The sequence below is a fragment of the Symphalangus syndactylus genome, chromosome 18 (genome assembly GCF_028878055.3).
Source record: "Symphalangus syndactylus isolate Jambi chromosome 18, NHGRI_mSymSyn1-v2.1_pri, whole genome shotgun sequence".
NCBI lineage: Eukaryota > Metazoa > Chordata > Mammalia > Primates > Hylobatidae > Symphalangus > Symphalangus syndactylus.
The window spans coordinates 20,074,220-20,352,661 of record NC_072440.2 but is presented as its reverse complement, the minus strand read 5'-3'; the positions used below and the strand labels follow the sequence as shown (position 1 = coordinate 20,352,661).

Sequence of the window (278,442 nt, the reverse complement as noted above, 5' to 3'; positions counted from 1 at the left end):
CTTGTAATCCCAGCACTTTGGGAGGCCGAGGTGGGCGGATCACAAGGTCAGGAGATCGAGACCACGGTGAAACCCCATCTCTACTAAAAATACAAAAAATTAGCCAGGCGTGGTGGCGGGCGCCTGTAGTCCCAGCTACTCGGAGAGGCTGAGGCAGGAGAATGGCGTGAACCCGGGAGGCGGAGCTTGCAGTGAGCCGAGACTGTGCCACTGCACTCCAGCCTGGGCGACAGAGCAAGACTCCGTCTCAAAAAAAAAAAAAAAGAAGTGCCTACACCAAGGGGCCCTCTGGGAGCTGAGATCATCCTGGGGTTTTGTCGCCTGGTCTGATTTGTGCACTGGGATCTGCTCATGCCAGGCCAGGCCCCACTCCTCCCTGGGACTAGGCAGACCCCCTCCCTCATGCATCTGTGTCCACTGAGGCTTCCCTCACCTAGAATGGCCCATCCTTCAGGACCCAGCTCACTCGCATCTTCTCTCCAGGGACTCACCCCCCAAGGCTGTCCTCTGGTCTGGTGAGCTCAGGGCTCTTGGAACTTGGTCTGCAGTGACTCTGGGGTTCCTGGTTAGGACTTACGTTCTCTAGGTCCCAGCACCCTGCACGGGGCAGTGTTCGTGACACTGGGCCCAGCTATTCTGAGAGAAGGACTCCAACCTTCATCAGGCATGGCCTGAGATGTGGGTGGCCCTGGGCATGGGGCATGGATGCATTGCGACTTTCATGGGCCTCTTGTACAAAAAAAATTTAAAATTATACTTTATGACTATTGGTAGAAAGATAAATATATTAATACATTAAAATTTCTCTTTGAGTAAAAGTTCATTTTCTTCTGTTTTAAAGGTGAAATATTTCCACAGCCCCCTGAAAGGATGGTGGGCCCAAGGATTCATGCCTGCTGCACCCCATCAGGAGGGTGGCCGTGACTCGGAGGGACCAGCGGGGCCTAAATCAGCCTCTTCAGTGCGGTGGCCTGCAGCTAACGTCCCCATCCCAGCCTTCCTGAACTTTCAACCACCCTGGGGCCTCAGACCCAGGAATAAGATCGGAGAACCGGGGGAGGGGCTGAAGTGGGAGAATCTCTTGAGCCTGGGAGGCGGAGCTGCAGTGAGCCGAGATTATGCCACTGCACTCCAGCCTGGGTGACAGAGTGAGACCCTGTCTCCAAAAATCCAAGAAACTTTCAAGAACAGGTGGAAAGAAATCCAGAGATGATGGAGAGGGATGTCCCCTCATACTCTGCTCCTTTCATCCAAGCCTTTGCCATGGCTGTGTCGGCTTCCTGGTGTGCCCTCCCTTCTAGCCAGCAACAAAGCCTGCCGGCCACCAGGCACCATGTGTGCAGCCAAGTAGGGGCTGAGGCTGGCAGGGTGGAGAGAGGGGAGGCAGTCAGAAAGTCTCTGTTAAGACTCCGGCCCTGCAGGGGCTCAGTCTCTGGGGAAGATAAAACTACACCTGGAAGTCTGGCCAAAATGGCCAGAATGGGCCCTGAGACCCAGGCCAAGGGGAGACCCCTTCTGTCTGATGAGTTCCGGAACCTTCCCAGAGCAGGTGGGCTCTGCACCAGGCCCTGGAATGCTCCTGAGGGGTCTGGGCTTCCTGGGACTGACTGCCAGGCTTCTCCTGTGCTGGCAGCTTTGCTAAAGATGACGGACTAAACACATTCGTCCACTTTCCCTCCGTCCTCAAACTCCCTTAAAACAAAGGGAAGGGATTTCTCCCTCCCTCTACTCCCCTCATCCATCCCTCCCTCCCTTCCTCCTTCGTTCCCTCCCTTCCTCCTTCCCCCTTCCCTCCCTCCCTTCCTCCTTCCCCCTTCCCTCCCTCCCTTCCTCCTTCCCCCTTCCCTCCCTCCCTTCCTCCCTCCTCCCTCCTCCCTCCTCCCTCCTCCCTTCCTCCCTTCCCCCTTCCCTCCCTTCCTTCCTCCTTCCCTCCATCCCTTCCTCCTTTCCTCCCTCCTTCCTTCACTTTTCCCTCCCTCCCTTCCTCCTTCCTTCCCTCCCTCCCTACCCACTCCCTCCTTCCCTCCCTTCTCCCTCCCTCCTTTCCTTCTTTCCTCCTTCTTTCCCTCCCTCCTTCCCTCCCTCTCCCCTCCTCCCTCCCTCCCTTTCTTCCTTCCTTCTAGGTATAAACCCACAAGGTTGTAGCAATCAGGATAGAGACAACATCCACACAGGTTTTGAAGCTGAAAAGTCGACGTAGAATGGCAACTGACTTAAGGGACACAGAAGTTACATCCCAGGTGTGTGAAGGCAGCTGAGCACCAGTGTGGTTTACCCTGAAGAACCACCGAAAGCTCAGCTTGAGCCAGCAGTCCCAGGTGGGGGCAAAATGAGGCGCAGTCAGGTCCCCGGACTCCCATCCAGAATGGCCAGGCAGTCCCCTCCTCCACTCACCAGAGTCCACCCAGAGATAGTGGCACTGCCACGGCACTGGAAGCAGAGCTGCCGGGTGCTTCTGGGCACCGGGACCCCATGTGCCCTACCCAGCTCCCAGCACACAGCCCAGTCTTCACCCTCCAGCAGGACACTGAGGCTCCTCGCTGGAGAATCTGACCCACAACAAAGTCTTGAAAATATTGACATGGGGGGTCCCTAACAAGTACCCCCCACCTCCCTTCAATGAAATCAAGAGTCTGTGTATCTAGAACTAACTTTCTTTTTTTTGTTTTTGTTTTTGAGATGGGGTCTCGCTCTGTCACCCAGGCTGGAGCGTAGTGATTCAATCTCGGCTCACTGCAACCTCCACCTCCCAGATTCAAGTGATTCTCCTGCCTCAGCCTCCCAAGTAGCTGGGATTACAGCCACCACCACACCCAGCTAATTTTTGTATTTTTACTAGAGACCAGGTTTCACCATGTTGGCCAGACTGGTCTTGAACTCCTGACCTCAACTGATCCACCAGCCTTGGCCTCCCAACCCACCTCAGCCTCCCAAAGTGCTGGGATTACAGGCGTGAGCCACTGTGCCCAGCTGTATCTAGAACTTTTGATTAGCAAAGCGAATGTTAAAAGGTAGAAGGAACCAGCCATTACCATATGAACCAGCAATTCCACTCCCAGGAAACAAAAACATACAGAAACAATATGGAAGTGTTCACGGAAGCATTACTCATCATAGCCGAATGTCACAAGCAACCTAGATATCCATACGAAGATGAGAAGCAAACTGTGCTGCCTCCACACCACGGAATAGTATTCAGCCATGAAAAGGAATGACACTGACAGGCCACCACATGGAAGAGCCTCAAAATCACTGTGCTAATGAGAGAAGCCGGTCACAAGAGGGCACATGTATGATTCCTCCTAGAGATGCCGGTGATAGGCAAATCCATAGAGACAGAAAGCAGGGCTGGGGGGAAGGGGGAAACTGCAGAGACTGGTAACAGAGCCAGCGTGTTTTTCTGGGGTGAGGTGTTAGTGAATGCATTGAGTGCCACTGACTTGCAGTTTTCTTTTTTTTTTTTTTTTTTTTTTTGAGACGGAGTCTTGCTCTGTCACCCAGGCTGGAGTGCAGTGGCACAATCTCGGCTCACTGCAAACTCCGCCTCCCGGGTTCATGCCATTCTCCTGCCTCAGCCTCTCCGAGTAGCTGGGACTACAGGCGCCCGCCACCACGCCCGGCTAATTTTTTGTATTTTTAGTAGAGACGGGGTTTCACCGTGGTCTCGATCTCCTGACCTCGTGATCCGCCCGCCTCGGCCTCCCAAAGTGCTGGGATTACAAGCGTGAGCCACCGCGCCCAGCCTGACTTGCAGTTTTCAAGTGGTTAATTGTATGCTATGTGAATTTCACCCCAGTGAAATTGAGGAACCAGCCCAAGACTTCCTCTGCTTGGAAGGAAGAACTCTAGGTGGCTCCTCTGGACTCAGAAAGCACCTGAATTGGTCCTCTAGGATGAAGAGTCTAGAGAGAGAGTGAGCCTCACTGTGCCATTGTATTATTTCATTTCATTCCACCTTATTTTATTTTTAAGACAGGGTCTCACTCTGTCACCTAGGCTGGAGTGCAGTGGCATGATCACAACTCACTGCAGCTTCCACCTTCTGGACTAAAACAATCCTCCCACCGCAGCCTCCCAAATAGCTGGGACCACAGGCATGTGCCACCACACCCGGCTGATTTTTTGTATTTTTTAGTACAGTCAGGGTTTTGCCATGTTCTGCCTCTGCCTCCCAAAGTGCTGGGATTACAGGCATGAGCCACTGCTCCTAGCCCATATGCCATTTTATTTATTTATTTATTTAGAGATGGAATTTCGCTCTTGTTGCCCAGGCTGGAGTGCTCAGTGCAACCTCTGCCTCCTAGGTTCAAGCAATTCTCCTGCCTCAGCCTCCCTAGTAGCTGGGATTACAGGTGCCCGCCACCACGCCCAGCTAATTTTCTGTATTTTTAGTAGAGACGGGGTTTCACTATAGTGGCCAGGTTGGTCTCCAACTCCTGACCTCAGGTAATCCACCCACCTCAGCCTCCCAAAGTGCTGGGATTACAGGCATGAGCCCCTGCTCCTGGCCCATATGCCATTTTAGATGTTCTAATAATCACATTTGAAAAAGTAAAAAGGGGCAGGTGGATCGCTTGAGTCCAGGAGTTTGAGACCAGCCTGAGCAACATGGTGAAACCTCGTCTCTACTGAAAAATACACAAAAATTAGCCAGAGATGGTGGCACGCATCTGTGGTCCCAGCTACTCAGGAGGCTGAGGTGGGAGGATCATCTGAGCCTGGGAAGTTGAGCCTGCAGTGGGCCATGATCACGCCACTGCACTCCAGGCTGAGCGACGGGGGCAAAACCTTGTCTCAAAATCCAGGTGTATTTTACCCATACAGAATAATTCTGTGCAGGCCAGCACGATCTGGGCTTCATGGCCATGGCTTGAGGTCATGCCAATGGATGGTCCAGTTCTAGACTGTTTCAGACTGGAGGCTCTGTATACTCTGAAGAGGATGAGAGTTTTAAATTATAGTGCATTTTAAGTCTATGAACTAAAAACAAATAGGCAGCTGGGTGTGGTGGCTCACACCTGTAATCCCAGCACTTTGGGAGGCTGAGGTTGGTGGATCACCTAACGTCGGGAATTTGAGACCAGCCTGGCCAACAGGGTGAAACCCCATCTCTACTTAAAATACAAAAAATTACTCAAAAAAAAAAAAAATTAGCCGGGTGTGATGGCGGGTGTCTGTAATCCCAGCTACCTGGGAGGCTGAGGCTGAGACTGAGGAGAATTCGCTTGAACCCGGGTGGCGGAGGTTGCAGTGAGCCGAGGTCATGCCATTGTACTCCAGCCTGCGCAACAAGAGCAAGATTCCATCTCAAAAAACAAACAAACAAAAACCCCCAAATAGGCTATAATCCTCTTTAGGATCATCTGAATAACCACCTTAAAAATTAGTCTTGAGCAACCATAAAAAAGAATAAGATCACGTCATTTGCAGGGACATGGATGCAGCTGGAAGCCGTTCTCCTTAGCAAACTAACACAGGAATAGAAAACCAAATACTGCATGTTCTCATAAATGGAAGCTAAATGATGAGGACACATGAACACATAGAGGGGAACAACACACTGGGAGCTTTCAGAAGGTAGAGGGTGGGAGGAAGGAGAGGATCAGGAAAAATAACTAATGGGTACTAGGCTGAGTGATGAACTAATCTTCACAACAAACCCACATGACACACACTGACCTGTGTAACAAACCTGCACATGTACCCATCAACTTAAAAGTTTAAGCTGGGCTCAGTGCCTCACAACTATAATCCCAGCACTTTGGGAGGCTGAGGTGGGTAGATTGCTTGAATCCAGGAGTTTGAGACCAGCTTGGCCCAGATGGCAAAACCCCATCTTAGGCCGGGCGCGTGGCTCACGCCTGTAATCCCAGCACTTTGGGAGGCCGAAGTGGGCAGATCACGAGGTCAGGAGTTCGAGACCAGCCTAGCTAACATAGTGAAACCCCGTTTCTACTAAAAATACAAAACTTAGCCGGGCGTGGTGGTGGGCACCTGTAGGCCCAGCTACTCGAGAGGCTGAGACAGGAGAATTGCCTAAACCTAGGAGGTGGAGGTTGCAGTGAGCCGAAATCGCGCCACTGCATTCCAGCCTGGGCAACAGAGCGAGACTCCATCTCAAAAAAAAAAAAAAGTGGGGGCAGGGCGGGGCTGGGCACAGTGGCTCACACCTGTAATCCCAGCACCTTGGGAGGCCAAGGTGGGCAGATCACCTGAGGTCAGGAGTTCGAAACCAGCCTGGCCAACATGGTGAAACCCCATCTCTACTAAAAAAAAAAAAAATACAAAAATACAAAAACTAGCCGGGTGTGGGTGTGCGCCTGAAATCCTGGCTACTTGGGAGGCTGAGGCAGAAGAATCGCTTGAACCTCACAGGTGGAGGTTTCAGTGAGCTGAAATTGTGCCACTGCACTCCAGCCTGGGTGACAGAGCGAGACTCTGTCTAAAAAAAGCCCCAAAAAACCGTCTGTACCCAAAACACACAAAAAATAGCCATGTGTGGTGGCACGTGCCTATGGTCCTAGCTACTCTGGAGGCTGAGGTGAGAGGATCACTTGAGCCCAGGAGGTGGAGATTTCAGTGAGCCAAGATCATGCCACTGCACTCCAGCCTGCCGGACAGAGCAAGACCCTGTCTCAAAAAAAAAAAAGATTAAACATTAGTTCTGAATTAAACATAGAATTACCATATGACCCAGTAATTCCACTTCTGGGTATACACCCAGAAGAACTGAAAGCAAAGTCTCAGATGCTTGTGTGGCAATGTTCATAGCAACACTATATACATCAGCCAAAAGGTGGAGGCAACTCACCAATGGATGAGATGTCCATGGATAAACAAAATACATTCTATCCATACAATGAAATATTATTCAGCCTTAAAAAAAAAAAAGAAATTCTGACACATGCTACAATGTAGATGAATCTTAAGCACATTATGCTAAGTGAAATGAGGCAGTCACAAAAGGACAAACACTATATGGTCTCACTCAGACAAGGCACTTAGGGTAGTCAAATTCAGAGACAGAAAGTAGAATAGGATTGCCAGGTGCCGGGGGACAGGGGAATGGGGAGTTAATATTTAATGGGTGCAGAGTGTCAGTTTTGCAAGATGAAAATCGTGCTGGGCTGGGCTGGCTTGGTGGCTCACGCCTGTAATCCCAGTGCTTTGGGAAGCCAAGGTGAGAGGAGTTCCAGACCAGTCTGGCCAACATGGCAAAACCCTGTCTCTCCTAAAAATACAAAAATTAGTGGGGCATGGTGGCTTACACCTGTAATCTGAGCTACTCAAGTGGCTGAGGCACAAGAATCGCTTGAACCCGGGAGGCAGAGGTTGCAGTGAGCCGAGATCATGTCATTGCACTCCACCCTGGGCGATAGAGCGAGACTCTGTCTCAAAAAAAAAGCATTCTGGAGATGGACGGTGGTGATGGTACCACACAATGTGAATGTACCTGATGCCACTGCACTGTGTGCTAAAAAGTGGTTAAAGTGGTAAATTTTGTGTTATGTAGATTTTACCACATTTTTCTTTTTTAGTTTGGCTACCCAGTGACTGTGGATTTGTGCTGACCAGGGCACTGAGACTTCATAGTCACTGGAGCTGATGAGAAAAGATGCAGGGAGACTTTGGCCAGGTGCTGTCCAGGCACTGCCTCAGCCAGGCCTCCCAGGCTGGGTAGGCGTGAACAGAGGAGACTGCAGGGAGGAGCAAGGCCTTGCTTGGCCTCCACACTGGTCAAAGCCACCCGGCCCCAGAGAATCAGCCCCTCACTGGGCACCTCGACTGCTGACTGCCCTGTCTGTGGTGAGAGCCAGCAAGGTTTCTTCCTGTTGTTAATTTGATTTTTTATTGGCTCTATGTTTTTTTATATTCATTTTGCAAATTTGCTTTGGTTTGGTTTTGTTTTTTGAAACAGAGTCTTACTCTGTTGCCCTGGCTGGAGTGCAGTGACATGATTAAGGCTCACTGTAATCTTTGTCTCCTAGGTTCAAGCGATTCTCATGCCCCAGCCTCCTGAGTACCTGGGATTACAGGCGCCCGCCACCAAGGCAGGCTAATTTTTGTAATTTTTAGTAGAGACAAGGTTTCGCCATGTTAGCCAGGCTGATCTGGAACTCCTGGCCTCAAGTGATCCTCCCGCCTTGGCCTCCTAAAGTGCTGGGATCACAGGCATGAGCCACCATTCCCAGCATTGCTTTGTTTTTAATGTTGGAGGCAAACATAAGTACAAGAGCTTTACACCTAGCTCAGTGTCTGCGCATATTTAAGAAACACTGTGATAAAAATGACTGACGACAACCCCAGAATCAATGAGAACTTTTTTCTTTCAAAGAGCGTTGGGATTTGAGTCATGCTATGGTTTGGCTTCTGAATCTGTCTCCCTTGAAGCAGGGTCATCTCTGTGTCCCCATGGGGACACAGGGCCAGTCTTGAAATCATTTCGTGAGTGAGTAATGAAGTGAGTGAATGAATGAAGAGCTAGCGGAAGGAGAAATCACTGGGGGGCAGGGTGCAGAAGCAGCAGGAGAATCAGGGAAGTCTTCCAGGAAGAGGCCCATGCATCCTGGGCCCAGAAGTGGGAGCAAGAGTTTGAGGAATAGGAGATGGGTTGGGGATGGGCGTATCTCAGGGTGAGGCACGAGTCCCGGCCTGAAGGGTGCTGAGGGCCTCTGCCCAGTGATGTCACACCTGGAACCCAGCCTCTGAGCCCAGCTGTCGGGGTGGGCAGTCTAGGGGCAGTCTTCCCCATCAGACCTCTGGGAGTCAGCCCCACAACTCCCTCCCCATGCCACATCCCAGACAACGCCTGGTCCTGTAGGTCTCATCTCCTCTTTCCAGCCTCCCATCTCCACCCCAGCCACTGTTACCTCGCCTGTTTCCCAGCGCCTCTGCCAGCTCTCCCCACTGCCAGTCTGGCCCCATCTGATCCATCTCAGACCAGCGACATCCACTCATTCCTCCAGAGAATATGCATCGAGCACTTAGTATGCGCTCAGCTCTGATTAGGAACCAAAGAAGGGCCCTGCCCAGTGGAGAGACAGACAACAAACAAGGAAACCTAAGCGCGTCCTCTGACAGCCAGCAGCAGCGCGCACCAGGGGGAAAACAGGAGGAATCTGGGAAGGGATCCATGGGGCGCCTTTTCTGTGCCTTCAGGGCCACGGCTCCAGACCCTCTAGCCTTGTCATGCCTGCTGTGAGCTGGTCCTAGCCTGGCCAGCCCGGACCAGGCCGCCAGCTCCACATGGCCATCACCTGCGTGGCATCACACTGTGATCTTGGATGAGTCACTTTCCAGTTCTGGGCATCAGCTTGTCCACCTGTAGGATGGGCTTGATGGCAAGAACACTGCAGGAATCGCCAGGGCCCTGAATCCTCCTAGGAGCTGGAGGGCTGGCCCGGTGAGGAAGGAGTGACTTTCATCCTGACCTGATTTAGAAAGTCTCTCTCCTGCCGGCTGCAGTCAGTGGGGGCTATGTCATACCCCTCATGAGATGGTGGAAGCCTCAAAAGTGATGTGGTTCGTGCTCAGACATGGCCACGGTAAGTGTCCCCACAGCAGCAGCCCTTGTTAGAATCCCGCTGCTCCGTGCCCTGGAGACTTTGTCCAGCCAGGGAGGGTCTGCCTGGATTCAGCCATCTCCAAGCCTCTAATAGTAGTGAAAACGGCTCGTGTTTCTCCGACACAGCCCCTGGGCCAGCCCGAGTGCCACTCACAAGGCTCGCTCACCCTGCACCGTCACTCCAGACCATGCTGGTGCTTTTACTGTCCCTCTTTGGGGGGAACCAAATCAGGAAAGACGATGTAACTCACCCAGACCTCCAGTGGCAGCAGGCCTTGCGCCTGGTCCGCCTGTCATGTCACTGTCTCTGTGGTGCTGGCTGGGACGGCCCCCCTGGCCTCCCTCCCAGGCCCGGTGCCTGGCAGGGGTGGCTGGAACAGCCAGGGGTGGCTGGAACAGCCGGAGGCGGCAGCCCCTCTCTTCCCTGTGTGGTCCAGGGCCGCTCTCCCCTCGGATTTCCCTCCATAGCCGCTGACCTCCAAGCTGGAGGAAAAGGACGTTGCAAGGCCACTTGAGGCCTAGCCTGGACATTTCCTTGTCCCTTCCACCTCATCCTAGTGGCCAAAGCAAGTCACAGGCCTGCCCAGGTTGCAGGGAGAGGAAAATGGTGGACATGCTGCCAGGGCCGGGGAGGGAGGGGACCCTGCAGCCATCTTGGCAGACACCTCCCACCCAAGGACCCCAAGCCTCAGAGCCGCCTTTAACTGCTGGCAGCCTCGGTGGGACAGGGCAGCAGAGTGTATGGTGATCCCCATACATGCGGAAGAGGCCCAGGAGGCTCGAGGCCCAGCTGGGGGCGACTAGAGGAGGAGAAGCTGGCTCTGGACAGGCCCCAGGGGAACCAAAGGCCTTTTCCTCCAGAGGCTCTGGTTCTGTCCCCGCCCCTGAGGGTGTTTTCCCAGGAATGGGCCGGGCCTGCTCCTCCTGCAGGTGATAACACTTGGCCCTGCCTGGGGTTTCCGAAAGGCAGAGGGCGCCACACAGCAGCTGCTCCCCGACCCCAACCCCTGCTCCCCGACTCCCCACCACACAGCAGCTGCTCCCCGAGGTCCCCTGGCCTCACAGATTCTGGAGTGCAGCAAATGTCCCCAGACAGTGATGTTCACTGAGGGTAGCAGGGGGGAAACCAGGGTGGATCCTTCCCCTCCTCCAACCCCTAGAGGCCTCGTGAACCTTTCAGTGACCTCCCAGCACAGGTGCTGCCACTCATTAGCTGCCTGATCTTGGGAAAGTTAACTTCACTGCTTCGTGCCTCATTTTCCTTATCTGAAAAATGGGGAGAAAGGAAGGGCAGACATGATTGCTCTGTGCCAGGCCCTGTTCTAAGCACTTTGCATCTAGCAACTCATCCAAGCCTCCCAACAGCCCTGTGAGGCAGGGTCTGTTATTACACTCCTCACTTTACAGATGAGGAAATGAAGGCACAGAGAGGGCAAACAAGTTGCCTGAGGTCACACAGTGAGTCAGTGAATCTCGGAGTTGGGCCCAGGTAGCCCAGGTCTGTCTTGTTAGCTGCTGTGCCCAACATCACGGGCTGGCGTGACAATGCAGGATGATGCCAGCCAGTGGTCAGTGATACGGGTTTGTTTCTGTGGTTATCATCCCCGTCCTTTTTCCGGAGCCCGAACTGCACCTGCTCTGCTAGTGCCTGTGCTCCGCCTCCTATTCCTTCCCTTTTCTATACCATAGTGTGGCTGAGGTTGTTTTAAACCCGAATTTGTTTGAGCTCCTGAGCTTTCTAGTTGCAGTTCATTGCACTTCGCAGAGCAGCTGGCAGGAAGTGTGTGTGGTGGCCAGAGCTCTCGCCGCAGATGCAGACCGCGTTAACAGAGCGCAGGGCAGCCAAGGCAGGTGAGAGACCCTCTGTGTGCATCTATGTAAGTCAGGACATGTTGGGGGAGGGCAAATGGAGAGTAACTGGGATGGAAAGGTCTGGAAACCATGTCATAGGAGGAGGCACTAAAGAACCTGGGAGGAGGACGGGCGCAGTGGCTCACACCTGTAATCCCAGCACTTTGGGAGGCCGAGGCTGGCAGATCACAAGGTCAGGAATTCAAGACCAGCCTGACCAATATGATGAAACCCTGTCTCTACTAAAAATACAAAAAAAAATTAGCTGGGCATGGAGGCACACGCCTGTAGTCCCAGCTACTTGGGAGGCTGAGGCAGGAGAATCGCTTGAACCAGAGAGGCGGAGCTTGCAGTGAGCCAAGATCGAGTCACTGCACTCCGGCCTGGGTGACAGAGTGAGACTCCGTCTCAAAAAAAAAACAAAAAAAACCACAAACAAACAAACCTGGGAGGAGAAGTGGTGGAGGGACCCTTGCCAAATGTCTGGAGGACCGCCATGCCAATGAAGAAGCTGGCTTGCTTTGCCCAGTTCCAGGCAGCGGGTTCTAGGGTATCTAACAGCCAAAGCGGTCACATAATAAAGAGAGTGAGAGAGTGAGCGCCACATCACAGGATGTGTGTAAGCAGTGGCATGAGACTGGGGCCACAGGAGATGACCTTGAAGCCCCTCTCCTCGCCCAGCTCACAGGTGTGAGGCCCAGTGGAACCATATTTGGCCAGTTCCCCAGCCTCAGAGCATGCTTGAGCTAAAGGTCAGTGGCTAAGCCTCCTACCGCCAGCTCAGGCCCCCAGGTGGAGACCCTGTGGCCGATCCCAGATGTCCTGAGTGAATTTCTCTCTTCTTCCAGTTCTACTCACTGGCCCAGGTCCAGCAGCTGGACAGCCTGGACCCCTGAACAGGGCTTCCAGCAGCACCCTGCTTTATTTAAGTTTCAGGCCATCAAAAGGACCAGAGTAACTGCTGGCACCTAGCTGGCTACCTGGGGCCTGTGGTTTTCGGGTTCCGACAATCACAAATAGACTGGATGTTCCCAAGGTCGCCTCCCAGGCCCAGCCCCTGCCCACCTTCCTGTGGCTGTGTGGCTGCCGAGTGATGACTCGGCCCAGTGGCCGTGAGGACAGAGGCTGAAACTCCCTGACAGGCCTGGGGACCTGAAGTTGCTGTAGGATGGACAGGCCAAGAGTCAGTGTGGCTGGGCCCATGCCCCCACCTCCGAGTTTCAAGGCCCCTTCACCAAGGCAGGTGCTGGGTGTGGAGGGAAGGAGGAGGGTGTGTGGAGTCAGGAGAGGGGCTCTGCGTGGCCTGACACCACCCATCTGGGCCTCGTGGTTCCCAGCCCTGCCCTCCCTTTGGTGACCCTGTGGAATGTTGTCCTGTGAGTTTGTGGGGAGTGCCCGGCAGTGCTTGTGGGTTCGGGGCCGCACCCTGTGTATGCATGTGGGGCGTGTCTGTGTGAGAGTGCATGCATGTATGTGACACTAGGGTGGGGAGCCTTCCAGTGGGTGCACATGCAGGCAGATGGGGACTTGCTCCGTGTGCACGGAGGGCCTGGGTCTCCATGTGCCAGGCCTGTGCACACAGGTGTGGACATGTCTGCTTCCCTCAAGGGCCCCAAGCAAGGAGAAGCCAGCTGGTGACACTGGTGTGGCTCAGCACGTTCCCCTGAAGTCTCCAGCCTCCAAACCTCACTCTGCTAGGCCACCCTCCTAGGCCGGCCACAGGCTACAGTGGGTTCACCTGCTCAGCTTCACGAGGTCACTCAGTCTGACTCTCAGCATCTGTTGCATTCGTGCAGCTTAGAGGCGTCCTTGGCTTGACAGCCACCCCCAACAGTTTCTGGCTATGCCTAGCCCCTCCCTTAAGTGCACCAGGCCTCCCTTCTGCACCATCCCCGCTGCCCCTGTGTTCCCCCACCTCAGTCTGGATGCCGTTCTGTCTTTTTTGTTTTTTTTTTTTTTTGAGACAAAGTCTCACTCTGTTGAGCACACTGGAGTGTAATGGCGCCATCTGGGCTCACTGCTACCTCCGCCTCCCGGGTTCAAGCGATTCGCCTGCCTCAGCCTCCCAAGTAGCTGGGACTACAGGCGCCCGCCACCATGCCCACCTAATTTTTGTACTTTTAGTAGAGATGGGGTTCCTCTCTCTCTGTGGGGTTAGCCACTGTGGGAGACAGGACCCTCTGGGCAGGGAGCAGGGAGGGGCATGGCTCCTGGTGGCTGGAGCACTGGCTCTGGAGTCCCAGACCTGGATCTGAGTCCTGGCTCTGGCACTCAGCCACTGAGTGGGATTCATTTCTTCTTGCTGTGTCTCAGTTTCCTCACCTGGGGGCTGCCTGGGGAAGGCAGAGGGGCCTGCCGTCACAGTGGAGGCTAGAGATAGAGCAGCTACCCAAGTTTTCTTGGACCCCCCTGACTCCCCCAAGTAATGGATCCCTGTCTAATCCATTGCTCCTACTCGGCAAGTGTAGAAAGTAAGGCTTGTAGAGAGGAAGGGACTTGTTCAAGGCCACGCAGGCCTAGAGGGCTTGACCAGCTAAGCGTGAGGTTTATCGTACAAAAAGCAGTGCACATCCTGGGCCACACCCATCCACATCCCGAAGCACCCCTGGCCCTCATGGGACACTTCAGTGCTAATGTTCCTTTGCCTGGAAGGCTGTCACTTCTCTCCCTGGGCTCTCACCAGCCCTCATGCCCCACCGCCTATGGTAGACACAGATGGGGCAACCCCCAAAATGCACACACACAGGCCAGGGAGGGGTTGTCTGCAGTTTCCGTCCCTACAACAGTACCGACTGGGCACCTACCATGTGCTAGGCTGAGCCAGATGCCGAGGAGACAGCAGCAGGAGACAGTGAGGAGACGGGCAAAATACACAAGAAATTTAATTAATGAGTCAATTACCTAGTATGCTGGAAAGGGAAACGTGCTATGGAAGAAAGAAGAGCAAGCAAAGGGACGGGGGACTGCCCTGAGTTGTGGTGGTCCCAAAGACCCAGATCAGAGCCCAGGCTGGAATGAGGAGGAGCTGTGGGTACCTGGGGCTGGAGCGTTCAGGCAGAGGGGACCGCCAGCACCAATGAAGCTAGTGTGCCAGTGGACGAGAGTAGAGGGGAGGAGGCCAGGGAGGTACCTGGCCGACAGGTCTCTGGCCTCCCTCTGAGTGGAGGCGGCAGCCACCATAGAATCTGCGCAGAGCAGGGAGGTGAGCTGACTTTGCCCACCAGTGGGGAGGCGGCTGCAAGAACGCAGGCCAGGCAAGGGCAGTGGAAGGGGGAGGTGGAAGAGGTGCTCCTAGTGCCCACAGCCGTCTCTCCTGTGGGACAGGCCAGGATTCCCCACCCAGGGCCTGCTCCCTTTGAGAATCTGATAACAGCCATGGATGCTCCCCCCAAAACACTCATGTGCACGTGCACTCATACACACACACAGATGGGCAGGGGCACACACCCATGTACACACGCATGCACACACTTCTGCACATGTATACATGCACCCGTGTTCACACACATGCACACACTTCCACAGGTGTACATGCACCTGTGTTCACGTGCATGCACAAACACGTGCTCACAGTCACACCATGCTACTGGGAATTTTAGGAGATTACCGGATCCCTTGACTCCCCCAAGTAATGGATCCCTACCTCATCTATTACCCCTACTTGGCAAGTGTAGAAAGTAAGGCTTGTAGAGAGGAAGGGACTTGTTCAAGGCCACACAAGCCTAGAGGGCTTGACCAGCAAGACTTGGCCCAGACACCCTACCTGGACCAGCAGGGGCCCCTCCGTTAGGGCCCTCTGTCCCCAGCACCAGCTAGGGGCCAGGGGAAACTTCTCTCATCCTAGTTGCCCAAGAGCTCACAGCAAGGCCGGGTGAGGAGCCCAGGACAGCAGACAGGAAGTGCTCAGGTCCCAAGAAAGGGAGTGAGAGGAGACTCTGGAGAGGTGGCATTTGAGCTGAGCTCTTTGGGCTGGGCTGGGAAGGGCACTCCAGGCAGAGCCCAGTAGCAGCAAAGGCCTTGAGGTGAGAATTCTCCAAATGGAGGCAAGCAGGGCTCCTGGAAACCAGAAGCCCTTCAGGGACCTTCAAGGGGAGGAGACACCTGGGCTGGGTCTTTAAGGATGAGTAGGAGTTTTTCCAGAAAGGCTTTTTGGGCAGAACACAGATATACCAGGTACAGAGATTTTTAAAAGCCAGAGAACTGGCCAGGCACGGTGGCTCACACCTGTAATCCCAGCACTTTGGGAGGCCGAGGCAGGCGGATCATAAGGTCAGGAGATCGAGACCATCCTGGCTAACCCGTTGAAACACCATCTCTACTAAAAATACAAAAAAATTAGCCGGGCGTGGTAGCGGGCGCCTGTAGTCCCAGCTACTCGGGAGGCTGAGGCAGGAGAATGGCGTGAACTCGGGAGGCGGAGCTTGCAGTGAGCCGAGATCGCGTCACTGCACTCCAGTCTGGGCAACAGAGCGAGACTCCGTCTCAAGAAAAAAAAAAAAAAGAGAAAAAAGAGATCAAGACCATCCTGGCCAACTTGGTGAAACCCTGTCTCTACTAAAAATACAAAAAATTTGCTGGGCATTGTGGTGCACACCTGTCGCCCCACCTACTCAGGAGGCTGAGTCAGGAGAATCTCTTGAACCTGGGAGGCAGAGGTTGCAGTGAGCCAAGATCGTGCCATTGCACCCCAGCCTGGTGACAGAGTGAGACTCCATCTCAAAAAAAAAAAAAAAGGCAGAGAAATTGCAAGCATTTCAGAGGGCTGTCAGTGGATGGGACAAGCTCAGCTGAATGAATAAAAGACTGAATGGAGTGCATGTGGGGGAGGGTAGAAAGGGGACAGATCTGACTTCACCTGGCAAGTGATGGGGAAGGAAGTCGTTAAGAGAAGAACAATGAGATTCACAAATTTGGAAAGGAGAGCTTCATTTCTCATAAAGGGTTGCAGCCTGCAGGGCAGCCATTCTGACAGGCTGGGAAGCATAGCTTCCAGCCAGAAGCCAGGAACACAAGCTTCAAGGGAGGGGCAAAGGGAACAGGAATTTATACAGAGCAGGGTGGCTGAATATACATATTTAATAAGCTATAGGGGGATTCATGAATATTCATGTAAGGAGAAACAGGGACCTGTGCAATTAAGCTTCATGCCCCTTCATGAGTCACATGTGCAAAAAAATGGTGGCGTTAGTGTGATCGCAGGGTGTTTTTCAGCCCTCTGATGTCAAAAGGTGAAGCACAGGACCCTACTGTGTGCCAGGCCTCTGTGAATGTGGGAGGGGAAAAGAGTGACAGGGGCTATGTGGGAGGAAGGAATTGGGGGCTATGTCCCCTTCTGGCCAGCTCTCTCTGAGGGAGGCTCCTGGCGCCACAGGGCCTGAGCTGGGAGGGTGGAGGGTAGAGGGTGGAGGGTGGGGCCTGGTGTGCCTGGCGTGCCTGGCTGTGTGCAACTGAGCAAGTCACTTATCTCTGACAAACACCTTCACTGGGCATCCACTGTAGACTGTCTGGACCCTCTCCGTGGTCAATGGTTTCTTATCAGGAAGGGATGATGGTCAGTTATTGTGTCAAAGCTGCAAAAGAGGGATAGCATCGGACAGCTGGTTGGTATCAGCGGTGAAGTGTTTCAAAAGGGCTGGTTTCTGGCTAGCCCTAACCGTCAGCAGGCTTTCTTCCCTAAGGAAGGGGTTCAGGAGGGGCTGTATCGAGGAGTGTCTGACCTCCCATTCTGTTGTAGCCAAGAACTCAGCTTTCACGGTTTCTCTAGGGTCCCCTTGGCCAAGAGGGGGTGCTGTTGGGGGGCTTGGGATTTCATTTTAATTTCTCAAAGGACCCTTTATCAAATACCTTTGGTGCTGCCCAGCACCACCTTGTCACACATCCCACCTCCCTCACCCTCCCCACATGCTGTCAGGTGGCCACCTTTATGCCCACTCTACAGACCAATGGGCCTAGACTTTGAGTGTGGAGCCCTGGCGCAGCCCGGAGGGCCCGGACTGGAGCCAGCTCACTCTGCCCACTGCACCGCCATGCTCCCTGACCACCTGGAGCTTTGGCAGGGCTGGGGCTTGATGGCTTGGTTCTCTCTTTCTTTCTTTTCTTTCTTTTTCTTTTTATTTTTTGATAGGGTCTCACTCTGTTGCTCAGGCTGGAGTGCAGTGGCGCAATCCCAGCTCACTGCAACCTCCACCTTCCAAGTTCAAGGTATTCTCACGCCTCAGCCTTCCCAGTAGCTGGGACTACAGGCATGCGCCACCACGCCCGGCTAATTTTTGTATTTTTAGTAGAGATGGGGTTTCACCATGTTGGCCAGGCTGGTCTCAAACTCCTGGCCTCAAGTGATCCACGTACCTTGGCCTCTCAAAGTGCTGGGATTACAGACATGAGCCATTGCGCCTGGCCTATGGCTTGGTTTTCATGGCATGGGTGAGGAGCCTCCCCACCTGGAGACCCAGGGCCAGGAGTGAGATGCCCCAGGGAGGTGGAATGTGGCTCCCACAGGCCAGCCAGCAGCTGCTGAAAGGGTAACAGACCTAGCAATTGTTCCCAGAGCCAAAAAGGCCTGGGTGAAAGGCGACAGCAGGGCTGTAAGGAGACACCGCCTGAGATTGGCTAATCTTGTATCTGGGCTTTTCCCACCTCCAGCTCCCACAGCCGCCTTGTCAGGCAGCTCAGCCCCTAGAGAAGCAGTGGGGCAAGAGGGCCACCAACCACCCTCCCCCATATCACCATGCAGCTTGGAGCCCCAGCCTCTCCCATGTCATCGTGGGGCGTGGAGGACGGCTGGGAGAGGATGGAGAGACCCAGATTCCACTGATGTCAATGCGATGTCAGGGCAGTGATTCATCCCATTCTGCAGATGAAGAAACTGAGGCTTAGGGATTGAAATGACTGGAACACTTGGCGAGCTGGCATAGAACCCAGGTCTTAAGCACCCTGGGATTCAGCTTCTCCACCTGCTGAGCACTTCCATGACTACTGTGTGCCAGGCCTCTGTGAATGTGGGAGGGGAAAAGAGTGACAGGGGCCACGTGGGAGGAAGGAATTGGGGGATGTTTCCCCTTCTGGCCAGCTCTCTTGGAGGGAGGCTTCTGGCGCCACAGGGCCTGAGCTGGGAGGGTGGAGGGTGGGGCCTGCTGTGCCCAGCTGTGGCTGTGCGTGTGACCGAGCAAGTTACTTATCTCTGACGGGCTGGCCGTGGGGAAGATGTACTTGCCACACAGAGCCCAACACACTGAGTACCGCATTGAGGACATGGAGGCGGACTTTGGTATGAACCCAACAAGGCTGACTCCACTTAGCCCTCCCAAGAAGCTTGGGAATCTGGAAAGGTCAGGAGAACAAAGACCCAAGTTGGGGGAAGATGGAGAGCGAGCAAGTCCCCTGACCCTGGCCAGCTCTGGGCAGGGCAGCTTCCCTGGGGAGTGGGGCGTGTCTTTACTTCTCACTGGGCCTCAAGGGCAAGGGCTGGGGCTTGGGCAGGTCCTCCTCCCCTTTGCCAGGAGCAATGGAAATGGAGGAATGTGATTCTTTTGTGCCTGCCTTCGTGCTTGAGGGCCAGTGTCAAGGTTTTCTTGATGCTCAGAACAAGTTCAATGGAGAATCCAGACTTGAAACAGCACTTCGTGCATGGGCTGAGGGATGCCCAGAGTTGCTACCGAAGGCTCAGGGAGGGAGAGAAGGTTCTGGGAAGGAAAGTGTCTGTGAGGTGGTCCCTTCCATAGGGGAATGAGTCCCAGGCAGGGAGAGCTGTGGCATGGGGAATTGGGGGAGCGGGACACATTTAAGCAGAAATAGAGGGTTCTTTGGGGGCCGGAGAAGAAGGGGCAGAGAGGGTTGAACAGCCAGGCTGGGGAGAGGAGGAGGACAACACTTTTGCAGGGCAGAATAGACTGGATTTTGGGGGAGTGACAACTACCTTAAGCACATGTCATGGAGATGATTTTTTTTTTTTTTTTTTTTTTGAGATGGAGTCTTGCTCTGTTGCCCAGGCTGGAGTGCAGTGGCATGATCTCGGCTCACTGCAACCTCCGCCTCCTGGGTTCAAGCAATTCTCCTGCCTCAGCCTCCTGAGTAGCTGGGATTACAGGCGTGTGCCACCACACCCAGCTAATTTTTGTATTTTTAGTAGAGATGGGGTTTCATCATGTTATCAGGCTGGTCTCGAACTCCTGACTTTGTGATCCACCTGCCTCAGCCTCCCAAAGTGCTGGGATTACAGGCATGAGCCGCCGTGCCCGGCCCATGGAGATGTTATAATGGAATGTGCTTAGAGTGATAGGAACTAGGAATGGATCTTACACTTTCAAATGGTTGGGGAAACATCAAAAAATTTTTCCGGACACGTGAAAATGACACGAAATTCAAATTTTTGTGTCCATAAAGTTTTATTGGAACACAGCCAGGCTCATTCTTTTACGTATTGTCTATGGTTGATTTTATGCTACGATGGCAGAGTTGAGTAGTTGGGACAGAGACCATATGGCTGGCAAAGCCTAAAATATTTACAATCAGTCTTTTACAGCAAATGGTTTGCCCACCCTTGCTTAGAGAGAGCCTCCAGGAAGAAGAGAGCAGTGAGGGTGACGTTGAAGAAGGGGGCAAGACTAGGTCACCAGGGGCTCCCTGTGCCCCGCCCAGGCACTGAACTTAAGCTGAGGGCAAGTGGGAGCCATTGAAGGTGCAGGCAGGAGAGTGACCTGCTCAGGTGAATGTTGGAGTAGGATCACTCTGCCTCCTCAGCAAGGATGGATGAAGCTGGGCACGGAGGCACCTGGAGCAGGAAGACCAGCCCTAGGCAGCCCGGATGGCTCAGCAAAGGCCTCTGGGACCACTCTGGAGCACATTCACTGGGATATAGCATAGGTAGCGCAACCCTGCACCTTCGACGATGGCGGCGCAGAGATGTCTGCTGCGTACCCACAATGCCTTGTGCCTCGCACCGCGGGCGGAAGTGGCTGTTCTGTAGGCCACAGAGCGGAACCACTTGAAAGGCGGGAAACACGTGGGGGACGCCTCCGAGCCCTGAGAGGAATGGCCCAGAGCAAGGCCACGAGAAGCCAGGGCACGACACAGTGCGCCCTCGGAGAACCGCTGGTGGGCAAGTGGCAGGAGAGTAGGCTCAAGAGGGTGGGCAGGACCGGCCAGGCCTGGGGTGGCCAGGTGAGGGGGGCGGGGGAGGGGAGGCACCCCCAGTTACCCCGCGACTGCGCAGGTGGCTTCGGGCATGTGAGGGATGGAAGGGGTCGGAAGGACACAGGCCGGTGTACGGCGGTCACCCACGCCCCAAGCAGACACACAGACTGTGTAGACACCGTAACAGGCCCGGCATCGTGCACACATCACAAGCCCAGGCCTCTGCACATGGTCACAGATGCCTGCGCGAAATCCCGGCCCAGGTTCACGCGGGCACAGTCGGATCCACGCACACACCGCAACACGGGTCTGCACGTCCATGCACACACAGGCACAGACGGGCACACGGAGTAACACCGACCCGGGCACGCTGCGGAACGCACCCGTCCACGCATACACAGAACGGGACTCCCTGCCCCGCACGCACACCAGGCCCGCACGCCAAACTACCCGCGTCCCCCGCACACGCCCCCGCGCAGGCCGCCCTGGGCTGTGGGCCGGCGCACGCACGGTCACAGGAGGGGCGCGCGCACACTCGCACTCACACACACTCGCTCGCACACGCACACACTCGACCCAGCACGCGCGGGCGGCGCCGGGCGGCGGCGGCCGGAGTCTGCGGTGCGAGGCGCCCCCGGCCCGGCGCGGCGGCGGAGCCCGGCTGGCGGGGAAGGGGAGGGGGTTGCGGTGGGGGCGGGGTGGGGGCCGGAGCCGCTTGAGCCGGCGGGAGCGGGCACCCCTGCGCGCCGCGCTCGGCCTCGCCTCCGCGCCCCCCCGCGCGCCCGCCGCGGTCCCTCCCCCGCGCCCGTCCGCTCGCCGGGCCCCCGCCGCCGCCCCGGGGTGCAGCCGAGCGGCCGCGCCGGGCCCCCGGGACGGGGTGGAAGTGGGAGTGGGGGGAGGGGATCGGGGCCGGGCCGGGGCCGCGCCGCCTGCGATGCCGGGCGCCCGCCGCAGCCGCAGCCGCTGCCGCCGGAGCCGGGGATGGGGCGAGAGGCTGCGGCGGACGCCAGCATCTCCCCGCCGGGGACCCCGGGGGCCGCGGAGCCGCCGCCGCCGCTGCTGCCGCCGCTGCTGAGACCCAGCGGGCGATGGGTGAGTTGACCCCGGCGTCCTGAGGGGCGCCGCGGCCCCTCTATCCCCGCGCTGCCCGCCCTCCCGCGCCGCGCTCGGCGCCCCCCGCCCGGCTCCGCGGCCCCCTCCCCAAGCGTGACCTTAGGGGGCGGGCGCGGGCGCACTGGGGCTGGGGGCCCGGGGGCCACGGTGGGGGGCGGGATGCCGGGGAAGCCACTCGGCGCGGGCCCCCTCCCCCCACCCGCCGCTCCTCAGAGCTCGCCGGTCCCCGGAGGGCAGAGCCTCGGCGCCCGACCCCTTCCCACGGCCGGGCGGGGGACGTCCCCGAGGCGCGGGGCTCGAGCCCTGCTTTGTGCGCGGCGCCCCCACAACCTCCGGCGCGGCGCGGGGCTGGGGTGGGAGGCCTCCGCGCCCGCTTTCCCCACCCCCGACCCCAGACTGCGGCGGCGGCGGCCGAGGCCCAGGCGCAGTCGGGGGCTGGGAGGGTGCGGGGGCTGCGGCCGTAGCTACCCCTGGGGACCAGGCGGAGGCAAATGTAGAGAGGGCCCCCGGCCTTTTACCGGGGTGGGGGCCCCCGGCTCCTTGCACTGCTCTGCCCAGGGCGGGGGAGGGAACCTGGCTGAGGGAGGGCTCTATAAATATCTGCAAATAGTGAGTTCTGGAACCGGGGGTGGGGAGGGGAGTGCGCCTGGGTGTGTGTATGGTGGGGTGCCTGAGCTGGGGTGCAGCAGGAAGGGATGCCGCGTGGCCAGACCTAGTGGTCTAAGGTCAGATGACCCCCAGCCCCGGGAGACGCGCCTGAAGGCCCCTGATGGGGTGTGGGCAGACACACTACCCCAGTGGGATTCCTCCCTTGTCTCCCACTTCATTCCTGGAACACACCAGTCCAGATTCGCCTTGATGGGGGAGTTGTGAGCACTGGCGTGTCACTTGGAGGGGGAGCAGTTATGAAAGATCCAGACATGGAGCCCAGCAGAAGGATGGAGGGGAGAGCCCCCACCCCCAGGAGCTGCAGCTCTGAGGGGGTTTTAAGTCTAAGGAGTGCTAAGGGGAGCCGCTCTGGGTCCTAGGAAAGTTTGAAAGAGGGGTCCCAGCCCAAGAGGAAGAGAGAGCTTACTGGAAGAGATGATGACAGGAAACTGCCAGAATCTCTGGGCAGAGAAACGTGGGAAGGGCGTTGTGGGCCCAGGGGATGGCATGAGCAAAGGCTCAGAGGTGTGAGTGCCTGGCGTGCGTTGAGAGGTGGCAGTGGGGACAGTCAGGCACTGTGGGTGCCCCCTGGAAGAAGTGAGATGAAGACAGGGGAGAGGCTGGCAGGGAGGCCAGGTGGAGGTGAGGTGGGAGGGCACAGCAGGGAGCTGGCACTTGGTCCTGAGGACGGCAGGGAGCCAAGACCTGCCTGGGAGGATGCCACTGGCTCAGACCCATTCTAAGGGTCTGCCTGGTGCCCTTGGTGTGGTCAGGGCTACTTGAGGCATATTGGTGATTCCTTCTTCTTTTCTTTTTTTTCTTTTTTTTTTTTTTTTTTTTTTGAGGTGGAGCCTCACTCTGTTGCCCAGGCTGGAGTGCAGTGGTGCCATCTTGGCTCACTGCCACCTCCACCTCCTGGGTTCAAGCGATTCTCCCACCTCAGCCTCCTGAGTAGCTGGGACTACAGGCGCCCAACACCACACCCGGCTAATTTTTGTATTTTTAATAGAGATGGGGTTTCACCAGGTTGGCTAGGCTGGTCTCGAACTCCTGACCTCAAGTGGTCTACCCACCTTGGCCTCCTAAAGTGCTGGGATTACAGGCGTGAGCCACCTCGCCCAACCCTGATGATTTTTCTGTAGTAACTGGACCACCTCAGGAAGTCAGCTTTCTGAGCCTCGGTTTCCACATCTGTGAAATGGGGAGGTTTTGTTTTTGTTCTGAGACAGGATCTCACTCTGTCATCCAAGCTGGAATGCAGTGGTGTGATCATAGCTCACAGCAGCCTCGACCTCCTGGGCTCAAGGGATCCTTCTGCCTTAACCTCCTGGGTAGCTAGGACTACAGGCGTGAGCCAACACACCCTGCTAATTTTTTAAAAAGTTTTTAATAGAGATGAGGTTTTGCTATGTTGGCCAGGCTGGTCTTGAACTCCTGGGCTCAAGTGATCCTCCTGCCTCTATCTCCCAAAGTGCTCGGATTCCAGGTGTGATCAAATGGGGGAGAATTTAATTGTGGAATGAGTTGCAGAGAGGATTGAATGAGAGGATGCATACAGGGTGCCTGGCACCTGAGCAGCACTCAAGAGATCGCTGGCTGTGGTATTATTACCTGGAAAATGAGGATGCCGATGCCAGCTGGTGGGCCAGGCCAGCTTCACTGGGCAGTGGCCATGAGAATCACGACAGGGCTGGGCTGGACGTGAACGGCAGAGAGCTGAGGGTGGGGGAACTGCGTGGTCCTCATGCAATTCTGGGAAGAGACTACATAAGCAGTGAGGAGTGGCCAGAGGCAGGGTGGTCTGCAAAGACAGCCCGTCTTGGCCTCGTGGGCACCCACCCGCCCAGCCAAGGCATTCAGGGTATCCTGCTGTGCTCCCCAAGAGCCAGAGCCTCTTTGCTCCCCAGAGTGCAGTGATGCAGCCCCTCATCTTAGCCACCTCCAAGCCTTCCATGTGGGGACCAGGTCTTGGACCACGATGTCCTCAGGTAGGGGTAATAATTTACTGTGCTGGACAGAGAGGACATAGGCCTTGCCCTGAGGAGATTAGAATCTGTTGGGGAGTGGATACCCCTGGGCACTGATGGTCTGCCTATCCCTGTGCTGGCTGCTTGGGGGCAAGGAAAGAGTCACTAAAAATAGGGATTCCAGATCTAGTGGCCCCGTTCAAATCCCAGCCCTGCCTCTCTCACTGTGTGATCGTGGGCTGGTGACTTTGCATCTCTGTGCCTCAGTTTTCTTGTGTCTAAAATGGCGCTGAGGCCAGGCTCGGTGGCCCATGCCTGTAATCCCAACACTTTGGGAGGCTGAGGTGGGTGGATCACCTGAGGTCAGGAGTTCAAGACCAGCCTGGCCAACATGGTGAAACCCTGTCTGTACTAAAAATACAAAAATTAGCTGGGCATGGTGGCGGGCACCTATAATCCCAGCTACTTGGGAGGCTGAGGCAAGAGAATCCCTTGAACCTGGAGGCAGAGGCTACCGTGAGTTGAGATTGCGCCACTGCACTCCAGCCTGGGCGACAGAATGAGACTCCCATCTCAAAATAAATAAATAAATAAATAAAATGGGGGTGAGGTGCACTGTTACTATTTGAATAGCTTGGCATAGTTTCCAGTGGCCATTTACTGCTTCCTTCCAGAATGAGTCTCCCGATTCACCCCTGCCTCCTCGGAGACTACACCACCTGCTCCCCGAGATGTGCTGTTTACGTGTCTCTGATGTCTTCCTTTTCTGACTGAGTGCGCCTGCCCAGGGGCCTGCCTTTCCAGACCCATTGCTCCAACCGGGGGCAATAGTAGGCTGGCAACTGGCTCTCTGGGAAACAAACCCCTGATGAGTTGGCCGATCGCCATGGTGTAAATCCTCCCCATATGGCTGATTTTAAGCCACCCATGGCCTAACAAGAGTGTCATAATGGGAGCTGGTACATGCCAGCTTTAGTCCCCAGGCATTCAGTGGGTGCTTAATAGATGATGGTTGAATGAGGAGGAAAGGATGCAGAGAGTGTTGGTCAGCTAGATTTGGGAGCTGCGGGCGATACTGTAGGTGAGAAGGGCTTTCAGGGGGAGGCATGGGAGGGCTGGAGGTGAGGGGCCACCCTGCACCAGCCCTGGGGTGAGGCTTGAGGGAACGGAGAGCTCCTGGTGTCCTCCCCTTCCTGAGACCCTCTTCACCCCTGACCCTGACGCACACTTGCTCTAGCCCCTCCTTCCAGAGGCTCCTCTCCACCTTGGCCTGGCCTTGGGGTTCTGCACAGAATGGGCCCCAAGCTTAAGCCAATGAGAGCTCGGAGATGTGGCCCAAGCCGGTCCCAAACCTCATGTTCCATTCCCTTGCTGTACTGTTCCCTCGACTTGAATTCCTCTTCCATTCACTGTTGCCTGTAACTCTGTTGTCCATCAAAAGCTTCCTCATGGCCCCCTTCCTCTGTGACACCAGCCCCACAACCCAAGTCAGACAGACCCTTCTCCCCTTCTGCTCTTCCCCCGACACTACAGCCCCTCCCATATACACGTTCCTGCCCATAAAAATATCAATAGCCAGCATGTGTTGTGTTCCTATGGCAGCCAGTGACAGAGGTTCGAGGATAATCCCCTCTACAGATGGGGAAATCGAGGTGCAGTCTCTTGTTCACACTGACCCACTCTTTTTATTTTTTTTTTTTTGACAAGAGTCTCACTCTGTCACCAGGCTGGAGTGCAGTGGCACGATTTCGGCTCACTGCAACCTCCGACTCCCTGGTTCAAGCGATTCTCCTCCCTCAGCCTCCTGAGCAGCTGGGAGTGTAGGCACGTGCCACCATGCCCAGCTAATTTTTGTATTTTTAGTAGAGATGGAGTTTTACCATGTGGGCCAGATGGTCTCCATCTCCTGACCTTGTGATCCACCTGCCTCGGCCTCCCAAAGTGCTGGGATTACAGGCCTGAGCCACCACGCCCAGCCTGCACTGACCCACTCTTTACATCTTAGCTGCAGCATCTCTGGCTCAGGGAAGCCCACATGCTACCCGGTGTTCTTGCTGTCAGCTCCCAGAGCACCACACCCGTGTCTTTGGCATGTTTGTTACGTGTTCCTGATAGACTTTCAGCGACACAGGTACTGAGGAGGCCCTCAGTTAAATGTGCAGATGGATGGATGAATGGATGGATGAATGAATGATTCTCAGTCCAGGTGTCCTGCTTATTACTCCTTCTCCATCCCTGATGGAAGGGACTGACCCTCCAGAGGGCAGCCTCACACTACAGAGGGAGGGTACAGGGACCTGCTTGGGAGGGGCTATTGTTCCCACCGCCAGGAAGGCGACAGTGAGGCTTCGGGAAGGGGCGGAGCTGCCAATGGGCTGGAAGCAGGCCAGGAACCCCCTCTCAGCATGGAGTTGACAAGGGGACCCACGGCCTTGCCCATAAGTCAGGAAGTTAACCGACTCGTCACGTATTTCTCCTTGGGCTGCCTGAAGTGGAATTCCCCCTTTTGGCTCACTTATTTTCATCTTTTCTATAAAAATAAAATTGAAACAATGGAAATCATTCACACACCTAATTACCTTATTGTTTATGAACTTATTTGGCTCGAAACTTTGGTTCTTACCGAAGTGGGAATCCCTTGAGAGGGGTGGGTGAGGGCCAGGCCAGGGAGACAGACCTGTGCACGTGCCAGGACCTCAGAGCCTGCCCTCCGGCTGTCCTCTCTGGGCAGGCCAGGAACTTCCCAGAAGGAACAGCCCAGAGACAGGGTTCTAAGTGAGGGAGACCGGCCCCAGTGGGTTCTGGGACTCTAGCTGGCAGGCCTGGTGGTGGATGGCTCCCACGGTTGTCTTCCCCACCTTGGCCTCCAGGTCATCATCATTTGCCGCTCTTTATCAAGCACTTACTATGTGCTGGGCCCAGGGCCAATCAACCACTTTCTATGCATTCTCCCAGAGATGTCTCATAACTTGCTGAGAGGCAGGCACTATTATCATCCGTTTGGCACTTTGAGGGTACCCAGAGTTGGGGGCCCACAGCTGGGAAGTGGCAGGGCTGGGATTGTGTCCAGCCTATAGGACCCTCAGAGAGCAGGCTCCCTCGGTCACCCAGACCTGCTCCTTCTCTCCCGTGGGCTCCCAGCAGGGCCTGCTCCCTGAGGCTTGGAGCCCTGAGACAGCCATCACTTAGCCTCTTGGCCTCCAGGCTTCCCCTTCAAGGCCCTCCTTCTGCCACTGTCCTGGGCCCTGTCTCTGGAAGGCCTGCTCAATGTCACCTGGGCGGCCTGCATAAAGTACCTGTTTGCCAGACCCTAGCCAGCCCTGCTGAGTCAGCATCTCACAATGGGAGGGCTGGAAGCCCACAGTTTAAAAAATACTGACTTGGACTCCCAAAGTAATCCTAGTACTTTGGGAGGCTGAGGCAGGAGGATTCATTGAGTCCAGGAGTCTGAGACCAAACTCGGCAACATAGTGGGACCCTGTCTCTACAAAAAATTAAAAAAAAAATTAGGCAGGTGTGGTGGCAAATGCCTATAGCCTCATCTACTTGGAAGGTTGAGGGGGAAGATCACTTGAGCCCAGGAGGTCAAGGCTGCAGTGAGCTGAGATCGCACCACCACTCTCCAGCCTGAGTGATAGAGCAAGACCCTATCTCAAAAATTAAAAAAAATAAAAAATGCTGCCCTGACGATACAGAGGCCTGTGCACTCCAAGAGCCAGTTCCCAGCTCCCTGGCATCTGTAGTGGCTACTAGATTTCCCAATCACCAACCCTTGTAACCCAGATCCTGTGACCCAGCCCCCGCCTGTGTTCGTAGCCTCTGCCCCACCAGCTCTTCATAGACCACGCTCATCCCTGCCCCACTGCCCCCGCCATGCTTTCACTTGCTGCCTCTGCCTCTTCCTGGAAGCAAGTCCCAGGCAGGGCATGATGCCCAGAGCTTGCCTAATGCACTGGGCAAATCTCTCGTGGTGAGTCCTCATCTTGCTACCTGGGGCCTGGCACGTGGTTGTGGCAAATTGTGGTGGGTGAGTGATGGTGGCTGCCGCAGGAGAGGGGCACAGGGAGAGCTGCAGGTGACCAGGGATGGGTTGGGCCCCTGGGCTGGCACCGGGCATGCACTAGGGCCTGGCTCTGTGCCTGGCACGTAGAAGGCATTTGATAAATATTTCTTGTCTTTTTTTTTTTTTTTTTGAGACAGTCTCACTGTGTCGCCCAGGCTAGAGTGCAATGGCACAATCTCAGCTCACTGCAACCTCTGCCTCCTGGGTTCAAGTGATTCTCCTGCCTCAGCCCTCCCGAGTAGCTGGGATTACAGGCGCCTACCACCACACCCGGCTAATTTTTGTATTTTTAGTAGAGACGGGGTTTCATCATGTTGGCCAGGCTGGTCTCGAACTCCTGACCTCAAGTGATCCACCTGCCTCCGCCTCCCAAAGTGCTGAGATTACAGGTGTGAGCCTCTGAGCCCGGCCTGATACATATTTCTTTTTTTTTTTTTTCTTTTTGAGACAGAGTCTTGCTCTGTTGCCCAGGCTGGAATGCAGTGGCATGATCTTGGCTCACTGTAAGCTCCGCCTCCCAGGTTCACACCATTCTCCTGCCTCAGCCTCCCAAATAGCTGGGACTACAGGCGCCCACCAACACACCCGGCTAATTTTTTTTTTCGTATTTTTAGTAGAGACGGGGTTTCACCATGTTAGCCAGGATGGTCTCGATCTCCTGACCTCGTGATCCACCTGCCTCGGCCTCCCAAAGTGCTGGGATTACAGGCATGAGCCACCATGCCCGGCCTCTATCAGGCTTTATCTTTCTCCACTCCAGGACCAGAGCTCAGCCCTGAGCCCGGAGCACTTTGCTCTCCCCAGCTCCTGCTCATCTACGCCGGCATCTGACCTGGTTCCTGCTGAGAAATGCTCTGAACTGGGGGCAGGGGAAGAGGGAGGGGTGCAGTCCCACAGGGGTCTGGTGTCTCCTCCTTCACACCACACAGGAGATCCTCAGCTCTCTGAGGCACTCTGGGCAAGTTTCCCAGGGCCCCAGACGTTAAGGTTCCCTCTGCGAAAATGGGTGGGTTCAGCTGGCCACGTGGCCTCTCTGGGCTGATACCCTGGGGTCAGCTACACCCCTCGGAAGGTTTTCCCTTGGGATATGGGCACAAGTGAAAAATAGAGCCATACCCTCCAACTCACTGTGGGCATTCAGTGAAACCATGTATGTAAGATGCTTTGTTAATTGTAGAACGCTGTACAAACTCATCAGGTCCCTCACCCATCAGGCAGGCTTTACTGCAGACACTAGACACGAGCAAACCACTTCCCCTGCTTAGCACTCAATTTCCATATAGTGAAATGAGATTTATTTTGGCACTGTGGCCCATGGTTCCTGAGATATGAAAATGAAATCATGCAAAAAAATTTCAGCACTTTGGGAGGCCGAGGGAGGGGGTGGATCACCAGAGGTCAGGTATTCAAGGCCAGCCTAGTTAACGTGGTGAAACCCCGTCTCTACTAAAAATACAAAAATTAGCCGGGCATGGTGGCGGGTGCCTGTAATCTCAGCTACTCGGGAGGCTAAGGCAGGAGAATCGCTTGAACCTGGGCAGCAGAGGTTGCAGTGTGCCGAGATTGTGTCACTGCACTCCAACCTGGGCGACAGAGTGAGACTCCGTCTTAAAAAAAAAAAAAAAAAGGCCTGATAGAGCAAAATGCGCACTGCCCGAAGGTGACAGGAAACCCATGTTGATGTTGGTTCCAGCAAAAGGTGCATGGGGAAGAGAAAGGCCTGCGAGGAAGGCCCGGTCAAAAGCCAGCCAGGCCCAGGGGTGGCAGGATGGTGGGGACACTGCTCTGCTTCTTTCTCTGTGCTTTCCTGATGTTCTAGAAGAGATGAGAAACCTTTAAAGCAGACAAATGCAGTTGTATTCTAACAGCGGAAGAAAAGCAGCCCCGGAGACAGCCGGCTCCTGCGTGGTCTGATTCTGTGGCCACTGCTTGCGGGCAGTGACCGGCTGTGGGTCTCACCATGGGGCTTGCCTAGCACCAGGCACTTCCACCAGAGCAAGTGAATCTGCGGCAGGAGGCCTGTGTTGCTCTAATTCCTGGAAATTGGGTCATGGGAGCCCAGGCCTGGTGCTCCTGGAATGCAGTGCTCTGAGAATTTTGTCCAAACACCTCTGACCTCCTTCCTCCGCAGCTGGTCCAGCCTCTTTCTTCCCTCGCGTCCTCCATGCTCCAGCCTCTTGGGCAATTGTCATACTCTGTATGTGAGCCTCACCTTCCTACTTCCCAGCCTTTGCTGATACTGGTCCCCTGCCCTCCTGAAGAGCCTGCCCCCTCCAGCCCAGCTGCTGCCAGAGCCCCTCCTCCTTAGGAAGCCCCTCCTGCCCCTCCCGCAAGGCAGGAGCCAGGGCTGCTTGTTTCACCTCCATGCTGAAGCCCAGTGGGCGTGGTCATCCCTGTTGGCTGATGTCGTTACTGATCCCGGCCTCAAAGTGATTTTCCCACTATCCTCCTACACATGGGTCAAGTTCTGCCTTGTGGTAGCGTTATTTGTCATCGCATCTGAGCCGATCCTGGGTGGGGTGAGTTTCTGTTTCTCTCCTGGCATCTGACTCTGTACCCAGTACACTTTGTGCCCGGTACAGAGCACTCATCCGTCCATCCGTTCTTTCAGCAATTACTCCCTAAGTGCCTATTTTGCGCCGGTGACTGAGCTAGGTGGCAGGGGCGCAGCTCTGCTGACATCAGGGTGGACAGCTTGCAGTTTGCTTGCATGTGTTTTGTGCACGCTACATGTGCATGCACATAGCATGAACATCTCCATCACATACAAACTAGCGTCTCTTAGGCTGTGAAGTCCTCTAGGCACCTTGTGCATTCCTGGTTAATTCATTCAGCAAGTGTTGGCAGAGTGCCCACCAAGCAGTTGCCAGGCCCTGACCTGAAGTCTTTGCCCTTGGGAAGCACCTGTCTTGTGGAGCCATTGCAGTGAGAGCTGGTGCAGAGGGTGAAGGGCAGGGGGTTGGGGCAGCATCCTGGAGAGATGGGAATGGGGTGGGGAAGGGAATTTCTGTCTGGCTGGGGAGTGCTTTGGGATCCCCTCTGCAGCCCTGGGGGCATCCCAGGCCTAGGAAAGCTGGGCTGGGCCTTCTCGCTTTGGGAGTGCAGGCAGCCCCGTCTCTTTGGTTCTGCTGCTCTCAAGAGCCCCAAAGGGTGCTGAGGCTAAGAAGGTAGGAGGGGGCAGGAGCCCTGCTGCTGGGCACCGCGAAGAGAATACGAAGTACAGTGTCCCAAAGAGGAGACACGTGGACGCGACACGGGACCTGTGATGGAGAGCTAGCTTCCTTCTCTTCTCCTCTCCTCTCCTCTCCTCTCCTCTCCTCTCCTCTCCTCTCCTCTCCTCTCCTCTCCTCTTCTCCCCTTTCCTCCCCTCCCCTCCCCTCCCCTCCCCTATTCTTTCAGACGGAGTCTGGATCTGTCGCCCAGGCCAAGATTGCAATGGCAATCTCGGCTCAGTCTCAAAAAAAAAAAAAGAGGTAGAACCTCCAGATGCAGACAGAGAACCTGGAATCTGGAACTTAGAGGAGGAAACCTGGAGCAGCAAACCTAGAATGTGGGTCTTCCAGAACATGGAGCTCGGAGGCTGCCACCCTCACCTTGATGAGCAGCAGTGGGCACATTGGTGGCTCTGCTGAGCTGGGCTGGGATGAAGACCCCCTCATAGCCTCCTGGGTTCCTGACCCTGGGCACATCCCCTCTCCAAGCAGAGGTGGACGGAGAGTAATTGGGAGAGGAAAAGAGACAGGGTGCCTTGTTCAGCCGAGGGCAGGCTCCCTGGGTGCCCAGAGCCCCAGCCAGCTGTGTGCTTGCTCTATCAGGACCACCCCCAGCAGGAAGCTAACTGATGCTCAGGTTCCCAGATCCCGGGGCAACGCTGCCACCCTCCTGCCCAGGAGCTGCAGGCTGCAGGCAGATGCGGCCTTGTCACCTCCCCAGGTCCCCACGGTGGCAGAGCCACGTTCAAGCCCATTCCCTCACTCAGCAGCGCACCTGCAGCACCAGGCATGAGGCAGTGAACACAGAGCCGTGAGCTGGTGGGGAGGATCCTAACTGCTGAGCTGCTCTTCCTTTCCCACAGTCTTCCCGTAACTCCTCCTGGCCGTGAAGGCTCCAGTCATTTCTTGTATCTCCCCTCTGCCACCGCTATCCCATTGGAAGGGGCCCTTAGGATTCACGTAGCTAAGCTGCCTCATTGGGGTGTGACAAGCCCAAGTTGGCAAAGCAGGCAGGACTAGGACCGTGGGCCACTTGTGTGAGCCCCAGACAGGCCTGAGAGCCCTGCAGCATTGACTGGAAGGTGTGGGTGTGTGGATTTGGGGTGGTCATTTATTCATTCAACAAACTGAGGGTGAGCACCTTTTTTTGTGTGGGGCTCAGTGCTTGAGGCTGGGGACCCAGGAGCGTCAGACAGCACAGCCCTTGTGTGGGACAAGGGGTTCTGGGGAGTAGGCCGGGGTCAGGGAGGCCTAGAGAAGTGCAGCTCAGCCGAATCCTCCAGGAACAGGCACGGAGATTGAAGGGTGAGATTACACAGAAACTTCTGTGCCTCCTTGAGGGACTTGGACTTTCTCCTGAGGGCAGCGGTTCCAAGCTGGGAGGGGCAGCATCAGATGTGGCTTTCGCTTGGCCCATGGGGGCCGGGTTGGAGGCTCGTTGAGGAAGCTGCTGCCATTCCGGTGAGCGGTAGGCTCAGGGTTGGGAGATTGGGGGAGATTGGGGAAGTTCGGGCAGTGGGACTGACTGCCTTGGTGGTGGGTGGGGAGGGGCCCAGAAGAGGGAAGGCGGGTGGAGAGGGGCCCGGATTTGGGAAGTGCGGGCAGTGGGACGGACAAGCCTTGGTAATGGGTGGGGAGGGGCCCAGAAGGGGGAGTGTTGGGAATGTCATGGGAGCGTCAGTTCCTTGGTGCCAGGCTTGAGTCACGGGTTACTAGCTCAGGTTGTTGGGATGGCGATTTGAGTTTCACCTCGTTTGCCACAGAGGGTCTGAGGCCAGAAAATCAGGCCTGGTGTGACCCAAAGCCCATGCCCACTGCCCTCCTTGCTGCCCAGCCCAGATCATTCCCGCCAGGTCTGCACCTCTCTGTCCCTCACTCCATCTGGCACCGGGCCTCCTGAGCATGCAAGCGTGCCCACCACCTGCTGCCCTGTACACAGGGTGGGTGCCAGGGGAACAGCATCCACTCCCACTGCCTAGGACTCCTGAACCAGACCTCCTCCTGCCACCTGGTGCGTGAGAGCCTCTGCCAGCCAACAACCCCTCCACTGCCACCCGGGGTACAACGCCTGGGACAAAGTCCCCAATGCTAGAGAAGGCCCCAGAGGGTGGGGAAGGGGGGGCGCGCCCTCCCTTCCATTTTCCCGTACCCCCGCTCTGCTCAGCCCACCAGGCTGGAGATGGAGCTGAGGCTCTGTACTGAAGTGGCCCTTTGTACGTTGTCACCGGAGGATGGCAAGCCTGGGCGGGAGGGGCTGGCACTGCCGGGGCTGCAGGGCAGGGCGGCGCTGAACTCAGCAGAGCAGAGGCTTTCTCTGGGGCCACTGGGCAGGGGAGGCGCTCCTGTCAGGTGTGGGAACTCGCAGGCTGGGCCTGCACCCCCAAACCAGAGGATATTTGTCCCTCCAAGTCTGTTGCTACTTCTCATCTGGGCTCCTGCGTCTTTGGACTGTTCCGTGTCATCCAGCCGCTGTCCCTGCAGTGCCTGCTCCAGGGCAGACTTTGTCCTGGGGGGTGGGGAACAGTGGTAACTGAGGCCTGTGGTGACCCTGCTTTCCTGTGGCCTTGCCAGTGGGGTGAGGGCTGGCGAGGGCGGGGCAGACGTAAACAGCAAAGCGGGATTGCCTCTGCAGGGATGAGCGCTGGAGGGGACGGCCTGGAGAGAGGGCTTGCGGGCAGGGGCAGCACTTCTGTCAGCTGCTCAGGGGACCCTGTCTGACGCATGGCATCAGAGCATGCAGGGACCTGAGGAAGGGCGTTCCAGGCGGAGGGATGGTGCGAGGACCCTGGAATGGGGCCATGCCTGAAGAGTGTAGGAGACAGGAAGGTGGGGAGTGTGGCTGGAGCCTGGGGGACAAGGGAAGCAAGGTCAGCAGAGACGCAGGCATCAGATGGCCAGGGTCCATGGCACGCAGAGGAGTTGGGGTTTTAATTCTGAGTGTGACGGGGCCATGGGAGGGCTTGAGCAGGGAGATGTGGCCTGATGGGGAATTTTCGGTGACTCTGGCTGCTGCAGAGGCAGGAGGGAAGCTAGTGAGGACCTTGGGGTGGCCGAGGAGGCAGAGAGAGGTCCATCCTGGGAGCATTTGGGGAAACGGGGCCTGCAGGCCTTGCTGCCCCTCTGCCGGGCATGTGGTGAGGCTGCACCCAGCTCAGAGGACTGGCCTGTGTCAAGACTCTGGATGTTATCCGTTCTAATCCCCTCGGGGTTGGGATGGCCTCACATTGCTGATAAAGGCACCGAGGCCTAGGGTATTCAGTGACCTGCCCAAGATCACGGAGGAGGGTTTGGAAGGGGCAGGATTTGAATCCAGCCCCTTTTTAGTCTAGACTCCAGAGAGCTATGGCCCCAAAGCAGCCCCCACCCCACGCTGACTCCTGAGAGATTGGGGGTGGGCACCCAGGACAGCCCAGGGTCCAGGAGAGCCCTCTCACAGAGGCAGAAGCACTCAGCCCAGCCCCCTCCTGCCCGGCTTTTCCTGGGCCTCCTTTGTTATCTGACGATGGCCACCCCCACTCAGACCAAAGGCGCTGGCTGCCCCTCTGCCTGGGAGGCACCACATCTCTGGGAGCCCTGGGGGTGGGGGCAGGGGCATTCTGACCTTGGAAGCCAGGGCAGGGCGGAGCTGGCTCCTTCCCTTCTCTTGTCCAGATGGGCTGGGGCAGTTTATTCGAGCCTGTAAGGCTGAGTGGGCTGGCAGGTGGGTAGGGAGCTGAAAGCCCGAAGTACGGGGGTCTCGAGGATTTATCCCACTGGGTCCCGTAAGCATGGAAACTCTTAAGCCTTTGCGGAGGGGCTGGTAACACAGGCCTATTGATGAATTAGAAGAAGCTGTGTTCCTTCCTTCCTCTAACCCGAAGCTTTGTTAATAATTAATCATCTGCCCAATTAATAATTATAGGCTTGAGCAGCCCCTTCTCACTGCCCTCACCCAATTCCAACCTCCTCTCCATCCCTCCTTCCTTCGCCCTCCCAGCCCCCACTCCTACCCCCGCCCTTCTGGCCATCAGTCCCTGCTGGCCTTCCTCTGCAGAGATGGCAAGGCCCCTGTGCCCTTGGGAGTCCCCCTGTCCCCGACACCACACAGGGCATCGGTTCTATTCTTCCCATGAAGGCCTTTCGGCAGCCCTTCAGGGCAGGTGCCACACAATCTGACAGACAGAGACATGAGGCACAGGGGCAGAGGGGCAGAGGGACACGGTACTCATTCACTCATTCTTTCACTGGATGCTATTGCGCTGTTCTCTGCGGTCAGCCACCACCCCGAGCAAGACAAGCAAACAGGAAATTCCTCTCCAGGCTTAGGGGATAGCGTGGGGGAACTACTGAGCAGGCTGGGCTGAGGGCAGCCCCCCAGGGAAGGCAAGGGCTAGGAAGAGGGAGGAGTCCCTAGAGGGCGAGGTATTGGAGGGTGGGGCTTTTTGTACAAAGCTCCCCAGCAGCAGGAATGCTCAAAGCTCTGGGCTCAGCCTCCGTCCAGGGTAGGGTGTGATTCCTGTCTTCACCCTCAAGAGGGGTGTTCTCCACACTGGGGAATGAATGCCTTGCTAAGGGTGGACCCTTGGGCTTGGAGCCAGCAGTACAGTAGCTGTCTGGCCGTCTCCTCTGGGCAGAATCCAGCCTCTGCCCCGACTCCCAGAGACACCCAACTCTCTCCAAAAGGCTGTGGACTCCTGGGCCCCCTTGCAGGAGAGGCAGTGTGGGTTCAGGCTCCCTGGCCCCCGCCCTGTCCTTGCCCAGTACTTTGTCAGAGACTTGGGGTCCCGCCGTGCCAAGAGTGTATTTCTGAGCTGTTCCATGCATACGGTGTTCCTTGGTTCCCTATCCTCATCCCACTGAGAATGTCCAGCAGCCCCCCTGGGAGTCGGTCGCAGTTCTCGGGAACCCTCCCACACAGAGAGGGAGCAAGGCGAGGCTCACAAGAGATGGACCTGCTTTTTACTGAGCGCTTGGCCCTGACAGGCTCTCCACCTGTAAAACCACAGTGCCCCTACCTCCTCAAGCACCTGGCACCTAGGAGTGGCTCTGGGAGGGTGGGGCTGCCTCTCACTGCTGCCTGGTTACCTGTTTTACAAAGGAGGAGACTGAGGCTGGAGAGGTGAGTTGACCTAGCTGGAAAGAGGTGGAGCCAGGAAACCAGCCCAGATGGAGGGCGGGTCCAGCATTTGGTGGGACAAGGTCAGTTCCTCCTGCAGTCATCTAACTGACACCTGGGCTCAGCCTCTAGGGAGGAAACTGCTGCCATAGAGCCATGAAAGCCAGGCAGAGGGGACTAGACACTGTGCCTCAAGGCAGGTATGGGCCGGTGAGGGGAAGGAGGCGGCAATGGCTGGAAGGGGCCCAGGCAGGGGTCAGGCTGCTGCAATGCGGGCTGGAGTCTTGGGGAGTGTGGGCCACAGGGGAGGGTTGGATGCGTGTCACTCACAAGGAGGGCCAGGGCTTGTCAGTTTGACTCACTGATCTTAGGTTTTCTCCTCTGTGAAATAGCAGTGGGAGGCGGATGTCCACATGTGGTTAGAGAACAGCTAAGATACTGACACAGCCCCATCAGAGGCAGCTCTGGGGGAGGCCTCAGATACGCTGTCCTCTCATTCCTCCTCTTAGTCCTGTGTGTGCTGTTATCACAGAATACCTGAGACTGGGTAGTTTGTAAACAGCAGAACTTTCTCATGGATCTGGAGGCCGGGAAGTCCAGGGACGAGGAGCTAGCATATGGCGAGGGCCTTCATGCTGCGTCATCCCATGGCAGAAGGGCAGAAGTATCCACACATGGAGAGGGGCAGGGCTGACCCCATGCAGTTATCAGGAACACAATAACTAACCCACTTTGAGCCCATGCTGTTATCAGGAACGATAACTAACCCACTCCTACAATAACAGCACAAATCCCTCCATGAGGGTGGAGCCTTCACGGCCTTGAAGTCCACACCTCTCAACACTGCTGCACTGGAGATTAAATTTCTTAAAGTCCACACCTCTCAACACCGCTGCACTGGAGATTAAATTTCCTATACTTGAACATTGGGGGACACATTTTTCAGACTATAGCACCCCCTACATGATTACAGGCTGGCAAGGGGAAGCTGTGGACACAGGGGCTTGGGGATCCCTGGGCCTGTGGCCAGGCCAGGCTAGCTGGAGGCCAGGATCAGGCAGACAGCAGCAAACAAACTCCCCAAGGAGGTGGTGCAGGTGGCATGGGACCCCTCCCTTGCTTGTCTCCAATTTCCGGGTGATCGGGGCTAGGGGAAAATAATGGGGGTGGGGGGATGGAAGTTAAGGGGAGGGTGGTGGATGGACGAGGAGGGCAGCCTGGATGGAGGTGGGCCGGCACGGTGTAGGCAGGGGGCAGATGGATGTGGAGTGCTATCTCCAGGGTAGATGAGGGCAGGGGTCTGCAGTGTGGGTCAGGAGCCAGGGCCTCCGGAGCCTCCTGGATTCTGGGCCTCACCTTGGAGGTTTCCTGACTTTTTGGACCTTGAGCCTCCTTTAAGCTGCAGGAGACCCAGACACGGCGCACTGTCCAGGGTGATCCGTTCCTGTTGGAGTTGGGTAGTGGTGGGAAGGGCTGCCCTGGGTCCCCTTGGCCTTTCAGGGAACTCTGGGCTCTGGGAAGCATAATTTAAGCCTGGCCTTGCCGTGTGCCACCGGGGTGCTCACATGGTTTCAGGCCGGTGAGAGGGGCTTAGGAGGTTGGCAGGATGGGCAGATGCAGCTTTCCTGGGCAGTGGATCCAATCATCTACCAGAGCTGGAGAGCCCAGTGACCTGCAAATGGCAGGCCCATGGGGTCCTGATGGCAGTGGGGGTGAGAGGCGCCCTTGCTTTGGGCAAGGCTGAAAGCAGCAGCCTGGACTTTGCCCCTGAAACTCTGAGAAGCCCCAAGGCTGCAGGTGGGTGTGGACTCTGCTGCTGTCACTTGCCAGCTGCGAATTTGAGGCCCTGTGTGCCTGTGGGGGTGGAATGAAGTGAGGCCAGTAGTGCTACAGTCTTCACATCACCCCCAACCCTCTCACAGCCCCAAGCACCTTCCCTGCACACTGGCCCAGCCCCCACGGGCTCCCACTGCCTCCTGGCTCTGCACACAGCAGGTCCGTGGTCCTGTGTGGCCCTGCAGAGGGGGCTCTCTTCTGAGGGTGACCCTCTCCCTGAGAGATAAAGAGCCCTGTGCCTGAAATGCCACCAGCAGTACTCATTCCTCTGGCTAATCCCAAACATTCACTGAATGTTTGCTCTGGGCGCTTCGGGCAGGAGCCACTGCCCACTTCTGGCCTGGCCTGTTCCCCCAGGCCAAGTTTACGTCTCTCCATTCCAGGCTTTGTGTGTAAGAGGCAGTCAGAGCCCTCCGGCCCTCCTGAAATGTGCACATGCACCGCTAGCCCTGGGTGGGACATCCGCCCTCTGCTCCCTGGTAAGGTCCCTCTCTGCCTGGACTCGGGGGGCTGAAGATCCAAGATGGAAAAGCCCCAGCCCAGCGCCCCTGCCTTCCTGGAGTCAGGCCTGGGTTCTGCTTGTGGTGTGGCCTCCACCAATCACCCCCTCCTCAGGGCCTCCATCTCCCTGCCGGTGGAGTGGAGTGGGGGATGAATTCACAGCAGGGCTTGCCAGGCTTTTTTTTTTTAATACTATAGAAGCTTTCCTTCAAACAAAATCTTGCGAGGAACTCAGGGTCTGAAATTGAAAAGCTGGGAGCATCTTTTTGATTGTGTTTTTTGGGGGCGAGTCCCTGGGCTTTGTCTTCTCTCCCCCTTCACTCCACCTCTCTCTCAGGTCCCGGGACACCTGGAGGGGAGTTCCAGGGACATGGCTGGGAAACAGCTGTCCTCAGTGCCCATGGGACCAGTCCATGGGATGTGTCTGTACATCTGTATATCAGGCCCTGAGGCCCGCCTTTAGCCCACCTCCCCTCCCGAGGTCTCCTTCTGCCAGTCACCTGCCTAATGCCCCTGCACCCTTGTGTCAGGCAGCCCCCCAGAGCTGCATCCCTCTCTCCTGTAGTTAACCAATGCTCTGTGAGCCCCTCTCAGCCAAGACCTTGACATCAGCTCACCACTGCCCCGCCCCTGGCCCTCCCCTTCATCACGGGCCATCTCTCAGGCTTGGCGCCCTGGGATGCTCCCTTGCTCCAGCTCCGTGACTGTCCCCATGAGGGTCCTCCCTCAGTGCAGCCCCGTCTCTCCAGCGGTGCTGGCGCAGTGGACGCGGTTGACTCCTTGCCTCCTACCCTCCCCGTTCAGTCTAAACTGCACAGTCTAATGTAGGAGCCACTAGAGCATGCAGCTATTAAAATTCAAATTAAATTAAGCTGGGTATGGTGGTGTGAGACTAGTCCCAACTACTCACGAGGCTGAGATGGGAGGATTGCTTGAGTCCAGGAATTCACATCCAGCCTGGGTAACACAGGTCTTGTCTCTAAAAAACAAAAACAAAAACATTATGGAATGAGCCTCTGGGGATGAGGAGGTGATGTCCTGAATGGACCAGTGACCAGTGCAGGAGGGGCGGGGTCCTAACAGGGATAGATCCCAGCTTTGGGAACCAACTTTCCCAGGCACTTGCCGGCCACTCCGTGGGAAAGTCCTCAGGCAGCCTGCAGGGAGCTGATGGGGATGGGTTTGGAGGGGAGAGAGTGGTGCACAGTGACAGGAGGTGGGGGAGGGGTGGGGTTGCCATGGAAAGGGCTCCTGGGATGGGTCTTGGGCTGAGCCTTTGGCAAGGCCTCCACCCTGCAGCTGAGCCAGCAGAGAGTGGGGCTGACTCTGTGAGGCCCAGACTCTCGTGGGTATTCTGGTGGCCTGGGCACCCTGTCTTCCCTGAACCCTGCCTGCGTAATCTAAGAACTGCTCCCCTTGTAGCTCTGTCTCTCCTCTCTTGGTCTAGTTTCTTCATCCATGGGGGGGGGGCACAGCAGAAGCTGTCTCACCTGCTCCATGCTGAACGGGATTTGCAAGGATTTGACTCTGGCCATCCAGGGAAGATGGAGTCTTTGACCAGGCCTGGCCCCTGAAGCAGACTTCTTCCCTCTGAGCCTGCTAGGGAAGCAGAATTCCCCGGTGCTGGGTGTCCTGGTCTACCAGGCCCTCCCTCGCCCAGGCCACTTGTGTTGAGCCTGGAGCAGAACCCCCAGATCCGTAGTCTGCCTGTCAGCTTGGGGAGTCTCAGTTTCCATCTGTTCCATTCCCACCAGCTGTGTGTGGCTGAGCACGTCACTTAACCTCTTGAGGCCTCCATGTTGTCATCTGCAAAATGGAGTCACACATAGCTGCGTCCCCGATGACCACCAGTAGCTGGGATGATACGTCGACTGCAGAGTGACCACTTTGTGTAGGCTTCCCTGTGGATGGGTGTCAGTCAAAGGAGTGAGTCAGATGATGAGAGGGGAGGACAGCAGAGCAGCAGTTGTTTCTCCAGTCTCGCCGGGACTCCAGGATCGGCCATGTTCTGTGCCACCGCCTCTACCTGTCTCCCCATATGGGATCCTGAAACCTCAAGCTGCATTTAGTCTCAGAGTCCAGGGGAGGTGCTCACTGTCTTCTGACCCCTGAGATGCCGACTCCCTCTGCCATACCCCAGGGAAGGAACCAGTAGCGGAAGCTCCAGGGAAACTGATGAAGGTCAACAGAAGGAAGAACTTCTAGCAGCCCAAAGGGATTGGAATGGGCGGCCCATGGGAGTGGACATGCAGAGGCACTGGCCTGGGGTGAAGGCTTGGATCAAATTCTTACTCAAAGGCCCTCTGGACCCAGGAGAGGAGTCTGCAGGCCTTGGCTGGGCCGGATTCCCCAGATTCTGGCCTTAGGTCCTGAATGCCTGGTGAGTTACTGAGAAAGGCCCTGCAGGCTGGGGCTGCCAGTCAGGGTTAAGCAGCCCCCCAATTGGCCCACCCCCCTTTGTACCTTAACAAAGGTGTCTTTGTTACCTTTCTTAAAGGTAATAAAGCCAGTCAGGAGCAAGGCCTGGCATATTCAGGGGGTCATCTGCATTTGGTCGTCCAGCAGGAAACCCAAATGGAAGGAAAGAAAAAAAAAAACCATGCATTTATAGAACCTCTGCCAATGGCCAGGCTCCATGCAGAATGCTTTGACACCATGGCTCAGCCAGGTCTCCCACAGGACTGTAAAACAGAGGGTGACATCTTCCTTTTAGATCGGAGAAGACCGAGGACCAGAGAGGCTAAGTAACTTGCCAGAGGGCACACAGCAAGTAAGTCATGGCACTGGGATTCAAACCAAATCCTCCAGACTTCCAGTAACAGTGGAGCCGGTGTGTCCTGGGCATCTGTTGTGTGTTTAGGCATGGTCCCTAGCTTTTTGCAGGGATTAACTCACTCAACTCTCACAACAACCCTGTGAGATAGAAACGGTTATACCTCCGTATCATGGAGGGGGAAACTGAGGCACGGGGAGGCAGAGTGACTTGCCAAGGCCACAGCAGTGTTCAGATCTGGCCATTGCGGCCACTGGCCTACCTTGTGCCCCAGGAGCTGCTGTACATGGCAGGGATTGCCACAAAGATGTGCCTCCTGCCTTCCTTTTGGAGGTGGCAGAGCCCTCAGGTCACATGGGGCAGGACCAGGCCGAGTGGAAGGTGAGCACAGGGAGACGGGCTTCAGCACGAAGCCCTTTCATGCAGATGAACTAACTCCTGGAGAGGTAGTGCGGGTCCACCCCGAGGTGTACCAGGGCTGAGGGCAGTGGATGGGCTACTTCCTGCCCAGAAGTGGAGACTGAGGTGGTTTCTGGCATCCTCCAAAATGCCCCTCATGGACATTCCAGGGATGCCCTGAGTGCCCACTGGGTGTTGGGCCTGCCTACTGCTGGACACGTGATAGCTGGCCCCTTCTCCCAGTTGGAGGAGTTGAGTGCCTGTGGCTGTCCCCCAGCTGAAGACACCAGACATCAGGTGTTGAGGGGAAGGCGGAGAAGGGGCCAGAGGGTGGTGGACAGGGGAAGTGGCTGTTAAGACATGAGCTGTCTGAACCACGGAGGAGGGTGGCAGGGGCCAGGGTGAGGCCAGACAAGGGCACCCTGGGGACTGAGCTAGGACTCTGGCCAGCGCAGGCAAGCTCAGGACCACGGAGAGCTCCACAGGAGCCACCCTTCACCAAGTGACAGCTGTCAGTGTGAGTCTGCGCCTGGGAGGCTGCTACCTGCCTGGCCAGCTCCCACGATCACAGCCAGTGGCCTCCAGGGAGCACCTCCCTTCTCCCTGGCCAGAAGCCCCTGGCTGGGCTCCACCTGAGTCCTGACTATGAGGTCATGGCTGGGTCACAGAGCTTGGGCTCATCAGCTTCCCTCCCTCACAGCCCGTCAGGCTTCCAAGCAGAGCTAGAGAAAAATGGCACAAGAAGTGGGAAGAGGGAGGGAAGGAAGGAAATCTGTCCAGCTCAGACCCTCCGGGCCATGGCCACTGCCTGAGGCCTGCCTGCTGCCATCCTAGGTCGGCCTCGGCCTCCCTCTTCCAGGATTACCTGGCTGCCAGGAAGCACCTGGCCCATGCTCTACCACCTATCCCAACAGACCCAGGCCCGGCCAGAGGTGGTGGCCCACGCTTGCAATCCCAACACTGGGGGGCCGAGGTATCACTTGAGCCCAGGAGGTCGAGACCAGCTTGGCAATGTAGGGAGACCTCCTCTCTACAAAAAAATGTTTAAAAAATCAGCCGAGTAGTGGCACACACCTGTAGTCCCAGCTACTTAGGAGGCTGAGGTGGGAGGATCACTTGAACCCAGCAGTTTGTGGCTGCAGTGAGCCTTGACCACCCCACTGTACTCCAGCTTGCCTGGGTGACAAAGTAAGACAAAACCCTGTCTAAAAAAATTTAAAAAGGCACAGGCCCCTGAAGCTGGGCGCAACTCACAGGGTGTCTGGCAGTGGGGTGGGGGTGGAGCCTCAAGCCCCCCTTTTCTTGGAGTCTCAGGAGGCGTGGCTTCCCAGCCCCTGGCCCCTCCCCACAGCAGGTTTAGGTTTTGCTCCCTGTTGCCCTGAGATAGGACAGCACCCACCTAGGCTGAGGCCCTGCCAGGGACTCACCTCCAAGCTTCTGCTTCTGGTGTGTCCCCACCTAAAGGCTCACTCTTTCTCTTCTCTGCCAGGCTGGGGAAAAGTAATAGAGAGAAGAGCTAGCACTTATCATTGAGTGCTTACTGTGTGCTAGGCATCTCATCGATGAGAAAACAGAGGTACAGAAAAGTGGTTAAGCTGCATAAGGCCACACAGATAGGAGTGGCAGAGCTGGGATTTTAACTGGGGAGTCCGAGCACATGGAAGTGATGGTGAGGGCATTGTGGAGGCCCAGGGCAGTGCGGGGTGGTCTCATTGAGCACCTGCTGTGTACATTCCCTGCTCCAGGGAGCTTATATGCCAGCTGGGAAGACAGACATCTAGGGGAAAATGAGCCTAGTGTTGACTGGGGCTGGGGCTGTGGATAGATCTCTGATTCTCACTTGAAATAAGCAGGGCAGAGATAATGATACCCATTTTATACATGGAAGAGTTGAGGCTGAGAGAGGTCAGGTGACCTGCTCTGTTCATAGTGACTATAGGAACGTCGATGATGATGAGGAGCTGGGGGAGGTTGGGAGAGTTCGGGATGGGCTCTGGCTTGGGGCAGAGGCAGGTGCTTTGGTTCCAGGGAGGCTATCTTGGCACAGAGCAGGCATCTGAGAAATACTAGGTGAATTTTAACGAACTGAGTAAGGGCCAGAGTATGGCATCTGCGCTAACAGAGATTAGCCTTGGTGGTGGGAAGGAGCTGGAGAGGGGTTTTGTCCTCAGAGAGCTGCCTGCCTGGGTCACAGAGGGTGCCCAGCCCAGGGGAGGCCCCAAGCCCTCGCTCAGCTAACCTTATTCTCCAGGTAGGTCCTAACCACAGTGACCCTCCTGGCTTCCTGAGCTGCTGGAGGACCTCAAGCCACATATATCCAGGGAAGTGGGTGGGAGTGGGACAGTGGGCTGGTGAGCTGGGTGATGTCCCCCACAGTGCTTTGAGGCCACAGGGGGACCACAGACATAAAGCATATCCCACCCCGCCCATCCCTCAGGTGAAGCTTCTAGACAGTATGCTGCAGAAAGGACCTGAGGTTTGGATCTAGAGACAAAGGTTAGCCCAGGACCTGCTGCTAGCCAATGTTTGACCTTGGCCATGTCCTTCACGCCCGGTCTCACTGTTGGTGTCTGCAGGAGGAGAAGTAGTGGTTAGGGCTGGGCCCTGCAGAGACAGATGCTGGCTGCAAGCCCCAGGTCTGCCGGATAGGGCCAGCCTCCTCCACCCCAGTCAAGGGCTGGTCCATTCTTCCAGTTCCTGGGGCCACCCACTGTGCTGCTTGCTCACATCTAGCTCTTCAGCAAATCCAGCAGAATCTGAGCACACTCTACACCCTACACCCTGGTGGAAGCCAACCTGACTCACCTGGGTAGTTCAGTGTGGCCTCCTGGCTTCCCCTGCCCTGTCCTTGAAACACCCATTTATTCTCAGCAGAGCAGCCAAAGTGAGCCATTCACACCAAGGTCAGGCCATGGCCTCCCTTCTCTGAATCCTCCAGTGAAAGCCACATTTCTAACCATGGCTCCAGGCCCTGTGATCTGGGTTTGTTCCCTGCCCCCCATGTCCCTCACTTGCTCCATCCCACCCGCCTTGCTGTTCTTCACTGGCACACATACACTCCTGCCAGGGCACTGGTTGTGCCTTCCGCCTGGAACATTCTTCCCTGGCGCCCTCTCCCGCGTGGAGTCTCTGCTCACGTCGCCTCCTCGGTGAGCCTGCCCTGCCCACTCCATTTCATCACCGGACATATGACGCACTCGCTCCTGCCCATTACCCGCTTTGTCTTTCTCCGGAGCACGGCCTCTTTGGGCACGCAGTTTTCCCAGCTGACTCGTGTGTTTGCAGTTTACGCAGGCTCCCTACCCTGCTGGGTGTGGAGCAGGCTCCCTGAGGGCAGGGATTTTGGTCCGTCCTGTCTCCCCATGTTCCCAGTACCCACCGAGGTGCCTGGCAAACGGGGCTCTGGCAAAATCGTTGCTGAGTGAATGAGTGACATGGGTTGGGTGAGCACCCTGTGGCATGTTGTATGGATCAAATGCCCCAGGGGCTGCACCATCCACTGGGTTGTCTTCACTGGTCACAGGTGGACTCCTCAGGGGCCCTGTCACTACCTGGGTTGAACGTGGCAGCTGGAAGGGGCTCAGGACAGCTTTACCACTGGATACAACCCCATGATTGACCCTATAGGATCCAGTATGATCCTTCTATTGTGCAATGCGACATCATCTCCCTGGCCTTGGTTTCCTTATACAAGGGTACCTGCTTCGTGTTGGGAGGATTCAGTACAGTCACGTGTGTAATAAGCTTAGGACAGTGTCTGGCATGTCATCCTCAGTGATAGTTTTACTGTTACACCTGATGGTTTGTCAATGCTTTGTTATTTTTGCTTTTGAGATAAGAGTCTCACTCCCCTGCCCAGGCTGGAGTGCAGAATTGTGATCTCAGCTCACTGCAGCCTTGACCTGCAGGGCTCAAGCAGTCTTCCCACCTCAGCTTCCCAAGTAGCTAGAACTACAGGCATGTAGTAGTTCTACATGCCTGGCACTGCTAGAAAGTAGGCACTGCTAACTTTTTTTTTTTTTTGTAGAGACGGGGTTTAGCTATGTTGCCCAAGTTGGTCTTGAACTCCCGGACTGAAGCAATCTGCCCACCTTGGCCTCCCAAAGTGCAGAGATTCCAGAGGCATGAGCCACTGTGCCCAGCTTTGATGAAGCTTTGTAATGGAAGCTGAAATGCCACCAACTGGGGCCCAGTTTGGTTCCATGGCTTTAGCCCACAGCTGGGCCACCTGCACTACAGAGGGATCTGGTGGTCTCAGCTGTCATGAGGGAGAGAGGCACTGGCTTGAGAACCAGAACTTATGTTCAAGTCCTGACTCAGCCGCCTCCTTAATGATGTCCTTTGGGGAAAGTCTTGCCATCTTTCTGAGTCTCGTTTTCTCCATCTGTTAAAACAGGGCAGTTTAAATAACCTACCAGAGTGCCTGAGAGATTTAAATGAGACCCTGAGTGCCAGTGCTTATTTATTCCATTTTATTTATATGCTGTCTCAATAAAAAAAAATGAAAAGACAAAAAGGAATTGAGCTGAAAAGGATTGAAACTATACGGGCAGCTACAAGTGAAGGGGTCCAAGAAAATGCTGTCTGTGAGGTGCTGTTGACATGCTCTGGGCTGACCACTGTGTGCTTCTGAGCCTCCTAGCAGCCTGAATGATGAGGGAAACATGCTCAGATCCTTGATTCTCAGCAGCAACCCAGACTGAGGCCTTATTAAGGGGCCCTGCCCTGAAGGCTCCAGTGACTGAGAGGGGAGCTCCCAAGCACTGGTGAGTCCGTGCTCAGAAGGGCATAGCTGGCTGTGAGTAACCAGATCCGGAAAGCCAGCCAAGGGGCAGCTGGGTCAATCTGACCTCAGCAGGTCCACGGAGGCCCTTTACGTCAAGCAGGCTGTTTCCTTGCCTCTCTGAGTTCCTCTTACCTCGTTTGCTAAAGCCTTTGTTCATGCTGCCAGGGGATTTAGAGTCTGAATGGCAGCCCCAGGCCATGCCTGCCACATAGCTTACACCAGTTGGGTAATTTAGAGTGTCCCCCACAGAGGCAGGTCCCAAGTACAGAAAAATAGCCCACTAAGGCCAGGCACAGTGGCCCACACCTGTAATCCCAGCACTCTGGGAGGCCAAGGCGGGTGGATCACCTGAGGTCAGGAGTTCGAGATGAGCCTGACCAACATGGTGAAACCCCACCTCTACTAAAGATACAAAATTAGCCGGTGTGGTGGTGTATGTCTGTAATCCCAGCTACTCAGGAGGCTAAGGCGGGAGAATTGCTTGAGGCAGAGGTTGTGATGAGCCGAGACTGCACCATTGCGCTCCAGCCTGGGCAACAAGAGCAAAACTCCATCTCAAAAAAAAAAAAAAAAAAAGAAAGAAAAATAGCCCACCAGAAGGATCCAGGCTGCCTTTCCAAGTCCTGAAACCCCAGGAGTAAGTTGCTCTGGAAGCTTCCGCCATGCTAACCACGGCTGCAGTATTGCCTTGTGCCTGGTCCTGGCCGCAGCAGGAACTCCTAGCCCCTTTTGCTCACCCTGCTGGTCCAGCCCAACTGGTCTCACTTTGCCAGACAAGGGCTGGAATCCAAAATGGAGAATGAAGTGCAGAAGACCCACTTCAAAATGTTATCAAGGAGCAGCCCCTCCTTCCAAACGCCGGTGGCGAAAAGCCCCAGCTCTGCCCTGGGACATTTAGCAGAGGTCAGGCCCCTACCTCAGATTGTTCTACCTGCCTGCAGTCAGCTGCGCCCACTCCGTGTGGGCAGCTCCAGGGGGGCAGGCGTTTACTGGAGGAGGGATATCTGAGCTCGAATGGGGCAAGCGCTGCCCTGATTGTTGGGATCAGCAGCTCGACTGCTTCTTACCAGCCTGCTCAGGACTCCTCGCAAGCTGAGGCCATGAGGGGCACCTGGTGCAGGAGCCCAGCTGCCCGCTTCACACTCCAGCTCTGTTGTGACTTTGAGCAGGTCCCTGAAGGCCCCTAGGTCCTGGTTTCCTCCCCTATAAAATGAAAGAGTTGGAGGAGATAGTCCTTAAGATTTCTAGATCAATTGTGTTGTGATTCTGTGCCTTATGACCATGTGACTGGGAGAAAATTAAATTGGGGGCATCCAGCCTTGAGCATTGAAAGGAACAAGAGCTTATTGAGCACATGCTGCATGCCAGGAACTCTGTTCCCATTTCACAGATGGAGAAACTAAGGTTCAGAATGATTAGGAGCCTTGTTTTTTTGTTTGTTTGTTTGTTTGTTTGAGACGGAGTCTCACTCTGTTGCTCAGGCTGGAGTACAGTGGTGCGATCTCGGCTCACTGCAACCCCACCTCCCTGGTTCAAGCGATTCTCCTGCCTCAGCCTCCCGAGTAGCTGGGATTACAGGTGCCCACCACCATGCCCAGCTAATTTTTGTATTTTTAGTAGTGACAGGGTTTCACCATGTTGGCCAGGCTGGTCTCAAACTCCTGACCTCAGGTGATCCGCCTGCCTCAGCTTCCCAAAGTGCTGGGATTACAGGCGTGAGCCACCGCGCCTAACCCAAGTTCCTATCTTTCCACCCTACCTTGCTGTCCTTAGAGTTAAAAACTAGGGAGGCTGGCCATGGTGGTTCATGCCTGTAATCCCAGCACTTTCAGAAGCTGAGGTGGGCAAATCACTTGAGGTCAGGAGTTCAAGACCAGCCTGGCCAACGTAGTGAAACCACATCTGCACTAAAAATACAAAAATTATCAGGGCATGGTGGCACACACCTGCAATTCCAGCTACTTGGGAGGCTGAGGCAAGAGAATTGCGTGAACCCGGTAGATGGAAGTTGCAGTGAGCCAGGATCTCACCACTGCACTTCAGCCTGGGTGACAGAGTGAGACTATGTCTCAAAAAAAAAGTGAGGGGGAGAGCATGACCCAGAGAAAGAATCAAAAATAAAGAGAAGCCACAGATGGGAACATTTTAAGAATATCTAGGTAGGACAGTGCCAGATGCCAAAGGCAAGGTTTCTGTCTCAGCCTTTTCTGTGACTCAGTGGGTTCCCCCCGGACAGGTCACTGGTCTCACTTGGCCCCACCCAGCATCTTCACTGGTCAAATGGATGTAAACTCCTGGCCCGCCTGCCCACCTGGCTAGACTCAAGGGTGAAATGAGCTGGATGGCTACGGTCGGAGGTGCTCTGTGGCTGCACGGCTCATTCATAAAACCAGGGATACAAATCCAGTGTGGGGTTTGGCTGATGGTAACATTCCGATGTCCGTTTCCTAGTTGCGACAAATGTACCATGGTGGTATAAACTGGGAGCAATAGGGTGAAGTGCGTGAGGAAGCCTCTGTGCTATCTTTGCACGTTTTCTGATAATCTACAAATATTCTAAAATTAAAAGTTTATTTAGGCCAGGCATGGTGGCTCACGCCTTATCTCAGCACTTTGGGAGGCCGAGGTGGGCGGATCACCTGAGGTCAGGAGTTCGAGACCTGTCTAGCCAACATGGCGAAACTCAATCTCTACTAAAAATACAAAAATTAGCTGGGTGTGGTGGCGTGTGCCTGTAACCCTAGCTACTTGGGAGGCTGAGGTGAGAGAATTGCTTGAACCTGGGAGGCAGAGGCTGCAGTGAGCAGAGATCGCACCACTGCACTTCATCCTAGGCGACAGAGCGAGACTCTGTCTTAAAAACAAACAAACAAAAACAAAAAAAAAGCTTATTTAAATTGGAGAATGAGAATATACAAGCATCTCCATTCCACAGCCATAAACTAATTGATAAATTAAACTGTATAAATGAATAGCAAATGGTTACATCATGAGTCATGAATACAGAGTGATTTATTCACAATAGCCATGTAATATGTGGGATTTAAAAGGAACTGGTACATTTATTTCTACTGATACCCAAATCTTTTAAATCTATCATTGATTGAGGAAAACAACTTGGTTAGACTTAGTGTCCAATATGGTAGTATTTATGAAAAATATTAAACCAAGAATAGAAAAATTGCTTATAAAGCCAGAGATAGACCTCAATTTTTTTTTTTTTTTTTTTTAGATGGAGTCTTGCTCTTGTCGCCCAGGCTCTGGAGTGCAATGGCGCGATCTTGGCTCACTGCAACTTCCGCCTCCTGGGTTCAAGTAATTCTCCTGCCTCAGCCGGTGTAGCTGGGATTACAGGCATGCGCCACTACGCCCAGCTAACTTTTGTATTTTTAGTAGAGGCGGGGTTTCACCATGTTGGCCAGGCTGGTCTCGAACTCCTGACCTTGTGATCTGCCCACCTCGGCCTCCCAAAGTGCTGGGATTATAGGCGTGAGCCACTGCACTGGCCGACCTCAAATTTTTATGCCTGGAGATTAGTAAAGGGCATGGGATAATGAAAGGGAACTTTTATTTTATTTTGTTTTTGAGATGGGATCTCAGTCTGTCGTCCAGGCTGGGGTGCAGTGGTGCAATCATGGCTCACTGCAGCCTCAACCTCGAGGTCTCAAGTGATCCTCCCACCTCAGCCTCCTGAGTAGCTGGGACCACAGGCACATGGCACCACACCTGGCTAATTTTTAAATTTTCTGTAGAGATGGGGTCTCACTATGTTGTCCAAGCTGGTCTCAAACTCCTGGGCTCAAGCGATCCTCCTGCCTCGGCCTCTGAAGGTGTTGGGATTAGAGGCGTGAGCCACCACGCCTGGCCTAATTTTATTCATTAAATATGTTAGAATTAAGTGTTTTCCCTTGAGACCTGTGAGTTTTTTCAGTGAAAAAATATTCAAAAGGTTTGTCAGTATGTCCATAAAAAAGAAGATAGGAGGGGAGGGACAGGACCCACGAGGGCAGCCTACAGCCTGCTCTCCCCATTCTGTCCTTGGGCGGGGCGTGCACTGCGGGTTGAGCTTTTCCCAGGGCGCATTTTGCTCCTGGAGCCAAGCCTAGCAGTGCAGCTGTACAGTCATGGTGGGGTGGGCCAGGCGGAGGAGCAGGCTGCAGAGGGGGCAGAGTGGTGGCCTGGGGATCTCAGGGAAGAGCCATGGGAGCACGGCGGTGTCCTCAGTGCTGGAGCTTTCAGGGGCCTTGGTACCGCGAGTTGACTCTTGGGGGCAGGAGATCACTCCATGCAGGGGCAGCAGGTGCTGGCCACCACATTGTCCAGCAAGGTGGCAGCAGAGGCCTCCTAGGTCCCCTTCCTAGGAAAGGAGCCTGGGCTGCCCTAATGAGTCTGCTGTCTTCTCTCTCTCCCGCAGGATGAAGATGAGACGCTACAAGCTCTTTCTCATGTTCTGTATGGCCGGCCTGTGCCTCATCTCCTTCCTGCATTTCTTCAAGACCCTGTCCTATGTCACCTTCCCCCGAGAACTGGCCTCCCTCAGCCCTAACCTGGTGTCCAGCTTCTTCTGGAACAATGCCCCGGTCACGCCCCAGGCCAGCCCCGAGCCAGGAGGCCCCGATCTGCTGCGTACCCCGCTCGACTCCCACTCGCCCCTGCTGCAGCCGCTGCCGCCCAGCAAGGCGGCCGACGAGCTCCACCGGGTGGACTTGGTGCTGCCCGAGGACACAACCGAGTATTTCGTGCGCACCAAGGCCGGCGGCGTCTGCTTCAAACCCGGCACCAAGGTGCTGGAGAGGCCGCCCCCGGGACGGCCGGAGGAGAAGCCTGAGGGGGCCAACGGCTCCTCGGCCCGGCGGCCACCCCGGTACCTGCTGAGCGCCCGGGAGCGCACGGGGGGCCGGGGCGCGCGGCGCAAGTGGGTGGAGTGCGTGTGCCTGCCCGGCTGGCACGGACCCAGCTGCGGCGTGCCCACCGTGGTGCAGTACTCCAACCTGCCCACCAAGGAGCGGCTGGTGCCCAGGGAGGTGCCGCGCCGCATCATCAACGCCATCAACGTCAACCACGAGTTCGACCTGCTGGACGTGCGCTTCCACGAGCTGGGCGACGTGGTGGACGCCTTTGTGGTGTGCGAGTCCAACTTCACGGCTTACGGGGAGCCGCGGCCGCTCAAGTTCCGGGAGATGCTGACCAATGGCACCTTCGAGTACATCCGCCACAAGGTACTCTACGTCTTCCTGGACCACTTCCCGCCCGGCGGCCGACAGGACGGCTGGATCGCCGACGACTACCTGCGCACCTTCCTCACCCAGGACGGCGTCTCACGGCTGCGCAACCTGCGGCCCGACGACGTCTTCATAATTGACGATGCGGACGAGATCCCGGCCCGCGACGGCGTCCTCTTCCTCAAGCTCTACGATGGCTGGACCGAGCCCTTCGCCTTCCACATGCGCAAGTCGCTCTACGGCTTCTTCTGGAAGCAGCCGGGCACCCTGGAGGTGGTGTCGGGCTGCACGGTGGACATGCTGCAGGCAGTGTACGGGCTGGACGGCATCCGCCTGCGCCGCCGCCAGTACTACACCATGCCCAACTTCAGGCAGTACGAGAACCGCACCGGCCACATCCTGGTGCAGTGGTCGCTGGGCAGCCCCCTGCACTTCGCCGGCTGGCACTGCTCCTGGTGCTTCACGCCCGAGGGCATCTACTTCAAGCTCGTGTCTGCCCAGAATGGCGACTTCCCACGCTGGGGTGACTACGAGGACAAGCGGGACCTGAACTACATCCGCGGCCTGATCCGCACCGGGGGCTGGTTCGACGGCACGCAGCAGGAGTACCCGCCCGCAGACCCCAGCGAGCACATGTATGCGCCCAAGTACCTGCTGAAGAACTACGACCGGTTCCGCTACCTGCTGGACAACCCCTACCAGGAGCCCAGGAGCACGGCGGCGGGCGGGCGGCGCCACAGGGGTCCCGAGGGAAGGCCGCCCACCCGGGGCAAACTGGACGAGACGGAAGTCTAGGGCTGCATGATCTGATAGGGCTCGTGGCAGGGCCGGGGTGGCGGTGGCCCCTAGCGCTATCTCCCTGCCTCCTGCCCGCTCCGTGGTTCTTGAGGGGACCAGGAGTGGGTGGGGAGTGGGGGTGGGGGTAGGGTTTCCCCACTGAAGCCCTTGTGAATCAAGGGTCAGGCCTTTGAGCTCAGAAAACATCCCTCCTGTTGGGAGAGGGCGCAGGCCGTGACGTCTGGGTGGCCCTTATGACTGCCAAGACAGCTGTGGCCAGCAGGTGCCACTGGACTGTGCGTGGTGGTTCCTGGGTAGTGGGGGAGGGCAGGCAGGATTGGGGAAGAGAGCCTGCAGGATCTCACCAGGCAGCCTCTGGGGGGTGGCCAGGCCGGGAAAAAGCCCACCATTTGGCATCCCTGGGCCTTGGGCTCGGTGTGGGAGACCGGCCTGCCAGGAGGACCCAGGGCTCTGTAAGTAGATGCATTTGGGTCCAGGAGGAAGCGTGGACACCTGGGAGGAAAGAGATGAAAAAGCCACATCCTACCAAGAGGAGGTGCTGAGGGATGCTTTGCAGTGTAGTCAGAAGTGCTGGGCCAGAGGGAGACAGAACTCCACCCCCTGCCGCAAAGGACAAGACCTGGCTGCCCTGGGATGCTGGTGCCTGAGTCTGTCTCTGTGCACCCCTCAGGCTGTCGTGAGCCAACACAGGGGCCTGGAGAACCCTAAGGAGCTTTCCTTTTGGTTCCAAACCTGGCGCTGACGTTCCTTCTCCCGTTCACATTGCTGTCTTGTGGACTGTGCACTCAGTCCTTGCAAGGCCAAGAGTCCAGTTGTAGGTGTGGCCTTGAGGGGGAAGTGGGGAGGAGAAGACTGACATGAGGCCTCTGCACGGATCCGTCTCCCCCTCCCCATCACCCCTTCCTTCTGACACCCAGTCCCAGCTGTCCACTGTCCCAGGTGCAGTCACTGTTGTGCCCCTCCTTGGGGCAGGCTGGCTGGGGGCCAGGAAGGGGCCATGAGGCTGTCTTGGGCCCAAGAAGGGACAGTAAGGCCAGTTGTATGCTTCCTATTCCTCATAGCTTGCCTTGGTGGGGATGTCTTTGTTGGAGTTGAGTCTGAGCTGCTGTGATTAGGAGACCCTGAAATACAGTGGTTTAAGCAAGAGGGAAGCTTGTTTCTAATTAGTCTAGATTGAGATGGCCCAGAGCTGGTAGGGCAGCTCTGCGTTTCTTCATACGCACCTTCCAATTCTGGGTACACAGCGGCTGCTCCAGCACCCACCCTCCTGTGTGCATCCAAACCTGGAGGAAGCAGAAGTAGGCAAGAGGGGCACACCCACTTTTTGCTAAAGGCATGAGCCAGAATTGGCAGGCTCAGCTCTGCTGGCCTCTCATTGGCTGGGGCTCAGTCACATGGCCACAAGCAGCCGCAAGGGAACCTGGGAAGTGTAGTCTTCAGCGGGGCCGCCATGTGTCTGGCCTCACCTTGGGAGTTCTCTTATTGATGGAGGAGAAGAGAATGGATATGGGGGACCAGTAGCATCTCTGGAAGAGGGGGAGGGAGCATCAATAATTCATTCGTCGGATCCAGCTCTCATTGAGTTTCCGGAACAGCTTGCTCCTGTTTCCCTCACTGTGCAGCCCAGGGCTGGGGGCAGTGAGGAGCCTGCAGCTCTGTGGGAAGGGGAAACACCCCGTCCCCTCGGCTCCCAGACGCTACCCAATGATGCCGGTTTGCAGAGTTGGCCTGTGGAATGGCTCATGTTTGTGCGTGTGTGTGTGTGTATATTTATGGGCATGGGTGCATGCTTGGTGTGTATTTGTACATGTCTGTATTGCTGTGTCCCTGTAAATACATGCTTGTGTGTGGATGGGGGAGGCCAGGCCCAGGCCTGGCCTCTTCCTCGGGCCTGTGGCCACACCTCCTGCAGCTCCCCAAAATGACTGAGGCAGAAAGCCCTTGGGGAGCCTAGAAAGCAAAGCTAAAGGGGATGCAGGTCTGTCTGTCTGTCTGTCTTTCAGTCTGAGGAATGAGAATCCTCCTGACCTGAGGGCTGTGCAGCTGAGAGCCCACTACCTCCCCAGCCCCTCTCGGCCCCAGCCGCATCATCCCACCCGTCCCCTCCCCCCACCTCCAGTGGGGCTTTCTCCGGATGTCTTATGGTTGGGGGTTTCCTGATGGGCCAGGAGAGGAGGGCATCTCCTTGCCACAGCTCTGTCTGGGTTAAGTGCCCAGTGAGGGCATGGTGTGGGGAGCTGGCCTCAGAGCAGCCACTGGTGGGCAAGCGTGAAGTGGGCTGAGGGGCTCTGAGCCACTTTGCTCCCATCCAGGGGACTGCCCCCCATGGAACTCCTCCTTTGAAGTCACAGCAGCCTTCCTTTCTGTTTCCTCTTGGGGTCGAGAGGTGGCTCAAAATCTCGGGGTCCCTGTGGCTCTGGGTCAATCCAGGCCAGGCTGCACCCCACAGACAGGGAGTCTCAGGGCTCCTGATCATGCCCAGGCCCTGGCCTGGGGCCTCCCTCCTTGGCAGCTTTCTCACCCCCACGCCCCTGACACCCTCAGTTGCTGTGGGATGCCCTCCAGGGCACCGGCTCAGGGCTAAGGGAAGGAAGATAGGAGCAGCTCAGAGCTGCCAGGCTCTGCCTTCCTCACAGACCTAGTGGGGCAGGGCCTGTTCACAGCAGCAGCAGTGAAGGTCTGGCCATCAGTGGAGAGGAAAGCTGTCAGAGGGGTGGGGGCCGGGGCGCGGGATTGAAGAGTTTCACATATCACAGCATACACTGGGAATTTGGTGGGGGCAGACGAACCCAGGGCCACTCCCTCAATATGAAGGGAAACCAAGCTGAATGTGACCACAGGCACACTGCTGCCATGTCCCATGTCCACATTTCTTCGTGGGAATAACTGGCTCTGAGACCCCTAGACCCAAGGAGGCCTGTCCATGCCAAGCATCCAGGAAGCATGGCTGGTCTTGTCCACCCATGGGTCACGTTGGTTCCCAGGGGCAGCACGGGAGAGCTTTGGGGGCAACAGGGAAAGTCTGGGTGGGGAGACAGGACTTGTCCAAGCAGAAGGCAGGACCCTGGGAAATGTATAATGTAAGGACATCAATAATAGTATTATTTTTTTTGTAAGGGAAAATCAATATGTACATTCTGAAATCATTTTCTCTGTAAATGGTTGGATTTCATTTCACCCTTAAAGGGATGCTTAAAGGAGAAGATAGTATTAATAATAAAAACAGCTACAAAGTCTGAATTGTGTTCGTGTGTGGCCGGTTTGTGGGTGCTCTGGGGCAGGGAGGGGTGGGAGCAGGTGGCTCTGGTCTTGCTAAAGACACCCTTGCTTCTGGATCCATGGGGTGCAAGACCTTCCCAAGGACTGGATGGCCAGTGGGGAGAGGGGGCTGCAGGGAGCACCTTCACTTAGGGACGACATGTCTCCCAGCCACAGGTGGAAGCAGCTGGGAAGTGGAAGATGCTGGGCCAAGGTCTGGTGGAAGGAAGCAGAAGTGAGCCAGGCTCCTAGGACCAGAGGCGCCCACCCTCCTGCAGGTGGGCAGGGACCCTTTTGGGGATCTGGATGAAGGCTTTGGTGCCTTTGTAGAGAGGGAGTGGTTCTCCTACAATTCTGCTCCGGGGCATCAAAATAAGTGCTCCTGCCTCAGTAATTTTTCCTGTCAGGTTCTAAAGGCCTCATCCAAGGTCACAGCCATGTAGATTCTGGACCTGGACTCTCAGCACCGGGTTCTCTGGACTCCCAGGAGCAGGTATCTCCCTCCCATGTAGCCAACCTTGAACTTGTGCTTGGACAGCGCCTGGAGCCTTGGGATGTGGGGGCTTCCAAGGAGCTTCCTCTGGGCCGGGTGGGCACTGGAGTTGTCCTGGGGGTCCCCTGTGTGTGTCCTAAAGACAGTCTCAGCTGGTGGGAACAGACACTTTTTTTTTCTTTTTTGAGACAGAGTCTCACTCTGTTGCCCAGGCTGGAGTGCAGTGGCGTGATCTCGGCCCCTGCAACCTCCACCTCCTGGGTTCAAGCGATTCTCCTGTCTCAGCCTCCTGAGTAGCTGGGATTATAGGCACGTGCCACCAGGCCCAGCTAATTTCTGTATGTTTAGTAGAGACGAGGTTTCACCATGTTGGTCAGGCTGGTCTCGAACTCCTGACCTCGTGATCCGCCCATCTCAGCCTCCCAGAGTGCCAGGATTACAGGCGTGAGCCACCGCGCCCAGCTGAACAGACACTTTTTGAGCTCTGCCATGGTCCCCTGTGGGGTGGCTGTGCAACCTCCATGTTAGATGGAGAGACGGAGGCCCAGAGATGGAAGGAGGCATGACCGCAGTCCTGGTGGCCAAAGCAAGGGCTCATGTTTTCTGACCACTCGCAGTGTCACGCATGCGTCAGTCTGACACCTGGGGGCTGGGACTGCTTGGACTTCTGGCCACACTCACAAAGCCCAGAAAGGTACCTGCTTCAGGTACTTGGAGTGGGGCTGGGGTGAGGGTTGAATTCCACAGGCTTGAGAAGTGGAGAAGATGTAGACACCCTACCTAGCCAGAAGAGGGCAATAGTGACCCACATGCCGTTTAAGATCAAGTTAACCCTTAAATCATGTCCTACGGTGAATCATCATCATCATCATCAGTATTTACAGACATTATTGATTAAGTGCCTATTTTGTGCCAAACTCTGAGCTAAAAGACGTCCCTCCCCATTATACCCATTTTCCACGTCTGTAAAAGGACCCCACAGCACCTGTGAGGTCTGCTGCTAAAAATTAACCACCTGGATCTAATCCCAAGGCAACAGCACACAAACCGGAACTGAGAGAATCTGCAACAAACTAGCTTCTCTCATATGCATGCATTTCTTGCAATTCTGTTTATTTGAAGTGTTTGCAGAAAAGCCCAACCCTGCATCAGTTTCACCAACCACTTTTCAAATTCCTATCCTGGAATTTGGATGGCCAAGAGCTTCTAGAGGCAAAACATCAACAGTGACTCAAATGTTTGTCATGGTGGCCTCCATATGTAGCCTGGTTTTCCCAGTCATCCCAGCTGACCAACGTGTGTGAGCCCAGCTGAGACGAGAAAAACTGCCTAGTCAAGTCCAGCCTAAACACTGATCCAGTCTCATGAGCTCAATTGCTGCTAAGTTTCTTGGTTTCTTACACAGCTTAATTGTGGCCATAGATAACTGGTACAGTTTGCTTTCATTTAATGACAACCTAAACTAGTGAGGCAAACTAGAAAAACCAACCCAAACCAGTGAGGCAGGCAAGGAATCACTGGCTTACTAATGGTAAAGTTCAGGGGTAATGTCGGCTTCAGGTACAGTCACATTGTCATCCAGCTCTCTTGTGGCTGAGCACAGCTCCACTTCCCAACTTGCATTGTCCCAAGTCTCAGACAAGTTTACCCCTCATGCCTGCAAGACGGCTGCAGCAGCTCCAGGCTTCACCACCTCAGCTTTACGCTCAGCACAAAAGAAAGAGAGCTCCTCTCTCTCAAAGTCCTGGGTGTGGATCTCACTGACTTGATTTAGGCCACGTGAACATCCCTGAATGCATCAGTGAGACTGGAGGGGCTTGGGATGGAATCTGCCACTTCACGTAGATCAATCAGAGCCCTGTGTCTACTGGCTGAAGAAAACGGAAGGTGGTTCTCCAAAAGAAATCTGGGGCCCAGATAGTACCTCTGGCACAGCCTCAGCTGCCTCCAACAGGCCTTTCACCAGCCACGAGCCCTTGGTCACCTCCCTCTCCTGGGTCCTCATCTGTAACACAGGACTGTCATAGGACAGACCTCCAGGGGTGATTGTGAGGACGCTCAGAGCTTGGAGCAGAGCCTGGAGCATGGTGAGAGCTCCATGAGCATGAGCACTCAGCATCGTGGCCCCATCTGCACCTTCCATCTCCTTGCATGTGACGTGTGGGTCATGCCTCCTTTCCTGGGTCTGCTTCCCTTAGCCTCTGTGACTCATCTGTCTCGTGGCTCTCCTCTTCCTCCTCCCTCTATGACATTTCTTCCTGGTTGTCTTCCTGGTTCCTTTTCCCCCATGCACCCCTTCAATAAGGGGGCTCCCCAGGGCTTGGCCCTGGATCCACTCTCTACCTGCAGTTCTCAATGCTTACCAAGGTGGAGCTGGCTCCATCTCTCCAGGGAGTCCTCTTTCCTAGGACCCAGACCATGAAGCCCGCTGCCTGCTGGACGAAGCCCCCAGGTGTCAATGTCACCTCAAATACCATGTGGCCTAAATGGAACTCGGCTTCCTATAAAAATCTGAGCCTATAAATTCCTTTGTTTGTTTGTTTGTTTGAGATGGAGTGTCACTCTGTCACCCAGGCTGGAGTGCAGTGGCATGACCTTGGCTCACTGCAACCTCCGCCTCCTGGGTTCAAGTGATTCTCCTGCCTCAGCCTCCCAAGTAGTTGGGATTATAGGTGCCCGCTACCAAGCCCGGCTAATTTTTGTGTTTTTAGTAGACATGAGGTTTTACCATGTTGGCCAGGCTGGTCTTGAACTCCTGACCTCAGGTGATCCACCCACCGTGGCCTCCCAAAGTGCTGGGATTACAGGTGTGAGCCACCCTGCCCAGCCAAATTCCTTTTTAAAAAAGACACCACCAGAGGGCAGCAGGTATTCTCTGGCCCAAACTTCCTCCTCTGCAAGGCCTTGCCTACAGGGTAGGTTGCCCCCCAGTTATTGGCCCAACCTGGCCCAGACTTGGCACTGCTATTAACTGTCACACGGGAGCCCCTATGGTGTACTTAGAACCTCCCACCTGTCCTGCCAGGCTGCCTTCTGAAGACCCAGCATGCCTCACAGCAGGCCCTGGTTAGAGCACTGGGCCTTCTAGAAGGCCACACGGGACAAGGCCAGGCCCTCATCCACATGAGTGTCCACAAAGTATTCAAAGGTAACAACCTAAACCGGGCTTGGTGGATCACGCCTGTAATCCCAGCACTTTGGGAGGTCAAGGTGGGCGGATCACCTGAGGCCAGGAGTTCCAGACCAGCCTGGCCAACATGGTGATTGCTTGAACCCGGGAGGCGGAGGTTGTAGTGAGCTGAGATCACGCCATTGTACTCCAGCCTGGGTGACAGAGTGATACTCCGTCTCAAAAAAAAAAAAAAAAAATTAAAATCATGGAACATTATAAAGATGAAAGAAAACTAAGCCTAGGAAATAAAATGAAGTGGGCAGTGCTAGGGGAACACTTTAGTGAGTATTCAAGGCACTCGGAGGAAAGGGGTGTGTCCTCTTCTCTCCCTTTGCAGATCCAGAAATGGAGTTCCAAAACAGCACAGGACGCAGCCGAACTTTGAGGATGGTCACTAACGGAGGGCGCCTCTGGAACATCTGTCTTCCCTCCTTGGCAGGGGTGGGGGTGCCTTCCTCACCTCTGTGTCCCTGCCACACTGCCTGGGGCCCAACGGTATGCACTAAATTCTCGCTGCATTGTGCTGATGTGATGTGCATGTTATAAGCCACCTTTCTTTGGGCGACCTGTCCCCCAGGCCCCTAACTTGCATTATCAGTAATAGTAGTACACACTGCCCCACTGGCTTGTCCCCAGTCGTCCGCAAGAACCCCTGCACTCTGGCAGACCCAGGGCAGCCACTCTCATTAGCTAGGTTTCACTTGTCCCCATCTGCCTCGCTGGGGAGAGAGGGCTTTACGCTTGTGTGTCAATGGAGGCTTTGCCAGTGGTGTTGTCAGCTCCCGTAGAAATGAGTGCACACGGCCCAGGGTCCAGGCGTGGTTCTGGGTTTCACCTCACTGATCTGATAAGAAGAAGCCTCAGGCTGGGCGCGGTGGCTCACGCCTGTCATCCCAGCTCCTACAGGAACTGCTCTGCTATGATCAAGGTGGGTTCCTCAAAGGTGGTCTTTGCGATGAGATGGCAACGGAAGTTCTAGATTCATGAGAGACAAGTTCTAGATACAAGCATGCAGTCCAACAACTTGTGCCAGATCTCCAACCTCTGGCATCCCACGTTTCTGCTCCTGTGGCTGCCAGAGGTGCATAAGCTGGTGGTTTACTTGGACCTCTGCCACATCTTCTTTTCTTTTTTTTTTTTTTTGAGACAGAGTCTCGCTCTGTTGCCCAGGCTGGAGTGCAATGGCACGATCTCGGCTCACTGCAACCTCTGCCTCCTGGGTTCAAGCAATTCTCCTGCCTCAGCCTCCTGAGTAGCTGAGATTACAGGTGCGCCCCACCACGCCAGGCTAATTTTTGTATTTTTTAGTAGAGATGGGGTTTCTCCATGTTGGTCATGCTGGTCTTGAACTCCTGACTTCGTGATCCGCCCACCTCGGCCTCCCAAAGTGCTGGGATTACAGGCGTGAGCCACCGTGCCCGGCCTCTTTTTTTCTTTTCTTTTTTGAGACAGAGTTTTGCTCTTGTTGCCAAGACTCGAGTGCAATGGCGCGATCTCGGCTCACCGCAACCTCACCTCCTGGGTTCAAATGATACTCCTGCTTCAGCCTTCCATGTAGCTGGGATTACAGGCACATGCCACCACGCCTGGCTAATTTTGTATTTTTAGTAGAGATGGGGTTTCACCATGTTGGCGAGGCTGGTCTCGAACTCCTGACCTCAGGTGATCCACCCGCCTCAGCCTTCCAAAGTGCTAGGATTACAGGTGTGAACCACCGTGCCTGGCCCACTGTCTCTTTTTTTACTTCCCACTCACTCTTCAGGCCCTGGGTTTCTGACCCCACTTTTTGCTGAACCAGCCAGTCACAGGCCAGCTCCTCCCTGGGGAAGGACAAGGTGGCACTCACTGTGGCATTGGCTCTATGACCACACCCTCCTTCCCTCCCGGCCTCTGAGACACCCCATGTTCTTTTTATTCTTTTCCTTTATATATATATATTTTTTTTTTTGAAAAATTATTTTGTAGAGACAGGGTCATGCTATGTTACCCAGGCTGGTCTTGAACTCCTGATCTCAAGGGATCCTCCCACTTCTGCCTCCTCCCAAAGTGTTGGGGTTACAGGCATAAGCCACCGTGCTGAACTTCTGATGGTTCCCCCGAAGTGCTCTTCATTGTCCTCTGGATTCCTTAGATTTCGGCATCCTCAAGGTTCCCCTCCTTTTCCTCTTTTTTTTTTTCTGAGAAGGAGTTTTGCTCTGTCACTCAGGCTGGAGTGCAGTGGCACAATCTGGGCTCACTGCAACCTCTGCCTCCCAGGTTCAAGTGATTCTCCTGTCTCAGCTTCCCGAGTAGCTGGGGTTACAGGCACGCGCCACCACGCCCAGCTAATTTTTGTATTTTTAGTAGAGACGGGGTTTTACCATGTTGGCCAGGCTGGTCTCGAACTCCTGACGTCAAGTGATCCAGCCGCCTCAGACTCTCAAGGTGCTGGGATTACAGATGTGAGCCACCGCACCTGGCCCCTCGTCCTCTTTCTCCATCCTGGTCCTGAGTGACTTCACCTGTTCCATGGACAGTTCAGAGTTCCAGGCCTCAGTACAGTTCCTAGTCTTGCCACTTAGGGCTCTTAAGATCTGATTTCATTGGATGTAACTGAGGCAATAACAATTCTTATCTTTGCAGATCTGTGCTGAGGATTAGGGAAATCGGTGCGTGTAAGTGCCAGCACACAGGAAGAGCTTAATAAGTGTTAACTCTTCCCGTCGGCTGGTGAGAGCCTCAAGTGGATACTGCAGTGGCTTGGCACTGATCTGCGGATCTCAGCCCGCCTGTCTAGTTCCCACAAAGCAGCCAGGTTATGTTTCCCAGATGCAAGTCTGATCATAGCATGCATTTTCCATTGCTAGAAGGATCAGGGCTGGATTCCTGCCAGGCCCTGTGTGGTCAACCCCCGCCTTCTTCACCAGTTTCATCTTGGGCCTCTCTCTCCTGAATCCCCTGGGCTCCGGTCCTTTGAGCTTCTGCACTTGGCCATACCATGCCTTCTGCCTGGACCTCTGCTGCCCTGCATCCTCACCTGGGGACTCCCTAAGACCTCAAAGAGACTTGAATTCTCATTGCAAACAAGTCACTTGATCTGCTTATCCCTCCCTCTATCTTGGTTAGCATAAGTCAATTTCAAGGTCTGATTCCTCGGGAACTTTAGCTGATCTTCATTTACAGGTGTGGAAATTGAGGCCCAGAGGTGTTGAGAACCTTGCTGAAGTCTCCCGTCAGGTGGTCGAGTTCAAATCCACGGCTGACTCTAGACCAGTGGTGCAGGTGGAATGGCCTTAAGCACAACTTGCTGGCTACCATTTCCTCCCTGGACAGCCTCAGGCCAGGCAGGTGTGTCTGAGGCCAAGCTGCTCTCCTGTCCGGCCTCGTGTCTCATCCTTCATCTTCCCACCCTGTGCTCCAGTCCGTTGGGTCCCAGCCCCAGCTTCTGCGCCGATCACAGGCTCTGTTGGGTTCCCATGGCACCTGCCAAGGCTTCTCCCCTGGCAATGTCTGTGTTTGTCTATCTCCCCCTTTGACCCTGACCTTCATGAGGACAGGAGCTGAGCATTTTATTTTTACATTCCTGCCTCTAGTCCTGGCTTCTACTAGCTGCTCAGTAAATGCTGAGCGACTGACTGCTTGGCTAACACATTGGAAACAACAATGTTGGTTCTTATGGGACATTTGGCAAAAAAGTTTTGTTGGTTTTTGTTCCGGCATCCCACCTCAGCCCCCTGGGCCCAGACCTTCGACCACCAACGCTCTCCAGGACCAGGGGGGCCACAGCCTGTGACTCCCCTGAGGTCCTGCCCTGCGACTGGCATCCTGGGTTTCCAAAGTCAGCTGTGTCAAACCTGGGGAACATAGTGAGACCCTGTATCTACGAAAAATGAAAAATTAGCCGGGCATGGTGGCATGCACCTGTGGTCTCAGCTACTTGGGAGGCTGAGGTGGGAGGATCGTTTGAGCTCGAGAGTTTAAGGCTACGGGGAGCTAAGATCGCACCACTGCACTCCATCCTGGGTGACACAGCAAGACCTTGTCTCAAGACAAAACAAAACAAAAACAAAAACAAAAAATAGTCTGCTGTGGGCCAATATTCCCACGTGCCCATCCATGTCTGAGAAAGAATGACATTTTATTTATTTTTTGAGACAGGGTTTTGCTCTTGTTGCCAGGCTGGAGGGCAGTGGCACGATCTTGGCTCACCACAACCTCCACCTCCCAGGTTCAAGGGATTCTCCTGCCTCCTGAGCCTCTCTGCCTCCCGAGTAGCTGGGATTACAGGCGTGCACCACCACGCCCAGCTGATTTTTGTATTTTTAGTAGAGACAGGATTTCATCATGTTAGCCAGGCTAGTCTTGAACTCCTGACCTCAGGTGATCCTTCTGCCTTGGTCTCCCAAAGTACTGGGATTACAGGCATATGCCACCATGCCCAGCTAATTTTTGTATTTTTAGTACAGACGGGGTTTCTCCATGTTGGTCAGGCTGGTCTCGAACTCCCAATCTCAGGTGATCCGCCCGCCTCAGCCTCCCAAAGTGCTGGGATTACAGGCGTGAGCCACCGCACCCAGCCTCCAATGACATTTTATAATTAGCCACTCCTCACCTCAGGCATCAGGCCTCACATGCCCTCTCTGATTAATCTTCAACAGCCTGATGAGCTAGTCCTTTCTCACCATCTCCAATACCCAGGTGGAGGGACTAAGGCTCACGAAGCCTAACGCACTTACCCTGCACTCACCACCAACCCACAGGCCCCTTTCAAATGAGACAGGCTTGATCACCCTGACCCAGGTGAAACGGTCCATCTCTCCTGTCTTTCCACAAAATGTTCATTCATTCAACAATTAAATCCATTCACTACTATATATGAGTCACTGTTCTGGGTAAATGAGTGCTCCCCTCTCTGCCTCCAGCCATGATCACCATTAAGAGGCCAATGCCATCATCTGGATGTGAGATCGGGGAGGTTACGGTTAAACCCGTAATATCTGGCCGGGCGCAGTGGCTCACACCTGTAATCCCAGCACTTTCAGAGGCCAAGGCGGGCGGATTGCGAGGTCAAGGGACCGAGACTACCCTGATCAACATGGTGAAAGCCCATCTCTACTAAAAATACAAAGATTAGCCGGGCATGGTGGTGCGTGCCTGTAGTCCTAGCTACTCGGGAGGCTGAGGCAGGAAAATCACTTGAACCTGGGAGGCAGAGGTTGCAGCGAGCCGAGATCGCGCCACTGCACTCCAGCCTGGTGACAGAGCGAGACTCTGTCTCAAAACAAACAAACAAACAAACAAACAAACAAACAAACACCCTGCAATATCAATCCAAAAGATCCTGGAATGCCTCTTGCCCTGTGAAACCTGGCAGAGCCCTGGGGTTTGGGTCAGCGCCCCCTGCCATGGGTCTCTGGCCTACAAAGGCACCATGGGTATGTACATGTAGGTGCTAGATGCCACCTCACTGCCCATGCTCCATTGCTATGGAAGCATTGGGGGCAGGGAGAGGCCTTGTAAGTCTAAGTAAAGATAAGACCCTGAAGAGCAAGTGGATCTAGGGGTGGCTGATCTGAAGGGGAGACCCCTCCAAACGACCTCCCTCTGTCCCTCCCTCCGAAAAATAACATTCCATAGAACAAGAAAGTCAGGAGAGATATGAAGAGGTCACCTGGTATGCCAGATGGAAATGTCACCAATTATATTTATTTGGGTCACAAAATTCTTTAAAAAGCAAATTAGGGCAGTCTGAAAGAGTGGAAAGAACACACATTTCAGAGTAAGACAGACTTGGCTTCCACTGAAAGCTTCTTTCCTTCTTAGCTCAGTGTCTTAGAAACGTTACTATGCCTCTCTCCATCTTGGTTTTCTTTTCTTTTCTTTTTCTTTTTTTTGAGACCGAGTCTCGTTCTGTCACCCAGGCTGGAGTACAGTAGCGCGATCTTGGCTCACTGCAACCTCTGCCTCCCGGGCTCAAGTAACTCTCCTGCCTCAGCTTCCCGAGTAACTGAGATTACAGGTGCAACGCCACCACTCCCGGCTAATTTTTGTATTTTTAGTAGAGATGGGGTTTCACCATGTTGGTCAGGCTGGTCTTGAACTGACCTCAAGTAGATCCGCCCACCTTAGCCTCCCAAAGTGCTGGGATTACAGGCGTTGGCCACCGTGCCCAGCCCTGCGACAGACTCTTGATTGGTCTCCCTGCCTCAGCCCTGGTTCCATTCCGTTATTCTCAAGCCAGACAGATCCTGTTGAAAGGGAAGTCAGATTCCAGCACTTCTTGGCTCTGAACCCTGCTGTGGTTCCTTTGCACCCACCATCTCCCTCCCAGTTCTGATAAGGGCCTCCCCTCTGGCCTCTTTCCTAGCTCCTACTCACCCAGCTTCGAAAGCACTGGCCTTCTCCCTGCGGCTCCTAGACCATGTTGAGCTTAAGGGCTTACCTGGGGGGAGGCCTGAAATGCTCTTCCCTGCAATGTTCTTCTCCTGGTTCTTGTCCTTTTATCAGATAGCCTGACTATTCTGTAATTGCCCACCCCTCTCCTGGTAGATATTACCTTTTAATCCTCACCACAGCCCCAAGGCTGGGTGAGGTTAGGAAACTTGGCAGAGGGCAGCTGTCCCTAAGTAGTGGAACTGGAACTAGGAGCCAGCGGTGGCCCCGGTGGCCCCGGACTCCAAAGCCCCAGGCCCTGGGCTTGGCAGAGCCAGGCACGGAGGGAGGCACTTGGGGGAGGGGGCTTCCATAGAGACACGGCCTCTGTCCTCAAATCTAGTGAGAGACAGAGAAGCAAATGGATAAATTACAGTGCCTGGCAAATGGTAGGCGCCAATAAATACGTTTTGTTGTCGAACAGATTATGAGCCTTAAGATGTGCAGACATTTCCGTGGGGCCCAAAGAAGGCACGTGAGTGTGTTAGAGGGAGGCGAGAAAGGGGCTGGGAGAGATTTTCCAGTGAAGGGGGACATTTGAGGTAGACTTTGAAGAAAGGGTAGGAGTTTGCCAAAAGCCATGGGGCCTGGGGAGTAGGAAGAGCATGGAGGGATGAAAAGAAGGCGATCTGAGAAAATGGGTTTGGAGGAGCTCTGAATATTAGTGTTAGAATTCCCTCAGGTACCCCAGGGCCCCAGCCAGAAATCAGCATACAGTACAGGAGGCTGGCCAGGCACCCCGGACAGGCTAAGGGGCTGCCAGCAGGTGAGGGGCCAACCCGGTGCGGCAGCCTCGTTGGACAGCGAGGCTACCTCCTGCCCTCTGACCTTCTGCCAGCATCGGGACCACCCCGGTACCCACAGCTGGACCCGGACACCAGAGTCCTCTAGGGGAGGGACGCGAGTGGCCTCTGCAGGCCCGTCCCTTGGTGAGGTCACACACGGAGGCGGGGCTCAGGATTGGGGGGCGGAATCATGCGCAGGGGGCGGGGCCCGAGAGAGAGCTTGGAGAAGACCGGAAGTCCTTCCGCCTCCGCTCGCCCTCGTGCTCCCTTCAGCCCCTTCGCAGCTCCGTGCGCAAGGTCGTGTCCCGGAAGTGAAGGGGCCATGTTGATGGGTGACCCGGAGACAGGTACCCGGCCAGAGGCGAGTCCTGCGGAGTGGTAGCGCGCGCGGCCTGCGGGTGAGTGAGGGAAGGAATGAGGGCCGGCAGCGGCTGGGCGACCGGGAGGTTGCAGCGCTTCCTTTCAGGCTGCTGCCGGCGCCTCGCATGCGGCCCGGACCCAGGATACCAGCCTCAGCCGGGGGTCTCGCCCCGTCCCGCACTGGACTTTCCCCTGGGAGACCCCTCGGCGGCCCCACCCCGCCCCAACCTTGGAGACTTCCAGTGCCCCGAAGCAGGCCTGCCTTGGCCTCTGGGCCTCCGCACCCCGGCCAGGCCCCCACGGTTGGGGAAGTGCAGACTGGCTGGGGCTCAGCCGCCCAGTCGCCCAGCGACCTTGTAGTTACAGCCCTCTCCGTGACAGCCGCCTTTTACCGCATCAAACACTTCTGTTGATTTTCTGCATCGGGAGGCCCTTAGGGCCGAGGGATTTCTTAAACAGTTGAGGAAAAATTGGCAGGGATGGTGGCTTGCTCAAGCTTGCCCAGGAAGTTAGCAAGGCCGGAGGCTAAGGGCTAGCGGACTTTGGGCCCAAAGTCCAATCTTTTTTTTCCAGCCAAATACTTCCCCCACTCGGTGTCGTTTCTTTATTTCTGAAACGGAGGTGATCATTTCTTCCACATAGGGACGTTGTGAATTTCTCTCCGTTACGCGTAGTTTTGAGCCCCTTGTATGTGTCAAGCGCTGTGCTGGGAAAGTTCGTGGAGCACTCAGAAGTGCTGTACACATGGTCCGGCTCCAGTAAAGGGTAACTCATTCCAGAGGCAGGCAGAGTTGGGGTCAGGAGTGCAGCCCTCCCCTTGACAGTTGTGGGCCCGCGGGCAAGTTACTTCCCTCTGGGAGATTGTTTCCTCCACTTAAAATGGGGTAATGTTGACCCTAGGGTAGCTGACAGAATGAGTTGTTATGTGAGACATGCTTCGAACATTGCACATTGTATATAGTGCAATATAATGCAATAAGCATTTACTGTTACTAAGAACCCTGACCACCTTCTAGATTCTTAATTTAAATGTGATAATGGGCAACAAACCACTTTACAGATAATGCTTGTGTAAGGGTTTATTGGTAAGGAGGGCAGTGGCAGTTTATACTTAAATGTAATTATTTATTGAGCATTTACAAACCCGGCTAGGTGGTACTAATAATAGCTGCTGTTGATAGAGTGCTTAGTGTGTGCCAAGTGCTGTTCTCAATATGTTCACATACATTAAACTCATTTAGTGCTTATGCCAACCATATGGGCAAAATAGGATTTTTTTTTTGAGACGGAGTCTCGCTGTCGCCCAGGCTGGAGTGCAAAATATGATTTTTATCCTCACTTCACAGATGAGGAACTGAGACAGGCACAGAGAGGTTAGGAGACTTGCCCACGGTAATGCAGCTGGTAAGTGCTGGTGCCAGGATTCAAGTATGGCTGAGTGCTTGTCTTCAGCCCTCCTAGATCACCCCCTGTGGTGAAGTTCTATTACCGTTCTTTACATGCACAGTTCTCAAAATAATCCTATGTGGTAGGTACTATTGCCATAATATCCTAATCTCCATTTTATAAGTGAGGAAGTTGGTGCTCAGCGGGGGTTCAGTCCTTTGCCCAAAGTCATATGGCAAGTAAGTGGCAGGGCCAGGATTTGAGCCCTGGTGAACCACAACCTGTATGTTTCCAGAATGGGCATCCAGAGGATGGGGTCTCTAGTCCTAGTCTTGCCATTAAGTCATAGGGTGACCTAGGAGGTCTCTGGAACTTGGATTAAAAACCCCTCACATAGTCTCTACAGGTCCTTTTGTTATTCTGATACTAGGCTTGTATTTCTTTCCTTCTGTTTACAGTGTGACACCCAGACCCTGCCAGTCCCCCATGGCCCCGTGGAGCCGAGAGGCAGTGCTGAGTCTCTATCGGGCTCTGTTGCGCCAGGGCCGACAGCTTCGCTACACTGATCGAGACTTCTACTTTGCCTCCATCCGCCGTGAATTCCGAAAAAATCAGAAGCTAGAGGACCCTGAGGCCCGGGAGAGGCAGCTGGAGAAGGGCCTGGTCTTTCTCAACGGCAAACTGGGGAGGATCATTTAGGATCTTCCAAGGGAAAGAGGACAAAGGTGCCTCCTGTAGACACTCCTGCTCTCTCCCATCCCCACCTTACAGATGCATTAAGAAGCCTCAGGTACGTAGGCCCTCGTTCCTTTGGGTTTCATTATTTTTTGTTGCAAGGGACTGAGAAAAGGATCAAAGTTGTCCTTTTAGTCATTAGAAATCAGTGGAGAGCCAGGTGTGCTGGTGTGCACCTATAGTCCCAGCTCTGCAGGAGGCTGAGGCAGGAGGATGGCTTGAGGCCAGGAGGTTGAGGCTGCAGTGAGCTAAGATTGCACCACTGCACTCCAGGCTGGGTGACAGAATGAGACCCTGTCTCTGGGGGAAAAAAAAAAAAGGGACATTTGAAGTCTGCCTCAAATGAGAAATAGAGGCTTACCAGCAGTGGGGCAGGAATAAGCAAATGCCTGGAAGTGGGAACTGCAATTTTTTTTTTTTTTTTTTTTTTTTAAGAGACAGGGTTGGCCGGGTGCGGTGGCTCACGCCTGTAATCCCAGCACTTTAGGAGGCCGAGGCAGGAGGATCACGAGGTCAGGAGTTCGAGACCAGCCTGGCCAGCGTGGTGAAACCCTGTCTCTACCAAAAATACAAAAAATTAGCTGGGCATGGTGGTGCGTGCCTGAAGTCCCAGCTACTCAGGAGGCTGAGGCAGGAGAATTGCCTGAACCCGGCAGGCGGAGGTTGCAGTGAGCTTGAGATCGCGCCACTGCACTCCAGCCTGGGTGAAAGAGTGACACTCCATCTTCAAAAAAAAAAAGAGACGGGGTCTTGCTCTCGCCCAAGCTGGAGTACAGTGGCATGATCATAGCTCTCTGGAACCTTGAATGCCTGGCCTCAAGCGGTCCTCCCTTCTCAGCCTCCTGAGTAGCAGGGATGCCAGGCATATACCAATGTGCCCAGCTAATTATTTATTTATTTATTTTTTGTAGAGATGGTCTTGCTATGTTGCCCAGGCTGCTCTCAAACTCTTAGCCTCAAGCGATCCTCCCACCCTTGCCTCCAAAGCATTGGGATTATAGGTGCAAACAGCTCTGCCTGTCCAGAAACTGCACTTTGTAGTCTGGAAACTTAAGTCTGATGTGGCCAGCATGGTACCCCTGTAAGGCAAATAGCCAGAGTTGAGGCTGGGCCCGGTCTGGAAGGACGTTGACTCCAAGTTGAGATTGTAATGTATATCTTATTATGCGGGGACCATCACAGCTCTGTAAACAGAGGAATGACGTAGCCACGTTTGTATCGTAGAGGGAGCATGCCAGTGGCAGTGTGAAGAATAAATTGAGAGATACTAGAGGCAGTGGTTGTAGCCAGATGAGATTGAGGGACCGAGGGGTGGAGGTGGCCACATATAAACACAGTGTGTACAGCAGTGGGACTTGGTGATCAGTTGGCTGAGGCAGGAGGAGGAGAGAGAAAGATGAAGAGTAACTGGGTGTAAGGCCTGCCAGCTGGGTGGAGGGTGCTGCTTTTAACTGGGGGAGGGAAAGTAGGAGGAGGAGCCTTACGTAATGGCTTTTGGTTCTTCTCAGCCACTTAGGATTGGCACACCTGCCTTTGGCAGTACAGGGCTGGGGTGGGGTGGTGCCCATGGGAGCCTGTCTGCACAGGGAGGATTGGCTAGAGGATCTGGGAGGGAATTAGGGCGTTCCTTGAAATCTTTGTGTTCCTAATATATTTTGGCTGTGAGGGGCTACACGCTGCTATCGCTACCCCCTCAAAAAAACCAAGAAACAAAACACCGTAGGGTTAATACTTAATTCCCACAACAGATACTCACTATGCATCAAAACACTGCACACCCTGGGGATGCAGCAGTGAATGAGCCCAAATGTCCCCCCAGAAGCATATGGTCTGGGGGGTTAATGGAGTGGAGATGGGAACAAGGTGTGGAGCAAGTACCTAGGACCCCTGTAGATTAGTTCTCCCCACCAGCGTGAACTTGGGGTTCAAATCTTGGCCACATAATTTACTGACACAGTGACCTTGGGTCAGTTACAGAAACTGCTCAGTTTCTTCATCCTGTAAATTTGGGATAATATTACTGATCTGATGGGATTGTTGTTGTGAGGATTGAGGGAATTAATAATAAGTGTAAAATTCCCAGCACATAATACACACTCAATATATGCTACCTAGTCTCGTATGTACTCAAGCAAGATAGGTTTATAAAAAGGCTTATGGCTTTTTCAATTAAAATAAGTTGGAACTTTCACTATTCTGTGCTGTCATCCTAGGAAGCCGCAAGGCCTCCATTATTCATCATCCTTCCTATATTAGGGTAATGAGCATTTCTGTTCCCATTTTTGTATCTAGGGAGACAGGTTAAATAACTTGCCTGAAATGTTGGCAGAGCTGAATTTCTCCATCCCTAGTTCTGCCCACCAGGTCTGTGTTCCTTCTTTGTTTTTTATTTTAACTATCTTAACCATTTTAAAGTGTACGGTTCAGTAGTAGTAAGTATATTCACATTGTTGTGTAACAGAGCCCCAGAACTTGTTTCATCTGGCACATCTGAAACTGTACCCATTCAACAATGGGGGTTCCTTCACGACAGTCCCAATTGGAGGTGGAGTTCTTACCTGCTAGTAGGCTGTAAGCTTATGTAGCAGAACTTGAGTGGAGAATGTGTCGTGGAGAAGCAGTTTAAACTGAAACAAGTTGAATTAACTTTTCAAGTAAGGTCCGTGTCTGTCTGTTGAGCTTGTGGATGCCATCTTCTGTTCCAGGTCACCAGGTCTGTGATGTCAGTCGGTCCTTGGACGGTGGGCAGGGGGTGCCTATTGCACTACGGTAGGAAAAGCCTTTTTTTTTTTTTGAGATGGAGTCTTGCTCTGTCGCCCAGGCTGGAGTGCAGTGGGTGCAATCTTGGCTCACTGCAACCTCTGCCTCCCAGGTTCAAGTGATTCTCCTGCCTCAGCCTCCCGAGTAGCTGGGACTACAGGCGCATGCCACCACACCCAGCTAATTTTTTGTGTTTTTAGTAGAGACGGGGTTTCACCGTGTTAGCCAGGATGGTCTCGATCTCCTGACCTCATGATCCGCCCACCTTGGCCTCCCAAAGTGTTGGGATTACAGGCGTGAGCCACCGCGCCCAGCTGAAAAGGCTTTAACAAGATTTTGATCTCAGCTGGTGGCTCACGCCTGTAAACCCAGCACTTTGAGAGGCCGAGGTGGGCGGATCACCTGAGGTCAGGAGTTCAAGACCAGCCTGGCCAACATGGTGAAACCCCGTCTCTACTAAAAATACAAAAAATTAGCAGGGCGTGGTGGCGCATGCCTGTAATCCCAGCTGCTAGGGAGGCTGAAGCAGGAGAATTACTTGAACCCGGGAGGTGGAGGTTGCAGTGAGCCGGGATTGCCCCACTATACTCCAGCCTGGGTGACAAAGTGATACTCAGTCTCAAAAAAAAAAAAAAAGTTTTGATCTCAAGCCCAAGATGGCATCACTGCGAATTTTCAAGGCCATTTTAGAGCAGTCTCAAAAGGTACATTGTCACTCAGAGGACAGTCTGGGTTGCTGACTGACTTCTGGAAGCTGACCTTTGTCCTGTGGATGGAAATCTTAAAAGACTAGATGATAAATGATTTGTGGAGCACTTTTACAGTTTATAGACCATCCACTGCAATACAGTTGATACCGTTCACATACAGGATTGCAGTGAATGGTTTTTCCTCACTACAACCCTGTGATTTGGTCCCGTCAGGGACCATTATCCCCTTTTCATAGCTGAGGTGTTAAGTAACTCATTTGAGGTCACCCAGCTAATAAGTCAGGGCTCAAGGCAAGTTCTGTATCTCAGGATTTCCGACTCTAAAACCCACGCTCTGTTCTGTCATCTGTAGCACCACCTTGCTCTCACCAGTCATCAGAAGGGCACCAAGGACTAAAATGGTCCAGGGAGGCTGCTTCTGCCCGGAATGAGGAGGTCCCCTTCTGGCCCTGCTGCATCACACTCAAGGATGGGCACATGTGTCCAGTGGCTCTCCCTACTGTAAATATTTCAGTAAAGAGTTAAAACAAGAGACATTGTTATGTGTGGGGAGATGTATAATGTTCTGCCTTTTTCCTGATTGGGTTATTCTGCCTCCGCTAAATTTGATATGTTCCATCTCTGTCTCAGTGGCCACTGGAGGGAGGGTGTCTGGTGCTCTTCCCTGATCCATCTGTAAATACAAACGTTAACTCTTCTCCCTGGCTTTGCTCTGTGCATTTGAGGTAGGAATGTACTCGGTTTGGCCAAATAGTCTCTCATGTCCCTAAACCTGAAGCCCCTATTGACTGTAAATGGTAGAGAAAAGGAAAGTACCCCCAAGGTGTGAACTCTAGTTGGGAAAAAATATTTTTGAGCTTGACAGTGACTCTTAGTTAACTCAATTACTGGAATAATAGAGTCAGAAATATTTCTTTGTTTTTCAGGGAGGTAGAGGCAGGAGCATAAGATGCGGAAGCTAGCAATACCCACTTGTAGCACGGTATTAGAAGGAATGTTATTTTACATGGAAGATCATCCTCAGTGATCCTTTATTTTTTCTTTCTTGAGATGGAGTCTTGCTCTGTCGCCCAGGCTGGAGTGCAATGGTGGTTCTCCTGCCTTGGCCTCCCGAGTAGCTGGGATTACAGGTGCACGCCACCATGCCTGGCTAATTTTTTGTATTTTTAGTAGAGATGGGATTTCATTATGTTGGCCAGGCTGGTCTTGAACTTCCGACCTCGTGATCCACCTGCCTTGGCCTCCCAAAGTGCTGGGATTACAGGTGTGAGCCACCGCGCCCGGCCGATCCTGTCTCTTGATGTCCTCCCATTCTGGGACACTAAATGGTATCTGACTTTGTTTTCCCTTATGTCATTCCTGGTGTGAAGGACAAGGGATATTACAGAGGAGAGTGGCAGCATGCTGAGTGGTATTCCGATCTGAACCACACTGTCATCCTTTACCCTGCTCAGGCCCAGGGTTCTAACTCCACGGGAATGGGCTTATCTGGGGACCGCTGCTGCTGCAGTCAGGAAGACTCCACTGTAGCCTGAGCACTGCACTGGAGGCCAGCATCTTTGCTGTAGTGCCCAAGTACTTCTTTCAGGTGAACACATTTTTAGTTCCTCTTCCAAGTGTAATCGAGCAGATGGATGTTTTGTTTTCCAGTTATCTGTCGAGTCTGCAGTATCCTTTGTGTTTTTTATCTCCCGGTATACCAGTCTTACTTAAGCTTTTATAGTCCCCGCTGCGCACTTCTCTCAAGAAACAAAGCATTTGTCGAGTAGGAGGGTCCATGGAGGGACCTTTCTCATATATGGATGTGTAGTTCTAGTTCCGTGTGCAGGGTGTTTGGTACATGTTGTTTTGTGTTTTGTTTGCAGAAAGTAGATAGAATAAGGGCCGATTTGATTTGGGTAAGGGTGAGCATGGTACAGTAGAAAAAGCATCATATAAGGAGTGGGGAGTCCTGAGTTCTGGACATGACTGTGTCATTTTGTTTTCGTTTTTGAGACAGAGTTTTGCTCTTGTTGCCCAGGCTAGAGTGCAATCGTGTGATCTCGGCTCACTGCAACCTCCGCCTTCCGGGTTCAAGGGATTCTCCTGCCTCAGCCTCCTGAGAAGCTGGGATTACAGGCATGCGCCATCACATCTAGCTAATTTTGTATTTTTAGTAGTGACGGGGTTTCTCCATGTTGGCCAGGCTTGTCTTGAACTCCCGATCTCAGGTGATCCACCCGCCTCGGCCTCCCAAAGTGCTGGGATTACAGGCGTGAGCCACCGTGCCTGGCCCATTTTGTTTTTTATTTTTATTTGTAAGAGATGGGGTCTCACTCTGTCACCGAGGCTAGAGTGCAGTGGTGCGATCATAGCTCACTGTAGCTCAAACTCCTGGGCTCAAGCAATCCTCCTGCCTCAGCCTCCTAAGTAGATAGGACTACAGCCATGTGCCACCACGCTCAATTAATTTATTTTTATCTTTTACTTTTGGAGATGGGGGTCTTGCCATGTTGCTCAGGTTGGTCTTGAACTTCTGGCCGCAAGCGATCTTCCCACCTCAGCCTCCCGGGTAGCTAGGATTATAGGCATGAGCCACTGTGCCTGGCGATTGTACCATTTCTTTTCTCTGAGACCTGACGCATCACCTCCCTATGTTGAGGACCTCCCTATGTTGAGGACCTCCATGTCAGGTGATGTGATGGCATTAGATGAGCTCCAAGGTCCCATTCAGATCTAACCTTCCACAAAGTAGTGGCCAAAGGATGAAGAAATGACCTGCATTATAACCCTTGTGACGGGGTAGAGACCTGCTTTATAACCCCTGTGAAGGGGTAGAGACCTGCATTGTAACCCCTGTGAAGGGGTAGAGACCTGCTTTATAACCCCTGTGAAGGGGTAGAGAGACCTGCATTTTAACATTGTAAAGGGGTAGAGAGAGGGTTGTTTTGCATGGTGGGGTACTTCATTGTAATACAAAAAAGGATTGACACTGAGCTTAATGCTTTCTTAATCGCACTAGCTTGGGGAAAGTTTTCCTATAATACCGAAGATCAGCCCCTCTTCCTTGCATCCTGATCTATCATGGGACATTGTAGCTCCCTCTGGACCCTAAAGCATGCAGTGCTGGAGGCAAGAGGATTTGGGTTGCTGGAACTCACAGAGTACCCTGTACTTGTTGGGGTTTGGCTTGTTGGGGGAGGGAGGTTCTTGGGGTCCCAGTACTTATGGCCGTGTTCTGTCTTCATTCTCAGATGAGCAATGGCAGGCGCTGGTGAGCGCAAAGGCAAGAAGGATGACAATGGCATTGGCACGGCCATTGACTTTGTGCTCTCCAATGCCCGGCTGGTGCTGGGGGTGGGTGGAGCGGCCATGCTGGGCATCGCCACGCTGGCAGTTAAGCGGGTAAGTGCATGCAGCCAGGGCCAGGGGTGGGATGTAGTGGTATGGTCATAAAATGTAATGTTTTATAGAAAGAAAATGTCGAAGTGTTCTAGTAATAGGAGAAAATGATCGCAATGATGTTAAGTGAAAAAAACAGCTTCAAAAGTATGTATGGAGTGATCCTCATTACATGCATCTAGAAAGAAACATACCAGATATTACAAACAGTTTTCTCTGGGTCATGACATGGATTATCTATGTCTTATATCATTTAGTCTTCCCTGAGATTTTCTGCATGGAGCAAAGTATTCTATAATCTAAAATAAAAACAAAATTACTAAAAGAACTTACCAGGACAGAGCTTCTGGGGAGGAAGTAAATTGGAAGGAAATAGGGAAAGAGGGCAGGTTTATGTCCTGTGTCCTCTCTGCTATTTCAGATGTACGATCGGGCGATCAGTGCCCCTACCAGCCCCACCCGCCTGAGCCATTCAGGGAAAAGGAGCTGGGAAGAACCAAACTGGATGGGCTCCCCCCGACTGCTGAACAGGGACATGAAGACGGGGCTGAGCCGGTCTTTGCAGACCCTTCCCACAGACTCCTCTACCTTCGACACAGGTGAGAAGGGCTGCTGCCCCTCCTGGGACCTCTCTGGACTTTCAGTACCACTCCTGCACTCAGCAGATGTTTCCTGAGCACATCTGTGCCAGGCACTGTGCCAGCACTTGCCCTCCATGCCAGGCCCTTCTTTCTGGGGCTGAGGCAGCTGTGGACTGAGCAGGCATGGGCAGAGCTCACGTGCCTCTCTCTCTTGCCTTGGCAGATACATTCTGCCTGCCCCGGCCCAAGCCAGTGGCCAGGAAGGGCCAGGTAGACTTGAAGAAGTCACGACTCCGCATGTCCCTGCAGGAGAAACTTCTTACTTACTACCGGAACCGGGCAGCCATCCCTGCTGGAGAGCAGGCTCGGGCCAAGCAAGCTGCTGTGGACATATGTGCCGAGCTCCGGAGCTTCCTGCGGGCCAAGTTGCCTGACATGCCGCTTCGGGACATGTACTTGAGTGGCAGCCTCTATGATGACCTGCAGGTAACAAGGTGGTTCTCATGGTGGGTGGGGTTTGGGTGCTGAGCACAGTAGTGTTGTTGGCACAGATCAGTGTCCCAGGCTTGCCAGAAAGACTGAGGTCTTACAGCTTCCAAATCCTGTGTACCTCAGCAGCATTTGGAGATCCATACTTGTTATTTTATTTTATTTTTTTTTTGAGACAGAGTCTCGCTCTGTTGCCCAGGCTAGAGTGCGGTGGTGCGATCTTGACTCACTGCGAGCTCTGCCTCCCGGGTTCAAGCGATTCTCCTGCCTTAGCCTTCCAAGTAGCTGGGATTACAGGTGTGTGCCACCACTCTCGGCTACTTTTTTTGTATTTTTAGTAGAGACGGGGTTTTGCCATGCTGGTCAGGCTGGTCTCGAACTCCTGACCTCAGGTGATCCACCTGCCTCGGCCTCCCAAAATGCTGGGATTACAGGCGTGAGCCTGGCCTGTTACTCTTTATTCTTGTGTCTTTAATCCTTTCTCATGTTGTAGTCCTATTTACAACTTTTAGGAAGCTATAAGAGGCCGCCTCCTTCCTATATTCTTGTGCCCATCTCTCCTTTCTAGTTTTCTCACTCTGTGTAGATTGATACGGTGACATGAAAGAATTTTTTTTTTTTTTTTTTGAGATGGAGTCTTGTTCTGTTGCCCAGGCTGGAGTGCAGTGGCGCGATCTTGGCTCACTGCAAGCTCCGCCTCCTTGGCAGAGGTTGCTTGGGTTCAAGCAATTCTCCTGTCTCAGCCTCCCGAGTAGCTGGGATTACAGGCACACGCCACAATGCCTGGCTCATTTTTTTGTATTTTTAGTAGGGATGGGGTTTCACCATGTTGGCCAGGCTGGCCTTGAACTCCTGACCTCAAGTGAGCCAGCTGCCTTGGCTTCCCACAGTGCTGGGATTACAGGCGTGGGCCACTGCGCCCGGCCTAGAGTTCCCATTCTTGCTGGGAGGGAGTGTAAGATGGTGGGAACTGTCTTAGAAGAAGCATGTCTTTTGAACAGAGTAAACCCTCAAAACCCTTTAAATTCTGCCCTGACAGGTGGTGACAGCTGACCACATCCAACTCATTGTGCCCCTTGTGCTGGAGCAGAACCTGTGGTCATGTATTCCTGGTGAAGACACCATCATGAATGTCCCTGGCTTCTTCCTGGTGCGTCGTGAGAATCCAGAGTACTTTCCTCGTGGGAGCAGTTACTGGGACCGCTGTGTAGTAGGGGGCTACCTCTCTCCAAAGACAGTCGCAGATACATTTGAGAAGGTAGTGGCTGGCTCCATCAATTGGCCAGCCATAGGGTCCCTCTTGGACTATGTGATCCGCCCGGCCCCACCCCCAGAAGCCCTCACACTGGAGGTGCAGTATGAGCGTGGCAAACATCTCTTCATTGACTTCCTGCCATCAGTGACCCTCGGTGACACAGTCTTGGTGGCCAAACCACACCGGCTAGCCCAGTATGATAACCTGTGGCGGCTGAGCCTGCGTCCCGCGGAGACAGCACGCCTGCGGGCTCTGGACCAGGCTGACTCGGGCTGCCGATCTCTGTGCCTCAAGATCCTCAAGGCCATATGCAAGTCCACTCCGGCTCTGGGCCACCTCACTGCCAGCCAGCTAACCAATGTCATCCTCCACTTGGCCCAGGAGGAGGCTGACTGGTCTCCGGATATGCTGGCCGACCGTTTCCTGCAGGCCCTGAGGGGACTTATCAGCTACTTAGAGGCTGGAGTCCTGCCCAGTGCCCTAAACCCCAAGGTGAACTTATTTGCAGAGCTCACCCCTGAAGAAATAGACGAATTAGGATACACTCTCTATTGCTCATTGTCTGAGCCAGAGGTGCTGCTGCAGACGTAGGGCAGGTGAAGGCCAAAGCAGGTGTTGGTGGTCAGGCCCTGGATTCTCCGTTGGATATACTTGGCTACGTAGTTGGTGCCTCACAGGGTTCCTGGTGCCTCCTGTCTTGCTGATCATCACCCTGGTCACTTCATGCTGATTAGAATGACATCTCTTCCATCTCCTATTTTGTTACCCAACTCTTCCTATTTTTGTTACCAATCACTGTGCTCCCTGCTCCCCCCTGGCTCCAGGCTAATTTTTCTGGAATGAATTGAGAAGGTGGTGTGCTGGCCTGAGCTGATGGATCACTTGGTGTTTTGCGTTTCGGCCCATGTTTGCTGCCTCTATCTGGTCTGCCTTGCCCGTTTGCCTGTTCCTATTCAGTGTCTTTTCTATCTTTTCCTCTCTTGTTCATGCCTTCTGTTTTGCTCTTGTCCCTGGAGCGTATCTGCCTAATTAAGATGTTGCCTTTTAGTTGAATGCCACTGAAGAGCTGTGATAGCATGTTTCAAAGCCGAACTCTACAGAGCCCAGTGCTGAGACAGTATTTAGGGTTTCTGGGAGTGAGGCTGGTAGAAGAGCTGGCCTTTGACCACGGTTCCTGGAGTAGAAGTCCATCCTCCCCCCAACCTCCTGACCCATTCATAAATGCTGAGAATGTCTCTCATGGGAACACTGTTAATGACCCACACAGGATAAGCTGAATGCAAAGTTATTTGCAGATTGAATTTCTTGGTGGCTATTAGCAGAAGTGCAGAGTAGGGAACCAGAGCTGGTTAAGGGCCTAGTGAAGGGTTTGTGTGCCCAGTGTCTGCTTGTCATCTGTGGCTGCAGGGGTCAGACAGACAAGGATGGGGGCTGCCGGGGCACCACCTCATCATGAATGCTGGTTTTCACACCTTTTCCTTATTTTATTGCCAATCAGGACAAGGCCTTGAAGGGACACAGCCTTAGCCATCAGTTGAGGATGAGGGAGGTAGACAGTCGACTGAATGTCAGCTGGAAAATCCAGTCACTAGTTGGGGTTTGGTGGCCATGTTTTCTCCCCAGACAGGCCCTGCTTTTCTCGGATGTGGCCTTAGAGCAAGAACAGACCCAACAGCCAGCCCTTCATCCTCCAGTGTCTGCCATAGGAACATGAGAGGGGTATTTGCTGAGCGCTCCGGGCACGGCCAGAGGGCAAGTGAGCATGCACAGACCTCTTTCCCCCTGTCCTGTTTCTCACCCAGCACCTGGGGAGATCGGTGCTACCAAGGAAGAGAGCACACAGATAAGACAGAGGGGAGGAGGTGGGCATTTCCTATGTTCCTCCTTGTTTCCCGCTGCTGAGATTGCAGTATTTATTGCAATGTGAATGTATCCTGAAGGTGGGGAGGAATGTTTAAGCTGCCATGTCTGTGTGTCGTCTTGGTTTGTGTTTTTCCCTGTTTGTAGCAAGACTGATGATAATTCTGTTTCTCATCGGCCCATTCAGTATTTTGTTTTCCTCCCGTCAAGTTGTCTTATTTTTTCGATGACTACCTCTCCATCAGTGAGGTTCTGGTGAAGCTCTCTGCAGCTGTCTCATTCCTTCCCAACCATAGTAACGGGAAATGACTCTTTAGCATTGATACCTCAGCATCAATTTAGGGTAGAGATTCCTGCCCCTCTTTTGTCACAGATTAGGAAATTGAGAACTAGGGTTAACCTTGACTATATTTAGAAGTCTTTTTGCCTCTTTTCCCCTTAACAAGGATTTCTTATGGTAGTTTCAGTTTCATTTGCATAAAGGTACTGAGAGGGAACAAAAAACATAAAGCTGAGAATCTTGAGAGAGCTTATCTACCCTGTCTGTTGGTCAGACTCAAATGAGAGTTTAAAAAAAAAAAATCTGTATGCCTGAGTACCATCCTGGATGAATCTAGAAGGTATGGGGTAGAGCCTGACAGGGTTCAAGTGTACCCATTGGGTATCTATTAGAGGGAAGGGAGAGGAGAGGATTGATAGAGTGTTGCAAAAGTATAGATTATTCATTGAGATAAAGGATTTGGTTTCCCTGCCATGAGTATTAAAAAAATTTAAGTTTTCCCAGGCTTGCGTCTCTGACCAAATTTCACATAAAACATTGGAAGGAGGCTGGGTGCGGTGGCTCATACTTGTAATCCCAGCACTGGGAGGCTAAGGCGGGTGGATCACTTGAGGTCAGGAGTTCGAGACCAGCCTGGCCAACATGGCGAAACCCCGTCTCTACCAAAAAGACAAAAATAAGCGGGGCATGGTGGCAGGCGCCTATAATCCCAGCTACTCGGGAGGCTGAGGCAGGAGAATCACTTAAACCCGGGAAGTGGAGGTTACAGTGAGCTGAGATCATGCCGTTGCACTCCAGCCTGGGTGACAGAGTGAGACCCTGTTTCAAAAAAATAAAAATTGGAAGGAGAGCTTAAAAAGGATAAGATTTTAAAGAGTCCCAAGTTATTTGAGTGTAATTGTCATTTAAGGAAGGCAAATGAGTTTATCATCCTTCTTAAAGAGCATCTCTTTTAACTGTTTGACAAAACCATAACTTTGTCATTTTACAAGCAAGAACCTCTTAAGAAGTCCTCGGAACTAGCAGCAGTGTGAACTCTCAGCCCTGGTCCTGGTGGGATTGCTGGCCATGACTGGGCAAGCCATTCTTTTTGCTGCCATCTTCCTCATCATAAAGTATGGAACATAGGCAGTTGCTATTGAGATTCTTGGATAGAAGAGGACAACATTCTGCACCTGCCCCCTTTTTTAAATGTTTGGGGAAAGATGAGTAACTTTCCCGGCTACTCTGCCTTCCTGTTCAGTAACTCTTAACTTTTGCCTGAAGTAATAGCATCTTCTACTTCTCCATCTAGAGATTTTTGTGTGTGTGCCATCAAGGTTAGCAAACTTTATACTTAGCCTGACACTTAAAAAATGCACTCATTATCTTAAACCTAATAAATTCGAGAGTTTATTTTGGTTCTCCTCTGTTGACCTTCCTAAAAAATGAGTTCAAGATGACAGTATTTTTCTTTACATGCTTGGTTGTGACTTTTAAAGTTTTATTTAAATAAATGTTGAAGCTCAAGTTTAAAGAAGTGTTGCAGAGGCCCACGGTCTCCTGGGTCTCGGCCACCTGTCCGTATTCCACATTCGCTGACTCTGCTCCCTGCACTCCACTCAAGTTGAGAGTTCAAATAGTCTTGAAGGGGAATCAGCTTCAGGATGGAAGGACCCAGGAGAGGCCCCGAGGGGGCGTTCTGTAAATACAGACTACTGCGAGTGTGCAGAGCTCTCTGCCATGATACTTCCTTGGGACTGACTTGGCTGAGAACGTGTTCTGTCAGAGGATTTGTTAGAACTCTGCCCTTTTGTCTGCAACTCAAGGCCAAGGAGAATGATAGGAGACTTAGGATAGAACTGACCCCTGCACCAGGCTGGGAGGCTGCAGCCCTTTTAGATGCCACATTCCGTAAGTGGCCAGAATACCAGAGAGGTGGGTTCCATGGTCAACTGCACACTAGGTGTTTACCTTACATATGGATCACCTTGTAGTCTTTAAATTCTTGGTCCCTGAGGCCAAGTCCACAACTTGCCTTCTAGTCACTTGCCTGCCCGTCAGTGGTGGTGGCTGTGTTAGCTGGTAGATTTGGAATCAGTCACCAGTCTTTCTGTACTGTCTTGGTTAGGTCTATGTAAGTAGGGGCAGCTTAGCCCTGAGACCCAGAGACCTGCTATCCTTTTTCTCCTTGAGGGAGGAAATAAAACTGCAGAACACAGTGTCCTTCTATAGCATGGGAAGAAGAAAATAAACATCTCCTTTCCAACAGCTGTGACTTGTGTGTGTCGTATGGAACATTTTCCTGTGGGAGTGGTACTGGGTCTCCATTTTCAGCTAGGGGAACCTTTGAAGTGTTTGAGCTAGGTCTCTATAAAAGAATGGATGGGACAGGCTGCCAAGGGAGTCATTCTTTTACGACCTTTTCAGTGTCAAAACTGGGGCAGTGTTGCTTTAATACTCAACCATTTGCACAGTCATCTGTCAGGAGGTACTGTCTATAGCAAAAGGAGAACACGTCCTGTGGGTCCCTAGTTCTGCCTTTGGAAGACATGGCTAATGGCTCAGGGATTCTTACTGACTGCATGGAAAGGCTAGAAAACTCCTGTATTTTTTTTTTTTAAGACAGGGTCTTGCTCTGTTGCCCAGGCTGAGTTGCAGTGTTGTGATCACAGCTCACTGCAGCTTGGAATTCCTGGGCTCAAGCAATCCTCCCACCTCGGCTTGAGTAGGTGGGACTACAGGCTGGAGCCACTGCTCCTGGCGCCAACTTCTGTATATCTCAACACTCATGATTCCCCAAGGAGAAAGAAAAAACATACTTTTATTCCAGCATCCAGTATGCCTTGTGTATACCAGTTTTAAAGTTGGTTTCATCTCATTAAATAATAGTGAAGAGTCCTCTGAGGCAGCAGGAGGATGTGATGGAGAGTGGCAGAAGTCAGGGTCAGGAGACCTGAGTTCTACGAACGGTAGCAGCAACAGCAACCATTATTGGGCGCTTACATGTACCAGGCACTGTGCTAAGTGCTTTACATGTATGATCTCACTTCATGAGAGAAGGATATTCATCAGTAGTCTCATTTTACAAATGAGGAAACCGAGGTTCAGAGAGGATAAGTCACTTAGCCAAAATGTCCCAGCCAGGATTCTTTTGGATGCGCTCCCCAAAATCTGTCTTCTAACTCCTACCCCATACTCCCTCTACTGGGAACCCTGTGACTGAGCAAGAAGCTTCATCCCATTGGGCCTCGGTTTACCATTGGAAAGGATTTGTGGGCGAGGTTGAATGAGCGCAGCAGATGGCCGTGGTTATTTAGAGCAGTGCTTCCCTGGTTGTTTGATATCACAGCGCTCATACTTGTGTGGCCCAGTGAAAAGGAGGCGGAAACTCAAAGTTTCCACCTTCACAGGGCCTGACTGGAGGGGGCTGGAGGATGATGCGGTTTCTTGTATTCTTAAAACAGACTACCCCTTCCCGACGCACAACCCCCAGCAAGTGGCCGTGGGTTCCCAAGCGCCTCTCCTCCCAGGGCCGTGGGCGTGACTGCTGAAAAGCGGGTTAGGCCGGGGAGTTCAGAATCAGGAGTGAATCGGAACTACCCCAGGGAGACGGCAGCGAAGAAAATCCTGTTCTTAGGGGAACGCAATCTTCGGACACCAGAAGTTCCTCTATGATGCTATTCTGTGGCAGCCTTGCACTTGAGCCGGATGAAAACTGTAAAAACCCAGGTTGGGCGACAGGACGGCGCGTCTTCCCGGCTCCTTTCCAGAGTTTAGGAGGAGCCATGCAGACTCAGCCGGCCTTTGGGAGTAGGTGGACAGGCCCGGCGCGCCCTCTCGAGACCCCTTCAACCTCCCGGGGGCAGCAGCGTCGTGTCGGCTATGAATGGGGCCTCTGGAAAACTCAGGCTTGGAACAGGTAATCCCCCGGTTTCCGCAGGCCACAAATCACCACCCGCAACCGAAGGACGCGCAGGCTGGGAGCGGCGGCGGGGCCACCAGTGCGGACCTCCACTGAGGGCGGCGGGATCCGACCGCAGGGTCTGGTCCCTGAGGCCACTAAAGGGTGCGCTGGCCTAAGGCCGCCTGGGGGCAGGAGCCGGCGTGGTCGTGGCGGGCCGGCAGGCGGGGCTGGCTGAGGCCTAGCAGAGACCTAGCAAAGACCCGAGACCCCAACCCTTCCCACGCGGACCCCGGGATCCCTCTCCCAGCAGCCGCCCACCTAGGGCCCTGAGCCAATTAGAGTTCGAGGTATATATGATTCACCGTGCCTGGGCCAATCAGCTTGACGCGCGCTCTTCGCCAGCACCTCGCGCGATAACCTGGCGTTCTCCGCCTTCACAATAAAAACTCTTCGCCGGAAGACGACCTTTCCCCGCCCACTGCGCCGACACCGGAAGCGGGGCGTGTCTGGGAGATCACTCCGCGCTCCTGCGGCGAAGGAAAGAACGGACTCTTATCATAGAAGCCTAGTAAAGTAGTACAACTCTCTCCTTTCGTGAGGCCATAAGAACAAACTCCTTTTCTCGTCACAGCTACGCCCTGGGCGTAAACGATTGGGGCGTCAAAGGGAGGGAAGGGAGCGGGCGGGAGGAGACGGTCACGTGGCCGCGGCGGAAGGATGCGTCTGTGCTGCGTCCCCATAGAGACGAAGTCTATAAAGGGCTGGCGGGCGGCTGCTGCGGCCATTTCTACTTCGCTCGCCCACGGATGTAGTTTTTTCCGCACGTGCGCGCCTTCCCTCCTCCCCGCCCTCAGGGTCCACGGCCACCATGGCGTATTAGGGGCAGCAGTGCCTGCGGCAGCATTGGCCTTTGCAGCGGCGGCAGCAGCACCAGGCTCTGCAGCGGCACCCCCCAGCGGCTTAAGCCATGGCGTGAGTACCGGGGCGGGTCGTCCGGCTGTGCTCTTTGGGCCGGCGCGGGTTTTGGATTGGTGGGGTGCGGCCTGGGGCCGGGGCGGTGCCGCCAAGGGGGAAGCGATTTTACGAGCGCCCGGGACGCGTGGTCTTTGCTTGGGTGTCCCCGAGACGCTCGCGTGACCGGATCGGGAAAGCGCAGTCGGGTGCCAGGACTGCTTCCCCGGGGGTCCTGCAGCCCTCGGACCCCGAGCCCCACAAGGGTCCCGGGGGTCTCGGCTGTTGGCCCGCGAAACGTGGCAGGAACCAAGATGGCGGCAGGGCGGCGGCGCGGGCGTGAGTCAAGGGCGGGCGGTGGGCGGGGCGCGGCCGCCCTGGCCGTATTTGGACGTGGGGACGGAGCGCCTTCCTCTTGGCCGGTGGAAGAATCGCCTGGTCTCTGTGAGCGTCCATTTTGTGGAACCTGAGCCGCAAGCAGGGAGGGGCGAATACAACTGCCCTGTTCCGATTCTCTAGATGGCCGATCTAGAGAAGTCCCGCCTCATAAGTGGAAGGATGAAATTCTCAGACCAGCTAACCTCTAATGGGAGTTGGCTTCTGATTCTCATTCAGGCTTTTCACGGCATTCAGCAGCAGCGTTGCTGTAACCGACAAAGACACCTTCGAATTAAACACATTCCTCGATTCCAGCAAAGCACCGCAACATGACCGAAATGAGCTTCCTGAGCAGCGAGGTGTTGGTGGGGGACTTGATGTCCCCCTTCGACCAGTCGGGTTTGGGGGCTGAGGAAAGCCTAGGTCTCTTAGATGACTACCTGGAGGTGGCCAAGCACTTCAGACCTCATGGGTTCTCCAGCGACAAGGCTAAGGCGGGCTCCTCCGAATGGCTGGCTGTGGATGGGTTGGTCAGTCCCTCCAACAACAGCAAGGGTGAGTGGGCCACCACCACATCGTCCGGGTGGGATCTAGGGTTAGGGGCCTGCTACCTTTGTATCTGACTCACTTGGCCCCATCACTCAAATCTTTTGCAGAGGATGCCTTCTCCGGGACAGATTGGATGTTGGAGAAAATGGATTTGAAGGAGTTCGACTTTGATGCCCTGTTGGGTATAGATGACCTGGAAACCATGCCAGATGACCTTTTGACCACTTTGGATGACACTTGTGATCTCTTTGCCCCCCTAGTCCAGGAGACTAATAAGGAGCCCCCCCAGACGGTGAACCCAATTGGCCATCTCCCAGAAAGTTTAATAAAACCCGACCAGGTTGCCCCCTTCACCCTCTTGCAACCTCTTCCCCTTTCCCCGGGAGTCCTGTCCTCCACTCCAGATCATTCCTTTAGTTTAGAGCTGGGCAGTGAAGTGGATATCACTGAAGGAGATAGGAAGCCAGACTCCACTGCTTACGTTGTCATGATCCCTCAGTGCATAAAAGAGGAAGACACCCCTTCAGATAATGATAGTGGAATATGTATGAGCCCAGAGTCGTATCTGGGGTCTCCTCAGCATAGCCCCTCTACCAGGGGCTCTCCAAATAGGAGTCTCCCATCTCCAGGTGTTCTCTGTGGGTCTGCCCGCCCCAAACCTTACGATCCTCCTGGAGAGAAGATGGTAGCAGCAAAAGTAAAGGGTGAGAAATTGGATAAGAAGCTGAAAAAAATGGAGCAAAACAAGACAGCAGCCACTAGGTACCGCCAGAAGAAGAGGGCGGAGCAGGAGGCTCTCACTGGCGAGTGCAAAGAGCTAGAAAAGAAGAACGAGGCTCTAAAAGAGAGGGCGGATTCCCTGGCTAAGGAGATCCAGTACCTGAAAGATTTGATAGAAGATGTCCGCAAGGCACGGGGGAAGAAAAGGGTCCCCTAGTTGAGGGTAGTCAGGAGCGTCAATGTGCTTGTACATAGAGTGTCTGCTGTAGCTGTGTGTTCCAATAAATTATTTTGTAGGGAAAAGTACTTGTGTGTGTGAATTCCTTTTCTGGCAAGGTAACCGAGTGAAGCGCCACCCACCCACCCCAGGCTGGTCTTACCATTTCCTGTGAGATCTGGGGGAGGAGGGCAGTCCAAGGCTGAAGATTGGCTCCCAGAGTGGGATTTGCTCAGCCCTGCTAGGTGTAGGCCACGATTAGAGCAAGCTGGGTCCTTTGCCCAGAGCTGAGTGCTGGTTGTGTAGGGAGGAGGCTGGAGATCTCCGGGAGGTTCAGAGGGAGGGACAGCCTGGGCCTCCACTTGTTTATTCAAGAGGGCTTCATGCCAACAGCTATCGCGTAAAACCCTGGATAAGGTTGCACAGTCTTTGAGATAGCACACAAGATTAGGTTTCACTTGTTACCTGAACAGTTCTGCAGAAGCCTCATCCTGAAGAAAGAAAGGGCTCCTTTTGGGAATTGATGCTGAAGCAGGACAGGAGCTGAGGGTTGGCTTCCGTTTCTCCTTAAGGGGTTGGAAGGATGACAGCCTGCGCAGGTTCTGGCTAGAGCTGGGCACAAAGGCAGGCGACAGTTCCCGTGAAGGCTGTTGTGCCTGCTGCTGTCTAAACTAGGAGGCCTGACGGCCTCGGGACATGTTAGGATGGATCAGTGCTTAGAAGCCACGCCTCCTCACTGCAGCTTCGGACTTCTGGCGGGGCGACTTCGGCTTTCCAGGCAGGCAATGTCTTGTTTGAGGATGAATGCTTGAATGTAAGGATCAGCCCAGCCTGGGTATGTCTGCCCTTCCTCTTGTGTCCTTTGGGATTAGCCGTTTTCTGTCCGTGGAAGGTGGTGTAGACTGGGTGTGCCCGGGGAATGGCTGGGAGGAGAGTGAGGGTGAGTGCAGAGCAGGCACTGCTGTAACTGAGCACACCACATGTGTTCTTTCACCCAGTCCCCGCAGCACACCCATGAGGGAGATGCCACACCCAGGAGGATTTTTTTTTTTTTTTTTTGAGATGGAGTCTCGCTCTATCGCCCAGGCTGGAGTGCAGTGGCGCGATCGCGGCTCACTGCAAGCTCCGTTTCCCGGGTTCACGCCATTCTCCTGCCTCAGCCTCCCCAGTAGTTGGGACCACAGGCGCCCACCACCACGCCTGGCTAATTTTTTTTTGTATTTTTAGTAGAGAGGGGGTTTCACCATGTTAGCCAGGATGGTCTCGATCTCCTGACCTCGTGATCCACCCGCCTTGGCCTCCCAAAGTGCTGGGATTACAGGCGTGAGCCACCGCGCCCAGCCTTTTCTTTTTTTTTTTTTTTTTTTTTTTTGAGGCAGGGTCTCTCCGTTGCCCAGGCTAGAGTGCAATGGTGCATTTTTGGCTCACCACAACCTCCACCTCCCGGATTCAAACGATTCTTCTGCCTCCGCCTCCTGAGTAGCTGGGATTACAGACACCCGCCACCATGCCCAGCTCACCCAGGAGGATTTTGAGCAGAGAGGTAGAGCTGGGATTTGAACCCAAGACTCGGGCTCCAGTCTGGGCTCTTCATTTTGCCTCTTGAGCTGGAAACAAATGGCCCGTAACGACCTGCATGGTGGGGCCCACATGACCTTTCCGGTGCCCAGCATAGACTGTCACCTGAGAGCCAACTGTTGATGGAATGCATGCAACAGGTTGTGGAGAAGTTGCCTGAGGCACCACTGGGAGTGGGCATCACACATGGGTCTTGGACCTGGTGCTCTTTGAGGTCTTTCCTGTTGAGATTCTAGAATTCTCCAAAGGCCATGGGCCTCCATCCACATTCAGGTACTAAATAGGTGTTAGGGTGTGGCCAGGAGCATCAGAGTCATCCAGTGCCAGTGGGGGTCGGCCCTCATTTGGCAGATGAGAAACTGAGGCACCAAGAAGGGCAGTGCAGGCCAGTGGTGTGGAGCCAGGATGCTGGGGCTGTGCCCTTCCCAGGCCCCTGCAGCTAAGGCCTCCCACACCCAGAAGGCACCAGCTCAGGTCACAGTGGATTTGCCCTTCTCCCTGACCTCACCTCTTCCCCTCACTGTGCTCCCGGCCTTTCTCCATCTGTCTGCCAAGCTTGGTCCTGCCTCAGAGCCTTGCACTTGCTGTTTTTTTGTAACTTTTTTCTCCATTGAGTTTATCTGTATACAGATTCACTTTCCGTTCTCTATTCCCTAACTACAACATAAGCTCACTCTGTGGCAGCAGGTATTTTGCTGTCTTGTTCATTCTCGTATTTCCAGGACTATAGCAGTGCCTGGGAAATAGCAAAAATGATTGCAGCGAAAATGTCCAAAGAGCTCTGAGGCTCTAGGCGCCTTCCAGTGATGAGCTCAGAGACCTCCTGTAAGGCTGTGAGGAGGGTCTCATGACTGTAACCCTCTCACTGATGCAGGTGAGACCCAGACTTAGGCACCCCCTTGGGAAGTCTGGCCTGGGGGTAGACACTGGCCCACGGGCAGGTGGTATAGGCAGTGATAGCGGCCTGGACAGACCAGCTGGATTTGGCTGGGCAGGTATCTGTTCCGGAGAGCCCAGCACAATAAGGGGTACAGGAAGAGGGGGCAGAGATGAAGTTGATGTCTGGCCACCACCCTGCATGTGGCAACTTGTGGCCCCTGCCAGGCCTTGGCCAGCCCAGCCTAGGCTGACCAGGTCAGAGGTGGAGCTGGGCTTTACCCAGTGACCAAGGGCCCGGGGCTGGGGGATAGGAAGGGACCTCACAGGCAGGAGCAGACAGCACTCAGCATTTTCTCCTGCTTTGTGTCTGGGACAAGGCTGTAGGTTGTGGAGAGCAGAGAACGACCTTCATCTTTTCTACAACTAGTCCTGAGTGGGTGCCCGCTCTGCACTACACTGTCTGGGTGCTGGCTACAGCAGTGAGCCAAGTAGATAAACATCCCTGCCCTCATGGAGCTTTGCTTCTGGTAAAGGAGACAGATGGACCCTAAAAAGAAGAAAGATGTGACACAACAGCTTGGTCGGGCTTGGACATGCTGGGCATGCTCCTTAAGACGGTGCTCAGGGAGTTGCAGGGGTCAGCCTGGCAGGGGTGACTGCACTGGGACTGGCAAAGAGAGGCAGCCAGGATGTGAGTGTGAAGAGAGGGAACCCCCCCCGCCCCGCTGCCAAACAAGAGAAAGGATAGAGGGCCTATTTCCTGAGATAGGGAAAACCAGGGGAAGAGCATGATTTTATTTCAAAGAGGCCAGGTAGAAATAAAAAGTCCCTGGCTTTGGGAGGCCGAGGTGGGTGGATCACAAGGTCAGGAGTTCAAGACCAGCCTGGCCAATATGGTGAAATCCCATCTCTACTAAAAAATTAGCTGGGTGTGGTGGCACGTGCCTGTAATCCCAGCTACTCAGGAGGCTGAGGCAGGAAAATCACTTGAACCCGGGAGGCAGAGGTTGCAGTGAGCCAAGATCACCCCACTGCACTCCAGCCTGGGTGACAGAATAAGACTCTATCTCAAAAAAAAAAAAAAGGAAATAAGCCCCTGCAGTGACACCCAAGTGGTGCCAACCACCCTTGCCCAGGTGCCCCATGAAGTGGGGTGGGGGCTTTCAGCCTAGTTCGGGGACGGAAGGTGGACGCTTAGACCAAGTAGAAAGTGGCAGCTTCAGAAGACAGAGCAGGGCCTCCCAGCTGGGCTTTGAAGGTTGGGGAGAGTTGTGGACAGAGAATGAGAAGAACACCCCATGAAAGTCAGCCGGGCAGGCCGGGCACGGTGGCTCAGGCCTGTAATCCCAGCACTTTGGGAGGCCAAGGTGGGTGGATCACAAGGTCAGGAGATCGAGACCATCCTGGCTAACATGGTGAAACCCCGTCTCTACTAAAAATACGAAAAAAATTAGCCGGGCGTGGTGGTGGGCGCCTGTGGTCCCAGCTACTCAGGAGGCTGAGGCAGGAGAATGGTGTGAACCCGGGAGGCGGAGCTTGCAGTGAGCCAAGATCGCGCCACTGCACTCCAGCCTGCGGGACAGAGCAAAACTCCGTCTCAAAAAAAAAGCCGGGCAGGAAAGAACGGGGCACACACCAAGTGCCACAGTCCCACTGCCTGTGGCGGAGGCCTTTACCCAGGCTAAGTTCTGAGCCTGCAGCTGGGCCCCAGCAGAGTCCCATGTTGCAGTCCTGGCCCACTCCTGCCTGGCCCCCTTGGCCAATTCCTCTAGTAGCAAAGAGGGCCAGAGAGTGTGGGGGCTTGAGCAGCCCATCCCACTGTGGAAGACACAGGAAGCCATGGCTGGGCCCCTCCTCTGGGTCACGGGGTGGGTTCCTCAAACCCTGCTTCCCCAAACCACCTGTGATGCAAATGCTTCCCGTGCTTTCACACCCATCCACGATGTCTAGACAAGGGGAGGCCTCCTGCTTTGTCTTGTCAGCCCTGGGTTGAAGTGACAACCCAGTGTCCTCTTTTTTTGAGACAGTCTTGCTGTCACCCAGGCTGAGGTGCAGTAACACCATCTTGGCTCACTGCAGCCTCTGCCTCTCGGGTTCCAGTGATCCTCCCACCCCAGCCCTCTTCCCCGCAAGCAGCTGGGACCATGAGTGCACACCACCATGCCTGGCTAATTATTGTATTTTTTTTAATAGAGATGGGGCTTTGCCATGTTGGCCAGGCTGGTCTTGAACTCCTGACCTCAGGTGATCCACCTGCCTCAGCCTCCCACAGTGCTGGGATTACAATATGTCTGAGCCACCATGTCCGGCCTCAGTGTCCTCTTATTTGGGCCCTGTTGGTCACCATGTCCTGGCCATCATAGCACCTCCTCGGCTCCCCATGGGGACAAACCCTCTCCTCCAGTGCTACCCCAGTCGCCCCAGCTCCCTGCTGCCTTCCAGACACCTGCACCAGAACTGCTCAGGGTGACAGTTAAAAGGCAGACTCCTCAGTCCTGTCCTTGACCCACTGGACCAGAGTGCCAGCGGTAAACACAAGTGACTGTCACCCAGAGGGGGCATGGACAGGCACCCAACAGTGCTACTTGGCGTAAGATTCCCAGTAAGATTTATTGGGAAGCTCACAAGTGGGGAAGCAGCAGGACCCCAGCTCCCATCCTCCTCGGAGCACAGTGCCTGTCATTCTGCACTCAACCCAAGGAGGGAGCAGGAAGAACACCTGGGCGATTATGTAACAGTGGGCGTGTCCTTGTTAGAAAGGGGCCCTGGGCCTATGGTCAGCCTGTTCTTCCAGGTGCTAGAGGCTGAGTTGGCTTCTTGTTAAGCTGCTTAAAAGATTAAGGGCACGAGTCTCCATGGATATCCAAGTTTCTCTGCCCAGTGGGGTCATTACAGCCCAGCAGGCAGGAAGAGGCCCTGGTCTCTTAAGGTCTGGGGTCACAGCACACTCCCTCCCCCTCCCCCTGCTGATGGAGGTCACCTGGAGACAGGATCTGACTCCAGCTCCGTCCCCGGGAAGATGTGTGGCTCCCTCATGTCCTCATTTAGGATGGAACACCGGTTACAGACCAGGAACCGACCACCCAGGGCAGTGGGGGAGCAAATGCTCTTACAAATAACAGGCCCGAAGGCAGTGTCATCAGGGAACCCAGGGAGCCAGATGTCACTCCCATCAGACCCAGCCTCAGGGCACTGCCATGCTCTCCACCAGCAGCAATGGGAGTCACCACACCAAAGGAGCCCTTAGGCTATGGTGGAGAGGGAAGAGTTTAGGAGACAAAAGGAGCTGCCTGAAGGCTTCCCATGTCCCTTCCCCTGAAGCCCCCTGATGAGACTCCTGGGCTCTCACTTCTCATCTCTCCTCCGCTGGCCCCGCCTCCGGTCTTCACTCACACAGTCATTCAGTGCCTGCCTGTCCCTCACCTGATCCCACCCCATGCCTGCTGGAAGGGTCCCGCCTGCCTCCCCTCGCCTCCATCCTTCAGCTCAGGCACACACCTGAGTGTGAAACCATCTCTTCAGGTTACCTCCTGAGTCCTCTCTACTGTCCCCTCCCCACTACGACAGGCATTTGACCCCACCTGCTGGCTGCTCACCAGAGCACGAGCGGGAAAGGGAACGCACCGGGTGAAACGCTCCGCTCATGGCGGACTCCACGCTCCCCGGGCGCGGGCTGAAGCAGCACCACTCCCACTGCCGGACCCAGCCACCTGCACTGGAACTGCTCCCAGCAGCTATTTTTGCCTCAAGAGTCACCTTTTCAGCTGTGGTGGCCATCCCCAGAGGAATGGCAGCAGAGGTGGGTGTTCTGATGGCTGCCTGCTGGGGGCTGGACTGGAGGACTTGTGACCCGCAGATGAGAAGCACGCTGGGAGATGGGGAAGGCAGGGTGGCGCTTTGGTGCCACAGGAGATGGGAGACACCCTGTGGGGCAGATCAGCAGCACATACAGCTCTTGGGTTCACATTTATTATAACTTGGAAGCCCACCCTTCTTCCTACTCCTGGAGGTGTGGTCCCTGAGGGCTCAGGAATTAGCCTTGCTCCACAGCAAACAGCCCAGAGGCCCCACTGGGCAAAAGCAAACAAAACAGATACGTTCCCTTCCGGCAGGTGCAGATGCTCGGCCCAAGCCTGCGGAAGCCAGCTCCGGTCTGTGTGTAAATCCTCCCCAGGACTTCCGGCCCACCAGCTCCATTCCAGCCTCCACTTGGCTCCAGCTCCGCGGCTTCCTCTAACCAGGCTGGTCCTGCATCGCCATCTGCTGGCCGCGCGGCATGGCCGGTTCCTGGAGCCAACAGAGGAGTCGGAGGCTGCAGGGCTTGAAGGCCTCTTCACCGTGCCCTCCAGGGAGCCTAGCTGCCGAAGTATTCCTGCTGGAACTTCTGGAAGTCTTCCTCGGTGAACACGGTGCTCTCGGCCTTCTTCTTCTTGGTCTTAGCCACAGGCCGGTCACAGGCCTTGCGGCCCCGGTTCTGGCGCAAAATCTGGGGAGGGTGCGGGACCCAGGGCCCATCATTCCAAGAGCAGAGGAGGCCCGCAAAGGTCACGGGGCAGTTCGGTGCAGGGCAGGGCTGGCCCAGCCTCCCACCCTATGCTCAGGGCTGAGACCACCATGGGTCCTAGGGAACAGCCTCGGCTCTCACCTCCCAGGTCCCTTCCCATAGTCCCCTCGACCAACCTGCTGGCTCACAGACTCAGCCACGGTGCCTCTCGTCCTGGTCAGAAACTTCAGGTTTACTCTGAGGTGGTCTCGACACTCTCGCTTCCGGTACTCGTCTGTGGGTGGCAGGCAGGGAGCACCATTTCAGATTCACTCCCCCTGGAAGCATTCTCAGTCCCTGGCCCATGGCCCTGCCAAAGACCTCATCGTTCCCTTCCCAGGTTATTACAGTGGCTGGGCTCTTCTCCATCAAATGCATTCTCCACACAGGTCCTGATGAAAGCCCCAGGCTCTCGGCCCCCCACATTTTCCAACAATTATGTCCTGAATACTACTCATCAAGGGAGCTACTCTGGAGCTTTCGCTTCAGTGAGAGATGAAGGACAAAGGACCCAATATTTTAGAATCGCAAACGTTTCACGGAGAAAAACAAAAGAGGAAACAAAAAAGGGGAATTCCAGGGGTGGAGGGTGCCATTTTAAATAGGAGGGAATGAGAAGGTCTCACTGAAATGACTCAGAGACAGCTGTGGATATCCAGGGGAAGAGCATTTGTCTAGGTAGAGGGAACACCCAGTGCAAAGGCCCTGAAGCAGAAATGTGTCAAATATGTTTGAAAAACACAAAACAGCTGGAGTGGCTGGGTGCAGTGGCTCACACCTGTAATCTCAGCACTTTGGGAGGCCGAGGCAGGCAGGTCACCTGAAGTCAGGAGTTCGAGATCAGCGTGGCCAACATGGTGAAACCCCGTCTGTATTAAAAATAACAAAAATTAGCTGGGTGTGGTGGTGGGCATCTGTAATCCCAGCTATTCGGGAGGCTGAGGCAGGAGCATTGTTTGAACTCAGGAGGCTAGAGGTTGGAGTGAGATGAGACCGCACCACTGTACTCCAGCCTGGGTGACAAAGCAAGACTCCATCTCAAAAAAAAAAAAAAAAAAAAAACAAACAAAAACAAAAACAGCTGGAGTGGGGGGAATGGGTAGCAGGAAGAGACCAAGTTTGGCTGGGGGTGGGGGTAGGTCATATAGCCCTCGTCAGGCACCCTAAGACCACTACCTTTTACTGACTACAATGGGAACCACCCAGAGGAGAAACAAGGAATGATTTCTCATTTTACAGGATCACTTTGGTTGCTGTTGAGAACAAGGTTACTGGGGGAGGGGGCGTGTGGAAGGCAGGAGACCGGCTAAGCTTCTGCAATAATTCAGGCAAGAGACAATGCAGCTTGGAGCAAGGTGGCAGCCGCAGAGGTGTTCTTTCCATTGGCTGCGAGGCTTGCCATTCCTCTCACTCAGCATCTATGTGCCAAAACCCGTGCTGGACACCAAGGCGGCGGACAAGCCCAAGGAGGTGTGTGCCTTTAGGAGCTTCCATCCAACAGGGGAGGTGAGTGAGCACCCAGGACACGACAGTGAGACAAGGGCTGGGACAGATGGGAATGACCGCTGGCACTCCACACTCCTGCTTCATGGCAAGTATCGCTGGGGCTCAAACCTGTCTCACTTTCCTGCCTCCAAACTTTTGCTCAAGGTGTATTTCCTTCTTGGAATTCATAATTCTTTTAACAAATACCTTAACATCTTTTATGCATCAGACTCTAGGGATTCAGACACAGTAGGAGCTTGCCACGTCCTGACACATGTCAAAATATCACCATCTTGCCTACACCAGCCCCTCCGAAAGTCTTTATGTCTATTAAGTGACACCACATCCCCCAAGAAACTAGGCTCCACCTTCACAGCCAATTCACCACTAAAACCCCTCTAAAGGCTGAAATTCTCTGCTGCCCCCTCTTTAACATATTTTCCACCTGCACAATTCTCTTGTTATCTCTGCTGCTATGGCCACTGCCCAGGCCACAGCATGTCCCATTTGAATAGAGTAGGTAATAGCAGCACTCTGGAGACACAATGCCTGGGCAGCCACAATGCCTGTACCACCTGGGCAGGTGCCTTTTTCTGAATCTGTAAAACGGGGGTGATGGCAGTATCGACCTCAAGGGGCTGCTGTAAGGATCAAATGAGCTTACATTTGTACAGCACTTAGAATCAGCACCTGGCACAGAGTGTTAGTGAATGTTTAAATGCTCCATCTTTGATCCTCATTCACTAGGTCACCTTTACCAGCCTTTATTTTTTCAAATGCTCAAAGGCACAAACCGCCTTTCTGACTCAGGACCTTTGCACATACTATTCTTCCTAGAATATTCTCCTACTTTTCACCTAGCTCACTCTTATACCTCCTTCAGCTCTCGGCTGAAATGTCGCTTCCTCAGAGAAGGCTGACTTGGCCTAAGTCCCCATCAGAGTACCGTAGTCTTTTAATTCACAGGCTTCAATGCACTTAGCAGTGATACACTGGGTTTGATATTCTTTGATGCTTCTCTCCCCACTAGGGCCGTAGTCCACGAGGGCCAGGACGGTGGCGTGTTCTGTCACCTTCGTATGTCCAGGACCCCGCTCCGCGCCTGGCACACAGTAGGTCTAGCAATACCGGGCGAACGCTTCAAGCGCTGCCTCAAGCGCCACCTCCTCTGGGGCGCAGGTCCCAGCACCGGAGGCAGCACTTTCATCCCCTTCCCGAACTTACCCAGTGCCGACTTGGGCACCTTTCCCTTGGCCGAGTTCCGCAGTTTCTGGGCCTGAATTGCCTTCGTCTTCCGGGGCCGTTTCACCGGAGCCCCTCTCGGCTTGGCCTGACCTGGAGGGTCCCGGGGGGCTGTAGGGGAAGACAGAGGAAGAGAGCCAGGTCAGAGGGCGCGCAGCGTTCCCATGCCATTGGGGCTAAGCCCGGCCTGGATTGTTTTCCATCCAGGGCTCCCGCCCGCAGCCACTGCCATCCTCCTACCCGCGCCGGACGTCCCCTGGCCATCCCTCCTCACCCTCGGACGCAGCCAGCAGCTCCAGGCCCCGCCGCAGCAGGGCGGCAGACATGGCTGCGCTTGGCTCCGCCCACGAGCCTCACACTACTTCCGACCTGGCCGTCCTTGTAGTCTCGGCGGAAACCCGAGCCAGAACAGAGGGTTCCGGAGGGGACGGGCGGAAGTGCCCATCTTTCTTAGGACGCATGCGTTAGGGGTTTACACTTGAGCGGAAGAAGGGGCGGAAACTGGAGGCGGGTCCAAGGCTCAGAAAGACACATTTGTTATTCAATCCCAATCCACCTGGCTCCTGGCGCTCAGGCCCCTCCTTCCCCGGAAGCCGTCCGCAACCTGCTCCGCCGGGTTGGCCAATCCTCTCGGGTCTCGTGGCTCTGCGGCGGGCTAGGATGGGGATCGCGCGGAGTGTTTCTCATATACTTCAACCAGCGCTAGGTACCCGGCAGGTTGAGTGCGGCATGAGAATCCAGTTGTCTTCCCTTAAGCCAGACATTAAAGACATATTTTTGTTTTGAAAAATACAATTATTTCTCATAAAATATGTTGTTTATGTTACCAAGCAATGGGTTTATTGTTATTTTAAGTGAATTAATGTATATGTAAAATTTTTGTTTTAGTTTCTAGTATGGCAAATATCAATTGCCTACATACAAAAGTTCTTTGGGATCCTGAATTTTTTAAAATTTATTTTATTTAATTAAATTAATTTTTTTTGAGACGGAATCTCGCTCTGTCGCCCAGGCTGGAGTGCAGCGATCTCGGCTCACTGCAACTTCCCCCTCCCGGGTTCAAGCGATTATTTTGCCTTAGCCTCCCGAGTAACTGAGATTACAGACGCCCGCCACCACGGCCGGCTAATTTTCTTTTTAAAAAATTTTTAGTAGAGACGGGGTTTTACCGTATTGGCCAGGCTAGTCTTGAACTCCGGACCACAAGTGATCCGCCCACCTCGGCCTCCCAAAGTGCTGGGATTACAGGCGTGAGGGGATTCTGAAGTTTTAAATGTAAGAAGCTTCTTAGACCAAAACATTTGAGCCCCTCTGGCCTAGAAGTGACACTGCTTACCTGGGGAAGGAGCCCTGGGCTTGTTCGCTGCTCCACCTGCAGCTGGCAGCCCACCACCTGGCATGCAGAAGACACGGAATAAGTGAACGGTGAATCAGCAGGGACCACTGGGTTCACTCAGCCGGGTTCTGAGGGCCTTCTGTGTACTTGACACCACAGAGTGTGGGTCCTGGAGTTGGTCCTCCGGGATAGACCACACTGTTTAAGCTCCATCGGCTAGATAGTAATAATAACAACCAACACAAACTCAAGGATTTGTGCTGTTCTACGTGCTTTACATTTGTTAACTCGTTTATCCCTCCTACCCTTCCAGGTAGGAATTGTCTTTTGCATTTTACAGACGAGGAAACGAGCACAGAGATGCGAAGGTCACACGGGTGGAGTCAGAGGTAGGAATTTAGACTGGCAGCCTGGCCGCAGGATTTGTGGGGGCGCTCCTGCCCCAGCCACCGGGGAGAGCAGTGCTGTGGTGCTGGGTGGGGCCTGTCAAGCCATGGGGTCAGGTAGGCCCCTGGAGGGTGAGGAGGAGCTAACCATGTATGGGCAGCGGGGATTGTTCCAGGCGGAGACCGCTGTAGCGAGGACCTATCACCTGTGACACACGAGTGGCCCCTCAGGATGCCATGCTGGGCTGGAGGGTCGCAAAGGCCTCAGACTCCATGATTTTGTCCTAAGGGGAGTGTGGGGCCTGGAGCCCAGTGACTGTTCAGACATATGCCTCCTTCCTGCTTCTAACATAGCCGGCTTATGTGTATTGCATATTGTCTATTTCCCCACCCATACCCCACTGTAAGCTCCTCAAGGCAGGGATCTTTGTTTTGTTCATTGTTATATCCCTAGCGCCTGGAACAGTGCTTGACATACGGTAAGAGTTCCAGAAACGCACGAAATGAGTGGATGAGAGCTGAGTTTGGGACGCCAGTGAGCCGCTGGGTTGAGAGGCCCAGGAGGTCGTGGGATGTGCAGCGAGTCAGCCTCTCAGGAGGGCAAAGGACTAAGCTCTGTCCTCCTCCCGATCTGGGCTGATCAGCCCACGGGTGGAGGAGTTCTCTGTGTGCCAACATGCCGGGTGGACCCCTGCAGCGTCCGCAGCCCAGCCGGGCACGGGTGGGACGGCAGGCTAGGTGCTGCCCCAGCCTTCCGCGGAGGTATCGGCATATCCGCGGGGCCGGGCGCATTTCTGCCAGTAGGTGGCGCCGCAGGACAGCGTTCTCACGCGGCGAGACTCCAAGGCCTCAGCTGCGGCCAGCCAGGCTAGGTGGAGGTGGAGGTGGGGGTGGGGGTGGAGGTGGGGGTGGGGGTGGAGGTGGGGGTGGAGGTGGGGGTGGAGGTGGGGGTGGAGGTGGAGGTGGGGGTGGAGGTGGAGGTGGGGGTGGGGGTGGAGGTGGGGGTGGGGGTGGGGGTGGGGGTCCGGATGTCCTTCTGCCTCGGCTGGCTCCTTGCAGCCAGCACCGTGGGGCCCCGGCTTCCTGCTGTCCCTCACCCCCTCCCACTCGCAGCCTGGCCTGGAGGAGTGGCTGGGGAAGCTAAGGCAGAGCCACCAGGCTGGGCTGCCCAGGGCGGGAGGCGAGGTCCCTTCCTGAAAAGTGTGCAAATGACAGCTGGGAGCTGTGTGACCCCAGCAATCCCTTAACAAAGAGTGCCTCAGTTTCCTCATTGGTTGGATGGGGCTCGGCAGGGATCAATACCGTGCCATGTGGGCCGGGCCTGGGTGGGTCTGCGCCCAGGGACTGCGTGTAGAGTGTGCTACAGCGCTGCCATGCTACCTGCTCCCTCTGGGCAAGACGGGATGGGCAGGGACAGCCACTGTTGGGCCCAAGCAGGTCACGCCACAGCCCGCATTTGGGCACCTGCGACCTGCCAGTCTTGACGCTGGCCCTGATGGGTCAAGCTGGGGTTGGGGGAGGGGGGTTGGGCAGCTGCTTCCTGTCTCCCTGTGGGAGGGTGGGTCATGAGGTCTCCCAGGCTAGTTCCCCACCTGGCATGACCCTGGGTGAGCGGCTTCAGTGCTCTGAGCCTGTTTCCACACTGAGTCCCTGCCTGCCCCTGATACCCCCTACTGGGGCCTTTGGCCACACAGAGGAACCATCACCACAAGGGGCCCTTCGGCCCCCATGCCCTATGTCTCCTCCCAGCCTCCCTGGAACAGCTTAACTTCCCTGGGCCTGGGAGGCTGAGAGGCAGTTGGCTTTCTGCAGGGCTGTGCAACCCTTCAAGAGCAGAGTCAGGACTCAAGCCCAGGTCTCCAGGTCCTAAGCAAGAGTATGTGTGTGGCCCCCAGGGACCAGTGGCCCCCTGGAGAGAGAACCGTAGGGTCTCTGGGAGGTGAGCGGTTCTGGAGAGGGTGTCCTGGTGGTCTGGGGCTGGCACAGATGCCACAGTTTCCACAAGGCCTCGGCTCACACAGCTGTGTGTCCACAGGCAAGCTGCCCTCCCTCCTTTGGAGCGTATTGTCCAGTCCTCCATACAGGGCCGAGGCGGGAGGTGCCCGGAGCTCCTGGCTCCTGTGGTATGAAGGGAGCGCTTGCTTCAGAGCCAGGCTGTACATCCTGGCTTTTCCACTCACTAGCTGTGTGACTTTGGGCAAGTCCCACAACCTCTCTGTGCCTCGGTTTCTTCGTTTATGAGTTGACCAGGATAATAATCCCTACCTCATAGGGCTGCTGTGAGGATTGAGTGTCGAGCGTTTGGAATTCCGTTGGATGCAGAATAAGCACTCTAGTTTGTAAATCAGTGATTGCTCTGTGGACAGCAGTGTGCCCGTGGGACCTGGGCCCCAGTCTGTGGGTGTGACCTGCACTTGTATGTGGCCGCTGGATTTCCACGCTCTTGTGCTCACACACGGGTAGGTTGGAGGCCACAGGGAGTAACACCTGACAGCCTGGAGTCGCTGATCCCCGTTCAGACACTGCCTTTGCTGCTTAGCAGTTGTGTGACCTGGGAGCCTACCTTACCTTTCTGAGCTTCGAGGGGGCGCTTGGGGTCTGTTGGAGGTGCAGTGAGGCGGCATGAAATGTGCTCAGCACCAAGCCTGGCATTTATTCATCTGTGCAGTCAATAAATACCTGCTGATACTACTGACGGAGCAGCCAATAGGAGAAAAACCAAGGAGCATTTGCTGAGCATGAACCAGGAGCCGCTCCACATGCAGGAGGCGGGCATTTGGGATGAATGAAGGGCTCAGTTGGGCTTGGCGATGTCCACATGCTCGTGTTACACTCTCAGCAAGTGTGAGTCTCTGTCATCCAGGGTCTGCAGGGTTCAGGGTGGCACCCACCAGTCCCAGGGACAGCAGCCCCCTCAGGGCGTCCAGGCAGAGGCAAAGTGGCTTCTTTCCAATTATGTGAATGGTGAAATAGTGGCATGCCTGATTTTAATGGTGTAATAAAGACACAGAAGAAGCTACTGGAAATTCTCCATGGAGATCTGGGGTCAGACAGTAACCCCCGGGTGGGGGGTCAAATGTAGGGTCTTTTTAATGTCTCCACCCTGACCAGCCAAAGATGCAGCTCTGCCATTAAGCTACTGTGTGATCTTTTTTTGTTTGGAGAGCAAGTCTCGCTCTGTCCCCCAGGCTGCAGTGCAGTGGTGCGATCTTGGCTCACTACAACCTCCATCTCCTGGGTTCAAGCGATTCTTCTGCCTCAGCCTCTTGAGTAGCTAGGATTACAGGTGCCCACCAGCGTACCTGGCTAATTTTTGTATTTTCAGTAGAGACAGGGTTTCACCATGTTGGCCAAGCTGGTCTCAAACTCCTGACCTCAGGTGATCTGCCTCCTTGGCCTCCCAAAGTGTTGGGATTACAGGCGTGAGCCACTGCGCCCAGCCTGCTGTGTGATCTTGGGTACATTCATCCCAGTCCCTGGAGAAAGATGGGGCGGAGCCCCCAGTCCTGCCAGGTCCCCAGGGCCACTGAGATGTTAAGAGGTTATAGGGAGAGGAAGGGGTGAGCTTGGAAGACTCAGGGGAGAACTTGGGGGCCCCTTAGCAAGCAAGCACCCCTCCCTCAAGCCAACTTGTACCCGAAGACCTTACCAGTAGGTTGGGGTCAGATGGGAGGTCCTTAGGCAGAGCGGATGGCACCTGGCTCTGGGAACTTGACCTCGTTGTAAGATCTAGAATAAGTCCCTCCTCTATTCTGGGCTCTGCTATCCCCATCTGGGCAATAGGGACAGACATAGCAGTTTGTGGCAGAGAAAATATTCCTATAGGACTTTGGGAGGGGAGAGCGTGGGGAGTGGGTGGTTCTGGGGCCTCAAGATCTCTGTGGTGGAGGTTCTGGCTCCCAAGGGGATAGAATGGGGTTGGGGAGAGTTCTGTCCCTTCTAATCTCTGTCCTTTAATTCTAATTACGTCTCCATTAAAATGCAAATTTCCAACCAATACCCTCGGAAGGGAGGCCCTGCTGTCATGACAACTGGCGTCTGTGGGGTGGTGGGGAGAGGAGCAAGTCTCCATCTTCTGATCCTTCCAGACCAAGCTGGGGTCTGCCCAGAAGCCCCTTTTCTCCCCAGCTCAGAACTCTGAGCATCTCATCCACAGCTTGAGGGGCTCCTACCCTGAGATCGTGTCTTCAGAGGAAGGGAGCTGGGTAACTGCACAAATCATTTCCCCTTCTTGGCCTCAGTATCCCTATCTCTGAATTGGAGGTAACAAGGCCTCTCTTGCAGGGCTGTCCTGGGGATTCAGTGAATTAATGTATGAGCCATCAGGGAAGGGAGTCTGCCTTCCAATGAGGTTCCAGGGAACTCCTGAAGCCAAGGCCTGGACTGCTCCCTGTGTGGGGTCAAGGCTGTCTCCTGCCTTCAAGTCCTACCCTCTGCTCCATCTGTGGACGAGGAGCCAAAAAGATGGTGTAGGAGGTACCTTTAAGGCCTATGTAGGCTCATTTCTTCAGGCTGAAGCTTCTATCCTGCTAATCATGTAACCATTTAACTTGATGCCGTTCTTTCCTTGCAAGGTGGATATGGATACCTAGAAAATGGGGAGAGGGGTCTTTCTTCTCTTCGCTGCAACCTCTGCCTCCCGGGTTCAAGTGATTCTTTTGCCTCAGCCTCCAGAGTAGCTGGGACTACAGGTGCGTGCCACCACGCCTGGCTAATTTTTGTATTTTTAGTAGAGATGGAGTTTCACCATATTGGCCAGGCTGGTCTTGAACTCCTGACCTCATGATCTGCCTGCCTCGGCCTCCCAAAGTGCTGGGATTACAAACATGAGTCACCGTGTCTGACCCACACATGGCTCATTTTTGTATTTTTTGTAGAGATAGGGTTTCAGTGTGTCATCCAGGCTGGTCTTGAACTCTTGGCCTCAAGTGATCCACTGCCTTGGCCTCCCAAAGTGCTGGGATTACAGCTGTGAGCCACTGCACCCAGCCCAATTTTGCATTCTTAACACTGAGCTAGTGAGAAGGCATCCCATCAAGAACAAGGGTGAGCCCCTGCCTCTAAAAATATTTTTAAAAACCCCAACTATTGTTGTATTAAAGCTCTGAGATTTTAGAATTTTGATAGCATAGCCTAACATGTACTGACTAATACATCTTCCAGTTCCCCTTGTGACAGTCCCTCTGGGAAGCCAGGCTGAGGCTCTGGCATGGTCTGTGTCACAGGAGGGGTGCAGAGGTACAATGAGGAGCAACAGGCTTTGCCATAGTTTCAAAGTCGCATGCTCGCTCAGTCTTCCAAACCATTCCCCCTGTGGGCTCAGCCTTCGAGAACGCAAAGGACTAAGAAGCCTGCGCCTCAGCCACTCCACTTCCCTGGCCAGGAGCTGAGCCTTCTTCCAGGCCCTGGGGTTTCCTCAGCCACAGAGGAGAACACCTGGGGATCATGAGGTCACTGGGAGGTGGACTTAGAGAAGAATGAGTGTTGGGGCTTGGGCTCCCTACCATGTGCTAGGTGCCACCCTAGGACTGTCAGCCCCTTTGGGCCCCCTTGGCCAGCAGAGAGAAGGTGCAAAAGTGTGCTCCTGTTCACCCTGCATGGTAGAACTGAGCGTGCAGGGAACAGGGCCTGAGGAGGTCAGGGGGACTTCCCTGGACCCCAGAGCTCTTGGGTGGGTGTGTCCTGAGGGCTGCATCTGTGTGAGGTGCCCTGGACCAGGAGGCAGGATGTGGCCAGAAGGGAACTGTAGGAGCTCAGAGGAGAAAAGAGAAAAGAGTTGAACACTGGACCAACAAACTCCACGAAGACCCCCAACAGGGGGCCAGTTCAGTCCATTCCAGCCCATGGGATCCAACCCAGGAGACGCCCCCTGAGTCTCCACTTTCTGTCCCTCAGGGCTGGGCTTTGGAGACACAGAGAAGAGTGGTGCTGTCCCTGCAGAGACCCCCTGCCTTGACGTGATGAGGGCTGGTGGTGCCAGAGTTGGAGAGGAGGGGAGGCAGGGAAGGAAACCAGCTGGGGGCCTGAACACCAGGCAAAGCATTGTTACCCTGAGGGCAGGACTGGCTATGTAATATGTGGAGCCCACAGCAAAATAAAAAGGCAGGGCTTGGCCGGGAGAGTGGCTCATGCCTGTAATCCCAGCCCTTTGGGAGGCCGAGGCAGGCAGATCACTTGAGGTGAGGAGTTTGAGACCAGCCTGGCCAACATGGTGAAACCCTGTCTCTACTAAAATATACAAAAGTTAGCCAGGTGTGGTGGCAGGCACCTGTGATTCCAGCTACTCGGGAGGCTGAGGCAGGAGAATTGCTTGAACCTGGGAGGTAGAGCGTGCAGTGAACTGAGATCACGCCATTGCACTCCAGCCTGGGTGACAGAGTGAGACTCCATCTAAAAAAAAAAAAAAAAAAGAAAAAGAAAGGCAGGGCCCCTTGTTCGAAAATTGTTAAACATTTCAAAGTGGCCACAGCAGAGCATTAGCCAAGCATGAGGCCCTTCTGAGGATGGGGCCTTGTGTGACAGTGTGTGTGGCTCTCTCTGCAAAGGAACCCTGCTCACAGGCACACAGAGCTTTGGAAGAGTTTTGGCTTCGGCATTTTCTTTTTCTTTCTTTCTTTTTTTTTTTTTTTTTTGAGACAGAGTCTCACTAGTAGCTGGGACTACAGGTGCACACCACCACGCCTGGCTAATCTTCTGATTTTTTTTTCTTTGAGACGGAGTCTTGCTCTTTTGCCCAGACTGGAGTGAAGTGGCGTGATCTCAGCTCACTGCAACCTCTGTGCCCCGGGCTCAAGCGATTCTCCTGCCTCAGCCTTCCGAGTAGCTGGAATTACAGGTGCCTGTCTCCACGCCTGGCTAATTTTTGTATATTTTTTTTTAGTAGAGACAGGTTTCGCCATGTTGGCCAGGCTGGTCTGCAACTCCTGACCTCGGGTGGTCCACCCGCCTAGGCCTCCCAGAGTGCTGGGATTATAGGCGTGAGACACTGTGCCTGGCCTTGATTTTTTGTAGAGACGAGATCTCACTGTGTTGCTCAGACTGGTCTCGAACTCCTGCCTTCAAGCGATCCTCCTGCCTTGGCCTCCCAAAATGTTGGGATTATTCAAGTGAGCTGCTGCGCTCGGCAGCTTCCGCATTGTCTAAGACACCCCACCCCCCACCTCCAGTTAGCATGGTGGCTTCTAGCATGGCCTCTGGAGGCAGATGGCCTGGTTCAGATTCTGTCTGTGACCAGAAGCCAGAGACTTACCCTGCCTCTGCCTCAGTTTCTTCATCTATGAAAGGAAAAGAATAATAACACCCACCTCAAAATGTGGCCAGGAGGGTGGGGTGAGAAACCTCCAGCCAGGCAGGGCAGTAATTACTCCACAGGTGGCAGCCATTGACATAGCCCTTGACACCTCCCAGCCCCCACCCAAACTCACAGCTTACTTCTTCATCTTGCTTCTGGTCTGTCTGCCCCCACAGAATGTAAGCACCTGGGGCTTCGGTCAGTCTTGTTCCTCTGCTGTGGCCGGAGCCCCCAGTCGTGCCTGGTAGATGCATGACACCTACTATGTGCCAGACACCATTGTTGAATGAATGAATAAGTGTCAAACCATTTGTTTAGGTTAAAAAAAAATCTGTTGAGTGCTACTATGTGCCAGGGGCTGTTTGGAGTGTGGAGGAGGTGGGGTGTCATTCTGTTGCCCAGACTGGAATGCAGTGGTGCAAACACAACTCACTGCATCCTCGATTTCCTGGGCTCAAATGATCCTCTCACCTCAGCATCCCTAGTAGCTGGGGCCGCAGATGCACGCCACCATGCCCGGCTAATTAAAACTTTTTTTTTTTTTTTTTTGTAGAGACAGGGTCTCATCATGTTCTCTAGGCTGGTCTCAAACTCCGGGCTTCAAGCAATCCTCCCATCTTGGCCTCCTAAACTGCTGAGACTGCAGGCGTGAGCCACCCAATACCTCACTTTGAGAGGCCGAGGTGGGAGGGTTGCTTGAACCTAGGAGTTCGAGGTTGTAGTGAGCCATGATCACACCACTGCACTCCAGCCTGGGCAACACAGCAAGACTCTATCTTAAAAAAAAAAAAAAACCCTGCCAGGCTCACATAGGCGGTGGCTGACACCTGTAATCTCAGCACTTTGGGAAGCTGAGGCGGGCAGATCATGAGGTCAGGAGTTCAAGACCAGCCTGGCCAACATGGTGAAACCCAGTCTCTATTAAAAACAAAAATTAGCCAGGCATGGTGGCATGCGTCTGTAATCCCAGATACTCAGGGGGCTGAGGCACGAGAATCGCTTGAACCCAGGAGGCAGAGGCTGCAGTGAGCCGAGATTGCGCCATTGCACTCCAGCCTGGGTGATAGGGTGAGACTCCATCTAAAAACAAAAAACAAAAAACATAAAAAAAACAAAAAACAAAACCCCAAAACAAAAGTTAAGTCAGATAAAGTGCCTGCCAAGAGAAGACCTCAAGAAATGCTCATCACGATTATGACCACATGGCCACCTGCAACCAATTCCCCGGCTGCGTGCGTGAGCACTGTGTGCTTTCCAGTACCACGTGGGGGCGTTCTCCTCTGTCCCTTACTTTCTCTACCCCCTGCATCCCCAACCCAAAGCTCAAGTCTGAGTGGGGATTTCTTGCAGGGAAGCAGTGGTATACACAGTTCTGCAGGAAAATGAGAGCTTCTAGTCTCTCCTTCTCCCTTCTGTGAATCAGGAGAGGAAATCCTCCCTCTCTCTTGGGAACTACTGAGTGTTTCCTCAGACTCCAGCTGAGTCTCCAGTCCCTAGTTCCTCGGAGACCCAGATGAATTAAAGTTGCAATTAAATTAGGAATCGTTCATTATTTGATGGCTGGGATCCTCTGGCAGGTGGAGTGGTGGAGGAGGGGAGGTGGGGCCATCTTCCTGTTGGGCTCAAAGATTCTCTCCTGAGAGGTGTGTTTGGCCCAGGCCAGCCCAGGGGCCTAAGAGAGAGAGCCAGCCCCCACTCCTCCTCCTGCTTAGAAAGATCCTTCCCACAGTCTCAGATGCCACTGTCTTCCTGGACAATCTTGTAAGAGGCCTTTTCTCTCTCAGCCTTAGTTTTCTCATCTGCAAAATGGTACCAAGCGTGGGGGGGATGATTCTATTCAATTGTCTTTAAGGTCGATTTAGGCAGTAAGTTTCTTTTTCTTTTCTTTCCTTTTTTTTTTTTTTTTGAGATGGAGTTTCGCTCTTGTTGCCCAGGCTAGAGTGCAATGGTGCAATCTCGGCTCACTGCAACCTCCGCCTCCCAGGTTTAAGCAATTCTCCTGCCTCAGCCTCCTGAGTAGCTGGCATTACAGGAATGAGCCACCACCCCAGCTAATTTTGTATGTTGAGTAGAGATGGGGTTGGTCAGACTGGTCTTGAACTCCCGACCTCAGGTGATCTGCCTGCCTCAGCCTCCCAAAGTGCTGGGATCACAGGCATGAGCCACCGCACTCGGCCTCCTTTTCTTTTCTTTTCTTTTTTCTTTTCAAGACAGAGTCTCGCTCTATTGTCCAGGCTGGGATGCAATGATGTGATCTCAGCTCACTGCAACCTCTGCTTCCTGGGTTCAAGCGATTCTCCTGCCTCAGCCACCCAAGTAGCTGAGACTACAGGTGCACACCACCATGCCCAGCTATTTTTTTTTTTTTTTTTTTTTGAGATGGAGTCTCACTCACCCAGGCTGGAGTGCCGTGGCGCTATCTCAGCTCACTGCAACCTCCGCATCCCAGATTCAAGCAATTCTCCCGCCTCAGCCTCCTGAGTAGCTGGGATTACAGGTGTGCACCACCACGCCTGGCTAATTTTTGTATTGTTAGTAGAGACGGGGTTTCACCATGTTGGTCAGGCCGATCTCAAACTCCTGACCTCGTGATCCACCCGCCTCTGCCTCCCAAAGTTTTGGGATCACAGGCATGAGCCACCGCGTCCAGCCTGCCCAGCTAATTTTTATATTTTTAGTACAGATGAGGTTTTGCCATGTTGGCCAGGCTGGTCTTGAACTCCTGACCTCAGATGCTCTCCCTGCCATAGCCTCTCAAAGTGTTGAGATTACAGGCGTGAGCTATCGTGCCCACGTCCTCCCAGGCTCAAGTGATCCTCCCACCTCAGCCTCCTGAGTAGCTGGGACCACAGGCATGTGCCACTATGCTCAGCTATAGGCAATAAGTTTCTATCTACAAACTTGGACATCTCTTCTTCTGTAATACCTATGATACTGTTTTTGCTTGAGGAACCAATTTGTACCCCCACCTAACCCTAGGATATTCAGCCAAGTATTTTTCTCATATAGAAGGACAGGTAACTAAGTGAATCGGTATGGCAAGCTCTGTGCTAGCTGCTGGGGGCGCTGCAATGAGTTATGGTATTTCCTGCCTTCCAGAAGCTCCCTGTCCAGTGGGGGAGACTGGGGAGCTGGGCCTTGGACGAGAAAGAGGGAGAAAGGAGGGGACTCCAGGTTGGGGGGAGCAGCATGTGCAGAGGCCTGGAGGCATGAGTCAGTGAAGGATAGGGAAAGTGTAACTGACCTCTGAGGAGCAGGTGTGTGCCGGCGAACGAGGCCCCTTGGTCTGACCAGGGGAAGGGAAGGTTAGCGCTCCTCTCCCTCCCCAGAGGAAAACAAAATTTTAGAGACTGTCAGAAATGTGATGGAGCTGTCAGGAGAACATGAAACAGCCACGTACCCTGGGAAACGGAAGTCACAGCTCTGTTTGTTCTGTGACAGTGTGAAAACTCACAACCTTTTCATCGAGATGGGTAACAAAAACATGAGAAAACTAGAAGTGCTTTGGTTCAGCTCAGCTGAGGACATTACTCCAAGCCTGCCCAGGCTCTCCCCTCTGGCCCGGATCCGTTTCTGTGTCAACACTCTGGGCGAGTGTTGTGTGCCTTGCACAGCCGGGCACACGGGCCTCTTCCTCTGCAGTGGTTCCCCGACTTGCCGGCCATCTTCGCTGATGGTGTTTTCCTTGCTCACTGTGGTTATTTGAAAGCGATATCAAAGCAAACACCGCTCTCTCTCCCTGAAAATCCCTGGCAGGAGCTGCCTTTCTCACTGTCCCTGTCCTTCGTCTCCTCCTGTCCCTTCCTTCCTGCCGCAGCCTCTTCCCTCAATCCTACTGAACTCCTTCCTGGGACAGGTTAGGGCCGGAATCGCCACCTTCCAGGGCACGGAGAGGCTAAGCGGAATTCAGCACCACGGACAGCAGCGCGGTGCGTAGTTGGCGAGCGGTTGGCTCAGGAAGTTTATTCTGTAGGTTTTGTAGGTTTATGACCCGCTGTTGGGTAGCAAAAGGCCCTGAACGCCGACTCAGGAGGTCGGGGTGCAGGGAGCTGGATCGGGGGTGCTGATGATGTCGGAGGAGCTCCTTGTGGGTCTGGAGATAATTTTCCTATAAAATTCCCTCTCTTCTTTGTTTCCAAGACCCTTGACCACACTTGCACCTTCCCCTACCACCTCCCCCTCCACAGTTAGCAATAACATACATGTGTCTGTGTGTACTCGACAGGGAATGCGAACGTATTTGCGTGAATCTGTACCTTGGTGTAAGAGTGTATTTAATACAAGTAGTATCTGGGTGTACGTGTGAGGGTGTTTGTGGGATTTGTGGGTCTGTGTGAACGTGTCAGTCTCTGTGTCTGTGTGTGTGTGCACATGTGGGGCTGCGAGTGTCTCCGTGGATTTCTTCTCCTTTAGGGGAGGGCAGCTCTGTGCCTGGGAAGTGAATGCTCTGGGTTAAGAATCGAAGACCACCCTCCCCACCAGTTTTCTCTGGAGGGTCAAGATGCAGGGGGATCCCTAGACTCAGGGATCCAGAGATTATTTGCCAATGGTATTCACTCCCTCCTTTGTTTCCAAGACCCTTGACCACCCCTCCACCTGCCCCAACAGGTTCGAGTGCATGCATGTGCACACATACATACACACACACACACACACACTTCCACTTCTTCCGTGGTCTGCAAGCCTTGGCTCTTGTTTTTTCTCCCTTCACACCCCACTCTCCCCTCTCCAGCCCCTTGTCATGGGTCCTCAGCCCCACTACCCCAGGCTTTCATTCCCTTCTCCTGGGGGAGTGTCTGGCCTGGCAGCCACAGGAGACTGGCGTGGTTCATCTTATACTTACCTGCTGTGTGACCTTAGGCGAGCATCGCCCCCTTCCACTTGATTTCCTGGCTTCAGAAAGGGGCTCTTTGGACCATGTTATTTGTAAGCTCAGAGCCCAACCCCATGGTCAGCTCCTGGCACTGACTCCCTGGTGGGGAGAACTGTGGGCTAGGTTAGGATGTGTGCCAATGGCTGCAGGAGAGCACAGGCAGCACCCTGTGGGCATGGAGAGGGAGAGGAGGCAGGGGCTCTGAGTGTGTGTGGAGGGGAGGGGAGGCGAGGGTGGGAGGAAGAACACAGGAGCTGCTGGACCAGAACAGAAGAACCCCTTGCCTGTATATTTAGCTCATCGAGGAATATAAACAGAAACCTGGAGCTGGCTCAATGCTCCCCCCGAAGTGTGAGTCATCACTGCTGCTGCAGCTAAAGTTAGGCTCCAATCACAGGCTCCCTTCTCCTCTCACTCCTCTTCATCCTTCTCGGTCCCCTTATTGCCTCCTTATCTCTTTATCTCTTTCTCCTCATCTCTCCCCTCTCCTCTCCTGTCTTTCTCCCCCAATTTTTCACCTCTTTGATGCTCTAAACTCATCCCCTCCCCATCAGTCAATTCCCTCCTCTTCCCTCTCCTTTGATTTTTTCCTATCTTCCTCCTCTCTTTTCCCTCTGTCTCTAGTACCGACAATGTCTTTCCCCCTTCTTGAGTGCATTTGGGAAAGGATCTATTTGTGCTTGTGTTTGTGTGAGTGTGAACTTAATAATAATAACATGATGTGTCTGTGTGTACTTGAGAGGGAGTGTGAACGTATTTGTGTGATTTTGTATCTTGGTGTGAGAGTGTATTTAACAAAAGTGGTATCTGTTTGGGTGTACACGTGAGGGTGTTTGTGGGTCTGTGTGAATGTGTCAGTGTGTGTATCTGTGTGTGCACACGTGGGAGTGTGAGATTGTGTGTCAGTGTCTCCATGGGTTTATTCTCCTTTGGGGGGAGGGCAGCTGCATGCCTGGGAAGTGAATGCTCTGAGTTAAACATCACAGACCACCCCCCAAGTTTGCTCTGGGGGGTCAGGGTGCAAGGGGACCCCCAGACCTCTGCAGGCTGAGATTGAGGTGGTCGCAGGCTCTGGGCTTATCTGGACCTAGCTGGGCAAGGGGAGTGGGCTGGGCATGGGCTTGGCTTTCAGGCCCTGCCCTGTAACTTTCTGCTGTGTGACCTTGGGCCAGTTTCTTGGTTTCTCTGGTTCCTGCTCTGCATGTGCCAGAGGTGTGTGATGAACCTGCTCCCCTCTGCAGGCTGGGGCCTGTTGGAGGCAGTCAGGGAATTCACAGGCATTGGGGAGTAGTGAGGACACGCTAGTCACCGGATATCCTGAGGACTCTTGTTCAAGTCTATGCCTCATAGGGGTTGGCTCATCTGCTTCCCAGATGTCTATTTATAATTTATGCCGACTTTCAAATAGAATTGGAGGCTGGGCCCCCCACTGGAAGGGCCCCCCTATCTGAATCCGTGGATGGCCACGCCCATGTTCAGGGCACATCTTCAAAGGCACTCCTTGCAGGGAGCTCCCCCTCGGAGAGTGTGCATCTGCCTCCTCCATCCCTCCCTAACATCCCCCACTGTGGCCTGCGTCTGCCCTCCACTAGGGGATTCCTGGAAAGGTTTTATGAAAGGGAGAGAGTGTGTGAGAGTGTGTGAGAGATGAGAGATGGACGGGAGGAGCTGAGAGAGGCGCCTGGTGGCTGGCAGGACAGCTGGAGCCCCAGGCTCTGCTCAGCCAGCCTGGAGAAATATCTGGGTCCTCAGCTGGGTAGGTGGGTGCAGGTGTCAGGGCCCTTTGTTTCAGGAACCAAGGAACCTGCACAGCCTTTTTGCTCCAGAATGACACCTTTCTCCCAGTCTATTCCATATAGCAATGAGGGCAAGCTTTTTAGTTTTTTTTTTCTTTTTTTAGAGATGAGGTCTCACTCTGTTGATAGCCTTTTCTACCCCCATAAGACCACAGCCGAACTGAGGGCAGGGCTGCTGAATATTCTCCAAAACCCACATCTGGCGAAGGCATAGAACTGCCTCAGCTGGCGAACTGGACTGAATAATCCTTTCCAGGAGGTTCTGGTTTTAACAATGATCAAAACCTTGCAAGAAAGCACTGTAGCACTGACGGTGGAATTCAAGTGCCCTGGGAGGCTAAGGCTGCCTCTTCTGCCTCTGGGCAAATCTTACCTGCTCCCTCAAATGCCCATCCTAAGCCATCAAGGCTTGAAAGACCACAGGGCAGGGCCCAGGCTTACAGTAATGACCTGGTCAACTACAGCGCCTCCAGCCTGAGACCCACTCCCACCGCACAGGCCTCATTGTCTGTCCTTGATGGTGACATTGAGGGTGTTTGCCTGGAAGCCTGACTGCCCGGGTGCCGGGACTTTGTCCAGCTGAGGATAAAAAGGATAGTTGCCTGCTCTATTATTCTATCTCCAAGCAGCAGGAGCGGCAGAAAGGAAGAGTGTGAGGGCACACATGCGTGAGAGATGTACATACACACACAGCGGGGAGACGGGAGAGCAAGAGACAGACAGGAAGTTAGGGAGATAGAGAGACAGAGGGGCATGGAGAGAACCAGAGAAAGGGTAAGACAGAGAAACAGCCAAGGAGGAAGGGAGCCAGGCAAGGGAAACAGGAAGCGGGAGAGAGATGCCCAAAGAGACAGAGACAGAGGCGGACAGAAGCCAGCAGGGGCAGAGGGTCCCCACCCCCTGCACCCCAAGGCGATTTCTCCTGTTTTCGTCGTCTACTCTCCTCTCTGGCTCCGTCGCTCCTAAGCTGGGCTTTCCGGTCCCTCCTCCACCTCTTCCCCCAGTGTCATTTTCTTTTCTTTCTTTTCTTTTCTTTTTTTTTTTTTTGTGATAGAGTCTTGCTCTGTCACCCAGGCTAGAGTGCAATGGCACGATCTCAGCTCACTGCAACCTAGGTTGCCGCCTCCCGGGTTCAAGAGATTCTCCTGCCTCAGCCTCCTGAGTAGCTGGGATTACAGGCACCTGCCACCCTGCCTGACTAATTTTTGTATTTTTAGTAGAGACAGGGTTTCACCAAGCTGGCCAGGCTGGTCTTGAACTCCTGACCTCAGGTGATCCACCTGCCTCAGCCTCCCAAAGTGCTGGGATTACGGGGGTGAGCCACTGCGCCCAGACCCCCATGTCCTTTTTAACCTGATGCTCTCCGGGCCTTTGCTCCTGCTGTCCCTTGGCCTGAGATGCCCTTCCTCCAATACTTGGCCAGGAAAACTCAGATCTGCCCACTGCCTGTTGTCCCTTCCAGGCCTTCACTGTCTCTCTTTTTGTGAACCCTTCTTTGGCCCTCCTGGTCTGACCCCAGAAAATATCGTTTCCTCCTGGGGGCTCCCAGCTCCTTTCTTCCAAGCTTAAATCCAGGTTGTCTAGATGTGGCTTCTCCCCACAGGGCTGGGGTTCATCTGTTTCTGTATACCTGACACATGGCACTTAGTAGGTGGTCAATAAACATCACTGAGTGATGGCCTGGCGTGTAACTGTTGTCACACCAGCTCTCTTGAACTCAATTTCTTTTCTTTTTTCCTTTTTTGACATGGAGTCTCGCTCTATTGCCCAGGCTGGAGTACAGTGGTGCGATCTTGGCTCACTGCAAACTCCGCCTCCCGGGTTCAAGCAATTCTCCTGCCTCAGCCTCCCCAGTAGCTAGGATTACAGGTGCACGCTGCCACGCCTGGCTAATTTCTGTATTGTTAGTAGAGACTGGATTCTCTGAGCCCCATCCAGGAAGCTCCTCAGGCATCAGCTACCTGTTTTGGTTGAGAGTCAGGGACCTCCCACCTGGCAGGAACTTGAGGTTCCTGGGGTCTTTCCCCAGCTATGCTCTGCCACCACTCCAGGCTTTTGTCCTGGGCAGATAGACCATTCTCTCTCTCTCTCTCTCTCACACACACACACACACACACACACACACACACACACGTGCACACACACGCACTCTGGCATAGAATCCTGTTTATGCTGCTCATTGGCTATGTGACTCTGGGCAATTTACTTAATTTCTCCGGATTCTGGTTCTCCCGAGTGTAAGTGAAGCTGCATGATCCCTGTCACCTAGGACTGCTGGGGGTTAATGGATGAAGTGGACACCTGCAGCCGGGCCCAGGGGCTCCCTGCTCCTTCGCTAGATAAGCCAGCTCCACCCCCACACTTCCTGCCCAGATTCCCAGGGATGCAGCAATCTTGGGGGGCTGCCAGTGTTCTCCTGGACCCCTCTGGCTTTGACCTTTTGTTTCTGCTGGCTTAGTGCAGTTGGGGATGGACTGGGTGACATGCCCAGGGCTGTTCTTGTTCATGTCAGCACTGAGGGGGAGCTCGGCTCCATTCTTGATATCCACACACTGAGTACCCCTGTGGGTCCAGCAGATGTTCCTGGGGACTTGGCAGGGGAGGGACACTGACACTGCAGCCATGCAAACCACTTCAAATCGAAGTCCCCCCACTACTGGGGGATCCCCCCAGGTGCGTCCCCGTCTGCGTGTCCCTGGTCTCCTCCATCTTGCAATCTCTTCTCTCCTTTCCCTTCCCTCTCCACTCTTTTCTCTCTGGACCTTCTGGTTCTTCTCTCTTTATGTTGCAGAACAATCCAGCCACTACCTTCCAGACTGGGCTCTGGGTCCATCTTGGCCTCTTCAAACCCATCAAAGTGCCCACAGGTGCTGGGGTTCAGCCTGCCGCATCACATATGGGAAGCCCAGCGTCTGGCTCATCCTCCCAAGGGTCTCATTCCAAATCTCCTCCCTGTTTCACCCACAGTCAGCACTTCCAGAATTTTCCATCCCGTAATGTCCTCCAGCCATGGCACAGGCCTGGTACGCAGAGGTGATTAACAGATGCTTTTGGACTGTTGAAGCTTGCATTCTGCCATTGCTTTTCTCCTATCATGGTGGACTGCTCCCAGGCCAGGGACATTTGGGGCCCAGTGCTCCTGTCTCAGCCTGGTTCTTAGGTGTTCAGGCCTCATCACTGCTTGCAGCATGACTGGGATTCTGGGGCCTGAGCAGGGCTGGTGAGAGAGGCCCCTCTCCATGTCCCAGAGGAATGTGCTCCACTGTGGGGTGGCCCATGGAGGGAGGGTAAGTCAGGCCAGTTCCCTTCCTCCTTTAGTAGGTGGAGCCACTCTGTCAGTTTGGGATCCTGGAAACCTGGAATCTTAGAGCTTTTGAGTCTTAGAACGTAGGATCCTAGTTAAGAGCACAGACCCCCTGAACTGGAATCCCAGCTCTGCCATTTATTAGCTGTGTGACCTTGAGCAAGTTACCTAACCTCTCTGTGCCAATGTTTTCTCACCTGTAAAATGGTAGCAATGATTTTACAAGACTTTTTTTTTCTTTTTCTTTTTTTTTTTTTTTTTTTTGAGATGGAGTCTCGCTCTGTCATCCAGAGTGCTGGAGTGCAGTGGCACAATCTCGGCTCACTGCAACCTCTGCCTCCTGGGTTCAAGTGATTCTCCTGCCTCAGCCTCCTGAGTAGCTGGGACTACAGGTGCATGCCACAATGCCTGGCTAGTTTTTGTATTTTTTGGTAGAGATGGGGTTTCGCCATGTTGGCCAGGCTGGTCTTGAACTCCTGACCTCAAGTGATCCACCCACCTGGGCCTTCCAAAGTGCTGGGGTTACAGGTGTGAGCCACCACACCTGGCCTGATTTTACAAGATTATGGTAAGAATTAAGGGGGTTAATTTTTGTCAAGTGCTTAGACCAGGGCCTGGCACAGATAAAGGATCTGCGAGCATTTGAGAAACAAATCAGTGTGAATTCTGAGCATACTGGAATCTTTGTCCCTGTGCTATTAAGATCTTTAGGCCTGGAGGGGACCTCATTTCATGTCATAGGGCAGGAATTCTGCCCCAGTTTCCTTCAGCCCCTCTTGTTTATTTGTCCCCATGGACAGATGATCCCTTTCTGTCCAGCCACTACAATTGCAAGAAAGTTCTAGGGGGTGGAGGTGAGCCTGGGCCCAGCAGCTGCTGCAGCAGCGAGGAAGAGCCTGGCTGGGCTTTGTCCCTGGAAGAGCTCAGGGGATTCCTGGTCTAGGGAGCTGGTAGGGAGCCTGGTTCATTTGTCAGGTGGGTGCATTAGGGGGCTCCAGGCTGGGGTCTACCTCGTCCACCCTCTGGTAGTGGCCTGACAGCCCTACTCCCAGGGCATGGTAGGACCAACAAATATGTGTGGCTGATGCAGCCTTCTGCAATTACCAGGCACAACATAAATAGCAGTAATGAATGGATGAAGCTCCTGCAGTCAGCAAGGGCCCTCAGGAGGGACCTCCCCAGTCTTGCTTCTTGCTGAGACATGGAGTGGTACTCTCAGCCCCAGTAGGCTTCAGGGTCATCCCTCATATCCACATAACCCACTCCCTATCCTGGGTGGATAATGGGGTGGGCAGAATAGTGACAGAATGGACAACTAAGTTTTTTTTTTTTTTTTTTTTTTTTTTGAGATGGAGCCTCACTCTGTCACCCAGGCTGGAGTGCAGTGGCATGATCTCAGCTCACTGCAACCTCCGCCTCCTGGGTTCAAGCGATTTTCCTGCCTCAGCCTCCCGAGTAGCTGGCACTACAGGCGTTTGCCACCATGCCAGTCTAATTTTTGTATTTTTAGTAGAGACAGGGCTTCACCATGTTCGCCAGGCTGGTCTTGAACTCCTGACCTCAGATGATCCACCCACCTCAGCCTCCCAAAGTGCTGGGATTACAAGTGTGAGCCACCATGCCTGGTCTAGGGTTTTAGTCGAAACATAAAGCATGGGCCAGGCATGGTGGCTCACATCTGTAATCCTAACACTTTGGGAGGCTGAGGTGGGCAGATCGCTCGAGCCCAGGAGTTCGAGACCAGCCTGAGCAACATGATGAAACCCCGTCTCTACAAAAAGTACAAAAAATTAGCTAGGTGTGGTGATGTGTGCCTGTGTTCCCAGCTACTCGGGAGGTTGAGGTGGGAGGATCACTGGAGCCTGGGAAGTCGAGGCTGCAATGAGCCGAGATTGAGCCACTACACTCCAGCCTGGGCAACAGAGTGAGATCTTGTCTCAAAAAAAAAAAAAAAAAAAAAAAAAAAATAGAAACAAAGAAAAAAGAAACATAAGGTTAGATATAAAACAGGACTTTCTGCTAGTATAGATGCTTGAAGGAGGCTGAGGTGGGAGTGTTAGTCCTGTCAAGACAAGGAAGGGACCCGGATCACGACGGGTAGCAGTTTTCTGCTCAAACCTATAAAAGAGCTTTGAATAATCAGAAATACCCAGAGAGCAGAGGAGCTGCCCCAGGAGGTGGTGAGATCCATGTCACCTCAGGTGTACAAGCAGGAACAGGTTGGCCACTTCGGAAGACCCAGACCTGAGAATTCACTGTCTGGTGGCTTCTCAGGGCCCTGTCCAGTCTTCTGAACTTTACTTTATGAAAATTTCCCTGGAGGAGCATGGGAAGGAGTCAGCGATGGTTGGTATTTTTTCCCCAGCTTGCCACCTGATTTCTTTCACCCTCCAGGCCTGCGGCTTTCTAACTGTGCATTCAGCTGCTCGGGGCATGGAGTGCCTGCCATGCTACCTTGTTCCTGCCTCCATGCATTCTCCCTCCTTGATGCCATTTCTCTACCCACCTTCTCTCTTCTTATCTCAATCCTGTACAAACTTTCAAGGCTCAGTTCAAGTCTCTTGCCTTTGATGAGGCTTCGCTGAAGACTCCTGATCTGAAGCCCACTCTGATCTGATATAAATCCGTCCCACCTGCAGGGCTGTCTGGCTTGCTGAATTCACACCTGTAAGACACCTCTCAGCCCGTGTGTGCTTAGACGACCTTGCCTTGTAGTCTGGAGACAAAGGCTTGTCTTGTCTCCTTAGACAGATTAAAAGCTAGAAAGGGATGAATATTTATTGGACACCTATTATGTGTCAGACACTGTGCTAAGCCCTTTAAAGATGGTTTGCATCCTGCAAAGTGTGAACCCTTATCCCCATTTCACAGATGAGGCACCTGAGACTCAGAGATGTTAAGGGGCTTTGCTTCCCATCCTCAGTCAGGAAGCAGCAGAGCTGGGATCAAACCTGAGTGTACCTTTCTCTAAAGCTGTGACTATCTGCCAGGATCTGGTGGGGCCACCAGTGGCCCAGGGCAGCCCTCAGCATCCCCCTGGTGCCCCTCACCACACATTCTCCAAAGAGGTGGAGAGGGTTGCGCTGGGCAGCCCAGTGTGACAACATCTGGGCAGGGGTTGGGAGCACTGGACTCGTACCGGGGGCTGCTGCTTCCCAGCGGAGTAACCTTGGCCAGGCAGCTCATCTCTGGCCTCAGTTTCTTCGTGGGTAAAATGGGGGCAAAAGGGTGGAACTCCAGGTGGTTTCTTAAAGAGGTGCCTAGCACGCAGCAGGTGCTCACTAAATGCTTCCTGAGTTGTGAGGCAGTGAGTAGACCATTTGGCCTGCATTGGGGAGAGTCTTGATGCTTTTAATTTGTTTGGCTGGATGCAAATGAACAAATAAAAGGCGGTTATAACCTTGAATACTCCCTCTCCCCAATCTACAGCCCTTGGGTGAGAGAGGAAGAGAGACAGGCCCGAGGAGCGTGGGATTGGGGGAATCCCATGTGTGACAGGGTCTTGGTAAGTGGTGAGACTGAAGCCTTTGCAGCTGGATAGAGGCATCTGTTCCACCTGGGGGCCCTCTGGGAAGCCTTCCTGGAGGAGGTGGCCTTTCAGCCAAGCCTAGAGCGTGGGAAGAAGCAGGGGTGTGAATGAGAAGTGCGGAGGCAGCCTGGGAGGTGGAGCGACCTTTAGAGCTGGGTTCTAGCTCAGCTCTACCGTTTAAGAGCTGGGGTCTTAGGTGGGTGACCCCTCACCGGGGCAGTGGGGTGAACACCCCCGACCTGGATCTCAGTGAGAGGCCAGGGTGGAATGTGGCAGAGCAGGCACCTGGGACACGGGGGTGGTCAGTAATGCCCCCCCACCTCTTTTTACTCATGACGCAGCCCCCATGCTGAGGGGTCAGGACCCTCCCCCAGGCACGAACTTGGATTTTAAGGAGCTGGCCGCGGGCTGGGGGCTTCCTACCCCCTGGGGAGGGGTGGGAGCTCACCAGCCGCCGCCGTCAGTCTGTCTGTCGCCTCCACGCCTCCCCCCTCCAGCGTCCCGCGCCTGCAGCTTTCCCCGAAGACATTTGGTGTCAGTATAAGGACGGCTTTTCCTCGCACGCGGCGCGGCTCGGTCTCGCCGCCGCCGCACGTACCCGCACCGCCAGGCGCTCGGGCTCCTCCGCAGCCCCCGCCGCGCGCAGACCCCGCGCTTCGAGCCCGGAGCCGGAGGCGCGAGCAGAGCCGAGGCGGGCGAGAGACCGGCCTCAGACCCGCGCTCCCCGCCGCGCTGGTGTCTCCCCGGCACTTGCCCCGCTGCTCTGTCCCTGCAGCACCCGCGCCCCCGCCCCGGCCCGGAGCGCCGCGCTCCCGCCCGCCGCCAGCCCAGAGCCTCGCAGTCCCTCCCGCCCGCCGCCGCCTCCTCCCGCCATGGCCCGGGCCCCCGGGCCCGCCGCCCCCCGCCCGCCGCCCCCCGCGCCCCGGGGGCTCAGCTGATCCTGAATTGGCGGGGGGTCGGCTGGCGGGGCTGGGGGTCCCTCTCGATCGCCGGCTTCGGGTGGGGACGCGTTGTCCCCGCGTCTCTAACCTGGACGACCCCCCGCGGCCGGGCCACGTCCATGCCAAGGTAGGTGGGGGCTGGGTGGGTGGGGGGAAGGAAGGGAGGGCTCCGCTTCGATGCCAGTTTCTTGGCGCGTTGGCTTCTCTCTTCACTGGGGCGTTTATTTATTTATTTCTGGGGACCGATCCTCCCCACCCGCGCGTACCCGTCAGGTGAGCCCCCCATTCCGCGCCTTCGGGGCCATGCCTTGGGAGGAAGGACGGGAAACTTTGACCGGTCTCCTCTCCAAGGCCACGAAAGTTCTCTCGGTGCCAATACTGAAGCCAGCTGAGCCAGCGCTGCAGAAATTTATTCAACAAGTCAGGCTGCCGGCCGGGGCCCGGGCTGTCCGCGGGTCCGGCCGCCCCTCCGCGGCTGCGGCTCTGCGGGCAGCTGGGCCAGAGCTGGTGCCCGTGTCCGGCGGGCTGAGCTGGGAGCGCTGGCCTGGGAGCGCGGCGGCGGGGGGCACTGGATGGGGGAATCCCGGGCAGGGTTTAACTTTCCTGGAGGCGGGGGTGGCGGAGACCCCCTCTTTGGCTGGCACCCCAGCGGGGCGGAGGCCTCGCTGCATGAAGCCAGGCCAGGGTCCGAGCCGGGGCTGTAGGGGTGTAAGGGACCCTCGGCCGGCTGGAGGTGTTATGTAATGAGTGCTCATGATGATTGGGTGCTAATTGCCTACTGGGTGGTGTTGTGGGGGAGCTGTGGGGGACTAGGGGGCTTGGCAGTGGTGGGGAGGCCTCTTTTGGGGGAAGTCATGGTGCCTGGGGGAGGGGGCTGTGGTGGGGCCCAGGCTGAGGCCTCAGTCAGTCCCTCTGCTAGTGTCTTTCTTCCCTGTCAGGGCCCTGGGGGCTCCTGATCTGAGGATGAGATTGGGGTCTGAGAAGACCTCTGAGCTATATTCTCATCCTGAGGGTCTGTATCCTGGGTCCAGGTGTGTGTGTGTGTTTGTGTGTGTGTGTGTGTGAGAGAGAGAGAGAATGAGTGAGTGCTGGAGTGGGCCTGCGTGTCTGGCGTGTGTGGTGTGCCGGGGTCTGATCACCATGCAAGGAGAGTCCTCGTTGGAGCACTCAGATTGGCCCAGGCAGTGGCCAGTTCGTCCTCTGTCTCTCACTGCCTGGAGGATTCACCCCGCAGACGCTGGCACCACCTAGGGGCTAGGATGCTGTGTGAACAGGGGCGTGGGTCTGTGGCCCAGTCCAGGGGAAGGGTTTGGCCCAGGGTGTGGGCCTACCTCCCTGCACCCCGTCCTCAGACCCTGCTGGCACCTGGTCACCTCTTGGATCTGTGGCTCCTCTTAGCCCTAAGGACTCGCTTCCGGAACTCTTGTCCACCCTTCAGGACAAACTTTCTGTTCAGGCTTCAGGATCCAGGGCTGGGCTGGGGACTGGGCTGGGAGTCTAGAGACCTCCCTGTTCCCTTCCCGCCTCCACTGTCAACACAGAGACAGAGGGAGGGGACAGCAGTGGGTGACAGGTCAGGACAGGACAGGGTGACACTGAGCAGGGACCAGGTCTGGGGCTGCAGCAGGGGGAGGAAGAGGAAAATGAAGGAGTGTGCCTGGAGGCTGTTGAGTTGGCCTGGCACCAAACCCATGAATCTGCCCACAACCCCAGAGGGCCTGGTCACCACACCGTGCCCTCCACGCTCTCTTCCTAGCTGCGCAGAGCTGCTGTGCCTGCCCCAGGGCTCACAATGGGAGGCTTGGGGAAGGGGCTGCTGGCCTGGCTGGAGGCCCCTTCCCCTTCCTTTGACCAAAGTTCTCTGCCTGCTTGTTCCGCATTCCTTCCTCCTCATCCTGCATGCCCCTCCCCTCCCCTCGCCCCCATTCCAAGCCCTCCTGAGAAAGCTGGGGCTGAGAGGGCATCTTCCAGGCCCACCAGGGGGCGCCAGGCTGTCCTCTGGTCCCTGCGGCCTCCCCTTGACCTTGAGTGGTCAGGTAGGGGTGGGGGGTGCCGTGAGAACCCCACCCTCTCTCACCCTCTCTCTGCTCCAGACATCTTCCTGAGCCCACAGCCAAGCTGGGAGCAATTTGGGGGACTGCAGCCTCTCTGTGGTTCTGGACCCAGTTCCCCGCCCTGAGCCCACGGGGGTCACCACCTCTGACTCCCCTCCCCCAGTCTCCTTCATCATGCTCCCTCCGTGGCCCTCTCTGCCACTTTCACCCCACACCCCAAGTGTGGCTGCCCTGGGCCTCAGCCCCAAGGAAGGGGCTCTTAGGCCAGTCTGTTTCTGGGCACCACTCTGTCCCTCCCCCATGCTGGCGGGGCTCCCGCCACCCTGCAGTTCCTAGCACTTTCCAAGGTAACCAAACAGGCTCCTGTGTGGCTCCTTGATCCATGGCTGTCTCCACTTCGGCAGCTGACTTCTCTTGATTCCTCAGCCCCGCTGCTTGTGGTGTCAAATGCTGTCTGGAAAGAAGGGATGCTGGGCTGGGCATGGGGTCTAGAGAGACCCCTCTGGGCTGCAGGGAGAGCAGGGTGCTCTCCCCTCCATCCCTTCACCTCTGTAGCCAGCTCTTCCCCTGCTCCTGCTCCTCTTCCTTGCCTGTCCTCCTGTCCCCACTTCTCCTTTCCAACCCCTTCCCTACCTCCTGTTCTTTGCCGCAGAATGTTTTCTTCCCATATGTTCCTAGGACATGCCCCAGCCTTAATGCCCTCAGTCTACTCTTGTGCCCCTGGAGTCCCAGGTCTGGCCTGGGGGCTCAAAGAGCCCAGGGAGCCGTGTGTGCCCTACATACTGTGGGTGCGTGGTCTGTGGATCTCAGAGCCCAGGGAGCTGTGTGTGCCCTGTACACTGTGGGTGCGTGGTCTGTGGATCTGTGGGAGTGTGAGTGTGCAGGTCTGTGGGTCTGTGGGTCCAGGGATCTATGGAGCTGTGGGTGTATGTGTCTGTGAATCTGTGGATGGTGGATCCATGGGTCCATGGATCTGTGGATCCTGATATCCAGGAAGATGTGGATTGAGTCTGTCCCCCACCGTGGCTGCCAGTCTACAGAGGGAAGAAAACAAATTGGATTTTCTGATTTCCTTTTCTCTCTTTCTCTCTAATATTTATTCTTCACGTACTGTGTTCTAAGGCCTGTTCTGGTCACTGGGGGACACAGCAGTGAACGGGAAGGGAACAGACAAAACCTGCCCTTTTGGAGCTGCTGTGCCTGTGAGAGGATCTGGCCTCCCCTGCCAGGTGCTTTGTGGGGACATGGCCACGAGTCCTGGTTTCCACTCGTGCTCTCGGATTGGAGAACCCAGACTGTATTGATAGATGAGGGGTGCAGATCACAGAGGATTTAGCATGGCATGTTTGGACACCGTTGCGAAAGAGCTGGGTGCTTTTGGGGCTCCTTGAGCAGGAGAGGACGAGAAGGACGTGGTATCTTGAGGGTGGAGGTTCTGTGGAGGCCGTGGGCTCTTCAGGGCCAGGTTCAGTGCAGACCCGGCCCTGCCTCCCAGAACTTTCCCCTTCATCTCCGAGGTCTGCCTCTGCCCACTGCCCCCTTCTCCTGGACTCTGGCCAGAGCGGTCTGGCTAACGGTGCATGTAGAGGAGCATTAGGGTCTTGCTGCCTGCCCTACCCTGTTGAGCAGCGGGGGCTGCATCCGGCCCTCTGTTGTTCTAGGGTCTTAGGCCCCTTTTGGGAGGGGCCTAAGCTCTGTCCCAGCTAGGGTAGAGAAGAGCGAGTCCATAACCATGGCAAGAGGATCAGGTCACCTAGCATCACAGGAGCACCCGCTTCTTATAAAACTGGGATAATACTTTCCACCTGAAAGGATTTTTGTGCGGCTCAGACGTGTTTCTGCAGCACCTAGCATGGCGCCTCGTACAAGGAAGCTGTCTTTTCTTTCATGAAGTTGCTTTCCAAATGTTTTTCCCTATTTGCTATCTGGTTTTCACAGCAGAAAAGGCATCGTCTTCTGCATTTTATACAAAAGGAAATGAAGCTTGGGGAGACCATGCGATGTGGGGAGGGCAGAGCTGGTCCTTGAGTCCTGGGACTCCTGATCCAGTGCTCTTCCTGCTGGCCACCCCTCCCTCCCATCAGGGACCATGTTCACCCTGATTTGCTAGCTGAAGTAAGACCCAAGGCCCTAATTACTGCAGAGTGAGTAAAAACTGATCAGCAGAAGCGCCTGCTGGGAGATGTTCAAACACACTGGTGGAGGTTCCGACACAGCCTTGCTTGCCGCACTTGTCATAAGGCCGAGAGCTGGCTGAAAACAAACAAATGGCAATGCCTGGTGACAGACACGTGGGCAGGTGCAGGGGGTGGGGGGGGGCGGGTAGGCTGCTACCTCTTGTCCACAGTCTGGCCCGGACAACCCTTTAACTGGTGACCTGGAGCTGGACTGCCCAGATCCAAACCCCAGCTCTTTTACTAAGTAGCTTTTGACCTTGGGAAGATCCTTTAACCTTCCAGTGCCTCAGTTTCCTCACCTATAAAGTGGACAGAGCAAAAGCACTTCTCAAAAGCTTACTCTGTGCCTGGCATATAGTGAGTATTCACAGATAATGTCAGCTTTGATTCTCGTTGGCCATCACGGGAAGAGTTGCTGACTGAACCCACTCAATAGGCTACAGAACTGGGAGGGCTAGCTGTTCATTTTTGTGACAGGTCTGAGGTGAATGACTATAAGATGTGGGCAGGCTCAGCTGACCAGACCAGAGCAAGTTTTGTGACAGGTCATGCAATCGAGGAGGGGGGGCCGCACTTCAGCCTTTCGTCTTTAGGCTGAGGAGCTCTGGCTTGGCTCAGCTTCTCTGAAGAAGATCTGAGGGGATCAGGGGACCACATGCCCCACAGGTGTTGCAGTAGGACTGGGGTGCCAGCTGGGCCCTGATGCTCCCAGTTTGCATCAAGAAAGGCCAGAATCAGGCAGGTAACCTGTCTGTTGTGCTCCGGGTGGCTTGGGGGCAAATCCAGTCCTGCCCATGCAGAGGAAAGGGCACAGACTTGAGTGAGCGTGACTGCGGAGGGGGTCCCAGGGAGGCATACGATGTGGAAATTGTCACCCAAGGAATGGTTGAGGGAGCTGGTGACAAGAGGCCTGGGGCAGATGAGGCTCAGGGGTGGGCGGGCTGTCGTCATGCGTCTGCAGGGCTGTCATGCGGAAGAGGGAGCAGATAGAGGGTTCCAGGGGCTCTGGGACGCTGGCTGGAAGATTCTGGAAGGCAGGCTTCCTGCAGTCTCACAAAGGCTTTTCTGCAGATCATCAGATGCAGGCTCTGCATTGGTTTGTATGTGTGAGTGGCTGTTGTGTCTATGTGTGTGTGATTGTGTGTATGTGTCTGTGTATTCTGTGTGTGCATATGTGTCAGTGTGAGTGTATGTGATCTGTGTGATTGTGTGCATATCTATGTGTCTGGGTAAGTGTGTGATTGTATGTGAGTGTGTCTATGTGAGTTATGTGTGTGCCTGTAAATGGGTGTTTTGTGTGTTTATGTGTGAGTGTGTGTAATTGCGTGTATGTATGTCTGTGAGTATATGTCTTTGTGATTGTATGTTGTGTGTGTGATTGTGTGTGCCTGTATATCTTTGTGTGCATGCATGTCTGTGTGTCAGTGTGAGTGTATGTTATGTGAGTGTATCTGTGTGATTGTGTGCATATGTATGTGTCTGTGATTGTGTATGTATGTGTCTGTGAGTGTGTGTGAGTGTGTATATGTCTGCATGTGTGATTGTGTGTATGGGAGTGTGTGCGTCTGCGTGAGTGGGTGCTGGTGTATCTATGTACCGTGTGTGGTTGTGTGTGTGAGTGTGTGTTATGTGTGTACGTCTGTGTGTGATTGTGTGTCTGTGTGTGTTTCTGTGTGAATGGGTACTCGTGTATCTATGTGCCATGTGTGGTTATGTGTCTGTGTGAATGTGTGTTGTGTGTGAATGTCTGTGTGTGTGTGTGTCTGTGTGTGTCTGTTATGTGTGTATGTCTGTGTGTGTAATTGTGTGTCTGTGTATGCCTGTGTGTGTGATTGTGTGTCTGTGTGAGTGCATGCTGGTGTACCCATGTGCCATGTGTGATTGTGTGTCTGCATGTGTGTTGATGTGTGTAACTGTGTAATTGTGTTTCTGTGTATGTCTGTGTGTGTAATTGTGTGTCTGTGAGTGTGTGTGTCTGTGCGAGTGCATGCTGGTGTACCCATGTGTCATGTGTGTGATTGTGTGTGTGTGTCTGTGTTATGTGCGTATGTCTGCATGTGTGTGATTGTGTTTCTGTGTGTGTTATGTATGTGTGTGTAATCGTGTGTCTGTGTATGTGATTATGTGTCTGTGTGTCTGTATGAGTGCATGCGGGTGTACCCATGTGCCATGTGTGCGATTGTGTGTCTGTGTGTGTCTACATGTGTGTGCATATGTCTGTGTGTGTGAGGTTGTGTCTGCAAGTGTGTGTTATGTGTGTATGTCTGTGTGTGATTGTGTGTGAGTGTGGTATGGAGCATGTGATTGTAGGTGTGTGAGTGTGACTATGTGATTTTTGTGCTTGTGAGTGTGTATGGTGTTGGATTAGGTCACCTTCCGGGTCTCATTCTTTTCAGAGATTCCCTGTTTGAAGACCTGGAAGCAATGAGAGTTTAAAACCAGACAGTGTTTCTGGGACCCCTGGGGTTCAGGAGTCTGGAACTGCATGGCTGAGGATACTAACAAGGATGGGCAACTGTCGAGGGTCTCGCTGTGCACCTGCCTAGTGCTCAGTGGTGCTACCCTAGCTTGTCTGCACAGCAGCCCTGCCATGGTGCAGTCGTCTCCTCGTTTTATAGACAGGGTAGCTGTGCGCACCTGCCAGGCTGAGTTGTGTGCCAAGGTGGATTGGTGTCTGGACCCGAATACAGGTCTCAGCTTCCACTGCCTGTGCTTTGAAACCCACACTATAGATTCAGGGTGATTGTAGTTAATATTTTGGGCCTCCGAAGTTCTGGGTGATTCTAACATAGTCTGAAATTCCTGGATTCTAGTATTTCCTGAACGAATTTGTTGCTTGTTCTTCTAGTAGTGTGTGGTTGTTGACAAAAGGATAAACAAGTTGCCTCCCTGTATGAAAACACACGTGCACACACATACATACACATGCACACACATACAAGGCGACCAGGGCAGGCCTCAGGTCTTCCTCCACCAGGGCTCTGAGCTCTGAAGACACAGGACATCCTGACACTGCACTCCCAGGGCTCTAGAGTGCTGGCTGGAAGATTCTGGGAGGCAGGTTTCCCCACTGCCTTGGGAAGACTTGGGCATCTTGCTTGGGCATCTTGGCTGGACCAGCAGCTGTATTGCCACTGTCTGATGACTCAGCTTGGGGAGGCCTGGTTCCAGGGCACCATTCCCATCCCAGGTTGGTGCCTGGAATGGTTCAGTGCTTGGGCTCGGGAATAAGCAGACCAGAACTGGGACACTAACTGCCCAGTACCAGCTGGCTGACTATGGTCATGGCTGTACTTCCCTGTTCCCCTGTCTCCCTCTCCATGAAGTAAGAATGAGAATGGTCTGTATGCCATGGAGTTGTGGTAAAAATGGACACAGTTGATGCATAGAGAGCCTGTTGGCCATTGCTTGATGGGGTCATGGTGGTGATCGTGGTGATAATGGTGATGGTGGTGGTGATGATGGAAGTGATGGTGTTAGTGATGGTGATGTTGGTGATGATGATGGTGTTGGTGATGGTGATGATGGTGTTGGTGATGATGGTGTTGGTGATGGTGATGGTGGTGTTGATGATGGTGATGATGACGGTGTTGGTGACGGTGATGATGGTGGTGATGATGTTGGTGTTGGTGATGATGGTGATGATGACGGTGTTGGTGATGATGGTGGTGATGATGGTGGTGATGGTGATGATGATGGTGTTGGTGGTGGTGATGATGGTGTTGATGGTCATCGTGGTGGTAAGGGTAACGGTGGTGATAGTGATGATGATGATGATGGTCATGGTGGTGGTGATGATGGTTTTGGTTATGGTGATGGTGGCAGTGGTGGTAATGGTGGAGGTGGTGATGGTGATGGTGGTGGTGGTGATGATGATCATGTTGGTGGTGAGGACAATGATGGTGATATTGATGGTGGTGATGATGGTGGTGGTGATGATGATGCTAGTGTTGGTGTTGGTGATGGTGGTGGTGATGGTGGAGGTGGTGATGGTGGTAGTGATGATGATGGTGGTGGTGATGGCAGAGATGGTGATAATGATAATGGTGGTGGTGATGGTGGAGGTGGTGATGATGATGGTGTTGGTGATGGTGGTGGTGATGGTGGAGGTGGTGATGGTGATGGTGGTAGTGATGATGATGGTGGTGGTGATGGCAGAGATGGTGATAATGATAATGGTGTTGGTGGTGGTGATGGTGGAGGTGGTGATGGTGATGGTGGTGGTGGTGATGATGGTGGTGGTGATGGCAGAGATGGTGATAATGATAATGGTGGTGGTGATGGTGGTGGTGGTGATGATGATGGTGCTGGTGTTGGTGATGGTGGTGGTGGTGGTGGTGATGGTGATGGCAGAGAATGGGCTGGGGTAGCAGCCCCTGGGGATGACACAGCTGGACCAGTGCATGCTCAGCCATCCACCAGAGTGCCTCCCCATTTACATCATGTTGCTTCTATTTTTTTTTTGAGATGGAGTCTTGCTCTGTCACCCAGGCTGGAGTGCACTGGTGCGATTGTGGCTCACTGCAACCTCTGCCTCCTGGGTTCAAGCGATTCTTCTGTCTCAGCCTCCCGAGTAGCTGTGACTACAGGTGTGCGCCATCACGCCTGGCTTATTTTTGTGTTCTTAGTAGAGATGGGGTTTCACCATGTTGGCCAGGCTGGTCTCCAACTCCTGACCTTAGATGATCTACTCGCCTCGGCCTCCCAAAGTGCTGGGATTACAGGCGTGAGATACCACACCTGGCAGCCCATCATGTTGCTTCTTAACAAGAGCCTGCTGAAGCAGGCTGGAGGAGGGCTGAGCTTTATAGAGAAAAACTGAGGCTCTAAGAAGCTGATGGAGTCAGGAATGGGGGTCTGTGTTCCAGACACAGCAGGCTTCTGCTCCTATCCCTGCTCTTGGAGGCCAGCCCAATTGCCACACTGCTGCTTGGTGGGCTACTCAGGGGAAGGAGCATCAGGGTTAGGCCCTGGGAGCACCTAGAAGAAGGGGACACAGGGACATGGAGGCAGCTCAGACTCTGGCACCTAATGGACCTGAGTTTGAATCCACCAATGCTGTCACCTAAAGCAAGTCCTTTAGTCTCTGTGACTGCGGACAGATTGGAGCCCAGGGAGGCCCAGCTGCCAGTCCCCTCAGGGCTTCCAGCCATGGGCACACAGGCACCTGGGATAGGAGATGGGCCACAGACACAGGAAAGAGAGATTTCTGGACTGGGCTTGGGGGCTTTGGGAATGGGGAGTGGGTCAGAGTAGTGGCCTGGGAAGCTGCTAAGGAACAGGTCAGAGGGAGATGGTCTGGGTGGTCACTGGGAACAGGTCAGAGGGAGATGGTCTGGGTGGTCACTGGGAGCAGGTCAGAGGGAGATGGTCTGGGTGGTCACTGGGAGCAGGTCAGAGGGTGGAGGCTGAGTGGTCACTGGGAGCAGGTCAGAGGGAGATGGTCTGGGTGGTCACTGGGAACAGGTCAGAGGGAGATGGTCTGGGTGGTCACTGGGAACAGGTCAGAGGGTGGAGGCTGAGTGGTCAGTGGGAGCAAGTCTGAGGGTGGAGGCTGGGTGGTCACTGGGAACGGGTCAGAGGGAGATGGTCTGGGTGGTCACTGGGAGCAGGTCAGAGGGTGGAGGCTGGGTGGTCACTGGGAGCAGGTCTGAGGGTGGAGGCTGGCTGGTCACTGGGAGCAGGTCTGAGGGTGGAGGCTGGCTGGTCACTGGAACAGGTCAGAGGGTGGAAGCTGGGTGGTCACTGGAAGCAGGTCAGAGGGTGGAGGCTGGGTGGCCGCTAGGAGCAGGTCAGAGGGTAGAGGCTGGGTGGACACTGGGGAGAGAGTTGGGGGTGGTGGCCTTAGGGGTGTGGTTTCTGGGAGTCCACAGTGAGGGGAGAGGTGTGAGCACAAGGGCAGCACAGTGTGGCGGCATTAAACAGGCCAAGAGAAGCAACATAAAGTCAGTGCAAGCGACGTAGCCCAGAGGCAGGAAGGGGGTAGTTTTGTGCAGTTCCGGAGGCCGGGGGAGCTCTTTCCACCTGTGTGGTTTCAGGAAGGACTTCGGTAATTCTGGGGAGAGGGTTGCAGGTGTGCCACTGTGGTTGATGCAAGACCAGGTGCTTTACCTGGAGAATAAATCTCAATCCACTGCCTTCACCCTGTCTTCACCAGCAGCCAAGGGCAGGCCAGCCCAGCTCCTCCGGGCCCTTCCTGCTCCACCCCTGCCCCTTCATCCACTCTCCCTTCAGGCCCTAGAGAGATGGCTTAGAAACAGACCAGAGAACACCACTCCCCTGCCTAAAACCCACCTGTGGCTTCTGTTGAACTTGGGATAAAACCCACACTCCTCTGTGTTCTCCCCCAGGGCCCTGCCAAACTCTTTGGTTCCATCTGCCTCCCTGCCCGAGGCTCGGCCTCGCTTACCTTCCTTAAATGCACCGAGCGGGCCCCATTCCCCTGGCCTTCACACGTGCTATTCCTCCTGTGCTCTTCCAGCAGATCAGTCAGGACTGTGGCCTCCCAGTTCTTGGTTTTCACTTAAACATCTCTTCCTTTAGAGAGGGCAAGATGATTGTCTCCACTCCCACCTTTCCCTCATGTTTATTTACTTCCCAGCACTTTTTATTCACTTAGTCAACAAATATTGATTGAGCACCTAGTATGCTCCAGGCACCATTCCAGGCACTGGGGATACAGCAGTGAGGGGATACACCTCCCTTACAGGCTTCTCTTAGGCTGGAGAGACAGACACCAAATCATGGAGATACAAAGACATAAATTATGCACCGTGTTTGATGGTGATAAGAGTTGTGGAAAAGCAGAAAGAAAGAAATTAATTGATCGGTGTGTCTCTTTCCTCTGCGGAAGTGTGGGCTGAATGGGGGCTGGTGCTGAGTCTGGCTCGTGCCCCAGCATAGCCCGAAGCCCACACAGTGCCCACACATAGTAGGTGCTCACTGGACAAATGAATGAATCAGTAGGGCCTGGGAGAACAGGGCCTTGGGGGAAGGGAAGGTGCCCCAGTGAGAGGGAAGAGCGGGAACAGGGCCTAGGACCTGAGGAGGTCCAATCTGGCCAGAGCAAATGGCCAGGGGAGGGAGTGGTGGGCTCCGAGGCTGGCACGGTGGTGGGCAGAGCTGGAGCCACCCTCGGGAGGGTGTGTTTCAGCCCAGGAGGTTGACACGTGGCAGGCCAAGGTGCCTGGGAGCTTATGTAAGGCCCGTGGCTGCTTTTCTGGAATCAAGAGCAAAGCCCTGAGCTCAGGAGAAAACTCTGTCTCCCTGACCAGCCAGGGGAAGTGGCAGGAGGTGCCAACTCCCGCCTGTTGCCCCCAGGAGCCAGAGAAATGTCCAAATGCATCAGCTCCAGGTGGCTTGGTCGACAGCCCAGCAGCAGCTGGGCGGGCACCAGGGATGTGGACCCCATCTCTCAATCCCACGGCCCAGACTGGCCCTGTAGGGGTTCTAGGGTCCCAGGGACTCCAGTGGACAAAGTTTTAGGGACTAGTACCCTTTGGGGTGAGGTGGTGAGGCGCAGGCCCTGGGAGTGGCTGTCTGTCCCATCTTGCCATTGACTGGTTGTGGAGGCTCTCAGCCAGTGAGGGCACCATCAGTTGTCATGAAGCCTGCCTGGGGGTCTGGCGCTGGGATTCTGGCCTCTGAACACCACCTAGTGCTTCACTTGGCTGGGTGCATAGCCTTGACAACCCGCTTTGTTCTCTTGGCCTCAGTTTCTTCACCTGCCAAATGGGCATAATAGTCCTCCTGAGGTGGTTGTGAGCATCAGACAAGGCCAGGGTGTAGAAGTGCCCTGAGTTGGAGTCGGAGCCAGCGAGATGATTTGCATCACCTAGAACAAAATGAAAATGTGGGACCTCTTGATAAGAAATTAAGAATTTCATGTTGGTGACAGCAGAATTCTAAAGCAAGTTCAGCGCCCTTCTGAGCACAGGGCCCTGTGCAGCTGCCTGAGCCACAGACCCAGGAAGCGGGCTCTGACTGGAATTCTTTTCTTTTTTTTTTTCTTTTTTTTTTTGGTGACAGAGTCTTGCTCTGTTGCCCAGGCTGGACTGCAGTGGTGTGATCTCGGCTCACTGCAACCTCCACCTCCCGGGTTCAAGTGATTCTCATGCCTCAGCCTCCCGAGTAGCTGGGATTACAGCGTGCGCCACCACGCCCAGCTAATTTTTGTATTTTTAGTACAGATGAGGTCTCACTATGTTGGCCAGGTTGGTCTCAAACTCCTGACCTCAGTGATCCACCCACTTTGGACTCCCAAAGTGCTGGGATTACAGGTGTGAGTCACGCGCCTGGCCTTTGACTGGAATTCTATTTCTGCTGTTACTCCGCTACATGTCTGTCCTGTCCCTTCTCTGGGCCTGGGTTTCTTCATCTGTAAGGCAAGGAGGGTGGACTCTAAGATTCCTGGGTTCTCAGCCTTGTAAGGCAGTGGCTGGGGGGGTCCCTGGGTCAAGGGCTCAGCTGCAGGTCTCAGCTCAGGGGTCACTTCCTCAGGGAAGCCAACTGTGATTCCCTCCTGGCTTGCCAGGGTTCCCCCAGTTTCTGATTCTGCAGCACCACGACTTTGCCTTTGTAACCTGCATTGTCCTGGCAATAATGTCTGTCTTTACAATCACCTCTTTTTTCTTGCAAGTTTTCTTTACATTTGATAGTGCAATAAATACATAGCTCTAGTCTTGTAAAAAAGTTAACATCCCTTCCTTCCTTCCTCCCTCCCTCCCTCCCTCCCTTCCTTCCTTCCTTCGTTCCTTCCCTCCTTCTCTCCCTCCCTTCCGTCTTTCTTTTTTGATTGTCTATAATTACTTAAACATTTTTTCTCTTAAATGATGAAAGATTTCAAATACAGAAAACTGCTGATAGACAAAAAAAGAGTTAATATCACAATTATATTCTAAGAAGGCTTTATTCTCCCCACTATCTTTGTTTGCCAAAACTGAGGATCAGCCAGGGTGAGCAGACTTGCCCCATGATCACCCAGCTTGGAAGTGGATTCCAAGTTGGGTGCAGCTGGGCCCTCAGCTGTTTCGTAATCCTCATACAAGAGTGAGGGTGAGGGGCCTGTGGGGCTCAGGTGGGGCTGTCAGAGCCGCATCCGTCCACTTATTGGTGGAGAGGCAGTTGGGGAGCATGTACCAGGCCTGTCCCCACCACGTGCTACCCTCTCTGTCTTCCCCAGGGCTCCCAGCTCAGCGTGGACATGGCTGAGAGTGCCTCCCCGCCCTCCTCATCTGCAGCAGCCCCAGCCGCTGAGCCGGGAGTCACCACGGAGCAGCCCGGACCCCGGAGCCCCCCATCCTCCCCGCCAGGCCTGGAGGAGCCCCTGGATGGAGCTGATCCTCATGTCCCACACCCAGACCTGGCGCCCGTTGCCTTCTTCTGCCTGCGACAGACCACCAGCCCCCGGAACTGGTGTATCAAGATGGTGTGCAACCCATATCCTCCGCAGCCTCGGCTGATTGGGGCCCTGCAGGGGCTGAAGGGTGGGGGGCTGGATTGAGTCCTGTTGCTCACACCTTGCTCCGGCTAGGAGACCTGAGGTCTGCGGTGAGGCCACTGGGCCTTGGTGGTGGTGAGCGAGCTCAGAGGGTGGGTCTGGGGAGACCTCAAAAGGATGAGGACCTGGTGTTCTGCTGATGTGAAGGTTCTGGAAGTTGCTGGTGGCTGTGGGGTCAGTCCAGTGGCTGGCTGGCTCAGAAAGTCCTTGAGTGTGGGCCCCAGACCTGTACTGGGCTGGGAATGCAGATCAGTCAGACTCTGGAGCCACCTGATGGGCCGTGACAATACAGAGGATGGGAGCCGTAATCAGGAACTGTGGGCGTGGGCAGCAGGGCAGCCGATCCCAACACCCAGGGCAGGACTCATTCTCCTTGCTGTGCCTCCAAGCAGGCTCTTCCAAGGCCTCCTGCCTCCACTTGCTGCCTCCAGTGGGCTCATGTCCCCCCTGCTTGAGACTGTCATGATTTGCTATGGTCCCGGAGGTGCAGAGCAAAGTCCTAATCCAGCCCATCAGGGCCTGCATGTCCCACCCAGCCTCACTTCCCACCACTTGGCATCCCCCTGTGCTCTTCTGAGCCTCAGAGTCTTCTCACTGGCTCTTCCCTCTGTCTGGAAAGCTTTTCCCTTCCCCCTGGACCTGGCCAAATCCTTTGCTACATCCTTAAAATCCCAGCTTAAGCATCACCTCCTCAGGGAAGCCCTCTGGGATTCCTCCTCCACTTCATATCTAACTGTCACATCAATTCTGAATCTGACATCTGCCTCCCCTGGGGTACTGTCAGATGACCGGGATGGGGACCTTAGCACCCAGCACAGTGCTTGGCACATCGTGGGTGCTCTGGCAGTGTTTGCTGGGTGTACATGGGCAATGCCAGAGCTGACTCCTCAATAAGGAAAGGCGTTGGTTGGGTAGAGAGGGCAGTGGGAGGCAGGAGGAGGTCATGGCAGGAACGAAGCCTGGAGAAGGGAGGAGCTGCAGGCCGTGTTGGAGCCCTGAGGGGCAGACAGGAGTGAGGTGAGGCTGCTGGTACAGCGGGAGCCCTGCAGGGCCTTGGGGGCTGCATGAGGGATGGGACTGTGCTCCAAGGGCAGGATTTGAAGCAGGGGCTGGAGAGATCTGTGCTGTGGAAGGACTGTGTGGCACTGGCTTGCAGGGTTAAGTGGGGGCTGGGGACCACTGAGGAGGAGGCTTGGGGACCCAAGCCATGGTGGCCTTGTGGTTTGAGGGGCCCACCAGAAAATGCCCATATGTGGCTTGAGATTCTGGTGCTTGTGGCCACACAGGGCAGGGTGTGGAGAGCTGGTGGGTCAGGTGCAGGCATGAGTCCTGCCCTGGAATCCAGGGATGCCAGATGCAGGCTGGGATGTTGAGACTGGCTGCAGGACTGCCAGGCTTCCCTTCTGTAGGGGGCTGAGGTGATCATGGGCCCTGGATCCCCCTAACTTTTGGAAACCAGTGGGTCTCTGCTGGAATGGGATGCAGAACTGGGTGTTCCTTGCCGGGTGGGGGCTAAGAGCCTCCCCGCTCCTTCTGGGGGATGGCTCACAGGGTCTCAGGCTTGGTGAGAGGGTCTGCTCGGTAATTAGTTTACCCAGCACTCACTGACATCTGCCCTGGGACACCGAGGACAAAGAGGCAGAGATCCCAGGAAGTGCCCGGGGAAGAGGGAGGCAGGGACCATCCATGTGGCTAGTTTTTTTTTTTTTTTTTTTTTTTTAGACGGAGTCTTGCTCTGTCACCCAGGCTGGAGTGCAGTGGTGCTATCTCGGCTCACTGCAACCTCCGCCTCCCAGGTTCAAGCAATTGTCCTGCCTCAGCCTCCCAAGTAGCTGGGACTACAGGCGCCCACCACCATGCCCTACCAATTTTTGTATTTTTAGTAGAGATGGGGTTTCAGCATGTTGGTCAGGCTGGTCTCGAACTCCTGACTCGTGATCCGTCCACCTCGGCCTCCCAAAGTGCTGGGATTACAGGTGTGAGCCACTGTGCCCAGCCTACATGGCTAGTTTTAATACAAAGCACTGGGGAAACCTCAGGGGCTTGTGGCATGTGAACAGAGGAGTGTCAGGCCTGAGAAGGGGGTGGCCACAGGAGTTCTGGGCCTTTAGGAAGAGAAAGGCTGGCAGGAGGACCAGGGGGACAATGTCACAATGTCTCAGGGGCCTTTCCTGGGTGAGATGACAAGAGTTGATTCTGGCTCTGTCACTTGGGTGCTGTGTGACCATGAGTAAGTCACTTTGCCTCTTTGAGCCTTGGGGGGTCTGGATGGGCAATACTGCTCTGGGCTTGAGGCAGGGGCATGGCTCAGATGACTTGGCCTGGGAGTCTGACCCAGCTGCATCTCTGGTGGGCTCTGGCTGGGCTACTGCCCAAGTGTCACGGAGAGGCCCCTAGATGGGGGTGGTCGAGTCCTGTCTGCCATGTGTGTGACCCTGGGCAGTCTCCTCTCTCTGAGCCTCAGCACCTCCACCTAAAAAGGAGACGGCAGACGAATCACCCCTTCCAGCCCTGGGAGCCCAGAGTGTTAGCCACACACGCCATGGGGGCTGCCTTGACCTCAGGCACCCTGACCCCTGACCACCGAGTGAGCCAGCCTCTGGGAACCCACCCAGTTTTCCATATTTCTGGCCTGTTGGGCAAACAGAGTCCTTGGGGCCACTGTCTCCTTGGTTTTACCACCCCTCTCACCCCCACCCTCAGGGTATGTGGGTCGTGGCCTGGGGTTGGAGACAACAGTGGGGCTGGCCCAGGAGGGAGAGGAGTACTGGTTTTGGGAAGAGCTGGGCCTGCCTCTTGTCTGTCTTGGAGACAGCCCTGGGTCTAAGGGGTGGGGCAGAAAGCAGCCCCCCTCCATCAGGAGGGACTTTTCAGTCCCGGGAGCTGCGCAGGGCGAGGGTTCCCACGGCATCCCCATGGCCAGGGCTGCTGAGGCTGGACTGGGATAGAGGTGATTCAGGTCTCAGCCTTAACTGGTGGGATACGGACTCTCTTCAGGCCAGAGATTTGGCGACTCAAAAGCACAGCAACTTCAAAGGTGTCAGCTCTGGGACACTCAGACTCAAAACTTCTGTGACAGTCTAAGGGTTCAAAGTTAAGATTTAAGCCTCAGCGACACTGAAATTCTAAGCTTCTGTTATTCAAAGCCTGCAAAATTCTGTGTTTCAAAGAGTGTGTGAGCCTAAGACTTGGTGGCTGTGATGCTGTGTGCCTAGGAGTTGGAGGATTCTGGACCCGGTGGCTGCAGCCGCTGCTGGCCTGAGATTTCATAGCTGAATTGGGTCAGATGGGAGAGGGGCCAAGGAGGGTTCCACAAACAGAGACCCAGGAGACTTGGCTGTCCATAGGGGGCCCCTGGAGCAGGGACTCAGTCGTGGGGAGCTCAGGGTGGGCTTTAGGGGCTTGGGATGGGGTGTGTGTGTGTGGGTGGGGCAGGGGCTGAAGGCTCTAGGATTCTTTCCTGGCTGGAAACTTCACTCCCTCCTGTGCTCCGTGGGAGGGGGCCTGGGGCAGTGCTTAAGCTTGCACTCCTCAATGGGACACCATTGGCATTTGGGGGTCGACAGTGCTTTGTAGTCTTGTCTGTCTTGCATATTCAGTAGTAGTAGTGTCCTTCAATCATTGTGACTACCATAAATGACCTTTCACGTGTCTAGACCCTGCAGAGGGCGACTCTCTTCCCCACTGAGAACCCAAAGGGATGGTGGATGCGTAGCATCAGAGTCAGGCTGGTGGGAGCTGCTGTCATGATGGCTAGGCCCGGGAAGGGGAGGATAGCATGGGAGGGTCCCCCAGACAGCCTGTCCTGAGCTCGTGTCCCTGGTGCTGAGGGGCCCTGGCCCAGAGTCAGCTGCTCTTTGAAGCCTGGTGCTCCCTGACTCGGCTCCTCTTCCCGCCTGGAGCTAGGCCCTGAGTCACTGCCTGACTCACTGGAGAGCCAGCAGGCTGCTGGGACCCTCATGGAGCCTGCGAGCTGGGGTGGGAAAGGGCCACTCGCCCAAATGTCAGCACCGCTCCCTGCCTGGCCTGGGCCATGGGCATGGGCTGTCAGCTGCGGGTGCAGCTGCAAGGCCTCTGGGTTCGAAATGTCAGAGGATAGATTGTGCTACTTGAATCACGGGGAGGTGGCGTGTGGCACCGTGGAAAGTGCTGGGCACCTGAATCACACAGACCTGGAGGCTGGTTCTGTCTCTTGCTGTGTGACCATGGGTCAGTTTCTTAACATTTCCGAGCCCCAGTTTCCTCACCTGTCAAACATGGGTGGTAATACCCACTCCACAGGGTTGATTGCACTGAGGACAGAGCAGGGCAATGTGACAGTGGAGTTTGGGGACTGGAAAAGCCGCCGTATGTGTGGTTATCACTCTGATTACCTGTGCCTGAACCCTGAACAGGCCCTCACGTACTGCTGAGTCAACACTCTGCTTGCTGTAGATTCAATTAGACATTGGGGACAGGTCTTTAGATAGAACATAACACCTTCAGAGGACATTGTTTCCAAGGAACATCAGATCCAATCTCTGTTAACTTAGGTGAATTTGAGCTTGTTCTGCTGCTAGTGGCCATGCCCCCATCAGTGCAGACATTGCTAATCGAGCCTCCCGGCATTCTCCAGCAGGGCACCTCTGGCAGCTATGGGGAGCCATCAGCCTGAAACCTATTATTATTTTCCACCCTAGATTAGACTTTCAGAGCCTTTCTTTCTTTTCTTTCCTTTTTTTTTTTTTTTTTTTTTTTTTTTTTGAGACAGAGTCTCTCTCTGTCACCCAGGCTGGAGTGCAGTGGCATGATCTTGGCTCACTGCAACCTCTGCCTCCTGGGTTCAAGTGATTCTCCCACCTCAGCCTCCTGAGTAGCTGGAATTACAGAAGCGCACCACCATGCCGGGCTAATTTTGAATTTTTAATAAGAGACGGGGTTTCACCATTTTAGCCAGGCTGGTCTTGAATTCCTGACCTCAAGTGATCTGCCCGCCTCGGCCTCCCAAAGTGCTGGGATTACAGGCGTGAGCCAACGTGCCCAGCCTTCAGAGCCTTTCTTAGGAGCATAGCTGGCGGCATATGAGTGAAGGGCCAGGGTGGGTTGCGCTCACTTCCTTTTCCCCCTCCCTGAGCCTCAGTTTTCTCATCTCTTTAACGGGTTGATTAAAGATGATTAGCGATGATTCCTGTAAAGCACCCAGCGGTGTGTCCAGCACAGAAATGTGCAGGATGAGAGATGATGCTGATTGCTGAAAGCATTTTGTCTGTATTACGAGCTTTAACCCTCATAACCACCCGTGGGGATAGGGGCTCTCATAGCCCCATTTTACAGATGAGGAAAGTGAAGCTCAAAGAGGTTGAGTCACTTTTATCCAGGGTTGCACAGCCAGGCTGTGGCGGAGCTGGCATCAAAACCCCGATTTCTGTGCCTCCCCAGCCCTGGCTTTTATTCAGGACAACATTGCCACCTGCAGAGTCTGGAGAAACACCAGGTTCTCCACACTCCACCAGGGCAGAGGGGAGCTTCCTGTTTCCAGGCAGTGGGGCGAGGGTCCCGCTGCCTCTCTGTGGCCTGCTGAAGGGAACCCCTTGGGAAGTCTGTAGCCCCCTGCCCTCCTGGCACGCTCCTGGGCTGGGCCTCCTGCACGCCAGCCAGTGCTGAGCCAGCGCTTCTGCTGTGGTGGGAAGCAGTGATGCATAGTGGGGAAGCCAGTCGGCTGTGAAGGCCGCCTCTCTGCTCCGGGAAGGGGAGGGCGCCAGCCTGGGGGGAGGCAGGAGAGGCCAGCTGCCCAATAACTCTTTGCGCCCTCGTCTCCCGGTCTGTGGGATGGGGAAAGTTGGGCACCAGGTCTGGAAGGGGCTGTCCAGGGCACCCATTTCCCGGCCGCCCTCCTCGTGGGTGGGCCCCCGCCTCTGTGCCTTTGTGGTCCTGGTTCTCTCCTGACCCCGCCTTGCCCCTCTGCCGATTTGTGTCTGCTTCTGCTCCCCTGTCTGGCTCCAGCTCTCTGCCTGCCAGGGCTGGGGTCTGGATGTCTGTGCTGCTTCTGCTTTTGCTTCTGCTTCTGCTTCTGCTTCCACTTCTGCTTCCGCTTCTGCTTCGTCTTCCTCTTCCTCTTCCTTTCTTCTTTCTTCTTCTTTCTTTTCTTCTTCTTCCTTTTTTTTTTTTTTTGAGACCAAGTCTCGCACTGTCGCCCAGGCTGGAGTGCAATGGTGCGATCTTGGCTCACTGCAATCTTCGCCTCCCAGTTTCAAGTGATTCTCCTGCCTCAGCCTCCTGAGTAGCTGGGATTACAGGTGCTCACCACCACACCCAGCTAATTTTTGTGTTTTTAGTAGAGATGGGGTTTCACCAGCCTCCTGAGTAGCTGGAATTACAGAAGCACACCACCATGCTGGGCTAATTTTTGAATTTTTAATAAGAGACGGGGTTTCACTATTTTAGCCAGGCTGGTCTTGAACTCCTGACTTCAGGTGATCTGCTGGGCTTGGCCTCCCAAAGTGCTGGGATTACAGGCGGGAGCCACTGTGTCCAGCCAATGTCTGTGCTTCTAAGCGACCATCTGGTTCTGCCCATGCACCTGGTGGAGACCCCTGCCTCTCGCATCCACTGATTTCATCTGGCACTGGGCAAGAAGAGGCCAGGGTGCCCGGTCTCCTCATGGCCCCTCGGAGCCCAGTCTTGTGCTGTGCGTGACAATGGTTGAGGCTGTCCAAGGAGGGAATGGCTCGTGTTCATCCATTGTTCTCCCAGTCATTAGTACATCCACCAAGCCTTTCCCGAGTGTGAGCTGTGAGCCTGGGCTGTGCAGAGCACAGCTCTGGCCTTTTTGTACAGGAGGAAAACTGCTCTGGCTGTGCAGCCAGGAGACCCGTCGAGAGGCGCCTGTGGGATGATGGTGAGAAACGATAGTGGACCAGGGTGCCGGCTGAGGGCCTGGAGAGGGGGCTTGGTGTAGCTCTGGCTCCTTTAGGGTTGGTGTTAGGAGATGGAGACTCAGAGGTGACCCCAGGGTCCGTGGCTTGGTTGCCAAGTGAAGGAAGATCTGCTCCTGGCTTCTTAGACCAGTGGCCTTGGCCAAGTCCCTTGCCCTTGCTGAGCCTCTGTTTGCTCATCTGTGAAATGGGGGCCACAGTGGCCCCCAGTTGAGGATATTAAGGGGGGTCCAATGAGAATTCTGGGGCAAGCATGGACAAACTAAGTGCTGAGTGGCAGCTGTGTGCACTCTGGAGCTGACGGTGGTGCTGGCAGGTTCCTGAGCCTGCAATGGGCTGAGACGCCTAGGGCTTGGCCAGGGTGGGAAATTGTTGGCTCCCGGAGGTGGGAGGGCAGGAAGGTGGGGAGTGGGGCCTGGAAAGCTGTAAGTGTGTTGGGAGAGGAATGGCGCCATCTCTGCAGAAGACCTCCTCCCATCGCCTGCTGTCCCTGCCCTGGTCACTTAGCCCCTGCCCCTGCCTCTGAGCAGGCCACCTCTCAGTTCTGCTCCAGACAGGGCCTCAGGCCTCTGGTAAAGGCCTCTGGGACTCTCTGGGAGCTCTGGACTATTAGGAAGTCCTCCCTTAATCTAATCTCCATCCTCCCTGCCCCCAGTCCTTTCTGGTGGGGCCACTGGGAGTGTCTGGGGTTGGGTTCTTCCATCTCTTCTTGTCTACACAGGCAGCTCCTGGGACCTTGCCCCACGTGACGACTGGTACCACCCTCCCTCCTCCTCCCCTGCTCTGCAGAGAGAGCACTGGGCCAGGTGCCCAAAACTGTGTGACCTTGGCAGTCACCTCTCCCCTGGGCCCCCCCTCTCCTTCCCAGTTCGCCTTCCTCCTTGGGGGTTTATCCGCTGTCAAGTGCTGTGCACCCAGAGGGGCTGCTGTCCCTGCCCTGCTTCACTGCTCCCTGCCTCCCTTCATTTGTGTGCTGATTCTTTCCTCACTCCCCGTAGCTCCCGGAAATTGGCTAACTGAGCCTGGACTCGAGGTCTCCACCATCTGCCTATTATCCTTCAGCCCTATTCTACCCGTTCTTTCCCTTGGGGTCCAGTGCTCTGTTCTGAAGCCCCAGCCAGCTGCTGAGGCTTCCCAACCTTTCCCTTCCTCTGCCTTTGCTCCTGCTGGGCACCACCTGTGATGCCCTTCCCCATCGCCGTGGTTCTCAACCCCACCAGCCCCACAAGCCCAACTTCCAGGCACCATCGGCAGGAAGTCTTCCCTTTTCCTCACTAGCCTCCTCAGCCCTACGTGGGTCCTGCCCTTCTGTCCTCCCAGTAGTCGTTTGCTGCTAGCTTTGTCCCCTGCACTGGGCTATGACACCCTGGAAGACAGGGCTTATGCCTCTGACTTTACTATGTCTCCAATGCCCAGCACAGGCCTGGTGCTCCCAAGCTTCAGGCACTCTCCAGTTCACAGGGCTCTTCCCCACCTACCATGACCCAGCAGACTCTCTGAGCACCTCCTAAGAGGGTACAGGGCAGCGAGTGCCAACTCTCCACCCACAGCTGGGGAGACTGAGGCCCAGGAAGGGAGCATGCCATGCCTAGGGCCACACACTGAGTCATCAGCAAAGCCAGAGGAGGCAAGCGCAGGACCCAGACTGTCAGGCAAGAGCCATCCCTACCCTCGCCCGCTTATGGCTGGGTGTATCTGTCTGTTTGCATTGCTGTGTAAGAATACCCAAGGGTGGGTAGTTTCTAAAGAAGAGAGGTTTATTTGGCTCATGGTTCTGCAGGCTGTACAAGAAGCGTGGTGCCAGCATTTGTTTCTGGTCAGGACCTCAGAAAGCTTTTACTCATGGTGGAAGGGCAAGGGGGAGAAGGTGTGTCGCATGGAGAGAGAGGGAGTGGTGCCAGACTCTTTCAAGCTCTTTTTTTTTTTGAGACAGAGTTTTGCTCTTGTTGCCCAGGTTAGAGTGCCATGGCGCGATCTCTGCTCACTACAACCTCTGCCTTCCAGGTTCAAGCGATTCTTCTGCCTCAGCCTCCCAAGTAGCTGGGATTACAGGTGCCCACCACCATGCCCGGCTAATTTTTTTTGTATTTTTAATAGAGATGGGGTTTTGCCATGTTGGGCAAGCTGGTCTGGAACTTCTGACCTCAAGTGATCCACCAGCCTTGGCCTCCCAAAGTGCTGGGATTACAGGCCTGAGCCACCATGCCCAGCCTCTTTGAAGCTCTTTTAAACAACCAGCTCTTACATGAACTAATAGAGAACTCACTTGTTACCCTGGGGAGGACACTGAGCCCCTCAGGAGGGATCCACCCCATGACCCAAACACCTCCCTCCAGGCCCCACCTCCAGCACTGGGGATCATGTTTCACAGGAGATTTGGAGGAGACACACATCAAAGCCATATCTCTGGGGAAGGGGCTCTATAGAGGGGGAGGTGTCCCTTCTGCCTTCAGCCCTGGCCTAATGGGCTGTCCAGACGGGAGGCCAGCATTACTGGAAGCAGCAACACATGTCTGGGAAATTGTCCGTTTCCCTCCATCTGCTGTGGAGAAAGTTGTTTTTCTCAGAAATAAAAGTCAGCATCAGGCACCATTCCCAGGGATGCTCAGCGGGGCCAGAGCGGAGGCCGCACTTTCACTGACCAGCCGGGCAGGCCCGGCAGGCATTGGAGGAGCCTGACCCCCAGGGCAACCCCAGGTACCCTGGCATGGAGGTTTTTGTGTAAAGAGAACTGCAAGGCTGTCCATGATCCAATCTGGGGGCATTGGTGAAGCCTGCCTGGGGGAGGGGCTATTCAGCCTGGGTCTTGCTGTATAAATAGAAATTTTCCAGAACAGTTCAGGGAGGGTTTTCCAGGCAGAGGGAACACGGTGGGCACAGGGAGGGGTTTAGTGAGGCTGAAACCATGTGGGTTAGTTAGGCTGAAACCTTGGCAGGGGCTGGATGGCAGGGTGTCAAATGCCAGCTTAGAGCTTACACTTGGTCTTGTGTGCCACGGGTGGGTGTCTAGCAGGGGTAGGACTTGGGCAAATTCACTTGTTAGAATGGTGACTCCCAAAGCAGACTGGAGGATGCTTGAGGGAAAGACTGAGGCCTAGAAACCAGGTGAGAGGCCCCTACAATGGATACTGATGGATGGATTGATCACCCATTCATTTGACAAGTGTTGGAGCCCAGCTATGTGTTGGACACTGGTCTGGGCTTGAGTGGAGGCGCCCCCAGGCCTGTTCAGCCATGTCATGTGGGACCGCAGTACACCAGGCCTGGGCACCCAGTGGTGACCCTAAGGAGTCCCCAGTCTGATGGAGGAGGCAGAGCCACACCCGAATCACACTCTTGTGAAGGAAAGTGGAGTCTAGGCTGGGTAGAAGGACCCTCTGAGGGGCATGAGTGACAGAAGAACAGGGCAGCCAGCTTGTTCTGAGTGGGATGCCACAGGAGCCTCCTCCCATGAAGAAGGAGGCCTCGGAGCTAGGGCAGGAGAGAGTGGGAGGGGAGAAGTGGTGAGGCAGAGAAGTGGGAGGGGGCATGGCCTCCTGGCTGAGGAAACAGCCTGATCAAGGGCTCAGAGCTGAGTTTAGGGTCACCAGGGTTGCTAATAGCCTGGTGTGTGGGCTGGGAGAGGATGTGCGTGAGGATGGAAGGACATTTGGGGTCCAGATTCTGGAGGGCAGAGGGGAAGACTGCGAGGGGAGGCACCGGTGTGGATAAGGGGCCTTCTGTATGCTGGGTGCTGTTCCTGCTCCCAGCAGCTGAGCCGGCCCTGAGTCGCCTATTTGACAGAGAGGCGAAGTGCCTGTCCTGGGCCACCCAGCCTGGCAGGGGCTTGGGTGGGAGACCTGATGGGATGGGAAATCTCGTAACTGAAGGAGAACTAGAAAGCAAGCTGGCCGGCTGATGAAGGGCCAGCCCCTGCCAGGGAATTTAAGACATGATTGGATTTTTACTGGTCCGTCCTGCCTGGGCTTCTGCCCTGCTGCCTCCCTGAAACTGTCTCATGATCCCATTGAGAGACAAATGGCCTCATTTATTTTCCTTGGAAGACATCAGCCATGATGTCTTCTGCTAATCTCTCTCCAGCTCTCCTGTAGGACCACCTTTCACATTTCCATCCTCATCTGCCGAATGGAGCTGTGCTTTGCTCTCCAGTCTCCCTCTTCTTCCCCGAGTTCAAATCCTAACACGGGTGCCTATCCTGTGTGATGCTGAGCAAGCTATCTGGCCTCTCTGAGTGCACTTCCAAGCAGAAGGAGAAGGCTTGGTTGGCTGAGATGTGCTGTGCGAATGTGAAGGCTTGTGGTGCAGAGCCGTGGGAAGAGGGCCAAGGTGGAGGTGGACAGAGCAGGGGGTGCTGAGGACTATACCTGGCTTTTCCCAGTGGAGCAGTGGGGGAGGCTCCCAGCCCCACACCCGTGTCACAGTGAGAGGATGATTGTGGATTGACTCTCCCCAAGGTACAGTCTGGGCTTCACCTACTGCAAGCTTGATCACCTCAGGCAAGTAACCCCTCCTCTCTGGGTCTCAGTTTCCTCATCCATAAAATTGGGCTGGGGTGGGCTATATCAGTGGTTTTCAATCGGGGTGGCTTTGCCTGCCAGGGGACACTTCATAATGTCTGGAGACGGTTTTGGTTGTTCCAACGTGGGGAGGATGTGCTACTGGTTTCTACTGGGTAAAGGCCAAGTACACTACAGTGCACAAGATAGAGGATAGAGTCCCACAGCAAAGAATTATCCAGCCCCAGTGACAAAGAATTATTCAGCAGCACTCAGTCTGAAAAACCCAGCCCTGGCAGTCTCTGAGATCTCTTGAAGCTCTGAAAGTGTGACACAGTATGGAGTCGAGGGCCTTGGAAGGAGGGCACCAAGACTGAGATTGGGGATCCCTGAAGGAGGAGGAGGAGATGGTACAGTCACATAGACTTGGATTAGAACCCTGGAGCTACTTACCATTTACTGAAATGTCACATTCCCAACCACCTTCCCATATTCCCACCCACCCATCTTCACCCATACACCCCCACACCCATCTTTCCCCCATACCTCTACCCACCCATCTTTCCTCCATACACTCACTCACCTATCTTTACTCCCCACCCACCCTTCTTTGCTTCATCACTCCATCCATCCATCCATCCATCCATCCATCCATCCATCCATCCATCCATCCAACTATCCATCTATCCATCCATCCATCCATTAATCTATCTAACCATCCATTCATCCATCTAACCATCCACCCATCCAAGCATCCAACTATCCACCCATCCATATAACAATCCATCCATCCATCCGTCTTTCCATCCAAGCACCCAACTATCCATCCATCCATCCATCCATCCATCCATCCATCCATCCATCCAACTGTCCATCCATCCATCCATCCATCCATCCATCCATCCATCCATCTATCCATCCATTCATTCATCAATCCAACTGTCCATCCATCCATCCATCCATCCATCCATCCATCCATCCATCCATTCATCAATCCAACTGTCCATCCATTCACCCATCCAACCCTCCAACCACTCGTCCATTGAACCAACCATACATTCATCTATCCAACCATCCATCCATCCAGCCAACCATCCAACCATCTATCCATCCATCCATCCATCCACCCATTTAGCCATCCATCCATCCATCCATCTATCCATCCATCCACCCACCCACCCATCCATCCAGCCATTCATCCATTTACCTATCTTTCCATCTCTTCATGCATTCATCTGCTTGTCCACCCATCCCCCACTCAACCTTTACATTCATGCATTTATCCACACATCTTCCTAACAATTACTTATTTAATCAACATTGACCCTGCTACCCAAAAACCTGTTTACACATCCATCAATCCATCCACTCATCTATCCATTCATTTGTTTGGCAGATGCTTGTTGATTATCCTCCCACATTTCTCATCCATTCTACTATCTGCCGAATGCCCAGAAAAAACCCGCACTGGGCATGATCACTCATCCTTTGTACCACTCACAAGGCCTTTTGTATCTGGCTTATTCTCCTCACCTTCTGCTGGACTATGAGCTCCTTGAAGATGGGTTCCATGTTCCAGGAGTGCCTGTTTCTTCCCTAGACCTTGGCCACTGGCCCTGCACATAGTAGGTGTGCAGCACAGCTTTTGATGAGTTGCATCCTGGCAGGCAAGGTTGGAGGTGGAGGTTGTATGGCCTGAGATGAGGCTGGAGGGAGACCAAGAGTGCTGTCACAGAGGGCCTTGTATGCCAAGCCAAGGACTTTGGAAAGAAGGCAATGGGGAGCCACAAAAGGCTTTTGGTTTTGAAAGGGCTCTCTGGCTGCCATGGAGGTGGAGGATGTATCAGAGGATACAAGGCTACAGGAGAAGGCTGTTCAGGAAGGAGAGAATGCAGCCTGCCTGGGGCAATGGCGCATTGAGGAGTGGACAGAGAGGAAGGGTTTAGGTGGTGAAATGGACAGATCTCCAAGATAGATGTGGGGCAAGGGGAAGGGAGGTTCCAGAGAGTTCTAGTCTGGAAAACTTCCAGGACTGGTGATGGGGGTGCATCCTTCATGGAGGTGGGACGTACTGGGGGAGAATTTAGTGGTCTGGGGAGAATATGTTACATCTTATCTGGACGTGATGAATCTGAGGTTCCCAGAGACTTCCCAGCACTGTATCTGGAAGGCCTGGTGCGCAGCAGTCAGGGTGCCTGGGGCTGGGACAGACTTGGGACCTGCTTAGCCATAGCCATTTAGGCTGTGGAAGTGGATATGGAGTCAAGGAGAGGAGATGGGAGACCAGAGGGCTGGGGGCCTGGAGGAGCCCAGCATTTAAGTGACAGAACCACAAAGTGGGAGGAAGACCATTCTAGGGGCTTGTGGCATCTTCTGGGGCCCAAGGGGAAGAGAGTTTCTAGAGCAGGGGTCTGAACCTGGGGTTCATGAGCTTGCATGGGCACAAGTTGCTTATTTGTTTTCACTGACCCCTGACTGAAATTTAGGATTTCTTTCTGTTATGGATGGAAGAAACAAACTGCACTGGTATTATTAGCAACTCCTGTGGCTGTCACCTGTAGAAATCACCAATGGTCCTTGTAGAGCTCTCAGAATATCATTACAGCCATCACTTTGAGGCAGACTCATTTAGCATCCAACCCAGCACCGGAGCTTGCTACTCATTGTGTTGATAACAAAGAATATATGTTTCTCTATCAAAAATTTGTTTTAAAAATATTTTGATAACTACTTTAACATAACTGCCTTCCTTTCTAGTTCTACCCTTTTTTTTTTTTTTTTTTGAGATAGAGTTTCACTTTTGTTGCTCAGTCTGGAGCACAGTGGTGCAATCTTGGCTCACTGCAACCTCTGCCTCCTGGGTTCAAGCGATTCTCCTGCCTCAGCCTCCCAAGTAGCTGGGATTACAGGCATGTGCCACCGCGCCCGGATAATCTTTTTTGCATTTTAGTAGAGACAGGGTTTCACCATGTTGGTCAGGCTGGTCTTGAACTCCTGACCTCAGGTGATCCACCCAGCTCGGCCTCCCAAAGTGCTGGGATTACAAGTGTGAGCCACTGGGCCTGGCCTTTTTTTTTTTTGAGACTGAGTCTCCCCTTGTCACCCAGGCTGGAGTGCAGTGGCGCGATCTTGGCTCACTGCAGCCTCTGCCTCCCGATTTTAAGCAATTCTCCTGCCTCAGCCTTCCGAGTAACTGGGTTTACAGGTCTGAGCCACCATGTCCAGCTAAATTTTGTATTTAGTAGAGACGGAGTTTCACCACGTTGGTCTGACCAGGCTGGTCTCGAACTCCTAGCCTCAAGTGATCTGCCCGTCTCAGCCTCCCAAAGTGCTGGGTGGGATTATAGGCATGAGCTACTGTGCCTGGCTGTAAACTTTAAAAAGAAAAAACTTTTGAAGTTTTTTTTTTTCAGTGATGTCCCACTATATTGCCCAGGCTGGCTTTGAACTTCTGGGCTCAAGTGATCCACCAGCCTCAGCCTCCCCACTATAGCTGGGGCTATAGTGCACCACTGCACCTGTTTACTAATCCTACACTTCAACATTAAAAAAAATGCATTTGGCCTGGCGTGGTGGCTCACGCCTGTAATCCCAGCCCTTTGGGAGGCCGAGGCGGGTGGATCACGAGGTCAGGAGATTGAGACTCTCCTGGCCAACATGGTGAAACCCCGTCTCTACTAAAAATACAAAAATTAGCCAGGCATGGTGTTATGTGCCTGTAATCCCAGCTACTTGGGAGGCTGAGGCAGGAGAATCGCTTGAACCAGGGAGTTGGAAGTTGCAGTGAGCCGAGATCGTGCCATTGTACTCCAGTCTGGTGACAAAGCGAGACTCCATCTCAAAAAAAAAAAAAAAGCATTTAAAAACTATTCTGGCAGGCCGGGCGCGGTGGCTCACGCTTGTAATCCCAGCACTTTGGGAGGCCGAGGCGGGCGGATCATGAGGTCAGGAGATCGAGACCACGGTGAAACCCTGTCTCTACTAAAAATACAAAAAGTTAGCCGGGCGTGGTGGCGGGCGCCTGTAGTCTCAGCTACTCGGAGAGGCTGAGGCAGAAGAATGGCATGAACCCGGGAGGCGGAGCTTGCAGTGAGCTGAGATTGCGCCACTGCACTCCAGCCTGGGCGACAGAGCGAGACTGTCTCAAAAAAAAAAAAAAAAAAAAAAAAAAAAAAAAAAAAAAAAAACTATTCTGGCTGGGTGCTGTGGCTTATGCTTGTAATTCCAGCACTTCGGGAGCCAAGGTGGGTGAATCACTTGAGGTCAGGAGTTCCAGACCAGCCTGGCCAACATATAATGAAACCCCGTCTCTACTAAAAATACAAAAATTAGCTGGACATGGTGGCACGTGCCTGTAGTCCCAGCCACTTAGGAAGCTGAGGCAGGAGAATCACTTGAACATGGGAGGTGGAAGTTGCAGTGAGCTATCACACTACTGCAGTCCAGCCTGGGTGACAGAATTAGACTCCGTCTCTAAAATAAATAAATAAATAAATAAATAAATAAAAACTTTATTCTGAAAAGGGGCTTGTGGCACAGGAAAGGTTAAGAACTCCTGTTCTAGAAGAGGGGTCAGTTATGCCCAGTGCTGCTGGCATGTGCGAGTGCGAATGCCTGCTGCATCTGTGTGCACACGTGTATAAGGGGTGCAGGTGCATGAGGGGCAGCAGCGCTCCTTGGGAATGCACACATGAACACGTACGTGTGTTCAGGGGTAGGCAGGGGAGACGTGCAGTGGAGGACAGGTCCCCAGGGAGGCTGGAGGAGAATGTAATCCACACTGGTGTAGCCCTCACCCTCTCAGTTCAATGGCTGCTTGGGGGAAGGGGGGCATCCGAGGCACGGCGAGGTCCCAGAGGAGGCATCTGCAGCCCCTGCCCAAGAGTCAAGGAAGGCTTGTTGCCTGCATACTTTCTGTGTGGTTGGGCTCCCGAGGCTGGATCAGCCCACAGAATGTGGGACCCTGGCCCCCAGGGGCCTGCCTGACCCTTCTCTTCAGCAGTGACGGAAGCAGCTGTGTCTGGCAAGTCTCTTCGGCTGGAGCATCCTTCCTGTGGACCTTCCACCCTGGCTTCTTGTCCCAGCTGGCAGCCTCTGTTTCCTGCCATTGCCTCCCCTACTCCGCTATCTGCACTGGGTACTGAAGCTTGCTGGATATTTGGGAATCGGAGACTTTGGCCAAATCCAATGAGTTCTTATACAATGGGGATTCCGAGAAGTGGGGCTGGAGTAGGAACAAGGAAGGGCTCACTCCCTTGTCCCTTCCTGCAAAGGATCTCAATGCACTGAGACGGCATAGCTTATAAGCAGAACCAATCATGCCATTTGTCATGCGGGGAGTTCCTTGGCGCTGGAGGCACGTAAGTGGAGGGAGGCCTGGGATCACCTGCCTGGCAGGTCTCTTCATTTTATGGATCAGCTTTCTGTCTCAGCTCAATCACTGTGTCATCTTGGGCAAGAGCTGTCCTCTCTGGGCCTTCATTTTCATAGCCATAAAGTGGGGTGTAATAATGTCTGCCATGCCTGTCTCCCAAGGCAGCTGTGGCCACAGATGGAACAAGGCTTAAAGGAGCATTAGAAGACAGGAGGGTATGAGGTTCAAATCCTGGCTATGTCCCTCACTAACTGTGTCCTTGGGCAAAGCTAAGGAACAGAGATGATGCCCATCCCTGCAGGTTGTTGTAAAGGTTCCTGTGGAGTTTGGCAATAGCAGGTGCCCTAGCAGGTGCCTGTGGTTTATTTTATTTATGATTATTATTATTTTTTGAGACAGAGTCTCACTCTGCCACCCAGGCTGGAGTGCAATGGCATGATCTCAGCTCACTGCAACCTCCGCCTCCTGGGTTCAAGCAGTTCTCCTGCCTCAGCTTCTGGAGTAGCTGGGACCACAGGCATGCGCCACCATACCTGGCTAATTTTTCTATTTTTAGTAGAGACAGGGTTTCGCCATATTGGCCAGGCTGGTCTTGAATTCCTGGCCTCATGTGATCTGCCTGCCTCGGCCTTGCAAAGTGCTGAGATTACAGGTAAGCCACTGTGCTGGCTGATTGTGGTTTTTTAATAGTTGCATTTTTGTTTTTCCTTAAAGCAGTTGCTCTTCATTTTTTTTTTTTTTTTTTTTTTTTTTGAGACAAAGTCTTGCTCTGTCACCCAGGCTGGAGTGCAGTGGCACCATCATAACTCACTGCAGCCTTGAACTCCTGGGCTTAAGTGATCCTCCTGCCTCAGCCTTCCAAGTAACTGGGACCACAGGTCCATGCCAGGGCACTCAGCTGTTCCATTTTTTATTGAGGTTAAATGTACAAGTTGAGCTCACAAATCCTAGTGTGCACTTCAAGGCATTTTCATATAAGTCCTCTCCTGGGGCCACCACTCAGGTCAAGAAGAACATCTCCAGTCCCCGAAGCTTCCCTGTCCCCCACCCGCCTTGGGTACTCCCTAATGTTACTGCTCTTCTGACCTCCTTCACTGTAGATTGGCTTCTCCTGGCTCTTAACTTCATGTAATTGGAGTCGTGCATTGTTTGCTCTGCTGCGTCTGGCTTCTGTTTCCCAGCAGGGATCCCTCCATGCTCTTGTGTGTTTCAGTCGCCTGTCCTTTTCATGGCTGAGTAGTACTCCATGCGGGCTTCTCACTCATGGCACTGGTGACATTTTGAGCTGGATGATTCTTTGTTGTGGGGCTGTCCTGTACATTGTAGGGTGTTCAGCTGTATCCCTGGTCTCTACCCACTAGATGCCAGTGTCCTATCCCCTCAAGTGTGACAATCAAAAATGTCTCCAGACACGGCCAAATGTCCCTTGGGGGACAAAATCATCCCCGGTTGAAAACCACCACCCTACCCCATTCTTCTGTTGATGAACACCTAGGTTGTCCCAGGTTGGGGCTGTTACCAATAACACAGATGTACCTGTTCTGGGACGTGGCTTTTCGCAGGGTGTGTGAGCATTTCTCCTGGGTATGCACCCAGGAGTGGCCCTGCTGGGCCCTAGCGTGGGCCTATGTTTGGTTTTAGTAGAAGCTGCTGAGCGGCCTTCCAGAGTGATGGTTGCCTGTAAAGATCCGTCAAAGATCTTTCGATGAATGATGAAGTTCATTCGTTTATTCAATGAATGAATAAACGAATGAACGAATGAATGTGTGAATGAGTGTCCTCCCAAAACCCCAGGCTCTGAAACAGCTGATGTTCAAAATGGCGGCCACTGTCGCTCGAACACACGCTACGCCGTCATGTATCACGGGTGGTCCCGGAACAGGGATGCGCACGGGCACCTTCGGGGAAGGAGCTGAGCCTAGTTCATCTCAGCACCCTGAGGCACAGGCCATGTATACAGCAGGTGGTCCTTGGATGTTTGTAGGCCTGGTCTCAGAGGAGCACAGAGCTGGCCCAAGAACTGGGATTTGGAACCTCAGGCCTGGAGGGCCTGAGGCCTGAGCTCCCCCTCCTTTGGGTTCACTGGGGACCAGCGGGGAGGGACACTTCGTGTAGGTGCTGGTCCACCTTCCCTACCTCCCTGATCCAGGAGGATGGAGCCCCCAGCCCCTTTTCTCCACCTGATTTATTTAGACAACTGAAACGCACCCTGGGAAATGGATCAGATTTTAGATTTGACAAAAATAAAAACAAACTTGGCCACCCCCGCCAAACCCAGTGTTCCCGCCCCCACCAGCCTCCCAGAGCCCCCCGAATCACAGAAATTGACTGTCGCCTGGGCCTGCAGAAGGAGGGTGGTGGTCGCCATGGTAACCGTGCAGGCCTCTGGCTCGGCTCCTGGAGAGGAGGCTGCCCTGCAGGGCCTGCCCGGGCGCCGGGCACTGCCCCTTCACACAGTTGCTCTTCTAGCTAGGAACTGGCAGGTTTGAGGGAGCCCCAGCATAGTGGCTTCCCTGGTGACCCTGTCCCTTTAGTCCACATCCTGACCTTCTCAGGCCTTGGTGGCTGGGGTGTGGTGTGGTTATGATCTGGCTTAGCCGGGTTTTGATCCGGCTCAGCCTCCTCCTGGCTGGGGGACCTCGAGACAAACAAGCCCTTGCTGGCTTCCCCTCCCCTTCTTCCTGCAGGTAGAGCCTTCCTTCTGTACCACAGCAGGGACTGGAACATCCCTCTTCCTGACCCCACTGGATACAGCACAGGCCTGGGCCCCCAGCAGGGACACAGCCAGACAGGCTCCGGCTGGGCTCACCACTGACCCAGCCTCTACTTCCCTTTGCCTGGCTGGGAGCCTCAGAGGGAGACAATGTGGATGGGGAGGAAAGAGCAAATATTCTATCTCAACAGGGGGCCCCTCACATCGCAGACACTGAGCGGGGTGATGGCAGGATGTGTGGATGAGAACATGGGATTTGCAGCCAGTGAGAGGCAGGGCAGATCCTGCCCCTGCCACATAACACGTGAGTGACCCTGGAACCAGCTCCTGTGGCCTTAGTTTCCTTTCCTGTAAAGTGGGGATAATGGTAGTATCAGCCAGTTTGGGAGAACTCTGCTGATGTTGCAGGGTGACCCTGCTCATTGCTAGGCCTGGTTGACAGATTCTTTTTGATTTTTATTTTTTGAGATAGGATCTCGCTCTGTCGCTCAGGCTGGAGTGAAGTGGCTTGATCTTGGCTCACAGCGACCTTCACCTCCTGGGCTTAAGTGATCCTCCCATCTCAACCTTCTGAGTAACTGAGACTACAGGCACGTACCACCACTGCCGGCTAATTAAAAACTTTTTTTTTTTGGAGATATGAGGTCTCACTATGTTGCCCAAGGCTGGTCTCAAACTCCTGGGCTCAAGTGATCCTCCTGCCTTGCCCTCCCAAAGTGCTGGGATTACAGATGTGAGCCACTGCATCTGGCCTGGATTCTTTTTTTTTTTTTTTTCCTGAGACGGAGTTTCACTCTTGTTGCCCAGGCTGGAGTGCAATGGCACGATCTCAGCTCACTGCAACCTCCTCACCTCCCGGGTTCAAGCGATCCTCCTGCCTCAGCCTCCTGAGTAACTGGGATTACAGATGCCCGCCACCACGCCCAGTTAATTTTTGTATTTTTAGTACAGACGGGGTTTCACCATGTTGGCCAGGCTAGTCTTGAACTCCTGACCTCAAGTGATCTGCCCGTCCCGGCTTCCCAAAGTGCTGGGATTACAGATATGAGCCACGGCACCTGGCCTGGCCTGGATTCTTTACAAAAGGCTGTGGGCGAAGATTCAGTATGCCGCAGGACAGATGTCAATCAACGGGGCTGTACTAGCATCTCTTCTTTTCTTTTCTTTTTGTTTTTGAGATGGAGTCTCGCTCTGTCACCCAGGCTGGAGTGCGGGAGTGCAATCTCAGCTCACTGCAACCTCTGTCTCCTGGGTTCAAGTGATTCTCCTGCCTCAGCCTCCTGAGTAGCTGGGATTACAGGTGCGTGCCACCACACCTAGCTAATTTTTGTATTGTTATTGTTAGTAGAGATGGGATTTTGCCATGTTGGCCAGGTTGGTCTTGAACTTCTGAACTTAGGTGATCTGTCCGCCTCGGCCTCTCAAATTGCTGGGATTACAGGCGTGAGCCCCTATGCCTGGGCACATCTCTTACTTTCTACTCGAGGTAATATGAAGTAACCAGTGGGTAATACCAGCGTGAGATTCTTAGTCCTCTCCTGGGGTGGTGGCTTTTCCTTTTTTTTTTTTTTTTTTTTTTTTTTTTTAAAGCCCACAATGAGAGACCCCTTGGTCCTGTTATAAGAGAGGATGACAATAAAAGCGGCCTCTCTGGTGCACACCACGTGGCAAGCCCTGGTCCCAGGAGCCCACAGCTACTGGGGCGCTTGCCTCCTCCTGTGCTGGCTGCATGGTTTAAATGAGGTAACGCATGCCAGTTTGTTTTTGTTTTTTAAGATGGTGTTTCACTCTGTCACCCAGGCTGGAGTGCAGTGGTGCAATCTCAGCTCACTGCAACCTCCACCTCCTGGGTCCAAGCGATTCTTCTGCCTCAACCTCCCAAGTAGCTGGGATTACAGGTGCCTGCCACCATGCCCGGCTAATTTTTTGTGTTTTTAGTAGAGACAGGGTTTCACTGTGTTGGCCAGGTTGGTCTTGAACTCCTGACCTCAGGTGATTTGCCCGCCTTGGCCCCCTAAAGTGCTGGGATCACAGGCGTGAGCCACTGCGCTTGGGCCATGCATCTGTTTGATTTGGAGGCTCCTTGGCAAACAGACACTCAGGGGCACTGAAGAAGTGTTCGCGATTGTCCCCATTATTACCACCGGCAGGCTGGTGCCTGGCACACAACAGGCACACAATATAAGCACATTCGTTCCCCCTGCTCAGCTCTGAGACCCCAGTTCTGAAGACTTTGAGAGGTGTGGTGGGGGGACATGGGTAGGAAGTGGGGCTGAGGGCCCAGACTGTGCTGAGGCGCTGGGGGGCTCTGCAGCAGCACCCAAGGACCCCGAGTGTTTTTCTCCCCCAGGCCTGCGTGCTTGGGACGGCTTTGCCTGCCAAGGAAACTCGATTGATTGCATCACCATTGATCTGTTTCTCCATCTGTGTTCCTCAAAGGCGCTCAGGGCTGCCCGTCAGGGATCTAATCAGCTTAAAGTGATGGCGCTGTGGCTGTGCCGAGTGTGTGGGGAAATGCGGAGGGTTTCTGTGTGAGTTTGAAAAATCGACTCTGTCTTGGGGACCCCGGTGGGTGGGGAGTCTGTTGTCTGAGTGTCACTTCTGCTCTGGGCTTGCTGTGGAGCTGGGACAGGTTTCTGCCCCTGTTTTCCATCAGTGCAATGAGGGATTGGAGCCGTTGCTCTCTAACGACGCTGGCAGGGCTGCTCTGTGGCAAAGGTCACCCCGACTGCAGTGAGGGCCTGAGGGGTGAAGTAGGCGAGGCGGCTGGGCCTCAGATGCCCATCACAGGGCTTCAAGGCTCGCTGTGAGAGGCAGTTAGGAGCCACTGAAGATGCCCTGCCCTCGTGGCGCTAGCACTCCAGCCCTGCCCCCTCTGTCACCCGGAAATCCTGTGCTGCCCCTTGGGGCTCCAGCTTCCCTCAGGTTGTCCCCGAACCTCGCGGCTTCGCTTGCCTGTGTTCTCAGAAAGTTCCTCAACGCTTGTGACTCATGGTGGAAGCAAGAGGCGTTGGGCCAGGCTGCAGAGCGGCTCAAGCCAGAGACCTCGACTCCCCCCGCCACCCTCCTACCCCACGCTGCACTGTCTGGTTTAACTTCAAGGAGTGCTGGTGCTTTTGATCCCTGAGCCAGTGGGGAGTGTGTCAGGAACCGCGGGCAGTGATGCCAGTTCTGGCCTGACTTCTAAGCCTCCTGGGTTCTTGGAAGGGGCCCAAGCTGTGCCATCTGGGATTTCCCCGGGCACCTCTGGGCAAGGGCTGAGACCATCCATTGCTGAATTTCTGAAGCTGAGCAGCCCAGGGATGAAAGCCACTCCCTCTGCCCCCCCGGGGGACCCAGTGCAGTGGGCGAGTTAGATGAGCCACAGAGGCAGTGCTGTGCAGCGGCCACTGGCACTGCCGTGAATCAGACAATCTGGGCTGCTCGGAGACTGGGTGACCTTGTGTGAGTGGTGTCAGCTCTCCAGGCTTGTTCCTCATCCGTCCCCAGGGGATTGTGAGAGCTGAGGTCATGTCCCTAGGGTGTCTGGCACACAGTTGTCAGAGTTACTGCCAAATTCATTACCGTGGTATGTGCAAGCCAGGGCAAGTGGGAGTGCTTCTGGAGAAGAGGCTGAGCCACCACCTTGTGAGGGGCAAGAGGCACATCCGGGGAAGCTTCAAGAACAGGTGACCTGCGAACTGGGCTCTGAAAGAGTCTGCCTGCTGGAGAGGTGGAGGAAAGGGAAAGCGCAGGCAGAGGGTGTGTTTGGAGAAAGCGAGGAGTTCAGTGCGTGCTGAGGCCAGTAAGCGGTAAGACTGCAAGGATTTACTGAGGCGAGAGTCTAGGCCTTGTGTACCAGGCTCGGGAGGGTGATGGGGAGCCATGGGAGGTTCTTGAGCAGGAGAGAGGCATCTGGAGAGTGTGTTTCAGGCAGATTAGCCTGGCAGTGGCAAAACAGCTTGGAGGCAGGAAAAGCCTCCAGCCTGAGGTTCTGCATCTCAGCTCTGCTCTTTTCCAGCTGGTGACCTTGGGCCAATCTGTTTCCCTTTTGTGTCTTGGTTTCCTTATTTGTAAATGGGGCTTATAATAGAGCTGTGAGGATTAAATGAGATAACTTTTGGAAAATGTTCAAGTTGTGTTGGGCACACAGCAAGTGCCTGGTTATCGTGTGGGGCAGATTGGAGGGGCAGAGACCAGAGCTGGGGGATACAGAGGATGCTGGGTCAGGGTCCTGGGGAGACATACTGAAGATGGGCTGAGAAGCCTCAGGGGAGGGAGGAGAGCCATGGGCAGAGACAGGCCGTACTTCACAGAGGAGAGTGCTGGCCTTGGAGTCCAGCAGGCCTGGTGTGAGTCTCTGTGCCAGTACTTCCTAGCTGCGAAGCCCAGGAGAGGCCCCTGATTTCCCCGTGTCTCAGCCTTCCTTATCTGTAAAATGGGCCTGCTGACCTCCACTGCTCAGGGCCTTGTTGAGGAGGCAGCAGGGGCACCAGGCTCCTGGGAGACACCGCTAAGTGCACTTTGAGCCTGAAACTGGCAGGAAGGGCAGAGGGAGCAGAGGATGGGGCTGGAAGGAGAGAGCGCACGACAGGAAGAGGGGAAAGGCGAGGGGGATGGGGGATGTTCTCTGGTAATTAGAACGTTTGAACTTCAAAAAAGTTAATTAATGATGAAGCTGCTGCTGGAGCCAGGCTCAGGCTCAAAGGGGACCCTGGCAGCGACTGAAATTAATTACAGGCTATGGCGGGAGAGTGGCAGTGGGGTGAGGGGACAGGAAGGAGCAAGGCTGGGGCCGGGAGGAGCTGAGGAGAGGCCAGGAGAAGGCAGCATCCCAAAGTGGGCAGGACTGGGGATGGGAGGGAGTCTGTTGCCATGGAAACAGGGTCCTCTCTCCCACTCCTCTCTGGGTGGGGTCCCACTGAGGGTTTGGCTGGTGTGGCTACGTCCCAGCTAAGGGCAAGGGCTTTGAAATGGAGGGGTGAGGGGTTTGTTTGGAGACACTCCCGAGTCCCCGGATGTTGGAGTGGGCAGGACCCGTAGAGATTTACAGTAGCACCCCCTCTTCCCACAGGGGACACAGTCCAAGACCCCCAGTGGATGCCCGAAGCCACAAATAGCACTGAACCCTATATTTACTATGTTTTTTCCCTATACCTGCATACCTGGATAAAGTTTAATTGATAAATCAGGCATTGTAAGAGATGAGCAGCAACCAATAATAAAACAGATCAGGCCGGGCGCGGTGGCTCACGCCTATAATCCCAGCACTTTGGGAGGCCGAGGTGGGCGGATCACAAAGCCAGGAGATCAAGACCATCCTGGCCAACATGGTGAAACCGTATCTCTACTAAAACACAAAAAAATTAGCCGGGCGTGGTGGCACGCGCCTGTAGTACCAGCTGCTCAGGAGGTTGAGGCAGGGGAATCGCTTGAACCCGGGAGGCAGAGGTTGCAGTGAGCCAAGATCATGCCACTGCACTCTAGCCTGGTGACAGAGCAAGACTCCATCTCAAAATAAATAAATAAAATAAAATAAATAAAACAATTAGGCCGGGCACAGTGGCTCATGCCTGTAATCCCAGCACTTTGGGAGGCAGAGGTGGGTGGATCACCTGAGGTCAGGAGTTTAAGACCAGCCTGGTCAACATGGTGAAACCCCGTCTCTACTAAAAATACAAAAAATTAGCCAGGCGTGGTGGCAGGCGCCTGTAATCCCAGCTACTTGGGAGGCTGAGGCAGGAGAATCACTTGAACCCAGGAGGCAGAGGTTGCAGTGAGCCAGGATCTCACCATTGCACTCCAGCCTGGGCAATAAAAGTGAAACTCCGTCTCAAAAAAAAAAAGAAAAAAGAAAAAAAAGAACAATTAGAATCAGGTACGATAATCAAAGTTATATGAATGTGGTCTCCCTCTTTCTCTCTCTCAAAATCTCTTATTGTACCGCACTCATAACTAATTTTGGGCCACAGTGGACCATGGGTAACTGACACGGCAGATAATGAGGGACAGCTGTATCTATTCATCTGACAGATGTTCATTGACCACCTACTAGATGTTAGGGCCAGGAGTGTAAAGTCCCTGTTCCCCTTGGAATGCAGATTAGAGCAGTGGCAGAGACAATGAGCATGTCAGCAAGACAGTGGCAGGGTGTGAAGGCGGCGTGCGACAGCTGGGGGTGATGAGGTTGGGTGTAGACTTCTCAGAGGAGGTGACCATGATGCTAGAAGCTCAGCCCTTGAAGTGGGAATAGCACATGCAAAGGCCCTGAGGCGGGGTGTCCTGATGTCACTCGTTGTGTGTCCGAGGAGCGGCAGGAGCCAGTGAGGTCAGAGCAGGGTGAGCCAGGGCAGCACGGAGGGAGATGGGGGTGCAAGATGGAGGGAGATGGGGGGCAGGGCAGAGGGAGATGGGGGGCAGGGTGGAGGGAGATGGGGCATCAGAGTGGGGCCCTACAGGCCAGGCAAGGGCTTCAAAGTTTGTGCTGAGAGAGCCCGGGAACAAGGGCAGGGTTTTGTGCTGGGGAGGGAAGTGGTCTGGCTGATGTTTTTAACTGCCCACTGCTGCTGACCAGGGAGGGTGGTTTGGAGGGGCCAGGGCAGACCCAGGGGGCTGATGGGGAGGCTCCTGGTCATCCGGTGGAGGACCTCCGGGTTCAGAGACAGGGAGGGGCTTGCCGAAAACCGCAGAGCCAATCAGTGCTGGGACAGGAGTTCAAATGCAGGTCTCCTGGCCTCGTTGTCTTGTTTGCTGCTTTTACTGCATGAGAGCCCCTGTTTCCTGACACTCAGTTTCTGGGGGAGGAAAGGGGGTTGCATAGGTGGGGTGTGGTGAGTTCTATCAGCATCTCTCCTCTTAGAGAAGGAGAACCTACTCCCAACTCCAGTCATTGCCTGTTAAGGTCAGTCAGGCTGCATGGTCTGGAAGTTCACCTGGGTGTCTGACTTCAGTCATTCATACTATGTGCGGCTCAAGTCCATTTCATCCTGGGTTGCCTCTTTTCAAGTAGGCACAGATTTTCTAAGGCCCCGGGACTCAGTCAACTGGAGATGCCAGTTGGGGAGATCTGAGCAGGCTTCGGATTTCTCATTGGTATGACAGGCAGGGGCTGGGAGTGACACAGCCCTGAGCTCCTTGAGGCCCGACCTCCCTGGTCCTGTGACTGGGAGGATTGAGAGTGGTGGGACTGGACACTGCCAGCTGTATTCTAAGGATGGGTAGGAGTTGGCCTGGGAGGGAGGGAGGAGGGCATTCGTGGAGGGGCTCTCAGCAGTGGTGAGGAGAGCAGCCTGGCCAGGTGCAGGAGGGGAGCCCATTCACCCCAGCTGCAAGCTGTTCCCAGAGGCCCTGCCCAAGGCCAGGTTCACGGCCGGCTCTGGATCCCCTCCGTGGCAGGAGACCTTCTGCCTGGCCAGGACTGAGGGGGCCCAGCCCCACCCCATGTGGTGCAGGCCAGGGCTGGGCTTGGTATGGGTGTTTTGGAGTTAGGTGATGAGCCCTACCTGAGCCCTAATCCTGGCAGTGGGCAAGGAGAGAAGGACGGGGCCATCCAGCCAATCTCAGCCCCACTGGAGGGCCCTCTGTGGGCTCCAGACCCAGGCCTTGGCAGAGACGGAGGGAGCATGGGTAACGGGAGGGAAAGGTGCTCTGAGAAGGGAGGCAGTGACAGTCAGAGGGTGGTAGTTGGGGTGGAGAGGCTGGGATAGCCCAGAGTTCCCTGACAGCCAGGCTTCCGGGAACCTCTCTCTTCCCTGGGCCTGAGGGGAGCTCTTGGGCTGGGGCAAGGAGTAGGGTCCTGCAACTGGGGGCCTGGTGGGTTTGGCACATATGGCCATGTCTGTTGTGATGGGGGCAGACTGGCGCCATGGGCTTTGAGCTGTTTCAGGGATGGCACCCAGAGGGAGAAGAATGAGGAATGGGGTGTATGCCTGTGTGTGTGGTGGGTTGAGGGTATTACACTCTAGGGTGCACCCCAGCCCCCACGGGTGGTCCCACCTGCTGCTTTGTCCTTGACTTGGTGTGCACGTGGTTTGAATGTGTCAGCATGCTGGTGATCCTGCTGAACTGCGTGACACTTGGCATGTACCAGCCGTGCGACGACATGGACTGCCTGTCGGACCGCTGCAAGATCCTGCAGGTGAGCCGGCCGCCCCGCCCCACTGCCCGCCCCGCCCCGCCCTCATCCTCCAGGACCCAGCCTATGCCCCGCCCACTCCACACCCCCGCCCCTGTCCTGGCCTTGCCCCGCCCACTCCATGCCCCGCCCCTGCTCCGTGCCCTTTCCTATCCTGCGCTGCCCTACCAAGCGCTGCCGCACTCAGCCTCCACCAGCCGCACTCACTTGGCTGATCCTTCCTCACTCCCACCTGGTCTTACCTATTACCCTTCGGATCCTCTCTTCCCTTTGTCTCTCCTCTCCACCTTGGAGCCTCTACCTTAGTCCAGGCCTCAATCTTCTCCCACCCGGGTGCCCCCACCAGCCTTCTCCTGCACCCCCCGCATGCACACCTGCAAAGCACAGTGACCCCGACTCTCCTCTGCCTACAACCTGCACTTCCTCCCCCGTGCTCTTGAACTAGAGGCCGAGTTCACACCCCGCCCTAGACGCCCTTTAGGAGCGGGCCTCTGGTTTCACATTCCGTTATCTCTTGAGGTCCTGGGGCGGGGCTTGATCTTTGGTATCTGACATAACCCCATGCAGAGCATGTATACGGGTAGCACAGATATTAGGGTTGTACCCATTTTACAGATGTGGAAACACTCGGTGCCTCTCCCTGGGAAAGCCAGATTCCTCCCGGGAGGCATTGCTTTCTGCCTCTTGGGTTTTTTTTTTTTGAGACGGAATCTCGCTGTGTCGCCCCAGGCTGGAGTGCAGTGGCACGATCTCGGTTCACTGCAAGCTCCGCCTCCCGGGTTCACACCATTCTCCCACCTCAGCCTCCCAAGTAGCTGGGACTACAAGCGCCCGCCACCACACCTGGCTAATTTTTTGTATTTTTAGTAGAGATGGGGTTTCACCGTGTTAGCCAGGACGGTCTTGATCTCCTGACCTCGTGATCCTCCTGCCTCGGCCTCCCAAAGTGCTGGGATTACAGGCGTGAGCCACCGTGCCCGGCCTCTGCCTCTTGAGTTTCTGTAGGACTCAGTAGCTCCCAGGCAGCACTGGGCCAGAGTCTCCCCAGGCACTTGGTAAAAATCCAGACCCCTGACCCCATCTCAGACCTGCTGAAGCAGAATTTCTGGGTGGGTCTGGGGTCCGAGTGGGTAACAAACTCCTCAGCAGCCCCGGGCCCCAGGCCTGGTTAGCCTCATGGTGAGTTCACCAAACAAGCACCTCTGTGTCCTCACCACTGGCCTAGCCCTGGCACACAGTAGGTATGTGGCAACTGTTTGTTGAATTGAGTTGGCTGCAGCCCTCACTAATCCTGGAAACCGGAATTCCGCCCAGTTCCCGCCCTCAGGAAGCATAATCTCATAGCCTCCTTTGTGGGCAGAGAAAGGCAACACTGAGGCCTGTGCCTGGGGGCTGCTTTGAGACAGCTCCTTCCATGGGGGCTTTGGGGTCAGATCCACTGGAGTTTCAATCCTGGTTCTGCCACTTATCTGCTGTGTGACCTGTGGGGCAAGTTGCTTAACCTCTCTGAGTCTCTGTTTCCTCATCTGTAAAATGCGGCTACCCATGGGGTCCTTGGGAGAATTAGGAGAGAGAATGGGGGTCAAGTATGTAGCCAGTGCTTGGTAATTATTAGGGAGAATATGGGATGGCCCCTCACCCTGCCCCCACCTGGGGCTCTTCTATCTGTTCCCAGGCTTAGGGAACAGATAGAACGGGCTGTATGACCTTGGGCAAACTCATTCCCCTCTCTGGGCCACAGTCTCCTCATCTATGAAATGACTGCATTGGACTGGGATCACTGAGGTTCTCTTCCTGCCCAGGAGGAGTTTCCGGGTATTTCCCAGGCCCCTTGCATCCATGCGGTGTCCCCACCTCACACTGTGGCTGCAACCCCTGGGCCCTGCTCCGCAACCTCACCCTGTCCCTTGCTTCCCTCCTCCTGCCCCTGCAGGTCTTTGATGACTTCATCTTTATCTTCTTTGCCATGGAGATGGTGCTCAAGATGGTGGCCCTGGGGATTTTTGGCAAGAAGTGCTACCTTGGGGACACATGGAACCGCCTGGATTTCTTCATCGTCATGGCAGGGTAGGTAGCGCCCGCCAAGGCAGGTCCTAGCCTCTGGTGCACACCAGGCATAATTGAGAGAATCCAGGGCTTCTTGCTGATGGCGACGAAGTGGGATCACGGTGATGCGTGAGACCCTCCTGGACCCCTGGGCTGGGAGGAATGATGGACAGACAGACATTCTTTCCGCCCTTCCTAAGTTGTGCGTCCTCCAGCACTGCCAGCGGATACTGGGTGTGTTTATGCTAATTAACGATATGACCTTGAGAGAGCCACTGACGCTCTCTAAGCTTTCATTTCCTCATCTGAAAAGGGGAATAATAATAGTAGCTGCGTCAAAATGAGCACCCAATAAATGCTAGCTGTTAGGATTGCTATCCTGGATCTCTCACCACGCCAGAGACCGAGCACAGACTCAAGCATTGTCTGACTCCAGACTGTGGTTATTTCTACCAAGACACAAGCTGCCGTCAGGGACAGGCCTGGTTACAGCTGAGCCCGTCTGGAGCGTCTCGGACCCTGCTCTGGGCCTTGTGCCTGCTTTCCTGGGTCAAACCCATCCATGCATTCATCCACCAACCAGGGACTGAACAACTTGCTCCCCAGTGTTGGCGCCGTCCTAGCTGCTGGGGGCAAGGAGGAGAGCAAGCCAGACAAGAAGCCTTGTCCTTCCTACTCCTGTCTTGGGCAGGCACCCACCTGCTACGCCAGTGGGCGTACCTTCACACACGGGGACCAGGGCACTGGGCAAAGCATGCGGTTTGCTGGGAGCATTTAACACAGGAGCCCGACTGAGCCAAGCTGGGGCTTCCTGAGGAGGTGACACGGGAGAGCTGAAGGATGAGGAGACATTAACCATGCCCAGGAATGGGTCGTTGTTAGGGCAGAGGAGAGAGAAGGCGGCTGGAGGCTGTAAGTGTGTGTGCGAGAGAGGATGTGTGAGTGTGTGTGTCAGTGTATGTGTGTGACCTTGTGTGTAGAATGCTATCGAGGAGGTGTGACCTTTTTGATTCAGTAGATGCATGGCTGAGATGGGCAATCAGGGTGTGAGAATCCCATCAAGTATCTGCTAAATTCCACAGATATGTTCTGAAGTGAGGTGATTTGTTTCAATAGGGTTTTAAAAAAGTTACACCTCTTCTAAGCTTGCTTGCCCTCTCGCTTTCTCTCCTTTCTTCCTTCCTTCCTTCCTTCCTTCCTTCCTTCCTTCCTTCCTTCCTTCCTTCCTTCCTTCCTTCTCTCTGTCTCTCTTTCACCCGCCCTTCCTTCCTTCCTTCCTTCCTTCCTTCCTTCCTTCCTTCCTTCTTTTTTTGAGATAGGGTCTCACTCTGTCACCCAGGTTGGAGTGTGGTGATGCAATCACCACACACTGCAGCCTTGACTTCCTAGGCTCAAAGGATCCTCCCACCTCAGCCTCCTGAGTAGCTGGGACTGCAGGCATGTGCTACCAACCCTGGCTAATTTTTCTTTTCTTTTCTATAGAGACAGGGTCTCACTATGTTGCCCAGGCTGGTCTTGAACTCCTGGGTTCAAGCTATCCTCCCACCTCAGCCTCCCAAAGTGCTGGGATTACAGGTGTGAGCCACCGTACCTGGCCTCTAAGCATCTTCTCTCAGTCACCGTATTCAGTTTTACAAACACATTGTCAACAGTCACTTAGGCCTGTATGGCAGCTACTCTGGTTTCCTGTGGTTTCCTGAGCACTGTATCCTCCTCTTAGTCACATTCTTCATTTTCATTCTTATTCTGGTTTGGCTGGAGAACATCTTTAAGTAGTTTTTTCTTAAAGAAAAGGTGTTTGGATAGTGTCGTTTTTCAATCTTGCCTGTCCAAACATATATTCCTTTGATCCTTGAGTGTGGACAGTTATTTGTGCTATTGTAGAGTCAGAACACTGCACACATCCTGCCATTCAAACCTACATTATAGTATTGCAGGTGAGTCTAGTACAGATCTGGTTCCTCTTTGTTGGAAGATGACCTTCTTTTTCCTGACTAGAAGCTTGTGGGCTTTTCTCTTTACCTTCAGAATCAGACCTTTCTCTAGGGAAGATCTAAGTGGGACCTTAGAGAACTCAAGACTGGTGCTTTTGGCCAGGTGCAGTGGCTCACCCCTGTAATCTCAGCATATTGGGAGGCCGAGGCAAGAGGATTCCTTGAGCCTAGGAGTTTGAGACCAGCCTGGGCAACATAGTGAGACCCCATCTCTACAAAAAATAAAAAATTAGCTGGGTGTGGTGGTGCACTCCTGTAGTCCCAGCTACTCAGGAGGCTGAGGCTGGAGGCTGGGCTCCTTGAGCCCAGGAAGTTGAGGCTGCAGTGACCAGTTATCGTGCCATTGCACTCTAGTCTTCAACAAAGCAAGACCCTGTCAAAAAAAAAAAAAAAGATTCATGCTTTCCTTCATCTCAGAAGAAAGTTCTTCCATCTCTTCTTTGGCTATGGCCCATTATTCTCTGCTGTCTCCTTCTGGAATTCATGTTATATAGATGTTTCTATCCTCTATCTGTTGTCCATGCCTTTCCCCTTTTCTTTCACAGATTTTGTTTGTAATATGAGAGAAATCTTTGACTTGGGCTTCTGAATCACAAGTGGGCTTTTCAGCAATGTCCTTTCCCCTATTTACTGCCCCCATGGAATAATTCATTTTCCTCAGTGTCTTTTTAATTCTCAAGAACACTTCTTATTTTTGGATTTCTTGTTTTTCAGAGTACCTTGTGCCTGTTCTTGTTTTATGGATGCCTGCTCTTGTTTTATAAATACAATATTCACCTGAATCTCCTTATATACTAATTAGGCTTCTTAAAAGTCTTTTCATGATTCTGGAAGTAACGCTGTTTCAAAGTATAATTTCTGAAAAGGTGAAAAAAGTGACCCTTACACAAATCTTAGAATGAACGTATACGGCAGATGTATCCAGCTCGTTAAGGAGTAGGGACTCAGCAGATGGTAATCAGCAGAATTAGGAAAACAGACATTGGAGAAAGAATGTAGGAAGAAAGTGAGATTAGAGTCAAAGCTGGTTAATAACCTACAGGGTAATAAACCATAACCTTTGGAGTTATCTTTTGGGCAGAAATCACATACATCTCTGCCAGATAAAAATCTACAAGTTAAAATGTAATTTCACAGCATCCAGATCTTTAGTGAAAAGGAAATTGTGAATCAAACAAAGGTATATTCTCCCTGGATAATGAAATAATCTTTAAATGCCCTGTTAAATTATGCTTCACAATGACATTGTGAGAAATAGCTCACTCCTTTTGCCGTATTTCCAAGTTCTAGGATAATTTTTCCTAACTCTTGTTTCAGGGAAGTCATTTGTTCTGCTGGCTCCACTGACTGACTCCCATTGGGCACCCCCACGCTGCCCTTTTGACTTGAAGCATTCTGTATTGCTTAGCGATTCTTTCCTGTCTGCTCATATTTATAAATAAAGACGATGAGGCTCTAAGCTGAGCAGAGTGAAGAGCTGCCTAGCTTCAGCATCGTGACGAGCTCAGTTTGACATCTTCTCTTGGTCCTCGAGTTGGGGGCTGGATGAGGCGAGGTCTGCAGGCCAGCATCCTTGGGAAATCAGGGAGGGCTGGGCATGGGGCTGACATGCAATGTGTGCAGTCACACAGGGCCCCACCCTTGGGTCCATACTCTGCTGTCACTATTTTGAAATTCTTAATCATTTATGAACAAGGGGCCCTCCATCTTCACTTTGCACCAAGCCCCACAATGATGTAGGTGGTCCTGGTTGAGGGATAGATGCAAAGGAGACTTTTTTTGAGACAGTTTCATTCTGTCACCCAGGCTGGGTGTGGTGGTGCGATCACAGCTTACTGCACTCTCGCCCTCCGTGGACTCAGGTGATCCTCCCACTTCAGCCTCCCAAGTAGCTGGGACTACAGGCACATGCCCCATGCCCGGCTAATTTTTTTTTTTTTACTTTCTAATTTTTTTGTAGAGACAAAGTCTCAGTATGTGACCTCCTAGGTTCAAGTGATCCTCCCACCTTGGCCTCTCGAAGCGCTGGGATTACAGCTGTGAGCTACCATGCTCAGCTGACTTTTTTGCTAGAGTCATGAGCACTTTCACTGCCCAGCTATGTGCTGGATTCGGGAACTCAGGTGAACAGGACCACCCTGTGCTCAAGGGTGTTCCCATCCTTTGTGCCCAGGGACGGCGTGGGTGGAGAGGACAGGACGGGGAGTCACAACCCTGGCTCCAGAGCCCTGCCCTCCAGTCCCCCTCCCACCCAAGACCCGTCCCCAGAGACACCCACCCATCCGCCGAGACCTACCCAGGTCTGGTGCTATAAATGTTCTGTTTCCCGAGTAACCGGCCTATTTCCTCCCTTCCTCTACCTCCCCTTCCGCAAACTAATTACTAGCTCTTTCTTCAAGCTGTGGTGGCAGACATAGCACCTCCGAGTTGGAAGGTTCCTTAGAGGTCACGGCCTTCATCTCCGTATCTGGTGTAACCCTCATGGCAGGTGTGTCTGAGACTGGGGCCTGCCTCTGTTCCCAGGCTGCCCCTGCAGGGAGTGCAGTGCCTCACCAGGCGGCTGGTCTCAAACTAGGACATCAGAATGCACTAGAAAGCTCTTTCTTTCACGGAGCTGAAACTGATCTTCCTGTGGCTCCCACTGGATGGTACCATTCATTCATTCATTCACTAAATCGACCTTTATTGAGCATCTACTACATGCCAGGCCTTGTGCAGAGCAGTGGGGGCACGAAGATGAACAAGACACGCCCTTTGTGATTTCATGGAACTTTCAGTTTGGAAAACAGAAATAAAACACATCACCACAGCTAAAGTCTAAATTGGGATCCATGCTGTTGTCAAGAAGTATAGAGGGCCATCAGGTCATGGAATGGGGCCCTGCTTTTGATTGGGGGGTGTCACTGTATGTCACCCTGAGGGACAGACCTGGGGTAGGTAAGACCTGGCCAGTCAGAGAGCTGGGGGAAAGGGAGTTTCAGGCAGGGGGAAGCATGCAGGAGGCCTGAGGGGGCGCATGAGGAAGGGAAAGGTGAGTGACAGGCGATGCTGGAGCCCAGGGTTTCTGTGGGGTGGATGCTAAGAGATGAGGCCAGAGAAGGGGCAGGGCTTGATTGCACAGGCAAGGCCAGAGGCTGCAGGGTTGGTGTCACTGACAAACTCACAGTCTTCCTTCAGAAGTTGGGGGGCGGTTTCTGTCCTCCTCAAGTCTCCCCTTCCAGATGAAATGTCCCCAGCCCTCCCACTGTTTGTCAAAGGACAGCGTTCATCCCTCACCTACTGGACTCGCTTCAGGCTGTCTCTGTCCCTGGCAGGAGAACGGGATCCCACCCTCCCAATGACAGCTTATGGGGTAGAGAGAATGGGCTGCCCTCGCCCCATTGAAGTGTGGGATTGCGGTGACCTGGGGAGTGGCCATGCTCCCTTTTGCCATCAAGTCATGTTCACTCTCCAAACCAGGTCTCTCCCACCCTGGAACTAAAAGTCGGTGATTTTTAAAACCCACGTGACAAATTTTGCACTTACTGCTGTTGATTTCGTCTCACCGTGGCCTCTTGGAGTCCTGAGGCAGCCACTCATTCCGTGCACTTCCTATACTCGCACAGCTCAGGATAGTGAGTCCTGTGGCACCGCACTAGACTCTTCCAGTGTGTGACAAAGCCCCCGTCATCATCTCTATTTGTGTTTGGTTGAACCCAACTTTTTTATTTATTATTATTTTTTGAGACAGGGTCTCTCTCTGTTGCCCAGGCTGGAGTGCAGTGGCGCCATCTTGGCTCACTACAACCTCAGCTTCCCAGGTTCGAGCAATTCTCATGCCTCAGCCTCCCGAGTAGCTGGGATTACAGGCATGCACTGCCATGCTTGGCTAAGTTTTGTATTTTTAGTAGAGATGGGGTTTCACCATGTTGGCCAGATGGGTCTTGAACTCCTGACCTCAAGTGATCCACCCTCCTCGGCTTCCCAAAGTACTGGGATTACAGGCGTGAGTCACTATGTCTGGCCAATCCTAACTCTTTGTCTTATCATTTAAGCTACACTTTTCTGCCTCTATCCATTAGGAGGTCATGAACTATTCAATCACATTCTTGCTGAACTTGAGACGTTCTTTATCTATGTATCTCCCTTGGTGCATCATGCTGGTAATTCTATCTCCTCCCCCAACCAGAAACAAAATGGCCATTGCCACCTGTGGGGAGGGGCCTGGGCACTTCTGTTAAAAGCTTCCCCAAGAATTCTGATGTCTGGTCTCTGGGGGTGAGCCAGGGGTGGAAGGTGAGGCTACTGGGACCTCTCCAGAATGAGGCTTGCCAAAGACATGGCTGATGTGGGCCCTGTCTTGGATGAGTACAGAGAACAGGAGGTGCCTTACATATGAAAGACTTGGAAAGCTTCTGACTGTGTGGAGAATGGAACAGCTGAGGGCAGGGTGTGCACAGACCAGGAATGGGAACTGCCCCACTCCCCAAACACATGCACAGCCTTTCACCCCTTCTCAATGCTCCTCCAGCGTCAGGGAGCAGCAGAATCACTGGGGAATGTGTTACAAAGCAGATTTCTGGCCTTAGCTCAGGGATCCACTACCAGCAGGCAGGCAGAGCCTAGAACTCTGCATTTTAACCAAACGCCCAGGTGGCCCTGATGTGGTCTGTGGGCCACCTATGGAGAAACTACAGCTCATTCTACTGTCACAGCAGCCTCTAATCAGGAGCACTGAAAGGTAGAGGTTATGATTCCCAGTCTGGGAACTGCAGGAAAGGAAAGAGAGATAGGGAGGGCTCCATCTCTGCATCTGTGTCCAGGATTTGAGTAATTCTCATGACAGGTAGAAGTACTTTGTGAACAGAACAGTGGGGACTCTATGTAAGAAGTTCTGTGATTGGCTGGGCACTGTGGCTCATGCCTATAATCCCAGCACTTTGGGAGACTGAGGCGGGCAGATCACCTGAGATCAGGAGTTTGAGACCAGCCTGGCCAACATGGTGAAACCCCATCTCTACTAAAAATACAAAAATTAGTCCAGGTGTGGTGGCTCACACCTGTAATCCCAGCACTTTGGGAGGCCAAGGCAGGTGGGTCACCTGAGGTCAGGAGTTCGAGACCAACATGGTGAAACCCTGTCTCTACTAAAAACACAAAAAAATTAGCTGGGCGTGGTGGCGGACACCTGTAATCCCAGCTACTCAGGAGGCTGAGGCAGGTCAACTGTTTGAACCCAGGAGGCAGAGGTTGCCGTGAGCCCAGATCGCGCTACTGCACTTCTGCCTGGGGAATGAGAGTGAAACTCCATCTCCAAAAAAAAAAAAAAAAAAAAAATACAAATACAAATTCAAAAATTAGCCGGGCGTAGTGGCGTGCACCTGTAGTCCCAGCTGTTTGGGCGGCAGGAGAATAGCTTGAACCGGGCGGTAGAGAGGTTGCAGTGAGCCAAGATTGCACCACTATACTCCAGCCTGGGAGACAGAGTGAGCCTCAGTCTCTAAAAAAGATCTTCTGTGATCACCCAATCCAGTGGTGTGTGTCAATTGTTCCAGCTACTCGGGAGGCTGAGGTGGGAGGATATCTTGAGCCCAGGAGTTAGAGATCAGTCTGGGCAACAAAGCGAGAGCCCATCTCTTTAAAACATTTTTTAAAAAAGAATTTCTATGATCATTAATAGTATTAACAAAGTAATATTAGTAACTTAGCACCTTGGCTAGAGGGTGAGAAGGAGAGGCTGGGTTAGGAATTGTATCCTGGGCTGAGTGCAGTGGCTCTTGCCTGTAATCCCAGCACTTTGGGAGGCTGAGGTGGATGGATTGCTTGAGCTCAGAAGGTTGAGACCAGCCTGGGCAACAAGGTGAAACCACAGCTAAAAAAAAAAAAAATGTGTGTGTCTGTAGTCCCAGTTACTCAGGAGGCTGAGGTGGGAGGATTGCTTGAGCCTGGGAGGCGGAGGTTGCAGTGAGCCAAGATGGCGCCACTACACTGCAGCCTGGGTGACAGAGTGAGATCCTGTCTCAAAAAAAAAAGAAAAGAGAAAAAAAAATTTATTGATTTATTGTACCCTGGAAACATGGTCTCTGGAATGCATGCTGGGAACAGCTTCTCCACCCTGACTCTTACAGACTCTTGGGAAACAAAAAGCCACTAAGAATTGTTCCTCAGCTCTGGGCTAGGGCTTTCTAGAAAGATCAGGCAGGTATGTCCCTGCTGAGGTTGCTGGCTGAGAGTTCCTTTCTTCCAAAGTGCCCCATCAGTGGGACTTTAAAAGGCAAAGGTAATTTAATTCTTTGATGCCTCCTCTAGGAGTGTGATAAAAATAAGGATGCTGACTGCTGAGTGCTAACACTGTGCATTATCCTGTTGAATGGTCAGACAAGCCCTATGAGGGCTGTGGTCAGTTCCACCTCACAGATGAGGCAGTGACAGGAATAACTTGCCTGAGGTCACAGGCTGGTAAGGGGCAGAGTCAGGAGTTGAACCCAGGGAGCTTAGCTCCACCAGCTGGGATTGGGTCCTGGTCCAGTGTGACTTGCTGGGTGTATTTGTCAGGAATGCATTTGGCTGCAAGTAATAGAAAACCCAACCAACAGTGGCTCAGGCAAATCCTGAATCCGTTTTTTTCTGACATAACACAAAGTTCTGGTTACTGGTGATAGTTCTGCAGTGTGGGGGCTGACATCCTTGTGATTTTCCAGGCCTTTCTTTCATGGTCACAAGGCAGCTGGTGAAGCTGTGGGTGTCATGTCTGAATTAAAGACAGGAAGGAAGGGTGAAGAGTGACAGGACATGTCCACTTGGATCAGGAAAATGAGATTTTCTTTCCGGGATCCTTCCATACCCTAGTGCATTTGGCCAGAACTGGGTCTGATGGACACCTGAGTGGCAGCAAGGCTAGGAAAGCAGAAAGCATCATTGAACTTGGCTAAATCAAACAAGAGTTGTTCCTTGGGTTCAGGCAAGATCACAAGAGAGAGAATGCACATCATGGGGGCACTCCGAGTCAGCCACATTCCTCTCCTCAAGCCTCAGTTTCTTCACCCACCCTCTGCCAAAGCCGTGGCTCTACCATGTCTCCAAGCCCTGGTTAGAGCTTCTGGAGCTCTCCCCGCGCTGGCTGGGCAGGGGCAGGGTTCTGTTGAGATCTCTAACATCAATACCAACCTATGCAAGCTCCACGGAGCCCAGCGCCTGTCAGCAGATCCTGCTGTGGTCATGGGGATCAGAAGGCAATCACTGGGATGCCCAGAAGCCTTTGGAGCTGGCCTTCCTGCACAACTCTGTGTGCACTATTGGTAGGTAAGGGAAGACCTCCGAATGTCTTGAAGCCCAGGGCACCTTTCTGGTGTTGTCATTGACTTTACACTCTGATCTATCCTGGACTTACAGATCTGTCTGCCCTGCGGCTGTGGATGCTCAGATGCACTGGGTGCTCTGAGGGCAGGGCCAAGGCTAGTCATCATCCTGAAGTCCCCAGAGCCGTGGAGGCATCATTACATGTTTGTTTCCTGTCTGTTGCACCCAGGCACGAAAGAGCTAGGGAGAGGATATCTGGAGCCATTTTCTTTAAGCTGAGCTGCCGTTGGGTGGGTGTGGACCGGGTAAGGTTCCAGTAGGAACCTTAGTGTGTTTTTCTTATTTGCATATGGGATGGGGTGGGAGAGAGGGTGATGGTCACTGTGGAGGCTCGTTTCCATGGAAACAGGGTGGTAGCTGCCATGTGTGATGTTGGGGGAAGTCACCAGAGATTCTCTGGCCACGGGCTGAGGTGCCTGACACGAGTCAATCATGAATCAGGAAGGACTATCTCTGTTACATGGGACAGAAACTCTGAACGTGGTTTAAGGGAGTCAACTGTCTCCTCTACTGAAAAGCCAAGGGGTCTCCAGCTTCAGGGCCTGTTTGCTCTAGAATTCTGAAAGATGTCCCTAGATGATGTGTACGCCTATTCCACAGCTCTGCTAGTCTGTGCTGACTTCCATCCCTGGCGCTCTCACGGTGGCAGGGTGGTGGCAGGCAGCTTGGGGCTCAGAGCTGACTCCCTCCAGTTCAGACATACCTTTCCTTTCCTAGCAGTTCCAACCAGTCCTGGAACTGAGCCTCTTTGGCTTGGATTGGCTGGTGTGGGACATGTGCTCATCCCTAAGCCAATCACTGAGGGTGGGGTGGGCAGAGCTCCTATAGGCCAGATGGAAGTGAAGGCTCAGCCCTGGCAGGATGTGTCAGCTGTGCCCCTATCACATGGCTGAGGGTGGGGAGGCTGGTCAGGGAGTCTGGAAAGGGATGCTGGACAGGGAGGATCCCAGGCCAGGCCTTGTTACTCCTGGAGTTCACAAGGGCACCTTGGCTGGTGGAAACCAAGCCGTTTAGGTGGCCTACCATGAACTGTCATTAACTGACTGAGCTGGGCTCTTTTACACCCATGATGGCATTACATCCTGACAATCCCCAGAAATTAGTATTGTTAACCCCATTTTGCAGATGAGAAAATGGAGTGTCAGAGAGACTAGTAGCCTGCCTCAGGACACACTCAGCCTTTATGGATCAGATCTGGGATTGCTCAGGTCTGGCTGCCCCCAGGGCTCGTGCTCACCCATGACATGAAGGGGTTGTACCTTTCCAGAGGCTGAAATACAAGCAGTTGATTTGCCTCTGAGGACTTGGAAGCCTCACTAGCCCTCGGAAAGCAGTGAGGTGAGTCCCCTGAGAGGAACATTTCCCACAGGCTCTGGTAGAGCCGAAAGCATCTCTGCCCCACACAGAGCCCACTCTCTGGTTCCCAGCAGCCGTTCCCACCTGCCATGCTGCCAAGACTACTCTGGAGTAATGGAGCTAAGTTTCACGGGAGGCAGACATCATGAGGCATACACTAAAATTATTCATTGTTTATCTGAAGCTCAGATTTAACTGGGAAGCTTCTATTTATCTGGCAACTCTACCCAGAGATAAACCACTGGAGTAAAGTCACCTGAATGGAGGCTTGGAGACAGAAGGTCCAGGTCTTCTGCCACTGAGGTTCCCGAAGCTGCCCTGGTTCCCACCTGCCTGGGTTCTGTCTTTGCAGCCCATCCTTCAGCTTTGTGGCCAACCCAGCACTCTTCCCCCAAACCCTCCCTGTACTCTGAGCTTGGCCTGAGTTGGTTTCAGAGCATCAGTCAACTGGGCTTAATAACCTCTGTTCTTTGGCCTCATAGGTTTGTGTGAGGAACTATGGGTGTTGCTGTGGTCTGAATGTGTCTCCCATAGTTCATGTGTTGGCAACCTAATCCCAAGTGCAACAGAGTTGAGAGGTGGGACCTTTAAGAAGTGGCCAGGTCACGAGGACTCAGCCTTTGTGGATGGATTAATGCTATTATTGTGGGAGTGGGATGGTTATCATGGGAGTGGTTCCTGATACGAAGGATGAGTTTGGCCCCTTTCCTTTCTCACACACACTTTCTTGCCCTTCTGCCATGCGATGACACAGCAAGAAAGCCCTCGCCAGATGCGGCTCCTTGGTGTTGGACTTCCCAGCCTCCAGAATCGTAAACCAAATTAATTTCTTTTTAAAAAATAAATCATCCAGTCTTTCTGCTTCTGTTATAGCAGCAGAAAATGGACTAAGACAGGTGTCTTAGTCTGTTTGGGGTGCTCTAACAAAATACCATAAACCGGGTGGCTCATAAACAACAGAAATCTAGTTCTCACAGTTCTGGAGGTTGGGAAGTCCAAGATCAAGGTGCTGGCAGATTCAATGTCTGGTGGGGGCCACTTCCTTATAGATGAATCTTCTCACTGAGTCCTCACTTGAGTCCTCACATGAAGGGGCGGATGAGTTTCCCTTTGCCTGTTTTGAAAAGGTGCTAATCTCATTCTTGAGGGCTCTGCCTTCATGATCTAATCACCTCCCCAAAGGCCCTAATACCATCACCTTGGGGGATAGAATTTCAATATATGAATTTTAAGTGGATATAAACATTCAGACCATAGCAGTGGGTGAAATGATCCATAAATCATGAGGTGCTGGCCATAGTCAAGGGTTAATGTCATTAATCCCAAATCCTCTCCATTATTTCCTTCCTCCTTTTCTCCCCCCTTCCCTCCATTCCCCCACAGAACACCTACTGTGTGCTGGGTCCCCGGATATTGGCAATGGCTGGTGGTCTAGTTATCAACCAACATAAGCCTGAGTCATCACAGAGCTGCCTCCTGACAGATGATCTGTGATTTCCAGCATCTCAGCTTCCCTTCCATTAGCTACATCTTAAATCACATTTTAAGAAAGCCCCCGTGGGCCCCTTGTGAAGATTGAGGAAACACCCTATTTTTATCAGCCACACACAGAAATCATCTCCTGGGCGGGGTATTTCCTGGAAAGATGTTAAATCTCAGTCATTTCTTGTGGCTTCTTGTCAGCTCCAAGCTTTTTTTTTTTTTTTCTTTTTTTCTGATCTTGTCCCTCAAATTATTTGTTTGACAAACTCGCACAGGGAATCCGCCTCTAAGTCAGAACCTGGGCTGGACACTGGGGACCCAGCAGGGGCTCTGAGCCAGCCCCTGCTCTGAGGAACAGGGACAGGTGCCCAGAGGTGCCCTCATAGAGGATCAGTGGGACACCAGGCAGAAGAGCTCATCTCTGCCTGGGGGTGGGGTCTGGAGAGGGCCTCATGTGATTCGTGGGCGCGTGTGAGCTGAGGTAACAGTTGAGGCTGCGATACAATAATAGCTCACATTTCTTGGCTGTTCCTTGTGTGAGGCCCTGTTCTGAGCACTGGATCTGTATATGAACACGTTTCAGGTCAGTGACTTGCCCAAAGTCACATGGCACACAAACAGCGAGCTGGGATAGGAACCCAGCTCTGTACTCTGACCATCGGGTAGCACTGCCTTGGAGGATGCTGGCCCTGGTCCGAGTGCTGTGGTGGGCATTGTGCCTTCCACCTACCTGGTCAGCAGAGGGTAACGCTCCTGAGCTAGAGACACTGGCCTGCTCCGACTTTGCCGGTGACTGATGCAGTGGGAGAGGGGGCAGGTCACACAGAGCTCCTGGGTCCCTTGATACCTGGCTGTGGGACATGGATCCCTTCTTTTCTTTTTTGAGACGGAGTTTTGATCTTGTCGCCCAGGCTGGAGTGCAGTGGTGCAATCTCAGCTCACTGCAACCTCCGTCTCCTGGGTTCAAGTGATTCTCCTGCCTCAGCCTCTTGAGTAGCTGGGATTACAGGTGTGCGCCACCACGCCCAGCTAATTTTTTTTGTATTTTTAGTAGAGATGGGGTTTTGCCATGTTAGCCAGGCTGGTCTTGAACTCCTGACTTCAGGTGATCCACCTGCCTTGGCCTCCCAAAGTACTGGGCTTACAGGCATGAGCCACCATGCCCGGCCTGACATGGGCCCCTTCTGTCTCAGTTTCCTCATCTGTAGTGGGTGCTGTAATCCAACCGAGAAAGAAGTACTTGAGGGAAGGGATATGAAGCTCGTGGCAGGTAGTGAGTGCTCAGATAACCTTTCTAAACCAACCAGGACCTTGAGTTCCAGTTGACAGAAACACAGTACAAGCAGGACCTAGAACCCAAAAGGAAGGCGCTGGCTCAAGTAACCGGGGAGAGCAGAGGGTAGGTCAGGGATCTGGGCTCAGCTGGAGGGAGGTCCTCCAAGCATGTGGTCAGGAGCCCGCCTCTCTCCAGCTCTTGCTTCAGCCTTCCTTTGTGTTGGCAAAATTCTCAGGCCAGCATGGAGCCAAGGTGGCCTCTGGGTTTGCAGGCTGCTGCTTAACCAGGGAGAGGGCCTCTTCCCTGCAGTCCCGGCTCATGGGCTGGGCTGCCTTTGTGGCCCACCTGGGATCACGTGCCTATCCTGAACCAAACATGGTGGCCCGGCTGGGGGCATGGGATCCTCTGGTGGACCAGGCCTGGGTCTCTGGACCTCTGCTAGGAGCCAGGAGCCAGGGAGGGAGGCTCTTCAAGGAATAAGGTCAGAGTAGCAGGTGCTGGGAAGAAATGATGTCCACCCTTTCTGCCCTCCTTCGCATGGCCCCTCTACCAGCCTGACCACATGGGAGCCCCTCTCCCTAGAAGACAGCCACCTCCTCCTGGGGCGATTTCAGGATGGAAGCGCTCTCTTTAAAGCAACATTACTTACCTAATTAAGCGCTTAGGAGCTGGCAGGAGGTAGTGGGGAGGTTTTGTTGATTTCTTTTTTAGACTTTTAGCACTGAAGTTGCGTGAGAAAGTAACTGTGTAATTAGGAATTAATTTCTCACTCCTGTAAGCGATGTCTTATTTGGGGCCTGAGGGGAGTCAGCCCACAAGGCGGCCCTTCCTTACCTTCTCTTTTTGGAATGTGGGCAGGAAGTCCCAGCTGTCTTGGCTGTCACTGGGGTGGAAAGAGGAGAAAGGGAGGGAGAGAGCTTCTTCCATCCCAGGTGGCCCTCAGCAAAAATTGAGACGTGGTGCTCATGCCTGACACGGCACCTAGGGTGAGCAGAGACTCGGGGGAGATGGACTGAGCCCAGATTATGGAGGCCCTTGAAGGTCTCTTTGTTCTGTAGGCAAGGGGAGTCACTGAGGGTTTTAAGTGGGAGTGAAACAGCTAGGTCTGAGTTTAGGAGATTTCTGCTGACTGAGGAAGGGCTGTAGGGGAGGAAGCAGGGGGCAGGAGGGCAATTGGGAGGCTAGTGCCACTGTCGGGACAGAGGGAGGGTGATCCGGGCTAGGACAGGGAGAGTGGAACTGTTAGCAAGATGTCCCAGGTTGGGCCAATTGGTGCATTGAGTCATTGTCAAGACAGCGAGGTTCCCAGGACAGAGACTTAAACCCACAATTCTTCCCTCCCAACTAAGTGCTCTTCCCACTTCCCTCCTCTCTCCCCATCCTTGTCCTGTGTCCTCCTTTCTATCCTCTTCTGCTCAGAGAAGGGTAAGAACTACCCGATTCTTCACTGTGCCGCTACTATGTTTCTTCTTCACTAAATGCATTTATATGCCGTCTTATTCCCCCAGACAGGAGATGCAGCCACCGCAGAATACCCGCAAATTGTTCATGAAGTGAAGTGAGAGTTAGGACCCAGGAGAAACATTTAAGCAAATGGATTCCCTGGAAGGATCTACAGTGTCAACATCTTTCATGCTGCTAAGAACTCAGTAATTCACATTTCCTTTTTTGACTTGGTTGCCAGGAAGCTCAGAGCTAAGATCTTGACACCAGATTCTACAGGAATGTTTTCTTGGGGGAGCTTTTCACCGGGGTCTGAGGGCTGCACCTGGTGGATTCTCAGGGGAATTTGGGGAATGTTTGCCACAAACATAGACTGCAGGTGTGTTCCCGTGCTGAAGACCCAGAGGGTCAGGTATGGGGTGAAGGAAAGGGGCTGGGCCAGTGTGTTGCTCCAGGCCTGCCCTATTTGGACCAGCTCAGATTGCCTGGGAGCTTCAAATGCACTGCCAGGCAGCGGCTGCCTCCGTTCCCCTCCAAGATGGGGGCAGATGGCGGGGAGGTTGCCCAAGTCTGAGCCAAGAGCACACGTGTCTGATCAGCCTCCTGCGGCAAGGCTGGGGTCTGGGAGGTGTTCAGACCCTAAAGTTACTAACTGGGTCATCGTGGGCCCCCCTTTGACATCCAGTCACAACTTGTATCTCATTGAGGACCCCGGGATCAGTCTCTTCCTGCCACCCCTTGTTGTAGAGAAACACAAAGTGTAAGAAAACACTGTTGGCTGGGCACGGTGGCTTATGCCTGTAATCCTAGCACTTTGGGAGGCCAAAGTGGGTGGATCACCTGAGGTTGGGAGTTCGAGACCAGCCTGACCAACATGGAGAAACTCCATCTCTACTAAAAATACAAAATTAGCTGGGCATGGTGGTGCATGCCTGTAATCCCAGCTACTCAGGAGGCTGAGGCGGGAGAATCGCTTGAACCCGGGAGGCGGAGGTTGTGGCGAGCCGAGATGGTGCCATTGCACTCCAGCCTGGGCAACAAGAGTAAAACTCTGTCTCAAAAAAAAAAAAAAAAAAAAAAAAGAAAAGAAAAGAAAGAAAAAGAAAACACTCTTTGTTATCAAGGGGCTGAATTGTGCACGAGGGCATTCTTGTCCCCCAGCCTATCTTGGGGCAGGGGCCATGGTTGGTGTCCTCACTTAACTGAGAGCCAATAGTCCTACACTGGGCAGGGAAGGTGCAGCCTGCTGGCCGTGTAGGGGAGAGGAGTTAGGGACCAGCAGGGGGTTGTCCCAAGGGCTCTCTCAATGAGCCAGTCATGGATGTGGCTTGCTCTGGTCCGGGGTGGAGTGGAGGGAGGCTGTGGCAGGAGAGAATAATGTGCCCACGCTCAAATGAGTGGAGATTGAAATGGGTTCCCACAGGTAAAGAGAACAGTGCCCGGCACCCAGTAGGGTCTCAAGCAGCCTTGCTTTTCTGTCTACCCATCCATCTTTCAGGCATCTGTTTATTTTCATGGCGAGGCTTCATGGGGATGGGCACAAGTCCTGGATGAGCGCCTGCCAGAGCTGGGCAGGTGTGCCCTCTGGGCTCTGGGAAGGCAGCACGTGGGTGGGTTCAGTCTGGTGTGGGCTGGGAGCTCCCACCTCCAGCTCGCCCAGCAAAGCATGAACTGAGCCTGAGGGGGGTTCCCAGCTCTCCCTAGGGACGGACTCCCCCCACCCCGCCCCCCACAGGATCTGGAGAACCAAGGCAGGAGAAAGAGAGGCTGCGTCTGTGGGGGTGGGGCATGGTGGGGAGGGCTGGCTGGAGCTGGGCCTGGCTGCCTGCGATGGGACTCGGCAGTCCTGGGCCCCGCGGGTGCCAGCGCCTGTTTGTGTGCCTGTGTGTGCCACCCCCGCAGCCCCTCCGTCACACGTGTCTCCCGGCTGCCTGGAGAGCTCTTTCTACAAAATGTGAAAATGACAGTTGGGCTCACCCACGCGCAGAATCCTCATGCAGTCCCGCTCCCTCGCTGCCCCTTCCAGGTCACCCTCGGCCCTCACTCTGCCTAGCTGCTGCCCCCCCGCCCACCGCACCCCTCCTCTCCCCGCCCCTCCCCCAACCCCCTCTTCCCTCCTCCTGCTCCTTCCCTTGCCCCCCTCCTCCCTCCCTGCTCTCTGCCAGCTCCCCCCCTCCCTCCTTCCTCCCTCCCCCTCAGGTCCCCAAGGTCTCTGTCTCTAGCTCTAGGTCTCTGTCACTTTTTTGGGTCACTCCCCCTCATCTGAATTTATGCTTGAGTAGGAGTGTGCATGTATGAGGATGTCCAAGAAGGGAGTGAGTGTGTATGTGCAGGTGTGCAGTTTGTGTGTATTTGTGCTTGTGTGTGCTGGTGTGTGGTTGTGTGCATGTGTGTGACTGTGTGCAGGTGTGTGACTGTGTGTGGGTATATGGTTGTGTGCATGTGTGTGACTGTGTGGTGTGTGACTGTGTGGGTATGTGGTTGTGTACGTGTGTGTGACTGTGTGAAGGTGTGTGACTGTTCGGGTGTGTGGTTGTGTGCCTGTGTGTGACTGTGTGTGTGTGTGTGTGTGTGCAGGTGTGTGGTTCTGTGCGTGTGTGACTGTGCAGCTGTGTGATTGTGTGTGTGTGGGTGTGTGGTTGTGTGCGTGTGTGACTGTGTGTGGGTGTGTGGTTGTGTGTGTGTATGTGACTCTGTGTATGCAGGTGTGTGACTGTGCGTGTGTGCACACAGGTGTGGAGGTGTGTGTGCATGCGCGCATGCAGGAGCCTGAGCCTGCACTCCAGCGGGTGGGGGATGGATGGTGGTGGCATTTCAGGGAACGAATGGAGCTTTCACTCAATGACTCTTCAATCAGCGGGAGGGGGTGGCGGCTTCACAACAGTCGGACAGGTTTGTGCAGCATGTAGGAAAAACCTTCATTTCCTACTGACAGTGGTGACATGGGTGGTGACAGGTGGAGCTGGCAGCAGCGCTGAAGTCCTGGGGTGGGAGGTGCCAAGGGAAGGGTCTGGTGATGGGGGCAGGGGGGGTCATCCTGGGAATGCAGGCCGGGCCCACCTCCCAGTCCCCCCCAACTGAGGTTTGCTGTGCTTCCACTGTGAAGGGACCTCAGAAGTCTGCCTCTTGAGGGAGATCTGGGAAGACTTCCTGGAGGAGGCAAACTGCCTCCAAAAAGCTGCAGGGCTAGTTGAGCATGGAAGGAGTGTGGGGCGTGGAGCTGTTTGGTGCAGGAGATGTTCCTCCCGCTTTCAGAGGATGCTCTGGAAGCTGGGGCTGACATGGGCCACGGGCCAGGAGGATGGGCCTGAAGGGCAGGAGCCACCTGGCACAGCGCTGGGCACATAGCGGGGGCCCAACATCTGTGCTCCCTTCACGCTCTCAGCCCTTGCCCACATCTGTCACTGGCGCCATTTACAGAGGAGGAGACAAGGGCCACCAACCCCAGGCCACATGTTGGCTGGGTGTAGCTGGAGATCTGACCGCTGTCTTTACTTGCCCTGTCCAGGCAGGTGTGCGCAGGTGGCTGGAGAATGCTGTGGCCCAGGCCCTGGCCCCAGCTGGTCTCCACACCATCTCTCACTCTCTCTCCTTTCTCTGCAGGATGGTCGAATACTCCCTGGACCTTCAGAACATCAACCTGTCAGCCATCCGCACCGTGCGCGTCCTGAGGCCCCTCAAAGCCATCAACCGCGTGCCCAGTGAGTCAGCCCCACCCTGTCCACACATTCCTGGCTGATCCATCCCTGGCCAACCCATCCCTGGCTTACCTAGCCAATGCCCATCCCCACCCTGCTTCATTCACTTGGAGAAGACTGACTGGGGCCCGGGTGTGCTCAGGGATCCTGCGGTGTCTGGACAGATGTGCCCTGCTCCCATAGAGCTCATGGGCCTGAAGACACTGGCAGGTGGCCCCGATGCCTCTGAGTCCCAGGAGAGCCTGGAGAGCATGCTGGGGAGTCTGGCTTTTCAGGGACAAAGGGTTTACGGGGGAGTGGTCTTCATAGGATGTCAAGGCCAGCACCCGTAGGAAAAGAAGCTGCTTAGTTTGAAGGAGGACATCGTAGAACATTTCACTGGGGCAATGAAACCTGACTCTCTCACTTGTGCTGACTGACTTAGAATTTGAGCTCTGTCACTCACCCACCACAGATCCATGTACCTACTCACCCATATGCCTAGCCACCCGTTCATCCCTCCACCCATCCACCTATCCACCTGTCCATCCATCCATCCATCCATCCATCCACCCACCCATCTGTCCATCCATCTACCTGCCCATCCATCCATCCATCCATCCATCCATCCATCCATCCATCCATCCACCCAAACACCCTCTCATCCATCCACCTGTCCACCCATCCACCTGTCCACCCATCCACCTGTCCATCCATCCACCCGCCCATCCATCCATCCACTCATCCATCCATTCACCCACCTGTCTATCCATCTACCTGTCCACCCATCCACCTGTCCATCCATCCATCCATCCATCCATCCATCCATCCATCCATCCATCCATCTATCTGCTCATCTTTCTAGCCATCTTTCCATTTGTCCATTCATCCATCTGTACAGTCAGCCAGACATCCACCTGTCCATCCATTCGTCCACCCATCCACCTGTCCATCCATCCATCTGTCCACCCACACATCCATCCACCTGCCCACCCACCTAGTATTAAGAGAGGTTATCTTGCAACCATAAGCCCTGACATCTGCCTAGCCTTGTAGAGTTTTCATGTCCATGACCTGTTTTGAGCCTTACAGTCACTCTGAGGGAGGTGAGCTGTTGCCATTTTACAGATGAAAAAACTAAGACTTGGAGACACGAGGTTACCTGCCCAGGGACGCACTGCCAGTGAGTAGCAAAGGCTGGAGTCAGTTAGGTCTTCTGACTCCTCACTGCTCTCTTTTAGGGATGGGGTGAAGATTGGGGAAGGAGAGGACGAGGGCCCTGCCTGCCTTCACAGGTTTTTTTTTTTTTTTTTTTTTTTTTTTTTTTTTTGAGACAGAGCCTAGCTCTGTCGCCCAGGCTAGAGTCTAATGGTGTGATCTTGGCTCACTGCAACTTCTGCCTCCCAGGTTCAAGCAATTCTCCTTCTGTCTCACCCTCACAAGTAGCTGAGACTACAGGCATGTGCCACCATGCCTCGCTAATTTTTGTATTTTTAGTAGGGACAAGGTTTCACCATATTGGTCAGGCTGGTCTCAAACTCCTGACCTCAGGTGATCCACCCACCTTAGCTTCCCAAAGTGCTGGGATTACAGGCATGAACCACCGCACCTGGCTGCATTGGGCTTTTATAGGCATCTACCCACTTCCTATGGTCCAGGAACTTGACATCTGATGGCTCAACAACCTGTGGGAGGCTCAGAGAAGTTAAGTGACTCACACAAAGTCGCACAGCAATTCAGCGGCAGAGCTGGAATCTGAACAGAGTTCTGTTTGTCCTCAGCCCAGCTTATTTCCTGGCTGTGTCTGACCCCTTGCTTCTCTTCCCTGCCTGAGCTTCTGTTTCCCCATCTGCCAAAGAGTACAGGTCTCCTGGCACCTGCTTCTCCTCCACAGACAGTGCTGTCCCCATTCCCCTAATTCCTAGCCCTGGGGCCTTGGGGCTCTGTCACCCACCCCACCCAGCCACCCTCTGTGGTCCATCCATCCTGAGCGCCCTGTGGGGCTGGCCTGACCCTGGGCTTGCAGAACGCATTGGTCAGTCTGGGCAGGCCTGGCGGGGCAGGAGAGGCCATGCTTCAGAATATCTGTGGAGCAAGGTGACCAGGAGGGTGGCAGAGCTTTCTGAGTCTGGAGGGTGGCCCAATCCTGCTTTGTTCTGAGAGGGACTAGCTTGGCTTGGGTAGGGCACAGAGAGGGCCTGGGGGCTGGGGTCTCAGGGTCACAATACAATAGAAAACGCTGGGGGTCCTCAGTGCTACTGTGAGGGTCTTGGGGAAGGGGTTGGGAGGCGAGGTAGGGTGAGTGAGTAGTGGGAACCAAAGCTGTGGTGGAGGGGGCGGGGCAGATCAGCTCTACCAGCCTGGCCCCTTCCCACTGCCCTGGGGAGACCCCCTTGGGGGCAGGGAGGGGACATGCAGAGAGGCCATTTTAGGGCCAGCTTCTCTCTGTCCTTCTCATCCTCTCCAATCCCAGAGGGCTCCTTGAAGATCACCTAGTTTAAAACCATCTTTCCCACATTTAACAAATGAGGAAACTAAGGTCCAGAGAGGGTCATGGCTAGTCCAGGGTCACACAGCAATTCAGTGTGAGCAAACAGCAGTTCAGGAAGGACCAAACCAAACCAGCACACCTTCCCCAACAGTGTGTGATTTTCTCCCACGTGCCCCACCTGCCTTTATTGGGAAATGAGCCAAAAGGTGGCCTCCGTACACTCAGCACCCAGAACTCTGCCTGGCGGACAGAAGGTGCTCCAAAGAGACGTGTGAAATGGACACAGTCAGCAGGTGTATTGAGCTGTCCCGTGCCAGGACCACAGAGCTGTACATGCTCCTATGCTGGGCATGAGAGGAGGCAGGGAGAATGGGGCTGGAGGTCGGGAGGCCTCCGGGAGAAGGGGATGTCTGAGTTGAGACCCAGGGGAGGATGGGGATTGAGTGGGTGGAGGGGGAGGGCTGGGCGGCGGTAGCGGGGGATCAGGGAGTGCAAAGGGCTTGGGGAGGGAGCTGCAGGAGCTGGGGGGTTGCAGGCTGGATGGACCAAGGGGTGGGGCATGAGGCTGGAGAGGACGGGGCCTGGCCATGGACCATGTGCCTGAGGGCAGTGGGAGCATGGGAAGAGGTTAGCATGTGGTTGCTTTAGAAACACCCCTGGCTGGAGTGCGGGGGGGCAGTGGGGGTGAGCTGGACATGGGACTGCTCCTGGCACAGGTGCGAGCGAATGGCTGGTACTGGGCAGGGGCAGGCGGGACATAGAGCAGCAAACGGATGGGAGAGGGACTGCTAGGCCCAGTCCAGGTCCTCCTTGAGTGTCTGGTGTGGGCACCTGGGTGGGCGGGAGGGACCTCAGCTGTCAGGGGCCAGCACAGGTGGCCGCGTCGCTCCTGGCTCCCATCCACAGTGCTGCCTGTTTCTGTCCTGGGGGAGGGAGGGGGCTGCCCTCAGCAGGCAGCTGCCATGGGGCCATGGTCACACTGCAGGCCACGGAGCCCACAGGCACTGTCACCTTCCAGAGGTGTGTGCACGTTGCAGGGGGTCACACACAAGGGATGTTCGTGCGTGATGTTGATCTGAACTTCCTGTCAGGTCTAGGGTCTGCCCAGCAGGGGACAGCACTGTGATGGGACCGCTGAGGCTGGAGGCAGGCTCGGGGGCATGGGACAGGACACGGGGCGGAGGCCTCGCTCTCGCCAGGCCAGCTTCTCCACATCTGTATGAGGGTATGTGTGGGTGTGAGGGTGTGTCCACCAGAGAACACGTGTGAGGACATGCGTGTGCACAAGTGAGTGTGTGTGCAATGAAGGGTGTGCAAGGTGAGTATGTGCCTGTGAGGTGTCTGTGCATATGTAAGTACATGGGAGAGTGTGTTTGCACGTGACAATGTGTGCATCTGAGGATGCGTGTGCACATGTGAGCAAATGTGAAGGCCTGCACACGTGAATGGGCACATGTGAGGGTGTGTACATGTGAGAGTGTGTGCCTGTGAAGGTGCGTGTGCTGTCTGCCTGTGAGGGTGTGTGTGTATGCCTATGAATATGTTCATGCCTGAGCATGTGTGTGCTTATGTGTGTGTGCTTGTGAGGGTGTGTGTGCCTGTGAGAGTGTGTGCTGTGATGTGTGTGTGCTGTGATGTGTGTGTGCCTGTGAGGGTGTGTGTGCCTGTTAGTGTGTGTGCCTGTGTGTGTGTGCCTGTTAGTGTGTGTGCGTGCTGTGAGGGGGTATGCCTGCGAGGGGTGTGTGCCTGTGAGGGTGCGTGTGCTGTAAGGATGTGTGTGTTATGAAAGCATGTGTGCCTGTGAACATGCGTGTGTCTATGAGCCTGTGTGTACCTGTGAGGGTGTGTGTGTCTGTGAATGTGTGTGCCTGTGAGGGTGTGTATGTCTGTGAAAGGGTGTGTATGTGTCAAAAGTCTGTGTGCCACTGAGTGTGTGTGCGTCCATAAAGGGTTGTGCCTGTGAGGGTGTGTATGTGCCTGTGAGGGTGTGTGTGAAGTGTGTGCCTGTGAGGGTGTGTGTGAAGTGTGTGTGTGTGCCTGTGAGGGTGTGTATGTGAAGTGTGTGTGTGCCTGTGAGGGTGTGTATGTGAAGTGTGTGTGTGCCTGTGAGGGTGTGTATGTGAAGTGTGTGTGTGCCTGTGAGGGTGTGTATGTCTCTGAAAGGGTGTGTATGTGTCAAGAGTGTGTGTGTGCCTCTGAGTGTGTGTCCATGAAGGGGTGTGCCTGTCAGGGTGTGTGCCTGCCTGTGCATGTGTGTGTGTGCTGTGTGCCTGTGAAAGGGTATGCGAGAGGGTGTGTGTGTGAAGAGTGTCTGTGCCTGTGGGTGTGTGTGTTTACCTGTGAGCATGTGTGTTTGTGTGTGCGTGTGTGAAGAGCATGTGTGCCTGTGAGGGTGTGTCTGTGTGTGTGTGTCTGTGTATGTGAAGGGTGTGTCTGTGTATATCTGTGAGTGTGTGTGTGAAGAGCATGTGGGTGCCTGTGTGTGTCTGTTAGATTGTGTCTGTGAGGGTGTGTCTGTGTGTGAAAAGTGTGTGTGCCTGTGTGTGAGGGTGTGTGTGTGTGAAGAGCGTGTGTGTGCCTGTGAGGGTGTGTGTTTGAAGTGCGTGTGTGTGCCTGAGGGTGTGTTTGTGAGAGTGCGTGTGTGAAGAGTGTGTGTGACTCTGAGAGGGTGTGTGTATGAAAAGCGTGTGTGTAGAGAGCACATGTGTGCCTGTGAGGGTGTGTGTGTGAAGAGTGTGTGTGCACCTTGCACGTGTGTGTGGGCGCCTGTGCCTCTCCCTCCAGGTCCTCTTTGCCTCCTGGTTCCTGTCCTGCTGTGTGGGGAGTTCATTAGGCTGCTCCCTGGAGGTGGAGGACACTCCCTGTCCCCAGCACCAGCCTGCCCTGGCCTCTGGGGAAGGCAGGGATTGACCCTGCGCCCAACATCCCCGTGCGCTCCAATTACAGAGGGAGCCCTGAGCGGGCTCCGAGCCTTTCCTCAGGGTCTCCTCCTGCTAGTGGCCACCGCTGGGCAGCAAGCAGCGCCGAGTTGGGAGAGTGTCTGCTTCCCGCCGCTAAGCCTGATTCCACTTTTCAGCGGACAGCCTGAAAAGTCTCTCAGAACCAGCATTGGGGAGTTACTGGGAACACTGGCCCTGCAGCACCTGGTGTTCCCCTGGAAGGGCCCTGCAGGTACTCACAGGCGATTCTACAGGGGCCACAGGCTGTTGGAGCACGTGGGGCTGAAAGTCCATTGGTCTAACCCTCATTTCATGGGACAGGCAGCTTTGTCCTCAGGTGCCAGGTCCCCTGCCCAGAGCCACCAGGGAATGAGTGACTTGAGGTGGGGAAGGGGTGGATCAGGCTCTTACAAGTGCTTCCTAGAGAGATTTCATAGATTGCCTGGTTTTTTTATTTTCTTTTTTTTTTTTTAAATATGATTTTCCTGCAGACATTTCTCCTACTTACGGTTTGAGCTGCTTCTGCCCTGGGACACAGTCTTTTTTTATTTATTTATTTATTTTTTGAGATAGCATCTAGCTCTGTCACCCAGGCTGGAGTGCAGTGGCATGATCTTGGCTCACTGCAAACTCTACCTCCCGGTTCAAGAGATTCTCCTGCCTCAGTCTCCCGAGTAGCTGGGATTACAGGTGCCCACCACCATGCCCAGCTAATTTTTGTATTTTTAGTAGAGACGGGGTTTCACTGTGTTGGCCAGGCTGGTCTCCAACTCCTGACCTTGTGATCCACCCGTCTCGGTCTCCCAAAGTGCTAGGATTACAAGCATGAGCCACCGTGCCCGGCCGGGACACAGTCTTTTCCACAGTAGCCCGTAGCTTTCAGTCTCATCACCAGAGGGCAAGCTAGAGAGCTGGTGATGGGCACAGTCAAGTGATGGGCTATTAATTGCAAAGTCATGAGGAATGGGCTGGTTGCCTGCGGTTTAAAAATACAGTGAAGGCTACAAAGCTTCAGCACGAACAACCAGGAAGATGCAAATGTGGGTCAGGGAATAAAAGTTCTGGTCTTAGCTCTGCCATATGCCTGCTGTGTGACCTGAGAAGTCCCTTGGCGTCTCTGGGCCTCGGTTTCCCTACTCATACAAACAAAGCGGAGGATAAACTGGATTCGATGTGTGGCTCTCAACTTTGTCCAGGATGAGCGGGGGACATGGACATCATGGTGCTGCTTACAGAATCGTATAAAATACATGTCTCTCCACCCCACCCCTGCAGGTCCTTGTTCAGGCCACTCAGCCTCTGATGGATAAAGAGTGGAAGACAGCAGAGAGGTGGTTGGGGAGGGAGGAAGGAAGCACCGAATTATGAGTTGGGAGTCTTGGTTCTGGTTCCTCACTGTGTGACCTTTCCTAAGTCACTGCCTCTCTCTGGGCCTTGGCAAGATGGGACTGAATTATCTCTAAATATGCCCCCACCCAACCCCACCCCCAGCCTATACATGTCTCAAGGCACTGCCTTGCTTCCCTAAGCACACTGCCTGAGTAATTTGCATATGAAAAGTGCTGTTTTGTCCAGTAAGAAACCAGGGCAGTCACTGCCAAGGCCTGGCCAGCGAGGCGATAGTTCCTTGACCCAGGCTGTGGCGCAGGGGCGAGGTAGACCCTGGGGAGCTCAGGGGCATCCCTGAGCCCCAGCTCACAGTCCCTGACAATGCTGTGGGGAAGGCTGCCGTCCCCTCGGCTGCGCCACCAGCTGGAGGTTTGCTCTGTGCTGTCAGGCCAGGTCCTGGTCCCAGGGCCTCCACCCACTGGCTGTGGGACCCTGAGTAAGCCACGTGCCTCTCTGTGCCTCTATTTCCCCAGCTTTCAAGAGAAGTTAATAATACCGATGTCCATCTGGTTTGGAAGGCTGAAATGCCACCGTGGGTGTAGAGAGCTGCGTGCACAGCCTCGTGTGCCTACGCGATCGGCAGGTGCTGCTGCTAGATAAGGTGCTGGGAGTAGTGAGGGTGGACGTAGAGTGTCAGGGGCGTCTTCTCAGGGGCTGGTTTTGGAAGACACTCATCAGCTGAGGGTTGGAGAGGGTGTGCCTGGCAGATAGATTGGCATGTGCAAAGGTGGAGTGGAGGTGTCATCCAGGGCTGGGCATCCTGTGGGTGGGCAGGGGACTGCGTGGCGGGAAAAGGAGAGGGTTGTTCACATCTTCTAGGGAGTTAATTATAATCATAAGTGGCTAAAGTTTTTTTTTTTTCTTTGAGACGGAGTCTTGCTCTGTTGCCAGGCTGGAGCTCAGTGGTGTGATCTAGGCTCACCACAACCTCCGCCTCCCGGGTTCAAGCGATTCTCCTGCCTCAGCCTCCTGAGTAGCTGGGACTACAGGCGTGTGCCACCACACCCAGCTAATTTTTGTATTTTTAGTAGAGATGGGGTTTCACCATGTTGGCCAGGATGGTCTTGATCTCTGGACTTCGAGATCCGCCTGATAAGTGGCTAAAGTTTGTCAAGGGCTTGTGACAAGCTCATCACACTGCTTTACATGGGCAGTGTCATTTCATCTTCACTACAGCTTTAGGAAGTTAGTGGCATTGTGACACCCACTTTCTAGATGGGGAAGCAGGCAGAGGGGTTGGCTAGTCTGCCCAAGACCACACAGCTGGCTGGGGACAGAGACAGGGTTTGAACCTGTGTTCACGTGACCCTACAGCTTTTCACTCTGTTTCAGTACCTCCTTTCCATTCTTTTAGCATGTAGGCGCCAGACACCCACCCCCGTCCCCACTGTCTGCAGGACATCAGGAAACACCTCTGCCCACTTCCAGGGTCAAAGGAGAGAGGTCCCGTGGGCTGCAGTGATGCCTTGAGGCCCTCTCTCCTTCCATCTCCCCCCTCAGCCTGGTCTGCTCCAGACCTCTGAGTGCCTTTCACTGTTGGGGTGCACAGGTCTCGTGGTGCTGATCCTCTTTCCGGCTGAAGCCACGAGGCAGGCCAGGAGGCAGGATGGCACTGTGGTTAGTGCACAGTGGGCGCCTACCCTCGCGCCCCAGGCCAAGCCCTTTCCTGCCCAGGTGCCTGCCCAACCAGGGTCATGGTCAGGCCAGCCGTGCTGAGGAGGGGCGAGGAAGGCCTCAGGATTCCTTCTTGGAAGGGCCTTGGGGGGCATTTGTTGGACAGGTCTGAGAGATGCATCTTGAAATAGTTGGCGTGGAAGTGTCGGCATTTTCGCCTGGAGCGTGTGTTTACTCGCGGCTTGGGGAGAGCAGAAGGAAGGCTACTGGGCTATCAGCCCCCGCCAGGCCACACCTTGGACTTCAGGGCTGTCTGTTTTAGGCACCCACAAGGGGCTCCCACTTTATCCTGAGGGAGAAAGGCCTGACAGCCCCCATGGGGAAGGAAGAGATGGAAGGAGGGAGAGAAACGGGGAGATGAAATGAGGGGGGCCGATTTCCCCAGGGCTGCTCCCTTCCTGGAAGAGGTGCGGCTGGGTGGGTGGGAGAACATCTGGCCAGAGCATCTGGCGAGCGCTGGATTTGGGAACAGGAAAGAGCAGCCTGGACCGTGCAGGGAGAAAGTGCTTGGGGGTGGGGCGGGGCGAAGGCAGCCCCTCCCTCTCCCCCTCCCTCAGGTCGAGTTCTGCCTTCTGTTCTACAAGTCCAGAGGGAGGGAGTGTCCTGGACAGGACACCAGACCAAAGGACAGGGCCACTGTGGATTCACTGACTCATGGATTGATTCCATATTCATCCAAACTAAAATCCACCTGGGGTTCTCTGGGCGAGACCCTGGACAGATGTGGGGCCAAGATCAGGCACAGCCCCTTCCCCAAAGGCTGACAGCTGCAGGCCAGTGGGATGTCTGATCTGACGGGGGCGGAGACCCATGGGAAAGGGCGCCTACCTGGACTAGGAGGAGGCTTCCCAGAGGAGGGGGTGGTAGGACATTTGAAGGATGCCTAGGAGTGGTTTGGGGCACAGCGAGTGGGGGGACCTGCAGTGAGACAGCCAGGCCAGCCCCCGAGGGTGTGAGTGCTGCCAGCTCTGGGAGGGACCTGAGGCCTCTCCTGGGATGGAGGAAGTGAGCTGCTAGTTGGCTGAGGTTGGCTTCCTTTCTCAGCAGTGGGCACCAAGGCCCTCCACCAGCCCACAGGCCCCTCCCTGGTTGGGCCTTGGGCTGGCAGCTGTGACCCTGGCAAGCTGGCTGTCTGCTGCCTGGCCAGGCCTCCTGATGCCCACTGTGCCCCTGATTAGTTGGCGCCGGCAATGGCAGGAGCAGCAGACGGCCTCTCCCAGCCGCCCAGCCCCTTTACTGACCTGGCCAGTCCAGGGAGAGTGGCCCCCAGTGGCCAGGCCACAGCCTCGGCTCCCCTCGCCCCGACTCCACTCTTCTGGGCCACGGGCTGTGCCCTGGCAGAGGCTGGCACGCGTCTGGCGATTTCTACTTGAGCTGGCCTGGCAGAGTGGCTGAACTGATCTGGGCTGACAGCTCCCCTCTGCCAAGAACACCCCAAACCTCCAGGGGTGATGCCTGTCAGGAAGTGCTTCCTGTTCTTCCTGCCACCTCCTCTCAGGTGTCCCCACTGCCACCAAGGGGCTGCCTCTGCCTGGCTGCTGCCCAGGTTCTCTCAAGCAGAGGCTCTAGCCTAGGGGTCCCCAAAAAGGGTGAGCAGCTCCATCCACCTGCCCGCTGCCATCTGCCGCCACCAAGCCCCCAGCTTCCAGAGCTGTCTAGAGACTGTCCTCACCCTGATGCTCCACATGACGCTCCCGGGCCAGACTCCTCTCCCCTGAACTCCAGACCCCAAGATCTGGCAAAGCGACTCCATGGGGATGCACCCCGGCCACCCTAAGCTCCACATCTCCAGATGGAGCCCCACCCCCGCTGAAGGCCTCTCTGTGGCTCCAGGCCCCAAACCTTGGAGTCATCCCCAACTGCCCTCTTCCTCCTACATCCACATCCTATCCCTTGGCTTGGCCTCCAGAATACCTCCAGAATCCACCACGTTCCCCACTCCACTGCCATCATTATCTGGGCCCAGCCCCACCATCTTCCGGTTTATCACAATGATGAGTGTACGACGGCCAGGCAGGGCCAGGCAGGACGGAGAGGAGCAGGGGGACGGAAGGCCCAATCATCAGGCCGTGAGGGTGGTGGAGAGGGCCCAGTGTCTGGCCTGGGCCATCTCAACAGGGAGGGCACAGAGCAGGGAACCACAGCTCTCCTGGGCCCCACCCTCAGCGCTCCTGTGTCTGTCTCAGGCGAGACCCCCGGGAGGCAGCGACCACACAGCTGTGGAGCCCACAGGCCCGGCCCCCTTTCAGAGACGTGTGTGCCGTTTGGGGCGCTGTCCACAGGGGCGTCTGCACAGGATCCTGCAGACTGTGCGGCTGACGCTCTCCCTCCTCTGCCCTGGCCCCCTGCGATCCATTCTCCGCCCACCAGCCCAGCAATCCTCTCACCCCTTCCCCAGATCACGTCTCCCTTCTGCTTATACCCTTACGGTGGCTCCCATGACCCTTTGGAGAAGCTCAAGTCTTCCAGCCCCCTGGCCCTGTCTCCTCCCCAGCCTCATCCCTGCTTGGCTTCCCCCTAGCCTCATGGTCTCCTTGCTGTGGCTGTGACTGTGCTTGACTCCCTCCCGCCTCCAGGCCTTTGTCTAGGCTGCCTTTGACTTGAGGGCTGTCCCCCAGACAGCGACAGCCCCTCAGCTGACTCTGCCTCCCCTTCCCTGTCTCTGCTCAGCGTCATCCTGCCTTTCCTGGCCCCCTATTTAATGTTCACCTGACCCCAGGCCAAACCCCCCACCCTTTCCCCCTTCTCCTTTTTGTTTTCATAGCACTTTTCACCCAACGAATGAGGACGTGTCCTTATGTATCACCCGTGTGGTTTATTGCCTGTTTTTCCCTACCCTACCTGGGATGTGAGCCTCATGAGGACGGGGAACTCCGTTTTGGTTTTTTACAACTCATGCATCCCCAGAGCCTAGCACAGTGCCCGGCACGGAGCCAGCCCTCATTCAGTACTTGCTGAGTGGCTCCATTCACTCGCCCATTGCTCCTTTACTCATTCAAGCTGTCGGCCTTCAAGGGGCTGCTTTGTGCTCAGTCCTGGTCTGGATGGGAGAACGCAGAGCAGCCGCCTTGGCCTTGGGTGCAGAGCATGCCTGGTTTCCCGCGGGGAGGAGGAGGCAGAGCTGGGAACCGGCACAGGCTATGATGGAGGGTGGGTGGGCAGTGGCAACTCATGGCAGAGGCACCAGACAAGGTGACCGCTCAGCTGAGATCCCCAAAAAAGGAGGCGAGCGAGGGATGGCCCTCCGAGCATGTGCAAGGGCACGGAGGCAGCCCCGAAAGTGGGCTTTCCAGGACCGGAAGTGGGCCTGTCTGGCTGGGTGCAGCACAGCGGTCCCGGGATCCTATGGCAGGGTGGAGGAGGCGTCGTGGGTGGGGGCAGAGTGTGTGCAGGGCTGGGGAGTGGGAATGCTGGGAACTGCCAGTCTGGCTGGTGCTGCAGGTTCAGGTGTGGCAGGGAGGATGGAGGGAGGTGGGGCCAGACTGGGGAGGAGTCTATGAGCAGGGGCCAGGAAGGTGGGGGATAAGGATTTGCACTTTCCCATGGGGTATATGGGCTGTTGGAGGCTTCTGACTTCAGGGAATCTTCCGTCAGAGGTGTCCTGGCCCCGTGGTATTCCTGAAGGGCTGGCTGGACAGGAGCCTCTGTCCCCTCTGTAGGTGAGGCCACTGGGGCCCAGAGAAGGCAAGCTTTGCCTCAAGGCCACCCTGCTGGGACTGGGACCCAGATGTCATGTCCTGGGTCTGTGCTCTGGGCGCTCACTGGGCTGGGGGCTGCATCAGGTGTCCTGAGGACTCCAGGGTCCTCTTCCCCTTTTTAGCTGGGGAGCCAGGGCCCTCAATCACACTCATGGGGCTGCCTGTAGCCTATCCCCATCATGGCCCATCTGGCTCTTGCTCCAGGCAGAAGGCCTGAAAATGTGCACTAAGAACGCAGAACCAGGTAAGCCCATCCTGAGAGTGAGTGAGAGCCTTGGGGCAATGAGAGGCAGGAGGGCTTCATGACTAACTGGAGGTGAGAATCAGGGAGGACTGCCTGGAGGAGGAGGGTTTGGCCAGGGGAAGGTGTGGCAGGAGATGAAGTAGAAAGGATGGTTTGAGGCAGATGGTGACTTGCAGGCAGCCTCTCCACTCTTCTTCTCTGTCCTCTGTCTCTTTCTGTCACTCCTGGTTTCACTTTCTCCTCTGTCTGCTTTTCTCTCTTCTCTCCCCGCCTCCACCTCCCATGCCAATCTCCAGAGGCACTGAGGGCAGAGTGTAACCGGCCAACCTGTCTTGGCTAATTACTTGACTGTGGGCATAAAAGGAAGATTAGCCGTGGTCTCTTGGGGTCCTCCCTGACTCCCTAATCCTGTGGCCCCTCTTCCCTGGCAAGGAAGGGATAAAATAGTTCTAAGTCCTTAATTAGCTAATTATGCCGGGGCTCTGTGGCCCTGGGACTCCCTGGGCCCCAGGGAGGGCTGTGAAGTATGCGGGGGCCCAGCTGGGCAGAGTGAGGCGGATCGGGGAGGAGGGACGGGGCTGCCATTCAGGGAAGCCAGCCGGATAGGTTTGCAGGAGCCTTTCGGAATTTTAATATCCCAGAGAACAAGGGAGATGTAATTAATTGAGCAACAAAGGCCGGCCCGAGGGAGAAGCAGGAGCGGGAGTGAAGCAGCCAGGCTGGGACTGTGCGGAGCCGCCTTCTCCAGGCCCTTCTCATCCAGCCTCTTCTCCAGCTGCTACCGGCCCTCTGTGCTTGCCTCCTGCACCTGTCCTGGCCTCGAGGCTTGCCCATTCTTTTGTGGAGCTCAGAGCTGATCAAGGGCTCTGCCTGCTTAGAAATATGCCAGCAGACATCCTTGCCCAGCCACCCAGCACAGAGTCCCACACTCCTCAGAGCCCCCTGCAACTGCCTTCAGGAATAGTGCCTTTGCCCATGCCAGTCCCTCTGCTGGCCAAGGCTTCGCATCCTGGAGTCCAGCTCAGCAAATGTGCCCGGAGCGGCCCCGCTCCCCAGACACAGTCCTTTGGCTCAACACTCGGTTCCCTGTCCCCTTGCTGCCAGGCTGTGAGCTCTGTGTGTGTGGGGGGGAGGGTTGGAGGGGGTAAAAAATGGGTCTTGTTTGTCTTTGGATTCCCCATGTGCCCAACGCCATACCTGGCATGCAGCCGGCACTTACTGTGTGTTTCATGAATGAATAAATGAATGAATGATGGGGCACCAGAAAGGCCTGCAGTTGGCCTACTTGAGTCAGGGGATCCATTTGGATGGATTACGAGGGCACCCATTCTATTTCTCCCTTCCCTCTGCTATACACGCCTTGCTCCCCTGCTTGGGGGTGTAGGGTGGTGGGGGACTGAGCCCTCACCCTGGCCTGCTCTCGGTGGGGTGAAGCAGCCTGCAGGCAAGCTCCACTGTCTTTCCTGAGAGGAGGCCGACCTAGTTTTGTGGAGAGGGAAGATGGGGTGGGCATTAATTATTGATTGGAAATCACTGCACACAGAGTTTGTGATGCAAACTCCAAATAATTATCCTCATTAATAACCACCTCAGGCTTACCCCTAGCATACACAACCATTTGGACAGGGCCACTGTTCTACTTATCACCATCCTTCCATCTTCCTCTCTCCAATCTTCCACTCCCTCCCTATGACTTATCACATCATTCATTCATGAGTAGTCATTGAACAAATGTTAGGTGAGCCTGTCTTCTCGGCCAGGACCTGCTGGGTTCTGGGAATACTGCGGTGACTTAGACAAGGGCCCTGCCCCCAGAACCTTATAGCCTAGTGGAAGAGATAGGAAAGTAAACAGACAACTATACATTAGGGCTAGAATAAGACGAGATATTGATATGGATGGAACCTCCTAGGTTGTGCAGTATACAACCTGCACGACTGTACATGGCAGCCTAGGCTAGGTCAGAGGTGCTGAGATTGCCCAGAGCAGAAGAGAGAAGGATGAACTCTACCTGGGATGCTGTGAGAGTCTGGAAGCCTTCACAGAAAGAGCTTTCACAGGGCTGTGATGGCTGAATAGGGATTTGCCAGGCAGAAGAGAGGAGCAAGGGTGTTCTAGGAAGAGGGAACAGCAAGGATAAAAGCATAGAGGTGTGAAATCTCATGGTATGTTTAGGGAACTCAAATAATTTGGCACTGCAAGGCGTAGACTGTAAATTGAGAGAGGTATGAAGCTAGAGAGATGGGCAGTATGGACTCTACAGGACCTTAGGGGGAGGGTGTGTACTCAAAGGTGCCCCACCAGCTCTTCACCTTCTGTGGGGCCGTAGACTTCTGTGTGCGCCTTCTCTGTAAGGGCCTTCAGCAGGTCCTTGGCTCTTCTGAAGGTGGCTCTGGGAGCTCTGCCTGGTTCCATCATGCAGTGGGAGTGGTAGTTCTGGCTGGTACCGCTGTGTCCTGATATGGTCAAGGGGAACAGTGACTGTCCCAGAGACAAAGGGTATTCAGGACACATTCACTGGGCACGTACTACGACCACTTCTGTGCAGGTGCTGGGCATACTAAGGTGAACCAGCCTCAGTCCCAGGCCGCTGGGACAAGGGGGTTGTGAAAAGACAGCTAGGTTTTGTGTCAAGACACCTGGTCTAAATCTAGACCCTGCTGCTTCTGAGCTGTGTGACCTAGGGCAAGCAGTTCCAGTTCTTCGAGTCTCCAGTTGCCTTCTCTATAAAATAGAAATAATAGTACCAACCTCACAGCGTTGTCATGAAGACTGAAGATCACATTTGTGCAAGTACACAGAAGAGCACTTGGTACATAAAAGGTGCTGCATAAATGCTTGCTTGTTAATTCACAATCTAGTGTAAGTGGAGCGGGGCCCAGAGCCATTTCCATGGCTTTTTGGGTGGAGGGGCAGATACAAAAGAGAGGGTGTATCTCGCAGCCACTGAACAGGATGGGAACGGCAAGGAGCCCCTGACAATGCATCCCCCTCCCCCTCCCTGTTTCTCTAACCTTGCTCTCACTCCTTCCTCTCTGAGACCTCTGCTCCCTGTCTGACCATCCCTCCACCTTTTCCCCTCCCAGGTATGCGGATCCTGGTGAACCTACTCCTGGACACGCTGCCCATGCTGGGGAATGTCCTGCTGCTCTGCTTCTTTGTCTTCTTCATCTTTGGCATCATAGGCGTGCAGCTGTGGGCGGGCCTGCTGCGTAACCGCTGCTTCCTGGAGGAGAACTTCACCATGTGAGTTCAGCCCCTGCCACCCATGCAGCTCCGGGGACTCTTACTAAGACACAGTTTTAACCTTCTGGGTCATTGGGAATCAGGACCAATGGGGTAGAAGCAGCAAAAAAAGAAAGGTCAGGTAGGAGGGGAAAGGGAAGTTAAGACACAAGCAGAAGTGATGCCCAGGAGGAAAAAGAAGACAGAAAACCTGAAGAGCAGGCACAGAGCTTGGCTCTCCGCCCACAGCACATTCATTCCCCTTGGTGGCTGAGTCATCCAGGAAGGGTGAGCTCCCATTTGGCCGCTTGTGTATGAAAGCAGGGGGCGAGACGTTCCTCCGAGAGAGGATTATTGACACACAAATCAAGCTCTGGATCTTGGAGGAGCTGGGCTTAGTTGTCTGAAAAATTGGACACCTATACAACCCGTGCTTCCGTAGTGCTGGGGGATAAGTGTGCACACACATGTACCTACGCGTATGTGTTTGGACGTGAATATGCATTCATTTCAGATATGCATGGTGTGCACCGACTAAGTGCCAGGCCCCAGGGAGTCAGAAATAGGAGAGCATTTTCATCCGTTTTCTCACTCCCCTTTGCAGAGCCTGTGCTCAGGGCTCAGGACGTGGCAGGAGAGGGGGTCCTTGCCCTTGAGAGGCGCAGGGCTGGAAGCCGATCTCAAACACCTCTAGTGAGTGCCTCTCAGTCTGTCAATCATGGACCAAGGTGACTGTAGGAGGCGTGGGGACGTGGGGACACTGTACAGGTGAGGGCTAGTTTCTCCGTCTCGGCCTGTCTGGTTGGAGAGAGGGTAGCAGAGCTGGAGGGTGAAAGTTGGGTAGGAGCTGGCCCATCCACCCATCGCTGTGGGGGAACAGTAGGGTACCTGGGTAGACCACAGCAGGGGCACCTTGGTGGGTAAGGGCCCCAAGGAGGGGTTCAGGAAGGGGGTCTACACTTGTGCCCACCCCCAGAAGAGGCAGGTCCTGAGGCAGGGCCCGGGGCAGTGGGGCTGGGGAGAAGCAGCTGCTTCGGAGTCAGGGTCAGGGTAGTGTGAGCTCCGCCCCTCTGTCCCACAGGGCTCTTTCCCTGGATCCTTCTGTGGCCAGCCCCTTCTTATTATGCGGGCTCAGCCCACCCGACGCCTCCTCCTAGAGGCCTTCCCTCGCCCTCCCTCACCACCCCAGCCCCAAGCTCGCCATCACACAGCCTGCTGGGTTTTCTTCTTGACTCATCTCTCTGAAATCATCTCCTGTCGGTTCATCCGAGGTCTCTGGAGGCCCCTGGAATGTGAGTTCTCTACCACAGCAGGGGCACCTGGGGCTTGACTCTTCCCCGGGCCTAGAGCAGGGCTTGGCACAGGTGCTCCCAACTAGTTGTTGAAGGAATGAGTGAGAGAGTGGATGAGTGAGTGCATTTACCATGCAGAGGCAGGCTGCGAGCGAGGACCAGTTCTTCCTAGGCCTGGAGTGTTGGAGATTCTGCGTCCCAGTCCCTGATGTCTCCTCCTCTGTGGTGGTCCCCAGGCCTCATGAGATGGCCCCAGCCCTGTCTTGGCTGCAATAGGGGAGTTGGAGGGAGGATGCTGTGGATGTGCTTGGGCCGTGTTAAAGAGGAACCTTATCTGGTCCACCCCCATCCCCACCCCAGGAAAGGAATAATAAATATAATGAAATGTCACTGGAGAAAGAACGCCCTAAGGGAAGATGCTGGGTGATTGCCACGCCTCCCTCTGAGCTCTTGGCTTCATTCTCTTAGGGTGGGTGTTATTAACTCACATGCCCTATTGGGCTGGGGGATGGTCGGTGTTGCGTGAAAAAGGAGATGAGCAAAGTTCACGCACGTCTGGTGGAGAGCAAGGCCAGGGTCATCCCAGACCTGTGACTCCCGTAGAAATAAGGGAGGCTTAGACCTTAACTCACAGGCTTGCTTAGGGCAGGGAGCAGAGAAGTTGGTAACCAGGGTTCACAAAGAGGCAGCAAGATCTCTTCTGCGTGATCAGAAAGCTGGAATTTGAGAAGATCCTAGCTAGGATGGTGGGGAACCAGGCAGGGTCTTGGGCAGGAGAATTCCTCAAAGTCCTCTTTTTGGGCTCTCCCCAGCCGGGCTGTTGCCTGGAAGCCTCTAGCTCCTGGCACAGTCGGCCCTGTGAGACAGACAGAGCTCAGTAGTCAGGGCGGAGAAGGGCCCTTCCTGGGGCGTAACACGCACAGGTGGGAGATGGGTCCACCGAAAGCCTCAGCCCAACCTGTCACTGTGCAGATGGGGACTGAGGCCTAGATGGGAAGGGCCTCACCCAAGGCCAACAGCAAGGCTTCCAGCAAGCGTCCAGCTTCTTCCTGGCTGTGTGGGTGTCAGGACACTGTCATTCCACAAACACTCACCGACCCCTTCCAGGGGACGGGCCTATGCTGGGCCCTGGGGATGCAGGGACCCTTTATCTTGGCCACTGCCCTCTGTACTGTCTGACTGGGGAACTGCATGTGTTGAAAATTAGGCCTCAGGGTGCTCTGGGCTTGGCAGAGTGGGGCCTGGAAGCCCAGAGGGGGTACAAGACCAGCCAGAGTGGGGACCAATGGGGCTTCTAGCTTCACAGAGGACCAGTGCGACTTCTTGCTTCTCAGAGGATGTGACCTTGAGCTGAACCTAAAAGATTCAAGAAAAATGTCTCCAGGCAGACGGGGGGGACAGGGAGTGGGTGGGGAGGGTATTCCTGATCGAGGCAGCCCCACTGCTGCGGTGTGGTGTGTGGGTTAGAAATTGGAGCCCCAGCCTGGCATTCAGGGTCAAATCCTGCCTCTGTCACTTGGCAGCACTCCTGGGTATTTACCCAGAAAAGGGATGGTTTATATACACCCAAAGATGTGTACAAGAATATTTATGAGTCATAAGAGCCAAAAAACCAGAAACAACCCCAAACCATCGGCAGAATGAATAAATAAGTGGCAGTGTACTCACTCAACGGAATACTCACAGACATGAAAAAGAAGGAATTACATTTTGCTCACTTAACGGTGTCTTTTGATGAATGAATCTCTTAGTTGTAATGAAGTCCAGTTTATCAATCATTTTTTTAGCATTGTTTTTTGTGTCCTGTTTAAGAAATCTTTTCTAAAGGTTGTGAAAATATCTTCCAGTGCTTTCTTTTAGAAACTTTCTTTTTTAAAAAAATCCTTTACATGTACGTCTGGGGTCCATCTCTAGTTTTGTGTATGGTTTGTAGTTGGAGTCAAGATTTTTTTTTTTTTTTTTAGATGAAATCTCACTCTATCGCCTAGGCTGGAGTGCAGTGGCATGATCTCAGCTCACTGCCACCTCTGCCGACCCGGTTCAAGTGATTCTCCTGCCTCGGCCTCCTGAGTAGTTGGGATTACAGACGCATGCCACCATGCTATTAAATGGCTAATTTTTGTATTGTTAGTAGAGATGGGGTTTTGCCATGTTGGCCAAGCTGGTCTCGAACTCCTGACCTCAAGTGATCCACCCACCTCGGCCTCCCAAAATGCTGGGATTACAGGTGTGAACCACTGCGCCTGGCCTCAGTTGGGGTCAAGATTTATTGATTTATTTTTAGTGGATAGTCAGTTGTCCCAGGACCAGTGGTGGAAAAGTCTATCCTTTCTCCACTGGATTGCAGGGGTGCCTGTATGAGACTCAGGTGACCATATGTATTTGGGTTGGATGTGTACATTTTGATTATTGATGGATGTTCCAAATTGCCCTCTAAGAAGGTTGTACCAATGTATACTCCCACAACAGTGTATGTGAGTGTCTGTTTATACTCATTCTTTCCCATGCTGAATATTACCAACCCTGAAATGTTTGCCATTTGGGTAGGTGTAAAATGATCTCATTATTTTTTGTTTGCATTTAGTTATTTTGTTCCATTGGTGAGTGTTTCTTCCTACATATTGGCCATTTTTTGTTTCTTCTGTGAATTTTTCTGTTCTTATCTTTTGTCCTTTTTTCTCCCCCTAGTGGGTAATTTTTCCTTTTCCTTATTGAGTTACGGGAGATTTTCATATGCTTTAGATCAGTGGTCCCAACCTTTTTGGCACCAGGGACCAGTTTCGTGGAAGGTAATTTTTCCATGGACCAGAGCGGGGGGATGATTTTGGGATGAAACTGTTCCACCTCAGATCATCAGGCAATAGATTCTCATAAGGAGTGCACAACCTAGATCCTTTGAGTGTGAAGTTCACAATAGGGTTTGTGCTCCTGTGAGAATCTAATGCTACCACTGATCTGACAGAAGGTGGAGCTCAGGCAGTAATGCTCCCTCGCTGGACACTCACCTCCTGCTGTGTGGCCTTACCTCCTGCTGTGTGGCCCCGAGGGTTGGGGACCCCTGCTTTAGATAGTTACCTTTTATCTCCTTTGTATGTTGCGAATACTTCATCCCATGCAACAGCAAACTATGGCCTGTTTTGGTAAATAAAGTTTTATTGAAACAGCTATCCCCACTTGTTTATCTATTTCCTATAACTGTTTGCAGATTACAATGGCAAAGTTGAGTCATTGGGACAGAGGCCATGTGCTCTGCAGAAAAATATCTGCTAATACAGGCCATTACACAAAAAGTTTGCCTACCTCTGCTTTATCCCAATTTGTTGCTTGTCTTTTTACTTTGTATATTTTGTCTCAGTGAAATTTTACATTAGTATGTAGTCAATCTGGTCGAACTTCTCCTTTACAAAACTTGGATTTTGTGTCTTACCCAGGAAGGTTATACCTATGCTGAGTTAACAAAAAATATTCCATATTTTCTTATAATGTTTTTGTGGTGATGTTCACTGCATTTATGCTTTTTAATCCACTGGAAGTTTACTATTTTTAGTTTTATAATATATCTTACTTAATCTAATATATCCAAATATTATTTTTAATGTGCAATCAGTATAACAATTAAAAATGAGATAATTTATATGTCTATTTTTGGATACCAGGTCTTTCAAAAAGTTTATTTTTGTGTATGGTGTGAGGTTGGGATCTAACTATTATTTCCCAAATAGATAGCAACTATCCTAACACCACTTACTGATGGGCCCCTCCTTTCTCTGCAGGTCTGAAAAGCCATCTCTGTGATATACTAAGTTCTCCTTTGTACATGGGTTTGTCTTTGTGCTCTATGTCATTCCATTAACCTTTCTGTTCCTGTCACAGTGCTAAACTGTATTAACAATCATAGTTGTAGAGTATTTTGCTCTTTTATAGATCTGGTTTCCGTTTATCTCTCTCCTTTTTAAAACTTGTCTTGACTATTTTCCCATCCAAATAAATCCTAGAACCATCTGGGCAGGCTCCACAGGTCAAAATGTTGGGATTTTTGATTGGGATTGCAGTGAAGCATAGATTAACCCTTCTGGGTGGTCAGAGTAGGGATTGTTGTCTGTTTTATAGATGAGGAAATCAAAGTCCAGAGAGAGGCAGCCTGGCTCAGTGGCTCACACCTGTAATCCCAGCACTTTGGGAGGCTGAGGTGGGTGGATCACCTGAGGTCAGGAGTTTGAGAACAGGCTGACCAATATGCTGAAATCCCATCTCTACTAAAAATACAAAAATTAGCCAGGTATGGTGGTGTGCACCTATAGTCCCATCTACTCAGGAGGCTGAGACAGGAGAATTGCTTGAACCCGGGAGGTGGAGGTTGCAGTGAGCCAAGATCTCGCCACTGCACTCCAGCCTGGGTGACAGAGTGAGACTCGGTCTAAAAAAGAAAAAAAAGAAACAAAGTCTAGAGAGAGGAAGTGATCAGCCCAGGATCACTTAGATGGAAGTGGGTGGAGCAGATGGAGGATCTACCCCTCATCTGCTGGATCGATAAAAGCCAGTGCTTGTTTATCGAGCACCTGCTCTGTCTGTGCGAGCCCAACAGTGTGTATGGCCTGGGGATGCTGAGATGTCCAGCCTCCCAGGGGAGTTGGGGGCATCTCCCCCAAGAGCCATAATGCAGATGTGTGCAAGGCACAATGAGGCTCCCCAGAGAAGGAGACCACAGTGGGCCAGTGGGGGTTTTCATGGCCGTAACAGAGGTGGGGAAGGGTGACCAAGGCAGGGGAACAGCATGTGCCAAGGCCTGGAGGCAGTGACAAGGCTTTTTGGGCCATCCTGCTATGCTGCATGGCCTCTCCCTTCCTGAGCCTCCTGACAGTGACCCCTCCCCTTTCCCTCTTTTACCCACCCTCGCCTGTGGACAGACAAGGGGATGTGGCCTTGCCCCCATACTACCAGCCGGAGGAGGACGATGAGATGCCCTTCATCTGCTCCCTGTCGGGGGACAATGGGATAATGGGCTGCCATGAGATCCCCCCGCTCAAGGAGCAGGGCCGTGAGTGCTGCCTGTCCAAGGACGACGTCTACGACTTTGGGGCGGGGCGCCAGGACCTCAATGCCAGCGGCCTCTGTGTCAACTGGAACCGTTACTACAATGTGTGCCGCACGGGCAGCGCCAACCCCCACAAGGGTGCCATCAACTTTGACAACATCGGTTATGCTTGGATTGTCATCTTCCAGGTGAGGCCACTCAGGCCTGGGGCCAGCCTGGTCCTAGAGTGGGCAGCTCTGCCTGGTGGCCAGGGCTCTGTGCTAGGCATTTGCCAGCCACCATCTCACTGAAACCTGCCCAGCTTGCTGGCAGAATAGGCATTATCATGCCCATTTTATAGACAGAGAACCCGAGGTTCAAAGAAAGGAAGCAAGCTAACTGACCACAGATGATGTGACTATTAAATGGCAAAAATAGGCTCTTAACCCAGCTCTGGGTGACCCCAAAGTCTGAGCTCTTTGCAGAGCCCCAGGTTGCCTTGGGCCATATGGATCCCAGCAGGGAGGGCTGTTCAGAAAGGAGAGGCAGGATTCAAGCTCTGTTGGAGGGATTGGCTGACCAAGGCCAGGCTCATGGGGTAGGAGGACATTCCTGGTGGGGACAGCCTGAGCAAAATTCTGGTGCAGGAAGTGCCAAGCAGCTCATCTGGAGTCAGTAAGAAATGTGTCTCGCCTTGTCACCCAGTGCACATAATGCACACACATTCACAAAGCAGCGCTAGCCTCATGGTGTGCAAAGGGCTTGTTGCATGGCCCCACTCCACTGACTGTCAGCCTATACTCTGCAGAGGACGGGCTGGGATATGTGTAGGGAAAGAAGTAGGGCAGTGGACCTTGGCCAGTATTGCTTGGCCTCTCTGTGCCTCAGTTTTCTCATCTTTAAAATGGGGTAATAACAGCCCCCCTCACCTTGGGCCATTGTTAAGAATAAAGCAGATGGCACACTCAGGGCAGTCAGCCCTGTGTACAGAGAGTGCTGGGTAGAGGTTACCTTTCTGCTGTCCTCAGAAAGAAGAAGGGGCAGGAGCAGACAGAGGGGGAGCTGAGAAGTCCCTGAGGGGGCAGCGGGAGGGCTGAACTCCGCTGCCTCCGCTGCCCTGCGCTGCCCTCTGCTTCCCTGGGCACTTTACCCTGGGGAGCATCAGGATCATTTGTTCAGAGCTGCAGGGTGTGAGGTGACGGCAACAGCTGTGTTTTGGAACCCTCTGCCCAGGAGGGTGGGTGGCTGCTCAGGGGGTCCGCTCTGTGCATTTGCCAGAAGCCAACAGGACCCTTGTCTTTCTCAAGGCTGCTCCATCCCCCAGTCTGGGAAGGAGTCGGGGTGGGGTTGGGGGTGACAAAGTCACACCAGCCTCATTGCAGTGTGCACTCCCAGGCTCCACCGTGCTGCACCCCAGCTCTGCCAGGTGGGCTCCCCACATACAGAAGAAGCAGCTGAGACTCAAAGAGGGTGGGTGGCCCAACTGATAAGCTGGAGCGGGGGCAGGCTCCCTGCTTTTCCATCCCTCCAGCTGTTGTGGTAGACTGGAGGACCAAGGTTCAAGTCCTGGCTCCACCCCTTCCTGGCTGTGTGACAGTGGGCAAGTGCCTTCCCCTCGCTGAGCCTCGGTTTCCTCACCTGTATAATGTGATGTGCCTTGTCCAGCTCCTGTGAGACGGACTCGAGGCAGCATGTGTGATGCGTTCTGGCACACAGTGGGGCCTCTGTCTGGGGCACTGCCCGGGCTACGGGCTTTCTGATGGGCCAGGCCTCTCGGCTCTCTCTCCTCTGCCCGCTGCAGGTGATCACTCTGGAAGGCTGGGTGGAGATCATGTACTACGTGATGGATGCTCACTCCTTCTACAACTTCATCTACTTCATCCTGCTTATCATAGTAAGTGTCAGGGAGCCTGGGCTCCTAGGTGCACTCAGAACCCACGGACCAGGGGACCCGAGGAGGGAGGGTCTTTGGGAGTCCCCAGGGAGCCCCTCAGAGCCAGGAGAGCCGGGATGAGGGAGCGGGGGGCGGCTATTTCTCATCACCGCCAGGTAGCAGCTGATTGAAGGGGCTCATCAGGGGTGGCTGTTGGGAGCATCCAACACCTTCAATTGCTGTCGTTTCTCATGTCTGGGCACTTACTTCCCCACCGATGCTCTGCTCCTGTTTCTCTGCCTTGTATATCTGGGCTACGTTCTTTGCATGAACTGAGCCCATGGAGCAGCCTCAGACTGGAAGCTTCAGAAGAGCTCCAGCTTATTCTTGTTTTCCTGGACGGGGAAGACAAGATGCCCGGAGGCTGAGCAGGGTTTGGAGGGAGGTCGCCTGATAGTGACCCGGTGGAGCTCCCTGGAATTCTCAGAGAGACTCCCATCTCTTGGGCAGCCCTGCCTTGTTGGGGTAACCTGGAGATGGAGGTGGGCTCACCCGCCTCTTCCTGGCCAGCTCCCCTTGCCTGCACCCCCATACGGTCTCCCCAGAGTGAGCTCATCCTCCTCGTCATGCCTGACTGCGGCTTCAGCACAGCACAGTCCCCAAAATGTCAAGGTGATTCACTCCCAGGAGTCGCTGCTGAATCCCTGCTGCTGCGAGGCTGGGTTCTCTGGCTTCCTGGTGGTGGGAGAGGGCACACTTGGCCGTCCAGGGCAGTGCCCCATCCTGGGCTGGCAGGACCTTGACCTTGGGCCCCAGGACAGACCAGCAGGTGACCTGAGACACCTGCTATTGTCTAAGCTCCAGTGCTTTCTTGGAGAGGCCAGGGCCTTGGACCTATAGGAGATGCCCCAGATAAAAGAAGAGGGGTCAGATTTTATTCAGCATTGCCATCCATGGCCTTGCATATTCATTCACCAGAACATTCAGGAAACCCACACTGCACCAGGCCCTGAGCCGAGTGCTAGGAACAGAGCAGTGAGTAAGGCCCACCCCCTGTCCTCGAGAAGCTCACGGTCTCGTGGGGAAGATGGACTGACAGCAGTCAGTGACCATACAGCATCTTAGGCGCCATGATAGAAGGGAGCCCAGAGAAGGCTCCCGATCCAGCCTGGAGGAGGGATGGGGAGGTGGGAGGCTTCCTGGAGGAGGTGATGCCAGAATTGAGCCTTAAAGACTCAGGGAGGTCAGCAGGGAAACAGCCTCGGGCAGGGGTGGCTCACAGAGTCCCTGAAGCTGGTCAGGATCCTGCAGTGTGGGAGCCACAAGCCACTGGGGTTGCAAGAGGAGTCTCCGGTTCCTAGGAGGGGCTGGAGGATGCTGCATCTGCTCTTGCTGTGGAGTTAAGGGTGGCTAAGGATGCAGATGGGGTAAAGCACGATGCTCTCCAAGCTCATTGTGAAATGGGGGACAGGGATAGCTTCTTGCCCCTGGGCTCTCAGGAGGGTTAGGTGAGACAGAGCCTGAAGCCTGCATGTCCTTGGCACACAGTGAGTGCTCAGTACATGTGCCCTGCTACTATTATTGCTGCTACTGTTGGGTCTCAGGTGGCCCTGTCACAGGACGATGAGTGCTGGCGAGAGGCTGAAAGGGCTGAGTTTTTCCAGACAGTGGGAAGGGTCAAGAGAACAAAGTCAGGACAAATGTGCTGCTATGTCACCTGCAGGGTCACCTCCTGTGAGGACCCTGAACCCCAGAAAGGTGAGGGGTCCTTGGCCTTCAAGCCCAGGCCCTAGTGCTCCTTCTTTAAATTTTCTTCTTTCTTTCTTTTTTTTTTTTTTTTTTAATTTTAGAGACAAGGTCTGGCTCTGTCGCCCAGGCTGGAGTGCTGTGGTGCAGTCCTACCTCACTGCAGCCTTGATCTCCTGGGCTCAAGCGATTGATCCCCCTCAGCTTCCTGAGTAGCTGGGACTATAGGCATGCACCACCATGCCTGGCTAATGTTTACATTTTTTTTTTGAGACAGGGTCTTGCTGTGTTTTTCCAGGCTGATCTCAAACTCCTGGACTCAAGTGATCCTCCTGCCTTGGCTTCCCAAAGCACTGGGATTACAGGCGTGAGCCACAGCCCCCGGCCCCCAGTGCTTTTTTTTTTTTTTTTTTTTTTTTTAAGACCGAGTCTTGCTCTTGTAGCCCAGCCTGGAGTGCAATGGCCTAATCTCGGCTCACTGCAACCTCTGCCTTCCCGGTTCAAGTGATTCTCCTATCTCAGCTTCCTGAGTAGCTGGGATTACAGGCATGCACCACCATGCCCGGCTAATTTTTGTATTTTTAGTAGAGATAGGATTTCATGATGTTGGCCAGACTGGTCTCGGACTCCTGACTTCAAGTGATCCACCCACTTCGGCCTCCCAAAGTGCTGGGATTACAGGCATGAGCCACCGCACCTGGCTTCCTTCTGACTAAAAAAGTTCTTGGCTCATCAGGTTTGAGCCTCCTATTTTACAGATGGGGAAGTGGAGGCCAGGAGGGGATGGAGGCCCACCTGGGTCGCCCAGGGCAGCAGCTGCAGACGCAGGGGCAGGTAGGAGCCTGACAAGTGTGTGGTCCCAGAGGGCAGGGCCCAGCCCTCTCTTCCTGTGACTCTCACACAGGCCTGGTGCAGGGCGGCTCCCCAGGAAGTGCTTGTGGACGAGGTGACTGAGACAAGGATGGGATGTCATCTTCTTACCCGAGAGGCAGGGGATTTTCCCAGAGTCCTCTGGGCCAGCAACCCTCCCAGACCCTAGCTCCTCAATCATCATTGATGAGGCTGCAGCCGGGGGGAACCTCCTGGCGGGCACCTCCGAGGGGGATGAAAGCTATCTGCTCAGGCTGGCTGGCAGCCAAGTTCACTTCCAGGCTCAGCAAATGCTGGGGAGGGGGCTGCGCCCTGAAAGCCTGGAAACTGGAGAGGAGCCCCACTCCTGGAGCCATCGGGCCACAAGGAGATGGGATCCCCAGTGCCAACCGGGGCAGCCTCTCCCCCTTCGTTTCATGCAAGCACAAATAAAGCCACGTGAAAACCCCGAGGCAGCTTCTCCTTTCTCATCTGGAGTCCCAGCTGAGGCCAGATTCTGGTCAGAGAGAAGGCAGGGCTGGGCAAGGACTCAGGGCCTGGGAAGCCCAAGATGGGCTGTGGCCTCCCTCTCTGGGCTCAGTGCAGATGTCCCAGGCGGACGGGGGCCAGGCCAGGGCCTAGGGGTCTGAGGGGAGCTGGGCTTTGAAGCAGATCCCAGTCGGGCCCAGGGAGCTGCCTGGGCCGTCGCCTTCTCCTGGAGCGAGGCCTCAGCGATCTTTTCCTGTCCCCATCTGTGTCTGTGCCTGTGTCTCTCTGGGCCCCTCCACCTCCCCTGCCCTTCTCTTTCCCTGTCTCCACTCGTCCCCTGCATCTCCCCTTCCTTGTATCTGTCCTTTCTGAGCCCGTCTCTCTTTGTCATCACGTCTCTGTACCTCACTGTCTCTTTCTACCTGCCCTCGCTCTGGCCTCTGTCTCCGGTTGGTCCCTGCCCCTCCTCCTTGCTTCATTTCTGCCTCTGTACCGCCATCTCCATCTCCCCATCTCTCTCTGCCTCCCTCTCCCCGTGTCTCCCTGCTGTCCCCACCCCATGACTCTGCTTCTCTCACCCTTCTGTCCCCTCTATCCCTGTCCCTGTCCTCTCCTCCCGTTGGTCACAGGTGGGCTCCTTCTTCATGATCAACCTGTGCCTCGTTGTCATAGCGACCCAGTTCTCGGAGACCAAGCAACGGGAGCACCGGCTGATGCTGGAGCAGCGGCAGCGCTACCTGTCCTCCAGCACGGTGGCCAGCTACGCCGAGCCTGGCGACTGCTATGAGGAGATCTTCCAGTATGTCTGCCACATCCTGCGCAAGGCCAAGCGCCGTGCCCTGGGCCTCTACCAGGCCCTGCAGAGCCGGCGCCAGGCCCTGGGCCCAGAGGCCCCGGCCCCCGCCAAACCTGGGCCCCACGCCAAGGAGCCCCGGCACTACAGTAAGTGGCCCTGTGTCCGACGCGGCACTCAGGCACTGCATGCCAAGTGTCGCTCCTTTCCAGCACATCCAGCAGGCCCAGCAGCCTCCGAATTCCAGGTCTTCACTTCATGCTCAAGTGTTTCCTTCACAGCCCCCAGGGAGCTCTGTCCCCACCTCTGCCTGCCCTCTCCTGGCACCTGTCAGAGCCTGTGCTGGGCTGGGCCTGGGGCTGGGGGAACTCAGCCTTTGCCCTGGAGGAATTCGATCCCTGTGTGTGTGTGTGGAGATAGCAGCTCTGCCCTGGGAGCCACACTTGAGAGGAATGAACAAGTGTCTCTCCTCAGTCTTGGAAAGCTAAAATTCTTCCCCCACTGCAGCCCACATCACTCCCTTCTCTGGGTTCCTGCTGCTGTCCCCTGCTTTCCAGCACACCCGAGCAATGACCCTGGGTACCTGGCACAAAGGGGCTGTGGGCCTGCCCCTCAAAGCTGTGGCATGTTGGGGACTCATGCTACCCTGTGCTCTGTGCTTGCCGTGGGGCTGTGAGAGTTACGCTTTTGTTTTTTGTTGTTGTTGAGACAGGGTCACCCAGGGAGTACAGTGACACAAACATAGCTTACTGCAACCTTGAACTCCTAGGCTTAAGCCATCCTCCTGCCTCAGCCTTCGGAGTAGCTGGGACTACAGGCTTGCACCACCATGCCTGGCTAATTTTTTAATTTTTATTTTTGTAAAGACGGGTCTCCCTGTGTTGCTCAGGCTGGTCTCAAATTCCTGGGCTCACGTGATCCTCCCGCCTTGGCCTCCCAAAGTGCTGGGATTACAGGCGTGAGCCACCGCACCCGGCCGAGGTTATGCTTTTAGGCTTGGAAGGGGCTGCCCTGTTGGTTGCCTCATCTTTTCCAGGAAACGGTCCTGAGACGGGAGAAGATAGTAATATTATCTCCACTTTTCAGATGGGAAGACTAAGGGTCAGGGAGTTGAAGGGAGACACCTCGGAAGCCGGCATTGCCAGACTTTGCAGGGGCCTGCCTACCCTGGAAATGATCACTCTCTCGGGAAGAGGCACGCCAGGGCCACAGGAGGCGGGCCCTGCTCCCAGCCCCAGTACCACTTCTCCCAGTTGGTGCCAAGAAGGAAGTCAGCAGGCATGGGGACTGCGCTTGAGCAGCCGCGACCCTCTGCAGGCCTGTCTCCTGCCTGTAAAGTGAGGACAGGGGACCCCAGCATGTGGCCGTCAGCGGCGGGAGTCAGCCACCCCAGGCCCTGCTCTGGAAAGCTCCATCCTTTCAGCTCTCGCAGTCTGGGAATCGATTCTTGGGAGGCAAGCAGAAGAATGCGCGCTCAGAGCTGCCGCCCACCCGTCCTCGGGTGCCAGCCATCCAGGCGTGGGCTTGGAGGAGGCCCCAGGTGGCCCGTGGGCAGGCCCGGCACGCGGACACAGGAGCTGGGGCCGGGCAAGGCTGGCACTGGTGTTGCTGGAGGACGCGGGGGAGAAGTATTCACTCCAATGGGCTTCCTGTGGCCGCCCAGCCCCCTCTCCTGGCACCCTTGCCCCCTTGCCCCTGGGCCTCCCCTCTGCCCTGGGAAACAGCTGGCTGCCGCCCCATGTCCAGGTGGGAGCAGTGAGCCGGCACTGGGAAGGGCTTTGGGTCTGTCCTCCGGGTGAGATGGGACTGATCCCTGGGTTCCTGGCTGCCCGCCCCGGCTCCAGAGGTGTGAATGAGCCAGGGGTGCTTATTCAGGGCTTGGGAGGCATCTGGAGGCAAGTGTGGAAAAGAAGGGCAGCCGTGACAGGCTTTTCTTTCCCTTTCATGTTACTTTTTTGGCTTACACAAGCAAAATGTGTTTATTCTAGGAATATATAGGAAAACACAAAGAAGACATTAAAACAGGCAGAGAGAGTCCTCTCCGACACCTCTTTGAGATGGTTCACAGATCACAGAACTCAGTCCAGGGCCAGCCCAGGCATCTCCTGTGATTCCAGGGCAGCAAAGGGATGAAGTTCCCTCTTCCTAGCGGCCCTTCCTGCCCACTGTCCCCACCTCCACCCCTGGTGTGGAGGGAAGTCCCAGGGGCTTCTGGAGTGAGGGTCTGTCCCTGCTCCAGGGCTCCATGCCCCCTCCCCTCCCTGGGAAACAAACCTCACCCCTTCCCCGCTCCCCACCTGCTGTACAGGCAGGAGACTTGAGAACACCAAGGCCACCATGGCCTCCTCTGACGGGGGCGCACCCACATTGGCCTGACTCAGAATCACATCTAGTTCCCAAGCTGCATGACTGGGGCTCTGGGTCTGTTCCATGCTTAACCAGGGCCTAGGCCAGAAGGGATGGCCCGCCAGCATGGATGCGTGCCCTGCACCGTGCTGGGCCCATCACGTACCTTAAGGGAGAGAATCCTCCTGCAGCCTGCATGGTGGGTGTTCCTGCCCCAACATCTACAACAGGGGCAGACAAAGCTCAGAGAGCTGCAGCTGCTTCCCCAGGCACCCCCCGCCGCCCCGCCCCGCTCTTCCAGGCTGAGTCGGCTGGTTCCAGGCAGACCTGTGGCCCTGGGAGCCAAGCGCACTCGGGGATGTGTCCCAGGGTGGATTGGGCCTGGTGTGGGCAACGACTCTACATCCCTCCCGTTTGCTTTTCAGAGCTGTGCCCGCAACATAGCCCCTTGGATGTGACGGCCCACACCCTGGTGCAGCCCATCCCCGCCATGCTGGCCTCCGATCCCGCCAGCTGCCCTTGCTGCCAGCATGAGGCTGGCCGGCGGCCCTCGGGCCTGGGCAGCACCGATTCGGGCCAGGAGGGCTCGGGCTCCGGGAGCTCCACTGGTGGCGAGGACGAGGCGGACGGGGACGAGGCCCGGAGCAGCGAGGACAGAGCCTCCTCGGAACTGGGGAAGGAGGAGGAGGAGGAGGAGCAGGCAGATGGGACGGTCTGGCTGTGCGGGGATGTGTGGCGGGAGACGCGAGCCAAGCTGCGCGGCATCGTGGACAGCAAGTACTTCAACCGGGGCATCATGATGGCCATCCTGGTCAACACCGTCAGCATGGGCATCGAGCACCACGAGCAGGCCAGTGCAGCGCAGCCGGGCTGGGCCCGTGGGGGAGGTGTGAGGGCCCCAGGACCCTGCCCAGGCCTGGGCAGCCCCATCCATCTGCCTCGGTTTGTGTGTCTGTCCCCCTAGAAGTGCCGGGCTGAGCTGGGTCCAGTTCATCCATGCGACCTTACTGTCCAGCCAGGGCCAAGCTCAGAGGAGGGAAGGGCTCGGGTGTCTGCTGAATGAATGATAAGTGAACGAGTGAAGCTGGCTAGGACTGGGCCTCTGTGGGGCTCTTTTCCTCCTAAGCTGCTCAGCCTGGACACCAAGGCAACCACAGCGCATCCCCTGCCAGTCCCTGCAAATCTGACTTCTATTCACCTCTCCACCTGAGCCCTTCTGTGTTCTTCTTTTTTAAAAAAAAATTTAAAACACAAAGAGAGTCAGAGTCTTGCTCTGCTGCCCAGGCTGGAGTGCAGTGGCACGATCAAGCAATCCGCCCTCTTCAGCCTTCCAAGTAGCTGGGACTACAGGGAGGTGCCACCAAGCATGGCCACCTGGGCCCTTCTGTCCATTCTCCCCCAAACAGCTGGGGTGATTTTTCCAGAGGGCCAGTCTGGTTGGGCTCTTCCCTGCCTCAAAACTTCTGTTGCTCCTCATTGCCCTCAGGACAAAATCCAGACCTTTCCACGACCTTCAAGGCTCCTTGTCTCAGCCACAACGTCCCTTCACCAGGCCAGGGTGTCCTGTCCCATCCAGTGACTCCACCCCATACAGCCCCTTGGCGCTGAGGGCTAGTGGCCCCATGGTTGTCCTGTGTGTCCTCTCTGCATGTCCCTCCTGTGGCCTGGGAGCAGGGAGGACAGGAGGAGTGGGCGCTGAGCTGCACAGTGTGCTCCAGGCCCCTGGGCCATCACAGGGCTGGCGGGCCCTAGGGGGATAGTACATAGGGGAGGGGACAGGTTCTGGGAGGTAGTGGGAGCTGGGGGAGGATGTGTGTGTGAGGAGAGCAGGGCCTCTGTGGGGACACGGCAGGCAGGGGCAGTGGGGTTAGCAAGGATGCCTCAGTCCACAGGCCCCACCCAGGGGTGACAGCCTGGGTGGCAGGCCCGGTCCTGCCCCATTTGGAAAAACACCATTTTCCGGCTCCTGCCGTCCACCAGCCCCTGGATGGGGTGGCTCCCTGAACCCACTCCCCAGCTCTGCGAAGGTTCCCAGCTAGCAGCCGGTGACCCTGAGGCCCAACGGGGAGGAAGTCACTGGCCCGAGGTCCCGCCGCCAGCTGGGGGCCAGGTTTGAACCCACTTCTTTCTGCGGCAAGACTGATGCCCCAGGAGGGCTTGGGATTTCAACATTCTCTTTGCTTCCCTGCGGCCCTCCTTCTGCGGAGGCCCTGCATGCCGCACCCCATGGGGTCGCACACGCACCTCCCTCTTCGTTAGCTCACCAAGCACAGGCTCCATTCAATTTACTTAAATGGGGCCCTGGGGCTGCCGTGACACTCTGTTCAGGGCTGCTGGTTTGCCAGCCATTCCAGCTTAATTAAAAAGGTCTCTGGGGAGGGCTAGCGGGAGGGCTCTCTGCAGGCGGAAAGCTTGTGAGACAGGGCCCCCAGGACCCCCTTGCTTAGAGTCCAGCCTCTGGTCAGTGCCTGCAGGGGAGCAGCATTCTTGCAGAAAGCCCCACAGGGAATGAGTGCTGTGGGGCTCGCTCCGGTCTCCAAGTGGGGCAGCATCGAGGCGGCCTGCACAGCCCTGCTACACTCGAGCCCCGGCACTGTCCTTGCCAGGGGCTTGCTGGAGCCAGCTGGTGAGGGCCAATTTCCAAACACTCAGGAATTTTGCAAGCCAGTGATGAAAGAGTTGGGAGCTTGAAATTGGCCGTGGAGGGAGTATTTACACCATGGAAATTGGCAGATGTTACACATCAGGGTTGTTTGCAGAGGGCTCTTTGCCAGGGTGCAGCTGGTGCCTGCCTTTTCACCCACCCCATCCACGTCAACACCACGGCCAGGGCAGGTCCAGCTTCAGGCCAGGCCACGGTCCCTGCCCAAGCCTCCTCAGGATCTGCCTCTCCCTCCTTCTGTCACATCTGTCTGAGCAAGCTTTCCAACCTCGAATCTGGTGGAGCCCCCTTTTTTTTTTTTGAGATGGAGTCTCACTCTGTCGTCCAGGCTGGAGTGCATTGGTGTGATCCGGGCTCACTGCAACCTCTGCCTCCTGGGTTCAAGCAATTCTCCATGCGTGTGCCACCACTCCCAGCTAATTTTTAGTAGAGACGGGGTTTCACCATGTTGGCCAGGCTGGTCTTGAACTCTTGACCTCAGGTGATCTGCCTGCCTCAGCCTCTCAAAATGCTGGGATTACAGGCATGAGCCACCGCGCCCAGCCAGGTGGAGCCTCTTCTGGGAGCAGCAGGCTTCATGTGGCTCCCTGACCAGGCTGAGAGATGAGAGAGGCTGTTCCCACTGTGCGTCTCCTGCCTGGTCACAGGGCCCACCTGATTTCCTCATCTGCTAAGCAGATATCTTTCCCTCACAGGGACAGGCCACAATTTACTGAGCACCTACTGCAGGCCAGGCTCTGTGCCGGCATGGTGCCAGTGAGTCCAGCCACCCTCAAGGCAGGTATTCTTACCTCGCCCCTCTCGTACCCTTGGAAGGCCACTGCTCAGAGAGCAAATAGAACACACAACGTTTGGGTTTCAATCCTGGTTCTGGCTGGGCTTGGTGGCTCATGCCTTAATCCCAGCACTTTGGGAGGCTGTGGCGAGAGGTTCACTTGAGCCCAGCAGTTCAAGACCAGCCTGGGCAACAGAGTGGGACCCCGTCTCCGCAAAAAATAAACAAATTAACCAAGTGTGGTGGTGCATGTCTGTAGTCCCAGCTACTCGGGAGGCTGAGGTGGGAGGTTTGCTTGAACCCAGGAATTTGAGGCTGCAGTGATTGGTGATTGTGCCACTGTATTCCAGCCTGGACAACAGAGCAAGATCCTGTGTCAAAACAAACAAAAAATTCCAAATCAGCCAATTCCAAAACAAACCAATCCTGGTTCTGCTATTGACTGGCGGGGTGGCCCGGAGTGCGTCACTTGCTTTCCTCACCTGGCACCCCCCATCTGTAAACGGCTGCAAGGGTCCCCCCACACGGTGGCTAAGAGGGCTGACTGCATTGCGGGTGCACGGATCCCCCCACACGGTGGCTAAGAGGGCTGACTGCATTGCGGGTGCACGGATCCCCCCACACGGTGGCTAAGAGGGCTGACTGCATTGCGGGTGCAAGGGTCCCCCCACACGGTGGCTAAGAGGGCTGACTGCATTGCGGGTGCAAGGGTCCCCCCACACGGTGGCTAAGAGGGCTGACTGCATTGCGGGTGCAAGGGTCCCCCCACACGGTGGCTAAGAGGGCTGACTGCATTGCGGGTGCAAGGGTCCCCCCACACGGTGGCTAAGAGGGCTGACTGCATTGCGGGTGCAAGGGTCCCCCCACACGGTGGCTAAGAGGGCTGACTGCATTGCGGGTGCAAGGGTCCCCCCACACGGTGGCTAAGAGGGCTGACTGCATTGCAGGTGCACGGGTCCCCCCACACGGTGGCTAAGAGGGCTGACTGCATTGCGGTTGCACGGGTCCCCCCACACGGTGGCTAAGAGGGCTGACTGCATTGCGGGTGCACGGGTCCCCCCACACGGTGGCTAAGAGGGCTGACTGCATTGCGGGTGCACGGGTCCCCCCACACGGTGGCTAAGAGGGCTGACTGCATTGCGGGTGCACGGATCCCCCCACACGGTGGCTAAGAGGGCTGACTGCATTGCGGGTGCACGGATCCCCCCACACGGTGGCTAAGAGGGCTGACTGCATTGCGGGTGCACGGATCCCCCCACACGGTGGCTAAGAGGGCTGACTGCATTGTGGGTGCACGGATCCCCCCACACGGTGGCTAAGAGGGCTGACTGTATTGAGAACCTGGCGCTTAGTAGGTGCTCATTGATGAGTCACTGCTTCAGAGTCTTGTCTGAGCCTCACTCCACCACCCCTGGGTGCGTTTACCATCCTCTGTCTGGAGCCTCAAAAAATTAATTAAAGTAAGAGTGAGGGGGAGGATGAGTCTCTGAAATGTCCTTTATAAAGCAGCTCCAGTGGCGGCCATGGTTGCCCGGGCTCTGCGCAGGGCCTGACTATGGGCCCGCTGGTATTTTTGCTCCACTCCCTCAGCTCCCAGACACTGCTCTTCGGGAAATCATCCGCCCCCATGTTTATTTTGAGCAGTCCTGTCTGAGGTGGCGCTCGCAGACAGAGGTGGCCCAGGGCTTCCAAGGTGGGTGCAGGGAGAGAAGGAGAGGAGGAGAGGGTGGGTAAACTCCCTCAGCCCTTCTCCTGCAGGACAGGCAGCATGGGGGGCCTTGCCCCATACCCCATCCTGGCTGGCAGGGAGCACTGTGACACTGAGGGGCAGCAGGCGAGGATGTGACATCTGTGAAGTGGGGCACAGTGACCCCGGGACTGGTCACAGGGTGCTCGAATGACAGGTTAGATTGCAGGTGCTCAAGCCTTTAGGGTGACCACTGCTGCTGAAATCTTGGGGGCATTACCCAGAGAACAGCTTGCTCATCTGGGTTCCTCATGGCAAGAGATGCTGTTTCTTACAGGGCCTGGCCTAGAAGGAGGTGATGGGTGAGGTAGGGTGTAGGCCAGGCAGGGGCCTATGTGTGACTCATGAAGTGGTGAAATGGGGCTGAAATTCCCACCCCCTGGGTAGCCCAGGCTGTGTGACGGGCAGGTGGGACAGGTCAGCTGGGGTGGCCAGGCTTCTCCAGGGAGGCCTGATTCCTTCATCATCACCGCTGTCATTGCATCACAGCTCTTCCTGGTGTGATCCTCCGGCAGTCTTGTGGGGCAGCCTGGGGGAGCATCTAATCACCACCAGGCAGATGGGGAAACAGGCTCAGTGAGGTAAATGGCTTGCCCAAGGTGCCAGGGTGAGCAGCGACAGAGCCGGGCTCCCAGAGATAGAGGTCAGCTGTGGACAGTTGAACTGGAGGAAGGCATTGCTCCTAGGAGCAGCGTCTGTCTCAGCTTCTTTCTCTCCTGCACACACCTGTGCAGGCCCTGACTCCTCCTGGGCTGGGCAGGGCTGCCCTGCAGCCTCATGTTGTGGAGCTGGAGGCAAGCCACCAAGTTGGAGAACAAAAAAACAGAGGGTTGGGGTGCATGGGCAGCAGGGCAGGGTGCGGGGAGCCTCCTGGGTAGGGCTGACCCCAGGCCAGGCCATAATTACTGGCCCCAGCTCCCAGGGGACTGCATTCAAGGCCTCTGAATCAGTGGCTGGATCAAAGCTGGCTTTATTCTTCCTTTGGCAGCCCCTGACGTGTCAAGTCACTGCCAATCCAGGTCTGGGGTGACTCTGGGAAGTGAAGGATGGGGTGGCTTAGTGGCTGACATTCCAGCTCTATAGGGGCCCAAGAGAGAGAGACACCAACATGGACAGCAGTCATGGAAGGCTTCCTGGAGGTGATGGCACTGGGGACGGATCCTGAAGGATGACCAGGAGTTCATCAGTGAGACAGAGGGACAGGGACCAGGAGCACAGGTCCCCAAAAGGACCCTGAGTCCTTGAGAAGGATGTGTACAAGGGGCAGCGCAGAGAGTGCAGGAGGCCAGGAGGGCTGTTTATTCAGGAGGATCTTGGAGCTGGTTTTATCCTTAGGGCAATGGGAAGCCCGGAAAAGCTTGCAAGCAAATGACGCATCTGTGCTGAACTGGGGCCTCATCAGAAAAGCCGGGCAGGTGAAGGCACCTGGGCCGTGGAGGTGGGGATGTGGCCAGAGGGAGAAGACCTAGGTTTGAGACCTGACTTCAACACAGCCTGGCCATGACCCTGGGCAGTCAGTTCTCTTTGAGTCTCAGGCTCCCTGTCTGTAACATGGTGATAATATAGGGCTTGAGACTGAGAGGAGATAATGCATGGGGCGTGCTCAGCACACCCAGCCCAAGGGAAGGGCCTAATCAACGCTAGCTGCCATTATTATGATGGGGATGGTGCTGGGCTGGAGGGCTTCCTGGGGGCCAGCTGACCTCTGCACACCCTTATCTACCCCTACAGAAATGGCAGAGGCTGGGCAGCCTGGTGCCACCCAAACCTGCATCAGGCAGGGACTTGCAGGCTCCCACTGCTGCCCCCTTCCTCCTCCCTCTAGCTGAACCTGCTGTTTTCAGCCCTTCAGCACCTCCGTCTTCACTGGGTGGTCTTCACCATCTCCAGTGACCTTTCTGCCATCTGTCTGTCTGTCCGGCTGTCTGTCTGCCTGCTCTTTTTGTGTCTCTTTCTGGCCGTATCTATGATTCCCATGGTGTCACTGCTTCGTCGTCCTGGTCTTTCTTCATGTCTGTGTCCCTGCTTTCCTCTCTCTCTCTCTGTGTCTCCGTCTCTCCATGCCCCACCTTTGCCCCTCACTCCCTTGTCTCTATCTGTCTGTCTATCTGTCTCTGTCCGTCTCCGCCCCTCCCTCTCCATGTCCCCTCCTCCTTGGGCTCCCACTTGCTGTGTCTATATTCATCTGTGTGTCTCTGTCCCAGAGAAATGCTTTCAGGAGTGATGGATGCTCCATTAGAAAAAGATTAACAGGTGCGCTGAATGGAGAAACATCTGTTGTGAGGGAGGAGGAGGCGCGGGGTGACCTTTTGGATGGCAGTGGCTCCCCGCATCCCTGGTGGGAGTGCGTGCATGGCGCGTGCGGCCGGAGCCAGCTGATCGTCATCACGGAGTGTCAGCGCCTACAGCTTTCATCTCCGCGGGCATCGCTTACTGGGCTGGCAAATTGCTGGCTCTGAGCAGCATCTGGACCCTGGCTCAGCCCTCCCCACCGAGGGTCCCTCTCAGGGTCCCCTCCTCTTTTGGGACGACTTCTTGAGTCAGATGTAATTACAGATGGAAATGGGCCTTCTCCTTCATCCAGGCTTGAGAGGAGCTGGCAGTTTTATTAGCTTTCCCAGGCTTCAGGCTGGAAGCTGGCGCTTGGGTTTTTGTTGTTTTTTTTTTTCCATCCTCCTTTTTACCCACATGGAGTCAGAGTCAGGTCCTTGCGGCTGCCTGTTGCTGATGGAGGGGGCTTCTGCTTTTGGTCCTCTGCTCTCCCACCTCCCAGCCAGTTGGGTCCTCCACCTGCACACCCTTCTCTGCTCCCTGGCGCCGGCTCTCTCTTAGCTTTTAGGTCTCTGCTGAGATGTCGCTGCCTCCTGACCCCACTAGCACCGCTCCCCTAGCCAGTCCCTGCTTTCCTGGCATCAGCACACACCGGCTTGGTTTATTAACTTGGTTTACTGGGCTTTGGCCCCAGAGCATGAGCTTCTCAAAGGCAGGGACAGTGCCCTGACTCCCTCACCACTCCCCACCCTGGTAGCTCGAGCCCAGCACATCATGTCATTCAAATCTGTGGCAGCCATGCAGGAATGAATGAATGAATGAATGAATGAATGAATTTGGCTGCGGTCCCTGTGTGGTGTAACAGGAGAGCAGTTGGGAGTCCAGCTTGGTTCAGCGCCCTGCCTTTGCCCTGCCACATCCTTGCTGGGTGGCTCTGAACAAGTCATTCCCCCTCCCAGTTTCCCCAGCATCAGTCTCCTCATCTGTAAACCAGAGAGGCTAACTTGTGTTGGGCGTCAAATCAGGTCTCAACAACAGTGTTTCCCTTCTCTGTGATTCAGGCAGGGATGACCTGGCACCACGGTGAGCACACACCAGACACTTCAGCAGTCCCGGGGGAGCCGTGGCGGGGAGAGAAAGGGCTGGGCCTCGTAGGAGCCTTAGAGGAGAGGCTTGGATGAATTAGATCCTTCACTCAACCCCCTGGTTTTATGGATAAGCAAACTAAACTCCAGAGGAGCGGGGAAGCGACTTTCCCAGGACCACACAGCCACTTAATGTCCAAACCAAACCCAGACCACTCCAACTTCCCCCACTGCCCCCAGTCGTGGCCTCCAGTGTGGCCTGCTTTAAACACTGGGGTTCTTTGAACAATGCCATTTGTAGGATATCAGTTAAAAACCAGGGGTAAACAGCTATGGGAGCAGAGGGAGGCTCCGAGGCTGTTGGGGGAGGGAGCTAGTCTCCCTCTGACCAACTAGTGGCTTTGGGCAGGTCCTGTAACCTCTCTGGGTCTGAATGTCCTCCTCTGAGAGCTGCTGGGTGTGCTAAGAGCCACCACGGGTGCTCTGTGTGCAGGACTGTGCCTGGCATGCAGCAGGTACATCATGTCCATCCTCTTTTCATGGGGCACGATGTCCCCAGCCACCCTTGGTCCTGAGACAGCCATTGCTGGGAAGGGGAGAGAAAAGTTCTGCACGGGCGGGGGTTAAGGACGGGAGTCTTGGAGCCAGGCTGCCTGGGTTCAAATCCTGGTCCCACCACTTGTTAGCTCTGCGGCCTCAGGCAAGGGACTGGCGTCCTGTGAACCCATGTCCTTGCCTGCCTGCAGATGGGTTCTTGTGAGGGGCTAAGTGAAGTGATGCCTGTAAAATGCATAGAACGGTTCCTGGCATGTGGTAAGTGCTCACTAAATGGGATAGTGACGTCTAGCGATGCCTGTCCTGCTTTCCTGTCTTGCTCTGCATCTTAGCCGTGTGACCTCAGGCTGGCCTCCAAGCCTCAGTTTCCTCATCTGTAAAATGGGTATCAGAACACTTCCCTCATGGTGCACTACAAGCCTCATTACCAAATTTGTGGAAGGTCAGCCCTATGGGGTCCCCCAACCCTCACCATCTCAGCAGACCTCTCAGGACCCCAAGGTAGCAGAGTTGAGAGGGGCCCTCGGGGCCTTGTGCATGGGGCAGTGGGGAGACTGAGCTGTGGTGAGGACACCGACCTGCCAGTGTCACACAGCCAGGGTGGGTGTCCAGAGGGGATCCACAGCTGGCCTCTGGCCTGACTGGGTCTCCATTCCCCACCCCAATGCCCCACAGCCGGAGGAGCTGACCAACATCCTGGAGATCTGCAACGTGGTCTTCACCAGCATGTTTGCTCTGGAGATGATCCTGAAGCTGGCTGCGTTTGGGCTCTTCGACTACCTGCGGAACCCCTACAACATCTTCGACAGCATCATTGTCATCATCAGGTACCCCTCCCCGAACCCACCCGGCAGCAGAGTGGCTCGGGGGGAGATTTAATGCGAAGACCCCAGCCAGTATATAAAGGACATAAGATGGCTGTGGAAACCCGTTGCACTGAAACAATCATTGAAATAGTCAAACATTTGTGATTTATCAACATATTTTTGTAAAGTTAAACAGCACAATCTAGCAGCGGGTCTGTGACTGCTATCGTTCCAAGGAAGGGATGGGCATAAATAATATTGGGAAACAGCTGCATCGGCTGTCACGTGATGTGAAGACATCAGTTACTTTGATTGCCACAAAGCCATAGGTACTGCTAATTCTCTGTGGCTTCCTGTTTACATTCATAACCAAAAGACACGTTAAATCTCAAAAAGAGGACAGTGACATCCACGGACCTCCGGATTCTAGCCAGAGACCTCTTGTGGGGGTGGGGGTGGTCCATGGACTCCAGGTGAAGAGCCCCTGATTAGCTCGTGGCGTGGAGCAGCATCCAACATACTGGTCGGATGGATGGATGGATGGATGGATGGATGGATGGATGGATGGAAGCTCTGTCTCTCTGTTTTCCCTTCTCCCTCTGTCTTCCTCTTCCCCTGGCCTCCTACTGCTGCCTCCTACCTGTACCCTGGGCCTGCCCTGCGGGACCGCAGCATCTGGGAGATCGTGGGGCAGGCGGACGGTGGGCTGTCGGTGCTGCGGACCTTCCGGCTGCTGCGTGTGCTGAAACTGGTGCGCTTCATGCCTGCCCTGCGGCGCCAGCTCGTGGTGCTCATGAAGACCATGGACAACGTGGCCACCTTCTGCATGCTGCTCATGCTCTTCATCTTCATCTTCAGGTGAGCCCGCCGTGCTGGGGGCCATACCTCAGCACCTGCTGGGGCTGTGGGCGGGAGCCTGGGGGATGTGGTCCACTGTGCTTCTCTGGACAAAGCCACCTGGACCTGGGTGTGAAGCCTGACACTGTCCCTCAGTCCCCTGTGGCTTTCAGCAAGCATGACCCCCTGAGCCTCAGTGTTCACCTCTGTAAAATGGGACCAACGCTGCCCCGCCTCCCCCTGCCCTGCATTTTACTGAGTTGACTGAGAATGAAACAAGGTGGGTGGGCAGTTTGGTGCATGTGAGTCCGATGAGCCTCTTCCATCCTTTCCCCAGCATCCTTGGGATGCATATTTTTGGCTGCAAGTTCAGCCTCCGCACGGACACTGGAGACACGGTGCCCGACAGGAAGAACTTCGACTCCCTGCTGTGGGCCATTGTCACTGTGTTCCAGGTGAGTGGCCTCTGTGTGTTCATGTTTGCTGGGGAAGCCATGGGACAGTAGGCCTGGGAGGGGCGGGGCTGACAGCTCCCATGCCTCCCTGTAGAGCCTAGCCATGGACTAGGGGTACCCCAGGGCTAACTGTGTCTCCCCAACAGATCCTCACCCAGGAGGACTGGAACGTCGTTCTCTATAACGGCATGGCCTCCACTTCCCCCTGGGCCTCCCTCTACTTTGTCGCCCTCATGACCTTTGGCAACTATGTGCTCTTCAACCTGCTGGTGGCCATCCTGGTGGAGGGCTTCCAGGCGGAGGTGACTGTGGTCTTGGCAGAGGAAGCACCCCCACAGGGCCTGCAAAAGACTGGGCGAGGGAGAGGTGGCCTGGATGGGGGAGGGCTGCAATTCAAACTTCCAGCAGGCAACCTATCCCTAAAGGAGGGGGTTGCTGATGAGGTGGCGAGCTCTTCATCATAGGAAGCATGCAAATGGAGACTGCGTCTGCCATCCCTGCTCTCCCCCAGGGATGTAGGACTAGGCTTCTCCATCTCTGAGATTCAAAATCCCCCAAGATTAGGGACTCTGGGCCCTGCTCCCTCCATCCTCTGAGGCTCTGGGGATACTCGCAGTCAGGCAGATGTAGGCTTGTGGCCTAGGTTGTTGTTAGCATCTCATTTCCCTTTTCGAACCCTCAGTTTTCCCATTTGTAAAATGGCGGTGGAAACCCATAGAAAAATTCTAGAGGGAGCTGGGAAGGGAGGAGCTAGGCTGACCTGCATTCTGATGTGAGGGATGCTCTCCCAGGGTGACGCCAATCGCTCCTACACGGACGAGGACCAGAGCTCATCCAACATGGAGGAGTTTGACAAGCTCCAGGAAGGCCTGGACAGCAGCGGAGGTAAACAGGCCCTCGCTTGTCACCTAGAGAGCCAAGAGCCTTCCCCACAGATCCAGGTGGGCAGAGGGGACAGCGTCTGACTTCCCCTCAAGCCCAGGCTCAGGGACTGCTACTTCTCTATGGTTTGTTGTTTACGTTCAAAATTGGAAAAAATGTGAAGTCTCAAAAAGAGGTCAGTGACATCCATGGACCCCCGGGATTCTAGGCACAGGGGTAGCTGCAGCCCACTGCATCCCTCCACATACCAGGGCCCCTTGGTTACAGCCTCAGGGCCTTAGGTCGAGGTGTAGGTTCTGGTCCTGCCTGGCACTACCGGGCATCTTGGAACAAGCATTCCCCAACCCTAGCCCAGTGTCTTTCTCTGTAACTGGGGCGGACAGTCTCTGCCTTGTTTCCCATAGTGGGCATGGGAGTGAGCTGTCAGGCTGGTCCTGAGCACAGAAGGCAAGGGGTCCACACATACCTAAATAAAGCTGAGAGCCCTGCAGGTGGGGGGCGGAGGGGAGGCACTGTGATGGGGTGCAACCAGGAAGACTTCCTGGTAGAGTAAGCCTCCTCAGAAAAGCTCTCCATTTCTGCTCCTTCCTTGTTTGTTTGTCTCATGGCTCCCTTGCTGTTGTTCTGTCCTTCTGTCTGCCATCTGTCCCTCCCTCTGTCTCCATCTCACTCCTCCAGATCCCAAGCTCTGCCCAATCCCCATGACCCCCAATGGGCACCTGGACCCCAGTCTCCCACTGGGTGGGCACCTAGGTCCTGCAGGGGCTGCGGGACCCGCCCCCCGACTCTCACTGCAGCCGGACCCCATGCTGGTGGCCCTGGGCTCCCGAAAGAGCAGCGTCATGTCTCTGGGGAGGATGAGCTATGACCAGCGCTCCCTAGTAAGTCCTTGTGGGGAGCTCTGGATGGGCGCTTCCTGCTGGGGTGTGTGTGGAGGGACCCTGAAGAGAGGTACCTGCCAGCCTAGCCTCAGACTCTGGTGCCCAGCCAAAGTCAGGCAGGGGCCATGTCTGTTGCATTCCTGGGTGCCCAGTGCCAGAGCGGGACCTGGCAATAAGGAATGAATGAATGCCTAGTGCCAGTGGGGTCTGGTGCAGAGAATTGGGTTTTCATCTCAGCAGCAATGTGTAGGGTAAAAAGAGCTGGGCTTTGGAGTCAGGCAGACTGCAGCTTGAATCCACCTTCTGCCACTTCCAAGCTGTGTGACCATGAGCAAATTACTGCCCTTCTCTGAGCCTCAGTTTCCTTACCTGCAAAATGGGAAGATGGCCCTAACTTGCTGTATCTTCCTCAAGGGAAGTGAGGTGGCAGGAGGGGATGTAACCTCTGGGTGGACGTGCCCTCATGTCCCTGTGGATGTAGATGGAGTGAGGTGGGACAGGGAGAGGATCTCTAGGGTCAAGCCCTTTCCGTCACCCGCTGGCCAGGCGGGTGGTCTTAGAGCCACAGCGGGGGTGCAGGCTGCCTTCGGGCACCTGGTGCCCCACCCGTGGGTGTGCCTGTGGGGCGCTGGCCCTGAACGGGAACTCCTTCCAGTCCAGCTCCCGGAGCTCCTACTACGGGCCATGGGGCCGCAGCGCGGCCTGGGCCAGCCGTCGCTCCAGCTGGAACAGCCTCAAGCACAAGCCGCCGTCGGCGGAGCATGAGTCCCTGCTCTCTGCGGAGCGCGGCGGCGGCGCCCGGGTCTGCGAGGTTGCCGCGGACGAGGGGCCGCCGCGGGCCGCACCCCTGCACGCCCCACACACCCACCACACTCATCACGGGCCCCATCTGGCGCACCGCCACCGTCACCACCGCCGGACGCTGTCCCTCGACAACAGGGACTCGGTGGACCTGGCGGAGCTGGTGCCCGCAGTGGGCGCCCACCCCCGGGCCGCTTGGAGGGCGGCAGGCCCGGTCCCCGGGCATGAGGACTGCAATGGCAGGATGCCCAGCATCGCCAAGGACGTCTTCACCAAGATGGGCGACCGCGGGGATCGCGGGGAGGATGAGGAGGAGATCGACTACGTGAGTGGGGGCGGGGCCGAAGGGGACCTGGTGCGGTGGGATAGGAAAGAAGCGGGTGCGGCCGCAGGAGGCGGGGCCCGAGCGGGCGGGCCCACGGGGGGCGTGGCCGGGGCGTGGCCGGAGCGGCTAGGGCTTCAGGTGTGAGGCAGGAGGGGCGGGGCCAGAACTGCCCACACCTGAGCTGGGCCCGCTCCTGGGAGAGAAGCCCTCCCTGGCTGCCCCCGGGGGGCAGAGAGTTCGGAGGTGACCCTGCGACCCCGGTTGGCGGGATGGCCGTATGGGCGGAGACCGGTAGCCCTGCGCATCGCTGACCCCCGGCGCTCCGTCCTCCTCTTGCTAGACGCTGTGCTTCCGCGTCCGCAAGATGATCGACGTCTATAAGCCCGACTGGTGCGAGGTCCGCGAAGACTGGTCTGTCTACCTCTTCTCTCCCGAGAACAGGTGGGCGGGGCCAGGCCTGGGGTGCGGGTTAGAGTAGGGGTGACGTGGGAGGGACGGATCTCTGCCAAGCCAGGCAAGGCCATTGGTGGCGCTCTCCCAGACCACAGCGGACCCTCCCGGCCCAGAGGTGGGGGTCTCCAGGGGAGAGTGCAGCCTCCTGAGGGCTGCTGGGTGAAGATGGATTTGGGGAGTGGGATTGGCTGGAGGAGGTCAGGGAAGAGACTCAGCCTTGGCTTCCAAGATCCCTGGGGAGCAGGGGTCCCTCTGGGGCTAGGTGGGGACTTTAGGCAAGATGGATGTTGGTGGCCAGGCTCTCCTGGGCTCTCTAGTCTAGGCCATCCCTGTGCTGGGCACCAGGTTGAACCATTCTCAAGTAGCCTGTGTGGCTTGCATCTGAGGGGAGATCAGAAGGCTTCCTGGGGGAGGAGGCCTTTGTGCTGGGCTCTGGAGGCAGGTGGCATTCCAGTAGGCACATCAGGGGCTGTGAAGAGGAGGAGCCTGGTGCAGGGGCAGGGAGCAGCCTGAGGGAAGGCCTGGGGCAGAAGCAGAGGGTACTAGGCAGTGTGGTATCCTCCTGACAGGCTCAGGGATCTGGGCTGGGTAAACCTCGAGTGCCAGGGAAAGGTGGGTGACCTCGTGGTGTGGGTGTATGGTCAGAGAAGGTGATGCCAGGTGGGCACCCTGAGCAGGTGTAGAGTCGGCACCTGGCCAGAGGAAAGGATAGGGGTTGCTTCCTGGAGGCCAGCCTGGTCTGCACTGCTGCCTGGGTCCTCTGCTTTCCTTCTGGCCGGGGTGGGAGGCAGCTGACACTCAGGCAGCCCCCACCCACCCTGCCCAGGTTCCGGGTCTTGTGTCAGACCATTATTGCCCACAAGCTCTTCGACTACGTCGTCCTGGCCTTCATCTTTCTCAACTGCATCACCATCGCCCTGGAGCGGCCTCAGATCGAGGCCGGCAGCACCGTGAGTGGCTGCAGCCTTTGGGCAGGGCAGGGGCCAGGCCAAGGGACAGCTCGCCAGGGCTGGGTGGGGCAGGGAGACCTCACCGAGGTGGGGAGGCGGGACAGGGAGTTTGCCTTTGGGGCGGGGAAAGCCTCCGAGAACTGAGAGGTGGCAGCCTCTCCTCTACGCACCTTGGCCAAAGCAGCGGCTGGCCAGTGGCCGGGCAGCTCTGGGAGCCCCTGGGCCTATGATATCTCCCGATGCTTTCAGGAACGCATCTTTCTCACCGTGTCCAACTACATCTTCACGGCCATCTTCGTGGGCGAGATGACACTGAAGGTAGCTCCCGGCTTCACTCGGGACCCCTGCCAGCCCCAGCTCGGGCCCCTGGACCTGGGTCAGCCCCTGCCTCAGCTTGTCACTCGCCTGCCATCGGCCTCATTCCACTCGTAGCCCCATGGGTGTCAGCACCTGGGCTGGGCTCCCACGACCCAGAGGGGATCAGCCACGTCCCCCATTCACAGGAGTCACAACCCCGCCAGACAGACGGGTGCAGGGAACACTAAGTGTGATGGAGGCACCTGCTAGAGGTGTGGGGTGTAGGGGAAGCATCCCGTCTGGGGCGCTTCCCAGGGCGGGCAGTTTTGTATTGGATTTGCCAGAGGCACCCGGAACCTAAAGGGGCGGCCTGCTGGGCCCTGACCTTGACCTGTCCCCGCCCATCAACCGCCCTCAGAGGGGGGCCTGAACCCTCCCCTTCCCTCCGGCCCTGCCATTTGCAGGACCCCGCCCCCTCCCCCCCGAAGCCGACCTGGCCTCGCCCCGCCCCCTCGCGCAGAGCCCGGCTGGCCCAGCCCACCTACCCGCCCCTCCTGCGGCGGCCTGACCCCGGCCCCCACTGCTGCCCCAGGTGGTCTCGCTGGGCCTGTACTTCGGCGAGCAGGCGTACCTGCGCAGCAGCTGGAACGTGCTGGACGGCTTTCTTGTCTTCGTGTCCATCATCGACATCGTGGTGTCCCTGGCCTCGGCCGGGGGAGCCAAGATCCTGGGGGTCCTCCGAGTCTTGCGGCTCCTGCGCACCCTACGCCCCCTGCGGTGAGAACCCCTCCTGGGCGGATGGGGGAAAGCGTCATGCACTGTACAGGGAAGCCACGGGTCGAATTGGGCCCTCACTCCGCCCTCCCCACTCGCCCACTTGGTCCTCCAATAGTGAGTGCCAGACACCCTGAGCTGTTCCCGGGCGAGGGGTCTGCAGACCCTGGGGGTGGGGCATGCTGGAAGAGCAGGGCTGAAGCTGGACCCCAGTATTGCAGACCCCAACGAGCTGAGTGGCTTGTTGCCATCTCTGGGCATCAGTCCCTAGACCAGGGTGTGGTGTGGACCCCCAGGAGCTGGGCACAGTGAGGGGTGAGGGCAGGTACCCTGCTGCTGCTGTAGATCTGAGGCCTGGGTGCAGCTTGCCTCCTGCTCTGCCCATGTCTGGGTTGCCTGGCCACGTTCTCTGCATTCCTGGCGACTGTCCTCATGCCCCAGGGTGTTCAGCCCTGGTGAGCCCTGGGGACTCATGCCCTGGGATGCTCAGCCCTGGTGACTCTGGGCTGAGTAGGGGCTGCCTCCTGGCCTGGCCAAGGGATTATGTGTGCCTGGCCTCTCCCTGCCCTCAGTGTCATCAGCCGGGCGCCGGGCCTGAAGCTGGTGGTGGAGACACTCATCTCCTCCCTCAAGCCCATCGGCAACATCGTGCTCATCTGCTGTGCCTTCTTCATCATCTTTGGCATCCTGGGAGTGCAGGTGAGGGGTGTCCAGTCTGGGCAGGGACTGGGCTCTGTGACTGGGGAAAAGGAAGTCTCAGACAGCCAGGGGAGAGACTCCACATTCCAACCTCATGCACCTTGCCAGCTGTGGGCTCCTCCTCCAGGGAGGGAGACAGACATGGGCCCAGATGACTGAGCACAAGACAGGCTGAGAAAACGCGATCGAGAGGCGGGTTCCTCTCTGACTTGCAACCCTCACCTGTGAGAGCACCAACCTTGCCCCCTTTCCCCAGCTCTTCAAGGGCAAGTTCTACCACTGTCTGGGCGTGGACACCCGCAACATCACCAACCGCTCGGACTGCATGGCCGCCAACTACCGCTGGGTCCATCACAAATACAACTTTGACAACCTGGGCCAGGTAAGCACCGCCCTCCTAGCCCTGATCAGACCCTCCCCTCTCTTGGATGCCAGTGGCTCTGGGAATCACAGACCTGGCTTGTCTTGCACTGCCAGGACTGACACTGACTTCTCCTCTCCAAGCCTCAGTTTCCTCTTCTGCAAAATGGGTAAGGGTAGCACTCACCCCTCAGGTGGGATGAGGCTTAGAGAGTCTGTGTGCAGAGTGCCCAGCAAACACCTGCACTTAGTAGGTGCTTTGTGAACATTGGTTCTTGGCTCCCTCCCCCAACCCAGGGACCCCTGACAGGAGTTTTAGAATCAAGCAGTCCTGGAGGTGAATCCAGCTCTGCCACTTTCTGTAGGTGTGGACTCCCTGAGCCTCAGTTTCCTCATCTATGAAATGGGAATGTTATAGCCTGCCAGGCAGGCTGTGGTTGAGATGAAAGGGTATCAAGCCCTTGGCCCCGGGTGGTACCCTCTCCCGTCACCCACCCGCTGCTCTCTGCTGTGTCGACATGCAGACCCCTGCCTGGTGTCTGCTTTCCCCTTGGTCTCCTCTTCTGGGGGCCTGCCGGGTGTGACCCATCTGGGCAGTGCCCCAGGTGAGAGCCCTTGGCTTGCTGCCTCCCCCTCCCTGCCCTCATTTCTTGAGGGCCTGCCCAGGAGGCCAGGTTTGTCCAGATGTAGGCGTGCGTTGCCCCAGGGCACACAGGGAGGAGCTGGCTCCAGGCCCTCGTCCCCCGCTGGCTGATGGGCAGCCTCCAGCTAGATCCCACTGGAGGGGCTTGCCCCCCAGTGGCACCTGGGAGGGGAGCCACGGGGCCTTGGAGGGGCAGTGGGTGCCCAGGGAAAGGGTGTCAGGAACCAGGACAGTCACTACCCCTGCCCTCCTGGGGAAAAGATGTCTTAGGAAGTTGAGGGGGAGCCTGCCAGGGGCCTTTTGTGCCCGTGCTCCTGACCCCCTTCACCTATGGGCCCCGCCCCAGTGCCAGCCCCGCCCCTTTGGAGCATTTCTGGGTCTACCTGGCATCGGGCTCTCCTGGAACCCTGCGTGGGGTGTTCTCCGCACTTGGAGCCACCTGGAGGGTTCCAGCCTGGCCTGCAGCCTCTGACTCCTCAGTGGCCCTTACCAGCTGTGTGCCTTCAGACAAGTGCCAGACCCTCTGTTCCAGTGTCCTCACCTGTCAACGGAGACAGTGATGGCAGGTCCTTGGAATGTAGGAGCCTCCTGTGCCCTTGGAAGGGGGTCTTCCTCTGCCCTCCCTGCTCCTGGGTCTGAGCACTTTCTGGACACCTTCGGCACCATTCCCACCTGGGAAGGGAAGAGGAAGGGGTCGGTGCTCTGGATGGTGGGAAGGCGGGGCCAGTGCGGGGCCAGAGACTCACTCCAGAACCGCATGTCCTGGCCCACAGTGGCAGGAGCACAGAGAGGGGTGTGACCACCTCTGCCCTGGGGAGAGGGCTTCCTGAGTAGGACATATGACCTCCGGGCCGTTTCTGGTGAAATGGGACCCTTTGTGAACCTACTAACTACTGGTGCAAAGATGGCACAGGAGGCTGTGCTCAAGTTCAGTTCAGAAAACCTTTACTGAGCACCTGCTGTGTGCAAGGTTCTGTGCTGGGTGCTGCAGAACCAGATGTGAACTCACTGAAGAGACATGAGGATGCTGACCTGCCATCTCCGTGGGAGCCTTGGGTGGCTGTGTTCTGGGGACCACCTCCTTTTCAAAACCAGGGAGAGGAATTATTACCATTTTACAGATGAGGAAATGGGCCCACAGACATCGAGGAACTTGCCCCAAATCACATAGCCAGTGAGTGGCACAGCCTGGGCTCTGACCCAGGGCTCCTGACTCCTCTCATGAGCTCCTGTTTTCAGATGCTGGGGCAAGCATGTCTTACCCACTGGAGTAAGGATGGCAGGGACCATCTGGTTGAGCCTCAGCTGGCCCTCCCAGCACACCTGCCAGAAAGGTATTTGTTAGCTCCATTCTGTGGGTAAGGGGACAGGAGTTCATGAATTTTTTTTGCCCAAGATCACACAGCTGGATAATTTCAGAGCTGAGACCAAAACCCAGGACCATGGGTTCAGCACTTTTTCTTCTATAACAGCAACTGCAAGAGTATGTGGCAGGCACATAGTAGGTCCTTAGGAAAGGTTTGTTGGATGAGGGCACAGCTCTGCCACACAGAGAAGACGTCTTTGTCCCTCTGCCTCCCAGGGGCAGAAGAATAGAGAGCTGAGGAGGGGTGGCTGCAGCTGGAGTCACTCACAGTCCTCACCCCTGCATTCCCCCTCCCCATGTCTCCCAGGCTCTGATGTCCCTCTTTGTCCTGGCATCCAAGGATGGTTGGGTGAACATCATGTATAATGGACTGGATGCTGTTGCTGTGGACCAGCAGGTGGGTGTAGCTGGGACCAGGCCAAGCCTTGATGCAGGGAGGGACATGGTGTCCTTGGAGCCCAGTGGTTTGAATTTGACACTGGTGCCAACAAGACCCACAGCCCCAGTGTCTCCCCACTGTCAGCACAGCCCACCCCTCACATCCTGGCCTGAATCTTCACCATTACAGCCACTCCTTGGGTAGTGTAAATCATCGTTCCATTTGCTTTGGCAAATCCCCCAACTCTGTGAAGAGGCATCTGAGCTGCTCCTGCCTGGAGGGGTGCAGAGCCTTATGGGTAGAGAACCAAGTGCAGGCAGAGAAGAGGGGCTGAGCCAGCTGGCAGAGGAACAGAGAGGGTGAGAGAGTGATGTGTTTATGGAATTGGGAGTTGGGATCGAGGAGTAGAAAATGAGAGAGGCATGAGGTGGGGAAAGGAGATAGGTAGTGTTAGGTGGTCTGCAAGCCCCCGAGTGTGCCATGACAAGGGGCAAAAGTTTATTCTGAGGGCAGAGAGAGCCAGGGAGGGGCTTACAGCAAGAGTGGTGTCCCTGCTTGTCAGGTCTGCTTGTCAGTGCAGCCTCCTGAGGGCTGCTGGGTGAAGATGGATTAGGGGAGGGGGGTTGGGTGGAGGAGGTCAGGGAAGAGACTCAGCCTTGGCTTCCGAGACCCCTGGGGAGCAGGGGTCCCTCTGGGGCTAGGTGGGGACTTTAGGCAAGATGTGTGGCTGACCAAGGTTGGCTGTGTCCAGACTGAAGGGGTCACTGGGAGAAGAAACAGAAAGATTCTCTAGCTCAAGACAGGGCCCACTCAGTGGTGGAAGCAGGGCTGTGTGCAACTCCCAGGCCAGTAATGGACCTCTGGCTCTTGGCTTCAGGGGTCCCACCCAGTAAGACTCTGGAGCTGGATGTGAGGGTGGCGGTACTGGGTGGGAGGAATGAGAACACTTGGATGCATCTTTCTCTATTTCCTTGTCTGCTCTGCCTCCTCACCCCCACCAGTGCATGCATGCACATGCATACATGGATTCCACCAAGGAATCTGTGCATCCAAGTTCTCCCCTCTGCTGGCTGCCTTGTTTTCTGCCTTATTTCTGGATGGGCGAATAAGTGGCTGGTGGGTGGATGGATGGGTGGATGCATGGATGGGTGAATGGATGGATGGGTGGATGGGTGGATGGATGGGTGAGTGGATGGATGGGTGGGTAGGTAAATGAATGGGTGGCTGGCTGGCTGGTGGGTAGATGGATGGGTGGATGCATGGATGGGTGAGTGGGGGGATGGATGGTGGATGAGTGGATGGATGGGTGGGTGGATGGATGGATGGGTGGATGGGTGGTGGATGGATGGGTGGATGAGTGGGAGGTTAGTTGGATGGATGCATGGATGGGTGAGTGGGTGGATGGATGGGTGAATGAGTGGATGGATGGGTGAATGAGTGGATGGATGGGTGGGTGGATGGATGGATGGGTGGATGAGTGGATGGATAGGTGGGTGGATGGATGGATGGGTGGATGGGTGGTGGATGGAGGGGTGGGTGAGTGGGAGGATAGGTGGATGGATGGATGCATGCATGCATAGGTGAATGAATGGATAGGTTAATGAGAGGAAGAAGACAGATGTTTCCAGGCGGCAGCCGCTGAGCAGGGAAGGAGAGGTGGCTTTCTTGGCTGAGGACCATACTGTGCCATGCCCAGGGTATTTACTTCTTACCTGCTGCCTCATTTAGACCTCACAGCCGCCTTCCTGGAGGCAGGCTCAACACATCCCCACTCCATGGAGGCTCAGCCAGGATGGGCACCTCCCCATGGCCCTGTAGGGCCTGATCAGCCTCCTCAGCCCTTTCTGACTCCCCTGCAGCCCGTGACCAACCACAACCCCTGGATGCTGCTGTACTTCATCTCCTTCCTGCTCATCGTCAGCTTCTTTGTGCTTAACATGTTTGTGGGTGTTGTGGTGGAGAACTTCCACAAGTGCCGGCAGCACCAGGAGGCTGAAGAGGCACGGCGGCGTGAGGAGAAGCGGCTGCGGCGCTTGGAGAAGAAGCGCCGGAGTGAGTGGGTGCCTGTGGAGGGTGCGGGTCACCCAGCTCTAGGCCCTTCTGCCTGGGCCTGACCCCAGCCTCCTGAGCCTTTGGAGCTGGAAGAGAACAAAAGATACAATCCCTGTGCCCAGGGCTCAGCCACTTCTCCCAGCATCTTCCTGTCCAGGGGATCTGAACCCCATCAGTGTCCACCCAGAGTCCAATGGCTGACACCACTGCCAACCTGAGTGAGGCCGTTGGGGGTTCAGCTCAGGCATAGGGCAAAGGCAGAACCTGGGCACCCTGGGCCATGGGAAACCTGCCCTCCCTGCAGGCAGGCCCAGAGCTCCTGCCATAAGCTCATTTGGGGTAGATGGAGAGAATGAATGTCCTGCCTTCTTTGTCACCCTTCCCCACAGTTTCTCTCATGGTGCTTTGGCTGGGTGGAGGAAATCTAACACTGATTCCAGGGCCTGGGGTGGATCAACATCTTCCTGTTTGCCCCCTCCCTTTCCTCCACCTTTCTGTCCTTTGTGCTCTGTGCCCTTTCCCTTGACCCCAACCCTCTGTGGTCTGTGCCACTCCCCCTGCACCACCTGCAGAGGCCCAGCGGCTGCCCTACTATGCCACCTATTGTCACACCCGGCTGCTCATCCACTCCATGTGCACCAGCCACTACCTGGACATCTTCATCACCTTCATCATCTGCCTCAACGTGGTCACCATGTCCCTGGAGCACTACAATCAGCCCACGGTGAGCCCTGGTCTGCCTCCCAGCCCAAGGTTACAAGGTGAGGGTGGGGTCTCAGCAGTACCCCACCCCAGGGATAGGGTGGGGAAGGGGTTAGCTGATAGCAGGATGTGAGCAGCCCCTCCGTGCTGGACTCTATGCTGGGCACTGCAGTGGGAGGAGGTGCCGGACAAGCTTGCCCTCAGGAAGCTCAGAGTCTGGAAGGGAATGGTCAGAGGGAAGGTGGGTCAGGGAGGCAGCATTTGGACTGTGGCTTGCACATGGGTGGCAATGACTGTGATGTGTTAAATATTGACTCTTTGCAAGGCACACTATATATATATGAACTCTTTAATCCTCACAGCAATCCTAAGGCTGGCAGGGGGAATCCTTTGTCTAGATTTTATATGTTAAGAACCTGAGGCTTAGAGAGGTTAAATATGCTGCCCAAATTACTCAGCCATAGGTAGTGGAACCAGGTCTGGAACTTAGATTTGCATTCGAAGCCTACCACGTAGCCTCCTTTACTACCTGGGTGTATGGAGACTAGGCAAAAGGGTGGAAGGACCATTTCAGGCAAACACTGGGGGTGGGTGAGGATGACCATTTCCTAGCTTGTTGCAGACCAGGTATGTGAGGGGCATGTGAGGAGCAAGTGCATTCTAAAAACCCTGATGGAGTTGGAGGGGAAGAAGAGGGAAGCAGAGCCTCCAGGTGTGGAATTAATACCTTATTTCAAATGATGGGAGAGGAATATTATGAATGCAGAAAAAAGAAAGATAACCATTGGCAGAATGAAACAATAATTATAGAACTTCCAAATTAACAGGAAAAATGGAATAATAATAGCTTACATTTAACAAGTATTGTTCTGTTTCCAGCACTGAACTATTAGTTCATTTAATTTGCATATCAGCTTTCTAAGATGAAATGACTTACTCAAGATCATATGGTGAATATGGAGTGAGCACTAAGCCAGGATTCAAATGTAGGCAGTCTGGCTCAGTAGCTCTTCATTAATACCCTATATTGCCTCCAAAGGTACCAACTCGACCAGATACACATAAATAAGAAAAAGGAAACAGAAGGAATAACAACATAAAATAAATAGTACACATTAAGATGGAAAGAATAAAAGCAGCATATAAATAATTACACTAAAAGTAAATGGACTAAATTCTCTCCTTAAAAGGCAGAGACTTTCTGAGTGGAGGAAGGTTGTGGAGCAGGTCATGTGCCCTGGATCATGCTTCTCTTTGTTCCTCCATAGTCCCTGGAGACAGCCCTCAAGTACTGCAACTATATGTTCACCACTGTCTTTGTGCTGGAGGCTGTGCTGAAGCTGGTGGCATTTGGTCTGAGGCGCTTCTTCAAGGACCGGTGAGTGGCCAGGCTGGATTAGGGCAGTAATAGGGTAGACTGCAGGATGAAGAAGCAGTCCTGACCCTTAGGGAAGCCTGGAGCAGCCTGAAGAGGGGAACCAGTAAGCATCTAGGCATTGATGGACAGGCGCCCCAGCTGCTGCTTATAGCTCTGAACGGGAAATGATTATGGTATCATCTGATGGGTATAGGGCATTCTACCTGGCCCTTCTTGGCTCATCTTTGGTAGGTTGTCTCTACCCTATAGGCAGAGCAGGGTCTGCCTCATGCTAATACTCCTTTTTGAAGGGAATAGTGAGGCTCAAAGAAGTTGATGGACTAGCCTAAGGCCCCACAGAGAGAGCAGCCAGCTCAAGATTAGACTTGGAAGTCACAGTCCATGCCTCCTCTCCTGCAGGAGGCCAGAGATATTTATTTAGCCTGATCAGCCCCTTGCTTGAGGGAGTGATGGCTGTGGGGAGCAGAGAGGGGCCTGGACCCAGTGGCGTTAGGAGGGGCTAGTAAGGGAGGGCAGCCACACAGCCTAATGGGCCACAATAGAAAGGTCAGAACCTGGGAGGCTCCCCCCACTAAGGTGTGTCTGAACCAGAGGGATCCTCCTCATGCCCACTCCTGCCCTCCCATGCATGGCTGAGCAGATGGAACCAGCTAGACCTGGCCATTGTGCTACTGTCAGTCATGGGCATCACCCTGGAGGAGATCGAGATCAATGCGGCCCTGCCCATCAACCCCACCATCATCCGCATCATGAGGGTTCTGCGCATTGCCCGAGGTGAGGGGCAAGGGGTGGGACAGGGAACAGGGACAAACAGGGGCGGGATGAGACACCTCATTGCCTGATGAGAGCACACGGGAGTAGGGTGGGGAGAGGTGGAGGCAGGAGTTTGCAGGCATGGTGGGCTCCTTGCTGAGCAGGGGTGAGCAGGAGCCGGGAGGCACACAGCCAACACACAGGCATGCACCCTCTGTGTGCACACACCTCCCCCAACACACAGGCAGCTTTGCATAGCACACATGGATACACACTCCCACTTCCTTATAACGCCATGACCCATGGGGTCCAGTCTCAGAGTGTGATGCAAGGAACCCAGTCCAACTGGGAAGATGTGAAACACCTCCAGCTCCTCGCTGGCATTTCTCAAACACAGTGACTGGGACGCACGGTCTTCAGAGACCCTTCTCCCCCTCCTCAAGGTAGTTCGTACACTCCTTTTAAAAGCCTCCTGCCTCAGGGTGAGCCCAGGTGCCTCTTGCTCTTCTGCCTGCCAGAAACTCAGCGAGTGATGCCAGAGTCCTCTGTATCGAGAGGGGAAGAGAAGAGATGTGGCCACTCACGCTGGTCCTTTGTGCCCATGACAGTTCATAGCACACTCATTCACACACTTCATAGACCTCAGTTCCCATAAGTATGCCCCGTCCTCGGGGGCTTTTTTACAGTGACACCCATGCCTTGTGTCCACATGTTTTTGTGCATGCCCCACTCACCCTGTGGCTGCACCCACATTCTTGTAATGTGGCATCTGAGAGCCGGACTCTGCTTGCACGTGCCTTCATGTTCTCTTCTCCGGAGTTTACACACGTGCACACACATGTCCCCACTGGCCTGTGGCTGAGTGGGCGGGGCTGGGTTTCGCCCGCAGTGCTGAAGCTGTTGAAGATGGCCACAGGGATGCGGGCCCTGCTGGACACGGTGGTGCAAGCTTTGCCCCAGGTAAGAGCCACTCTTGCTGGCAGCCCTCCTAGGGGTCATCGGTGTCAGGCTGGGCCCTGGGGCAGGAAGGCCCTGATTTCCCTTCTCCTCACATCTGCCAGAGCCAGGGCAGATGCTGTCTCTGGGGATGCATTTTGAGCCAGGAGCTGAGAGGCAGGAAGGGTCCCTTTATGCCTCTTTCTTCTGGCTTCATCACGTGGTTGCCAGTGCCACTCTGTGTCCAGCCCTCTGCATGCACTGAGGGTCCACAATGTGCCCTTGGTTGCCCCCAGGCTGGTGGAGGGAGATGGATACTTCAGGGAAATGTGGGGAGGGACCCCTAGCATGCTCCAGAGAGAGAGAAGAGTGCCAGACACTCCCTGGGGAGATCAGGGAAGGCAGCCTAGGAAAGGGGACCTTTGAGCTTGACTTCCAAGGGTGGCTTGGCAGAAGGAGGTGGCAGTGTGGGTGGAGAAGTTCCGAGATGGCATTCCAGGAGGGGCAGCATGAGACTCTGACCAGGTGGGGATCTGAGAAGTTAGGGAAGTCGCTCTACCCCCACCCTGTGGTTAGTGAAAGGGGAGATGTGATCAGGGCCACAGAGGGCACCTTTTTCATCCTCCTGGGAATTCTGCAATCCCAGTCCTTCCCTCCCGCGCGGTCTTGACTGCTTGAGGTTCCCCTTCCCCCTCCCCTCAGGGTGGCCTCTGCTCTCAGCTGAGCCTCAGGCACATTTATTTATTCATTATGACTCATCGAGTCATCAGGAACTTCAGGCGCCTTAAAATACAAGGCACAGATACTGCACATTAAAAACGAGGATACAAGATTAACAGCCCAGGGAAGGTGGAAGCAGAGCTAATTCTTTCAGGGACCAGGGCTAAGGACATGGGTGAGTTCTGTTCCTGAATTTGGTGTGAGCTTCCCAGCAGCCTCGGTATAAAGGGAAAGTGGCATGGTCTGGATGCAAAGCAAGGGCATTCATTCAGAGACATGGTTTTTCCTAACACTAAATCCCTTCAGGGGACTTTGTCCCATGGGAGATGGGGGTGATGTTGGGCTGCAGGCTGTGCTGACAGGAAGTAGATTGGAGCCCCGGCTTGGGCCATAATGCCTGAGAGCAAAGCCTGGGCCCTGGGCATGCGACTTAGCTTTTCGTGCCTCAGTTTCCTTGCCTGTGAAATGAGGATGGTGGTGAAGCATCGCTCACTCAAGCGCTTATTTCAAAGGGCGGTGGTGAGGTGTCAGATGGTTAAAGCTTATAAAGCACTTAAGAGGCCTGGTTCATGGGAAGTGCCATGTAAGAGGCTGCTAGGGATGGGGATGGCGGGTGTGTGGCTCGGCCTCCCTGGCCTCCTTGCTCCCACTCCCCTTTCCCATGCTCTGACCCCTGGGTGGTCCTATCATGACTCCCAAATCCAGTGCGGAGCTGGCACGGGGCACGGCACATGGAGATGTTCAGGACATCCCAGCCTCCAGCAGCAGACCCATGGTAGTCATTACAAGTGCATTAGCACTTTAGAAGAAGCACGTGCCAAGTGCCACTGCCCATGAAATGGTGCTTACCCCTCAAAATCCATTTGCTGTTGCTCATGTTGTTGTATGGACATTGGCCATTTCCTCAATTCTATGTAAAGTGCTAGGAAAATGAAACTTCAGCCTCTTCCCACCAAACTCTTCCCCAAGAAGAGGAGGCATCAGAGAAGGCTTCTCAGGGGAGGTGACCCATGGACTGGGCTTTGAGGGGTGAGGAGGAGGCATTTTCCAGGCAAAGACAGAGGGTCCTCCCTGCAGAGGGAAAATAATATACCAAGGCACTGTGGGGCTGTTTTCTGTGTGGCTGGAGTGTGTGGGGTTGGAAGATCAGGCTGGGAAGGGGTCCCTGGGGGCCAGGTCACAGCACACCTTCAATGCCAGGGCAGCAAAATCGGGCTTTATCTTGCAGGCAGCAGGTGCCACAGGAGGGTTCTGGACAAGGAAGGTTGCAGCGAGAGCTGCCTTCGAGAAAGTGGCTCTGATGGCTGGGAGGAGAGTGGATTGGAGGGAGAGGCTGGAGGCAGGGAAGATGGTGAGGAGGCTGCCGCAACCCTGCCAGCTCTGAGATGCTGACGGCAGGGAGGGGACAGATAGAAAAGCTGAAGGCAATCCTGGTTAAGAGATGCGGCCCGCCCCGGCCTGTGCAGGGCACAAAGCTGAATTCCTAGAGCCTCGACCACGCCAGATCCTTCTCGGCGGTCAGGGCCTTACAGTTGGCCTCACGGGCGCTCAGTAAGTGCTTGTTTTATTAATGAAGGGAACATCATTTAATTAGTCAGACACTAGCAGTGTAGAACAGCTGGCCAGGAAACCCTGCTCTGGAGTGGAGCAGAGAAACTTGAGGAGTGTGATCAATGGGGTTTACTTTTCAGCAGTTAATGTGAATGTCTCCTGATTCTTTTCACGCAGGCCTTCTGAGGGTTCTAAGAGATACTTCATTTCTAGGGCAAGAATGTGTTTGAGCCTCATCTTATCTATAGCATGAGTTAAAGGTGGTCTCCAGTGCATGGATAGATTTGAACTAGGTTTGGAATCTGGGACACTTTCTCCCACAGGAGCTGTGGGACGGGGGTGGCCGGGTTTGCAGAGGCTTCTGGGGCCCACGGGCCTGCGTGATTCCTGCCTTCCCTCCTCTCTATGGCCAGGCCTCATGCTGGCCCAAGGAGGCAAATCTGACCTCATGCAGCTGTGTTTCTGCTCTTGAAGATTTCCCAGACCAGCAGATGACAGTGACAGGGACAAGTGCGTTTCGGTGGTTTTGTAGAGGAGCTAGTGTTAGTGCTGAGACCTCCTGCCTTCTCCCTTCCTTCCCTTCGTTCATCCATCCATTCAACCTTGGTAGCCACGCAAGGTGTGTAGCGTAGACTGTGTGCATGGACCCTGGGGCCAGCCTGCTGGGTTTGGACCCCTGTCCTACCAGTTACTAGCTGTGCGACTCTGGACAAGTGATGTCACCTCTCAGTCTGTCTCCTTCTTCTTCCGAAGAATGGGGAAAAAGATAGTTCATGGATTATTGTGAGGAGGAAGTGAGCTCATGAATCTTGAGTGCTGGAAATGGGGCAGCTCGTGGTAAAGGCGGCACGCGTGTTTTCTTGTTATTTTGAGCCCTGTGCTGGACCCAGCCTGCCCTCCAGGTCCTGTGGGGGTGGCAGACGTGGACACACAGCCTGGGGGAATGTTACAGCTGCTCTGACCCTCAGGCTGCCCACCCCCACTGCCCCAGCCTCCACCCTTCCCAGGCCTGGTACGCCCCCACCCGCTTCCCAGCCCCACCCGGCCTCACCTGTCCTCCCGCAGGTGGGCAACCTGGGCCTCCTCTTCATGCTGCTCTTCTTCATCTACGCCGCTCTCGGGGTGGAGCTCTTTGGGAAGCTGGGTGAGTGAGTCCCAGAGCAGGCCCGTGGTGGGGGTACAGCAGGGCTGCAGGATGAACTGAGGGGGCGGGGGAGGCCTGAGACCCCTGAGCCCGTCACATCAGGGTCTTTGTATTGGGGAGATGCCTACAGCAGGGCCCTCAGCTGTCTGGTCTCCCAGGGAAACTGCCCTCCCTACCCCGGTGTTGGTGCCTGTCCTGAGCCAGTGCCACCCCAGCAAGTGGAGAGGCCAGGGCAGGGGAGAGAGCAACAGAGCGCTTGCTGAGCTCCGCCCTGCACCGGGATGGCTCCGGAAAGCAGGGTTCCCCGAGGGGCTGGCCCTCACCCCATTTCACCTTCTTTCTCAGAAACCCATTCTTCGGCGGGGGGCAGAGCCAGACTCACCCAAACCTGAGCCCCAGCTCATGTGCCATCTCCCCGAGCCTCAGTTTATCTGTGGGCCGCGCACAGTCTGCAGGCCCCTCCTAGGGTGTAATGAGGGTTCTGAGGCGAGGCGGGAGGCACCGGGTCAGGGTGAGCCCCGCAGGCGCTCTGCCACTGGGCAGGTCTGACCTCCTCCCTGCTTCCAGTCTGCAACGACGAGAACCCATGTGAGGGCATGAGCCGGCATGCCACCTTCGAGAACTTCGGCATGGCCTTCCTCACACTCTTCCAGGTCTCCACGGGTGACAACTGGAACGGGATCATGAAGGTACTCCTGGGCGGGCTGGGGTGGAGAAATCAGCCAGGTGCTGGGACAGTGAGGATGCTGGTCCTGCTGCTCAGGGCTCTGCCCACCCAGGGCCCCACCACACATGGGAGGGGCGTGCAGGGCACAGAGGAGTGGAGGGGTCTGCCCGGGACCAGCACAGTGGCGAGAGCTGAGCCAGAACAGGCCCCCTGTCTACCACTGCCCCATCCCCCAGCGTTGCCTGGGATCGGGGCTCAGATTCTAGGGGAGACAACTCCACCCAGTTCCAGAGGGGACCTGGGGCCCAGGCAGGCCCGAAGGCCAGGGCCAGGCCCTCTAGTGATTGCCGCACTGACCAGGTCACCCGGCAGAGGCTCCCTGGCCTGGGCTGCAACCTGGGCTGGGCTGGGAAGGGCAGGAGGGGCTCCCAGAGGACAGGGGTGAGGCCTTGGTTCCCGGGCCCTAGGGTGGAGAGGGCAGTGGTAGGCCTGTTCTGCCTCCCACCCCCACCCTGCAGAGCCCCCAGTGCCCCCAGCAAGGGGGCAGGAAGCCGGGGTGCTGGGATTGGTGGCCAATCTCCTCGGCCCAGGGCGGGAAGGTGGTGGAGTCTTCTTGGGCTTTGTGGTTGGGGGTTGAACTGAAAAACCAGAAAGGAAGGACAGGGAGGCCCTGGTCCCGAATGCACCCTACTCCCCAGGGGCCCCTGAAGGAAGCCCCAGATGCCCCTTCTCAGGCCTGACTGTGTCCCAGGGAAGCAGGCCAGCTGTGGGGAGGGTGATGTCGGCGGGAGCAAGAGAGGAGGAGAGGGCGCTGGGCCATCCGTCTGTCCATGTGGGGACTTAGCGGAAGCTGAGGCAGGCAGATGCTGCCACAGGGCAGAGTGGGGCAGGGCAGCCAGGGGCTGTCTCAGGGGTTGAATCTCGGTCTTGCTGCCTCTGCGCATGGCCCTGGACTGGCCTCTGCCTCCAGCAGCCTCTGGGATGTCCTCATCCTCATCCTCACCGCCCTCCCTGCCACGCAGGACACGCTGCGGGACTGCACCCACGATGAGCGCAGCTGCCTGAGCAGCCTGCAGTTTGTGTCGCCGCTGTACTTCGTGAGCTTCGTGCTCACCGCGCAGTTCGTGCTCATCAACGTGGTGGTGGCTGTGCTCATGAAGCACCTGGACGACAGCAACAAGGAGGCACAGGAGGACGCCGAGATGGATGCCGAGCTCCAGCTGGAGATGGCCCACGGCCTGGGCCCTGGCCCGAGGCTGCCTGCCGGCTCCCCGGGCGCCCCTGGCCGAGGGCCGGGAGGGGCGGGCGGCGGGGGCGACACCGAGGGCGGCTTGTGCCGGCGCTGCTACTCGCCTGCCCAGGTGGGCAGGGGCTGGAGAGGTGCGAGGGTCGCCAGAGGGGGGGCACCGCAGGGCCAGATGGGCAGCGGGGCCAGGGAGGCCTTGCACGGAGACCTCTGTCTTTCTGGGCCCTACCCTGCTCAGCTCCATAGAAGGGGTGACCCTGTGATGAGGGGGTCGGTCCCAGGCCATGGGCGCAGAGAACCAACCGGGAGGGCAGCTGTGTCCTGCCCACCCCGCAGCCCCGGGACCCGGCTGATAATCCCGCCTGTCCCCACCCCGTCCCCGTCCGCCTAGGAGAACCTGTGGCTGGACAGCGTCTCTTTAATCATCAAGGACTCCTTGGAGGGGGAGCTGACCATCATCGACAACCTCTCAGGCTCCATCTTCCACCACTACTCCTCGCCCGCCGGCTGCAAGAAGTGTCACCATGACAAGCAAGAGGTAATGGCAGCCTGGGAGGCCCGGCCCCTTGGGGCAGGGGCAGCATGAAACCTGGTGAGGGGCCTGCCCAAGGGCAGAGCCTGGCTCTGGGCCGTAGAGACCAGGCTGGGTCAACGTGGGCACATGTAGCTTCCACGGCTGTGGCAGATTGGCTCCCTGAGCCAGGGCCAGGTGTGGGCCTGTGGTGTGGTGGCCGCAGCTGCCGACCCCAGCACCATGCCGCACACAGTAGGTGCTTGGGTAGGGCAGCTGCCCCACCTTGTGTGCTGCAGGTGCCAGGCAGGGAGCCTGTGTGTCACTTGCAGGACAGCTTGCCCTTTCTGTGACATGAGGGGTCATCTGCCCGCTCTTCCCCCAGGGCATCATCCTGGCACTCAACCTCCTCCAGGTGCCCTGCCCTAGCCTCCAGCTTGGGGCCTAGGCCCACCCAGCTCAGGGGTTCCCATGGGCCTGCCTCTAGGGCAGGTGCAGTTAGCCCTCTCCCTTCTCCCCAGCAGTGTGGGCCCCTGAACTCTCCCTGGGGTGTTCCAGCCCCCCGGGTGGCCCCAGCCTCAGGTGGCTGCAGGGCGGGTCCCCAGGAACCATCAGCAGGAGCTGGAGGTCTGGGCTGCCCCACACCCCTGCCCCGTGGTGGCTGCAGATGCTCTAGTGTCTCTGGGTCCTGCAGTGTCCCCTGCCTGTGACATGCTGTGCAGGTCATCCACATGGGGCCATAGTGTCAAGTCCAGCCCAGTCTTAATGGGCACTTGGTCTAGGGGCAAGCAGACAGCTGTGGAGTTCACAGCCCATGGCAACTCACCTGCCCTTAGGCCCAGATAGCAAGATGGGCCACTCAGGGCTGGCTTCCACTGGAGGTGGCCACTGTGTCACCATCGCATGTCACCCAGGCTGGGCCCCTGCACAGGATGGACACATCATCCATGTCCAGCAGGTGTCTGGACCTTTCTGACCACTGCTCGATCTCTCTTCAGAGCCTCAGGCCTGTGGCTGCATGCCCCAGGACCCACGTCTGCTCATCCCAACCCTGGGGTGACCCGAGGCCACTCCCTCTTCCTGCAGGTGCAGCTGGCTGAGACGGAGGCCTTCTCCCTGAACTCAGACAGGTCCTCGTCCATCCTGCTGGGCGACGACCTGAGTCTCGAGGACCCCACGGCCTGCCCACCTGGCCCCAAAGACAGCAAGGTGAGCTCCCCTGGGGACTCCTGAGCAGGCGGGTCTGTCCTCGAAGCCTGGCCCCTGCCCACCCAGGCAGGACCCCCCCATCTTTCCAGTCTACCATGTAAATGGCACCCACTGTGTGCTAGGCCTTCATCTCCTGTTGGACAGATGAGGGCAGTAGGGCTCAGAGAGGTGGAGTGATTTGCCTGAGGTCACACAGCCACAAGCCCAGCCAGCACTCCAACCTGGCACCCAGCAGCACTGGCTGCTTCTTGTTGCTTTGAGTATTTTTTGGTCCATTCCACGGGGGTCATCCCTGGCCGGCGGGGCTGTGAGGCTGAAGCGAATGGGGGAGTCGCGTCGGGCACAAGCACCTGCTATGTACAGGGGGTAGTCGCATCAGGCACAAGCACCTACTATGTGCAGGCGCTCTGCCGGTGCCAGCTGTTTGTCTGCCCCACGGCTCTGTGCAGCAGGGATGATTTGTCCCCACTTCACACGTGAGGAAATGGGGGTTCCAAGAAGTGGGGTGATGCTCACATCACACAGCCAGGAATGACAGAGTAGGAAGCCACCCCTGAGGCTGGACCCCAAACCTCTGCACCCCAGGAGGTCAGTCTGAGGAGGCCTGCAGGCCAGGAAGGGGCTCTTGCTCATCCTGCAGTCTTAGGGGGTGAGACCTCAAGACCCGGGCTCCTGATCTCAAGGTCAAAGTGGTCCTGCCTTGCTGGGGGTGGGGGGTGTAAGGGACAGCTGGGGGATACCCTGGGCTTGGCACCTCTGCCCCCTAGGCTGGCCCTCCATCAGCTCAGAGTAGGCTGTGGGGCCAGTTTTTCCTGTGCCTTCCATGTCATTTTGGTCCCCTCCCTGATTGCTAACAGTTGCTGCAGCTCTCTGCACCCCCACACTGCTCTCCTACAAAGGATATCAGGGTGCACAGTTTCTGGGACTCAGTTGGACTTGGGCAGGGTATAGTCTTTTGTGCCAGACTCAGCCAGTCATCGGAAGTCGGAGTGGCACGAGTTCATCTGCCTTGGAGGGGGCATTAAGGCGGCTCTCCTGGGAAGGGTCACTCTGGGCTGCAGGGCTGAGGAATGTGGGGGCCAGGGAATGCCTAGGAAGGAAGACGTGACTCTCCTTGGATGCAGAAACAGGCTCAGCAAAGGGAAGGGACCCACCCAAGGTCATGCTCACGGGACACTCGTGTGGCCACTCAGCCTGTCTTCTAATGCCTTCGCTAGCCTTGATCTGGCTTCTTCGCTGGGCCAGGGTCTGTACCAGGGGAAGTCACTAACTGCCTGGGCATCCAGTGGGCATTCGGAGGTGGATTCCTTTCATGGGGTTTTGGAAGATGGTCAGGTAGAGGAGGTGAGAGGAAGGTCAGACTAGCTAGCCATGAGGGTAGCCTAGTTAAGCAAGGGGCCGTGGAGCAGGTCATGAGGGCAGCTGTCCCCCTTCCCAGTCCTGCCCCATCCTACCTCCCTTTCCTTGCAGGGTGAGCTGGACCCACCTGAGCCCATGCATGTGGGAGACCTGGGCGAATGCTTCTTCCCCTTGTCCTCTACGGCTGTCTCACCGGATCCAGAGAACTTCCTGTGTGAAATGGAGGAGATCCCATTCAACCCTGTCCGGTCCTGGCTGAAACATGAGAGCAGTCAAGGTGAGGGGTGGGAGCCCTGCCAGCTCCCCACAGCCCTCATCTTGGGCATCTGCTTCAGAGGGAGATGGCTGAATTTTTTCCTTTGTATTTTTACCCAGATTATTATATTTAGTATAGAAAGAACCAGATGGATATCTGACAATGAGAGATAGACTCTCAGGCCTGATATAACAATGATGAAAGATCAAGAGCCAAATAGTACAAAAAGATGAGGTAATTGTAACAAAAACCTAAGCATCTAAAGGCAGCTTCATGCTGAGCTTCCTAGGAGCCATGGTGAAAAGGGAAAGAGGTGGGTACACATGGCTCTCATTATCAAGCAGAAGGAAAGCTGCCAGATTATTGTGGTGTTTTTCTAAAGCTGAATTTGAGAGGTGTGTAGGCCACAGATCTTCATATACACGGGGATGTTAAACATAGGAAAGCCTGGTGTCTTCAATAGCCCTTTTGTAAATTCCTGATACTTATCCTTCAGCCCTACCTGCAGTGTTCTGTTTGTGCTTTGGGCCCGTGGCTGGGCTCTGGGCACAGGGCCAGGGGACTAAGCTGGCCTGCCATCATGGGCTCATCTTTGTTGTGGTCCTCATGGAGGGTGGCAGGAACCTGGTTTCACAGCACTGGCTGTGGAGGGAGGCAGAGAGATGAGGAGCCCAGCAGAAGAGCGATGCCTAAGACTCTGAGCCCACCCCAAGTACCCTTCCGGGACACCTCCCAGGAGCCAGGCGTGGGGTGACTTTCCTGGGCACCCTCCCTAAAGCTGATGGGCTCTCAGCTGGCCAGGGTGGCTGAGATGCCAAGATCTCAGACCTCCCAAACCAGAATTCAGGGCACAGGGCTGACCCGAGAGCCATTCTGGTGGAATGCAATCTCATTCCCTTTAGCCAACCATTTATTTACGTTTTCCTTAAATGGTAAGATGGTATGGCATAGGAACCCCAGCCGGGACATTGACTGTCCAGCTGTCTTGGGTACATTCTTCCATTATCTCACCCTCAACCTGTAAGGTGTGGAGAGGACTGTGGGCAGAGGCTGCTGCTACCCCCTACGCCCCCCACACCCAGACCTGCCCCAGCCCTCAGACCCCCCACCCCTGTCCCTGCCCCTCACCGTGTGCAGCCAACCAGGCCAGACTGACCTGCCATCCAGTGCAGCGCCTGACCCGGGGCTGGGATGCCCCAACCCACCTGCTGTCCCACAGTGGCCCCCAGGCCTGGCCAGGCCCCATGGTGGGGTCAGGACCTGGAGGGGACTGATCCAGTGGGCACCTGCTGTGTACTTGGTACTGAGCTGGGAGCTTCCAGCTGTTTCTTCTCCTTATGCCCCTCAAGATGGCATCTTGTTCCCTTTTGCAGAGGAAGAGACCTAGGCTTGAGCCCGGGTCTGCTTGCCTCCAAAAGCTGTGTCTTTACCCAGGGCCCCCACCCCCTGAAATCAAAAGGGCTGGTTCAGGATTTCTCTCTTGCTCTTCTTGGGTAAACGAAGGCTTAGAGGGGTGGACTTGCCCATGGTCTCACAGTCAGTTTATTAGGTGGCCCCTCCCTGCTGGCCCAGTGAGATTGGTGCTCAATGCCACCTTCTAGGGGCTGCCCCCTGGCCTGAGCGTGCTCCCTCAGCTCTGTCTCCTCCTTTCCCAGCAGCACCCCCAAGTCCCTTCTCCCCGGACGCCTCCAGCCCTCTCCTGCCCATGCCAGCCGAGTTCTTCCACCCTGCAGTGTCTGCCAGTCAGAAAGGCCCAGAAAAGGGCACCGGCACTGGAACCCTCCCCAAGATTGCGCTGCAGGGCTCCTGGGCATCTCTGCGGTCACCAAGGGTCAACTGTACCCTCCTCCGGCAGGTACCGACACCTCCCAGGCCCCAGAGCACTGGTCTGTGGGCAAGGGGCAGGATCTAAGCCAGGCCTGGAAGTCCAAGGGACTGGGAGGGGAAGGACCCAACCAAAGGCCCAGGGCACCACCGTGCAAGGGGGTTTGGGAACGCTGGGGTGATGCTGAGACTGGAGGGGGAGGTGGCACTGGGGTGGATGGAGTGGGCAGAGCTGGGTCCTGGGGACAGCAGAGTGTGGGGAAGACCCCAAGGGGGGTCTGGAAGAGGCCCGTGATCCCTAGCTTGAGGGGAGGGGAGGAGGAGGAGTACTGGAGGTTTTGCAGGGTGGCGGGGTGCTGGCAGTGGGGAGGACACCCTGGGTGCTCTGGGTGGGTGTCAGTGGGGGCTTGATTACTAGGAATGGAGGTGGGAGGGCGGGTCTGGTGGATGAGAAGCCTGAGGCTGCAGGGTCCCCCGTACTGGATTGGCCAGGGCCACAGCCCTCCTACCCACGGGCACACAGGGGTCTGAAGTACTGAGGGCTCTGTTGTGGGGGTGGGGAAATGGGGCCGTGCCGGCTCCCACAGTGCAGTGAGTGGGGTTGATTCATTGGGTGACTGTCTGACCCCGTCACACCAGGCTGTGTGCTCTGGCGGGCAGGACACAAACTCCCTGCCTGCTGGGCCCACTGTTTAGTGCTGAGAGTGAGCTGCGGGGGTGCAGGAGGGGTGATAACCAAAATAAATGTCTGCAGAGTAAGGTCTACTCCGTGGTGGACAGGCAGGGAGAACAGCTCCTGGGGAGGGGCTGGAGGTGGGGGGCCCCGGGGTTGGGAGGTGGGGGCTGGGCAGCTGGGAGGTGGCGGTCCCTGGGGCTGGGAGGTGGGAGCTGGGCGGCTGGGCGGCTGGGAGATGGGGGGCCCTGGGGCTGGGAGGTGGGAGCCCCCGGGGCCGGGAGGTGGGGGCCGGGGGCCGGAGCAAGTGGGAGGGACCGGAACCAGTGGGAGCAGCCAGGGCTGGGGCCGCGTCAGACCATGGGGGGTGCGGTGGGGGTGCCACGTGCCCTGGGGGAGGGCGGTGGGCCCAGGGCTTCCCCTTGGAGTGAGCCTGGAGCCTTCCATGAAGGGCAGGGCCGGGTCTGACCTGGGTTTGAGGCGGATGCTAGCTCCTCTCGGGGGACCTCTCGGGGCAGGTGGAGGCCCTGCGGTGACTGCTGCCTAAGTTGGACGTGCGGAGGGGAGAAGCCCTGCTCTGAAGGGAGCTCCTTGGATGGGGGCTGCCTGCTGCCTGCTGTGCCGGGGAGGGGGGCGTCTAGGTTGCTGGGGAGGGGGCCGACACAGGCGGCCTCCACCGCTCCCACCTCCCCCCAGACCACCGGGAGCGACACGTCGCTGGACGCCAGCCCCAGCAGCTCCGCGGGCAGCCTGCAGACCACGCTCGAGGACAGCCTGACCCTGAGCGACAGCCCTCGACGCGCCCTGGGGCCGCCCGCGCTTGCTCCAGGACCCCGGGCCGGCCTGTCCCCCGCCGCTCGCCGCCGCCTGAGCCTGCGGGGCCGGGGCCTGTTCAGCCTGCGGGGGCTGCGGGCGCATCAGCGCAGCCACAGTAGCGGGGGCTCCACCAGCCCGGGCTGCACCCACCACGACTCCATGGACCCCTCGGACGAGGAGGGCCGCGGCGGCGCGGGCGGCGGGGGCGCGGGCAGCGAGCACTCGGAGACCCTCAGCAGCCTCTCGCTCACCTCCCTCTTCTGCCCGCCGCCCCCGCCGCCGCCCCCCGGCCTCACGCCCGCCAGGAAGTTCAGCAGCACCAGCAGCCTGGCCGCCCCCGGCCGCCCCCGCGCCGCCCCCCTGGCCCACGGCCTGGCCCGGAGCCCCTCGTGGGCCGCGGACCGCAGCAAGGACCCCCCGGGCCGGGCACCAATGCCCATGGGCCTGGGCCCCTTGGCGCCCCTGCCGCAACCGCTCCCCGGAGAGCTGGAGCCGGGAGACGCCGCCAGCAAGAGGAAGAGATGAGGGTCGCAGGGGCCCCCAGCCGCCCACCGTCCGCCCCGTCTCACCTTCTTTACCTCAGGAGCCAGGAGCAGACAGCAATACTTCGTCCACACCTGGGATCGCGCAGGGCCCGCAGGGCACAGGCGCCCGACAGCTGGGCTGAGCGGAGTCTGGGTTAGCCAGGCCTGCGTGGCCCACGGTGGCCCTTCCAGTGCATATACATATATATATATATATACACACACACACACGCAGATATATATATATATGTATATACACACACACATAGACAGACATATATATATATTTATTTTTTTTACTGAGAGCTTATGACTTCCAGAAAGTGCTAAAGGTGGGAGGTGGGCCAGAGCCTGGACGGGGCTTTTGTCTGACGCTCTGGGATTCTGGCCAGACCCACCCCAGGGCGCAGGTCCTGCCGGGGCGTCCCAGCTGTGTTTTTTGATGTCTCCTCCCTGGTTAAGAGTAGCTTGGAGAGGACCCTCAGGCCTCTGAGGGCACCAGGCCCCGGAGAAGAGGTGCAATTCAGGGTGTGTGTGTGTTTTTTTTCCTTTAAAGAAGAAACGCTGCTAAGATCCCACGTGGCTCCCATGTGTCGGGGTGTCTGTCCTGTCATCCTGACTGTCTCGTTATTGTGAAGTCTTTCGTAGACACCCCAGAGCACACACATCCCCTTAGTCCACCGGTTAGATATCTCTCTTTAGAAAAATCAGGGGTGAGTAGCTGTGTTTCCTTAGGACCGGGGTGGGGGATGGAGGGCAGCTCCAAGGCTGAGCTGGGGTTCTGGCCCCAGGGGAGGCCCCCAGCTCTTGAGTACTTCTGAGGGCGTGGGTTCCGCCCCCAGGAGGGTGGGGGTGGGTGGGGCAGGAGTGGAGGCAGCCTGCGGAAGAAGGGTGCGGGAGACTTAGCTGGCTGTGGCTTGCTTGGAGGGGCCAAGGTACCCGCCTGGTCTTGGCTGGCTCCAGCTGCCCTGCAGGTGCCCCTGGGCTCAGCCAGTTAGTTGTTCAGTCACTTAATGCCTTTTATCCCCAATATGGGCGCTGAGCTGTGGCTGTTCCTGGACACTGTGCTGTCCCTGTCCTAAGCAACTATGCCCCCGCCCCAGTAGGTTCAAGGCAAAGCAGCTCTGACCGAATTCTAGGCAGGGGTGGGGGCACCTGCCTGGGCCCTGGGTCCAGCCGCATCCCCACGCCCAGCCTTTCGCGTCACCTGGAGGCCACATCCTCCCACCCCACCTGCCAGCCCCTGTCTCTCCTCCCCGCTGCCCCTAACTGCAGGTCAGCTTTCACTATAGCAGTGCTTCCCAAACAGGTTCTAGATGGGGGTGTTTGATTTGAAGAGTTACGCATTTATTTCACTATTTATTGGAAAAAAATACATTGAACCAGTGATTTCACAGACATTTTGCTTAGGTAAGGCTACTTTTTTAAAAGGGAGTGACTTTCATGAAGTCAGTTTGAAGAAGGAGGTTGGGAGCATGTTGGTGGCAGTGATCTGGAGAGGCTGCAGAGGCCACGAGTTTGGAGATGCTGTACTTCAGCAATAACCTTGCTTTTGCTAAGACCCCCTCCGAGGGCTTCAGGGGGGCCTGCCGAGGGGGGGCCTTGTCCTTGTTCCCAAGCTCTGACTTGGAAGAACTCAGCTTGTGGCTGGGCTGGTGAGGGTGTTGGGTGCACCCTTCCCTTTTGGGCTGAGGGAGAGGGGGCTGGGCGGGGTTGTCAAGCCCACCCAGGAAACTGAGCCCCGGAGAGGGGAAGTGGCCAGCCCAGGATCCTTCAGGGCCCTGGCAGCAAAGAAGCTGGGGTGGCGTGGAGGGCCCCACTCCACACCCTAGAGCTGTGATGCTGAGCAAGGTGCCTGTGGCGGGAGGAATTGCCCGTTCCTCCCTGGGGGCAGGTAGACCTGTGGGGATGGCTGGGTCCAAGCTCAACACTGCCCGCTCCAGAGAGCCTCGGCCCTGCCTCCCTTTCCACAGAGGTGGTTTTATGTGGAACGAGGTACCTTGTCTGGGGAAGAAGTGGGGCTGGGCAGGCTTGACTGCTCCTGGCTGACCCTGAGCGCTGGCAGTTGGAGGGAGGCAGACAGACTTGACTTTTTGCAAGTCCGCGTGTTGCTGGAGGGACATGTGTATCGGAGCCCAGAAGAGGGGCTGTATGACCTGGGAAGACCATGTGGAAGGTTGGGCTTCAAGTTGACGGGATTAGACACCAGTCAAGCAGCCTCGGGTCATCTTGTGACTCCGCTGAGCAGCCTTTCCTGCTGTCACATGGGTTCAGAGCAGCTGAGCAGGGAACACATCCTAGGCAGGTCTGACGTGAAACCTTCCCTCACCCTGAACCGTGTGACTCCGGAACAAGGCGACACCTCGGGGCGGGTGTTCTAGGAAAAGGGATGGGCATGAGTGAAGGCTCCAGGGCCCACAGAGCAGGGCGTGTGGAGAAGGTGAAACAGCTGAGTTCAGAGGCAGAGAAGCTCCTTGCAAGGAGCAGTAGGAGATGGCCTGGCCAATCCCAGGCTCCTGGAGGCCCCGCCTGCCGATCCCAGGCACTTGACCTTGTTCTTGTGGGTGACAGAGATGAGAACCAGGGAAGCTGTGATCCACTGGCCAGGACAAAGTCAACATGGGTGAGGGTTGGGCAAAGGGCCCTTCCTTCCTCCCCAACCCTGTGGTCTGGGGCCATGGCCTCAGGCTTGTGTCTATCACAAAAGCACAAATTTGCTCTAACCCATATGGGCCTGGCTGTGGGGAAAGTGGGGACCCAGGTCCCTGAGCTGTCTCTGCTGGGCTCCGTAGAGCGGTGGTGGGCAGGCACCTTGGCATCTGTGCAGAGACGGCCCAGTCTGGCCAAACCCTCTTCCTCTCCCCTGCTCTACCTTCTCCTGCACCAGGCAGCCCCTTAAAGGAGGACAGAGTGTGTAAAGCCTGTCTGCCTGTCTTCCCCCAAATCCTCAGCTCAGAGCCTTCCGCTTCCAGGGCCAACCCCAGCCCCGTTTGCTGCGTTGTGTAAGGGCTTGGGGTCTTAGAAGCTGCTCTTTAGCCCAGATACACATACTCTTTTTTGTCTTTGTGCAATAATCAGTGTTCCTGGCAGAGCCTGGGCCAAGCTGCAGCCTACTGAGGAGGCAGAGGCCACCTCCTCCAGGAAGCCCTCGGCCTGGGCGGCCGCTGTGACTCTAGCACTCTCAGTCGCTGTACAGTTTCTATGGTGTGAATGAACTTCCCTCCTAGTTGCTGATGGCGCTGGTACCTGCTGGCCCAGATGGCCCAGGTGTAGAGAAACCAAGCGGCAGCCACCACCAGTGTTGTTTTGAATAAAAGCCCAGAAGCCTATTTAAGAATTTCTCCGTGTGTCTCTGCTATTCTTTCTCCAGCAGGGTGGGTGTCAAGCTGAGGCTTCTCTCAAGGGAGGGGTGGCAGTGTCTCCTCCCCCATTTTCAGGCGTGGGGCCTGGGGCGTCGGGGACCTAGAACAATGCTCATGGCAGGGTGCTCTCATGGCCGCTGGGTGGCTGAGGGCCTGTGGAGCTAGGGAGGAGGCAGGCCTGGTTCCCACACTCTGCTGCTGTGTCTGAGGTGCTGGACCCGGGCGAGAGGGTCACGTGGGAAGAATACTCACCCTTTGGCACTGTCTATTTCTTTTTCTCTTTCCCTTTCTTTCTTTCTTTCTTTCTTTCTTTCTTTCTTTCTTTCTTTCTTTTTCTTTCTTTCTTCTTTCTTTTTTGAGACGGAGTCTCGCTCTGTTGCCCAGGCTCCAGTGCAGTGGCAAGATCTCGGCTTACTGCAAGGATCAAGCGATTCTCCCACTTTAGCCTCCTGAGTAGCTGGGATTACAGGCACCTGCTACCATGCCTAGCTAAGTTTTGTATTTTTAGTAGAGACAGGGTTTCGCCACATTGGCCAGGCTGGTCTCGAACTCTTGACCTCAGGTGATCCACCCGCCTCGGGTGCTGGGATTACAGGCGTGAGCCACTGCGCCTGGCCTGCACAGTCTGTTTCTTGAGTGAGTCCCCATCAGATTGCGCTGACCCAAGGACAGGGACCGTGTTTACTCCTCCTGCCCGGAGCCTGGTGCGGGTTGAGATTCAGCAAATGTCAACTCCGTGGCTGTATTTTGGAAGCAGAAGGGATTTCAAAGACCAACTAACACCCTATCTTATTTTTCCACTTGAGGAAACAGGCCTGAAAACGCGGCAGGGTGTGGTCTGGGCCACACAGCGAGGCAGAGGCTAGGGGTGCCGGGCACCCGCATGTCACATCCACAGCCAGAGGCACGGCCCCTGGGGAGGAGAGCCCTGATTTGTCATCCTCTCTCTTCCCCGTTAATAATGGGATTAAAAGCAAGTTGCTGCCAAGGAGAGAGACTGGCTTAAAAAAAAAATAACCCAAGAACATTTTAAGAGAATGAAAAACTTCAGCCATCAGCACTTTTTATTTAGACCTGAATTCATGAATTTTAACCAAATAAACACAGGCATGTTAGGTATTAATATATGTAAGATTATGCACAACCACTATTATGGCTGTAATGAAAATTAGATTCTGACTCTTGTGGTGCTCCAGGAGGGAGGCATCCTCCGGTTTCTAGAGCAGTGACCTCGGATTGCTGTCACCATGGTAACAGGCTGCGGTGGGAATCTGTGGACGCGAGGCTGGTCCTGTAGGGAGGGGTGGGGGGTAGGGCCAGGCCGGGCCGGTGCGGGTCTGTCGGCCCACATCTGCGCACAGCTAGGGGCACTTCGTCCCCTGGGCAGAGGCCAGCCTGAGCCTCAGAGGAGAAGGGGCTGGTCATCAGCAGGAGGGGATTGGTGGGGCAGAAACAGCAGGTGCACGGGGCCCCGCCCCACTCACCCTCATCTTCCTGTTCCCCCTCAGGCTGCCCCTCCAGGGAGGCGTCTGTGTCATCTTCAGTAAATCGTGGCTGCACACCCACACGCACCCAGCCTCTGCTAGGTGCTGGGGACACAGTGGTGATGGGTCCCTGCGCTCACGGAGCCCGCACCTCAGAGTGGGAGAAAGATCCCAGACAGACAGGCACACAGCTGGGCCATTTCAGAGCCTGCAAGTGCCACGAAGGCAGCAGAGCCGGTGGAGTGACTGTGACCGGGGCTGGGGCTGGGGGTCTTCCTGGCTGGGTGGTCCGGGAGGACTGGCTGGGGCTTCCTGAAGAACCAGAGGGGAGAGCCTTGCCGAGGCAGCGACCACCCCTTTCCAGATGAGAGGCAGGAGCCTCGGAGGGCAGCATCCAGATGAGACCCAGGGCGCCTGGCTACATGAGAACATTGAACACGCCAGGAACACGTCTACAGCGTGAGCAGGTCCCATGCAGTATTTGGGACATAGTCACACTAAAAAGTTATTTGTTGCTTATCTGAAATTCAGATTTAACTGACTGTCCTTATTCTTCTTGGCGAAGTCGGCAAGCCTGTCAGAGAGTGGGGGGTGACTTCCCTGGGCCATGAGCAGCCGTGCCCTGCCTGATCACCTGCCCGGCACCCCTGCCCGATGGCCTGCCTGGCACCCCTGCCTGATCGCCTGCCTGGCACCCCTGCCCTGTCCTCCTGGGATGCTGCTTTTGGGTCGCCCACCCACCTTGCCCCTGCAATCCCTTCTCACTGGGTGCCTGGTAAAGGAGAAACACCAGCTGACCCCACCTCTGCAGCTCAGCTCAGTGGTTCCATGGCTCCCGGAACCTGCCTGATGCCTGCAGAGCTCTGGGCGTTTCGGTCCTCATTCACTGCCCAGCGTGGCTTCATGGACCAGCCATGCTGACCTGCCCTGCTCTGCCCTTCTCCCACCTTTGCTGGGCTCTTCACCCTTCAAGCCCCCACTTAGGCGTCACGGTCTCGAGAAACTTCCTTGTCACTCCAGGCTGTTCCCACCCTCTGACTGTCAGCTCCTCCCTGAAAAAAATTAGCCATTTAAGAAACTGTGAAGTATACACAAATGACGTAAAATTTACCATTTTAATTCTGATTAAGCGTAGAGTTCAGTGGCATTAGGAATGTTCCTAGACACTTCTCAAAAGAAAACTTATGAAAAAAACCTCATCATCACTGGTCATTAAAGAAATGCAAATCAAAACCATAATGGAGATACCATCTCATGCCAGTGAGAATGGCGATCATTAAAAAGTCAGGAAACAACAGATGCTGGTGAGGCTGTGGAGAAACAGGAACACTTTTACACTGATGGTGGGAGTATAAATTAGTTCAACCATTGCGGAATCCAGCATGGCAACGCCTCAAGGATCTAGAACCAGAAATACCATTTGACCCAGCAACGCCATTACCGGGTATAGACCCAAAGGAATATAAATCATTCTACTATAAAGACACATGCACACGTATGTTTACTGCAGCACTATTTACAATAGCAAAGACTTGGAACCAACCCAAATGCCCATCAATGATAGACTGGATGAAGAAAATGTGGCACATATACACCATGAAATACTATGCAGCCATAAAAAAGAATAAATTCATGTCCTTTGTTCATGTCCTCCAGGGCGGCAGGCTCTCCATTACCACCTCGGCGATTCGTTTCTTTGTGAGGCTGGATTGACCCTTGGATGGGTGATGTGCAGTGGGTTTTTTTCCTCCCATGTCTTCCTCTTTCCATCTTCCCTCCTCTCTTTCTGGCACACTCTTGCTGTGTGTTCCTCGAGCCACCCTGATCTTTGTTTCCAGAAGCCCAAAGGAGAACTTGGAGAGTGCGGAAAAGAGAGGAGGGAGTTTGCAGCGAGGAGGAGGAGAGAGGGGCTGGGGCCCAAGAGGAGTGGCTGTGGGGGCTCCGCCTGGGCAGAGCGGCCCCCTGGGCCACTTGTGGTCTGGAAGAAGCCAGGACCACTGGCAAGAGGGGTGCACATCTTAGGCCACAGGGCTCGGCTACAGGGCCCTGTACAATGCCGTGGCACAGTGCGAGGAGGCACAGCTTGGAGGGGCGGACTGAAGACGAACCGGGCTGATGGATGGGGGCAGAGAGGTGGCCGGGCCTCTCTGAGCTCCTGGGCTGGGAGGCGCCCTGCCCTGCTGAAGGGTCTGCTGCACCCACTCCCCAGCTGGATGGGGCCCAGGCCCCTCCTGAGCAGGTACCTGCCAGGCCATACGCAGCTCCCACCACCCTGCCTGCAGCTCACGGGCTGGGGCCCGGCCTTCCTCATCTCCAGGGCTGGCCCTGAACTCCCGGAAGAGGCTTCTGTGCCTCCTTGGAGATGACTGGAGGCAGTGGGGAGAGACGGGCTCCTGCAGGCACTGACTTCTTCCTTCACTGTCCCCAGCCCTTAGCCTTCCCTGCCTCTGTCCCCCCCATCCCTACCTCTCTCTCCCTGTCTCATTCTCAGCCTCTTCCTGTCTCTCTCTGTCTCTGCCTCTCACTTTGTCTGTCTCTCTCACTCTCTCCCTCCCTTTCTTCCTCCCTCTCTCTCTTTCCCTCCCTCAATCTTTCCGTCTCTTCGTCTCTCTCCCATCCTCTCTCTCTGTCTCTTCCTCCTTTTTCTATCTGTCTGTCATCTATCTATGTTCATCCCTTCATCCGTCTCTGTGTCTCCCTCCCTCTCTCTGTCTCTCCCTCTCCGCCTCTCTGCGCAGACTTTGCACGCCTCCTGTCCATTTCCTCCCTGAGAGGGAGGGGCTTGTCCATCTCAGGAGGAGAGCCAGATTCCTGGTCCTATCCTCACCTCCTGTATCCCCTGCGAAGGTGGGGGCACTCAGGACAGGGCTGCAGCCCCACTGTCAGCCCCTGAGTGATTGTGGCCCAGGGTCACCCTCACTGGGCAGATAGGGACCATGTACGGCACTGGGTCTGATGCTGAACTCAGGGCTCAGGGGCTTCTCCCCACTCCCCAGGGCACCCCCTCTACATGCTCTCAACATGGGGTGTCCCCACAAAGCACATGTTCCTGGGAGGCTTGGAGAGGCAAAAGTCAGGACCTCTGGGCTTCGGTTGGCTGCAGGTCAGGGTGCAGGCCGCCTGCAACCACAGGGAGGGGGCATCTTTCCAGGCAGCCACGGGGAGGGACATGGGCACAGATCTGTCACTGCGGCCCCCTCCTGCAGCCAGGTGGGCATTTGGAGGGAGCCCCAGGAGTGCCGTTCGCAGCTGTGACGGGCGGGCCATGGGCGTCTCAGGAACACGCCAGGTGAGAGGCGCTCCATCCAAGCCAGAGCACTGCGAGGGGCGGCTGCTCAGACGGGTCTCAATGGTGGCTGCTCTGTCCCTGCTCTGGGTATGACCCCTCCTGGGCGTGTGAGCGGGACCCAGTCACCCACTTCCTGCTAATGAGTAGAATATGGCATAAGTGGTGGGATGCTGCCTCCGAGAGTGGATGACAGAAAGACGCGGGCTCCTGTCTTGCTCCACGTGGGAGCTGCCCTGCGGAGAAGCCCACGAGCCAAGGAACCGAAGATGCCACCCTCTGGCCAACACCCAGCAAGGAGCGGAGACCCTCAGCCTACAGCCCTCAAGGGACAGAGCCTCCAGCCAGCCAGCCCCTGCCCATGTGTGGATGGCAGCATCAGAGAGACTCCACGCCAGAGAGGCTCCCGTCAAGCTGCGTCCTGGTTCCCAGCCACAGAAACTGTGAAATAATAAATGTTGTTGTCTTAAGCTGCTAAATTTGGGGTAATTTGTTTCACAGGCACGAACTAATACAAGTACACTCCGTACTGTGCTATGAAATCATGCCCTATGTTATATGGAATTCTAGAACAGGAAAAATCAATCTATGGTGGGAAAAAGCCCTCAGAACGGTGGTTGCCTCCTGGGAGTAGGGGCAGGGTTGACTGAGGAGAGGCACGAAAAAGCTTCATGCTAGGATGATGGTGAGTGACGTCCATTCTGATGGGGCGTGGGTTACACAGGTGTATGCATTTGTCAACATCCAGAAAATGTCTTTCAAGATTTGCAGATTTCCCTGTATGTCAATGTCACATGAGAAATAATAAACACTGCAGCATTTGGAGGAAGTGTGCTGATGTCTTTGGTTTTCTTTGAAACGCATTGAAAAATAAGATGTATTGCTGAGTGGAGAGTGGGATGGTTGGATGGATATACAATAAAGCAAGTATTATTCTACATAAATGGTAGAATTCTAGGTGATGAGCATAAGAATGCTCACTGAACTTTTTTTTTTTTTTTTTTTGAGGGGGAGTCTCACTCTGTCGCCCAGGCTGGAGTGCAGTGGCGCTATCTCAGCTCACTGCAAGCTCCGCCTCCCGGGTTCACATCATTCTCCTTCCTTAGCCTCCTGAGTAGCTGGGACTACAGGCGCCCGCCACCACACCTGGCTAATTTTTATTTTTGTTTTTTGTATTTTTAGTAGAAATGGGATTTCACCCAGGATGGTCTCGATCTCCTGACCTTGTGATCCACCCACCTTGGCCTCCCAAAGTGTTGGGATTACAGGCATTAGCCAGCATGCCCGGCCCACTAAACACTTTTTCTCAACTTTGTTGTGTGTCTAAACATTTCATAAAACACCAGGAAAAATCATTTATTTCACCAATGTTCACAGCATGCTTAATGGCAAAAATAAGAATAATGAAATGGCTCTGTGGTCTGAGTAGTCATTCTAATCAAGGTTTCTTACATGCTAGGCATCTGAGGAGGCTTCTTAATGTGTTCTTTCATCCTGATTGCTACCCACGAGGAAGCAGTGATGGTTCTTAATTTACAGATGGGGAAACTGAGACACGGGGAACTCTGCATAGGGGCCATGCAAGAAGGACGTGGCAGAGCTGAGATTTCTCCAGGTCCAGGTGCTCTGAATGATTGAGCTGTGTTAACTTACGGGTTGCCATTTCCACCTGTGCCTCAGTTTCCCAGTGTTTCAGAGATACAAATTGCCATGTGGGTGAAGTCAGGTGACAGCAGTTCACTCTGTCCAGCTGTGCTATAGCGCCGGTGCACAGCAGGTGCAGTGGCCGGAGGAAGGGCAGGTGCTGTCCCCTCCTGGCTGTGTCTTCCCTTTGAGGCTGGCCTCCTCTGGATGTGGGGCTCAGCCACCTGGCTGGGAGGTTTCTCTGGGGGCCTCACTCATGAGATCCAGTCTATGTCACATCCAGAAGTGACTTGGTGAAAAGATGCACCACTTCACAGCAGCCCTGGGCTGTGGCTCCAGGCTGTCCCTTTGCAAGGAAGGAGGTGGTTCAGGCCCCCACAGCCCTGGCCTGCGAGGAAAGCCTCAGAGCCCATCTCTGAGAGTATCCACGGGGCTTGGGAAACAGCCTCCCTAAGTCTCCCAGCCCTTGTAATGTGCATTGTAATCCCACGCGTTGCACAGTGGAGAGATGGAGGAAAGGACTCAGAGGATAGCACAGGGCTCTCTTGCCCCTGGGCCTTGGCCCATGCTGCTCCTGGCACTGGGGTCACCTCTGTGACCGCCACTCCCGCCCTCCTTGCACCCCTGAATGGTGTTAGGTGTTACAGGTTCTATATCGCCATGAGCTTCTCCAGGCAGGGACAAAGCCAGATTCTCCTTTAAATCCCCTCTCTGGCTGGGGGCCTGGCACAGTGAAGACGGACGAAGGAGCCTGAAGCAGGGCCTGGGGAGAGACGCAGGGGTGCAGGGGTGAGTGCCTGGGCTTCACCACCCTTCACCCGCAAGCCAGCTTGCTGAAGCTGTGTTCTCCTTTCCGCTTCTGCGAATGAGGAATGGAGGCTGAGGGAGGTGAAGCAACCTCTCCAGGAACCCCACCCACAGGGCATCACCAGGACTAGCCCTGACCAGTGGACTCTGAGGCCCATGCTCTTTCTGGCTGGAGGCACAGGTTTTAAGGATGTAAGGGAAAATAAACCGCTCTTCGCAGACCTCTGTGGGCTTCTGGGAGTCCTTCACAGCCGATTAACGGGCAGGCGGTGCTCTCAGCTTCCCACTGCTCTTTGATCCTAAAACCCAGGGGCTCTGCTCTGAAATGGGGTAACCGGAGGGGACAGTGCAGAGGAGGAGAAATTTTTCTCTGTCCTGCAGTGCAGCGACTAAAATAGAGCCTCATCAGGTCACAGGGCTGGCCCAGGCTGCAGGAAGCGCAGGAGGTGTACAGGGAGGCTGTGGGTTGCACCCAGGCCCTGGGGCCTCCTCCTGCAGCGATGGGGGCAATGGGTGGCTCCAGATGTGACCCAGCTCCGGCCTCCTTTTTCATCTGGGATTTGTGTCCTGTGGCGCATGAGGCAGAGGGGAGGAGGAGCAGATGGGCTTCTGAGTGGCACTTTCTTTCTCGAGAACCTTCCGGTCACTGTGGATAAACACTGAACAGGTGCAGTCCAGGAGCTCTCCGTTTCCCGAGGCGGCATGGAAGGTAGGGGAAACCTCCCCCATCACCCTCCATCACCTCCCCTTTACCTCCCCTTCATCACCTCTCCCATTACTCTCCATCACCTCCCTTTCACCTCCCTATCACCTCCTCCTTCACCTCCCCTTCATCACCTCCCCCATCACTCACCATCACCTGCCCTTCACCTCCCCATCACCTCCTCCTTCACCTCCCCATCACCTCCTGCTTCACCTCCCCATCACCTCCTCCTTCACCTCCCCATCACCTCCTCCTTCACCTCCCCTTCACCTCCTCCTTCACCTCCCCTTCACCTCCCCATCACCTCCTCCTCCTTCACTCACTGTCACAACCTCCCCATCACGCCCCATCACCTCCCCTATCACCTCCCCATCACTCCCCATCACCTCCCCCATCACCTCCGCCCGCCTTGGCCTCCCAAAGTGCTGGGATTACAGGTGTGAGCCACTGCGCCCGGCCTCTAAGGCAGGATTTCTATGTCACAGTCTCTGGGTAGAATTCTATGTTTTTGGAAAGCCTCTGTTTTTCCCCTGAAGGCCTTCAACAGATTGGATGAGGCCCACCCAGGTGACCAAGGGTAATTGCTTTTACTCACAGTTAACTGATTGTAGGTGTTAGTCATATCCACAAAATACCTCCACAGAAACATCTAGATTCGCGTTTGACTGAGCAACTGGGCACCGTAGCCCAGCCAGCCTGACACATAAATTAGAGGGTACAGCTGGGTTCAAACCCTGGCTCCAGCCAGTGTGAGTGGTGGCCCATCTGCTGTACCTGAGCCTTGGCGGCCGGCAGGCTGGTGGCACTTCTCCTGGCGGGCTGCTGAGAGGAGCAGAGAAGGCTGCGTGCATTGGGTTCCCAGCTGGGTGTCCTGACACCCGTCCTCTGGCCTGCTGTGTCGCTTCAGAGCCTGTTGTGGGAGTGTTGCCAGCCACAGGAAGCCAGTCCTCATCCCTGGGAGAAGAGCTTCTTTGCAGTCATTAGAGCTGTGATGGCTTCTTGCTGACATGTTTGCACAGTGGGCGGCCTGAGGACCCCAGTGACTGCAGGCAAGGTGTCATCGAGGCTTTGGAGATGAAATTTCTAGTCCTGCTAGCCCTGGGTCTGTACCATCTCTGGAGTGTGCACTGTCTCCTGCCAGGTAAGGCTGGGCTGCTGCTAGAGTCCTACCTGTTCCAGCTGGGGGGAGGCCCGCCTGGTGCTCTGACTCCAGTGCTGTTGACCATGTGGTCCCTGCACAGGCATAGTCCTCCCCCAGGCCCTGGAGCCTTGGCCTGAATGTGCTGTTGCCTGAGTAACATGGCCCCTGTCCTCAGACACGCTGTGGCCATCGTCCTCTTGTCCCTGGGCCGCCTTTGTGTGTGCCGGTGTCCCCGACTACCTAGGAATTCCTGGAGAGCAGGGCCACAGCTGCGTTGTCTGGAGCTCGGCGGCCAGTGCAGGGCCTGGCCCAGAGCTTTGCCTTGGTGGGAAGAAGCAGGGGAAGCGGGGGAATCTTTCTCAGCACCAGTGTCCCATTTGCAGTGCCAGGGGCCGCTTGGGCTCTGTAACCCGCCGTCCCACCTCCTGAGAGCCAGGCCAGATAAACATCCTGACGTCCCTACGCCAGACAGCGATTCTGCGTGTGACACTAAGCTGTGGGATCACAAAGAGAGGCTTTGATTCTGGCAAACGGTGGGCCCGAGGACTGTGCTGTCCCACCAGCTGACACACCCTTGGTCCCAGGGGTTTTCCTCCTGCTTGTTAACCCCTGACATGGCAGGCAGCTCTCCTGTGAACAGTGACGAGGGACCCAGGCGCACCAATCTCATGGCTCTGCCATCGTCACCCTGAGACTTCTAAGGCCACTGAAGAAGGGGAAGGGCATGGAGCATTGTGTGGGAGGGTTTTATGGGCCAGGCACAGGAATAGTGCCCACCACTCCCACCCACATCCCACTGGACAGAACGCAGACACGTGGCCGTGCTCAGTGCAGGCGAGTCTGGCGCTGCGGCCCAGCTGTGAGCCCAAAGGAAGAAGAAATGGTTTGGTAAAGCAGTGAGACCTGTTCTGCTACAGTCAGACTTTCTGGGGTGGGGGTGAGGTAGGAGGGCTTCTGCTACAAAACCCCTAAAAATCCAAGACAAGTTGCCACAAGCTTCTTTATTCAATGCACAGCTAAGTTTGCAAGGGAGTAAGGATAATTTCTGAGAGCCAGAAATGAAGAGGAAGCTGACGCCAGACAGGAAGCAAACGCTGACTTCTGGATGCCCCGACGTGTTTTACCCACACCTGGGGCCTGGGACCTTGTGCAGGGAACAGAAGACACTACCTTATCTTGAGCTGACAAAAGGTTGGGAGTGGCACGTAAGACTCTTGTCTCAAGCTGGAGTCCTCAAAGGCTGTACCTTCAGTGTAAGGGCTCTAAAACAACAACCTTCTAGCAAAGAAAAATGACAACGATATTCATTCGTCCTGGCCTCTGCAATCAATGTGGATAAAAGGATTCCTTTCTAAGAATGTGTCAGTTTAGGCTGCGGGTTGCTCAGGGTTGGGTTCAAATTTTTGGAGTAGTCCAGAAACCCCAAGCCAATAAATTAGCCTAAAGAGATTTTGGGTTGGTGGACCTGGGCACATGGCCAGAGCAAGCCCTCATCAGGGTCCTACCAGGTCCCTGCAGAACCCGCCAGGCCCACAACCTCAAACTGAAAAACCTAGGAGAGAACATTCCACAGTGAGTCACAGTTGGAAGAAGCCATACATGTAAAACTAGATCAAAAGATTTGACGTTTGAATGATCAGAAATAGAATAAAAATAAGTTTAAAAATCCTAGGACAGGTGTGGTGGCTCATGCCTGTAATCCCAGCACTTTGGGAGGCTGAGGCGGGCGGATCACCTGAGGTCAGGAGTTCAAGACCAGCCTGGCCAACATGGCGAAACTCCATCTCTACTAATAATACAAAAAATTAGCTGGACATGGTGGTGCCTGCCTGTAATACCAGCTACTCGGGAGGCTGAGGCAGGAGAATCACTTGAACCCAGGAAGCAGAGGTTGCAGTGAGCTAAGATTGTGCCATTGCACTCCAACCTGGGCCACAGAGCGAGACTCCATCTCTAAAGACATTTAAAAAATGGAGAGCATAGACAAGGAAAAACAGACTACAAAAGTGTTCAGGGAGATATGAAAAAAGAGTCAAATAGAACTTCTTGAAATGCAAAATGTAATAAGTGAAATGAGAAACTCAGTGCGTCAGCTGAACAGCAAATAGACTCAGTGCAGGAGGGACTCAGTGGACTAGAAGATGGAGCTGAAGCGACTGCCAGAATGTACAACGCAGGACAGAACTTGGGAGGTGGAAGCTCAGAGGGAAGGTCAGAGTGAGAAGCGAGAATGCTTATCCGCTTGCAGCTCCAGAAAGCGCTAAGAGGGAGAGGGGCGAGACTTGCTATTCAAAGAGGTAACAGCTGAGGATTTTCCAGAATTGTTAAAAGACACGAATTTCAGTTCAGAGAACATGATAAAGCCTGAACAATGGATTAAACAAAAAATCCATGCTTGGACCCAACACAGTGATATACAATAGCAAAGAGACGGTTTCAAAAGAAGCTGCCGAGGAGACTAATTACCTACAAATGCATGGCAATTAGGTGGCAGACCAACTTCCTGACCGCACTAATAGAGACCAGAGGCCTGGAAAACAACATCACCAAACACTAGTATGAACAGGTTAAATAACTGTCCACCTCGCATTTGTACTGAGTAAAAGTATCTTTCAAGAACAAGATGTCGGCGTCTTCAGACAAATCCCAGATGAGCTTGGAGCCTCCCTTGAGCCATTTCTAAAGGAAAATATTTCCAGAAGGAAGGTCCCAAGAGGCAAGAGTGAGAGGGCAAAGAAATGGCCAACTGGCAGGAGAACCTGAACACACATTCACTTCATAGAACAATTGTCCTAAGGCCTAATTTGGGGGATAAAAGAGACTGAGCGTCCATCAGGATACTAGCGTTTCCCATGATGCTGCTGTTGATGCTTTCTGGAAAAATACTAAATACCAGATTCTTCTAGAACTGTTTTCTGCTTTGCCGGTGCTCCGAGTACACACTTTGTCCACCTACGAGCACCTTGACCACGGTGCAGAAAACACTGTCGGGCCGCAAACTCTTGGCTGAAGGAGAGAATTCCCTGGATGCTGGTTCCCTTGGGACCCAGTCTCCCATGCCCCAGCCCAGTGGTTCTCCCCAGAAACACCTGGTCACTAAGACTCGGGTGCTGGGCCCTACCCGGAGTGGCTGATCCCTGCTGAGAATCTGCATTTCTACAAGCTCCCAGGTGCTGGTCCCAGACCAGTCTGAGAAGCGCTGCTGTAGCTGATGAGCGCCTCATCTCCTCAGCCTGTTGCAGGGTTAACACCCCTCCTCCAGGAAGCCTTCTGGCAGAAACACCTCAGCAGGCAAGCTCTGCGTTTCTATCATGGTCTGCTCAGAAGGGAGCAGATGCGGAATCAGTTGCAGCTGAATGACTGGCTGTGTGAATGTTTTTTGTTTTGTTTTTTTGTTTTTTTTTTTTTGAGATGGAGTTTCGCTCTCGTTGCCCAGGCTGGAGTGCAATGGTGTGATCTTTGCTCACTGCAACCTCCGCCTCCTGGGTTCAAGCGATTCTTAAAGGGCACGTCTGGCTGGGGATCTTTGGGCAGGGGTAGAGGCTAAGGATACCTCTAGGCCCTCTCCCCCACCAAGAAACACACACACACCCCCACACACCCACACCCACAGCCCCCCCCCCCCACGCACACCCTTTTCTCTTCACTGGAGCTTCCACGTAGGTCCACACAGCCTTTTGCCAGCCTTCCTGAGTGCCTGCTGCACCAGGCCAGGTGCTGGACTCTGGTTCATCCTACTGCCCTTTGCTCTGGATAAGTGGGGGCTAAAGCCCAGGGGCCTTTTGTAAAGATGGGATCATGGGCCCTGGGGTGCTTCCGTTAGCCCCCAACCCCTTCAGACCCCACTGGCCCCTTTCTGCTCTCCATACCCTAAGGGAAGGCCACATCCTGGCAAGTTCTCGTGCCTCCTCTCGCTAAAGCTGACAGTCGCCTGCCAGGGGGATTAACTGGAACGCCACGGGCAATTGATCCCAACAAGCTTAAGATGTCCCGTTCCAGGAGAAGGCCCTGCTGACAGGGGAGGCAGCTGCTGAGGCTGCTGGCAGGGATCCTGCAGGAGCAGCTGTGAGCCCTCAGCCTGTCCTGGGGGACAGGCCCTGGGAGGGGAGGGGAGGACAGTGCTGGGTGTACTGGGGTCATGGCTGCCCCCCCACCCCAGGAGGGAGCTGGGGGTACTGAGGCTGCCCCAAGAGGTGCCAGAGGATTCAGGAATTCGGGAGGGGTGGTGGGCAGTGGAGGCGCCTGGGGGTACTCAGGTGGCTGATTTATGAGGCCAGATTAAGAAGACTGATGACCTGTCCCTTAGCCAAGAAATGAGTCTTGTTGCAAACCGTTGAAGGGCACGAAGGTGGAGGAGGGACAGGCTTTGTAGACAGCGGTTTGGGAGAGTAATGAGGAATAATGGGCTGAAACAGAGCTGGATACCAGGAAAGCTGGCTTGGCTGTGAAGTCTGCATGAGCTGGAAGCTGGCGCTGGCAGCGAGGGATAGGGTCGTGATCTTGAATCATGGGGAACCTGACTGGACCAGCCGTGGGAGGCAGAATGGGATTTGGCCCAAGACTATTCATCTGCAGCCACCTTGGGCTATGCGGTCACCCTGCTGTCCCTGGACTGCCTAACTCAGGTGGGTCAGAAGTTGGCCTATGTTCCCACTCAAGTGGGGCACCTGCAGGCTGCCTGTGGGCCCAGAGTGGCCAGGAGGGGTTGGGGCCCCAAAGAGTGACTGGCTGGAGGAGGAAAGCTACAGGTGTGGCCTGGGCCCTGGGCTCCAGGCAGGCTGAGACCCCATTGCACAGTGGGGCACCTGAGGCCACAGTGTGCAGGGCAAGGATGCCAACGCCACAAGGGCCAGTTCCAGAGCCCAGCTTTCTGTTTAGGATTTTTTTTTTTTTTTTTTTTTTTGAGACAAAGTCTCGCTCTGTGGCCCAGGCTGGAGTGCAGAGGCGCGATCTCGGTGCACTACAACCTCCACTTCCCAGGTTCAAGTGATTCTCCTGCTTCAGCCTCCTGAGTAGTTGGGACTACAGGCGTGTGCCACCACACCTGGCTAATTTTTGTATTTTTAGTAGAGACAGGGTTTCAGCATTTTGGCCAGGATGGTCTCGATTTCCTGACCTCGTGATCCACCCGGCTCGGCCTCCCAAAGTACTGGGATGACAGGTGTGAGCCACCGCGCTTGGCCTGTTTAGGATTCTTGAAGCGAATTCCATTTCTGTTCAGGAGCTGCAAAGTAAATTTCGAGAGGAGCTCTGCTTCCTGCCTGGCAAAGGACCTATGGGGAAAGTTCTGGAAGACCAGGAAGGCTGACTTCACCACTTCCCCATGCTCATGAAAGCATTTTGTGAGCTCCCTGAGACACATTCTGGGACCCAAAGGCCCCCTGGGGAAGCGTGCTGCGTCTTGGGCCTCGTCCACAGGAGCGTGAGTGGGACGTTTGAAATTTCCTAAACTGATGACCAGGCTTCACGCCGCTCGAGTCTGCCACAGCCTGCAGATGCCACCCCCAGGCAGGGCCCATCCATCTGCGCCCACGCGAGCTCCTGTGCTGAAGGAAGTGGCCCTGTGACTCAGGCTCTGACTCAGCGCCAGCTAGGTGGGCATAGGCCGTGCTGGCCAGGGTACTCTTCCTGGAGGTGTGGGTGCCCCGGGAGTGTGGGCACGGCCCCAGGGGGTAACTATGGGCACCATGGCTTTCCTGGGCACCTACTTGGCCTCTTGTGGCCTGGGAGGCACGAAGCATTTCTCCCTGTTTTGCAGGTGAGAAGGTGGATGCTGGAGAAGTCCATGCCTTGCTCAAGGCCACACGGTTGCCAGGTGGGTTTGAAGCAGGTTTATCTGACTCCAGGGCCCTTGCTCTGACCCAGTCCATCCTGCCGCTCCCCAGGCCTCTGCAGGGCGGGTGAACCTCTCTAGGAAGAGGGCTGAGATGGCCGCGCTGTGTGTGCAGACCCTGCCTGGCTCAGACAGGCTTTGTCCTTAGTTAAGTGACCTTGAATGAACGGTGTCACCACCCCCAGCCTCTCCCAGAAAAAGGGGCAGGAGCTGTTTCCCACTTTGGTGGTGGTAGGAGGCAGGTGAGTAGGGAGCCAAGCCTATAAAACTGCATCAGCTCAGCCCTGTGCAGGTGCCAGTGTCCGTCCCCTGCCTTCTGAGGGCCAGTGTGTGCTGCTTCCTTGGGCCCTGAGGAGGCCCTGCACTGTCAAGGGGGATGGTGTCCCCTCCTCATGCAAAACAGCTCTCCCAGGGTAGGCCCTGATGGGCCACGCACACTGGCAGCATCCTGCTCTGATCTCCATCTCCTGGGACAGCTTAGTGTGGCCATCTCGGACCTGGTGGTCCACGAGGTCCTGCAGCCAGAGCCTGTCCCTCCCCGCCCCCGTCGGGGCATTCTGCTTTGCAGCAGCCTTGCTGTGGTGTCTCTCCCTTCCAGCTGGCAGATAGCAGTGTTTCGGGCACACAAAGGATTCATCTGTAGGGTTCTTATTTCCCCATGAAACTCGGTGCTTGACAGACAGGAGTGGCATCTCTGTGTAGCCGTAGACAAAAGTGAGTGCGTCCTTCCCGCCCCCACCCAGCAGATCCAGCCCTGGATTCCTGGGGTGACGCTCAGCAGACCGGGGCTTAAATTCGGCTTCACAGCTCATGAGCAGTCACACCCCGTGTAGGTTTGTATTCAGGGAAGGCTTTGGGAAAAAGTAATAAAAAATCGGAGGAGGGAGCAGCTCAACACGCCCAAGCAAGATTTCTCATTAATTTGAAAGATGGACAAGGAAACTGCTCTTTAATGAAGGAAATGGATTGTGCCCTGACTAAGTAGTCTGGAACTTGGAGACGGCACTGCAGCTCTGGTTCTGACCTTCACAGACATCTCAGAATACACCCAGCTTCAAACCCAGCGAGGCCCTGCCCAGTTTGGGGTGACTTTAAGATTCTCATCTGGCAGGGCATGGTGGTTCATGCCTGTAATGCCAGCACTTTGGGAGGCCGAGGTGGGTGGGTCTCTTGAGCCTAAGGGTTCGAGACCAGCCCAGGCAACATGGCGAAACTCTGTCTCTACAAAAAAATACAAAAGCCAGCCCGGTGTCGTGGCATGTGCCTGTAATCCCAGCTACCCAGGGAGCTGAGGCGGGAGGATCACTTGAGCCCAGGAGGTTGAGGCTGTAGTGAGCCATGATTGTGCTACTGCACTCCAGCCTAGGCAACAGAGCGAGACCTTGTCTCAAAAATAAAGAAAAACGAAAAAAAAATTCTCACCAGGCCAAGCCCCTGGCCCTCCCAGGCTCACCAAAGCCTGAGAGGAGGAGAGGATGCTGGTGGGAGGGGCCGTGTCTGCTCTAGGGCTGCGGCGTTGGGCTGTGACTCTGTTTCTCCAGGCCTCAGTGTCACTGTTGGCTGGTGATTGCCTTCCCACCACAGAGCAGCTCCAGGATGCCCAGTGAGAGCCGGGCAAGCTCCCCCTGCAGCATCTTGCCTTCCTGCCCAGAGGCTGTCTGCCCAGCGGAGTCACTGACTGAGCCCAGGGGCCTGGCTTTTCACACTCAGTGAGGCTTCAGGCCAGGGGTGGACACAGTCACTGCAGACGGGCCCAGGCACCCCCTGCTCACACTTCGCCTGCAGTTTTAACTGGATGTGACGAGTGTCTCTACATGGGCCCCATGGAGTTGGACCATGTTGAATGAGGCCTGTGTAATCCAGCTCTGGGATGGGCTGAGCCATTTCTCAGCCCAGATGCAACTTCTTCCCGGAGAAAGACCTTGAAACACCTAATAAACAAGGTCCAAACGCAGCAAACGCAGCTCAGATCCTTCCACGCACAGCTTCTGCAGTGACACCAGCCACATAAAAATGATAAAGGCCGTTTATCCTCTGTCTTTGGAACATAAAAGCAGGTTCTTAGGACTGCAGCTATAATATGTTAATGGAATTTCTGTTATGGGAGCTGGCAACAGCACCCTGCCTTCCAGAAGCAAGGCCTCTGGGGACAGCCTGTAGCTCTCATTAGAGAAGATTCCACAGGCTCTTAGATTAATGGCCAGCTTTAACAGCTGTGGGGCCTCTTCCTCCCCTGGGCTCTGAGTGTGATGGTGTGATGGTGGCCCTGGTCGCCTCCTGAGGCCTCTTGCCTTGGCTGTGTCTTTTCTGTTTTTTTTTTTTTTTTTTTTTTTTTTTTGAGATGGAGTCTTGCTCTGTTGCCCAGGCTAGAGTGCAGTGGCGAGATCTCGGTTCATTATAACCTCCACCTCCCAGATTCAAGCAATTCTCCTCCCTCAGCCTCCCTAGTAGCTAGGATTAGAGGCGAGCACCACCACGCCTGGCTAATTTTTGTATTTTTAGTAGAGACGGGGTTTCACCATTTTGTCCAGGCTGGTCTTGAACTCCTAAACTCAAGTAATCCGCCGGCCTAGGCCTCCCAAAGTGCTGGGATTACAGACATGAGCCACCGCGTCTGGCCACCCTTGACTGTTTTATTACCACTCATTGCCACTTGCAGGCTGAGGCTCAAAGTTCAAGTCCAGAGAACTTTGCCTCCTGAATGTCTCTGCTGACAAGATCACTGTCCTGAATCGGCCCTCGCCCCCACATGTCCCCCCTCACCCTACCCTCCGCCCCACACCCTGGATCCATGTTAAGCGTGAATGAGTCCAGCCCCCAGCCCCTCACCTTTGGTGGCCCCAGGGCTTTCCGAAAGAGGCTCCTGCTCCTTCACACCGGCCACCCCCTGCCTGCTCTTTTAAGCTTCTCTGAAAAGGGGATTTGGATCCTAATCCCGAAAGACACAATTCCAAATGCCATAATCCTGGACGCCAAAATCCCAAAAGGTCAAAATCCCCGAAGATGAAAATCCCTAAAGTCTAAATCCCGATTGTCTAAAATCCTTAAATTCTAAAATCCCGAAAATCACAGTCACAGGCTATTGCATCGTGTTAGGCAGAACTATGCCCTTGCTATTGTCTTTATTTGGAAATTAAGTGTGGCTTCAGGACATGCTTACGGGTGTCAGGTTGACAAGGGTAGATTTGCGGATGAATTTTAGGCATCCCCTTGACTGGAGGAAGGACCGGGTGAAGGACTGTGTTGGGTGTGTTCGTGAGGGGGTCTCCAGGGGAGACCAGTGTGTGGGTCCCAGTAGGCTGGCTGGGAAGCTCTGTCCTCAGTGTTGGCGGGCGCCATCCAAGCAGCCAGTGGGTGGGAGAGAACAAATGCTGAAGGCGAATCTCCGAGAGCTGGGACAGGCTTTCCTTCTGCTACCTTTGACATCAGAATGCCAGGCTCTTAACGTTTGGACTCCAGGACTTAACCAGCATCCCCCCGCCCTGGGGCCTTGAGGCTTTTGGCCTCGGCCTGAGATATAGACCATCGGCTTTCCTGGTTTTCAACACAGAAACATTGAACCCTCCTCAATAGATGAAGAGATGTCCTTTATGTACATCTGCATTTGTGAAATAAAATTTCTCGAGATCTCAGCAATTTGGGCACCTGCACATGCCGTAATGACCCATTGTGGCTTTCGGTCAATTTCGTCAAAAGGCTTAGGTTGTCCGTCATGTAATATTTCAGATGACCACGGTTATGAAGCCGAGTGCACACACTCCCTCGGTGATGTGCGTGCACCCCGTCCCTTTTTGACTCAGTTTATGAATACGGTTTGTCTGCTTATAATTGTTATACTCGGTGATGTGCATGTATGCTTTCCCTTTTGACCTATATCTTTATGAATAAGCTTTGTCTGCTCATAATTTTTATACCCGTGCGACCATCATTAGCATACCTGGGTGTTTCTGCTTGCAAAAAAATGTATGGTGTTATTGCCTGTTTTATGGTGTAAACTGGCCTATGAAGTGTTCTGCCCTGCTTTTGTATGTTTCTTAAATAAATCTCCTTTTAAGGGCCGGGCGCGGTGGCTCACGCTTGTAATCCCAGCACTTTGGGAGGCCGAGGAGGGCGGATCACGAGGTCAGGAGATCGAGACCACGGTGAAACCCCGTCTCTACTAAAAATACAAAAAATTAGCCGGGCGTGGTGGCGGGCGCCTGTAGTCCCAGCTACTCGGAGAGGCTGAGGCAGGAGAATGGCGTGAACCCGGGAGGCGGAGCTTGCAGTGAGCCGAGATCGCGCCACTGCACTCCAGCCTGGGTGACAGAGCGAGACTCCGTCTCAAAAAAAAAAAAAAAAAAAAAAAAAAAATCTCCTTTTAAGAATGTAAATAAATGTCTTTCAAAGACTCTTAAATTATTTTTTCCAGAAATGATAGCTTTGGGATTTCAACATTCCGGATTAAGTCTTTTGGGATGATAACTGGCTCCCCTGTAGATGCCATGCTGGCTACAGCTCTGGGTCTCATGCTGTCCTCCACCCCACACCCCGGCGGCCCAAATGTCCTTCCCCTCCCAACCTCCTGTGTTTTGCCAAATAATTCCTATGAGTCTTAGAAGAACTTCTAATTTTTAAGATGCTCCAGGGGCATTGCCTTCTGCAGGAAGCCCTCCCCAAGCTGCAAAACCCTCTCCGCTCCCACTGCACTAGGTAATGCCACTGCCTGTCTGGGACTCGTCTGTCCCCAGTGTCCCATCTCCTCCAGAACACTAGCTGTGTCCCAAATTCCAGCCCATGAGATTGCCCGACTCTGCCGCTCCCGGGACCCGTGCTGTAGATCAGAAACTTCCACCCAGATGGAGCCCCCAAAACAGAGGAGAAGCTTGCCCAGAACAAGCAGAGGCTGCCGCACCAGCAGCAGCTGGGTCCTGAAGGAAGGCGGCCAGCCTCCGGGCGCCCAGGTTACCTGCCCCTCAGCTCCCGGCACCCGCTCTGCTCTCTCTCTCCTTGGAGACCAGGAGCCTTGCCCTGAGGGCATGGAGGTGCCACCTGGGATTTCTGCTCCGAGGCAAAGAGCCCTGAGGCCAAAGCTGCTCGGCCAGCTGCCTTTTCTCCCAGATTCTGCTCAGGCACAGCTGCTCTCACCGTGTCTTTGGTGAAAGTTGTCAGGGTAAAAATGGAGTCACTTGTGTTTAAAACCCTGACAAATAGAGCCAGAGAAGGCTACAAAGGGAGGGTTCTCATGCATGAATGCCTGATACCAAGAACTATCATAAAAGTCTCTTTAAAAACCACCACTTTGCACAAAGGCCATTGCAACCTTACACAGAAAACCATTCCTGGAGGACATTGGCCCAGCAGCTGCCTTCCAGCCTTGGATTGGTGCCACCCTTGTTCCTGATTCTAGCAGCCAAGGATACTTATCTCAAAATGATGACCTAATCCTCTTCATTTTCCTTTAAAAACCTTTGTCTTCCTTGACCTCCCTGGACTCGCACGCAGTTTACCACGGCACACATATTCCCACGTAGCGCCCGTTCCCAAATGAACCTATTTTTTGTAGAAAGCCTCTCCCAGTTTGTTAGGTTGACACGTCACATCCATGGCAGGGGGCCACGCAGCTCTTAGGGTCCCCATGCTCTCAGCTCATTCACTGCAGACTCGCAACATTTTACTTTTCATCCCATGTTCTCACTGGGAGGACCTGGGGTGGACCCCAGTGGCGCCAGGATCGGATCCATCTGGAAATCCCTCAGGTGCTTGGACAAGTGGGTCCCCGATTCTAGGAGCCCAAGAGGAGGACCTGGCAAGGACCCAGATGGTCCTCATTGAGCTGAGGACGGGGCTGCCTGTGCCTTGAAACCTGCCTGGCAAGAAGTGTCCCTGCTCGTCAGGGGGTGTGGGGAGCGGGGCGAGGGTGGGAAATGTCTTGCTGGGAGAGAGCTTTTTTCTTCTTTAACTTACATAAGCTGAAGCCACAGCGCGTTCCTTCGAGGCACAGTGTTCCCTGTGCCCATACTGCAGGAGCCTCAGAAGGACAATAAACTTCCTGCTCATTCTGGAACACGCTGGTTTCCATCATGTCTTCCTCATTACCCCATAGCCTCAAGGGCCCAGCAAGGCTCTGTGTGCAGCAGAAAAGGTGCTTACAGCCCCCGCCTTACAGGCTCAGGGGGCATCCAGGCTCAGCCGTTATGGGTGGCACCGGGCTGCCCAGCCTGCTTCTTTCCAGGTCTTGGTATTGGCCTTGCTTATATGTTTTTACATTCCTTCCGTTCCTTAGAAATGCTACGGGTGCAAATCAAACCTTTCTGTGAAGTAAGAAACAGAGGGATTTAGGATTCAAGCCTAGGTCAGGCAGGCTGAGCACAGCTTTGATAGCAGTGGAGGTGATGGAAGTGGAGGTTACAGCAGTGGAGGGGATGGAAGTGGAGGTGACAGCAGTGGAGGTGATGGCAGTGGAAGTGACAGCGGTGGAGGTGATGGAAGTGGAGGTGACAGTGGTGGTGATAGCAGTGGAGGTGATGGAAGTGGAGGTGACAGCGGTGGAGGTGATGGAAGTGGAGGTGACAGCGGTGGAGGTGATGGAAGTGGAGGTGACAGTGGTGGTGATAGCAGTGGAGGTGATGGAAGTGGAGGTGACAGCGGTGGAGGTGATGGAAGTGGAGGCGATGGAGGTGGAGGTAACAGTGGTGGGGATAATGGAAGTGGAGGTGACAGCGGTGGAGGTGATGGAAGTGGAGGTGATGGAAGTGGAGGTGTTGAAGTCGATCACATTGATGTTAGAAGCAGCTGCGGTGCAAAAAGGGCACATGGTGGTGCCTGCTCATGGGTCTGAGACGGGATTCACAGGGATGACATGCCCAGCCTAGCACCTGGCACAGGCAAGTGCCTGGTCAGTGCCCACTGGCTGCTGCTCTGAGCCTCCCTTTTTCCAGCCATGTGGTGCAGAGGATGCAGAAGGGGATGAACCTGGCTTCCTTTCCTGAAGACTCTCCCCAGCTGAGGATGGAAGCTCTCAGGGTTTGTTGGACGGGAAGGAGCAAATCCCTCTCCAGCCCGTTTAAATAAGGTGAGTTTGAATCAGGCTCCAGGGGGATCTCCCAACACTTAATTGCAGTTAGGGAGGGTCTCTCCTGGCCCCTTTCTGCCTGCCAGCTCCATCCTCCATGCTACAGGCAGCCTTCCCTGACAAGGCCCTTTTGACTGTCCCATAGCTTTGTCGTGTGTGGGGCCCTACAGCTTCTCTTACCTCCGCCTCTACAACTCCCAAGCCCAGCACTGCCTGCCTGACACTCAGCTGCTCCGAATTCCCAGGACAGGAATCCAATTAGCCCTGGTCTGATCAGTGGTGGACAGGGGGCAGTCTCCTGGAGCGGGGGAGCACACCCTTGTCACTGGCGGTAGAACAAAGTCTCTTTGGAAGGTGCCCATGTGTGTCTCTATCACAGATGAAAAGCTGTGTAAACTATTCACCCACTGAAGTGGGAGCCCAGAGGAGGAGGCAGAGGCCCTGCTTGGGGGGATCCCAGGAGATTTCACGGAAGAGGAAGATTCAGCCCCAGGCTGGAGGCTTCTGAAGGCTGGGCTAGGTCTTGTGTGAATCCCCAGCACCTGGGGCCTGGCCCAGGGGATATGATGAATGAATGAATGAGTGAATGAAAGAATGACAGTCAAAACATGAATGGGCTTGGATGCGAGGCCGGCATTGGAGGTGGACAGAGCCAGGCAGGACCAGTGGAGGACACCCCACAGACTGTCGGGCTGAGCTAGTATGCGGCACCCAGGGAGGCCTTGTGACCTTCGACCCAGCAATTCCACCTTTAGGAGCATATTCCGTGGAATGACTATTTACTACGGCGCAGAAGCAGACTGATGTTCCATCAAAAAGGGATCCAGACACTCTGCACCGGGGAGCATTCACACAATGGAATTCCAGGAAGCCTTTAGAGAGAATCAAGTCTATCTGATAAAAGATCTGCAAGATGCTTGACTAAACAGCAGGTGCAGGATCAGCTGTGTAAAACACAAATCGGGAATGGGAGGGGGTGGGGCAGGTGGGATGGGGTTGGGCGGGTCAGCTGGGCTCTTTCCTGCATGCAGAAGGGACAGCCATGGCTGTCTGAGGCGAAGAGGTGGGGCTGGAGATGGAGACCAACTTATCGTCAAGCCTCCTGCTTTTGCTCTTTTTATTTCCGTCTCAGTTTTAAAAGTATGACTAAAAATAGAAAATAATAACACAAAAGTTATTTAGCACCTTTCCAGTAAGAAGGAGCAAGTTGCTTGCTAAAAATGTGATCAATCTTTAAAAAGTGTTCCCCAAACGTAGAGGCAGGAGGACCTTGGTCTAGAGCAGGGCCGAGGCTGGCTCTGGGGGAGGTGAGGGGCTGGATCCACAGGTGGGTGGGCGGTCCTGGCTGACGCCACCGGAAGAGACTTGGGGCAGGGGCTGAGGGAGAGCAGGAGATGGACCAGGCTGAGTCTGGGCCTGGGAGAGCCAGACAGGGTCAGGGCCACAGGGGTTCAGCTGAGGCCTGGGTTCCCCAGTTTGGGGCAGTGCAACAGAAATCATTGCAGGTTCACGGGGCAGCCAGAATATAGCAGCATAAAGGCTGTGAGTGCTGCAGTGTGTGGCATAGCCCTGGCTTATCTGGCTTGGTGGGAGGCCGTTTCCACCGACTCTCACCGGCACCTCTAAAGATCGTGCGCCACAAGCGAGGCGATGATCCCATCTTACAGACAAGGAAACTCAGGTTCGAGCAAGTCCAGGTGATCCAGCCGGTAGTAGCAGAGGGGAGTTTGGGCTCAGGACTGCGTAGTCCCTGTCCATGCTATTCTTCAGGGTGGCTGAGAGCCCGAGACTCACTGTGGATACCAGTGAGGCTTCTGGGGCCGTGAGTCCTCACTGGCACCTCTGTGACTGAGCAGCGCAGAGCAGGCTGCCCCTGATGCCCACTCAGGCCTGCTTAGTGGGGTCTGTGTCCTGCTCAGCCTGAGCCTAAGGGAATGCCCTGTACACCTGGGAGGTGGTGGTGCTGTAAAAAGATGTGCTGTTTCCTCTAAAGGTGTCTTTGCCAGGCAGAGGCACGGGGCATTGTGCA

General features: G+C 55.0%; 6 protein-coding genes and 2 long non-coding RNA genes across 21 annotated transcripts; 5 read left to right on the top strand and 3 right to left on the bottom strand.

The window, feature by feature from the left end:
- Positions 1-11,302: 11,302 nt before the first annotated feature.
- MGAT3 (beta-1,4-mannosyl-glycoprotein 4-beta-N-acetylglucosaminyltransferase) lies at positions 11,303-56,201 on the top strand. Of its 11 annotated transcripts, none has more exons than XM_055254233.2 (3): positions 11,313-11,416; positions 40,738-41,363; positions 51,356-56,201. In XM_055254233.2, the coding sequence occupies exon 3, from the start codon at positions 51,357-51,359 to the stop codon at positions 52,956-52,958; it is 1,602 nt and encodes a 533-aa protein (XP_055110208.1). In that variant the 5' UTR covers positions 11,313-11,416; positions 40,738-41,363; position 51,356; the 3' UTR covers positions 52,959-56,201. The 11 variants fall into 11 exon arrangements, 9 of the variants coding, with proteins under 9 accessions (XP_055110209.1, XP_055110208.1, XP_055110204.1 ...); XM_055254232.2 differs by lacking the exon at positions 11,313-11,416 and adding an exon at positions 21,202-21,640; XM_055254234.2 differs by lacking the exon at positions 40,738-41,363 and having other exon boundaries at positions 11,303-11,416.
- On the bottom strand, positions 39,168-40,744 carry LOC129468544 (uncharacterized). Its single transcript, XR_008652697.2, has 3 exons — positions 40,474-40,744; positions 39,894-39,962; positions 39,168-39,332 (listed from the first exon to the last, which is right to left on the bottom strand). It is a non-coding gene; the product is annotated as an uncharacterized lncRNA (long non-coding RNA).
- Positions 56,202-69,312: 13,111 nt separating the features above from the next.
- LOC129467651 (mitochondrial ribosome and complex I assembly factor AltMIEF1) lies at positions 69,313-69,525 on the top strand. The gene has a single exon (XM_055252255.2). It carries the CDS (start codon positions 69,313-69,315, stop codon positions 69,523-69,525), a length of 213 nt encoding a protein of 70 aa, XP_055108230.1.
- Positions 69,526-76,271: 6,746 nt separating this feature from the next.
- On the top strand, positions 76,272-83,127 carry MIEF1 (mitochondrial elongation factor 1). Its single transcript, XM_063622960.1, has 5 exons — positions 76,272-76,415; positions 76,834-77,011; positions 77,217-77,479; positions 78,522-79,229; positions 80,236-83,127. Exons 1-5 carry the CDS (start codon positions 76,272-76,274, stop codon positions 80,449-80,451), a joined length of 1,509 nt encoding a protein of 502 aa, XP_063479030.1. The 3' UTR covers positions 80,452-83,127.
- Positions 83,128-85,545: 2,418 nt separating this feature from the next.
- ATF4 (activating transcription factor 4) lies at positions 85,546-87,667 on the top strand. The gene is made up of 3 exons (XM_055252253.2): positions 85,546-85,735; positions 86,330-86,647; positions 86,749-87,667. The coding sequence occupies exons 2-3, from the start codon at positions 86,422-86,424 to the stop codon at positions 87,576-87,578; spliced, it is 1,056 nt and encodes a 351-aa protein (XP_055108228.2). The 5' UTR covers positions 85,546-85,735; positions 86,330-86,421; the 3' UTR covers positions 87,579-87,667.
- Positions 87,668-93,988: 6,321 nt separating this feature from the next.
- On the bottom strand, positions 93,989-97,752 carry RPS19BP1 (ribosomal protein S19 binding protein 1). Of its 2 annotated transcripts, none has more exons than XM_055251957.2 (4): positions 97,580-97,752; positions 97,288-97,416; positions 94,716-94,813; positions 93,989-94,521 (listed from the first exon to the last, which is right to left on the bottom strand). In XM_055251957.2, the coding sequence occupies exons 1-4, from the start codon at positions 97,629-97,631 to the stop codon at positions 94,390-94,392; spliced, it is 411 nt and encodes a 136-aa protein (XP_055107932.1). In that variant the 5' UTR covers positions 97,632-97,752; the 3' UTR covers positions 93,989-94,389. The 2 variants fall into 2 exon arrangements, with proteins under 2 accessions (XP_055107932.1, XP_063479109.1); XM_063623039.1 differs by having other exon boundaries at positions 93,989-94,322; positions 97,580-97,689.
- A 22,601-nt stretch (positions 97,753-120,353) lies between these two features.
- Positions 120,354-254,436, top strand: CACNA1I (calcium voltage-gated channel subunit alpha1 I). Of its 3 annotated transcripts, none has more exons than XM_063622881.1 (38): positions 120,354-120,888; positions 134,174-134,430; positions 161,993-162,104; positions 164,035-164,168; positions 182,640-182,737; positions 198,235-198,394; positions 204,573-204,888; positions 206,481-206,573; positions 210,266-210,578; positions 211,516-212,175; positions 213,201-213,625; positions 222,546-222,697; positions 223,349-223,534; positions 223,851-223,968; positions 224,115-224,270; positions 224,760-224,853; positions 225,529-225,731; positions 226,387-226,857; positions 227,198-227,298; positions 228,137-228,260; positions 228,510-228,578; positions 229,150-229,334; positions 229,904-230,030; positions 230,287-230,412; positions 232,707-232,796; positions 234,638-234,830; positions 235,403-235,554; positions 236,801-236,910; positions 237,551-237,684; positions 238,553-238,623; positions 241,936-242,014; positions 242,582-242,703; positions 243,704-244,042; positions 244,319-244,465; positions 245,525-245,647; positions 247,118-247,283; positions 248,918-249,117; positions 250,456-254,436. In XM_063622881.1, exons 2-38 carry the CDS (start codon positions 134,195-134,197, stop codon positions 251,098-251,100), a joined length of 7,230 nt encoding a protein of 2,409 aa, XP_063478951.1. In that variant the 5' UTR covers positions 120,354-120,888; positions 134,174-134,194; the 3' UTR covers positions 251,101-254,436. The 3 variants fall into 3 exon arrangements, with proteins under 3 accessions (XP_063478951.1, XP_063478952.1, XP_055107921.2); XM_063622882.1 differs by having other exon boundaries at positions 120,356-120,888; positions 248,921-249,117; XM_055251946.2 differs by lacking the exon at positions 211,516-212,175 and having other exon boundaries at positions 120,360-120,888; positions 248,921-249,117.
- LOC129467406 (uncharacterized) lies at positions 130,795-153,357 on the bottom strand. The gene is made up of 4 exons (XR_008652378.2): positions 152,812-153,357; positions 147,435-147,607; positions 134,511-134,727; positions 130,795-132,826 (listed from the first exon to the last, which is right to left on the bottom strand). It is a non-coding gene; the product is annotated as an uncharacterized lncRNA (long non-coding RNA).
- Positions 254,437-278,442: the final 24,006 nt, after the last annotated feature.

What these genes read in the sequence shown, in the direction of transcription:
- RPS19BP1 (XM_055251957.2), bottom strand. Translation starts at nt 97,631, where the DNA reads ATGTCTGCCGCCCTGCTGCGGCGGGGCCTGGAGCTGCTGGCTGCGTCC. An exon ending in GCTGCTGGCTGCGTCCGAGG is followed by an intron (nt 97,417 to 97,579) that starts GTGAGGAGGGAT and finishes CTTCCCCTACAG; the next exon opens with CCCCCCGGGACCCTCCAGGT. An exon ending in CTGAGTCTGTGAGCCAGCAG is followed by an intron (nt 94,522 to 94,715) that starts GTTGGTCGAGGG and finishes CACCCTCCCCAG; the next exon opens with ATTTTGCGCCAGAACCGGGG.
- MIEF1 (XM_063622960.1), top strand. Translation starts at nt 76,272, where the DNA reads ATGGCAGGCGCTGGTGAGCGCAAAGGCAAGAAGGATGACAATGGCATT. An exon ending in GCCTCTATGATGACCTGCAG is followed by an intron (nt 77,480 to 78,521) that starts GTAACAAGGTGG and finishes CTGCCCTGACAG; the next exon opens with GTGGTGACAGCTGACCACAT. An exon ending in CCAGTGCCCTAAACCCCAAG is followed by an intron (nt 79,230 to 80,235) that starts GTGAACTTATTT and finishes ATTGCCAATCAG; the next exon opens with GACAAGGCCTTGAAGGGACA.
- LOC129467651 (XM_055252255.2), top strand. Translation starts at nt 69,313, where the DNA reads ATGGCCCCGTGGAGCCGAGAGGCAGTGCTGAGTCTCTATCGGGCTCTG.
- ATF4 (XM_055252253.2), top strand. Translation starts at nt 86,422, where the DNA reads ATGACCGAAATGAGCTTCCTGAGCAGCGAGGTGTTGGTGGGGGACTTG. An exon ending in TCCCTCCAACAACAGCAAGG is followed by an intron (nt 86,648 to 86,748) that starts GTGAGTGGGCCA and finishes AATCTTTTGCAG; the next exon opens with AGGATGCCTTCTCCGGGACA.
- CACNA1I (XM_063622881.1), top strand. Translation starts at nt 134,195, where the DNA reads ATGGCTGAGAGTGCCTCCCCGCCCTCCTCATCTGCAGCAGCCCCAGCC. An exon ending in GGCTGCCGCCCCATGTCCAG is followed by an intron (nt 212,176 to 213,200) that starts GTGGGAGCAGTG and finishes TTTGCTTTTCAG; the next exon opens with AGCTGTGCCCGCAACATAGC. An exon ending in CCATTGTCACTGTGTTCCAG is followed by an intron (nt 223,969 to 224,114) that starts GTGAGTGGCCTC and finishes TCTCCCCAACAG; the next exon opens with ATCCTCACCCAGGAGGACTG.
- MGAT3 (XM_055254228.2), top strand. Translation starts at nt 41,929, where the DNA reads ATGGAGGGGGAAACTGAGGCACGGGGAGGCAGAGTGACTTGCCAAGGC. An exon ending in AGGACCAGGCCGAGTGGAAG is followed by an intron (nt 42,138 to 51,355) that starts GTGAGCACAGGG and finishes TCTCTCCCGCAG; the next exon opens with GATGAAGATGAGACGCTACA.